Genomic DNA, 258,434 nt, shown 5'->3' with positions numbered 1-258,434 from the left:
TAGGCGACCGCAGGAGCGAAATGCGGGCAGCGACGCCTCAAAGCGGGGCGCCAGAAATGCAAGATATGATGAAGAATATTTTTTGAAATGAATATTAAATACGAATATTCACAATTGACTCACAATGAGCTCCGGTCCAGTGTGGTTTGCTTACGCCTTCGACTTCGTCTTATTCTTTGTGTTCATTTTGTTCTTTTGTATAACGAACTCCTCGAATGCAAACATAATACATAAGAAAATTAAATTTTGGTTGAAAAAACTGTTATCAACTATGAAATACCCGAAGCTATCTCCAGCTAAAACGCAGTCAAATGAATCGAGAGAACAGAGCATAATATACCCGTTGGTATAATTTGCTTTGCGGGCATTATAATTCGTGGCGATTTCAATTTGCATTTTATTAGAACGTCAGCTTTGTGTTCCCAAGGACAATTCCGGACTTTTATTTGGCCTTGTACATTAATCAAACCGAATAAGAGCAGAAATTGCGAGGCGTTGTGCATAAAAAATATACAAAGAATTTGCCACGGGACATAAAGCAGAATTACTCTTACACACCCGGAAGCCAGGAAAATCTCCTCCACCAAATAGCATGCCACAAGCAGCTGGAGAACTGGCAAAACTGCCAAACTTATTCACATTTAGAGACAAGTTCAAGAAACTTTAAAGAGCAGCAGCAGCAACAGTAACTTCGCTGCAGGCGGATGCTGTGAGTGCTAAACTTTGATCACGTCAGATGGTGTCGATAGTATATAGAGATGCATTCTAGTTCAAATAGTCTAAATAGACTAATTTCCCTAGGGTTCAGTCAGCAGTTCTTTGTCTCGATGTGTCGATGACTCCACAGGGGGGGGTGGACGAGACTGACGAAATCAATCTCAATCCCAAATTCGATTACATGCGGCATTTGTCGCAGAGCAGACGTGACGCAGTTTGTGACATACTCAGCTCTCTCAGTTTGTATAACACACACACGAACGAAAAGCAATCCAATTTCATTTTCATCTGAATTAATATTAACCGACAGAGTTGTTTTTCCAATATAGCAAACAACGAAAAAAAGCGTCAGGCATTTTTAATAATTCGCAGAGAAAAGTGCTGAACTATAAAAAAAAGAGAGTCGACACTTTACGATCAGGAAGCGCTGCACCACACAATGGCCACTCGAAAGCCACTGACCCACATCTCTGCTACAGAAGTCCCGACCACGTTCATGGCTCGAATTTTTCGACTCTGTTCCCTTAGAGAAATCTGCGTAATGACGACAACGACGAAGCTGGGACCACAAAAACTGGGTTGGCGGTTCATTTTTCACGTGGAAAACCTTTCAGAAGTATTTTACTATTTTGCGCGCCACACACAGCTGGTAATTTTTCTTGGCAAGTCGACTTTTCTCTAAGCGCAAATTAATTAAAAGCAACAGCTGCGAAGCGGAGACATTGCCGGCGACTTGGACTTGGGACCCGCTTAAAAGGGCGCCTGGGCAGCCTTATAATTTAATCATGCCTCAGTTGTAATTATAGCAAACGCCAGGGCGAAAGCCAAGCCAAGCCACGCTACGTCACGATATGCTATTCGTTCTTACCTTTAGGTGTTACGCGGCGTATGAGTTATTCATTTTGTTAAATCAAATGCCTCGAAAGCATCACTCCAACGGCAAATGCGCAACGCCGTCTGCATATGCAAAATTAATTATACGCAGAACTTGATTGCAAAAGTTTTTCTGCACGGAATTACAGTTAACTTTTGGCTAAATAATTGAAATTAAACTTGGTCGAAAAAGTACAGCTGATGATAGGCAACTGCACGAAATAGACTTCAGTTAAGTTAATATAAAGTTATACGTATTTACGACAGACTCGCCTGATTTATTGGCTGACATTCACCTCAAGACTATAAATTTGTAGGTTACATGAATTTTAAAGCAGCCTAGCATAACGCATACGCACAGTAAGCCGGAGCGCACACACAAATGTGATTCATATCTGTGCACTGAATTATAAATAAACTGTAATAAGCTTTAAATAAAATGCCACCTTCTCATCCACCCACACAACGCACACGTGTAACTGTATTATTATGATTACTGTTTTCTGTTTCTGTTCTGTTTTTCAGTTTCTGTTGTTATTGGCCAAAATGTCAGAGCATTCATTTCACTTTGCGACGCACAGACAGCGCATAAAAATGCCGAGCATAAATCAAATTAGGCAGCATAAAATTGATAAATTGTGTTTGATTTCTTAATCGCACTTTAAAAACTAAAACTGAAACTTGACTTTAGTCCTCGACTCCCAGGACTTTAATTTGAAGTGATTCTCTTGCCACTTTCCCGAAAAACTTTCCCAGCCAAATGATGTTCGCTCTAAGTTGGCGCATAATTTGAGCGCGTGTGTCTTTCGCCACGACTGCTTTTCGAGGAATATAAAACCCTAACACACTCCCAGTTGGGTTCCCAAAACACATACTAATTTACGCTCGCCCAAATCTAATGGGCGGCGGGGATTGCAGGGGGGCGAGGCAGCTGCAAGAAGTTTACAGCTTGCGTTACTTAGCTGAATTATGGGCCCAAGCGCCCCTCGATTTCCATAGCTGCCGGCACGTGGCAGCTTCTTTTTTTTTTTGTGTGTTGTGTAGTTCACTCTATACGAAATTGATCTGTTTTTTAGTGTGCTCCGGCTGTTTGCACTTTAATATGCAGCAAGACAACAACAAACAGCGAACGAGAGAGCTTCAGTTTAATTGACTGAAGTTTGCCCTGAATGTTGGGTAAACAAATGAAATTAAATTTGCACCTCTGTCTCTCTGCCTCGCCCTCTCACCAGAGCAACAACAAACAAAGGGCAAAATATTGCAGCCATTGGACAGCCAACGGATGCTGAGAAGAAGAAGCTGCTCTCACTATAAATTTGTCAATAATTAAGTGTTGTTATAAATAATCTCAATACAAGAGAAACTCATGAGCCGAAAGATAGACTCTGATAAAGTCGCTTAGTTGCCGCTTGGCTGCGTCTTTTGTTTTTCAGCTTTCTCATTGTTTGTTATTTGACTTACATATTAAGACGAAATGTGCCTTTGTTTGTTTATCGTGTTCGTTGTGTTGTGTTGTCTTGTGTTTGACGTGTCAGCTGCCGTTGTCCTTTGTCGTTGCCTGTCGTTGATTTCCGCTGATTCGTCACCTGCTGTGTGCCACATCAGGAAGCATGAGGTGTTTCTTGTTCTGCTTCTCTTTTCTGTGTGGTGTCGACAAAAAGATAATTAAAATTTTGTGAAATTTTGTAAAGCTTAAACCACAGCTGGAAACGCGCTGCTGTTGACGCGACGACGCCTCTCAACTAATTGCATACAATTAATTAAAAAGTGAACCTTTTTTTTGGTTGTGGTGCAGTCAGAAAGCAATAAAAAACTATTTCAGTTTAAGCTCATGTTGCACTTTCCGCTAGAACTAACATTGCTCATACGCCTCGTGACTTTAAGCAATGCCCACTGAATACTTTTTATACCCGCTACCCATAGGGTAGAAGGGTATTATAACTTTGTGCCGGCAGGAAATGTATGTAACAGGTAGAAGGAGGCATCTCCGACCCTATAAAGTATATATATATTCTTGATCAGCGTCAACAGCCGAGACGATATAGCCATGTCCGTCTGTCCGTCTGTCCGTCCGTCCGTCCGTCCGTATGAACACCTAGATCTCAGAGACTATAAGAGATAGAGCTATAATTTTTTTTCGACAGCATTTGTTATGTTTGCACGCAGATCAAGTTTGTTTCAAATTTTTTGCCACGCCCACTTCCGCCCCCGCAAATCAAAAAAATTGAATAACAAGTGTAATTTTAAAGCTAGAGCTACAAATTTTGGTACATACAATAATTACTGTAGTAGTTATGATTCCTGAAAATTTGGTTGCGATCAAATAAAAATTGTGGAAGTTATTAAAGAAATACTTTTGTATGGGCAAAAACGCCTACTTACTAGGGGTCTGAGTTGCTTTGGCCGACAATCTGGTACATTGTGCCGTCTATGGTATATTTTGAATGGTGAACTATATCGATATACCAAATATACCATTTGGTATATTTTTAGTATTTTTTAAGTATTTTCGGTATATTTTGAAAATGATACCGCAATATTTTGCCTTTAATAAAAATGGGTAGCGGGTATCTCACAGTCGAGCACACTCGACTGTAACTTTCTTACTTGTTCTATTTGCATTCTTGTTGCAGTGCGCAAATAATGAGCAGCCAAGCGGAAACGGAAATCAGCCAAAGAAAACAAACAAAAATTGTGAAATCAATGCAATAAGTTGACAACTGCACAACAAAGTAAGTAAGTAAGTTTTACATTTACATTTTGATTGTGATGGGGCGAAATTGAAGGCAAACTATCAAAATGGATGGTAATAGCTCATACAAAGTAGGGAGCATAAATTTGATGGCTACAACCTCGACCACTCACTGTCAACTTAGCATATTCCTCCCAGAGCTCCACTTTAAAGTTGACAGCACTGAAATTATGTTGCGCTGTCCCCCCTCAGGCAATATAGCCCAGCCGAAGGGGCCAATGTCCAATGAGCCGCTCTCAACTAATGGTAGCATAAATCATAAGCCTATTGACTTGCCTGACAGACCACGGGCTACGGGCTATGGGGCTGTGGGGCTATGAATGACTTCACCCTGATCCCTTTTTATGGGCTGCGCAACATTCGAACATCATTTCGCATGGGGAACGAAGTGCTGGCCTTTCCCATTGGGGCATCACTTTTTTTTTTGAGGGTGCTATTTTAAATTTCGGTCTACACTTTAATGCTTTAACGAAGCACGTCGTCGAGTTATAAAGCATTAATGTGCGTGTTTGGCCAAGGGAAGTGATGAAGCGCAAAGCGCAGAAAGGGATAAAAGGACCATCGTGCAAACTGGTCAAACCTTTAATAAATGAATGGTTTCCCATTTTTTCCTTCTTTTTTTCTCGTTTTACATTTAAGGCATGAATATCATGCATTAATGCTCATAAATGGAAACATCCTGTTTTTATACCTAGTGCCTATAAGGTAGAAGGGTATTATAAAATACGGAAAATTCATGTAACAGGCAGAAGAACTTGGGTCTAGTTGTTTTGTCTGACAATCTGATATATTTAAAATGTAATAGTAAATAGTAATAGTATATCGATATACCAAATATAGCATTCGGTATATTTGAGATTTTTGGTATATTAATTTGGTATGTTTACCTGGGGTCTTAGTTCCTTTGGGGTAAGAAGCTGGTATATTTTGTACTCTATGGTATATTTTAAATGTAATAGTTTATCAACATATCAAATAAAATATTTCGGTATTTTTTGTTATATTCTAAGACAATGGGTAGTGGGTATTTCACAGTCGAGCAGACTCAACTGAAGCTTTCTTTCTTGTTTGCTTTCAACTCTTTGCTACATGGGAATAACCCACGCCGACTTGAAAGCATGCTCTGAATTTTATAACCAAAATTGTTGTAATGCTTCTAGTGAGCTTTAGAGAATGTCACAGCCTACACGGCGAATGCTTAATATTTCATTTTATTTCCCTCGAGATTACCACACTCGACAATGGTAGACTCTAATTTATTTTCAGCTACTAGAACGAAGAAAAAGTTGAATTTAATTAAAGGAGTTGAGAGATTGCAACTGCAATTCAAACCTGTTGCGATTTCCATAGCAACAGCTCGTTATTGCAATTATCTAAGCAAAGACAAACTATGTGTTGAAGGCGGCAACACGATTGTGATTTAATGAGCTTTAATTCAGTCTGATTGTTGTGTGAAGAGAAAGTTGTTTCCTGTTATTGCCGTATGCATGACAACCGGTTGCTTTAATTAGACTTCTAATTGAGATGTTATGAACTTGTAACTCTCAACAACAAAACAGCCGAAGTCAAGTGAGTCACAAATAGACTGCAAACGAGAGGAGGCAGAGAAATGTGTAATGAAGTCACGTAAACATTTTAATTTGGCATTAAAGTACATGCATAACGAATTCTCCTGCTACGTCCTTTTTTTCTCTGCCTGAAGATATATAACAAGCATAATTTCCAGAAAAAAATGTATTAATTTTGTCATGTCGTTAACTTATTAATGTATACAACTGTAACTGTGTGTGTGTGTAATTGAGCGCGTCGAATGCCGAATGTTGGAATGCTCAGTGCCTACTGGACGTATGCGTAATATTAACGTGTACGTGCTTCGGAGTCTGAGTCTGAGTCTGAGTTGTCGCTGTATTTGCCTTTGTCTGAGCCTTCGCCTCGATGTTTTTGTGTGTGATCTGCTTGGTAACAACGTTGATTTGATTAGGCCATATGCCTGCTAATGACAATCGCCTGATTCTGAGGAAATGTCGACGCCCAAATGCGTTGTGTTAGCTGCCAATCTTATTCATATTTCATATGCCATCTCGCCTTCAAAAGCGAAGAGCAGCTATTGAAGTTGAAGCTAAAGATTAAAGCACAACATACATACATATAATCACACTTCACGGTCGATTGCATTCGAGATGAGCTGCTGCTGCTGTGTTGAATGTGTTTGTTTGTTTGTGCACTTGTTGTCGCTAATGAACTTTAAGCTGGATTGTCTTTGATTGCCAAGCTAATTATTTTAGAACTCATTGTCGACGGTCCTCGCGCTCGGCTTATCGAATCAATAGCAATAATTACTCATACGCCGCATGGTACGCGGCTGTCTGGCTGGCTGAATGACTGACTTTTGCCACACAAATCACGCGAGCCTTTTGTATTCAGGTCGAGTTGAGTTTTGGATTGACAAATGCGCCTGTCGTGTCATGTTTTTGTGTACGAGTGAAAAGGGTATTTGCTGTGCTGCGATGATAAACAGGGGCTCGCAGGCATTGTCGATTTTGCAGTTGTTAGCTTCACAGCACGTGCATGTCACGCAGCCACAGCTACAATTTATGCGTTGTCATGCTAACCGGGGGAAATCCAATGATGCCGTCGCCGCCGCCGTCGCGGCCTGTGTGGAAATTGTGGAAATGGCCAGTGCTTGGGCGTAATGTGCAATCAATGTGCCATCAAAAATTCAGGACTCATAAAACAGGAAACTAATTAAACCAAATCACAACAAGGCAAAACGAAAGCAAACATCGTTTGCTGCTATGCCAAGGATAAAGTTTGTCGCAATAAAACCGAAAAGCCAAATTATTCTGTGGCCACAAAACACAACCTCGAGTTATTGTTTAGACTGGGAATGCGATAGAGAGCGACAGAGAGATAAATGTAAACTTTTCCGATCCATTAAGTGATTTCAAAGTTGTGGGCGTGACATCAGAGGAGCCCACATAAAGCATGTAGACAGTATCTTAATTCGATCATTGTTAATTAAATGTGTCCTCTTTCTCTTTTAGCTTTAATCTAACATCTTAATAGACTTCCTGTTATGTGAGTTTATGAACGCGCTCTCACGCTCTCCCACACTCACTCGCTGACATAAACTAGTTGGAGAAAGTTTTGAGAGTGCAAATGCTGGCAGCATAATAATATTGTGCAAATTGACATTTCCGGCGAAAAAGGGACATTTTCATTATGGCCAAAATCGAAATATCGAAAAGTCATGAGCCAAAAGTGGCAGGCGAACAGTAAAACTTTTTCCCAGCCAAAGGGTGAGACTGTGTATGTTTAGCATGTTAGCATGTTAGCATGTTGTGCGCAGTCAGGCAAGAGTGTAAACTCGCATACTCAAACTACATAAGGGCAAACATGTTGCTGCTGCATTCAGTTTTCCTTTCCTCGTAGCAATGTGTTTAGACCGTCTGCATATTGATTTAAGAGCAGTCAAGGTAAAGCCACATGCTTTGAATAAATTTGAAAAGAAATTGAAGTGCATTTCGATGGATAAAGTTGGATACACAATCTTCCATTAGGTTTAACAAACTCACGACACGATTCAGTTCAAAGACTGTCGCCAGCATAGACAAAACAAAGGGATCAACGTTGCGTTTGTTGTGAGCCATTGAACAGGACAACGGAGACAGAGAGAGCGAGCCAAAGCTGGCTATTTGTCAGCGACAAAGCCTGGGCATTTTAGCATTCAAATTGGCAGTTTGGGCTCATTAAAGCCATGGCCAAAATACGCTTGAGAATTTGCATTTGAAAAACATTGCCAAATACTCGAGTTAAGCTGCGTTGCTGTCACGTTGATGATATGTGGCTTTTGGTCAGCTTAAAGCCAGGTTATAAAATAAAAACCAAAAGGTGCATGCGCTTTTAATGATAAAAAAAAAAAGAAAAAAGGCATCAAAGATGACTTAGGCAAGTTATTAAAGGATTTGCTGTCAACACACAAATGCCGCAGAAATCATCAAAGCAGAAAGCATTCGGCATGATGTGACAGCTTATTTCTCGGAATTGTCATAAGGCATTTTTGGCAAAAGGCTTAAGCCAAAAAGTGAAGGAGATAGGGCAAGAGTTAACTTGCTTTCTCGTTTGTTGAGACCAATGCTAAACATAAATCATTTTCATTAGCCCAAGCCCCCAAAAGATAAGCTAAAATATTTGTGCTCGTCGTGTTTACACAAGCCAGAAATTTGACTAATTACAGTCAGAGCTCAGCAACAGAGCAAACGACAACAACAGACGACAGAGAGATGGTTGTGAGTAGAGTGGGTAGAAGGATAACAGCTGGCAATACACGCACTGAAATAACCATCCAAAGATGTTGCAAGTAAAGCTCGGCTAATTATGCAAATGCCCCTCATCTGTATTAAGTACATAAACATTTGAGCATTAGCCTTGGCTTCCATCCCATTTCCCATTTGCACTCCTCGACTTGTATGCGGACAAACAATTTGCATTATAATTCGAGTGTAAACTTGTATGAGCCAAGCTAAAAGGCCAATGCACGCTTAAACTTTAATTGGCTCCAACAACAACTGGAATTGCGCAAATGAAAACGAAAGCGAACACGAAACGATAAACGAAAAGTTGTTATAAATCATATTCATATCGCAGTCCAGCATTTGTTTATTGTGCTAATTATGTTGTTCATTTAGATAGCCCAATGAAAAACTCATTAGCTGACCGTCGTCCTTTATCCCCGGTCAAAGTGAATCTATGTAATTAGTGCAACACATTTTTAGGTGCCTTTTGCTACACGTCACGTATACGCAAAGTAAACCAACTGGACACGTGTTTCGCCTGACAGCTTTCCTTTCTGCAGGTAATTAAAGCATCCTTTAGACAGTCTTGAAATTGCTTTAAGTGGCTGTCGTATTGTTTTCCACTTCACTTAACGCGAAAGCCTTTTCCACGAAAATGCTCGGGCATTTCCCTGGAATCACAACAATGGCATTACGAGAGCATCAAATTGATTTTCTGGAATGACATTGAAGCTGGAGTGATGTAATAGCAACTATTTGAGGAATTTGCTTAACAGCCAGCAAAGTTTTTCATAGTTTTGCTTTCGTAACGCAAACTAAACAAATGACATTAAGAATATTTAAGAAACAGCCGAAGCAGAAGGAAGCCATAAAAGAGGACAAACTCTTTTGTTACGACTTGTTTTTCGGCAGCGAAGTTTTGTAGCTCATTTTGAGTCATATACGAACATGTAATGTTGCCGAGAGGACAACAGGAAATCCATTAAACAAGAACTTGGCCAAAAAACCCTAAGCAAGGCGCTTAGCGTCTCGGCTCATCAAAATTTCATTTGCTCAAACAACGTCGAGAGAACAAACATTAACAAGTAAGAAAGCTACAATCGAGTGTGCTCGACTGTGAGATACCCGCTACCCATTTTGAATAAAAGCAATATATTTTGCGGTATTATTCTCAAAACATACCAATTATACTACAAAAATACTAAAAATATATTTTGGGGTATTATACAAAAAATATACCAAATATACTAAAAATACTAAAAAATATACCAAATGGTATATTTGTTATATCGATATAGTACCGCCTTCAAAATATACCATAGACGGCACAATATACCAGATTGTCGGCCAAAGCAAATTAGACCCCTAGTAAGTAGGCGTTTTTGCCCATACAAAAGTATTTCTTCAATAACTTCGACAATTTTTATCTGATCGCAACCAAATTTTGAGGAATCATAAATACTATAGTTATTATTGTATATACCAAAATTCGCAATTCTAGCTTTACAATTACGCTTGTTATTCGATTTTTTTGATTTGCGGGGCGCGGAAGTGGGCGTGGCAAAATTTTGAAACAAACTTGATCTGCGTGCAAACATAACAAATGCTGTCGAAAAAAAATTATAGCTCTATTTCATATAGTCTCTGAGATCTAGGTGTTCATACGGACGGACGGACAGACACACAGACACACAGACACACAGACGGACAGACGGACATGGCTAGATCGTCTCGGCTGTTGACGCTGATCAAGAATATATATACTTTATAGGGTCGGAGATGCCTCCTTCTACCTGTTACATACATTTCCTGCCGGCACAAAGTTATAATACCCTTCTACCCTATGGGTAGCGGGTATAAAAAGCATATTGAAAAGCGAGTGCTAGTGGGGAAATCTGTTGAGCTTCGGTAAGCTGTTTAGCGCCAGTTGATCTGGCGCGTTAATAAACGTTTTGTTTACACAAAAATCTTGCTACACACTTTATGGCTACGGCCAAGATGTTGCTCCCGTTTACGAGCGCCAAACACTTGAGTCTCGTGTTGTTTCCCTTTGGCTTTTAACAAGGCGCATTAAAGGCGCTGGAAAATTGTGGCATATGCAAATTGTGTGTTGCATACTCTGGGGCGTCTTTGAAACAACAAAGCGTAAACAATATCCAAGCATGACCGAAGAAGCGGTTTCAGCTTTAATCTTCGCTTCTCACACATGAGTTGATTTACGCCACAATTCGCAAAACCGCAAAATTGTTGCAAAACCCCAACTTCCGATTGCATCAATTTGTTTGTGGACCACAACTTATATTTTTTATGCTTTTGTGTTTTGCTTACTGTGTTTTCGTGTCTCTGACGACGACACTTTTTACCACCGGTAGAAAACAAAACTTTCATTTGTTTCCTACTTCGTGCGGCCTCCAGGCTTTATGGTGCTGCATGACCAACCACGTGCCACAATTGAGCACCGTCGGGGGCATTTTTGCAACTTTGCTGCAACCGAATTTGTTGCTGCGTGCGAAATTCCAAAAACTAACACAAACGGGAAATAAAACATGCTGTGTGAACAATATTCCAGGGCCATCTGCATCACAAATTCACACAAAAAAATTTGAATTGCGAATTGCGCCAACTTTAAATCAATGTGTAAGCTCGGACAGTTGTAATTAAAGTGCCATATGTATTTTCCGCCATGTGCATGCGAGTGCGGGAGTGCGGAAGAGACGTTCAGACATTTGCATAAGCCGACCAAGCGGATTAAAATGCAGTTCTTAAGTTGTGCTGTGGGCGGTCGAAACATGGCAGAAATCTGTTGATAGTTATAGGGCTCGACGAAGGTCATACGCGTTTATAATTACCCGTAATATTTACATATTTGCGTGGTTTTAATTAATTGGATTTCGTTTATCGGCCGCATGAGTTATGGGCCACAAGCGATAAGATTAAAGTCGTAATTGAAAATCACTTAGCATTACGCGTTTAAGGAAACCTGTGAACGAGAGTCGCAACAAAATATTTCGCTAATAATAGAAAACATTTATTTTGTGACAATTTCGGGCTTCGTTTTATTCCCTTACAAATTGGCCAAATGAATTCCTACCGACCGACCTTCGAATGGCCACAAGCGAAAACAACGAACAAAAGTTTTCCTCTACGCATCAGATATGAAAATTGTAATTTTCCCAGCACTGTATGTGTGTGTGTGTGTGTGTGGGCTGCACATGAATATTAACGCACACATGAGCAAATTGCGTATGAATAAAAGTTGCCTTTTGTTTGCTGAAAGGCATTTTTATATTTGTTCCTATTTTCGGAATGCCCAGCAATTAATATGACTTGTTGTTATATACGTATTGTTTGCTTAAACAAATGTGTGTGTATGTATGTGTGTGCTTAAGTGTGTTTGTATGTGTGCATAGCGTATGCCATTAACTGTGATTAATCCCTTATTAAAGAGTGTGCAGACTCCACTCCTCAGAGACCAAAGCCACAGGCATGTCTTGCATATTAGACACAGTGATGTCCATAATATTATGCATAACATCCATTAAATATACACACTGGCGCCATCTGCAACGCAGATACATAAATACGCCATTATGCTGGTAGATGAAGTGTTTAGCACATGCGTGGATTAAACATAAGCATGACTAAGATATACCGTGTAATTTATTGAAAACACTTGCCACTTGAATAGGACATCCTGTATTCTCTCTTTACAATTGCTTATAACTTAAAAAAGGTATCTCCAAATAACGATATTTATTTAATATTATCGGTGTGCAGGCATTCTTCGATCTTTCTTGTATATTCCATGTTTTTGAATTTAATCGTTAGAAGCAATGGCTACAATCTAGAGTCAAGTCTTAAACATTAGGTACAGTCTTTGATATAATGCTGTATATAAGTGGGTTGACCTAAGTTTAAAGCTTGAAATTATTCTTATTTATTTTCACTTAACACATGTAATACGACTTTTAGATATTCTATAAAGTAATCATGAATAGTTTATCAATGTTTACAACCTATAAAACGGTCGCTTATACCCTTAAATGGCAATCCTTTACGCCCCTAGTCGCATCCTTGAATGCTGCTATTTGTCAAACATGTATGTAGAACATGAATCGCTCTCTGCTCTCGGTCGCTGTCAGTCTGCGTGATTACGCTGAAACCTGATCTATGAGCAAAAGTGTTGCCGCTTACACAGTGTTAATTGTGCAATTAATTTGCCAGTCGAGGACAGACAACGTGTTGCATGAACTGCCATGGCAATCTTGGGTCTCGTCTCGTCTGATTAGCCAAATTAGCATTTCGTGCGTTTTAAACGATGTTTGCTAATTAAAGACTAGTTTGCTACGTAAGTGGACCTTGGCAATAGTAGCTGTAGAGTGTTGCCAAAGTACAGCCCTTTGACCGTTGGGCATAAAAACTAATGACCTGACAACTGGGCACACTCCAATGGCAGAGGCATTGACTGGCCTTTTTCAATTTAATTAAAATGGTAAGTACCACAGCACGAGTAAGTGGAGCCAAGTGAAGCAGAGTCCGAGCCAAGCCGAGACTCAAACTCAGACTCAGCCTTAGAATGAAAGCCAAACTCAGACCCTCAAGCAGACGCTGTAGCAGACCCAGAGCTAGAGTCAAGTGGGGGCAGCGCTTGATGGCAAACATGGCCGCACAATTTGTGACAGAGCAAACGGAGCATTAAAAAAGAATGCCAAGAAGGGACAACAATAACAACAGCACGACAAATTGCTGTGAGTCTACGTCAATTTCAGACCAATCAAGTACGCGATTGTCCAAAAAAGAGAAACGAATCAAGCAGCCAACAAAAGAAAAGAAATCCGCAAAGCAACGTAATGCAACGTCGACGGTAAAAGTCCTTCAGTATTCGCATATCAAAAAGTTCCTGGAATCAAGGTTAATGATGCTTTCGTTTAATTCAAGAGCGCACAAGTGAGAGTGGGAGAGAGTATTTTGTATTCGTTGTATTCCGTTTTGTAGCATTTTCTCGCTGTTTTCGCATATTTTGTGCGAGCCTCTTTAATGACCTGTCATGATGAATGATGTTCTTCTACTCGCCATTCAGCTGTCAATCTCCAACGCCCGCTAAGCTCTTGTCTAATTAATTTTTTACAGTTTCTCAAGTATTTTCCAGCCCCACTCTCTAGCACATGTTGGAGGCTCGTCTATAATGTCCCCTGTAAGCTTTTTGTCTTATCTTTTATCGGCTATTACGTTATTGTGCATTCGTTTGCTGTCAATTTCAAAATAATATTTACACACAATTTTCCAACGTCTTTTGAACTCTTAAGCGATCTGCCACACACACACACATACGTTGAAAAGGGAGGAGAAAGTAAACAGCAAATAAAACACGAGCCGCATATAAACACTCGCAATTTTCGTGTTGCCAGCTGCAAACATGGCTTGAATTGTTGCTGGCTTTAGTAGCAAGTGGAGGGGGAAATATCGGGGGGTTTATATAGGGGAAAGTAGGTGAATAGGAGGGTGTGTGTATGTCAGCTTGTGATGCCTGCTTACGACATGAGCTCTCATTTCGAGCATTTCCCAAGTGTTTTTGTTGTGTGTATGCGTGTGTGTGTGTGTTGTGGTTATAAACGCTTGTCGAGTTATTTATGCATAATCATTTTGCGGTTATACCCTATATCGAAAAGGCTAATCGAGTTCCCCTTCAAGAAGCTGGATAGAAGCATGCCGAAACCGCTGCTTAAACATTAGATAAGTTCAACGTGTTTCTGCGCAAACTTTACAAAAAAGATTTAAATGCCAAAGCAACACTCAAAAATCGCTGTTAAGTGCATTAGATAACTTTTGGGTTTTTGGCAGGTATTGAATATTTCCATTCTCTTACCTTTCTCCACAATCTCAAAAGTTTGGTCACACTTTCTATAATTTGCCTTTTCTTATACAATATGTCTTTATTATAATTATCAACTTTGGTCACATCTAGTAGTCTGTTTTCCTTTGAGTAAAATAAAAATGCGAAATATAAAAGTTTGTTTCATAATATCCTCATTCCTAATTTCCAATAATTGGTGACGCTCTTTATAACATACCTATTGTCTCCATTCATATATAGACAATCTCAATAAAATATTCATAAAGTTTGGTCACACTTAGAAGTTTGTTTTTCATCATTGATTCCGATCCCATCTAAAAAAATTTACAAATTTAATTTTATAAAATGAAAAACGAAAAATTTAAGCTCATTTAATTTCTGGTCATAAATTCTCTGTTAACACTGCATGAAATATCTGTGTATGCGAATAACTAGCTACAAATATAATTCACTTTAGCTAAAATTGCAAACTTAATCCAAATGCATGACACACTGAAAAAAGATTAGCAACATTTCACTTTCATCTTCGTTTCGAACACAATTTATTTGAGAACTTTCAGCTTTCAAGAACTTTAGAAACATTTCAAGTTAGAGTAATTAAATAATTGCAATTTATTTCCTGTCAGTCACTCAACATAAGCTGACAGTGATTTGTACACTTTATGAAGAGTAACTGCAATTCGTTGAGTGCTTTGCGACTCTGAATGTTTTCGGTCTGCTGTGTTTTCAATAATACATGCATTTTACTGCGTTCTGTTGTTGATATTTAGCTAATAATTCACATATTTCGATTCGATGTTTGGCATCGCAATTGGTATTCGCTGCTAGACATTTGGGGCGTAATTTATTTGCTGCATCGATATATGATTAAATTTTTATTACGCATTGCCGCAATTTGTCTTATTAATGTGGTACTTGTGCATATGTAGGAACAAGAATTCCAATTTCAACAATGCGCCATATGCAAAGCAACTGGGAAAACTTCTACATATTTGACAAATTTCCCATGACGAGCAAGGCAAAAAGAGAGGGGAGGGAGATAGAGGTGTTGTCTAGTGTCTATGAAGCAGACTTTGCTGACAGCCTATTTACAGTCAGTGGCGAAAGTTTGCACTCTCTAATGTGACGCTGTCATCGTCAGCCATAGAATGTCATCATAAAAAACTTTGTCAGCACTCCCAGCTCTCTCTCTCTCTCTCTCTCGCTCTCTCACTGTCTCTAACCGCCTGTCAACATGCCTGCCATGTGCAAAATGCCATTCTTCTGCACTCGACAGACACACACTAACACACATATGCACCCTCACCCACAATCACGCACACACACACACACTCACACCTGTTAGCAGCATTCGCAACTGCAGTCGACGCATAAATAATATGAAATGTCTCGGATAGACAACAACAACGCTCGACTTGACTGCGCTTTAGACTCTCACATGTCATGCACCATACTATATTCCTATTATGGCATGCAAAAACTGACCAATCGATGTCGAACAATAGGCCAATTTTGCAGCACTTTTTTGTGGGTGCCGATAAACGATGGAATAACATGCTTTAAGCTGTGTCGCACATAAAGCTATTTGCATTTTGTAAATAAAGCACATCAAATACAATTGAAAGCCATCTAAAACAATGGAGCGCTGGCTTTGCACAACACTTGTTCAACTGCCACGTGGATAAATACGCATTTTGTTGGGTATTGCGAATATACGAAGAGGCAAAAAATTCTTATTATTGAATTCAAAATTTACAAAGCAGATAAATATTAATTTCATTTGGTAGTTCCATTATATTAAATAGAAATTATTTATTCAAATTTAAAGTATTAGAAGCAATTATTATTAAGCATTTAATTATAAAGGAAAAGCTGCCACTGCAAAGTCAGCGACAATCATTTTTTAATGTGCTTATTAATTAATTTTAAGTTGTGCAAATTTAATTAAGATACTTTACACCATTTACATATTTCCTAGTTAAGCTGCGAATTGAACTAAGCAATTGTTGGATCGAAAGTTCACTAATGAACATTTAATATCCTTCATTTCGTGTTTTCATTACTTATTCTTGCATATTTAGAAACTTGTTTTTATTTCACGAACCTTTTTATATAATATTTGCTTTTCATTATTAGTTATTCTTTAAAAACTAATATTAATTTATTATCTTTGCTTCATGTTCTTCATTCTTGTGAACTTAGAGACAGTTCTCATTTCATTTGTTATTCATTTAAATAGTATATTTCTTAAGCTTCTTTAAAATATTATTGTTCAGTCATTAACTGACATTTTAGAGTATCACTCTTTTGTTTTACTTAATTTATTACATCATCAAAATCAAGAATTAATCTTTTTAAGCTACTAATGATTGCCTTTATTTTTTACATGAACTCATCATTAATATTTGGTATTATTTTTCCCCTTATTAAAACAGCATTTACAGATTCTCTTTTTATATTGGAAAATATTTTAAATTCATCTTAACGTAATTTGCAACCTTAAAATACAGCGTATTATCCAGTCGTTAACGCGTATTTATCTCCCTTTTGCCTGATACATTTTGCATGTTGGCTGCTGTCATTTTGTAACCTGTTTACTGAGCCTATTAAAACGTCAGCTGACAACAACGACAGATGCCTTGTTTGGTGTCTGTTAAGTCTTCGACTCTATGCTATCTCGAGCTTCTCGTGCTGGTTGTCAGTTTCATTTACATGTAAATACGGGTTAGCAACTGTTACTCGAGTGCTCGAATGTTCAACTGTTCGATTGTTGTTCGACTGCTGCTCAGTTAGTTGGGAGGCGCACAGTGGGGTCAGAATGCATGGAAAAGTGCCTAAGGGTTACACTGCGAAATTTCGTATTCCCAATGACGCAACAGTATTTCAGAAACGAAATGAAAATGTGTTAAAAATGCAAATTTATTTGTTGGCCAAATGCCTGCCATTTGTTGTTAATGTATGGTATTTGGCCTTGCATCAATTTAGTTGCCAAAGCAGCGGGCCACGTGGACAGCATCGCATCGGACAGGCACCGCACAGATGGGGGCACGTGTAGTGTGTCTGCCACACAATCTACGGGCCAGGCAATTCGAAGTAAATGCCATCAATTTGGCAAATATGAAAGGAAACTTCGAGCCCGAGTCGATGCTGCCCCAGACAGCAGCAGCAGCCAACAGACAGCGGTTGTCCCGCTGGATTTACCTGAAAACTTTTGATTGCTCGGTTTGGTGATGAAGCCGCAACGCATGTCCATCAGCTGTTCCCTTACATCCATGTCTCACAAGTGTGCACGTGTGTGCGAATGTGTATGGGTGTGTGTATTGGCTGGTGGCAGCGACTGTTTGACACAACTGGGTCGTCGTTTGGCTCACGTCGCTTGGCTTGTTTACGAAACTGGTTCAAGGAGACAAACAACAATTGCAGCAGCGCCGCAAAAATGTCGTACAACAAAAGGGAGCAACTCAGTTAACCACACGCACACACACATACCTACACACAGAGAGACACACATACCCATACCCCATGCAAGTATCTGACGTGCCTTTAAAATACTTCACACTCACACACACACACATGAAGTGACAACTTTCAGCGTGAAACGATGTTTTAATGAGCCAAAGAAAATTGCGAAAACAAAAAAAGAAGAAGAACAAAAAAAAAAACATCAAAAACATGATGAAAGGAAAAACTGAAATTCATTCATCTACCCTGTAAACCTTTAATGTGTTAAGCAGCATTATCGTCGCCATCAATCATTATGTTCCAAGTTTGCAGGGCATCTCGAAGGCGTGCAGTTTCCGTTCCGTATTTCTTTATTTTTACAGTTTCCTTATGTGATTGTTTCTTACCTTGTGGACACCTTGGGCAAATTGGTAAAATGGGACGTAGTCAACTTGGACAACTTTCGGCTCAATGTTTTCACTATTGTCGTCGTTGTTGTTGTTCTTGTTGCAGTTGTTGTGCTGCTTGTTGTCGACGTTTTTTCCACAATTGTTGAGCCACGTGCCACGCCCACCTTTAAAAACTGGGCCAGCTCATCCAAAATAGCAGCAAGCACGCAATGTTGCTCAAGTTGTTGTCGTTGCTTTTCACTGCTCCTGCCGCCTTTGTGTTTAATGAACCTTTTGCAAAAGTTGTTTACATTTTTTATGACGTTTTTGTGCCACATTGCGTGCCTCAATATGTTGTAGTTGTTTTTCCTGTAGGCGTATTTTGTTGTTGTTGCTCGAATGCTATTGAAAAGCAATTAAGCTTGCCGTTTGTTATGCGCTTTAAGTCGTTAATACATCAGGCCAATTTCCGTTGCCATTTTCAGGTCAAAGACACCTAAGTTCAGATTCCTGATGATCAATTTGCTCAAGTTTGTGATTCACAACCGCAATTATGAACTTTATAAGTGCCATTTCAATACATAATTTATGGCTAAAGTAAAAGTTTTTTTTCGCTTGAAAAATGTCTTAAAGTAGACACAGCAGTTAAAGATTCAACTCAACAGTTTGAGTTTAGTTATCTTTCTCTTTGAAGCATGCTGCCTTTATGAAGCATAAACTAAAGTTATTTTCTATGGCAGCTGCAGCTGATGGAGTTGAGTTACTCTTATAATATAACTACTTGCACACAAGTTTTTATGTTTCTTTCATGCTTTAATAAACCTTTCTTACTAGCTTTATCGATTACTTCTGAAAGCAGACATCATTTACTTAAAGGTTTTTTTTATGTTTTATTAAAAGTTCTTGTGTTTCTATATATTTATTTTATGATACATTTATCAACTAAATCTAGTTATAAAGCAAAGCCATAGCAGGTAACAGTTTCCGTTTGGCTTAAGTTTATGACTGCATGGAATTTAATCTTACATTGATTCCCAGCAAATAGTAATCAATAACTGTTTTTGCTCTGAATGGAATTTTTTTTTGTGCTTTATTCATTCCTTCCTGTATTGCTGTGCCTTAAAGTTGCCAATTGATGAAAATAATTTCCACACAGGAAATTTGGAAATTCTCCTGCCACTTACATTATCTGTTTGCCAAAGTTATTTTCTCTATCGACTACGACACGATATTTTATTCCAGCCAGTGCTAAGATTGAGTTTATGTTGTGTTGTGTTCTGTCTGCCACACTGAGTTAGAGCTTTATGGCCTTATGAATACTTAATGCACGTCTGCTATGCAAATATTCCCCGTCAAATGGGAATCTTCTCGGTTTTGCAACTACTCGCACCAGAAAACGAAAATATTCGTTATCGTTATCTCCAGCTGTTGCTTTGTTTGGGCCTTCAATCAATCAATTACTCGACACGTGCTCTTTACTTTCTGTATTTGCCTTTGCGCCGTATTCACACACAGCATTCACACAGTATTCGTTGCCAGGCTGGCATTTTCTGATTTGATTTGATTTTGCGAATAAATATTTCACTTTTGCCATGACTCCAAAATGCAAATGGCGAGTGAATCCGCACAAAAAACCACAAGAATGCTTCACAACGTTGTGGGAAAGGGTGAATGAATGCTGTGCAGTAGGCTTAACTTTCTAAGCCGCCCACAACAACTGAATAATTTAATCGCAAAATGCGTATATGACGCGTTGTCAGAATGAAACGAAATGGAAATTACAAGAGAAAGAGAGAGAGAGAGTGTGTGCGGTAGATTTCAAGGCTGTTGTGTGCTGTAGTTATTATAAAATTGTTGAATACTTTGCGGCGCAATAAGCAACAAACATTTAACTAATGAATTTTCGCTGTTTTCTGCCACTTCAAACGGAAATAATGCTTAAGAACCTTTTCACAATTTTGCCATTTACAATTACTTAGAACACATTTCTAACACCTTGTCCAATTGCTCATCCCGTTGACAACCAAAGGCATTCTTCTTATTTTTGCTTCGAGTCAAGCTGCTCAGCTGGTCTCGAGTTGTTTGTAATTTATAGCCAAAGTTGCAAAATGAAATATTTTTGGAAATTCTTGCGGATTGGCTGAAAGTTTTTTTTTTGGTGCTTTGGCGCTTTGAAGAAGAAAAGCCGACACGTCACGTTTGGTTCATGGAACTCATACATCAAAGGCGCCAAGGCGCCTGCGAAAAAGCCATTTCCCAGGGCCATCAAATTGTATTAGATGTTAGACAAGAAGTATTCAATCAAAGTGTATTCCCTTTGCCCTTAGAGGAAGTGCAGCTGCAGCTGCAGCATCTGCAACATCTTCGCCTCTTGAGCGACACAGAGTGAAATCCAAGTCAAAGAATTGTTGCACATAAAAGCATTGCAAATTTATCAACAAATCATGCAATGGCAATGCGTGGGATGCTGTCAATATAACACCATCATCATCATCATCTTGTTCAGCTGCCAATATCGATATACAGCGGAATAAATGCGCAGAAAAACTGAAATTCAAAATACAAAATACAAGCTGCGAGTAGCTCAAGAGATTTGTTTAGTAAACGTGTCAAAAATGTTCAACAATTTCTTCATGTGCGTTTCTTGTGTCGATGATTGGCGTAAATGCGAATGACAGGATCTATGTTGAAATACTCGAATCATTCGGAGGCGTTTTCAGGGTAACAACTGCTCCTAATCCCAATTTAACTTGTAATGATCAAGTGGCTCCCAGCTGGCTGGCTTAAAGTCTAAAAATAAATTAAACATTGCGCCAAGGATCAATCAAAACTTGACCGTGTACTTAGTTCCCCATAGACAATTTCGCACATGAGCCAGCTCTAGCATTAAGACGGATAGGGCATCTAATTAACTGGTTGTTGAACGTCAGTCAGTCAGCCAGTCGATGGTTGGTTCTTAGCCAGCAATTTGCTGGCTATAACACATTTGCATGCCGCACTTGCTGCTGCGCGCTCTCACTCTCTCTTCAGCCAATTATGTTAATTTTTCTGGCCAACTGGCGCACATTTTAGGAATTACCAAAAAGCCAAAGTCAAGGACTCTACTCTAATGCCGGAGGCGGGACTCGGGAGCTGGCCTTGCTTTGTGTGTGTGTCTGCTTAATTCAACTGAAATTTTGCTACAATTGCATTTTAAATTTCAGCAGGGTAGCAGCTGGCCATTATATAATTAACACTCTTGCTGCTGAATTTTGAATTTGGTTTCGAAAATTCAACACGCCGCCATTGTAAGAGAAGTACGAAAGTTACATTCGACTGTGCTCGACAGTAAGATACTTATTTTTAATAACAGCAAAACATTATGGTATTATTTGTAAAATATACCAAATTAATATACCGAAAAATACTGAAATTCACCAAAGGTTATATTTGGCATATCAATATACTGCTAAATTCAAAATATACCATAGACTATAAATTATACCAGATTATCTACCAAAACGATTAGCAGCCGAATTTTGCCATCTATTGTACACAAGTAATAAAGACACAGTCTGCTCGACTGAGATACCCGCTAATCAATATTAGTAAATGCAAAACATGTCGGTATTATGCCTTAAATATACAAAATACATATACAAAAAATACCAAATATACAAAAAACTATATTTGGTAAATTAATATACTATTGAATTCAAAATACTCCATAGACTACCAAATGTACCAGATTATACTTCAAAGTAACTATCAGCCGAATTTTGACAGCTATTTTACAATTTTACAAAGTCAAAATACAATTCAAGAACAGGTAGAAACACTGTCCTAATTAGCATAATTACAAATTGGGTTTTCCTTTGGGCCATAACTCATTTCAAGTTGTTTCGAATACCATTCAACTTCAACTTGTTGCAAATTCACATTTTTAGCCCAAGCATTTTAAAGTCATTTGCAGAAGGAGAGAAGTAAAGTTGTTGTTCTTGTGGCTTCATGCAAAAATATTTCAACTACCACAAAATGACCCAAATTCATGAAAGTTTTTTGGACGTAGCCACAACCAGGCCATAAACTACACACACACAAACATACACACATATAGAGAAGTGTGTGTATAGGAAAATAGTATAAAGTGCAGTCCTTGTGGCCCTTGCCTCCGTAGTGTGGCATCATCAAGTGCAAACACTGCCATTGCTGCTGCCACCATCATGCAAAGGATGTTTCGCAGCATTTTGATTACTTTTTTGTTGCTATCGTTTTTTATTGCAAACGCAACGATTTCTACTCCTCCTCTACCATATAGTTTATTGACACTCTTGCAAGCACTTCAGCGAAGCGAAGAGAAATTGAAGTGATAGAACGGGAGAGAGAGAAGGAAAAAGTGGGTTGATGGCTCGCAGAGTGAGATGAGTGCATCCTTCAAAAGAGCTGCAAATTGGGTTTAGTTGCATTTGCTGCATGACCCACAAAAAAGCCAATGCCGACAAACATCCAACATCCAACTATCGCCAAGTGTAAATCATCTTGTCATTCATGCATTTTCAATGGCGTTTAGGTCACACTTATTGCGCGAAAGAGAGCGAAGATAAGAGGCAGATTGACTGAAAAATTTATTGGCTGTAAATTCGAGTGGGAAGCTATAAAATAGCAACTAAATCCCAAATCATGGCCACAAAAAACATATTTTGAAAATTTAAATATATCAATCAGATTACTGTCAAGCTGTCAAATCCTTCTCATTATTATTTAATCTTAAAATATTCCAAGTTCAAGCTGAATGAAAATTATATACCATAATTATTTGGTCTTATTTATGTTACTTTATTTAGTAAAAGCTTTTCAACATATTGCATCTTCATTTATAATTGCAAAGGTATTCAAAAGTGGCAATAAGCTTTATAATTACAAAATCAATGAGCATGCTTTTTGCTCACAAATTATATGTCGTTCCTTTTATATAAATTTCCTAGAAAACATCCTTCTTGCCTTTTTTGTCCCTTTTTGAATAATTTGTCAAATCTGCCAAGCTATCAATTGCTTCCAAGAAATTAGACAAATTATTTCAAGTAAGCAAAGATGTCGTATTTCAAGGGCAGCGAGAAAATTTTACCAATCAATTAAATTGTTGCTATGTTTTCAATGCCTTTAAATTTATAGCAACCGCAATTGCTATTTTTTGTATAGCAATTTCGTTGTTCAAATTTGATATATGCAAATGTGATTTAATTATTTTAAATTTCCATTAGACCACCTTTTTGGCTTCGCCCTAGCTCGTGAGCTTGATATTTTGCATAATTTTGTTGCTGACACCCGGCAAAATAATTGCAATTTGGCAATTTAAATTGTATTTCTGCTTGCCAAGCAAAATCAATTTTCTATAATCAATCACTTCATGAAGGGAAGCAATGGAATGTGGCGGTTAAGCAATTGGAGAGGGAATTCTCCAAATATTTATTGTAATTAAACTTCTATACTAAAGATTAATATGCACCGACTACTCGAGGCGTATTTGCTTCATTGGCTGGGTGGAAAAGCCAACAGCAAATTTGCCCACCCATTCTTAGAAATTTATGACAGACATCTGCAGTATTCAAAGTCAACTGACGGCAGCTATGGAAACGTTTTTTGGCTTTTGGCTGTTTTGCCAATTTGTGGCAATTTGTTTAGCCGGTTATTGGCTTTACACGCAGCTGGCAAGAGGTCAGAGTTCAAAATCACCGCTAACAGCTGCATGAATTTCAAAAGCCTTTTCCATTTGATTAACAAAAAAAAAAACAAGCGTTGGCTTCCGCCTACTGAAAGTCAAGTCATATATCATATCTAATAGCAACAATCACGAATGGAAATGATGCCATTAGAGTCGAGCCAACGAATTGGGTCATCAGTTTTTTGGACAGCTTTTGTCGTCTGAATCCATCCCCCAGAAGGAGGATAAGGAGTGTGGTGCGTGTTGGTGTCTGAAAAATTGCGACATCGCACTTTGATTAAAGCAACAATTAATCAACGTTATTTTACTTAGGTATTAACATTGCTTAACAGAATGCGAATGGCAAAACAGACGCCAAGTTTTGTTATATTTAACCAGCATTTCTTTTCATGGCCAAAAGCAAAAGCGAAGGCCAATCAATAAAACACTTTGTGGACTAACAAAGTGCGGGTAATTAAACCCAACAAATACATTTACACTTGCAATGAAGAGATAGAGAAATACTTTGAGAGTGAGCAGCATAGATAAGGGTCTAATTTATTTAGTACAATAGTCGAATAATAGCACTCGACTCTTCACTCGGACTCTGTGGCGAGTCTGAATCAATTGCTTTGTGGAATAGGAATTTATTTCAATACGAGTGTCTGCTCAATATTAAATTTATATTATCTCTTTAATTCGTAGTGGTAACCAATATTTATTTAATTGGCTAAAATAACAAAAATATTGTAAGCTCATTACGTACATTGATTAAATTATTTGCCAGTTACAAAGAATATAATTAACCCTTTTAGATAAATACAGATTGAATCAGCACTTTAATTGCATTGCATGCTTTGCTGATTACTGTATATATTTTTATCCGTTTTGCCAATTCAAAAAAATTACAAATTCCATAATTTATAAGTTGACTGAGAGATCACTGCATTTATTTATGTATTTACTCAGAATTTATTTACGTAATTTCTGCATATTTAAATGGCAAAAATATGCAAGATATCAGCATTTATTTTTCCACTATTGTTATTTAATAATATAATCATTTTGTTATACAACAAGTAAGAAAGATACAGTCGATTATGCTCGACTGTAAGATACCCGCTACACATTTTCAATAAAAGCAAAACATTACATACTTTAATATATATTAAAAAATCATAAATTCTCTCTTCATTTATTTATAGCAATAAAACCACACTCAATTAAGATAAAATGTGCCTGAAGCAAATAAATAAGCTGCGTAGTTTATTCCTAACTAAACTGTTTGCATATTATATTTATCATCTCAATATTATATAAACTATTTAGTTCATTTCCTAATGAGCTTTCCAAATTAATCAGTATGGAATTGCATTATATTATATATGTATTTACCTAATGTTATAATTCATTCCAACTTACCAGCATCTTGAATCCACAGCTTTTGCGAATAATAAACGACTTTGATTACATAAAATCATGACGCCGAATTCTTTATTCCAATCATAAGTATAATAGTTCATCGTAATACGAAAGGCAGCACGAGATGCTGGCCACGTTGTGGAACAGCTATTGACTGAGCAGTGCCATTTAGATTTAGAGATGGACTCATTGACAAATGGCCAAATGCACAGTGAATAGCTAGTATCTATTATTTATATCGTACTTTAGTTAACTGTGTATTGTGTGTGTGTGTGTTTTGGTTGGTATTAAATACGCTTTGCTTGGGCTTAAAATCTAGTAAACTATGTCAAGTATCACTTAGAGAGACTTAATGCCGCACCACAATAATTGCTTTCGTGGCAAGCCGCACAACTTTGGTGGAGCGAGGCAGGCGCGAGGGGCTCACAACGTGCCTGCAACGCTGCCCAAAATGCCAGCTGCCCCGAGAAGAGCAAAGATTGCGGCGGGTTTGCTAATTATTACAATAACAATAAAAGTACATTTATAGACAGAGACTTCTAGGGGGGTGGAGGGAGGGAGGGAACAGAATTGTGTATTTACAGCCACAATGCATCGATGGCATCGTCCATTTCTTCGGTTGCAGTGCGACTGAGACGTTGCGGTTGCTGCGGTGTCGTTATTATCGCCTGCTGTTCACTAACAACCACCGCCTTCGCCTCCATCTCGCTGCCACTAAGCAGCACCATCAGCAACACGCTGCTGCGTCGCGTGCGAGACGTTTCGCGTGGCTCCAAATCCCGCTCCCGTTGCAGTTGTTCGCCATGCGGTTGCTGTTGCTGTTGTTGCTGCAGTTGCTCCTTGTTGCGCAATCGACGCAGCCAATCGCTGGCCGGCCAAATGCATTTGCCACCCACGCTACAGCGTCGTCGCGCTGCTCTATTAATGTTGCTGTTGCAGTTGCTGCTTCTATTGTGATGTTTGCTGATGTTACTGCTGCAGTTGCTGTTGCTGTTGCCGGCAGTGTCTTTTGGTTGCAGCATTTCAACCACGCAGATGTCGTTAGCGGCACCAATTTCGTTCGCACATCCATCAACATCAACAGCGGCGGATTCAGTTGCATTTGTCGCTGTCGCCGTCGCTGTTGCCGTCGCCGCCGCCGCTATCGTTGTGGCTGTTGTTGTTGACACTGCCCGGCTGCTTTCGTGCTACACATTTGTCACTTGCGTCGTCAGACCCAAATCAATGGCCATGCTCTTGCTAACGGCATCCGTGTGCACCAGTCGCTGTCTCCCATACCCATCCAGCCTTCCCCCCATTCCGTCCCGCCCGTCGCCGTCGTGCTGCGACAGCGGCAGCCATTTGTCGAACCAGCGGGGGCGGAAGAGCAGCGTGAACGTGCTGCGGAACTGGCGACTCATCGAGCAGTAAAGTATGAAATTGATGCTCGAATTAATAAGTGCCAGAATGTCCATTAGGTCACCTTAAATGAGACATTGAAACGCAATAAGTGAAAAAAACGAGCTCAACGTGGCTCCACATTGTCTGACAGTTGGCAATTGGTCAAGGCAAACACAAAAAGTTCAAGGACAATCGCTAAATAATACAGTTGGCAGACAAACTGTAAACAACAGGCAACGGTTAACGTTGCGTATGATTGATGCGAAAACAAAGCAATTTGCCTGCATAATCAATACTCACTCAGTTTGAGGTAGCACTCCATGAGAAACGCATCGCCAAGCAGCACATTCAGCAGTCCCATAATGCCCTGTGGAAACTCTGTGATGAGAAACAGCAACAACACCGCCAGCAGCATTCTCGTGGTGCGATCCGTCTGTTTCTCCTTCTCAAGCAGCTTGCAGCTCTTCGGTTGCGAGGGCGTCACAACCTTGCCATTGACAATCGGTTGCATGTCGTTAGCCGCATGACAGGCGAGAATTTTCCTACGCTTCTTCGCCTCGAGCAGCGCGCCAATTAAACGCACTGAGAGCACTGTTAGAGCAAAGCAGGGAATCAATTTTATGATCACACTGTAGATGAGAAAAGTCGCATTCCTCAAAGGAAGATCATTCAGAGCCAGTTCGCTGTGATAGAGCTTATATACTGTGATATTGCGCTGTCCCAGTTCAGAGGGTGCCACAGTGGTTGTGGGCACCACTGTGCTCAGATTGAGCATGCTCATCGATGTGGTGTTGCTGCTGGAAGCGAAAGCCCAAGCCATATCCGGCGTGGTGCTGGACATCACCTGCAGCGAGACTTGCTCATCGTTGTCCACCATATACTGCGTCAGCGGCACCGTTTTAATCGTCTTCCCATTGGCATCGAGTGTCATCTGATACTTGGTGATGGCGGTGACCAAATACAGCCAAGGCGATACCACCAAGACACACACCACATAGGCCATCGCGATGGTTATCGTTGTCGTGCGCATGCCGCACCAGATGCGATTCCTTTGAGGATAGCTTACTGCAATGTAGCGCCACACAGCTAAAGTTACTGTCAACCAGATGGAGATCGTGTGCAGCACCTGGGCGAAGATCGAATGGAACTTGATGAAGCAAGCCCAACTGTAGCTGAGTTGTTGCTCTCGCGGCAACAGATCGCTGAGTATGTAGTCGTGCACGGTGTAGGGTATGTACTCCAGCATCACTGCCAGATCAGCGACTGCTAATCCTGTGAGTATGGCATTCGTTGGTGAACGCATTTCTCTGCGAGTCAGCACGATGATATTCAGTGTGTTTGCTATTGTGCCGAGTATGCAGACAACGAGCGAGAAGTAGCCGTGTATGTATTTGTAACTGTCGAACGAGAAGATTACAAAATGATTCAATTACTTCACTTGTATTTGCGATACACGTTTGGTAAATAAGTTAAATTTTCTCGCAATCAAAGTTGCTTTCATATGCACTTTTGAATTCAAGTGTGTCAGCAAGTGCATCATGGCGTATATAAAGTCTCTTATTTGAGAAAACTAATTAATTAAATGTATTTTGAAAAACTAAAATCAATTCTATTTGCAATTTATGTGATGCATAACTTTATGCTAAAGATAGAATAATTTATATTTAGTTTTCAATAAGAATAACATTCTAGTTGCTGCATTCTTTAATATTTTCGATTGTCAAAAAAAATTTTTTTTTTTTTGTAATTTCAATACACCTAAGTTAAATAAATGCTATATGAATATAAGCAAATATGCTTTTATATAAAGATTAAAATATGTTCTACTGTGCAACACGTCGTATGTGTAATTTATTGGCCTTAAAAAAATTTGAAAACGTATTAATTTAATGCATCAAGAAGACGGAATTAAATTCTAGTGGCAATTTAGTTAATGCAAAACTTTATGATAAAAATGGTGTAATTCCTATTTATATTTCAACATCTAAAAATAGAAATAAATCAGCAAATATAAATGCAAATTCTAGTTGATGTCTCTTTTAATATTTTCATTTATTTTCAAAAAACAAAAAAGGTAGCAACAAATTAAATAGCATATATACATATTTTTAGCCTTCAGAGCGATTAAAATTTCAATCAAAAAAGCATATTTTTGCAGCGACATTATTGCTATTGATATTACTTTGACTAAAAGTTTGAACTGAATATTTCATAGAAATTGACAAAAGTTATAACACGAGAATATTTCATTGAAATGCAATGAACTAAATAAATATTAAATCGAATGTACATTTGCCTATCATTTAGTTTCGTATGAAATTTAATTTAAATTTGTGATGCATACGAAAAGCTTATGTTAATACCCAAATGGAACTTTTATAGATGTTGAGCGTAACTTTGATTAAAATTAAGTAAGTGATATGCTTAGTTTTCATTTAATTGAAGAATGTTTGGGCGAAAATTTGCATGTAACTTTGCGTAGCTAACATACGACGCAGCAGGGTTCTAACCAGCTACAATATATTTCATGGCAATTACGCAGATGATTTGATTATGTACACATCAGTTATCACGTAGGTAAGCAAATCATTATGTAAATTACATTTAAAAAAGTAATTAATATGCTGACATGGCAGCAGGCCCATTCACAGGCAATGACCCCACAGGCGTTGCCCCTTGCCTCATGCCACTTGCCACACGCTCGCCTCAGCAAAACTCTCGTCTCGACTTACTTTGTGTGAAAATCATCAACGCTGGCGCCGCAATAATGCGGCTGCGACATGTTCGTGACCATGTTGTCAATGTTGGTTGGCTGGTCGATTGGTTGGTTGGTTCGTTGGTCGCCTGCTCGCTTGACTGCCCAGAAGTCCTGCTCCACCTTCTCTTCTCTCTGTCCTCTCTCTGTCACTCTCCAGGCTGTGGTTATGCGTTATTGTGTTTCAGCTGTGCCCTGTCAACATGCCGCAGCTCGAACTCCGCCTGCTCATTAATTTTACCTTTTCGCCTTTTCGGTTCTCCAATGTTTAAATTACTTGGTTAGCTCTGCTCCCGCTGCTGCTGTTGCTCCGCCTGCTGTAACTGAAATTAAATAACGAAAATATTTTGTATTCCGAATTCTGTTTAGCGGCAAATTAGTGCCGCGTTTTGCTGGCGTGTGAAAAGGCCAAACCATGTTACGTGTTGCCATTATTTTCGCTTTTTATTTTTTTCACTTTTGCTGTGCTGCCAGCTACAAATTTCATGTAACATGCAAATGCAAAATGAGGGGAGAAAACTTGCACAACGTGTATTTATCTCAAGTTGAAGTTCACGGATACGTAAATTGCCATTAATTGGCATTGCCACGGGCCAAGGATTGCCGAAAATACAACGCCACGAAATTTGGAATTGAAATTTTATTAAATTTTAAATCAATTTTAAATACTCGCAAGTCCTAAGGCGTAAACAGATCTTTCTCTTGGGTATGCAGAGGGAATTTCAAATTTCACGTCACACAAATTTATTAAAGATGCTGTCCAAGATATTCGGTGCTATCACAAGCGAAAACGAAACCCATGCTGAAGGCCAACTATACGTATACTCGATGTGCAAAAAAGTTTTCGTTTGCAGGCCATAAATTTTGATGTCTAGCACAGTTTAGTTTAAGTAATTGGGCTAAATTGTTGCTCACGCCTGTGCAAACACTTGCTGCGTATGTATATGTATGTGTTTGTGCTTGTGTGGCAGCAGGAGTGTGCACCATTAAGATGCGAGCGTACACTCACAGAGTCTGATCGAATTTTTTGGCATAGAAAAAGTGCAGTAACAAGTCGTTTGTCTTCCAATTACAAAGCCAAATAACGATTTGTTCGATTTGTTCCGCACAGCTGCTGCTGGTCAAGCTGACGCACATTGCGTATACGTCATGTTGTTTTTGGAGTTGAAGTTGCACGTAGAAAAGAAAATTGTCATCGAAATGGCAGCAGTTGCATTCGTAGTGACTTTTGCACTTTGTCAACCACATTTAGCTTGCTGAACTTTCGAATTTCGAGCTGCAACTAAAACTGCAGTTGCTGTCTCTCTCTCTCTATCTTTCCTTCTCTCTCTGTCAGTGTCTGCCTTTCATTTAATTAAAACTTTTGTCTCTGCAGATAAACGACAAATATCTCTCCGTATGTTTTGTTTATCCTGCCAAAAGATCTCTACCCCGAGCAGCACATGGAATATTTTGCCGAAATTTCGTGAAGCAGTTGAAACTTGTTTTCTCTCCGTGTCTCTGCCTCTTGCTGTACATGTGTGTGTGTGTGTGTGCGGAGCTTATCGGATTTTGCATTTATCGGATGATGGCCAACCACTTGTGCCTTGTAATGTGATTTGGTCAAGTGCAAAATCTCACTTGGTAAAACTTTCGCAAGCTCATGGCGAAAAGTCAAATGAAAGCCAAGGCAATTTGTTTGCCTGACCCAGTTCCCAGTTCGCAGTTCCTAGTTCCCACATTCAACTCGAGGTGGATCCAATATTGACACTCCAATAGACACATAATCCAGTGGGGCACATCTGCAGCTAATGAGCGAAACAAGTGGCTGCGAGCTCTGCCATTAGGCAGCATTATTAAGCCATAACAATGCTCAAGACACTGTGAGCCACTGGACGAGGCCAATTGAAGGCAGCTGGCAACAAGGAGAGCAGCAACAAGCAACAGGCAATGGCAAAGGGAGGAGCACAGTAATTAAAATTGGCTGGCACTCGAGTTGAGGCTGATTATGGGAACCATTATTCAAGGCTGCATTAATAATGCGGACTCTGCTAATGGTCTCAACAACTTCATTAGATCATTTAAATTGAAGCTCGGGCGCCATTTCGTGTGCCAAGTGCCAACTGTTTGCGATGTTTCATTGCCACGCACTTAAGACCGTAGCCGAGCCAAAGTCAGGTCTGCTGCTGTCAGCCATCAACAAGTTGTGTGTGTGTTTGTGTGTGAGTGCGTGTGGTGCTGCGATGGTTTGCTGTTACGTGACTTGCCTCAATTTGAACGGTTTCCGGTCAGTCGACACCAACAGTCGCCCACTCAGCTCTCAAAAGATGCTAATGTGCCTCGCCTCCGTTTTGGAACTTAATGTGCGGCATACGCTGCGTATACGCGTTTATTTACAAAGAGACCAACTCATGCTGATAGGCAGCAATAGGCTACGGCTATTCAGCTGGTGTGGTTGCCAAGTAATTTAAGCTATTTGTTTATTACTTTTTCGCGCAATTTCGAGAAGCCCCACGCTGAATTCAATTAAGTGCGGCCCAGTCAAACTGCCACATGCTACATGCCAAGCTGCCACATGCCACATGCTGTGTATGAGCTATGTGCTTTAAATCAAGTCGTATATATTTAAAAGATTATTTCCAAGTCCTGGGCATGCTGTGCATTTAGATAAGCCTGGGCAAAGCACTGGATAATTATGAAAAGAGCAGCAGAATGAAAAAGAGCAGATAGTCTTGGCCAGTTGAAGCCTCTTAAAGACCTGGCTGGCTGGATGGCTGGCAGCTGTCTATACACCATAAGTTGGCAAATTAATTGAAATCCCTCAAAAGCAATGAAAAGCAGCAAAAGGACGAAGTCCTGCAGGGCCACATCAATCGATTGCTGGCCCTAAGCTGACTACAAAACTTAAAGTGTTAACTGTAGTTTCTCTTCATTTTTTTCCCCGTTTGGGAGGCCAAAACAACATGCGATTGCCACAACAATAGTCGTAAAACGAAACCAAAGAAAATTGTGGCGAAAACTTCAAGTATGCCAAAAGTATAACAAAAACTCTACGGAATGTGTGAAAAACTCATAGAAAAGCTAAGCTGTACAACAACAAATGTGGCTAAAAGTAAAATGTGAAATGCCAACAAAGCCCAAAACCCAGAAGCTAAAGCAAAGCAATTAGGCAGCTGAGAGAGTTTCCAGGAAACTGAAGGCTGGCAAAGAAAAAGGAGATGGGGGAAAAGCAGCACTGGAAGCCAACAAATTGTACTACACACATGATATTGTGTGTGTAAAATTTCCAGTTAAAATTGAACGCAAATTGTAGTTGTTCTTGTTGACAGAAGCTGCAATTGACGGCGACAAGCAGCCAAGCAGCAACAGCAACAAGAACATCAACAAATAACAGCCACAGCACATTTCATGTGGAAATGTTGTCAGCCAAACCAAAAAGTAAAAAACCACAACGCAACAAACAAGCATCGAGCAACATCTGCTTTTAATTTCTTTTAATTTTTTTCGAGAGAGCTAACATTTGATTGGGTTTTGATTGCCTTTGGCTGGACTGGTCAACAGCATACAATGCAAGCAATATTTTTTATTGCGCATACGCAACGTGCGACCATTCAGCTGTTCAATTATTTACGCTGATTTAGCTATACTTTTATGCTGCTGCTTTAGCTCGTTGCTTTTGATGATATGATTTCACTTTTGTGCTTCTGCTAGCTGGACCTAAGTGGACCCAAACAAACACACACACACGTACGTATGTATATGTTTTTATGTGAGAACTCAAGCGTACTTACATATGTAACAAGTAAGAAATCCACAGTCGAGTGTGCTCGACTATAAGATACCCGCTCCCCATTTTGAATAACAGCAGAACAGTGCGGTATTCATTTTAAAATATACGAAAATAATATACCACAAAAATACTAAAGATATACCAGAGGATATATTCGGTATATTGACATAGTACTACATTCAAAATATGCCAATGACTATATTTGGTATACCGATATAGTACTTCATTCAAAATATACCAAAGCCTATATTTGGTATATTGATATAATACTACGTTTAAAAATTTCCATGGAGTATAAAATATACCAGATTGTCAGGCTAGCAACTAAGACCAGTTCAAAACTGTTTCTTTAATAACATCTACAATTTTTACCTGATCACAACCAAATTTTCAGGAACCAAACCAAAGTTATTATTGTGTGTTATGTATTAAAATTCGACTCTAACTTCAAAATTAGTTTGTTATTCGATTTCGATATTTGAGACAAACTTCACCTGTGTGCAAAAACAACAAATTGAAAAAAAAATATAAGTTTCTATCTCTTCAATCTCTGATATCTAGGTGTTATACAGACGGACGGACAGACGGATGATATAGTATCATCTTATCTGTTGAACCTGATCAAGAATATATAGTAAATACTTTATAGAATCGGAGATGTCTCCTTCTGCTTGTTACATACATGTTCTGGATGCGCAAAGTTAGAATACCCTTATACCCTATGAGTAGCTGGTATAATAAGAAGGTGCACGTCTGACTGTTGCTTGTGCGTTGCGAACTGTAAAACCGGATTTGGTTCCATTTTGTGTGGCAGGCAGAGCGTATCTGGGGACACGTGCCACACTCGCCGCTCGTTGTGCCACTCATAATTTCGAGCGTAATGCCTTAACTTATGCCACAATGGCCACTACTTGCACTCTTCCCTTCCCTTTCTATTTCCCCTTCCACCAACAGCTTTGGCATAAACTTTGTTTGCTCTGTTGTGCAGCTCGTGCTGTGTGGCATCGTTGGGATCGGAGGCGTAGCTTAGTCTGTGCTCGAGAGCGAGACACGCGCCTGTCTTCGGGGTATGCAAGAATCACAGTCAAGGGTATTAGGGACGAGAGTTGACTGGCACACAAAATACTACAACAATATCATAAATACTTCTGCTTCAGCGTATTTAAACCTGGAGAGTGTATTTTATACCCAGTAATTGGCCCGGGCCAAGAGGGTATGCTTGGCTTTGCCTTTTAAGCCACTTAACGTATTTAAAGCTGTTTGCTTGGCCTGCTGAGTTGCCAGCCAAATATTTATCAAGGTGAAGCAGTGCGAGAGCACACACAAGCCACACAAACAAACAAATACACACACACTCGTTCACTCGCACACACGCGCACACACTCATGACAGTATTTTATAATTAAGCATTCAGAAAGCGTCGTCGAAAAGCAGCTTCAACAAACACACACAATAACAACGTACGAGCAAATGGCAAAGCTGAGCTGGCAAAGGAAAAAGAGTGATAGTAAAGGGGAGGGGGATAGTTAGCGTGAGAGTAAGAGGGCAACAAACAAACAGACAGATAAACAGAGCGACAGTTGGCACACATTTGGCCATAAAGCAGCCGCATCCACGTTAGGGACAAACTGCACATTTCATTGCCGAAATAACAAAGTCCTGTTGACAGCGCACGCCAGGCAACTCTTTCTCGCTGTTGCTGTTTCACTCTACGGTGCTCTCTCTCGCTCTTACTCTCTCTCGCTATTGTTCTAGTGCGTCGTCCTTTGTGTCGCATCGCTTAGGTCAAGGTAATTGTCAGCAGTCTGAGCTCCACTCGAGTTGCATTTGGCAAATAGATTGCGGAATGACAGGACACAACTTTAAAGCCCTTTGTTTCAATTATCCTGCTGTGCTTAACGCTTTCAACTTTTTTGTGCTATTCACAACTTAATTGAAAATTGTTGTGGTTGCATTTTAAAATGAAAATTATAAATTGTTTTGTAACTATGCACAAAGAAAGCGACTTATTTGATGTGGTTGTAATGTAAAATTAAATGGCTAAAATTTCAATTAAGCTATATTTTTAGTTTCTATAGGGCAACTCTTAGTCGTTGTCTCACGCATCTCTCTGTTGGCCTTGCTCTCACTCTCTGTGTGCATATGAATCTTATCTGGCAGATTACTTGGCTTGCTTTATTGTTTTAGCAGTCGTGTTTATTGCTTGTTTCCATTTCTATTGCCAATCGACAGTTGATTAGCCTTCTTTCCCTTTCATTCCGCATTGCCATTGGAGTTCATAAAATTGCCGAGTATTAATAAATTATTGACAGTCAGCTAAGCGGAATAATCAATAAACATTTCTCGCACCTCATTATGATCTTTGTCTCTCGGGCAAATTCATAAATTTATGACACATATTTTTTTGTTGTCTGTGGATTAATGAAGCATTTATTGCACAGCAGAAAAAACGATGAAACGAGTGAACTAAATGTGAGATTAATATTACTAAATATTCTAATTAAATAAATTGCAGTTGATTGAGTTGTAAATTTCAGTCCGTCTGCTGCTGTAATTAAAATATCAATGGCAATTTTGCTTAATTCGCTTAATTAAACTTGCACACAAAGCTGATTAAAGCATCAGCTACAATTTAATTTTGAGTTTTTCACTTGCAACACATGTTGTGCAGCTTCCCCATGTGGCGCTGTCAGAGCTTAACAAATAGAAATATATGAGAAAAAAATATATATATAACACAATAATTTCCTCAGCTGCACAGATTTAGCACAAAAAGATTCGTAGAGTGTAGGAAAGGAAACCAAAAAAAAAAAAAAAAACGCAAAGCCTGTCATAGATTGTCGAGTCCAAGTTCAAGTCCAAGTCGCCAGTCATCTGGCTGAAAGTCCACGTAAAAGACACATATATCAATTGGTCCATAGGACTTACCCCCAAAGTCTACTCAATAAGTATTATTTTTCAATTTATCATGAGAGAGAACGCGTACCTGTCTTCATTTTCGTTGGCCGGTCCCCAGGTCAGCGGATTTTCATTGAGCGCATTTTCTTTCTATTAAAGTCCCATCAATTTTGCGGTCCATTCCCCAGTTACCTACCAGAAGGTGTCTCACAACGCTTAGTTGTGGCCAAAATAAATACAAAAAAAAAATCCGAAAATAAGAGAACGAAAAATCGCGTTTACAACAAATTTTCCAGACGCCATTCAGCGAGACGTGAAAATAAATTCTATTGACTGCGAGTAAAAAAGAACAGCTGAGCAAGAAAGTCGAAGTCAAGTTGTCTGTCGATTTCTCATAGTGAAACACTTTTACTGTCATGTCATAATAAAAATGAAATGAGTTTGCCAAAAAAAAAACACGATTTATCCCTTAACTTAACTTAGCTTTATTTTAATAACATCTCTTTCAATTTTTTTTAGAATTTAAATAGAAGCTGTCATAATAGATGATTAAGGCATTATTTTGGGCGGGCATGATTGATCATTCAATTGTAAACTGGCGCAATCATCGTGCACATTGCGTTGCTCATAAAATATGCATTCCTTTTACACAACTTTTCTGAAACCCAACAGAATTTGTAATTAAGTTCGATTTTGGGACCCCAAAAATGTGAAAGCATGGCAACACACTCAAACTCTATTTTTATACCCGATACCCATAGGTTAGTAGGGTATTATAAGTTTGGTCCCGCAGATAATTTATGTTACATGTAGATGAAGTCATCTCTGACCCCATTAGGTACACATATATTTTATTGATCAGCGTCAACAGCAAATCCTCTCCGTCTATCTATCTGACACTTCAACCTCAACCAATCGAAAAAATGGTTTTTGGATATTTACAATCATAACCTTATGATTTTGAAAACTTTAATTGCAATCAAATAAATTTTTTTTGAATATTTAAGAAATAATTTTCATTGGATATTTGTTGCTTTGATTTGTATATGTATGGCATATTTAAGTATAAAAGTATATTGATATACCGAATTTGAGCACTGTTTTGCTATCATTCAATTAAGGTAGCGGGTATCTCACAGTCGAGCACACTCGACTATAGCTTTCTTACTTGTTTTGGCTGTACATTTGTATTAGCCAAGCCACCTTATCGATTCATTACCTCTGCTCTGACCCAATCCCAAATCGAGTCCCAGTCCCAGTTTCCACGACCTCGAAAACCTTTGTCGACCCAAGGAATTTGAAGTCATAACACGCGCAATTAAACTCCAGCCGCTGGCGTGGTGTAAATACTAATATATGTGATATACACACTAATCTCTACGACTGTAAGAGTGTGAGTGTGAGTGTGGGTTCCTTTATGCTAATGGTAATTTGCTGCTGCTCCCGCTGCTCCAACTTCTGCTTCTGTTTCTGCTGCCTACTTGAAGGCAATGTCCCGGGACACATTTGCTTCTTGTCCACGTGTGTGTATTCCGGCAGTATGGGCTGTATCTTTCTATCTCTCTCTTTCAGTCTGTTTCTCTCTCTCTCTCTCTCTCGGTGCGTGTGTAAATAATATTCATTACAAAATTAAAAAATTTTTGTTACGCCATTTATTTTTGCGGCTTACGACCTTGTGCACAATTTGTGTACATTTATTTTATTATTTCGACATTTTTTCCATGCTTGCTTCCTTCTTGCTATACCTCGCGGACAAACTGGGCTGCTATCATTGTATGCTAGCATATGTCTTCGTTAAAAGTAGGTAATCGCTAAAGCAGATGTGAATTGTAGTCAATAATTTCCGACAAAGTTTTTCAACATTTTCCATGCTGCTGCCAGATAAACTGTATTTCATAAAACACTCTCCAAACGCTTCGCATCTTGCGCTCGCTCGGAAAATTTCATTAAATTAATGAACACGGGGAAGCGAATCATTTCTTTGTTTTAAAGTTGTTTAAAGTATTCAGTTGGTATCTGTTAGTCGCACACTCTCTTGCCTGCGGGTTTTTCTTTTTCTTCTTCATTTTTTTTGGCATGTTTTTCTTTATTTTCGTTGGCGGTGCCTACGAAATTTCCCTTGCCGCAGCTTTAAAATGATTTTTCAAATTTATATATTTTCCTGCTGCCGCCGCTGCCGCCAACGCTGCTGTCTGCGCGAAACATATACTATATAATTTTTTTTATCATGTCAGCATGTCTCGCAAGTAAAAGCTACGCGTATGTTACAACGACACTGAGGAACAAAGGAAGCAAAATGAGACGAGGGGACATGAAATTCATTTCGTTAGTTTCAGTTTTACATACATTTTAATGCCCGCCGCCGTTGTAGACATAAAAGAAGTGCGTGAGACAGCAGTTCTCATGTGTGTGCTGCAAAATTTAAGAAGTTGCCAAACTTATATTGCGCATACGCAGCGTACGCATGCAATTAAAGTGCCCGTAGGCTGCCATTAGAGTTTCGCAGCTGCTGTGGGGCGAATCATGTTGTGCTTAAAGCTTTTGCAGTTGTCATCGAGTTAGACTTAACCCGCTCGGTTCACTCTATGATTGATTCGTTTATAGACAGTCGCTTTGATGCTGTGCCAAGCTCTTAAGTCGCTGCCGCAGCATTTAAATTTGAAGCAGCGCCCAAAAATTGCATATTCATACGGAAAATTGACTACAAAAGCGAGGCGAATTCACGACGACGATTTTGGCGCACCACTTGACAGGCTGCTGCTGCCACTCTTGCGAATTTCCAGGGCCAGCCAGCCAGCATAACAAAAGCGTTTGGCTTGGACTACAAAGAGCTTCGGCGCTTTACCTTGAGCAGCCAGAAAACAACATAGAGAGCAGGAGTAGCCTGAAGGGAAGTGAAGTGGCCAAGAGACTAACTGAAAAGTATTTGCTGTCAACGAATACATTTGCTTGTCCAGCACTTGTGACTACACTTCAGACTCCCTTCGCTCTTGCCTCTTTAAGCTGTGACAGCCTCAGTCTTAATTAAATTAAAGCACCCAAAAAAATGGAAAAAAACGAATTACGAAAGTCTCTCCAAGCGATGCGGAAACAGCAAAATGAGGTCAACAAGCTGCCAGAGACTTAAGAAAATTGCAAAACTAAGTAGTTATGCTACAGCAAACTACGGCAAATATGTTGCAAACCAAAAAGAAGAAGAAAGGTATAAATAGCAACACATGATGTGAAATTTGCCTAAGTGAAAGAAAACGGACTCTAAGGTGGTTGGTTTTCTATGCCAAACACACTCAAGAGTGTCTGTTTGTGAGTGTGCATACGTATGTGTGAATGAATATGTGTGAGTGTGTGAGTGAAGGTGGCTTTCTTGCAGTGAGTAGAACAAGTAGCCAGAAACACTTGAGTGCGCTTGAGACATGCATAACTATATATGTATATAAGAGAAAGCGAGAAAAGAGAACTGGAAACTGAGGTGAAGAAAATGCGACGACGAACAAAGTGTTTTTCGACACTTGCTTGCAACACATTCCTTCGTCTCCTTTGTAACCCAAGCACCATAAACCTTAAGCCACAACAAGTCAGTTCAGAATCAGTTGCAGCAGCCACAAGTCGACGAGACAAACACTCTAACAACAAAAGTTCGTTATCACTTTTATTCATAATTCAACAACTTTTTTCAATTAGACTATGTTTAGCATTTTTTAATTAAATTATATTTCTTGTTGTCTATTTTTAGTTGCGTGCTTGTCATCGAAATGTCGCCAGCTGCGCAGCTGCGTTGCATGCAATCCCTTGTGCCACATCAACAATTTGGTCATTGACATATACGAGAGCGTGTGCAAGGCAAGACACAACCGCGTGGGGGTCGTAAGTCGACGGGGGTCATTGGGGTCCATGATATATATTCTCGGCAGCCAAAACACGCTACTTACGACCCAAGCGCATTTTTCACGTGCCAAAGTTGACTTTCGAGCGTAGGAGAAAGCGACTTGAAATCGCCCACACATCCGTGTGTGTGTTGGGGGGAGATTTTACAAATTGTTAGCCATTGGAAAAAGTGTTGGCCATTGCAATCAGCGACTACTGAAAAGATTTCAACTTTTATGTTCTAACATACATGTGGTCAGAACTAGCTCGTGGTCTCATTTCGAATGCAATTTAATCGCCTTAACAGCTCGATGACAAAGCTGTCAGTTGCCTAGCTGTGCAGTGCTTTGCTCTACGCTCGACCCAAAATACAGCTGGTCCTCAGCTCCTTCCTCATCATCGTCCTGGGCATGTGCTGAATAAATGAGTGAGTTGCTTCCAATAAGCTGCTGACGAGCGCACATCATGCGGGCAGCTAAAAACAACAAGCTTCAAGTGCTTTAAAAGCATTTTGTGTTGAACTGATGCTGCGGGTCGAGGGCAAACAGATTCATGAAATGCCTGGCAGGTTATTCACTTTTATCCGAGCATTGCATTGCAACTAAGGGAGAATGCATTTGAATGGAATTTAATATTTAAACCAAGCTGGTGCAGAAATTTCAATAAATGCAAGCACAAGCAGGAACATTACTATAGGCAGACTGACTAACTGACTGACTGAGTGAGTGACTGACTGACTGACTGACTGACAGTAACTGCAACAGCTGGCTGGCAGTGCTGGGATCATTTACAAGCTGAAGATGTCACGTTCTGCCGTTCCGAGCACGAGGAAATGTCAACAGCAGGTAATAAGCATGTCCTCAGCGCTTCCTGTTTATGCCACATTCAAGACGAGCGCAGACTATTCCCCAAGCAAGTCGAGTGATGCTTCCTTCAGCTGGCAGACGGATAGAAGCAAGATAGACAGCTCCCCAGGTAGAGCAGCTGTTTATCCTTCTTCTCCTCCTCCTACTCCTGTTGCTGTTGTACACGTGGCTCATGTATTTGTCTCTTGACTTTTCTTGTATGTGCATGTGCAGTTTGTTGTTTGTCTCCTTGATAAAAATGCAATTTTCGTTTACTTTCAGACATTGAAAAATGGGCAAATGTCTGTCTATGCTCTGCTGTTTACTGTTGCTGTTGAACAGCTGATAAGCATATGCAAATCAAGTGAAATTGCAGCTGAAATGACTGCGATAATGTATCTATAAAGTACGTGCAACTCTCAAGTAAGCCAAAAGCCTCATAACTTACGCCAAGTTAAGAAATTCGTTGGTCCTTTTCATGTGCCGCCATCAAAGAAGTTTATGTGTGTACTTCGCTTTTCTTCACTGATTTCATGTCTCTCTCAGAGCCACAACAAATTAAGCTGAACATGGCGAAATCATGGCAAATAATCGTAATGAAAGTAAGTGGAATATGCCGTCAGTTAAGCATAACAACATTGTTCTGTTTCCTTTTGCTTTTGCAATACTAACAAGCACGAGTCTAGCATATTGTCTGATGTCCCTTTTGTCCCCCTCTCAGTTATTTTATCTGCCGCCATCTTCTCAATACGCTTGGCATTTATTCTTTATAATCTTTTAAGGGCCGTCTGCCGCATCTTTTGTCTATTTGCCATTGCTCCGCTTACAGTTGATTGTTGCCGTTGCTGTTGCTGTTGCTGATGTTGTTCGCCATTCGCATTGTTTATGTTGCCAATGTCTGGCATGTGCTGCTGTCCGTTGTTACACTTCTACACACTTTACTGGCCAAAGTAAACAAAGCACTTTACCCACGCACGCCTCGCTTTTCGCCATTCGCTATTCGCCACTCACAATTCTCCTTGGCTGCAATGGTTTAGTGCACTTTGTTTAATGTGCCGGTCGCAAAAAGTGTTTTGGGTCGACTCGGTCCTCGAACCTTTTTTGTACGAACTACCTAATAGAGCCAAACAACTGATGGGGGAATTGGCATAAATAATCGATAAACAATTTAGATAGAGAGCTTGCAGCTTGGCAACAAGTTTAATGCCCTAAAACTTGAAATCCCCTTAAAGACCTTAATCACGTTAAGAATGTGCGGTGGCATATGTTGTGGTTTTCTTGCTTTAAATGTAAATTTATTCTTGCTTTTACTCAGCAATTAAATAATAATTTAAGCTTGCTTTTGCCTTAATAGCCATAATTGCAGCCCTCTGAATCTCGTATCTCATGCGCTTTGCGCTTCAAAAATTTACCATCTATAATTACTGACAGACACTGCAGCTCAGCTTGGTTCACCGCTTTCTTGCCACTTGCCACATGCCTTTAATTTCATTTAATGCTAGCTCTCAACTGCAACGCGTTCCCTTCGTCTATTTTGCCTGCGTAATTTACACGCTCAGAAAATGCATCATAAATATCATTTATAAACGAAATTCTCGTAATCATCATTTATGACTGCATTTCGACTGCACTAGTTGCAATACGAGTAGTTGTTTCTCATTTCCCCCGCACGCACGCTCTCTGCGCTGACAGATTGTTTCATAAGCATTTCCTGGCGCCACATTGCGTATGCATAATATTCGCCTAGATTTATGCAATGCTTTTTTCGTATGGGAATGAGTTGGAGGTTGAAGAATTGAAAAAGCGCGTATGCGTCGTATTATATGCAATATGGATTCGCCTTCACTCATGCACAACCAAAGTGGATGGGGCCAAGCCTCGGTTGTCGGTTGTCGATGTTGAGTTCGAGTCTGCTGATGGGACGTGATGAGCGAGAGAGGGACTTGCTCTCGCTTTTCCTATTGCTGGCTGGCGTTGACCTTGCAACAGTTTAATGCATACGTAACAGTTTTTGCATGTGTGTGTGTGTAGTACACATATGGCACACAGATCCCTTGGCCATGCTGCACACTGATTTATTTCCACTACTTAAACGCGACTGGGCCTCTACCTCCCCCTCCTCCACCCGAAGCAGCCTCCCGAAACATTCGCCCCGAAGTATGTTGTTCGGTCCCCAAACAAAATGAAATATTGATCCATTTAAGGGTCTAGCGTATGCAAAAAACATAAAATGAAATAAAAAGGCTTACAACTTGCGTAGCCTGAACCGGGGGGCGTGTCACGTGGACTTTTATCAGGCGGCAACAACTTTGTCAACCGCACCCATATAAATCTTTGCGGCTTGCCACTTGCCACACTCGAGAGCTCCAATATTGTCATAGAATGTAGTATTGAGATTTTCATGCTGTGACCGCAAGTTTTCTTTTCGTTTTTTTTTTTATTGAAAAATTGTTTGCAATCCACATCTAGCATCGGCTAGACAAACACTTGACGTGCCTCATTTGTGGCTGAAAGCTCTTAATGTAGCCCAAAGCCATAGTCATTTATTTGCTGTTGCCATTTTGGGAATTCAGCCAGTCTCAAGGTATGCAACGCGCACACATGCTTGGATTATCACTTTTCACTTTGCGTACCCCGCAAGAACCGCACTCACGTTCACCATGGCGTATACACAATTTTGTTGGTAATCGCAAAGTTGGCAACAACTTTTTTACAAGCTGTAAAATGTTTCACTTCCCGTTGAAAAGTTGGCGATTTATGAATATGCGATGCATCATAAATGTATTCACAATACATGGCAATAAGAGTCGCATGTGGCGTATACGCAACTTTTATACGCGAGTGTGAGCGCGAGTGGGAGAAAATGCTTTTATGTTTTCATGAATTGTTTCGTTGCCATTAAGAGTTGAATCCGAAGTTGCACCTGATATATACGCAATATGCTGCAACAATTAAAATTGTTAAGCAGTTCGAGGAAAAACGCTTGAAAAAGTAATGTTAATGAGAAGGCGACGCAACTGTAATTTATGCATTGCGCATTTAAAGCCATTGCTTCAAGCTTGTATTCTCAGCAGTTGAACGCCTCGAGCACCACATTTAAATGAAACAAAAATGCTTCAGTTATTATGGAAGTCACAGCCTGGAAACTTGTAATTAAACTGAGACAAAGGATGCGCAGTTGGTACAGTTTCCCTTTACTTAAATTGAGTTGACTCAAAGTTGTTGGGAGATGAGCTGAGCTGAGCTGAGCTGAGGCAATTAATGGGGCCGCACAAAACTTGACCAAAACTTGTCTGTCATTGATTCGCATTTGAAGAACCCAAAACGAAGACTCTACAATTATTTCTCGGCTATTGACATTTGACTCTGCTTGTGAGTATGACAGACAGCTGACATTAGGAGCAGCAAATTTATGGCCACATTCATTGCGAATATCCAGCACGAAAAGCAGGCAGAGCATAGAGTAGACCACACTAGCTGGAATGATGTGCAGGGTAGACCCAAGTCAATCAACATGCACGCGCAGTTAATGTATTTGTCATCTTCTGACGCAGCCACAAAAATATTTGCGAGAGCGAACTAAATGTGTCAGCAGTGGAAAAGCCAATTAAATCTAACGATCGTATTCATATACATTTTGACAGCTGTGTGCATTAATGCATGCGAGTATAGAATATATTTCAGTGTGTGACGAAAAACAAGGGAAACTCAATTTTGGGGAAAGCATTCTCTCTCTTTCTCTTTTTTGGCCATTGCTGTTGGCGCACTAAAATTGAAATGTTTATGTATTTTGTGGCTTTTATTGACACAAGGCACAAAGTTTAGTCTGTTTGCATAAATAAGGGACGCTAGTGAATGGTAAAAGGCTTGCACTACGTGGACTAAGCTTTGCGCTCTGTGCCGTGTTTTGAGCTCAACGGTTTAACCAACTTGCGTGGCAATTTCCTTGAGGGAAATTAGAAAACTTTGGCGCTATCTCAGCGCACAACTGGGCACAAATATTTTCGGCAAACAAACAAACCTTTCGTGTATTGTGGCGAGTCGAGTCGTTCATTTGTTGGCTCTTCTCACACAAATTTCTATACTCACTCCATAACTACTAGCCCGTAGCCATTGTGTGGCCATAAAAAGCGATTCTCCCTTCTTTCCCTCCCAGGCAGAAAGAGATACAAATCTAGCCCAAAATGTAAAAATTTCCACGTTTATGTGTTTGAGGTTTTCGCAGTGTTTTTTCTTCCACTTTATGTTTTCTTATTCGTATTTGGATATATTTGTTGTCTTTAGCTCTTTCCTTTTTTTTATTGTTGTTGCTTTGCTGTGACTTGAATGCTGTTTAAATTCGATTTTTTCGTTCGAAGCTTCCCTTTTTGGTCTGCATACAAAGTGAAAAATGATTTTTATGACTTTTCCAAGCAGCTGTACAAATGATTCCGTTCACTCGTTTAGTGTTTATTTCTATCGCATCGCAAACGCAACGCACCGACTGCGTCTATTGACTATAAAAATATATTTTATGGAGAGCACATAAATTTCATTTACACTTTTGCCGTAGAAAACTACACCCCAGTTGATAGTTGTGATATTGTTGTTGGCTCTGCCATTGCACTTCGGTGGTCGCATCGATCATAAAAACGGAAGAGAGAAGCAGGAAGAACATGCTCGCATCGCCTGCGGTATTATAACCGTAATAGCCATAAGTGAGAGGGAAACATGCTGCCATGTTGCAGGAGAATAAGAATAGATAAGCATAAGTCAGCCACCGCCGAGGGAGCTTTAAAAGTCAAACACTAAACTGGGACAAGGTTTTGAGGGAACTAAGGGACACTAACTCAACTTTTTGTTATTTGACAAGTACCTTAGCACAATTTTAATTAAATTTATCAACTGGTTTTGGTCGGTTGGTCGGTCGGTATGCCTGTTAATGGCTCTGGAAAGCCGCAAAATCCTCATCAAAGTAGCTTTGCAAAATTTGCAAAAGTTTCCGAAATTTCTTTTTGTGGACGGGGACGTTCCGGAGACTTGAACTCACCTTAGGAGCTCGTGTTTAAGCAGCCCAAAAGCTGAAGAGCTGAGCTGACGGCGCGTTTACACAATTTCAATTAAAGTCAAGTCTCGCGAAATGCATTTATCATCTTTGTTGGATGGAAATCACTTCGACTTCAATGTCACCAGCAGCCAAACAGCGACCGGCAACTCGAGCGCAGCAGACGAAATTTTCCTAAGATATTTCAATATATTTTCTTAATTTGCTTTTCCCTTTTTTTTATTTTTATTTCAATTTTGTTTTATTTTTTTTTTTTGGTTGGCTTTTATTTTTTTGACAACTTTTCGCGTCACTTGAAACACAACAGCAAAAACGAGTAGCGACCGAAACTGAACTCAAACTCGAACTCGAACGCGAACGCAAACGCGACTTGAGAAATCCAAATTCAGAGACTGGGAAAATTGAGATCCAGACGCAGATGCTGCTGACCGAAGCGTTGCCGTGACACGTGCGTGCGGCGCCGCAATGGAAAACCAACTGAAAAGCTGAAAACTCAAACACAGCCAGCAGCAGCAGCAGCTGTTTTTGGGCCTCGTCGCTCGACGCGAGTCAGTTTCCTGTGCGCCTGTCGAAAGTGTTGCCAGCACTCGGCTGACGGCTGCGACGCCGACTGCGACAGCGGCAGCAGCAATCAGCTGTTGTCAGAGTCAGGCGGTAAACAAACCTTTTGGGTTCCACAAGGCGCAACTGGTGTACCAGCCAATTGCATCCACTTGGCATCCACAGCAACAGCTGACGTGACTTGTTGACGTTGCGCAGCGCTGCAAAGCTCTCTTCCTCGCTCTCATTCTCCCGCTCTCACTCTCTGGCAGCTGCTCTCACGCCTTTGCAGCCATTTTGTTTGTTTTGCTTTTGGCGTGTGGATTGTGTGTAGCATTGCTTTTTATGAATGAACATGAAACACGCCTTTCTCTGCTCGCTGCCGTGTTTTTTCTTGCTGTCTTTTGGCGCGCGAAATTTTTGCTACCTGCGTTTCTGATTTCATTTTATTTATTTATAGCGAAAACTTGTTCTTGGCCAAAAAGCTAGCTAACTGCCAAACATGGCTAGTTGGCTGTCAGAACAATACACACACATACACATACACACACACAGCTACTGCCAAACATTTGTACATTTGGGAATAGCAATCGCTTGGCCGTTGGCCACTTGGCGTATGTGTAATAAATCAACAAATGAAATGATTTAGTGCACACACTTTTTCTCTGCACTCTATTTCAGACAACAACACAACAAAAGCACTGACGAGAACAACAAAATGGCGTTTTAATACACTTGGCAATGCCGTATGAAAATATGTTTAAACCCTTTTTGAGTGGCCATAAAGCGTTACGGTTTTATCAGGCCGCTTTCCATGTTCCACTTTTTTTTGTTCGCCCCATTTTTGCCAGCTGCTTCATTGTTAGATTTATGTTGGCCAACTCACACACACATTTGTCATTTCAGTATGTGTTTCAATTTACTCGCACTCACTCTCTCTCTATCTATCTATGTGGTTGGTTGTTATTATTTATTTATTTACTTAGTTGTTGGTTGGTGGTTGTATTTTTTCACACATTTGTTGATTAACTTAAACCGTTTATGATGCCCATTCAGTTGATTTACGACAACAACTTAAATAAATGTATTATTTATCTACAGCTAACATATGTTTAAATTTTCCATTGAAATTTATCAAAAGTCGAAGTCATTCAGTGTCAGCATAGTTTCTGCGACAACGAGTATTTGATCTAATATTAAATTTGAGCTATTAAACATGATGGCACAGGCCATAATAATTCCGCCCAAGGGGAAAGGGTGAGAGATAGCTAGAAACCCAGGCCAGCCCGGTTACCCCAGAAATATGTCCAAGTGAATTGAAAGGATTATCGCGCTGGGTTGCGAAGCCCAAAATGCTTTTGGTTTTTGCGGTTTAAGTGAACAGTTGCTATGGCAGCTGCTCTTTGCCTGCTTTTTGGCAATGCGAATCTCAGCAGCTGGAGGGGGCGGGAGGAATGAATGTTCAGGGGAAGAGATAGAATGGAGAATGGCGCTGTCAAGTCAGCATTTCCTGTTTACTATGGCGGGCACTTTAGCTCCCACACACACACAGTGACACACACACACATAGAGACTAAACCGCAGAGATGTTGTCGTTGCCGTTGTCGTTCGGATGCCAGCGGATATAGTGCTTCAGCTTTGGCATCAGCTACTGCCAAGCTTTAATGCAAAGCAGCTGAATTGGATTTGGCATAATATACATGTATGAGAGAGTGTGCTTGTGTGTGTGTGCTGTGCGTCCAAATGACAGCCACATTTAGCTGGCGGGACAACAAAATGGCTGTCAAATAACTTCCGGCTAACGTTTCGCTTTAATTTTGTAGGGTCACGTGCAAAATTGAGGCAAAACGACAGTCACGCTGAAAATCAACAGTAGAAAGAGAGCTTTCCCTTTCCCCTTCCGCCTCTCCAACCTTCCCCTTTCAGCCCCACACTCCATTAGCTCTGTGTCATTCTGTGCACATTATCAAATGTCTCGTTGTCATTTTGCGTCGCAGATTTGATTGTGTCCTGGAGCTGCTTACGTATTACGTTTGCTCCAGCTCCAACTCCAACTCCAGCTGAATGTGTTCGGCGCAAATCGATGCAATTGAAAAATAATTGAACGTTTGAAATGTTTATTGAATGTCAGTCGGAATCGAAACGAATCGCAACGAAGCGAGGAGCGTTTTAGTTGAGTTGAGTGTAATGTGTAATGTGTGAGCAGCGCGTTTTATCCCTCGGGCTGTTATCCTGCCAGCCTTTTGCATATCTAATGGGTCTCCATTCCTGCTCTCAGGTTGTGGCATGCGGTGCTCCAACATTCCTCATGCCACGCACGTCTGCCGCGTGTGATAAAAAAGAAAAGTTATTGATTGGATTTTTAGCGGTAGCTGCTGCTTTAACGACACTTAGGCTCATAATTGAGCCTGTGATATGTGTGTGTGTGTGGCCAAGAGAATGTCGCAGCTGTGACAGCCATAATAATGCGACGTGTGTCCAACTAACACCAAGTTGCTGACACAGTTATAAGCGCATAAAACTGATTTAGTTAAACGCTTTTAGTATGTGTTTAATACTATTTAAGATTTGTCAAGGTTCAGTTTTTCCACTCTTGAATTGAGAATGTTTCTGCTTTCTATTGGAGTAAAAATCAATCTGATTTTAAGTATAGAACTTCATTTCTTTATTTGCTTTTCTTAGTTCAATTTCAAGTTTTTCTATTTTAGAAACAAGAATACAATCTTGAATATCACGAAGTGAAGAAAAAGAAGTTTTTTACAAGCCTGTTCTTAAATTTTCACATATTCCAAACTTGATTCACGATTTTATTCTTAATTTAAGCACGTTGGTTCTGTGTGCCTATAAACTTAAAGCAGCTAAAGCAGGAGCAAAATCAATCATTGTTTGTGGTAAATTGATAAATATCTTGAGCTCTACATACACATAAAGCAACTGTTTTGAATTTGATATAAATTTAATGGACCTTAACCGACACATCTTTGATGTTAAATGAAGCTTTGTGACAAACTTCAAATGCAAAGTTGATTATGGTTAAGCTTGTGACAACTTGACACATCTGAGCTGCTCCAAGGGAAAGACCTGAGTACAAACTCTTTTGCAGACTGAGTCAACTTTCGCCCAAGCAGTCTAGCAATTTTATTTAAGCTTGCTTCCATATGTGCAACATCCAAAGCCATTCAAGCCAGCCATTAAAGCGGTAGGGGAAGTGCGCAAAAGTTGCCTTAAAACTACCTGTCTGTTGTTATACCCGGAGCTGTAGGGTAGATGAGTGTTACAATTTTGTGTGAATAATAACTACAGTATTTTTGATTCCTATATTTGTACTTTACGGTATATTTTTAATATAGTACTTTATCAATATACCATATATAGCCCCAAGTATATGTTACTTTTTTGATTAATATACCAAAAATTTCCTTATTCGATATGCCTCATACAGCCCTTAATATATTTTAATATAATTTTGGTACATTAATTTGATATTTTTTTACCATACATCAAAGCAATATGCCAAACATTTACTAAAATATATTAAGGGTTATTAATAATGGTATATGTTAGCAATATTACCAAATTTATATACCCTAAATGTAGTACAATTATTTTATAAAATATATTCTAAAATAATTATTTCTTAAATTTCTTATGCAATTTTTATCTGATCACAACAAAATGTTCAGCAGTCAAACAAATAAAGTTATAATACTCTTCAAATCTATGGGTATCTCACAGTCGAGCACAACCGACAGTAACTTTCTTACTCCTTGTTATTGTTGTTGTCATTGTGCTTTTATTTTCCTGTCTCCGCAAAGTGCAGGAAAAATTATTATTATTTTTTTAGAGCCCTCTCTGAGCTCTAGAGCTTCTTTTCTTTCCTCCTGCAGTTTCATTTTCATTTTTATTCTCTGCTAGCAAATTTAATTATGCATAGTTTTTGTGTCAAAGGCAACACAGCTCTCATCTTCGTAAATTCTTCAAAGCAAATGACACAGTTCTTTGCACCTCGACAACCTTAGCCCGAGGAGCCAAAACATCAAAATCAAACATTTCATCTCAAGACATTTTCAACCGAATGTCTTAAGGGTAAATCATATTTTTATGTGGCAGATAAAAGTCAAAGTTGAATTTAACTCAAACAAAATTTTATTTCATGTGTATTTATATCACATTCATAATCTTCAAATTTCCCATATTTCTTAAATATTTTATTGTACCTAAAGTTTGACATCTTTTTCATTGTTGAATTCAACTTTAATGTAATTTTCAGCCGTCAAAAAGTATGAATTACTGAGCTGAAGCTGAAGCTTGTTTATTTAATATTTATTCCACATTAAAATCGTATTATTGCAGCTCAACATTCAAGTTGTATTATAAGAAAAGTTTTCTGAAATTGTTTTGAACACATTTTTTTTGTGAAAGCTTTTCATTAGTCGAAAAGGTTGCAGCACATTTAATATTTATTGCTGTAGTTTAGTTAACGTCGCTCTTTGCAGCACAAATCAACTCGGTATTTATTCATATTTTATTGTCAAAACAAAATTTTACTTCTTGGAAATGTTTTCGCTTTTCACCGTAAAACACATACGAGTGCGTAGACTGTTGTGACCAGCCCTTTGTTTCGTTTATGCCACTTTTGTTTGTTCGAGTGGGCCAAAAAAATGGAAAAAAAATGAAAAAAAAAAACTAAGAGCAAAAATGCTTTGTAAATCAAGCGGAGAGAGACAAGTTTATCGCAGGCTTTGCTGACGGATGATACGAGCATTTTTTTTCGGGTATTGTCAGCTGTTCCAAGTCCCAAGCAGCAACAATGAAAACTTTTTTCCACCATTTTTTGTTTTTTTTGTGGGTTGGCTATTTTCGGAGCTTTGCTTGGGTGTGTGGGAGGAGTGGCTAAAAAAAATTTATTATTGTTAATATTTGCGTTGCTGTCGCTGACACATTTATGATATGTGGGCCCGTTTTCCATTAGCGTCGACCTCCGCATATTCCCATTGCCTACTTGGCGGCGACACCACGAAGCCTTTGAGCTGACGAATTTCAATTGTATTCGCACACACACACACACACACACTCATAGCTCCATAAAATACACACTCACACACACTCGAAAGCAATTTGTTAAATGAGCACATGAAATTACGTGGCTGCAGCCGTAGAAGTGTCGACAATCAACAGACCCCAACGGTTCCCCCCCAAGCCAAAGGTCAACATCGTCACGCCCAAAAAATGCAGCTGTTTAATTGATTTTTTATTGAAGACGCTTGGCGCCTCAATGTTCCCTAAGACGTGGGTGAAGACAGCGAGTCGAACTGCGACTGACACAGGCGAACCTGCCCAAGGACGTGGCGAAAGGATGCCAAGCAGAGCAAAGAAGAAGGGAAAGGAGTCGGGCAACTCGCGTGCAATTTATCACGAAATTCCCCAATTAGCGAACGTTAAAGTTGAAACAGTTCCGCGCGAATCTCTTCTGCCTCACTCGCAATTAAGTCGTAGACTCCACGGGTTGTAAGGGATGAAAGGCGAATGGATGGAGGCGCTGAAAGCGGGGACTGCTCTTGAAATATACTGTAATCAGGGCCGAGCGTATTAAGTGCCTCAAGAATTTATTGTCATTGCAACTGTCAGCTCATAATGTGGATCGTGCAGTTATGTTAATTAACTTGTTGAACGAAGCCGACAGGAAGCCAACAGCAGTACTTTGAATGGATGGCCAGGATAAGCGGCAAGATTGAAAGACGGAAACCAGGATGTTAAGATAAAGCCAACACCTTTCAAGTTGAGTGCATATATACATATATTTATTCAGCTATAGAAAAGACGAAGATTTAAACGCTTTGAATAAAGCTTTTATTGAAGCTAATTAAGTTTGGTTTAATTATGTGGCTTATGGAAATATTTTCTGCTCAACAAAATTCTATATTTTGTTCCTTGCATTGTACCATGGTAGGAAATGTCTTTGCATGACTTTAGGCTAACTTTAACTTTTCTCTGTTTCTAATATTTATATTTCCACACTTATAACTATCTCATTACCTAATAATGTGCTTAATTAATTTTAAAACAAATAGTTCTATTAATTTAAGTTATTTAATAAAAAATCTGGAAGGGTTTGTTAAAATCTGCGTTATTTTTCTTTTAATATATATTAATTAAATATAATTTGATTCGCTTAAGCATCAATTGCATTTTTTCTGCATACGCATTGCACAAAATTTCGCTGAAAGTTGCTTTCGATTTAATTATAAGTCAATTAAGTTGAAAACTTTATTTAACTGTTTATCTTTATGCTGTGCAATGATAAAACAAATTAACTCAGCTCTCAGCTCAACTTTGTTAAAGTAAAACAATTTTAATTGATTTGTGAAATGTTTAAATAAAACTTATTCTAGCAGCTCCATGATTTTGCGTAATTGCTGCAATTTTATAAAATACATTTTAATGAGAAATATGTATTTTATTTAATAGAAAAAGATTAACTTATTTCTAAACTACTGCTTGCTAAGGCCTTCGGCTATATAAGAAATATATTTTAGACAATAAATATTGAAAATGGTTTTTTGATTAGATAAATTATATAATATAAATTAAATTAAATTCACACATATTTTCTCTTTAAATTAAAAGCAATTTATATTAACACGCAAACTAATTGCATGGCGAAATTTATTTTAATTAATATTAATTTTACCATAATAATACATAAATTATCGACACCAGAATATATCCAAATTTAAACAAATTTTTGGTACACATTTTGTATTATTTATTTCGTCATAATAATATTCTAAATTCTAAGAATAGAATATCTTAAAATTCAAACAGAATCTCTGCATACATGAAATTTTTAAGTGCTTACAGAACATTGGAATTTAGTCGCTGACTTCAGAGTTCTGTAAGCACAACATTTCACATTGCCACTACCAATTTTTAGTGCTCTCTTTAAGCAGTTTGCTGCGACATTAAGGTAATTGACCCCAAAAAGAATTACCTTAATCAGCAATTTATGAGCACAGCAAGTGTAATGTCGACTACATACTTAGCTGCAATCATGCATGTGGAGCTTCGTCGAGTTGAATGCACTCATTTGAGCACATTCAATGGGCTACAATTGGCTGTCAGTTGAATAAACTTGACTCGCTTAATCCTTACACGAATGTCTTTCTAATGCTAGATAGTGTGTGGAAGCAGTTGAATGAGCTCTCAAGCTGAAACGCAATCGGATTTCCAATTTCCCAGCCAAGAAGTCATTAAATAAAGATACAGAAATCAGTTTATTGCTCAGCTTGCTTCAACAATATAATAAGAACAAGCAGAGTTAGTAACTAACTAAAGTTTTGCTAGTTTAGAGTATATACAAGATGCAAATACATTGAGCCATTTGTTTGTTTGTGTTTTGGCTCTTTTTGTCAGTTATTGCCACGACTGCAATTTCAGAAAGCTTTTCCAGCAAAGCCAGCGCAGTCACAACAACAATCAAAGTGTGTGTTGGAGTGTGTGTTAGAGTGTGGTGTGTTGTGGTGTGTGTTAGAATGTATATTGGAGTGTGTGTCTGTGTCTGTGTGTCTACCAACAACCCTGCATATGGTTGAGCTGCTGAATGGCCCCGCATCCGATGCGATTCTGCATGTAATCGGGAAAATTGCTCTGCAGCACACGCATCGTATTCCGCTTGTAATCGGGCACCGCATGGGTGACCAGCTGGCAGGTCTGACTGCGGTAGACGGGCTTAAAGTTCGTCTCCGCAAACGTGGAGTTGGTGTCCCAGCGATAAACCTCGGCATCGCCCTCGTTGCGGAAGAATATCGCCGAACCATTGTCGGTGCCAATGATGACCATGCGACTGGGTTTTTTGCCCAGATCTAAAACGAAGATACGAAATAGAAAGTTAATAATTTAACTAGCAACCAATTTGTGTTTCCAACTCACCAAGAATACGTCCATCGGCCACACCGCTGCGCAGATACTCGGACTTCAGCGAGAACAGTTTGCTGGTGCTCAGATATGTGAAGTAAAGTTCCGTCGAACCGCAATCGCGACGTATCAAAGCGATGTAGAGCACATCACGGGAACGACAACCGGCGGAGACTGCCTTGGGCAGCACGACACGGAAGCCACGATCCGCCTGCAGATTGTAGACAATAATCGCACGATTCGCAGCATCGCTCACATAGATAAAGCAACCGCCATCGGGTGCATAGTCCACCACAAGATACTGCAACCGGGAGCTGCTCGAGGTGAGACCCTCGAGGGAGACTGTCTTCAGCACTTTGCCCGTCTTCACGGACATTGCGACCACCTTAGGTGCACACTTGCGCACCGGCGTCTCCAGCGTGTTGACTATGCCCGTATCCAGCACCCAGAGTACTTCATTTTGATCCACCACAAGATCAACCACCGATTGCAGCGCTTTGCAGTTGCCCTCCTCCTGCAGATCCCAGCAGGGATAAGGCTTGAACGTGGTGGAGCAGGTGCCCGGTTGAATGGTGGTCTTCACCAGCGTGGCGGGCACGCCTTTACGATAACGAGGCAACGCCAAGTAGATGGTGTCGCCAATTAGCTGGGCACGCGTGGCAATCACATTCTTGGCTATGTACTTGCCGGAGCTCTTGAAGAGCGACTTGGTGCTGGCGCAGGGGAACTCAAACTGTCCGCCCGTCCACTGAATGGGCTGTGTGTCGGAGTGCGCGCGATCCGGTGTCCACAGGCCATACTTGGTGCCCTGACTTCCAGCGCGTTGAGCGATGCAGGCAAGGATTAACACGACTAAAGCCAGCAGCCTTTGGCTGTTGGCTATTTGTGAGATGTACATATTTGTGATAACTGTGCGAGAACTGTGGCTGTGGGGTTTTGCGCCAAGAGTTGGCCAACTTATGCGCTTATATAAGCCCATCGAATGCGGCCACAAATCAAAGACGTGCTGCAAGCCAATTTCTCAAATTGCAAGTACTTTTTTTTTTGGGTGGAAGAACCTTGATGGCATCGCAGAGCCAAAAAACAAGTGCAAAGAGTGTGTGAGTGTGTGTGATGTGTGTGCGAGAGTGCGAAAGTGTTCGAGTTGGCAGCCAATTGCATTAAAAATAATTGAAATACTTCACGCGCAGAAGCCGCATCAAAGCAAAACAGTCAAACAGTGAAGCTAGCTTCAAATGAATGAATTTGAGTATCTGCATTTTGTTTAATTTTCTAGTTTAACATTATATGCCATGCAATTTAAAATTAATATTTTATTTTTTCTCAATCTTGTTTATATATTTGAATACAACTATTATATATTATAAAATTGTATATAAATAAGTCTATTCCTATTATACTTGTAAATTACACACTTATATTTGTTTGTAATTTTAATTATAGTATTCATTAATTATTGAAATTTCGCTTTTATTTAACTGCAATAAAAAACTGAAGTAACTTATGTTCTTATGTTCAAATTGGCTGTAATAAAAATGTATTAAATAAACAAAATTTTTAACAAATATAAAAGAGTCAGTTGTAGTTTATATTGTGTCTTCACTGTACCTAATGCAGTGTGAAATGAATTTGCCGCCCACTGCAGTGAGAGCTTGGCCTATGGCCAGCTAAGCCAGCTAAGTGCCTTCTGATTGCAATTGCTTTGCATTTGCTTCTTCATCGTCATCATCATCATTGTCGTCATCATCATCATTCATCATTACCAGCGGCATATTTGCGGCTAATTGATGTTGATGCACTTGAAATCATACACCAATTGATTAATCACTCAAACGCTGCTTGAAATATTAAAGGCAAACGCATAATTGACAACAGCACAAAGCAAGAGCAAATAGTTGAAGAGTAGAAGAGCTTCGATTTTATTAATAGAGTTAACTTATCATATAATGGCTTTAAGTAAATCCTGCACAATCAAAGTAGCTACAGGCGAACACACAGACTGTCTGCGAGGATGCTGAAAGTTTTTCCTGAGCGTCGCGACATGTTCGGCATGCCAAAATGTCAGACCCAAAAGCCACGCCCAACTCCTCCACCACAATGCCCGTATGTGGGCTGCCTTCTTGCCCTCACTTGCGTGATTTATTTGCACACTTTTCCAGACACACACACATACACAAAGAGAGCTTTCTCTACGTCTACTTGGAGCAGGAAAAAATATTGATGACAAGCACTTCCGGGCGTCTTGCCTTACATAATTTATGCAAACATTAGCTGCTCCAACCCCAAGGGCAGATAAGAGAGACGACGACAAAGCAAAAAAAAAAAAAAAACAGGGATTGAGACCGAGCCAGAGACCTTGACTGCGACTGCGATTGAGATGAAAACTGACCCATTGGCAACCTGCCATTAGACACGAATTGAATCTCAGCCCGTAGCTATTTTCCCTGCGATTACTTTAACTGCTTTTATTGCCCCGCTTAACGAGGCGTATACGTCATGTGCAGCGTCCGAGTATCAGACAAGTCTGTCCCATATTTATTTACTTTGGCTCTCTATTCTTTTTTTGGCTACGTTTGCAAAATGCTTGTTTAAAATACTCGAAATATGCCCAATAAAAGTCGCAATTGAATAAGCAAATAGCCTTAGTCTAATGCGACATGTAATTTGCCTCTCTCTTCCTTCCCTTTCGATTCCTTTTTGCCCCTTATTTCGGACAAAACAAATAGCATGCAAACTGTAGGAAAATTGTCTGTGGTCACGTTTGTCTTGTCGTCTTCGACTCTCTGTTAAATGGGCCGATCAACTTTGCTGGCCACAGCAACTTTTTCCTCCCCGCTCGCAAACGGAAAAATCACATAAATTATAATAATATTTCAAGTTTTTGGCTTTTGTTATTTGCGGACTATTACTGGGTATAAAGGCTATTTGCGGACAGTGATTGATTGTATCTTTTGATCTAACGAAGGGGGAAAAATATGCCGAAGTCAGAAAGTTGTAGGGAACAAACGCTAGATGGCCACCAAGGCAACTAATAGTATATTTTGAATATATTATACATATATATTTATTTACGCTTGACTGTAAATAATTCTATATATTCTCTTACTTTAAAATATATATGATTTAAAATATAATTATTCAATATTTTACTGCGGGTATTCGAATATATAATCGTGCTTATTTCAGTGCTAATTAGTATACCTAGTACGAGTCTTAGTTGTTTTTGGCTAATAATCTGGTATATCAAAATACCAAATATAACAAAAAAAAATATATAATTTTAGTATTTTTAGTATATTAATCTGATATATTCTAAAATTAATAAAGCACTGTTTTGCTTTTATTCAAAATGGGCAACGGGTATCTCACAGTCGAGCACACTCGACTGTTGCTTTCTTTCTTTATTGTTTTGCTATTAATTTATTGTGGCCTGAGTTGTGTTTTTGCTTGCGCTTTCGCTTTCGTTTTAATCTTTGACTTCGTTTTGCGCTTCTCCAACTTTCTTTTGTGTCAACGTTTGCTTTAAGCTGCGACTCGATGTCGTTTTATTTCATTTCGTTATTCTGCGAATTAAATGATTTGTCATAAAATAAATAAAAGATGTGTCACATTAAGAAGCAGATACTCTTGCTTTGAATATTTGCATTTTATGGCTAATTAATAATGGGAAGATTCAAAAACATACAAATGTATATATGTATTTTTATTATTTGGACTATTTATTTATTATTTCATAGTTTAAGTCAACTTCCACAAAAATTCAAGTATTTTTATTTTTCCAAAATGTTGCTAGAGAATTTTGACTTCGACTCGCCTGCAGTAGTAAATTCGCATATTTATTGATTTTATTGAAATACAATTATTGTTGTTGCATTCGTTCATTTGGCATAAATGTTGCACAATTGAACAGATTGCAAATGTCTTTTGCAATTTGTTGGCATTTTGTGTATATTTTCGAGTTGTCTGCAAATTGCAACGGAATTTATTGAATACGAAATACTTTGAGCCATTTATGGGCACACCAAATGCTGTCAATGGCCAGGTTTATTATTTATATGTATATATAGTATTCACACAACAATACTCACATATCAGCAGTCAGAACAGTCGACAGTCGGTCGGACAGATATCTGAATTGAACATGCGACTCGTGTGAAGATTTTTGCATGATTCCGTTGGCGTTGTCATTGCTCGTTTTTCGTTTTTGTATTTGTTTTTTCATTATTGCTTTTATTTATGAAAGCGCATAAATATTTATCTACAGCTCGTGCAGCTCGCATCGCTGGCAGCTGATGCCCCGCAACAGGCAAGCATTCGCCCACGCACACACACACACGCACGCACACACACACATACACACTCACTACAACACACACATCTATGAGTTATAAATTTGCAGATTATCATCAAAAAAGGCAACTTGCGACAGTTTATTAAAATGATTTCCACACACAAATTCAATCTGCTTACAACGAGATTTGAGTTCGAAATCTGCGGAAGTCAGTTCACTGCTTCCACTTCACCTCTTCTCTCTCTTTCCTCTCCTTCTCCTTGCCAAAAGGGTCAACTCGATTGACCCATGTAGCGATTTTATTGATCTGTTTTTGCTCCAGCTTTAATTCATACTCTGCTGCTGCTCTCAAAGCGCAGCTTGGCCATAATTCACTGCACATGTTGCTCCCCCTCTCCCCTCTCTCCATTCTCCTCTGTTTCCTTTCGCCCAACAAAAGCCAAGCAGCCAGTTGGTCATTGTGTCCACACGTTGCCATTGAGAGATGCTGAGATAATCAGGCAATAGCATTTATGGCTGGTCACGCATTGTTGACGCTTCGCTTGCATTTGAACTCACGGGGTCAAGGGTCAACTGCAGAGTTCATCAGCTGCTAAAAATATAACTTAAAATCCCTGCAAAAAGTGAGCTTTGTAGGGGGCACCCGGATTTGAACCGGGGACCTCTCGATCTGCAGTCGAATGCTCTACCCCTGAGCTATACCCCCAGTTAAAAAAGTAGGCGACAAAAGTTATTGTTGATCTCACAAAGCGAGACGAGACGAGAGATAAAAAAAAATGAAAGAAGCACACAAAAAAAAGAAGACAACGAAACCAGTCGAGAGTTCCGACTGTGTTTGCTTATCGAATATTATTTTTAAATTGTCAATATTGAAAGTCAACTGATAAAGTTAACAGCAAGTGTAATGAACATTGCAGTTAAAGGTTTTGGGCATTGGTTTTCCGCATTTTCCCATCGTTGCAGCGAACAAGTGTAAGTCATGTGTGTGCATCAATTAAAACAGAAAACTGACGACACAAAAGCTGCGAATGCTGCGAATCGCAACACGCGCTGCAAACATATTTCGGTGTCAACTTCCGCAAAACTGTGAAGCGAAGCGGGTGGCAAATGGCAAATGGCAAATGGCGGAAAGCGGGGCATACATGGCGGCTGTGTGCTTCCGCTGTGTCGCAAAATGGCGTGCAGCAGACGTGCTGGCTGCCCAATAGTACGCGTGTGTGTGTGTGAGTGTGCGTGTGAGACACATGTTTCCTCATGTTTACCAGACGACCCCGAGTTGGTAGCCAAAGAACACGCGCTTGCCATCAAGTGTCAAGTGTCAAGTGAAGCGTCCAAAAATCATGCGGCTATAAATATAAATAAATGCGCCAAGCGCCGCGACAGTTTTACATAATCAGCAACAGCAGCAGCAGCAGTCGAAGCTGCACTCGAATCTCGCACTCAATAGAACAACTCAGCAGCTCAGCAATGACCAAATTGCTGTCCGTGTTTCTGCTCTCGCTTCTCGCTGCAGCTTCTAGCGCCGGCTACAGCTCCTCCAGCGATTCGTCCAGCTCCAGTTCGAGCAACACCATTGCCGGCAGCAAGTGCGACAAGAATCCGCTGACGGAGCTCACCTTCCAGCTGAGTGGCAGCAATCTTCACTGGCCCTGCGACTCCACCAAGAACATCTATGTCCAATCCGGTCGCTATGTGCCCCGCAATGTGATTGTCACCCGTGCCCAGCTGCAGCGCGACTCGGCATTTGTCGCTCTGCCACGGTACAAACAGGGCGTTCCCTTTACCCTGGGCAAGGTGAACCTGAAAAAGGGCGAGTGTCTGGCCAAGATTGCGCCGTATCCATGCTGGGCCATTCAGGAGGAGGGCAACTGTCAGGCGCTGCAGTCTGTCGTCGATGTGGCTGTGGATCAGAATGTGAGTGCAATTAAATTTGATATTCCACGAATCACACACACACACACACATACACACAACTCTTACACACACTCGCTCACTTAGTTTGTTGGTCAGTTGTCAGTGTTGCTGGAAAAGCAATTTGTTTCTTTAAACCTGAAACTTGCGGCGCATTTTTTAACAGTTTTCGCACTGCATTAAATGCATTCACTCACACACACACACGAACACTGACTTGCACACTCACACATTCACATCTATAGACATCTCTTTTTTACACCATGAAATTGCTTTTTTAATCAAATAAAATACAGTGCCAAGTGGCGTGTGGCAAGCGGCCCAAATAAAGTTCCATCCCATGGTAAATGGAATATTATAAAAGTCAACATCAAACGCTTGGTTATCCCTCTGTTTTCCCTCTCTTTCCCTCTCTTTCCCTCTCTCTCTTCCTTTTAACCCTCTCACACCCTCTCCAGCGTCAGTTCAAGGGAAAAGCAACTCGTTGAACTCCATGGAAAATAAAAATGCTGATAAACTCAATTGCTATTGAAGAACTGTTCATTTGTCAGCCAGTTTCGGTTTTATCAGCCAAATTCAAGTTTAACTGCTTGTGTCGCAGCACTTTCGACACTTGAGATACTTGAACTATATTTCCGCTTCATGATTAACTTGACTGCATTCAGATCGATAATGCAGACAACTGAATAGTGCGAATTTAAAGACTGACTTCTTATTTACATCATTTAAATTTGAAGTAATTAAGATACCTCAATAACAAAAAGTCAAATATATATTGAATTTATGAACTGTGTATATTTCTGACTCAGATCGAAAGTCAAAGCACATATAAAAACTCATTTTAATTTTATATCGAATAACAATGTCTTAAAAATAAGAAATATGCAAAATACTTAGAGTTTTTAGTTCCATCATATTCCATATTGAGTTGCATAATTCAAATTAAATTAGGTCTGCAAGCCTTGTAAATATAAATGAATGGACTATAAAGTAAATATTGTTGCTTTTAATCACATCAATTTCTTGTTCATTTATTTAACATACGAAAGTGTTTCTTCTTAAAATCACTTGAATTTTAAGTAGTTACAATACTTCAACAACCATAAGGGCAGTTCATATTAATTTTAATCAGTTATAATGTATTGAGTTAACTTAATTTCTTATCGAAAATAACAGTCAACACTGAAAGCACTTTCATCATTGAGAATATTTCTTTACCCTCTTAATTATGTTTGTAGGTTTTGCAAATATAAATCAATACACTATAAAGTAAATATTGAACATCGAAAATATTTAAAGTTCATAAAGTTACCATTGATTTCTATCAGTTATTAGATAAATATATTTACAATTTATTAACTCTATTTAATTTCATAGCAAATAATAAAAATCAAAAGACAGAACTTAAACTGTATGCCTCAAATAACACATAAATTTTAAACTCATAATAAAAACTGCATTTAATACTGAAATTTTAAGCTTCAATATTGAGAGCACTTTAGTTTCAAGTAGTTAGAATACTCAAAAAAACTATTAAAACATTTCGCATTAATATCAATAAGTTATTAGCTGTGGACATTGAGAATTCATTGCATTTATTTAGTTGTTTCTCAATTGATAACAATCAATGGTCAAGGCACAAGCAATACATAGAGAGTATTTTATAATCAACTATAATTGAAACTCATCGACAATAATTAATGCTTAGACAATCGGTCAGCAGTTGAAAAGTAATGTCAACAAACAAATGCTATGAAAACAACAACAATAATAATAATAAAGCAACAATGAGGCAGTGCATTTGTTTATTTAATGGCAATTCAGCAAATTTGCACAATTTGTTGTTGTTCAAGTGCAGACAGAATTAATTGCAGAATTGTTGACAAATTCCGGCAATTAAAAATGCATTCGAATAAAAAGAATTTTTGATTAATTTTTATTTGGTGTCTATGGCTAATAAAGTGATTTATTTTTATTTGTGGTCTATACTAATTAATGGATTTATATATTATTTTTTAGGGTCTGTTGTGGGCTTTGGACGTGGGCATTGTGAATACTTTGGAGCAGCCAATACGTCGTTGCAGTCCAAAGATTGTGGCCATCAACACGGCCAACAACAAGGTGGTCAAGAGCATTGATCTCAGCGATCTGGTTACTTCCGAGTCGCGACTGCAATTCATTGTCATCGACTACTCCAAGGACAACAAGCCTTTTGTGTAAGTAGAAAATTTTAGCTGCATGTGCAAAGAGTTTGGAAGTTTCTCAAAGCTCTCGTATTGCAATCTTATCAGTTGAGTTCATTGATAAGCTTGCAAAGAAAGTTGCGCGATGTTTTCTAATGAAACAAAACCTACACCTACAATTCACCTACTTTCTCTCTTCTCCTCTCCCCCCACAGCTATGTCGCTGATGCTGGTGCACGTAGCATTCTAGTCTACGACATCACGGGCAACAAATCGTATCGCATTGTGCTGCCCCGAGCCACAGCGCCCACCAACGATGTGCTCTATGTGGCGTTGACCTCCAAGCCCGACGGCACCTCGACTCTCTTCTTCAGCTACCTGAGCTCCTCTCGCCTCTATTCCATCAAGGGCGAGTATCTACGCGTGGGCCAAGGAGCCGGCTCCATCATCGATGTGGGACCCAAACCCTATGGCAAGCAGGCTGTGCTCTTGGGCGCCGATGGCGGCACTTCGTTGTTCTTCCGTTATAAGGGCGAGAATGATATCTATCTGTGGGACTCGGAGACGTGCTTTAAGGCCTCCAATTTGCAGGAGGTGCAGCGTGGCGGCGACTGTCGTCTCTCCACGCAGGTGCTGCCGGGGCACAAGCGTTTCATGTGGGCACTGGAGAGCAACTTCCATGACTTCATCTCAGATCGCACTGGTTGCAATGGCGCCTCCATTGTGCTGCATCCCGTGGTGCGCGAATGCGACGATTAAGTGCAATCGAAGTGCAATCAATCAGCATTTTTTGATTAGTTAAGTTAAGTTTTTGTTATGCTACAATAAAAAGTTATTCAAGACAAAAAATACCCACTGTTCATTTGGAATGCACACTCCATGAAAGACATTCTTCTAGACACGTCGACTGACTGTTCAGGCATAATTAGTAAGAAAGCTACAGTCAAGTGTTCTCGACTGTGAGATACCCACTACACATTTTCAATATAAACAAAACAGTGCGGTATTATTATAAAAAATATGTATCAAATTAATATACCGAAAAAATACTAAGAACATTCGAACAAACGGGCATGGCTATATCGTCTCGCTGTTGATGCTGATCAAAAGTTCTTCTTCCTTCTGCATGTTATACATACATACATATACAAGTATGTACATTTGATGGAGGCACAAATTTATAATTTACTTTTACGCGTATAAAAAATAGTCTTGGAGACTCTCTTTATCTTTATCTTGGTCCTATCTGCGGTATCACTCTGCCACATTGCATTAACATTATTCAAACTTCCTATACTGCAGCAGATAATAGTTACTATATTTCATTGAATCACTTGAGAGATAATCAACATAGACAAAGCCCGCACTTGATAACAATTTTAGTCAGAAATCGTTATATTATTTATTAATATAACTTTCATGATAAGCGTGGACAATTTACCGGTAAAAATTCTGTGGCAAACAGAGTTTAACTCTAAAATCGAAGAACATGCCTTCTGGGCAAGCTATATAGATTAGTTCTCCTTGATTGCAGTAATAGAAACCTTGCTCCGTATTTGCAGAAAACACTTGATTCTCCGTGCAGTTCTTCAGCTCAATACAACCCTGTTGATACAAGTCGAAGATGAAGTCTGCTTTGCAGCTCTCATAGATCAATTTTCCAGCATTGCAGCTATAGAAACCAAATGCAGACTCTGCTTCATACAGCTTGCTATCCTGGCAATCCTGACGTTCGGCACAAACCTGCAGCGCCTCGTCGTAGTATGCATTTAGTGGGCATTGTATATACCTCAGTTGGCCATCGATGCAGTAGTAAAATCCATATTTATTAACCTCAGTTACCATTTCGCCCTCTTGGCAGCTTCTCGGCGGTTGGGTGCACAATCCCATGTTGGGCTCATACACAGTATCGTTGGGGCATTCCACATAGATCAGTTTGCCATCCAGGCAGGTATAGAAGCTGTTAGGATTCCCCGCAGGATAACTGACACCTGACTGGCACTCCTCAGCCAAGTCAATGCCATGAACGGTAAGAACTCCCAGCAACAGAAGAAACAGCTTGGTGAAAGGCATTTTAAAAACTACTGTCTAAATGTGCCTCAAGCACACTTTAAATGTCTAGAGATAAAACTCTGTCCAGATATGATAATGTCATTATCAGGAAGATATGATGATTTAAAAATCAATTATTTTACTATTATTTCTTAAAAAACTTGAAGAATTTTAATCTGATCGAACAGATCTTTTTGGAACACTTAAAGACTGTTATTATTGTATTTCAACTTGTGCAGAACTAAAAAAAAGCTACAATATTTATATTTTACTTATTTGATCACCAAACTTCTTGCATTTAAGTTACATTGAATATTTGTTTAGTGATATTATTTTAGAATCTATTTATTATTTTTAGCAAAATAATTAGTGGTATGCTTTTTAAGCTCACAGGTGTATATTTTTTGTGATACGAAGGTGTTTCTTCTTAACCTCTATTTGATAACTTATTTAATTTACGAAACCGTTGACTTTAATATATTATTAGACAATTTTAAGACTTTCTTTTATTTATTTACAGACCAGTTACAGTACTTTACTATGTAAAATTGAAAAAGTTATAAATTGTTGCATCAATTATTATAACAAAAGTAGTAACTTAACAACACAGTTTCGCTTCAAGGTTTTTTTTTATCAAGTTAAGCAAAGTTGAAGGAAGTCAACAAGTCCCCCGCACACAAGTGAATTTGACCAGATCAAAGATGTGGTTATCAGGACAGTTGCCACGCTGCACAGCGTCACCTTTGGCAGCGCAGTGATAGAAACGATTGCAATCTGTCAAGTCGCCAGTTAGACCAATCCGTTGGCACTTCCCAAGTACTACTAAGTTATCATCGGGAGAAGAAGTCGAAGGTATAGTTGAAGAAGTCAAAGGCGAAGAAGTTGTAGACGAAGAAGTTGCAGAGTTTGAAGGTGGCTTGCCATGACGGCACACAGAGTTGTGGGCATCAAAGTAAGTGTTGTCTCCCGGACATTCCTTTTGCAGCAACACACCATTCACACAATAGTAATATTCATTGGCTGCTTCCGCAGCATACAAAACGCCATTTTTGCAATTATCCGCAGTGACAACAGCGATCAAAAGCAGGAGCGACAACAACTTTGACAAACACATTTTAAATACTGTTCCAACCAATGCGAAATAAAGTTTAAATACATCAGCTATGGAAACTTAAAACCTTGACCAGATATGATAATAAAATAATTAAATGATTAAAACAGTGACGCTTGCATTTGAAATTTATTCATTTAGGAAAGTGCAGATAATACATTTTTAATGATAAACAGGGGAAGAACTGAAATTTAAGAAACCGTTTCTCTATCAAAGGTAGACAGGCAAATCTCTCTGCACACAGACATCGCGTTGTTCATCGTAGTAAGCTGTCTCAGCGGGACACAATTGGTAGTGCAGTTGTCCCTTAACGCAAGTGTAGAAACCAGCAGCTGTCTCGGCAGGCGAAGTGCTAAAGTCCCTGCAAGTCTCCGCCAACTGGCGACAGGCTTGAGCATCCTCATCGTAGTAGTACTTGATGGGACAACGCTGATAGATGAGCTGGCCATGCAGGCAGTAGTTGAAGCCATACTTGCTATCAGCTATGGAGGATTCGCCTTCCTCACAGGTATCGGCATTGTAGCGACACATCTTGAAGACGGCATCGAAGTAGTGACCAATAGGGCACGAGTGGAAGGCCAGCTGACCAGCATGGCAGGCAAAGTAGGCATTGGCATTGTCCGAAGCGAAGCGTTCACCATCTCTGCAGACCACAAGCTTCCTATCCAGATGTTTCTCCTGTTGCTGCTGCACGGCTCTTGTCTGCACAGGAGAACTACAACTGTGACCATTGAAGGTGTAGCCATCGCGACACTTCATCATCAGCGGATAGAAGACAGTCTCCTCCTGCTGGCAGATATAGTAGTAGCTGCTATTGGCAGCCCAAACGCCTGTCTGCCCCAGATAGCTGCAGCTGTACTGCTTCTGCGAGCACTGTTCGCTGTCGCGTGGCAAGCTGCAGCTTTGCGTGAGCAGCGAATAAGCTGCCCCATTGGTGCACTGACGTGGCATGTCCACATTGGCGGCACTGCACTCGTGGTAGCTGCGACAGTCGTAGGGATCGGGATAGACACCTTCACCTTGGCAGTAGAACTTGCCACGCACCGGCACCTTGCAACGTGGCTGCCACGTGCAACCGTAGGTCTCCTCGTCGCTGCAGTAGAAGCCACGTTCCGACTGGCAACTGGACATCTCCACAGTTTGCCACTGTCCATTGATATAGAAGCAGAAGCCTAGAGTGCTGCAGTCCACGCAAATAAAGCCAGCTAAACGCACATCCTGGCAAGGATTCGTCACCAGTTCAGCGGAGTCGATGCCCAGACTATAGTTGAGCAGTACCCTTCCTTGGCAGCCAACGAGACCGACGCTTAGCAGTAGCAACAACTCAACAGAACGCATTTCAAAAAACTTTTGAAGGTGACGATCGCAGGAAGGCAGCTTAAATAGAGCCAAGAAACAAGAGAACCCCAAAGATAAGCAAAAGATTCCCCCGAGACGAAATGTAAAACTCATAATTAAAAGATAATGGCAACTGGTTCATTACACATACAGATTGGCAATTAACTCTTAAATTAGCACGTGCCAAGCACACAAGACGAGAGCTCGGGTCGGAAATAGGTGCCATCGGGGCAATCCTGGTGCTGCAGTTGTCCATTCTTGGTGGAGCAGAAGAAATACTTGCGACAATTGGCGCTGTCGGCCATCAAACCGACATGTTCGCATCTGGCGGGCATCACAGTGAAGCCATTGTCATTGGGATCAATCGATGGAGAAAGAGTGGGCACCACCGATGAACTGTTGCCGGGGCGACAAACGTAGTCCGAAAAGATTTCGCCGTCGTTGCAGCGATGCAGCGATGGATAGGTGACCACAGTGTCCTCGGCATTCTGATTCACCGTCGACTTGCAGACGTAGAAGATGTTCGGATTGCTGGGCCAAGCTGCCACGTAGCCCACATGGGGACATTGGTATTGGGGCTGAGTGCATACGGCGCTGTCCAGGGTGAGGGAACATTGACCAGTGCGTGCATCGAATGCCCTGTCATTGCCACAGTCGACGGCAGCCGCAACGAGCACAATGTCGAGGAAATAGCACATGTGGTATTTCTGGCAATCGTAGGGATCGGGAAAGATGCCTTGTGAGGTGCACTGGAAGTTGCCTTCGATGCCAAAGGGATGGCATGGTCCAGTGGCATTGGAGCAGGTGCCCAGGCGTATGTTGCAATAGTAACCGTTGGCCACATCACACGACTCGACGGGTATGTTCACCCAGCCATTCGAATGCTGGACACAGGTGGCGAGCAGTTCACAGGACTCGCAGATGGGTCCAGGAGTCTGACGACCTTCACAGCTGCTCGTCTCCCTGGGCTGGATGATGCGAGTGGTTACAGTGGCGGCCGTAAGTAATGTGATGACGTTGAGTACAAGCTAAGTGTGATAACATTAATCAGCATATTATTCAATTTCAGTAAACACACTTCTCGAGATCTTACCATGCTCCAGAATAGCTTATCGAAGGACATTGTGAGTTAATTTGTGATTTAATTTGTTATTTTGAAACACGTCTAATTGCTGCGAGTTACTTCAATTGTCTGAATTGATAGCGTGGCTGGGAACTACACAAAAGAAGTTTGACTCACAACCCAAAAATATAGCGGACGCCCAAAGGTAAAGATATCTTCTACTCTCCCACCATAATGAGAGCTGCTCTTTATATCAATTCGTGTGTATCTGTGTGAGTGTGTATGTCTTGCGAAAGTAAGATTACAGCCACAATAACAACTACAGTGATTGGAATGCCACCATGATGATGATGATGATGATGATGATGGGTAAATGGTTCATATTGACACACAAAAAAAATACATTGAACAATGGAGCAAATTCTTAGCTTAACGGCAATTGAAAGATGTAACTGTCTGTCTGTTGTTTCTTGGTAAACATGGAATCACTTAAGCGGTGTACAAACACTTAGAAATATCAAATATTTGCATAGCGTTTTTTTTTTTTTTTGATTGAATGCCTGCCAATTTAAATCTAGCGCGCAGTTATATTTAAAGCTTCGATATTATTGATATCGATAATATGGCATTTCAAACTGTACAGTTTCTTATCGAATTACAGAAAGGCGACATGTGGTATGTTTTTTATGCGGTTAAGCAATTTTTATATACAATTTTCTAATTTTGAATGATATCTGAGAACAGCACTCTAATGGCATTGAAGAAAAATGTAACAAACTTTCTTTAACTTGGAAGTATCAATTTGTTTCAAATGACGTGCGCCTTAAAACTGTGCAAGCAACTAGATGCCAATTATGGGCAAGTTCAGTATATTGGTATATTTAAGATTTGTTCCTAATGGTCACACAACGACAATAGATTGACACTAGCACTCACAATATTATTATTAGTAGCTTTAAATTATTTTTACCTATTTGTAATGGACTTTATACACGAATCAGTGGCGCTGGGCGTCGATCTACTCATCCTGGGCCTCTGTGTGCGCGAATATGTGCACTACAAGAACACCGCCAGAGTGCTTAAGGTAAATTAGACTTCAAAAGCAGCGAATGCATAATCAAATTGTTGTTGTTTTGTAGGAAGCTCCACAATACACCATTGATAAGGAACTTAAATCCATAGTGGGACGACAGCAGGACAAAAAGATACCCTATGCCGTCATACGCGGCACAGTCACGCCCATCGGCGTCCCACTGCGCAGTGCCTACGTGCCCAGTGTGAGCGGCGTGCTGCAAATCGTGAAGCTTCACGAGCATCGTGTGATGCGCGCCTTTGCCGGATTCTGGGCAGAGCAGCGCAAACTGCTGCATGAGAGCGTCAATGAAATGCCGTTCGAGTTGCGACAACACGATCATGGCGTGGAGATCGTCGACGCCGTAAGCGCGGCTGTGCTGGATGTGGATGTGGTGTATGACAACTACGAGTCCACATCGCTGTCGTTCTTCGATCACATCTTCGGCTTCTTCACGGGCGTGCGTCAGAAAGGTCTGCAGACCACGGAGCAGGTGCTGCGCGACGGCAGCTTTCTCACAGCCATTGGCGAGATTGAGATGGATGGCTCCACGTTACGCATGCAGCCCTCGAAGCAGGGACCGCTCTTCCTGACCACTGCCACCAAATCAACGCTAATCAAACGTTTCGAGGATGCCAAATCCTCAATGCTGTAAGTGCTAACAGTTTCCCTAAAACTTGTATCTTACTTTTCAACTCCCTATAGCTTCAAAATTGTGCTGTGCAGCAGCATTTCCATGGTGCTCGTGGGGCTGATAGTGCGCAAGGTGTATCGCAAAAAGAAACAGGAACGCGAAGAGGCCAAGATACGCAAACGCCTCGAGACAGAGCGACGCGAACGTCGCGCTCGCAGCAGACCTCACACACTGTCGCAGGATCAGCTCTGCGTCGTCTGCTCTACAAATCCCAAAGAGGTAAGTGAAGTGTGCTATACTACGAAAAGTTCCACCAACTATTTGCCACATTTGCAGATCATTTTGCTGCCCTGCGGACACGTTTGCCTCTGCGAGGATTGCGCACAGAAAATCGACGTTACTTGCCCCGTGTGTCGCGGCCACATCGAATCCAAGGCGGCGGCATTTATCGCTTAGGCTACGTAGCAACCCCCCAATTCCACGTGTACCTGTTGTCAGTGTTGCCAAAATGTTTGTCTAATCTCAATTAGCGTTTATTACTGAGCAATTTCGTGGATTCATAAAATTCGTTTTGACGTGTTCGACTTCGTCTCCGTCTCTTAAGTCTGCCTGCCCTGCATTATGTCTCTGTACTGGCGCTGATGTTCCAGCAGCTTGAGGAACACCTTGTACTTGCGATTGTGCAGCTCCACAGTGTCGGGATTCGGCTTCAGCAACTGCCCAGTGCCGCCCATGGCTTTCGAGGCGCTCTAAGGAATTACACGCTCATCGATTAGTTTTCCTTCATCCTCTCTCTCCCTCTGCACACTTACCTCCACGCTTTCGTAGTGTCCAGCGGCGGCAGCGCCCAGAGCAGCTGCTCCCACAAGCACCATCTCCTGTTCGTTGGGTATCAGCGCAGGCAGATTGCAAATGTCCGCATGGCACTGCACATAAAGTGGATTCTTGGCCAGGCCACCGCAGAAGAGCAGCGTCTGGAACGCCGCTCGCTGGTGCTCGTACAGATTCTCGATGATGTGCCGCGTGCCATACTGCAGCAGAAGGTTACAACAATTACTAATAAACATAAGACGCAAAGAAAACTCAACTTAATGTTGTAAAAGTTCAACTCACAGCAAGAGCTTGGGTGAAGGCCAAGTACTTGATGGCCAGAGATTCAACGCCGCGCGTCATGTCCAAACCAGTGATCTACCAAAAGAGAAAAATGGAGGACAGTTAAGTGGTGTACAGATTGAGGTGGCCTTACTTACTGTGCCACGCAGCGTGGCATCTGCCACCGGAGAACGATTGCCATGCAGATCCGGCCACACATGAATGTCCTGCGTCAGGCAGTGCACACTGCTAAATCCACGCTCGGCAGCCAACTTTTCGAGCAGCTTATTCAGATGTTGATAGATGAATCTGCAAAAGTTCGTACACATTATCGTAAGAGAAACCACTACCAGGAAACTACTCACTTGTCACCGCCCAACTTCTTGCTCAGCGCAAAGTAGCATTCGTGTGTCTTGAGCACATGATCCAGCAGATGGCCGGCTACGGACTGACCTCCCTCGTTAAGGAAGTAGCCTGGAATGATGGCATCTTGATAAGGACCCCAGATACCCTTAGCAAAGCAAGCGTTGCGTGTGATGCTCATATGGCAGGTGGAAGTGCCCGCAATCAACGCCATCTTGCCCTGCACATCGTCGTTTTTGCTGCTGCTGCTGTCCGCCCGACAACCAAACATGCCCAGAGCGCCGGCGTGAGCATCGATCAACGATGTGCTGACCACGGTGCCCACTTGCAGGCCCAATTCGTTGGCTGCACGCTGAGACAGTCCCTTGCCCACCGGTTTGCCTGGTGGCTGGACATCGCTGCCAAGTGCTGCGAACTTATCTTTGGTCAACTCTTCGAGATCAGCGCCACGCAAGAACTCGCTGTTCCAGCTGTGCGCTGCCGCATCGTAGTTCCACTTGCAGACCACAGAGCAGAGCGAACGTGTATCCACTTCGGTGGCACGCCACGTCAGAAAATCAGGCAGATCGAAAGCCCGCCAGATGCTGCCATAACTCTTGGGCAGATGCCGCTTGAGCCACAGCAACTTGGGTATTTCCATCTCCAGCGACACCTGGCCACCCACATATTTAAGGAGTGGATGCTTGGCAGCATTGATCTGTGCCGTCTCCTGCTCGGCACGATGATCCATCCACAGTATTATGTTCTGCTCGGCTATGCCGCTTTTGCTCACAGTGACGGGAGTTCCTCCATTGCCAAGGATGACCAGCGAACAGGTGGCATCGAAGCCAATGCCCTTCACTTTCTGTTTATCGACACCCGCAATAACATGCTAGATGCAAAACAAACGTAATTTGAGGGTTAATCTAATCTCCTTGTTAGAGGTTATCAGTAGACGTCGCAGACGCCCCACTTACCTTGACGACCTTGCAAATTGCCTGCCAAATGTCTTCGCTGGACTGTTCGTAGTAGTGGGGCTCGGGTGTCCACGTCTTGATCGCCTCCACAGCCTGCTCCTGGACACGCCCATCGGCGGCAACGAGTGCTGCCCTCGCACTTCCCGTGCCCACGTCCACGCCCACAAAATACGCCTGCTCAGACATGTTAGAGTAACTTCTATGGCTTGTTGTGCGCCTTGCGGTCAAATAAATGTTATTAAACCAAACTCGACGACCACCCGACGTTGACTGATAACAAATACGAGACGAGCCGGTTTGTCGTAGATCTCTCACCCACAGTCGAGATACGTCAGTATTGACTGGTTTATTAGGGGACTGGCTAGGGTTGAGGAAGTGTTCTGCCTGCTGGAATTCCAATATACTATTCTTCTGTCAAGTCAGTCAGCACACCTCAAATATTACCCGAAACTGTCTGTGCGCTAGTCTCGCTATATTCAACATTTTTTTTATTATTATTAATTATAAAAAGTAGAAAAACAAACAATTTAATTGATGTATATCAAACAAATGAGTTATTAAGCAATGTAGAGCATTTACTCACCGTGGCTTCCGCTACCTGCGACGCTCACGAACTGAAAACACGCTCGCAAGTGCGACTTAACTTATTTGAATTTTTGAATCGCTCAATTTACTCGCGCCGATTTTGCCTTCCTCTCTCTCAAGAGCTCTCTCTATCGACCGATTGCACTCGACATCAAGGTCACGATCAATCGGCTGCGTTGCCACTTGAAAACGTGACTTCGTACTTGCAGCAATAGGGCAACTCTGCGTGAGCGCTTTAAAAATTTGCGAAATATGTTTTAGCAAATATTACTTAAAAAAAAAACCGTGAACGAAAATTGTATTGCTTTAACAGTTATTAGCTGTTATATTGTAATGTCAACAGAGCCATAAAGAAATATAGTTTGCACTCGTGACTCAACTTATTCAAAAATTCAAATCTCAATTTACTCGCGCCTAATTGCTCATTCTCTCAAGCGAATTTTATCGACCGATCAATGGGCAGCCTTGCTATTCGCCAACGTGACTTTGTGTTTGAAGCAGTCTGGCAACTCTGAAAGCGTTTGTTTACCATGGTACGCATTAAGAATCGGTAAATAAAACAAACAAATGTAATTTTTTATTGTTTGCACTCTAATTACTTTGCATCCACACCCTTTATCAGTTATATTGCCGTGCAAATAGTGCCACAAACGCCAGTACAAACGCTGCGCCTTAACGACAGCACGCTGTCCAAGTGCCTGCTGCAGAATGTGGAAAAATATTATGGTGTCTACGGACTGGGATTGTTGGAGCACGGTTTCCGTGTGAAATACTGCAATGAGCGTACCAAGATTGCTATCATTCGTTGCATTCACCGGGGCCAACGTTATGTGTCCAGCATATTGCCGTTGATAACACTCGTCAGTATTTTTATCGTCCCATTGTTTACACAAATCGCAATTATCATTTGATGTGTATTTGCTGTTATTCTAGATTGGCGATGTTCGCGCCAAGTTCCGCACTCTTTATGTGGGTGCCACGGTCATACAGTGCAACAAGTTCATTATCAAGCATCAGAAACATTTTCTGGACCGCATGATGGGCCAAACGGCATCGGCCAAGGAGCGTCAGGATCTTTTCAAGCGTGTTATGGAGCTCGACATGGAGAGATAGCTGCAAGCAATTTTATTTAATTTTAATTATCATATAATTCAACTAGGAAATAATGATTATTTGTTTAATAAATGATAAAATCTTTAATCAAGGATTTCAAAGTTGATGTCATTTCTTTATTATTCATAAATTGCTGTTTCTTCCTTAAAAAAAGTCAAGTATAAATTACAGCGATATTGTTTAATATCATTTGTTTATTGTAGAAATTTAGATATTTACAGTTGAGTTGTAATTTGAGCTAAAATCATAAAACAAAAATTCTTAATTTTTGCGTCGAGAAATACAGTGATAATCAAAATACATAATAATTTGTATATAATGTATACGATCTTTGCAAAAAGATTTATATCTACTTAAGCTATAAGTATATAGTACAATACGGTCCAATTCAACTAAACAGATTAAGATTAAGAAGTATTTGTTTTTGTTCACAGATTAGACCTCGATAAGGAATTTGCGACTCGGGGAGCGAGGCGAGAATCGCGCACTCAACTTGCTGAGTCTGTGCTGCAGATCGGTGAAGGTCAATTTGTTCTTTTTGCTGTAGACATTGAGGTAGATGCCCAGTACCACAATAAGTCCGGACCACAGATATCTGCAAAGGATCAGGGATGCGATTAGATGGAGAAAGATATAGCAATGCGTTCACTTACTGCACGGTAAAGGGTTTGCTGAAGAGCACAAAGGAGAAGGCAATGGTCACAGCCTTGCGAGCTGTGGTCACCGTGGCAGCCAATGGAGCGCCGCTGCTCCTGACCAAGGCCAGCACAAACTGTATGCCCAAGTAGCCGGACAGGCTGAAGAGAAAGCCATAGCCAAAGGTCTCCAGTGGATGCGCTAAACAGAAGGCAAAGCCGCTGAAGAAGTTGCCGGTGAGGAGCATAATCACAAACAGATAAACGAAGCCCAATCCGTAGGAGTAGAAGACCACCTCACTGCTGGGCGCCTTGTGCTCACGCATCGCCTTCTCCTGGACATTGCCAATGGCCGCATCACAGAGTAGCGCACCCGATATCATGGCCACTCCCCAAGGATTGAAGTTGGGCGTCATCTGAGAGTCGGCGAGCGTAAACCAGGCGAGGCCAATGCACATAGACAGCGCGGCAGCAAAGTCGAGAGGGCCATACCGTTTGCCCTGGATTAGAATACTGCCCACCAGCACAGGGATTAGCTTGCAGCACTTAAAGATCACTTGCGTGGGGTAGTTGAGATAACCAAGGCTGGAATTCGACAGTCCCATGGTGCCCAGCGTCAAGGCGGCGAGCACAAAGTACGTACGAAGCGGAATGCAACGTGGCGCCGGCTCAACACTCCACAGATTTCCGCCAAGTAAGCGATAAGCCTCTAGGCGTCGCTCCACCAGTCCAAAGCCAATGTAATAGCCAAACTGCACGAGTGTGAGAAACCAACCGTAGGGCTTAAAGCCCTCCACCGTGAAGATCAGCTCCTGCAGATAGCCATAGAGTATGTATAGGATGAAGACGCCGGCACAGCTCAGCAGGAATTGCGATGTTCGATTGTAATAGCTCAGATCGAAGCATAGAATGCGCATTTCCTGTGTGGGAGACGGCTTCGAGGCGGATGATTTACGGGCAGCAGAAATAGGGGTTGCCGACTGTGCGTCATTGTTGATACTGATAACACTGCTGTGCCCACTATTTCCATTTCCACTACCCGCTTGACTATCACCGGCCATTGTAAGTGTGTGTGTGTGTGAGTGCTGAAGTAGTTTCGTGTGCGTGATTTGCGTTGGGTTCTTTCGCTGCTTAATTATTGGCACGCATCGATTGCGTTACTCGCTGTTTTGGCGTTCTGTTACATCATCTGTGCATGTCAGACAACTTTACAGCACAAAACGTTCGATTCAAAAAACTATATTCTCAGTTTGTTTATGGTGCACTTGCTGGTCGCTCGATAACGCGATAGTGCTCGATATATTGATGCTGGTAGTAGAAGTGGATAAAAATCGAACAGACAAATCGATTTAATGAAAGCTTGAAAAAGCTTTCAGTATTTTTATATCATGAAGCATATATAACGTCTTTGTGGCTGTAATGTTATCTAAATATTGGAATTATTTTTTGAACTATTGATGTCACCATTAAATTTTATAATTAAAAACATTTATGGCTGCATACATCAAAGTTACTCCACTTTCAGCTGCCAGAAAATGCGAATGCGGAAGCAAAGTTATGGTCACCTTAGAGTACACAGCGAAATGAGGTCAGGGCGGCCAACTTGCTACAATTAGCGTGTAGCGATCTGGTAACGCCGCCGACTCAAAAACATCATTTCGTCATTTAGCAGCTCTCGTTTTGTGTTTCATTTTAAAAATGGCAGACGTAGAAAAGGAGCCCGAGAAGACCATTGCTGAGGATTTGGTTGTTACCAAATACAAATTGGCTGGAGAAATTGTCAACAGTAAGTGAAAATGCATAAGTGTTATTTTAGAAACACGCTGCAAAGTGAAAGTGCATTCCAAATTTTTCTGCTTTTTTGTCGTCGTCGTCGGCCACTGCTACGTGTAGCCAGCCGACAACAATGGAGAGCCAACGAGAAGACGTCGGCGTTGACGTACATACGCTGACGTTGACGCCGCTGCTCTGCTGCCTGAAGTAGCCACGCGGCGGTGTACGCGGGATAAGCGACAGTGTAACGTGCATAACCTCAAACTTTTCAGGTGCTCGACAAAGTTTTTCCATAAAAGGCTGAAAGTTTATACTTAAAATTCAAGACTAACTACTTTAATTTGGCTCACTGAGAGCAACAGTTGAATTGTAACGAGAGTAAAAGAATAGAGAATTCACATGTGCCACGCGAGGTGGTAAAAACTCGTTCCGTATAGAAATAACTCGACTATATCTGTTTGCATTTATTGTGTTTAATTTTAGAAACATTGAAAGCAGTGATTGAACTGTGCGTGGTGGATGCCTCTGTGAGGGAAATTTGCACCAAGGGCGACAATCTGCTGACTGAAGAAACCGGCAAAGTGAGTTTCATCTTGATATTTTCACATCTACAATTTAGTCGAAAAACAAGTCCAATGATTAAAACTTTACAAAGTTGAGGGCATCCTCAATGTTGTCATACTTCATTTCACGTTGCATGCTGAATTATTGGCAGCATGCTTTCCGCGTGCTTGCAGCGTGCGTGAGTATTTATTGCCTCCCACGTGCGTTTTGGCGCCTCTCGTTTACTTGCAACGTGTGTGGCGTGTGTGCGTCATTCGATGGGGCCCAAAGATCATTAAGATTATGAGATCTGAGGACATTTTTTGGCACACAGCCAATTGACGATTCTACTGACAGTTCGATTAATACGTTCATTTCTGTTATCGTTATCGTTTGGCGTGACCCATCACTAGGTATACAAAAAGGAAAAGGAACTGAAGAAGGGCATCGCATTCCCAACATGTCTCTCGGTCAACAACTGTGTCTGCCACTTTTCGCCAGCGAAGAACGATGCCGACTACACGCTCAAGGCTGGCGATGTGGTTAAAATGTAAGTATTATCAACAAATTGTTCCTTCTGAGCAAATTTCCATCTCTATATTTTTGTTTTCCAGTGATCTGGGTGCCCACATTGATGGCTTTATTGCCGTGGCCGCGCACACAATTGTTGTAGGCGCCAGTGCGGATAAGAAAATAAGCGGACGACAAGCTGATGTTATACTGGGCGCTTATTGGGCTGTCCAGGCGGCGCTGCGTCTGCTTAAAGCCGGTTCCAACGTAAGTCTTATCAATAGCCATTTTTATAATCACACTGCGGGCAACGAATTGAGCTGCTGCTTCTAAAACTTGACGCATCTTACTTCGACGCTCGCGGAGATCAATTGAGGCAATTTCGTGAACTGAACGAGTTTATTATCCAGAAATGTTCGGTCTTTACTATTGCACACAATTTCACATTTAAACTAAGCTAAGTCACAAACCATAGCATGTAGATCATCCAGTGCTTAGCGAAACCACATTATTTTAAAATGGATCGCAGTTTAGTGATCAATTATTAATATGTTCTCTAATTGTTTACAGAACTACTCAATCACCGATGCCGTGCAACAAATCAGCGAGTCTTACAAGTGCAAGCCCATTGAGGGCATGCTCAGTCACGAGCTGAAGCAGTTCAAAATCGATGGCGAGAAGACGATCATACAGAATCCGAGCGAGGCGCAACGCAAGGAGCATGAGAAGTGCACCTTTGAGAAGCACGAGGTCTACGCCATCGATGTCATTGTCAGCACCGGCGAGGGCGTGGTAAGAACATCGCTTTTTTTCGGCATCATCTTTCTATTTACTTGTTCAATGATTAAGAAACACGCGCTTGAGGATTGACAGTTGCAAGGCGAAGATTGCCAAACATGAGAGCGTCTTGTACGCTCTGCGAGTTTATTTCACGAACTCGGCATCATGTGAAGCTTCTAAGTTGCGCTTTTGTTGGCCCGAAGATTGCAAGATTATGAGATCTGAGAACGCTTCCATTTACATTAATTTATTTCGATATCTTCGCCAATGCTCTTGCTAATATTTGAGTTTTGTCTTGCAGGGACGGGAGAAGGATACTAAGGTGTCCATCTACAAGAAATCCGAGGAGAACTACATGCTTAAGCTGAAGGCATCGCGTGCCCTGCTCGCTGAGGTGAAAACCAAGTACGGCAACATGCCTTTCAACATCCGCAGTTTCGAGGAGGAGACTAAGGCGCGCATGGGTGTCGTCGAATGCGTTGCGCACAAGATGATTGAGCCCTTCCAAGTGCTTTACGAGAAGCCCGGTAAGTTCATCATCCCTTCACATACCATTTGCAAAACTTAATTCCGGATTTGGTGTTACTCTTTGAGCTGCCATCTACGGCCAGACATTTTGCAAGAACAAAGCTCCAAAGGCTTTGGCGTCTTCAGCGCTTGCCACTAGTTCTATGGCCTTCGTCTGAATATGCCAATGCTACATTCAATTCTTTGAACCCTTTTACTGGAATGTCCTGCTATAATGAGAGTATTCTTCATTTACAGCTGAGATCGTGGCGCAGTTCAAACACACGGTACTGCTAATGCCCAACGGCGTTAATCTGGTCACCGGCATCAACTTCGACGTGGAGAACTACGTGAGCGAGAACAGCATTGCGCAACCTGAGCTGAAGGTATGTAATTGCTTCTAATCCGCTCCAGCCTCGATATTAACAATTTATTTTTATATAGGAACTGGTTGCTCAGCCATTGGGACCCGTCAAAGGAAAGGGCAAGGGCAAGAAGGCGGCTAGCGGCACAGCTGCTGCTGTGGCGACAAAAGTGGAATCGGCGCCGGCCGTTGAGACCAAGGCATAGACAAGGCCCTGGATAAAAACCCGATAAAATCAAACCACGCCCCCTTAAAGCAACAACATTGTGAACAATTGCGCTGCCTACTGCTGCCGCTCCATTAACTTTTTACGATATAGAATTCGTTGAGTAGTAAAACCAGATAAAACAAAAACAACCATTTGACAACTCGTTTTCGTTCCAAGAACTTTAAAGATGTCCGCTTTTCACCTAAGATACTAACAATGCCAGCCAAAGGATCTCTATCTGTGGCAGGCATTGCAAGTGCTTTTGGAAAGGCAATATTATCTACATTATTAATTTTTCCCTCCTTATAAAATGCTAATTGCGTTATTAATTGATTGTGACGTTTTGTGTTCAAAAAATCACAACGAAACGAAAATTTGTAAGATTTTAAAAGTACATAATGATATCACATCTTTGAAACAAACTTATAATTCAAAAAGATTGAAACAAAACGTTAAACACGCGCCGTAGTAGGTATTACAAAATAAAATTAACATTTTATAAAAAAAAGAACAAGCTATTATTTCTTGCATTCCCCACAAATGGAACTGAACTGAACAGAATTACAGAGATAAGAATAATTCGATTCCAATACAAATGATTTGCTTTTATTTTTTATGTAATTAATTTAAGTATTTTCACAATTTGTTTTTTTTTTTCTTTTATTATTTTGAATTTGCTCTTGCATGTAATTAAAATTGTACACAGTCTCAAAAAGTAGCAAGAATCATATTTTTTTTTTTGTTATCGTTACTGTTGTTGCTAGGACACCCACCGAATCTACCTCCCTCTCCTCCTCCTGCATCTCAGCAAGCAGCCCTTTCGCTAAAGAATATTGCGCCAACAAATTGAAACAACAAAAGAAATTACAATATTAGATTGATACGAGTGAACTTAACTGAACTGAAACGGAACGCCCGATCTAAATTATGAGAGGAGAGGCAATGGCGTCGTCGTCGTTATCATTGGAGGAGGAAGAGGATTTAATTCAAGTGTGTTTTTAGTTTGAAAATATGTGTATAGTATTCATGCATCCGGGTTTTACAACGAGCACAACAATGATGGGAGGCGATGACATTAATTCGCAGCATGTGCATCAATAGGCGCCGAAGCTGTGACATTGCTGGGCTTCTCGGGTGAGTCCAAGTAGATTTTCAGGGCACGTTCGCGTCGCTGCGAGTAGCGTGTCGTTGATGAAATGCATCCCAATCGATCGAGGCGCGCCTTCTCCTTATTATTCAACGAGCGACGCTCCTCCTCCGACAGTTCTCGCACTGCCACCGATTTATCTCTGCAAGAGTAGTAAAATGAAAGCATTAGCAATAAACTCAAGGATATTACGCTCGTGTCGCACTCACTTGTACAAATACATGTTGCCGCATTGCGTTGAGCACAGCGGATACATTTCCATTGAGACCGGATCAGAGGACCAGCTCATGGTGTCATTGACACTAACTGCAGATATGCTGGTGTAGGGGAAGTTGCTGTTCACCTGCGAAAGAGAGTGAATGAGTGAGATCTCAGAATGTCACTATACGGTTGCGCGAATTACCTTCACGTAGCTCAAGTTGTCAATGCTGATATCGCAGATTTTGGCCAAGCAGCTTTTGATTTCGCTGTCCTCTGCAAGTAGAGACTGATATTAGTCTGAATTCCAAATTGAAAGCACCGCTCAAAACTTACTCTCCAATGTGATCTCCTGGAATTTGCCAAACTCCCATTTCTGTGGACACCAACGACGCACAAAGATGGTCAGAGAGTCATCCGACGGTTGCGCCACAACTCCCGCCTCGCACTCTTGCAGAATGAACTGTAGAAAGAAAGAAGGATTAGCTGGAAGTCCTTTCTCTTACAGTTATTATCAACTTACCTCAGTGGTGATGGTGGTGCGCATGTCGCAGTAGAGCGTCTCATCGCTCTCGAGTATTTTGATGGGACTGCGACCGCCTTTCAGCCAGATGCGACAGTTCTCGACCGTGAGGGATTCGTATTTGGCATCGATGCGATGCAACTTGGCCACCAGCTCCTGCTTGGCCTGCTCCGTCGTCGTCGTCGACTTGTAGACCCATTCACAGACGCACGCCAACTTCGCTGTCTCATTGTCCAAGTCCCCGAGTCGCAGATAGTAGATCTTGGCCTTGTACTCGTCCGGCGACAGTGTCTTGCCCAGCTCCACGGTCAGCGTGTCGCCTTCGTTGAAGGTGATGATCGAATTGTGTTGACTACTCGATATGGTATTGTCATGCTTGCCATTCACCTCGTGCAGCCTAAAGTAATCGCCAGGCACACGGATCAGCTGCTCAATGTGCTGCTTAAAGCTGCCCATGCCCATGCGCGATCCCACGAACAATTTGTAGGATTGCGTTGGCTTGCGCAGCTGCGATTCCTCATCCGACTGGTGGGCACTACTGCTGCTGCTGTGTGTCGTTGTAGTTGTCGTTGTGGTGTTGCTGCTGCTGCTGCTGATCTTGAGGGCATGGAAAAAGTGCTGCGTTGTGCTGGGGGTGAATGAGTGAGACGAAAGCGTGTCACCCGCCTCGCCGGCATAGCTTCCATTCTCATTGCAATAGGCACGAACTCGCATCATGGCATCGTGTGAGGCCGCCTCGTCCTCGGGACTCGACAGCTGCGGCGAGTGGCTGGTGGAACTGACCTGACTGTCGCCACCTCCGCGATGCTGCATGCTGTTCTCCACCAGTGTGCGATCGCCATCGCTCAGGCTGCTGTCCTCCGAGTTAGACTCGTGGCCGGGCGTCACGAGTGGCGCCAGAGGATCGGGCTGATCGCGCTTATAGCGACGCCAATCACAGTCATTGCTCCCGTTGCCATTGCTCATTCCATGCTCACCGATGCCGTTCATCATGGCCGCATCGACTACGTCGCATCCATTTGTTAGCGGAGGCTGTGACGAAAAGCAAAGTTAACAGAACACAATGACAATCGAATCGTGATACTTGCATCAACACAGCTAAGATCTTGAATCATAGATAAGGAAAGAATGGGAGAGGAAACCTACCTCAGTGGCAGCTGCGGGCAGTTCGCTGCTGGGCACGCCCAGCATCTCGAGGGTGCTGGCATCAGTGTTAGGCACGTCCAAGTAAAAGTATGTGATATATCTGAATTGAGTGCTGGCCAATTGCTGCAGTTTCTCCTGTGCCTCAACCGACGGCTGCGGATCGTAGGCGACAAACGCCTTCGGATTGCTGCCACAGCCACGGACGGTGGCAAGCAGGAACTCCTGCTCACTAATGTGCAGGCGCATCGCGATCGAATGGCGCAACGCGTCGCTTCGTTCCCGCGCTGCTGAAGAAACCAGGAAGGGACCGTCCATCGCCATGGTCGAGAGATCTACGATAAACACATACCACGTGGTGCCATCGCTAGCATAGCTTTCAAACTCCTGATCCTCGGCCCGATGCTCCAGCAGAAAGTCCAAATTGTAGTTGTTCCACGAACGCAGCTCCGTCAACGCTGGATCATTGAAGCTCTCCAGCGACTGAATGATCGTGTCCATTGCCGAATTGTAGGCGACGAGGCGACAACGCGACAGAGGAGCAAACTGCTCCACGTTGAGCATCGTGTGCGCCGATTCCAGCACGCGATTCACATCGAAACTGACCGACAAATACACACGTGTCATCTTCATCTTCTTCAGCGTCGGATTGTAGAAATAGACTCGCGGTTTATACGCTGGCATCGCCAGATCGGCGACTGTGATGTGCCTGCCCAGGCGTGTGCTACGCGTCTCCTCCTCCGCATGCAGCTTGGGCAGCAGCGTCTTGATGTGTTCCGGAAACTCGCTAGCCTTGGCCGCCAGCTCATTGCGCTTCGCATCGACCTGACGATACATCAGCATATAGGCATTCGTGCTGGACGTGTAGGCGCTCGAATAGTAGCTGCCATTGGGGCCGCCAAACGAGCGCTGAATATCCTCCTGTGTAATCTGTGAGGGAAGCGAGAGAATGCACATTAATAGGAGCAAAAAGAAAATTCTAAGAATGGTACTCACCGATGAGACGTTCTGATCGTTGAAGCTGAACCAATCGTTGTTCTCAAACTCTTTAATATATGCATAGTAATGACCACCCGAAGCGCTGCCCGAGTGTATCATGATGGCAAAGAGCTCATAGTGATAAGGACCCGGCTCCTGCTTGAGTCGCTGATCCATGTGGCCGCTCTTGCCTGTGGTGCTGCTGCTCATATCGATGCCCTCGTCCTCGTCATTCATGTCGTTCTCATGCTGACTGGAGCTGGCTGTGGTTCCCACGCCGCTGCTCAGGTTATCCTCCTCCATGGCTGAGCCACTGTCCGCTGTGCTGCAGTCGTCGACAGTTGTCGAGCTGCTGCCGTTCATCTGATACTGTTCGCAGGGCGCAGGCGTGCGATTAACGAAGCTGTTGAGGTTCAGACGCTGCGGGAAGGTGACTCTGTAAATGAGAAATGAAAGTACGTTAGGGTCGATAGAATAGAAGTAAGAAAAGTCGTTATGCAATTAACATTTTTAAAGATTGTGTAGCTGCTCTTTTGGTTTTCTTATTCAATAGTCATTACATTTTCAAGAACTAAAACATTGAAGTTATAGCGATTGTGATTGTTATAGCGTTGCGATTGCGTTTGCAATGAATTTTCAATAATATAAAATAAGTAAGCATTGTTCTTAACGAGCTATTATAATCTGTGTAATTTGGATGCTAAAACAAAAGCATCAAAAGACAGACGGGAAAGAACAAAACGATGTCAATGCAATATTACTGCTAAACAAGACAGTAAATACTTTAAAAGATCCTTGTTGTTAAATTCCTCTTGCATTCACTCACCGATCGTTCAGCTTGATGCGATGCATGGTCTGGTAATCAAAGTCGAAGCGCTTCAGATGCAGCGTCAGAATGTAGGGGAACGACTTGAAGTGCAGTCCCTTGTGGGCATCGCACTTCTTTTTGCACTTCTCGCACAGATACTGATTATTGCCATCCAGCGTCTCAGGCTGAACGAAGGCACGCAACGCCTCCTCAATGCTGCCGTAGGCGGAGCTGCTGCCATATGGCCGCACCGGCAGCGGTATATCGAGGAACGTGTCCTCGCGAGTCTTCTCTGTATTGCACTCCAAACACTTGACGTAATCGTTCATCTTTCCCTCGTACAGTGTCGAGATGAGATTGGCCTGTTTGGTGTTCTTGAATTTGTGCTCCAGCGCATCGAACATGACGCGACACAGCTCCTGAATATCGTGCTGTTGCCACGCTTCTGTCGAATCCCAGCCAAAGCTGCGCGTCAGATCCGTTGTCTCCACCGACGACTTGGACGATGTCTGCAGATTGAGAAACAGTTTCTGCAGCTGATAGGGTATATTCTTGGCCTCGTTATCATTGTCAAACTCCCAGCGATACAGCGCATTACGGAACTCGGGCGTCATGTAGAGCGCCTGGAGCAGACTGTTCAGATAGCAGGTCATCGCCTGATTAACCAATCCCACATAGTTTCGTGGTCCTGGACCATTGCGATGCGATTCGGTTTCTTCTGTGTTGGCCGAATTGGCCACAAAGTCAGCAGCACTGGAGTTGGTGCGTTGCCAAGCGGCGACATCATCGCCACCATACTTGCGACCAAAGAAGTTGGTAAACTGCAAGTCTTGGCGTGCCTCCTCCTCGCTCTTGCCCGCAGCTAAGGCATCGGCGCCAGCCTGCGTAGCTGACAGCAGATCGCTTTCTGTGGGTCCCGCATTGCCAAACTCAAACGGTGGTCCCATCATTGTGGGACTCGCCGAAGCGCCCAGTGCCAGATCGTCATCCGACAGCGGCTCCACATCAGAGACGGGACTGATGTTGAACAGCTCAGAGGCCACATCATCGACTGGTGATATAAGCAGTCGGTTCTGTGGCAGCTGTTGCAGCTGTTCGGTTATTTCCACTTTGGTTAGCTCATCGATGGGTATTTCTGGCATACCATCACAATTAATGGGTTGCGGTTCCAGATCCTCCAGCTCCAGCGGTTGTTGCTCTTGTGGTTGTGGCTGTTCGTTCGGGATGGGCTTCAAGCTAATCTCGCTGGGTTTCGCCTTCAGTTTTGTGCTCTTTTTCACGGGCGAGGCGACAGCAGTGTCATCGGTTGTTGGACTAACGCTGGAGGAGCTCGTCTTGGTTTTGCTGGGTGACTTTTTCTTCTTTAGTTCGCCGGACGCCGTTGTCGTTGTTGATGTCGTTGTCGACTTTTTCTTCTTCTCCTTGTCGCCGCTCTTTGCTGTGGTCGTTGTGCTCTCCGCTGAGTCTAAGTCCTTCTTCTTGACTGTAACAGTTTTCTTCACAATTAACTCGTAGCGTTTGGCCACATTGCCATCCCAGCTGCCCTCGGGCAACAATACAAGATTATTCTTGAGCTTGCGCTCAAACCCAGTGACATCATACAGCAGCTGACTATCGAGTGCATTGAGATATACCTGAGAGAGCGGGTGATAGATTAGATTGATTACAAAGGCTGTTTGATTGATTGATTGCTTACCAGATCCTTGTCGCCATGTGGCTGCAGTAGCAGCTCGAATTTGTCGTAGGCAAACTGTGTGCCAATCAACGTAATCACACGCTGCACTGTGAAGTGATCCCGGACCACAATGTTGATCTTCTTCTGCTGCGAGCCGGGCGTTTGATCGAAGACCACACATTGTGTCGTCTCCTCGCTGTCCTTTTTAGCCTGCTCAGCCATCGTGTGACGGACGAGTTGTTAACCAAATGGGGAAAAAGGCCTAAAGTAATGTGTATAAAGAGTATAAAGAGAATTACTTATTAATTTTGATAAAAATATTTGACGTGTCATTGAGCAGCTCCTTGTTCGCTGCCTGTTGTCCAGCTGCAGTTGATACTATAAGGAATTAAGCAACTTTCCTCCCACTTGCAACGATCGATCTATTCACTGTTCATTGCTCTGCATTTTTGCTTGCTCTGTATGCTTTTCCCCACACTCGACACACGCCGGAGACCTCAATTCGAAAATAAACCAAAATCCCATCGTAGACGTCTCCCTCGCGATCTCCGGCTGTTGCTTTTCGCGCCTTATTTGTATCGCGCGTTGCCCAAAAAATATGACTAACATGCTGCGGAATTTTATAAACAAAAATTGCGGACAGCATCGGACGCTTCTAGAAGGAGCTGTCGTTGTTGTTTTTGTTGCTCTGTTCTTTTGAGATATTCTTTCTGACCACGTCGGCAATTTTCACGTCAGCGTCATAATTGCCGCATAAATTGCTCGAGCGAATGTCATTTCCAAATTGTTTCTTTGTTGGGCCATTGGGCAACTTTTGTGCCTCCTCGTAACGGAAGTTACACACAGTTGTATCTGTATCTGTATCTATATATCTACAACTGTGTAGCTGTATCTCTGTATCTGCATGTGCCAATATATAGAGAAATATGTATTTTTGGCCGCAATGCGCAAATTCAACAAAATTGGAACGTCAGCATCGGTTTTGGGGGCGTGCGTTCCGAATATGCAAATCAATTTTTCTCAATTTTGTACAAATTGTGTTAGAAAATCGACTTTTGAACACGCTCAACGCTTAGACATATGCGTTTTGGGTTTCGTCAGCGGAACGGAAGTGAACACAGAAGCAAAAGTGACAATTGAATAAAGAAATTCTTTTGCGTATCTATGAATACGATCTCCAGTGTTAGATCTTTAGCAGCACAGCTGTTGCCATCGATCTGTCGATGATCATTAAAAGTCTTTTGCTGTTCTCTCTCTATGCCTATTTTTTGAGTTAGTTTTTGGCAATCGAATTAAATGTCCTAAGCAATTTGTATGTTTTTCCAATTTACAAGTTACAGAAATAACCGCAAAACGTTGCAACCAAAAAAACATACACGCAAATCGAGCTGCAATTTCAAACACATGTTGGATGGCCAATAAAACATCCACACGAATATATATATGGCCGACGAATACAGAGGAAGACTTGGCGACAGTTGCAGATACAGATGTATATCTGAGAGAAGGAATCCAAAAATGCTAATACGTACGACCAGCAGAAATCAAAATAAAAAATCCGACAAAAATTGTGCGTCTAAAAATAAATGTGGACGGCGAAATTGAAAGAAATACACATACACGAAAAAAAAATACGTCAAAGACAAACAAATATTCAAAGCAGGCAGGGAGCATACAATAAGTATCCGTCAGATACTCAGATACTATCTGGCTATTTGTAAATGCGAAGGTTTCCGATACCAAACAGAACCGAACCGAAGCACAGGGACAAACGCACACACACACATTCGTACTTTTACTATATGCACAGAGTATATCAATTGAGAATTAAAGAATCGGAGACGACGCATAGAATTCACATCAATATTTACGTTTACGGGCTACGGGCTGCGTCTCTTCTTCTTCTTCTTCGACGGGCGTGATGATGACGGGGTCGAAATTTTTACAGAAATTAAGCCAAATGCTGTGTGAAATGATTTCGATGTTTTTTCTTTCTAAAGACTAAAAGATTGTTAAGTTAAGTGTGTGTGGATATTTCGCATATATTCGTTTTTGTGTGTGCTATTTATAAAACTATTTCTCGGTCTGCCACATGCCAGATAGTTCAGATTTCTCGGCTATATAGTACACACATACAACAACAACTACTGTAATTGAGTTCGAGTTGCTAGTTGTTTGTAGAGTTTTCTCGCACACATTCTCCGTTGCTCGATTAGATCGTTTAGCTCTTTCTCCACTTTTCTCTCTCCGCTGCTGCAGTTTATTACGAAAGCGATCTATTTACGTGCAAATGAGGTTTATTTTTAGACCCAATTGCTTTGGGGTATTTGCACGTTCTACAAAAATGTGTTAACTTCACTTGCAACACCACAAAACCAAATGGGCAGCGGATTAATAGCCCACATATGTACATATATAATATTATATATCTATACACACAAATATACACTCTATATATATACCGTCTGATTGCTAGCGAGTTCTTGGCGCACTACAAATTATCCGCCGTCAACGCAACGACATCGTTTCACGCGTCCACGAGTACTGACCATTAGCTGATTCCGACAAAACTGCCGTTGGCTCTGGCGCTCTGAATGTTCATGTTCAGATGGCGCCCCAGCAGAATGTTTTCTCAGATCGCATCGGATCGGATCGCCACCGACTTGGCCGCCCGCTCAAATACGCTACGAAATGCTTATGTGCGAATGCAGTTTTTCTCCTGATAACAACTAAAGTGTGTACAGAATGCAAAAGAAAACTATTGTTGAGAGTGCTCGACTGTAAGATACCCTATACTAATTTGTAAGAAATACAAAATAGGTTTGCGCTAAAAATGCGTCATTGAAATTCTTCGAAGTACACTATTGGATTGTAATCAATAAGGAAATTATAAATAAATATATTGTCAATAGAACTACTAAGATTTCGAATCTGATCTATATTAAGTATTCTGGAGATCTTATGTGCAAAATATTTATTATTAATCTAGCTTATTTTAAGAACTTATGAAATGAATTTAAATATGTTTTTTGATTGAGTACACTTCTGCGAAGTGATAACTAGATTTATTCATTTTCAATGATCTGTAGGGTGAGGATATTTAAAATTCTCCTTAACCTTACGGTATCAGTCTCAAGTTAGCCTGCTTGTAACTAAACTAATAATACCCAACTATACCCCTATGTATGTAAGTAGTATGACAACTGTTGATAATGATATCGCGAGAGCAAAACTTGGAGAGAGGGAGAGAGTGAGTAGTTTATTAGGGCCGAGGCGAGGGCTGTGACCCGACGACAGCGATGACTGCTATGACAGAATAGAGTAGCCCACCCAGCAGGTGAGTGCTGCCCAATCTATTTCGATTTCTCAATGAACAGAGCTGACAATACAATATATATTTTGTATAATAGACTCGCGAGATTTGCTCGTTTATAGCGAAAGTGCTATTAATGTTTGATTTCAGATTCTCCGCTCCGCTCGCCAATTGCCCGATGAATGACTATTTTTATGTGTCGCTGTCGCCGACGATGTCGATGTCGCTGCCACAGATTGTGACTAACGCCGTCTATCCAAAGCAGCCGGCATCCCCTTAGTTCTCTGAAGATGAGAGGCCTCGATGGGGGGCGGGGTGATGGGCGGCGAAGAGTCGACCCCGTACATGTAAGCAAATTTTTTATTTGGTTTGCGCAACACTCGCAACACAGCAAAATCACTTGGGTGTCCAAAGAGAGTGGGAGGAGGGGGGGGGGGGTGTGTGTGTGTGTTTGCTACTCGACGGGCGGCTGATCGGTCAAGGTTTTGCTTTGGAACGTGACACATGTGACTTATTTGAGTGTGCGACAAAAACTAGTTCAAACTGTGTGTGTGTCCTTCGACGTCTTTGACCAAATGTCGGGAAAACTAGCGGCTCCAAAATATCAATATGCTCATACATATTGTATGTGAGCATACACCAGATACACAGATACAAGTACACATACCCATATATACTTATACACATACATATGTGTATATGTGTGGTATGTATGTATGATTTCACTCACCTGAATTGTGAAAATGTTGCAATATTGTGTGCGGGATTTATGCACAATCCGACCGCACAGCTGAGCGTACACACGGACTTCGATTTGATGCTATCTAAACTGGCTAAACTGCGGTAGCTTCGTGCTGATACCGACCAGCAACCATTTTAATAAATGAAACAAATGTTTTTTGTTGTTCGGCTGCGGTTTTACTGCACTGCTATCGATAACAATGCCGATAAGTATGGCGAATATCGATGGTGAGCTGATAATTTCTGCAATTCTACTTGTCAAAAAACATCGATGCTCAGAGTTGCTTAACGATATCGGTGTCAGAAGCAAAGTGACCATTAAATCCGTATTATATACTAGGTTGTAATAAAATTTTAAAAAATACTGAAATAGATTTTAGGTACATAATGAAATCTTGATTTCACCAAATCACATAATTTTCAAAGAAAATATAAATAATTTCTATTAAATGCTTTTAGCAAATAATTTTTATTTAGGACCATTTTATATTTAATAAAGAGCACGCTTGAGCACTTAAGGAAAACGGTTGAAATCGATCTACAAGATTTTTTCAAAACGTGGAAAAATTATGACATTCAAAAAGTTGCGCCTTTTTACATTTACTTTATCCGAGTCCAAACAAGTGTGACCAGGCATTATTTTCGTATATGGCACATTTTTCGTTCCGGATGCAACCCTAAAGAGCGAGAAGCATCGAGAATTTTCGACGAGCAGACTGTGCCGAGTCTATATAAAGCCGAGCGTCACTGCGAGACTAAATCATTTTAGCAAGAAACGAGAGAGACGATTGTAGGGTGTGTATCGAGACACAAGAGAAGAGAAAGACTATTGAGTTGGAAACAACATACACATAAAATACTTATAAAGACAAATTGTGCGTCTTAAAAAGAGCATTTTATATAAATCCAAGTGCAAGTGAAAAGCGGAAACAACATTTCCTACAACATAAAGTGAAAAACAAGGAATATTGCACACAGCTGCAAATATAATTAAAATAAAGGTGAGTGGCCCAATAAGTAATTGTTGCTTAAATTTGCATGTTTGCCTTGGGGTGCAGTTGTGTTGTGACCTCAAGAGCAACCAGAAGAAGAAAAACAATAATAATAACAATGAAAATGCCCACATACAACACAAAAAGAACATTTCAATTACCACGTTAATCCCAAACACGGGTGCGTCGACGTCACTCGCAGATTGACAACACAGCAGCGCTTCGCTGCTGACGTCGCTGTCGACGCCGTTGTCGTCGTTGCACAACTCAAAGCTTCTAGCAAATTCCATTGAGCGACGCGTTCGAAAAAAACACAAAACAAACGGCATATTTGTCAGGCACATTTGTTGTTGTTATTGCTTGCACATTTTACAAATATATTTATATATATCGAAGTGAGATAATTCATTTGCTTTCTTTTGTTTATTCTGCAGTCGTGTGAGCTGCGCCAAAGCTAAAAGCAAAGCAAAGCAAAATGGGCAAAGACTTCTACAAGATTCTCGGCATTGACAAGAAGGCCACCGACGACGACATCAAGAAGGCGTACCGAAAATTGGCACTGAAATACCATCCGGACAAGAACAAGAGTCCCCAGGCCGAGGAACGCTTCAAGGAGATTGCCGAGGCCTACGAAGTGCTCTCGGACAAAAAGAAGCGCGACATCTTCGATCAGTATGGCGAGGATGGTCTCAAGGGCGGCCAACCGGGTCCCGATGGCTGCGGACAGCCGGGTGGCTACACATATCAGTTCCATGGCGATCCACGTGCCACATTCGCACAGTTCTTTGGATCACAGAATATCTTTGGAGCCGCGGATCCATTCGGTGGCTTCTTTAGTTCTGGCGGCGCCGGCGATGCCCAGGAACAGGTGTTTATGAATATTGGAGGCGATGAGATGTTTGGCGGCGGCGGTTTTGGTGGCCATCCGATGGGAGCCTTCCGTTCACAGTCTTTCAATGCACAGGCCCCGAGCCGGAAACGCCAGCAACAGGATCCACCAATCGAGCACGATTTGTATGTGACGTTGGAGGAGGTCGACAAGGGATGCACCAAGAAAATGAAGATCTCGCGCATGTCCATGGCGACAGGCACGGCACGCAAGGAGGAGAAGGTGCTGAGCATTACTGTTAAGCCCGGCTGGAAGGCCGGCACCAAGATCACATTCCCCAAAGAAGGCGATCAGGCTCCACAAAAGGTGCCCGCCGACATCATCTTCATTATCCGGGACAAGCCGCACACACAGTTCAAGCGCGAGGGCAGCGATCTGCGCTACAGTGCTCAGCTGAGTTTGAAGCAGGCGCTGTGTGGCGCCTCTGTGACAGTGCCAACGCTGCAGGGCGATCGCATCTCGGTCAGCACACAGGGCGAAGTCATCAAACCCACCACAGTGAAGCGCATCACAGGACGCGGCCTGCCCTTCCCCAAGGAGCCGTCGCGACGTGGCGACCTCATCGTTGCGTTCGACATCAAGTTCCCGGATACGCTGCCACCCAGTCTGCGGAATCAGCTGGCGGAGCTGTTGCCAAACTAAACCTGTTGAGCTTTATCCTCATCCTGCTTCATAAATTTATATAGTACGTTATATATATATAATTTAAGTGCTAATTTAATTAAGTTTACCATAGATTATCGTTCGATTATTAGCGCAGCAGGGACTCGAAATTAATTTACAATTTACAAACTCATTCATCGAGGCTTCAAGCGTGTCTTTGAGATAATCGCAGTCCTAGTGCTAATTGTCGGACTAAGCTAGAAGATTCCCCAATCACTTACAACATAACTATTGCAAAAGATATTTGGCAAGGTATATATAAGATGTTTTGTTCTGGAGACTGATCGGTTATTGGATTAGGAATTTTGAATTATCATGGATGTGTGTAAATATATATAAGTAAACTAAACAATCCTAACCAGTAACTAAATTCAAATAAATCATATTGAGAAATGTTCTAAATGTATCCTTGTCTATTGTTCAGCATATCTATCGACCGATCGTCTCCTGATATAGCAATAATATACACATTGGCTATTATATTGTAAGACAATACACACATAAAAACACACAAACACATGAATATACACAAACACACACATATAAATGAATAAGCACATTAAATAGGTTTAGTACGTTTTAGTACCATAATATTTATATTATAAACAAGTATTGAATTTGACTAATTTAAATAAACTGATTATAACTATTGAAATGTGTTGTATTCAATGAGGGGATTATTTTCTTAGGACCTGAATTAGCTGGAATGCGACATTTCAAACTGAGCTCAAGCTCCTTTTCTTTCTTTCAAATGTTGAATCCGATTGATCTGATCTGATTAAAGGATTCTCAAAATCTTTTAACAAAATTTTGCGAAATTTTTTGTAGGGGGAGGCATAAAAAATTTGGGAAAACGGCCTTAACTCCGTTATTTGAAGGACTACGTGGATGTCCTTTTCCATAAGGAATTTTCTTATTGTACTGAATCAGAACGTTCAACAAAAAGGACGAACGACCTTACAGGAGCGAAAACCATGTTATTGCTTGTATGGAAAAACGTTCACAACTCGAAAGTTCTTTGAAGGATATTTATGAAATGGGTGTCAATCGATTGCTTTTAGGAAGGACTATCGATTAGGCAAAGAACATTCAAATCGTCCTGTCAGCTAACGAGCTATCAAGGATTTTTGTTTTTCCGACTATTTTCTTGCGATTTTGACTGAAAATTTAAAAGTTAGATTACCCACCTAATGTTTAATGCAAATTGATAAAGTTGATATCGACAAGTCTAGCACACAATGTCCTGCCGATTTGCGCAAGGATATGACCATGTTATAAGCAAATTAAATCATGTTCTTAAAACAGAATGTTAGTTAAATGTTCTTAATTAAATGATAATTTCGATGGTACTAATTATTGATATACCTTATCTTGAAGTACGAGGTTAAGAACGAAAATCTTTTAAGGTTCTTAAGCTTTGTTTATATAGAACAACTAAGCAATAACCCGAAAGTTGATACATAAATTGGAGCCTTAGCATTTCAGATTTGGATTCTAAATAATTAAGAATCTGATTCCAATGTCCAAATATTAAAACTTTCCTTCTGAAACATGGTAAACCCTCCCGATTCCAAAAAACAATTTCATATATATATTTTTTTTGTAATTTCACATTTTATTTTGTTTTTGTTTTGGTTTTTGTTTCACTTCAAAAGGATTTTTGTAATTTATTTATTTTCACATATTTTTTTTTGTCACTTTCCTTACTTTGAGTGTTAATTTGCTTTTGCAATTGTATAATAATTTTGTTCATTGTGTATTTGTTGTTGTTGCGGTTCTTGTATATTTTTCATCATTTCAAAAATTATTAACATCGATTGCATTGTTGTTGTTGTTGTTGTTGTTTTTGTTATTCTTGCAGCTGTTAATTATCATAATAAAAATTGAATTCATTTAATTTGTTTGTTCATTTGTTGTTCTTGCTGTTCGTTTACCTTTTGTTTATAACTAGAATTATGTTCTTTTGGTTTTGTTTAACTTGTTGTTTGTTTGCTATTGTTATTGTGTGTTACGAAAGTTAATTTCGATAATTTGTTGTGTTTTTCTTATAACTGTAATACATTTGCCATTTATCTTTCGTTTTTCTTTTTCTTTTATTTTTCTTTTCCCTTTCTCTTTCGGTTCTGTTCGCGCCAAAGAAAAAAGAGGAAAATCAACAATTGCATAAACAAATCAAGTACATATTAACAATTTGTTAAATCCCAAAACTAAACTAAACTATAAAGTACGTTAAATTAAAATATATATATTGGTATCTTGTTAATTAATAAAATGTGTATTTATACATGGTATAATAAGTATACATTTACTATTAATAGATTAATAGATAATATATCTTTTAAAATGCATTAAAAATAGTCAAATGTGTACAAAAGTTCATACTATTTTTCGAATGATTCATACAAGTACAATTACGAGTATTCTTCTTCTGCTTCTTTGTATTTCGTATTCGTTTTCTTAAATGAGCATTATAATTTAACTATTTCATTGACTAAAGTTTTCCGGCAACAATCGGCTGACACTTCTCTGCCTGATCCTGATCCATTGATCATTTCTTTAAATTTATTTCATCATTATATTATTATATTAATTATTTTCTTTTTTTTCTTTGTTTCTTTTTTTTTTTGGTTGTTGTCAAACTTATACAAACAGTAAAAATGATGTTAAAATGTTGTGATTTGGTATTTCTGTTTTATTTTATTTTAGTTTAATTTTAGTATTAGTTTTTGTGTTTGATTAACATTCATTCATTGATTTGTTTTTTTTTTTTTTTATCAATTAGACTGTTGTATAATTTTTTTTTGTTTTTAGAATTTATGTTGACTCGATTCTTAAGTTTTCCATTTTGTTTTTGCTGTCTGTTGTTTAATTAAAGTTTACATTGTATATTTAATTCAATTTGATTGGAAACCTAAAAATGTTTTGATTATGTTTCGATTTTTGCTACATGCGATCGATCAATGAATGGAGAGGGGGAAACTGAGTAATGAATGCCTTGCCGGGTACACTGAGAGAAATAAAGAGAGGATATATACTCTATAATCGAATGATTGGCACTAATTGTGTACTGAGTACTGAATTGTACAGTGTACGCTGGCTAAATGAGCTGTCGTCGGTTAATGCATGAATTCATTCAGCAAATTGGGTAGATACGAATACTCTTTCTGATTCGAATAACTTCCGAGCTGCATTCACAACCAATATAATTATTATTCTTCAACGTTTCTTTTTTAGGTTTAGGTTTTCACTTTTTTTTTGTGTGTGTTCATCTTCATGCGATTCGATAATAATAAATAATCAAAAATATCGAATATCAAATATAAAATTGAGAATAACGAATGGAAATTTGTGCTCAGTATTTGGTTTTTCTTAATCGTTTTTCATTTTTTGTTTTTCATTTTTCGTTTTCGTTTTCGCTTGTTTTTGACTATGGAATTTGACCTATGCTTGTATTGTTATTCGAGTGAAGATCTTAATTAATATATTATTGTAATTTAGCTAGAAGGGTGTTCCTCTTGTGAGTGAGTGTTGCTCTGTGTGTGTGAAAGAGTGTGTGTGTTTTTTTGTGTGGGCTTATATAAGTATTTTTGTATATTTTCCTTTTGTAGTTTATTTAAATGTGTTTAACATGTTAGGTTTGCTTTTGTATTTTGGCTTTGAATGCTGCGATTAACCGTTTTCTCTTGCTGGGATTTCAAATCCCGAATAACTCATTTAGATTTCGATTTAGGTTTTCTTATTTGTGTGTGTTTTTTTTTGTTGTTTATAAATATGTTTTAAGTGTATGGAATTCTCGCTTGTTGCTTTTGTTTTTAGTTTACCATTTAACATTTTGACTAAATTGTTGCTATTTGTTGTATTTCATTCGCTTTTTCTGTCACTTCGACTGCGTGTTTTAGTTTTTCGTATTCCCATATTAATTTTTTTCAGTGTACTTCCTACAACTAAACATTTTGCAATTAATTCGAGTGTGTGTTCATGTGAGTGTGTATTGTTGTGTTGCTTAAGTCACTAAGATTTTTTTCATTATTTCTTTTTTAGTTTTTAATTTTTTTTTTTTTTAGAACATTTGTTTAAAGTTGCATTTTTAATATAAGATTTTTGTTTTGTTTTTTTGGTTTTCATTTGCGATTCTTTGTTTTTTTTTGTATGGTTTTATTTTTTTAGTTTTATTTTAAATTGTCTAAGCCTAAATACAATCAATGTTTCAATTTGTTCACGTATTTCTCCTCAATAAATGTATTTATGTACGTACGTTATTTAAATCGAAATTGTTTATCTTTTATCCTTTATGTTTATGTTTATGTTTATTTCAAGTCTTTTTCAGCGACAAATGCATTTGAATTTGTTCACATTTGAATTCTTATTGAATTTGTTCAAAATCCTCTTTGCTTTTTGTTTTGTTCAATTAATTATAAGTTTATTATATGTTTTGCACATTAAATACAATACAATCAATCGATCGATAATACAGGTAAGTATAAATCAAAGTCTTGTTTAAAAAAGATGTTGTACGTTGACGAGTATTATCCTCGTCCTCATCATCATCATCTTTTCGCTCTCATACTTAAAAACGCGAAACACAAAAAAACAACAAACGTTTTCGATGTTTCGTAATGCTTAAAAAACAATTCCAAACTATCCACCAAATTTCTTTTATATTCTTTTAGAGCAAGCAACTTCTAGAACGTTTTCGAATAACTTCTGATGTTGCTTGCTGTGCTTGAGATATTACGAGTATATTATTATCATAATATTCGTGTCTGGTTGGCATTGTTTGGGGTTGTGTTCGTGTTCTTTGATTGAACTGTTGCCGTTTCTTACACTTGATTAGTTAAAATTGAACAAAAGAAATTAGTGAAGAGTTCTTATTCGATTCTCGTACTAAGATTTCTTTTGTTTTGGTTTTGTTTCGTTTCGCTTTTAGTTTTGGTTTTTGGTTTTTGGTTTTTTCTTTATGGTTTGTTTTGCTTTTTCTGATTTAATTTTTCACATCGTCTTTGCGGGTTGTTGACTGTGGATCTGTGCCTAAATTTATCATGTCTCGTGGTTTCCACACCGGGGACCCTACAATTAAATGAAAGAAAAGAAAAGATACAATGGAAACCATATATGAAAAAATATGAAATTTCAAATTCTTCTTCTTCTTCTTCTCATTCTCCTCATCCTTTTTCTGCTTCTTCTCATTCTTCTTCTTTACTTAATTCGATTAAATAAGAATTCAGAACTTAATTTAGTATATAAAGAGCGAGAGAAAAAGAGTGAGCAAAAGATAGAGATAGACAGACAGAGATAGAGAAAGAAATAGAGTGAGAGCGAGAGTGAGCAGGAGACTAGAATATTCTCCATTGTTTTTGCGTGGTAATAATTAGTAGATAGAATTCGATGCCAATCGTAGAGATAATTTCGATAATTACTTTTCAAAACATGCAAGCATTTCGCTTAAAGTATGCGGGAGCAGGTCTCCTTACTTTAAACGAATTCGTTTTATCTTAAATAAAATATAAGCAAAACTAATTTCTTTAATGTTTAATGAGCACTACTTTAAAGCTGTTGCGTAGCTACTTAAAATTTGGATAGGAAGGGGAAAGGGGGCAAAGCTGGATGGGGGGAGTTCAGCAGCTAAACTAAGTAAATAACTAAGTAAGATTTTTGGTATAATTATTGATATTTGTTGGGGGTGGCGGGGAGATCAGAGCAGTATGGGGAATAAAGTTAAGAGCTGTTGGTTAAAATGTTGACATCGCTTGGTTTTTCGTATTATCTGCTACACATATTTAGTTTGAGGTTTTAGTTGCAGTTTTAGTAAAGTTTTTTTTCGTATTTAAAAAGATTTGTACAAGTTTTCGAATTTCATAAATCTCAGTTTTGCATTTTATGCCAACATTTTTTTCTGGTATGTTTTGTGTACAGTTGAAATGGATATCGAAAAACAAGAATGGAAAAAAAAAACAAATAATAATAATGTGTCTCATCCATTTCATTTTAGATTTGAGAATTTAGAAGATCGAGTGCGATAGTCGGAAATGGATAAATAGAAATTAAATTGCCCGGTAAATCGTGTCGAGTTGAGTTGAGTATTTTCCCCCCAGTTTGTTCCATTTCGTACATATGAATTGAAAAGTTTTCAGCTTGTTTGGAAAATAGTTGATGAAACAAAGTAAAGTTGATTAAAAACGATGAAAACGCAGTGCAATTCTCTCTCTTTAAAAAAATGGCAAAATGCAAGCGCGCAAAAGTTGTACCAAAAAGCGAAATGAAATTTTTGGAAAAATTGTTCAAAACGTTTGAATTAATTGAAAGAGGAAATGTGTTTGTACAGTAGTTGATATTGTTGTTGTTGTTGTTGTTTAGCAGGTTAGTTTTGGTTATATTTGGTTGGTTTGGGTTTTGCTTGTGGAGGGCGGGGGGAACACGTGTGTGTAACCATAAGACATTAATATCATATCATTTATCATTTCGTTTATCATTTGCTCTTCAGTTAAGCGAGCTTTGCGAACTTGATTTTATTTGGCACAGTTTCTTTTTTGATTTTGGTTTAATGCTATTGTTTATAGTTGTACGATAATTAAGAAAATGCAAAACGGATTACGAGTATTAAAAAATCCCATTTCATTTGTTAATTAATTAATTAATCAAGCGATGCCAACTAATAATATACTTATTGTGTGAAATAATTGTTATTTGTTTTTTGTTTTTAAGCTATCAAGTGTAATTGTTACAACAGTTATACACTAAACCCTTGTTTTTTTTTTCTCTTTTGCATTAGCTAAAATTCAAAGATATTCTGAGTCGGATTCTGATTTGAAGTTGAGTTTTGAATTTAGTATTTTTTTGGTATGTCAGTAGGTAGGTTTTTTGTTTCGATTTTTGTTTATATTCATTTATCTTGGAGATAATTTGCAATAACAAAATTAAATATCACCCGTTCAATTGTTTAAACTCTAATGCAATTTAATTATATTAAAATTACGCACCTAATTACAATGAATTCTTTTTCACACTTACCTGCTAAATGATTCGAGACTAAACCAACTCAGATTTATTTTATAATTTCAATCAATTCATAACTAATTCTTTTTTGGGTGCCTAACATACGATTTGGTTTTGGTTTTGGTTTTTGGGTTTATGTTAATTTCTATTGCTATCATTGCTATGGTATGGTATGGTAGATAGGGACGGATTGTGGGGGAGGGGTTTGCGGGGATGAATGGGAGGATGGGCTGTCATTTAGTCGCTGTCCAAAGAGCCATTGACATTAATTTGAATTGTTGTTTAATTAGCTTTTCGCTTTGTTTACTTTTCAATATTCGTTATTTAAATGTGTGAGCTTAATTATCATTTTATTTGCTATTTGATTTCTTTCTCATCGCGCTGCAGCTGTTGATGTTGTTCGATTGATTATTTATTTTTGATTATTTGCTTTAGTTGCATTCGATTTTGGAGCGTTTTGCATTTGCATTTCCCGCAAATAACATTTTGAAGTGGCTGGTCGATTAAGGTTTATACGCAACGCAGCATTTGTTTTAGTTCTCACTTTATTTAGTTATTTTTATACGTATTTGTCTATGGTACGAGTATGTATGTAATATGTATGCATATATTTTGTTTGTATATCATATATTTAATTAGGTTTAATAGTTAGCATCATAGTTGCTGTATAACTTTATTATTTCAGTTTTTGATTCGTCATTTCGGAAACTTCTTCATTTTTTGATTTTTGAACATTTTGATTTTGCTGCTGTGAAAAGCCCAGTGTAAACTGTACACGATTTTACGTAGTAGTAGTTAGTAGTTAGTAGTTAGAGTATGTAATGTAGAGTTACGAGTTAGCGATTATCTTAAGTATTATCGTATGTTTTGATTCAACTATTTTTCGGTATTTGTATTTTTGTTTTTTCGCTTTGCTTAGCTTGAACAACCTGACATTTGATCTTGTAAGTCCGTCTATATATGAGTGTGTTTTTGTTTGTATATAGTGTATCTAATCCTGTGTAGACACCCAAACTTAGTCTATATGCGAGTTGTATATAAGTTAAATGTATATATGTATGTATGTATGCGACTGAGCGGCTGAACTGAACGCAACCAAAAATTTGAGGGGAAGTTCAAGTTCTTGATGCATTATTGGATTCCATTGCGTTCAGATTTGCCCATAATATAATCCTATAGTTGTATGTATATGTTTAGCACTAATATTTAATATAATTTCAATATAATATAATTATTTGTTGTATTTTTTTTTGTATTTAATACTGAACATTGAGGTACGACTTACGATTATCATTCTTCAATACATTTATTGTATTTTGTTTAATTGAATAATTGCCTAGTTCTCAATGTGAATCGAAATGGAATTACAAATCAATGAAATGAGATCACGTGAATCAATTCGTATATAGTATACTATATATAATATATATATATATGCAAATTATTTGTCACAACACCGCGCACACATTTTTGACAATTTTCTCTAACTAACTACGAGTAAATGTAAATATTTCCCTTTTTTGTTTTTTGTTTTTGATTTTTGGTTTGTTTTGTCTCGATTTCAGATCTTTTTTTGCTTAGGTAGTGTGTGTATAATGTTAACCTATAGAATGTTGCCAACCCGCATTTTCACTTAGACCTTAAACTTAAATACGCATACGAGCAGCAGCTGCAAGTGTATAAGTATTTCTGTGTGTGTGTGTGTGTGTAATTAAAAATGTTTTCGATTCGGAAATGGCAGCGACACAGTTTTACGTGCTCGGCTAATAGTTGGGCCGCTGACTTTTTACCTACAACTTTTACCCTACATAGGACTACACATGCATATCCTTCAGCCTTGTGCCTTTATTTTTTGTTTTTGTGAAGTTGTCTCCTAGTTAGTTTACTTGAGTGCGAGTATGAATTTCAACTTTAGTTTGCTGCATCTCTCTCTTCTCTCTCTTTTGCTCTTTCTCGTAATTACGCCACTTGAGCATTGTGTGCAACGCGGCGTATGCGTCATCTGTGCGTATACGTAATTTTGCTTGGTTTGCTGCCGAACGCACAACTTCCGTTGCAGCACATTTCATTTGCTTGTGCCACATTTGTTTGTGCATCGCAACTCTGCCGCTTAGCAACTGAAATAATTAACCTGAAATGTGCGGGGGGCGTGGCAGTCAGCCTCCCCAAAAACCAGCTCGCTTTTGCCACTAGAAAGTTAGGGTATGCGTAGTCGTATATGTTACGTGTATGTTTGCTAGGAGCTGCAGCTGCTGCTCTTTCTGACTTAATCTAACACTTAAACATGACTCATTAAACTGTGCTTCGCTTCCGTCTTGTTTTGTAGTGCAGTGTAATAGTGCTGTGCATTTTTTTGTATTGTAGTTTAGTGTAGAGTTTAGTGTTTGTGTCAAGTAGTTTGCTTTCAATCCCTTGTGATTAACATTTTGTTTAGTTTTCCAGTTTAGTTTTGCATTTTCGCGTTTTACGTATATTTATTTGTATTTTAATTTGTTGACTAATATTTTCCAGACTTGAACTACGCATATTTTCCTTTGTTGTATAATTATTTAGTTGAGGCATTTCGGGTTACTCTTGTTCTGTTTTGTTTTTTTTTTTTGTTTGGTTGCTGTTATCTTTGGTTAATTCAACTGTCTCATAAAATCCCTGTTTCCGTCTCAGTTTCTCGTACTCCTTTTCATTCACTTTCTTCCCTTTGCTTAGACATGTATCTCGAAGTAATCGTGGCAATCAACGCAGCCGCCTTGATCACCTCCCATGTCTGGCATGTAGCCCATGCCGCCGCTTGCTGTCGGCTGTGTGCTGACCACCATGTTGCCCATGCCCGTCATTCCTGTCATTCCTCCCATTCCTGGCATGCCACTCATGCCACGTGGCGTCTTCTTCCGCGTGCGACTTTGCCGCACGCGGGACTTATGCTAGGAGGGTCGCTTCTGATACAGACAGTCAATGCATGTGGTGTACTCGGGTGCCGAGGAGCTCAGCTGGTACGACGACTGGCCGGTCGGTTCATGTGGACAGCTGGGGGGCGGTCCATAGCCCATTTCCATATCCATGTCCATCTCCTGCATGTAGCTGACCATGGGCATGGTCATCGGCATGTATTGCTGTGGTGCCTGTCGGGGCAACGCATCGTAAATGGGCTGCGAGAAAGTGTTCTCCGCCGACTGGGAACGCAAAGGTCCGGAGCTATAGACGACATAGCTGCGTTCGGGGGAGACGCCATAGGCGCGATAGGAGCTGCTTGTGGTGCTGTCCCTGGAGGTCGAACGTTCTAGGGACTTGCTCAAGCGACTACGTCCATTACCGGAGCCGCCATAGCGATTTGTTGTGGGTGCGGCGGCCACATAGTGATCGCTGCAGGTCTGATTGTCGTAGACCGGATAGTATTGATATGTTTCCTGGGCGTGAGGCTTGTGGCCCGTCTCGAAGCTGCCGTGAGCAGACATGCTGCGCTTCCTTGAGCCACCGTAGGGCACATCCAGGTTGTGATCGGAGCCACCGTCGCGGCTATCGAAGCTGCTTCGCGGCGAGTGACGCTGACAGATGCTGGCACGATCTGGGGACAAGTGATCCACGCTGCTTCGGGGCGAGATTCGTGGCGACAGTGAGGTCGCCGCTGTAGTTGGCTCTGCGCTGCAGACGTGTGAAGGTCCGCCTTTCTTCAGGCAGCTGCGATCGGGACTCTTTGACTTCGCTGGACTTGCGGGTGGCTTCAAGATGCCACCGCCGGTATTTGTGTGCTTCAATATGCCGCCGCCACCCTCGGAGCTGCGACGTGGACTCGGTGTGCGTCGTCCAGCGGACAGACGATCTTGCGAGTTGTCACGACTCGAGCAAATGCTCAGCCGCTTGCCCTGCTCACTAACGCTGCTCCTGGGTGATTTGATCTTGATAATGCGCACCGGGGAGCTACCTTGGGACTTGCAGCGGTCTGGGGATATGTAGATGCTTTGTCGTTTGCTGGTCTTTGATTTGACGGTGCCAGTTGCAGTTGCTGCAGCTGCTGTTCCGCGCTCTGGCGACTTGGCTTTGAACACCTTGTCCACTTTTTTGTCGATGACCACAATGTGCGAGGCTAGCGAGCTAGTTGGTTCGTCCTCTGTCTCATCACCCGAACGCTCCGAAGGTCCTGTGGTATTTCCTGTACTGTCCGATTCGGTGGCCGGACGTGAGGGCGATTCAATGTCCACAGTGACAGTCTGCTGTGTGTTCTCCACAATGGTCTGTGGCTCTGGCGACAGACTCGAGTCGTTTTGCTGCTGATCTGCGGCTTCTTCGGCAATGTCAGCCGCGTCGAAAGATTTCTCCCGAAGGCTGGCCATGTAAGCGGCAATGTCACAAGTGCCCGCTGCCAGATTCTCTTGCTCCAGATCGCTTAGGTGCTTGTCCATGTAGCGTGAGGTGGCATCCGATTCGGCAACATGCTCCGAGCAGCCCGAGCTGCTGCTTGAGTCTCGTTCGCGTTCGCGCCGCTTGTGTTGGGAGTCGCGGGAACCCGAGGGATGCTGATGCACCACAGCCACCTGCTGAGATGCCGCATTGCGTTCCGCCTCGCTTTCGAAGATCTCAATTACTTCGATCTCTTGCTTCGGCGACTGTCGTGGCGATTGGCGTGGCGACAAGTGCCGCAGGGTTTGGCTCAGTGACTGGGTCTGTGTTTGAGTGAGGGATAGAGGATAGGGATCGGGATCGCTACTGACTGTGGTGATGGTTGTGGTGGTGGCAAACAAGCTACCGCTACTGCCTAGACTTAGATTAAATGTGGCTGCCACTTGGGCGGCATGCGCCTCGGATTCCGATTCAATTTCGGACTCGCTGCTCTTACCTAGATCCTTCATCAGCACCGGTTGATAGCTGGCTGGCGGATGTGATGATTGTATCAAGCGCGCCTGGCTGCCAGTGCTGCCCACTGAGAGCGTCGATGTGGTGCTACGGAAGGAGAGAGGAGCGAAAGTCAAGCGATAAGCGAGCGTTACGAGGGGATGTAAGAAATACGTTAAGACTGCGTTTACACTGCAACCTTAGCCTTAAGGATAGCGGCGATTAATACGTTTACATTATGATAAATAACTGAAGGCTCTAAGCTGACGATTTATGATGAGCATTTTGAATTTAGCCAGAAGCCAGAATTATTTAATATCGTTTTAGATTTGAAGTTAATTAAGTTTTAGTAAGTTATTGCCGAACTGTGTAATTATCATGTCAATATTCAAATTTTTTTATTTTTCAAATTTAAAATTTCTTTCATTATCGCATAAATGATTTTATAGTTGAATTACCGATTTAATATGGTTTCAACGTCTGCTTAAGGCTTAAATCATACCCTAAGGCAAAATTTATTGTGTGTCCACTAATGCTTGGCTTAAGGCTTAGTTCTTGTCTTTAAGCGCACTGCTTCCCTTAAGGCTTAAGGCCTAATGCCTGAGACTTTCGACTAAGGTTGCAATGTATAAAGTTTACACTGTAAATACAAATGAGAGGAGACCTACCTCAGCGTCAGGTGATTGGGCGTGCGGCCCAGCGTGGCCTTGGGCCTGATTGTGCCCTGCTGCGAATCTTCCTCACCCTCCGACTTGGTGCCCGGATCGATGCGTTCAATGTCCGTGCTGTGATGATGCAGATGCGGCTGCCTGATCGGCGGTGGCGGCGGTTCACGTGGATGGGGATGTGGATGTGGGTGCTGATGCGGAGCAGCTGCCTGTTGCTGCTGTTGTTGCTGCTGCATTTGATGTGGTGGCTGCTGCGAATCTACGGGGGATTGAATGATATCTTTATGACATGACGATTGATGATTACAATGAAGTGCGCATAGTTTTGGATTAGCAACATGTGACAGCCTTCAGTTCAGGGGTAAACTACTAACCTGTGACATCGCCGAGGGTCTTGCTGCGACCGCGAAAGCCGCCACCGTTGCCACCTGGTTGCTGTTGCTGCTGCTGTGTGTGCGGGGCATAGTGGACCACGCCCACAGTGGGGGGCAGATCATCGCCCTCCTGGCTGCCCGACAGATTGTCGTAATCGATGTTGCCCGCCGAGTGACGCTGCGAACCCGACTTCTTCTTCGGCTTGCCTAGCGTATGCGAACCATGCACAATGGTAATCTGCTGAAGAGGAAAAGGAAATTAAGTACCTCAAGTAGATCGCTTAGTTATAAGGCGTAACTTACCTGTTGCTTGGGTCTTTCGAGAGTCTGTGAGTTGCCCGCATAGCCGCCCAGCTGCGAAGAGAGTCCAGACACGGAGCCAGAGCTGCCGCCAAAGTTCTTCATGGGAATTGACATGTTGCGTACGCTTTCGCGTATGATCTGTCGGATCGTCTTGAGGAATGCATTGCGGAAGTCGGCGGTGCTGTTGGACAGCACGTAGACCTTCTCAGAGCGACGCTGCAACTGCGAACGCAAGTGTATTAGCTCCCACAGGAAGTGCGAGTCCATGTCCTTGGCCGAGCTGGCACGCACTTGCACCTCGGTGACTGGGATGAGCACCTGGTAGCGTATGATCTCTACCTCATTGGGAGCATTCTTGCTCGAGACACCCTGAAAGAGGAGAATGATGATTAGTATATTATATTTAATAATACAGTTGATTATTTCTACTATTTTAAAAGTTAATTGAAATTGAATTTGTATTTGATTTATAAATTTTAGCTAAATACTTAAAATAAAATATGTATGTATATATATGTATTTTCAATACACAGCATTTGGTTTATAAAATTAAAAGAGTGTATATTTATAGTATACATTATGGTACATTATTTTTAATCTGAATTATGTTTTCAATAAAAAGGTCGAAACATGAAAATTTAATAAATTTTATAAGCTGTAAGAATTCATTATCCAAACTCAGTTTCCAATATGTTAAACAAGCTTTCAGCAAATACTAAAAGCCATTTTAATGTTTTTCAATTTTTAATATATTTCAAATTTAGCTATAAATTTATCTGGAATTATGCTTGCTTTTTAACGTTTATTAATAAATAAATAGATCATTAATAAATACTACAAAAATAATGAGAGATTAATAAATAAATAAAGTGCACCCACCATTAGCTTCTTCTTCTGACGCAAACGCTCCTTGCAGAGAAAGACAACGGCCGATTTGAAGACAAAGCACATGGCATGCAGCTCCAGGCCCTTCTTGATCTTGCCGAGAAAATCAGAGATGTTGAGCCACTCGACGCCGCCGTAGTAGAGCAAATCGCCTGGGAATGCGCAGCAGTGTGGAGGATTGGCATTGGCTACAGTGGAATGCGATTGTTGTTGTTGCTGTTGCTGTTGTAACCCACCTGGACTCAAATCGATGGGCTGCTTGCATGACTTCTGATGCTGCCGGAACAGATGATCGAATATGGCGCCATACTCCTCATGAATGCGCTGCATTTCATTGATATGCTCCGCCACCTTTTCCATGCCCTTGAGTGCCTCTGCGAGTGTGTGCAAAGTGGATTAAACAAAATTATAATAATGAGCAAATGGCAAAAGTCGACTTCAAACGGTTTGACTTACCGCATAGATGAACGTGCTCGTCGGCCCGAGTGTCTGTCAGATTGCGCATCTGCTGCAGCAGTAATGGATACTTGAGGATGCGTTGAATGGGTTTGATCAGATACGATTCCAAGGTGCTGCTGTGCTGTTGCTTGGGATTGCGCGCAGCCAGGAACTCCTGCAGTGCATGGTTGCCCTCATCTGTGAGAGAGTGAGAGAGAGGGAGAAAGGGGAGGGAGGGGAAAAATTGGGTTGGACAATTGCAAATTGAGACATTTGGCAAATGATTTGATTTCAATGTGCTTCAGTTGCCATTAATTGCAACGTTGGCCCATTAAACGAACGAAAGCGGGCGAGCGACAAGGATATGCTGTTACAAGGATATGCGCAACGTTGACAAGAAAATGTCATTAACTTGTTCTTATTGTCAGTTGAGAAGCTTTGATAAAGGCGCACAGTCAAAGCCTGTCTGCTGCACGGATTTGCGTCTAATGGTGCCTGTCCTGGAGCCTCTCCTGTCTGCCTATCCCACTGTCACCAGTCTCTGTCTCTGTCTCTGCCACTGCCACTGTCTCTGCCTGAATGACAGTCTGTCCTGCTGGTTGCCTGGTGCTGCTGCTGCTGTTGCTGCTCGTAACGAAGGCACTTAAGTGCACTTCTTGCTATAATTAATTATCCTTTCAACTTTTTTGCATAAAATTGCATGCAACAGCCAACAACAGTCGAGAGGGTCTGCCGCATCTCGTAAAGCTGCTTTGGCAACTAAAGTTGCCATCCGGATCTGTCGCTGCTACTGGCAGCTCCTAACCAGGCTGCCAAGCTGCCAAGCTGCCAGCCTGTCAAGCTGCCTTGCGTCATTGATTGTAAATATTGCAAATTTTTACCTCAATTTTTTCCGAGTTGTTCTCGTTGTTGTCAATCAGCCACTTTGTTATGCAGTTGTAAAACACTTGCCACGCCCCCTCCTTTCGTTGTGATTCTCTGTGTTCTGTTTTCTTGTTCATTCCTCTCTCTTTTGTATGTTTGTTTGAGTGTTTTTAAGCTGCGACTAAGTCTAATTTAATTATGACATGTTGTCGCCTAAGCTCGGAGACTCCCAAGTTCTCGCAGTTCTCTAAGTCCCGAGTCCCAGCTGCTTTCCAAACTAACAACTTTGCTGCCTTTTATCCGCCTGACTGCCACTGCTGTTGCTGCTGCCACTGCCACTGCTGCTGCTGCCACAGCCAGTGGCAACAACGTGGCATAGTTTTCGACACCGTTCGCCATTTGCAAGCGTGTCATAATTCTACAAGTTTAATTAACAAAAGATACTTGACAGTTGCTGGCATGGCATGAATATGAATATGCTGACACTCCCCCAACTCTAACACTCTCTTGCTCTCCCTCTCTCTTTTACGCATTTCCCCTTCTGCTACTACTTGGGGACTTGGGACTCTTGCCACGTCTCGGCATTTGCGGTTGTAATTATTCATTTAACTTGCAAATCATTTAAAGGAGTGCGGCATGCGGCAGCTGTGCGCCAGCCACTGACAACAATTGAAGCGCATAGTTTGCCAATTGTTCGAAACTTGTCGCTTGTTTGACTTTTACAACTTTCCTCTACGCGTCCCCTTCTTTCAAAAAAACCAAACTACTTTCCGTTTACAAGCCAAACTCAAATAGACTTTGACGCTTCACGCTGATTGCAATAGTTGAGACTCACACTCACACAAATGTCTGTCTCATTATATATGTATTTATGCATATGGCAAACACTTTTGATTTGTCAAACGAGACTTCAATAGTTTACTTTAAATTTAAATCTGCTAAATCAATCTATTTTTTTCTGCTATGATTGCAACTGCAATATTTGCAAAGGTATTTCCATTATTTTTTTAAATTATTAAACAATGTTATAAATATTTGAATTGAATGTATTTTTTTTAAATTGTAATCGAATAATACAATTTAATTGGCATACGCGGCGTATGCGTAATCAACTTGCCATGACAGCGAAACTTTGTTTGACTGCAGTTCAAATTACTTTTCGACTATTGCTATGAATTGTTAAGGAATCTCTTGTATCATTTTAATAATTTCATGAATAATTTAACATGATTTTTGCTTAAAGAATAGTATGAAAATGTATTAAATTGCAATGCAGAAAGTTTGAAGAATTTCTGACACATTTACAAATTACTTTCTGGTATGCTGAAATATGATTTTAAAGTGCACTCAATTTTAATTGAGAACGAAGTGACTTTAAATTAAGTCATTGCTATTTTTATTCATGAGTTATTTCCTATGAGGCGTATGAGTAATTTATAACAACTAAATAAATTCTTCTTTAAATACAAGTTGTTTCCTATGAGGCGTATGCGTAATTTACAGCAACTATTAAATTGCTTGTTTAATACATTTGTTTTGTATTTAATAATTTATTATTTTGCTTATTTATTTATGTATTTGTTTACTTACTTGGATGCAGAACCTTTTGCGCCTTGCTGTGACTGGCACAGAACGAGGAGTAGAGCTTGAAGTGATTGACATAATAGAGAAAAGCGGATCCAATCGCAAACAGCACATTCTATAAAATACAATAAAGGAATCAACGTAAAGTGTTGGCCAACAAAAGAGTTAGATAAAAAGATGATGCTTACCCTAAATTGACCGCAATGCTCGAATTTGTTGAACTCGGGCTCAAGTTCGAGCGCCTCTTCGAGATTCTGCAGAAACTGTCGCTGGAATGTGACAATTTCGTGTATGTTGCCAAAGAGCGCATTGATTTCCGCATTCGATAGAAATGTTTCCCGTTTCATGGGCTCCAGATAGTGTTCCAGTAGATTGTTCAAGTGCTGCATCATGCAAAAGTGTAATTCAGTTGTTTTGTTTCGCAAGTTGTTCGCGGCGTTGTTGTTCAATAAATTAAAATTTGTTGACACACAGAGAAAAAAGATACGAGAAAGAGCGATGAGGGTAGAAAAAATGAGAGCCAAAAAAAAATGCATAAATTAAATTAAAAAATCAGCAGCAGACGCCCGCAACACGCTTCAACTCCCTCGGCTGAGACAGCGACGAAGCGCTGAGAGGAGGAGAAGGGAGGAGGTGCGGGCGAAAGCTGAGTTGGCGTCCAGTTTGGGTAGTTGAACAACTTTTAGTTTACCGAGTAACGGGACAACCAACACACACACATATATTCTCGGGCAGCAGTAAATAAAAATATGAAGGATAAAAAAAAAACTGTAGCATAGCCGCAGGCGCGCGCTTTCATTTGGAACAATACTTCCGGCCAGCGGATAGGCAAGCGGCAAGAGGCGAGAGGCGAGAGGAGGCTGGAAACGTGAGTGGGTTGTGGCTGAGATAAGACTCAGACTTGGCAACGTTGCCGCAGCGGCGCTTTACATAATTTCTAAATTATAATAATTATTTGTATGCTTCCTGGGGCACACAGCACACAGCACAGCACCAAACGGAGGCACAAAACTCGGACCACGACCATTGGGACACCCGGACTTCGTTTGGGCTTAAAGCCGCCTGGTTAAAGGATTAAAATTTGCATTTTTAATTGCAGCGCGCGCGCTCTCTCCTCTTTTGCGACTAATGAAAGAACCAAAAAGCAGATAGAGAGAAAAACAGAAGAACGCGTACTGAGAACTTTGAACTGAATCAAAGTCTAAAAAGGAGACAAAAGAGATGACTTCTGAGAAGCCATATAATGGGACTTACCTTCACATAGGTGCGCTCCGTGTCCACCAGTTCCATGATGACTTTGCGCAGCTTCTCCGCATCGGTCAGCTGGCGTGACGGTGTCAGCGCTGTGGTCGAGACCGACGATGTGACTGAACCCGTGGGGCTCGATTTGCGCGTTTCCTGAGGTGAACGACAAAATCCGGTAACCTTAACAGGTCAGGGTTCGGGTTGGTTGGTTTTGTTGGTTGGTTGGTTGGTTGGTTGGTTGGTTGGACGTTTTGGTAGATTGTGTTGTGTTTGTAGTAATAGTTGTTGTTGTTGTTGTTGTGGTGTTGTTGTTGTTGCATGATGAGGATCGTGAAACGAAACAAACGAAAACGAGGCGAGACGAAGCGAGACCACAAAAAAGAGACACCAAAAATAAATGACAATAAACAACAAAAATGAAGTTAGCATGACAGAGATAGATAGACGGCGATAGTTATAGTGGGCAACTAGGATGAGAGAGAGATTCAGAGAGGGGGGCGGAGGGTGTTTAAGGGTCTAAGGGTGCGACTGTGGTTTGGGGTCATCGTTAAGCTGGCTTGGCTGCTCGAAACTCTCGCGGCGGCCACTTTAAACACACATACACACACTCGCAGACACGCACACACGAAGGGCGAACGACGCCAGGCTGCGGTTCTAAATGACTGTCACGTCCTTGTCGTAAGTCCAACTTACGTTACGGGGGCGTCGTTTTGTCATAGTTAGTTGTTGTTGCTCCTTGTTGTTGTTGTCGTGGTCGTGGTCGTTGTCGTTGCCGTTGTTGTCGCTGTTTGTGTGCGGTTACAAGCACATTTGGCACTGACAGTTGACGCTTGACGGTTGACATGGAGTGTGTGTGCATACACCCACTCTCACACACACATACACACACACACACAGTCGCACACTCAACCGGATTTTGCATAAAGCGTCGAGGTGCGCAAATCTTCAGCCCTTCTTATGTCACTTGCACAGTGGTTTGAGCTCTCTTGATTTTCACTGTTTGCGTTTTTCGGCTTTTTTGGTTTTTAGTTTTTTTTTTCCCCTCCTTTTCTGCTTTGGCTTTCTCTGTTTTTTGGGGTTAACTTGGCTTTATTATTCTTAGCTCTGCTGTTTGTTTTGCCCGTCTGCCTGCCTTGCTTAGAGAAGTGTTAAATGACGCGTTGACCGGAACTCGGATAAATTGACTTGCCACGCCTTCTTGCTTCTTGCCTCTACCGAGGATCACAGCAATGCTGAGCAAAATATTGAACGAATTTGCATTGTAAATGCCTAAACAAATATTTTTATGCGCCTAACATTCGCCTGCCCTTTCCTTGCCCCTCTTTTTCTTTGCTAGTTTGTGTGTGTGTGTGTGTGTCTGAGTGCTGTGCAATTTGCAAAAGGTCAGAGTTTAAATCAACAGCGCAAGGGAGAGGAAAGAGAGCAAGGGAGAGAGAGAGAGAGAGCGACCACTGTGCTTGACAGTGATGCGAATGCGAGCAGCTTGAGGGGCCACCGCCTGTCGCCAGTCTGCTTCTCCATTGGCGTTGCGTTGGCGTTGGCGATGACAGCGTGGCCGTGCCGAAAGGCTTAGCTCAAAATCCTCTCTCCCTGCTGCAGCGCACTCTTTGAGGTATTTGATATATGTGTGTTCACAAACTCAACTCAATTGAAATTCAGCAAGCAAATTGCACTTTAGCTTGAAAGAATGGCTTAAATTGCAATACTTATGCAAATAAGTGTACAATTTGCAACAAATATACATAACTTTGTCTTTCGCTTTGAGCTGCACTTGCGGGCGCCATCTATTGTGGGGAAGCCGCTGAGCTCAGCGTAAAATATGTTAAATTCCAATTGCTCTAAGATGCATGTAAAGCCTAAATGGTTTCTATTTGAATATTAAGCGTTCACATAATGTTCGAGTAGCTTACGGCAATTGTTAGTGTTGAATAAGGCACAACAACTAAATTACTTCTATTGCATTTATTTCGTTTTTAAAGTTATTCCTTTGACTATTTTTTTGTGGCTCCATCTAATGCTCACTTGCGCTATCTAGAGCTGGATTCTTGCATTAAGCTGCGCTTGCGGGCGCCATCTATTGTTAAGCGGCCGCTGAGCTTAGCATAAAATGCAAGTCTAAATGCTTTCAATTTGTATATTAAAGGGTAACTGTTTTACTACACATTTATCTCTCTAAATACAGTAAATGCTGTTAAATTACGTTTATTGCATTTGTTTCATTTGTGTAGCCAACCTTTTGCCTAGAGAAATTAAGTAACGAACTTAAGCAACGAGTTTCACAAACTTGTGGCGCCCTCTATTGCTAGTTTGCCCTAAGCTTTGCGTCGACAACTAGTACATTTCAATTGTTCTAAGTTTGTGTCCATTGTTGTCAGCGAAACTTGTCAAATTATTTGCAATTTTCTCGTTTTCCCTAGCATTCGCGCTGGCGCCATCTGTCGGTAGGGCGCTGGGCGTTGACAAACTTGAGCCAATTATAATGGGTATTATCATTTTGATTCGCATTCGCATTCCCATTCTCCCGATATTTGCAAGTTTGCCAGTTTGCCGTGACTAACTGATATTTTTGTCACGTTTACAGCGCTGTCTCCTCAATGCCTGTTTCTCACTTTGTCTCCGTCTCCGTCTCTGTGTCTCTGTCTTTGTCGCTCTTTCGTTCTTGTGCTGTGACATGGCGAGTGTGGCAACAACAATCTCATGAAATTTCAGTTGTCATTGTTCGTGCAACATTCAGTTGAATTGTTCTTGTTGCCTTCTTCTACTGCTGCTGCTGCTTGTCGTTGTCGTTGTCGCTGTAGTTGTCGTTGTACGTTGGCATTGTGAAAGACATTTCACTTTTATGCAGTTGCACTTTGTGTATTATTATTTCGTTCGTTCTCATTCTCCGTCTCTCTTTCGCTCTCTTTTTGCTGCTGTTGCTGCTGTTGTTGTGCAGCTTGTTCTTGTCTACTTTTAACTGTTTTATTGTTCTGCATTTCTTTCTTGTTGCAACGTCGCTGATTTGCATAAGCGGCGACAGCGTCGTCGACGACCCAAAACCAACAAAGAGGCTGCCACAAAGGGGGCAAGGGGTGAAGAGAGAGAGAGAGAGGGGGTAGCTCTGCCAGGTGAGGCTTATGGGCCAGCTGCTGAGTGCCAACATTGTTGTTGCAACTGCAACCAACGGCTGCTGCTGCTGCTGCTGCTGCTACTGGCGTCATGCCCCAAAGATGAAAAATTTGAAAATTTCTTGAATTTCTTGGCGCTCTGTGCGAAATGTCAACTTGAATTAAAAGGATTCTTATGTAACGCCCTGACTCTCCAGTCACTCACAGCTGCCTGCTGTCTAGCCATGTGTGTGTCTGTGTGTGTCTCTGTGTGTGTGTGTGTGTGTGTCGGCCTCAGTGTGTTTGTGTGTCACAGTGTTCAAGTATCATTAAATGAAGTGGGTTTCTGCCAGTTTCGAGCACACTTGGGTAAAGCATATCCAGAAACAAAGTGCATTCTGTGGCATCTTTGCGTTTCTTTCTCTTCGCTTCGTTGTCTCTGCTGTGCCCCCGCCCGTGCCATCCACATGTATTCCCCTCGGCTCCACTGTCTGTCTAGCATATTTGTTGTGTATATATCCTTGATATTTTTATGCCAGCCCATTTCTATTTGTGACGTTTATTGTTTGGTGACTTGCAGCAAAACAAGACCCAATAGGCCAAATTTGCCCCCTCAGCGTAGCCAGTGCACCTCTCTCTCTCTCTCCTCCCTCTGCTTCTTCTACGACATCTTGACAGCCACTCCCCGGTCCCTCCTTGACGCTCTTGCAGCTTCTCTGTTGCTTGTTGTTTGCCTTCAAACCCCTAATCCACTTGAAAGAAGCAGACTCCCTCCTTCGCTCACTCTCTTTCATAGCTTTGGCAAATTTCAATTTGTGCACATTTCAATCAGAAGTGCACCACATCCCAGCCACCTCCTTGCCCCTCCACACCCCTCCCCCTGTATTCCTCCTGAACTGTGTGTGCTCGTGTTTGGCGCTCGTTTTAATAGTTTCCGTTTCCGCTCAGCGAGTTCAAAGCAATTGGAACTGACTTTGCCCGCTGCCTTAGCCAAGTGCCAAGTTCCGGGCTCAACTTGAATGTGTTCCATCTTTTTCCCCCTTTTTTCTGCATTTTTTTTTGGCAACCAAGACTCAACGTTTAAGGAAGGCGAAGTGGTGAAAAGGATGGAAAGGGGCGTTTAACGTGTTTGCGTTTTGTTTCTTCTTGGTCATGTTTATATTAGCTATATATAACTATATGTACGTTATACATACATATGTATATATATATATTTATATGCGAATACGTTTCACAAAGATGTGAAATTTATTTTTTTTATTGGGGAGGAGTTAGCTATGGGGCAGGGGTTTAAGGGGAATGGGTATAACTTACTTGCTCCGCGGTCTTGAGCAGATTCTCAATTTCAAAGCTGCTGGTGCGCGATGTGGGCTTGGCCACGCCCAGTCCCGAGACACCGCCAGCACCCACAGCCAATTGCGATACTGTTGGCTCCACAAATGAGGGCGCCGGCGAACTTTCCGCCTCCGGTGAATACAAATCCTTGCCAGTGCCATCTGCAGTTGGAGAAAGAGTCGGGGGTGTGAGTTAAGATAACAGTTAGTCATGTTTTTATTATCATTATTATTATTACGATTATGAGAGTATTATTAGTTTTTCTTGCTGCTCATAATTAGTTGCCAATGGGCCTGTTTGCTTGTGTGCTTCTGCCTTTTTTGGCCAGCTTTAAAGTTCGATTAAGATGGCTATTCGTTACCCTCGTTATTGTTGTTGTTGTTTGTTTCTGCTGCTGCAGCTTGTTTGTTAATTTTAAATTCCATGTTTGCGCAATAAAAAGAGCAGCAGGAATTTAATACTTGCGCAAATGGCGTTTCGAAAGCAACAAAAACAACCCAGAAACAAGCACAAAGTAGAAACATTGCAGCGCAAAGAGTGCTCGACTAGCAGATACTCTGTAGGCGATATCTCTTAGACAGTCAAGCAAGAAAAACATTTCTTATAGTGACGTATGCGTAATTTTCTTAATAGAAAAGAGAAGACTATCTGAAGTCGCTGTACAATAGATGGCGCTTTGGCGTAGCCTAAACAAAGTTTCATTATTGCTTCTTTAATATTTATATTTATATTTATTATAAATATATTTATTTATTTATTATTTATCATTTGTGATGATAAAGATAACCTGAATGAAAAAAATATTAGATTGGCCATATTATATGTAAATAGTCAAGTTGTTAAACTATTTTTATATTGACGTATGCGTAATTTTGATAGTACCTTTCAAAACTATCTCTAACAGTTGACCAATAGATGGCGCTTTGTAATTGTCTGCGCTAAGATTCACCATTGAACCTTTTAATTTGTCTATTTATTAAGCAATTGCAATTTGAATAAACTAGCAAGCTAGTAGTAATGGAACAAACTAGTAGATTATTCAAAGCTAAAGCTCATGGCTTCAAGCTGTTTTCATATGTAGGTATTGAAAATATGAAAACAGTCTTTGTTGCTGTGCATGTCAAAAGAAAAGCCGAGAGTTAAAAGTTTTTCTTGGCAGCAACTTTAGATCATTTTAGGCTTTCAGAAAACATTTCTATAGCAATTTAATATGTAATGTAATTTATGACATGTAATTTTGAAAAAGAAAATTCACTCGACTGTTGATACCAAGTAAAAGGGAAGAGGCATCTCTTTTGCTTAAGTTCAAGTTAATGTACCCCTTTTAGGTAATTTTTTACTGAGTGCAGGGTATAAAAAGAGCACAGAATTGGCAACAACAACAACACGAATAGCGGCGCATAAAGCTGAGCGTAATAACAACAAAAACAACAACAACGAGAGCAACAACGGCATCAACAAGAGCCACAACAAGCTGTAATGATTATTGCTGCGATGTGTTTGCCACAACGTCCGCAGCAGGCTCAACGAGCGAGCGAATTGCGGGCCAACACAGGATGAGAACACACACATATACACACCACACACACATGCATACGAACCACACACATACATTCATATACATGCACAGACACAGCGCAAAGATTTTACCCCAAAAAAAAAAAAATATAAAAATAAGAAGAAACAGCGAGCAGCAGAGAAAAAAATTTATGGGCTATATATGAGGCTTGTATACAGTTGTAAGTATGAGTGTACGACTGTATCTGTGTGTGAGTGTGTGTGTGCCAGTTTATATAGCGGTAGTTTTTGGCAACGCCAGGAAACGTTTAAAAATCATGTCCTTGAATGCCCTACTCTCAATGCCCTGCTCTATGCTCTCTCTATGCTCTATTCTAGCTTTCGACTCTATGCCTATGTCTCTGCCTATTTTCTCTACTTCGTTGCACTCCTCTTGCTCTCCATGCTCAGTGGTCCCTTGGCTGCTGCGCATGCAAATTGGTTACTACAAATTTTATGAACATTTTGCTTCAAATTTGACACCATACGCACACACACATTTACTTTGCTATAGAATAAGTGTGTGTGTGTAAGATATTGAAATTGCCGCCTTATAAATTTCAACTTGCGGTCTTCTTACAAATTGCACGTAGTCCCTTTGTAAGTGCCAGCAACAACAGTAAAAACAACAACCACAACAATAACAACAACAAGCGAGTAGGCTAATAACTTATAGACGTTGTCCGTTGTTGTTTGTTGTCGTTGTTTGGTTGCTGGCTCTCGGTTTGCTGGTTTGCTGCCTTTCTGCTGCTGCTGCTGCTTCTGCTTGTTGTTCAGGTTGGGAACGTGCCAAACTAAATTTGTGCATTGGCCATAAACTCACAGAGTTTTAGTGGCTTTACTCCTAACTATGATGGCTATGGCTCCTGCCCCCAAGGAAAAGAGGAGGCAGAGAGCGAGCGTGGACTGAGGTTTTCCCAGTTTATGATACGTGCAGAGAGGGAAAACTTCGGTTAGCAAACGTGAGGCTGTTAAAGGCATCGATTGCATTTGAACAGGTGAAGGACAACAACAGGCAGCAACAACAGCAACAACAGGCAACCACAGCAGTTGCAGCTCAAATTTCTATAATGCTATTGGCTACAAACTCCTAAATTTACATATTTTGTTTTGAATATTTTTAATGGCATGTCTGAACATAAGCAAGAATCATTTACTGACAGGTATATTGACAAGAAAAAATGAGAGTTAAGTAAATTATCGAAACCATTAAAATTACAATTTTAAATATATTCTTTATGTTAAGTTTCTCAATTTGTACTAAATATTTATAGCTGCAGAAGATACACGAAGAAATATTGACCTATTGATATATGTAAATCTTTTTTGAAAAGATATAATTATATGAACCAATTCTGTTGAATTCAAATTTTTAATTATTTCTTTGAGTATCTGAATATGAGCTAACTATTTATAAAAGAAGAGGCTGCAAGAAGAAATATTGACCTATCAATAGAAATCTTTCTTCAAATGAGATGTAACACTTTGAAATTTCATATGCCAGACTGAAGTGAATAGAGCATTCAAATTTCTAATGATTTCTTTCGAGTATCTGCTTATTTTCTCGTAATTTATAATTGAAAGAGAATAAAGAAGTAAGATTTATTTATCAATGGAGGTATTTTTTCTTAAGAATGTTATTTTTAAAATAAACAATTGAATATCCAAATCTTTTCAGAACATAATTTAAGAACGCACTCGATAAAATATTGATCTATCACTGAAAGTATTTCTCCATAAAATATGTCACTCACTGCAATTGGCCATAAAGTAACCGACGACAGTCATTTCTTTTTTTAATTAAATTCTTGAATATCATCACAAGATGAAATATTGACCTATCAATGGCAGTCTTTCTTTACAAAATATATCACTCACTGCAAATTGGAAACTAAAGTGACCCATGGGAATATATCGAGGGTTTTACAGTTTGCTTTTATCAACAACGAGCCGCTTTGTTTCGTTCTTTAAAGTGTTGCCAGTTCTTTGGTCGAGGAGTTTTAATAACTGATTGCCGACAAGAAAAGGCAGTGTTCATAATTTGGGGCTGCATTCAAGTGGAATATTGTAAGTTCCTTTTGTGCCCGCTTTTGTTATAGGATTATATATGATAATTAAATCCTTTTTGGGACTCGCAAATGAGCTGCGAGTTACAAGCTTGACCAGTTTGCCCAAGACTCCATATATGTGAGTTGTCTGTTCCTTTGCTGACTTTTTTCTTTGTGCTTCTCTCTTCTTTCTTTTTTGTCAATCCCTCTTTTCAGCGTTGTTCGCTGTTCTCGCACTCTCTCTCTCACTGTAAATTTCACTTAATTGTGCATTTAATAAGCTAAAAGTGCTTCAACATGGCCCAGAACTCCAGCAGCCTTGCTTGCCCGAGTTCTTTCTCTGTTTAATTGCCAAAGTGAAATGTAATCCACTTTTTTTCTCTCTCCATCTATCTCTCTCTTTCTACCCTCCTTTTGGTCCTGCCTATCCTTCATTCATTTTGAATGGCAAACGCTTTTTTTGAATGTGTGTGTGCATATGCCGCCGCCATATCCATAACCCATATGCCACAAATGTCCGTTCATCAGCAACCAGAGAACCGAGTGTGTGAGTGTGTTGGTGTGTGAGTGTGTGTGCCATAATGGGGTATGTGCATTGCCTTCTTATAGCCACCCTCACACACACATACATTCACTTGCAACCAATACGTGTGCCAGTTGCATGCGAGTCGTTTAATTTTTGCTACATTTCCTTCTTTTTTTATTTCAGTATTTTTATACCCCGTAAAACCGGAATTTACTATGCAAGGCACATTCATTTCGAACTCTTTTTTCATTTTCTTATCTTCAGCATTTCTCTATTTTACAGAGTATTTGGCAAGTTGTGCTTTGTTCTTCGCTTTCTTCGCTGCTGCTGTTGCATGTATTTTATTTTAATTCTTTTTTAGTTTGTTGTGCCTTTTAATTGTTTGGCGCATAAAAAAGTTTCATTTTGTGAATAAAATACACACTCACACACATACATATACACATATCAGTTGTTGTTGCTGTTGCAATTGTTGTTATAGTTGTTTTCTGCGTTTGTTGGTTTTTAATTGTTTTGTGTTCTTAGCCACTTCGGCTTTTTGAGTGCAGTGCAGCGTGTGTGTGTGCGAATGTATGTGTCTGTGTGTGTGTGTGTGTGGGTGCAGTTTGTAATCCTGTAATTATGTAGTCGTTGTTGTTGCACAACGAAACCAAACCAAACGAAACGAAACGACAGCAGCATGGGGCGAAATCGTGCCACAAAAACCTCATCTCATCTGCCTTCCTCTCTCTCTCTCTCTTTCTTTATCTCACTCTTTCATTCTGGCTCTGGCTGTTAGCACGCTACTTATTGATGTAATTGTTGTTGCTACTGCACGTTGCACGTTGTTGCGTGTTGTAGAAGCACTTGCAACATGCATTAAACGAAAAATATAAATTACTTTAATGAACTTTACAAATTCGCATGCAGCGCCCACGTCCGGAAATGCGCTTCACGTTTCCGCTTTCCACTCTTGTATCCCCCCCCCCACACACACACACACGTATATAGAGAGCAACCGCACCTTAAACCACAACAACAACAGTAGCTAAAACACACACAGGTGAAGGTTCTGCTGTGATTAGTTTGTTGTAGCCGGAGATGAATGTTCTGTTGCGGCTTTTAAAATGTTACTGAAAAATCCCGCCCCCGAAAATACTAAAAAAAAAAAAACAAACTTGCGGAAAAGTAGGAAAATTCCACACACAGTTTTACACAAGGGAAAACCGCTTAAAAAATACTTTTATATAGTGTGGTTATATTTGTTTTGTAGTAGTTGTTGTTGCTGTTGTTGTTCGTGTACTTACTCCAACCGGGCGCTGGCACAATCAGTCCAGTTATCATCTCCTCGCTCATCACCGGCGGATCAGTTGGCGGCGGCGGGCACACCAGGGAGTCAATCATGTCATCCGTGACACGCATGATGCCCACTAGATCTGGGGGTTCGGTGCGCGACGAGCTGCAAAACAAAACAAAACAAAACAGACACACAATATGAGGCAACAACTTTGGCAAAACACACACAAAATTAACATAAATTTTATTAGATTTGATTTGCTTTGCTTTTTGTGTTGGAAGTCGAGTTGAGAGAGTTTACCTGCTGCTGACCTTTTTCTATGTCAGTGGCAAAAGATGCGGAAAAATGGCTCTCAACACAACGTGCATAATTTGAATGGCATTTGACGGGACGCTGGGGAGCGAAGAGGTGGGCGTAGGGAGGGGAACGGGGTTACAGTTTGTTGCCTCGGCAAACGCTTAGCACAAAAGCCAAATGCTGTGCCCATAAAGAGCAGCTAATTAGGCTATCAAAATGCTGTGCCAGGCTCACGAGTCAGACTCGGCTTTTTTTCCTTTTTTTTTGTTTTTTTGTTTTGAGGGAGGACTGGAGAAGGGTCATCGCAGCCGCCAAAGCGGAACAAGTGCCTCGCCTCCCTCTTCTGGACAGCGTGTTTATGTTCGGCTGCGGCTTCAAATTTGTTGTTTTTTGAGTTTAGCCAGGAAAAAACATGGAAAATCAAATGAAAAGGCAAAATATTGAAGCCTTGCAAAATTGTGTGGCGCCTTCTTCTTTATCGTGCTAAATTTCACATTTTTGATTTGTTGCAAAACAATTTGACTATATGCGAGTGTAAGTGTGTGTGTCTGTGTGTGTTTTTGTGTGGTTTCAACAGCTTTTTTTGGGGGAGGTCAACTTCTTGTTGGCCAGCGCCAAAAGCTTGTCGAATGTTGACATTTTTTGGGTTTTTCGCAAAATATTGAAGTTGGAAGTTTGGTCGAAAGGCTCGAGCTTCGGGGTTTCCTTTACTCCTTTTTTTTTTTAATTAATAAAAGTGGTTTGTACATTGCGCAAACGGCGAAATTAATGAGAATTTTCTAATTTTGAATTTTTCCATGTTGGGAATAGAAAATTTGCTTTATATATAAATTGATGAGCTGAGGAACTTAAGTTGAGCTTAGCCTTATAGCAGTGCAGAGCTAAGCAAATTGCGTATACGCCGGGTTGTCTAATACATTGTAATTGACATCTGAGGCCAATTAAAGCACACAGCTTGATTCGACTGACAAGCTAAAGTCTAGTCCAATTCATGTCAATCTTTCGCTTTTACTCTCTGAATTTATTAAAATGTTAACTAGATTTTTAGTAGCTGATATTTTGCTCAAAGTATTGTCATTAAATTAGTAAAGAGCGTAATATAAAATACTTTAAATTACTCAAAGCATTGCCATTAAATTAGTAAAGAGCGTAAAGTACTTTAAATTTCTTCACTGTAAGCTAAGAAAAACATTCGAAAATGTTGCTTGCGCATCAAGTATGCAAATCATTTGTTATGCGTAGAGATTACATTGTTATGCTACCTGGCAATCGATCTGTTTATTAAGCCACAGTTGAAGTTTAGTTTTGCGTGTGCATGTGTGCTCTCTCATGTTATTATAAGAGTCACGTATATATTTTGGTTTTCGGGTAAACCCATGCGGCGGCTACGTAATTAATTTGTGAACAATGCGGCGAATGGCTGCTGTTGCAGTTGATGCTGTGAAGTTGTTTTGTAGCCATTGTAGCTGATCAACTGAGGCACGAAAATGGCGATAAATCGGCATTGTAAGTTTAAACAATGGCGCACAGCTGGCGACTAAAATAGTTAATTAATCTGTGTATCTGTTTAAACAATGCAAGAAGCGTATGCAAACGACGAACGGACGGAACGGAACGGAACGGAACGTGTATTGTCAATAGAAATAGAAATGTCATGAATGAATGGCAGCAAAAGTAAGGAAAGGGATCAAGTGGGGGGACAGCAGCAGCAGCTGGAAAATGGTCGCACTTAGCTGCCGTTGCATTCAAGTCAACAGATGTTTGCAGAACGTGCGATAGCTGGACAAACAATTGACAGTTGAGCTGAGTGAGTAAAGAAGAGCAAGTGTGGGAGGAGAAGGTGGGCGGTAAGGAAAATGGGGGGAGAAAGAGTATGACAGCACTTACCGCATCATCATGCTGAGGGATTGCTCCTCCTGCAGGACGCTCTCTAAGTACATCATATCTAGATCAGATACAATCGCACCATTGATGACCATTATTTCGTCTCCTTTGATAATGCCTGCAATGGAATAGAGAAAACGCAAGCAATATGAGTTACAGTTAACTATTATATGCGACTACACAAATAAATATGTATATATATTATATGTATATGCTATATATGTAGTTGTATCTTTATCAAACACAATGGACGCAGTCTTTTCAGCTCCATCAGCCAAGTGAAACGTAAAAGATGCGCGTTGTCTAACGTTGATAGCAGGAGGTGAAGGGGGGAGGCAACTACAGGGAAGTTGTTGTTGTAGGATATACAACATCAATTGTGGTAGAGGCAGTGACATCTTTTCGTATAGATAAGCGCCCATGTCTTTGCCAGTGATAAAACAATAACAGCATTGTGGCTTTTGCATTGTTCATACGCCACGTTGCCAGTTTTACGTCTTTCGTTAGCATTTTCTAACGTGTGTTGTCGTCGTCGCTCGTTGTGTGTGTGTCGGTGTGTGTGTTTGTGTGTGTATTTTCTACAACATTTATTTCGACCAGGCTGCTGCTTGTTTTCTGCTTGCCTTCATTTTGTTTTGCTGCTGTTATCATTGTTGTTGCAGCTGCAGTTTCTTTGCAGCAACTTCGACAGATTACATGTGCAACTTTCCTCCTGCTCCTTCTCTTTCGCTCTGCTTTCTCTCTCTCTATCTAGGTTGTTATCTGGCTGACAGTTGTGTGTAGTTTATGCCAGACTCGGAGCACACCTTGAACCAACGAGCAGCACCTAAAGTTACGTGCACCACACACAATTTTTGCATTTGTTATAAATTCCAAATAGATTTCCTCATTTGTTTTTCTTTATTTTCCTTTTTTTGTGGGTGGGAATTCGTTACGTTTACGTTTCGTTTCGTTGCGTTTGCGTTACGTTTGCATGGGAGGATTATTTGGCTTTGGTATTGCCAGCATATGCATTAGACAAATATCAACTCGACTTGTATTTATATTGTTTATTTTGCGGTTGCTCTTTTCTTCTTCTTTCAGGGGGCTTCTTCTTTTTTGAATGTTGTCAACAGCTTTGTTCTTTGGGCTTGAGCAAATTGTTATGCCATGTTTGCCAAATACTTTGCCACGCTTGTTCTTCTGCTCAACACACTCGACTGTGCGAGTGTGCGGCATGCAACTTTTGTAGCACATGCTGCCACACACAGTCGCGAACAGCAGCTGCGCTTGTGGCCATCATTATTATGGATGGGCTCTACTATCGCTCGCTGCTGCTGCTGCTGATGCTGCTTCTGCTGTCTGTTTGTTAACTTGAAAAGGCCAAGCAAACACAGAGCTAGAGAGCGAAGCAAGCGAAATCGTGTTGCAAGTTGCACTTAAAGCACATTGATTTAAGCTAGTTACAGTTTGGTGCCTTCATTAAAGTGCTGGCCAAAGAGTTTTGGGGTTTCAATTAGCTCAAGAAAAGTGGCAAGCCGCAGCATTTGCATTTCCATTTGAATTCGAATGTAGCCCAACGCAATTCCAGCTCTTGTTGCTCTTGTAATTGATGTTGCTGCTGTTGCTGCAGTTGCTGTTGCTGCTGCATTTGTGGTTGCACTTGTTTTTGTTTGCTGCATTTACAGTTGGAAAATGCCTTTTGGCTACACTCTTGCTGAGCTTTGTTTGTGGTCCCCTTAAATTGGTCTTTGGCACATACTAATATGAATTAAACTCAATTGTACGAAACGAAACGAATCGAGTCGAGTCTAGTCGAGTTGAGTTTGAGCTTAAAGTAACAACTAACTAGCCTACTCCGCCTGCTACTACTCCTTCTTAATTTATGCACACTCACGCAATACGCATTCAATTGTCTGTTCAATCTGTGAAATATTGCGTATACGTAATATTTGCTTGCTGTCCTTGGATATTATTCTAGCATTGTCATTGATTTCTGCCTTATGTTTGCCATTTCGAGTGGAAGCGACCAGGACAATACTTGTCTAAATGCTATCGATACATTGCGTATACGCAACGTGCTTTTCTCTGAATTTATTGCACTCGTTTTGCTAGCTCGAATTCTCTCAATATTTGCAACAAATTATGCTACAACTGACTTCGATACTTTTTCAATAATTGAACTTTGATTACAAGCACACACACACACACTCTCTGCGATTGATTTGCAGATTTGCTAATGAAGCTGCAAAGAAAGTCATTAGCAAAGTCTGTCACTTTCCCAGTCGAGGGGATCGCTTTATTTGTGCTGCTCATTAAATTCAACACCCGGGCAGCAAAAACTTGTTCAGTGGCATTGTTAACGCAGTTTTAAACCGCCGAAAAAAAACTAACACTCACCAGCGCAAACAAAGCAACAAAACGAATAGGAAAAACTAGTGAAATAACTGCAGTTGAGTGTGCTCGACTGTGAAATAGCCGATACCCATTTTTAATAAGGGAAAACAATGCGGTTTACTTTTAAAATATGGCAAATGAATATGTTGAAAAATACTGAAAATATCGAATCTTATATTTGGTATATCAATATACTATTGTATTCAAAACAAAGGAACTAAGACTCGTCTGCAGTAGTCGTTTTTTCCATATAAAGTTATTTCTTAAATAATTTCTACAGTTTCTTTTTGATGCCAAATTTTTAAGAATCGAATCTTTTCCAATAATCATAACTTTGTTCCAGACATTTGCTAAGGGCACAAAGTTAAATTACCCTTCTACTCTGTAGGTGGCGGGTATACAAAAAAACTGGTGGCAAATTATAAACTAACCGTCAGTGGCAGGGCTAACTTTTGCAGCGGAGGAACTGAGGAATGAAGGGAAAATGCAACTGGCTTCATGTCTCACTTTTTTTTCTGTGAGAACAAAATTTTTGGTGTGCATTGTTTCACGGACTTTTGATTCGTTGTTGTTGTCATCGTCGTCGTCTACGTCGCCGACGTCGTCATCGTTGCCACATTCGCACTCAACGTGCTTAATGAGTTTTCCGCTGTGAAATTTTCTTTCAGGTTCATCACTTTTGCAAGTGCAGCATTGCAGTTTTCCTTCTTGTGCCACACACCTGACTGACAGTTGGGGAGTTGGAGTTGGAGTTGCGAGTTGGAACTGCAGCTGTAACCTGCACTGTCAACATCAGGCGACATAATTTAAAGCGCTGCTCTAGTGGCATTTCGACTACAAGCACTTGACTTGCGCTCCTTGCCCCCAGGACGAGGGAACGAGTCCTTCTTTCTCTCTCTCTTGGGAGGGGGGATTGCATGCAAATGCCAACTTAAGTTGATTTTAAGTGATAGAAAAACAACAAGGAGCCGACTCGCAATGGAGGAGTGGAGGAGAACTAAGATGACGCCCGAAAACCCTTTAAGGACTTGACATGCAGCTCTGGCCCTGCGGCTGCCATTACAGGTGATAGAAAGTCAGGGGAAGGAATGAGGAGGAGACGACTTCGAGTGCGCTGCTCATCATCAACGTGATCTCTACTCGCTTACAAGCGCTGACTGTTGAGTTTTTTTTTCTATGCTATGAAGAAGTAGCCTGGAGTTGGAGTTGGCGTTGGCGTTGGCGTTTAGAGCTCAAGCTGCAACTGGAGCTGGAGTTGGAGTTGAAACTGCGCCTGGAGCTGCAGCCACTTGACGCGTTGACTCCATGCCAACCAAAGTGAGTTTGTTCAAGTTTTTGCTCTTTCATTTTGACATAAAAGTGAAAAGCATTTAAATACATATAAAAGAAGCGCAGCAGCACAATACACAGAAAAGCGCAGGAGTCGAGTATGATGGGGCGCCACTTGATTATTACCCTCAGTCCATTTTGCAAAACAGACTTGAGCTTAAGCAACTGTTTAAATTGAAGTACAGAGAATATATACTCACCATTATGCATGGCAACGCTCTTGTCCTCGACGCGGCTCACATAGCAGCAGAGTTCGTCCTGTCGCTCCGCATTCTCGATCAGCTCCGCCTCCACGGAGAAGCCCCACATTTGTTCCAACGTGGTGCGTTGCAACTCCACCTGGTACAGTATTTTCATGCAGACCTCGACAAACTCGTGATTATGTAGCTGTAAAGTGCAAAAAATCCAAGAAATAAAAAAAAATTAGCCAAAAAGCCGCAAGCTCTCTTTCGTTTTTTCATGTTTTTTGTTGTATGTAAGTAGTAAGAAGTTATTTTTGCCAAGCGAGTTTCAATAAATTTTTTGGTGCAGTTCTCGCCCGGAAAAGTTGTTGGTTTAATTCGCAATTTATTGAGCAGGCAAAAAGTTTGTGTTGTGGGTGCAGCTGCACTTTTGACCTGGCAATATTTACAGCTTGTTGTTCGGCTCAAAGTTTTTACGTAGTTCCCTCCGTTCGCTGTTTTGTTGCAAGCACTTAGCTGCAGCACGAAGAAGGGGGCGGAGGCAGCGCCGCAAAAGTGCTGACTTGAGAAATGGCATTCTCTCTGACTAATCGCCTGCTAAGTGGCAACATTTTGCTATTTACCAGAGCTCGACTTTAAATGCAAAAACATAGCCATAAAGAAGACTCTTTGCATTTCGGATATAAACAATTATTTATTATTTCGTGTAATTACTTAGCAAATCTCTCAGAAAAATCATTGAATATTATGATTTCTGCACTTTGATTGCGCACTGTTAAGTTGCAAATTGCAATCGCTAATTGAAATTCCTTTTACCAGTTGAACTGTAATCATTTTATGATATCTGCTAACTAGCTAATATCCTTGTTAATAGTCAAAAATATGTATGTTATTTGATTGCTGACGTAATTGCTTAAATGGCTAAAATTATGGTTCAATTATAAAACTGACAAATTTATATTAATTGACATTTCAACTATGACTCTGTTTACATAGAATCACAAAAGTTTAATTAATTGAATGTTGTTTTTATGACTGATTTATGTGTGTGTTTTAATGCTTTGTTGCTTTGAGATTAATTTATGAAGTCAAAAGATAAATGTTGCAACACTTTTGCAGTGATTATGCAATTCGCATTGTTTGCCTGGCTGCGGCTTTATAATGTTCTTGAAGTTTATATGTAAATACTCAATGTTGAGAGTCGAATTTAAATTTTATGAATGCCTTTCAAATGCGGTTTTCACTTGCAGTAATATTTAGCGAAACGTTCGTTATTAAGTTGCGGTTGCAACATCAAATTTCGCACATTTAATTAATTAACCAATCATTTAATTACTTATTGGCCAAATCTATGCATAATTGGCATGGCCTTGCTAACCGAATGGAAATACAATTATAATTCATTCAAAAAGTAATTAACGCTTTCTAGTTACCAGCTAGCGAAGAGGCGTTCAGAGGCTTAGAGGCACTCTCACACCTTTTTGACCCTTTGCGCAACACTTGCACTTCGTGAGGAAATCGGATTTAATCCTTTTGAATTTGGCTGGCGAAATTCGAACGCTTCGGCTGCTCAAGCTGAGAAATCACCCTTAATTGCCCTTAATTTTGAACAAACAACAAACACGTGCACACAAAGTTCAAAGTTCAATAGAAATTGCCACTCACACGAACACGTATACGCCCCGTTGGGTTTGAGAAATGGAGAAGGAGGCGCCGTGTGAATGTATGGATGGTATGGCATGGCATGCGATTGTGGATGGGTTACTTACATAATTTTCAATCAGATCATTGCGATGTGGCACAAAGTAATTGTGATCCTCCATGTCACGTCGCTTCTTGACGCGCACAAAGTGCTCCATGGGATTGAGGCTGCGACGGGCGCAGGCGCTGGCAAGGAATTCCTCCACAGACATCGCGTCACGTAGATAAACTGTCGAGTAAGCATTGTCGGGCATTGCAACTTTGAAGGTTTTTTCCGGCTCGTCACGTGAATTCATCTGGAAAAAGGCAGAAAATTCGATTGGATAAACAGGCGCTCACTCTCGTACTTTCACACACACACAGTGTCATTAAGGGTGTTGTTACACACACACACACACATATACAGATACATACATGCGGAAGTGAAAATTGAAAAATAGCAAAAACACATTTCTACCAGAGGAAATGTAATGAAAAACGTCAGCAGCAGGCAGCAGGCAGTCAGGAGGCAGTCAGCCAGTCATTCGGCAGTCAACAGAGAAGCGAGAGCGAAGTAAACTCAGTTAAAATGCTTAACGGGGCATCATCTCATCTCGCATCTCGTGTCTGTGTCTGTGTCTCGTCTCTCTGCGTGTGTCAGTGTTGGTTAACGAGACGCACACACACACACACACACACAGTCGATGCAGAGTTTGGCCAACTGCTAAACGAATCAGGCGCCCAGCTGCCAGTTGTTGCCTGCTGCAAATTGCATTTGTATTGGCAGCCATCGTCGTCGATGGTTTTGCTGGCTGACTAACTTTGACGCTACTGCGTTGCTGTTGCAAGCAGCCCTGAGGCAAGCTGCAGCAGCTGCAGCCACACATGCGAGTACAGGTGTAGCAAACACACACATTTGTAGACCAAGAGAGAGAGAGAGTTGTCAAATGCTGAAGCTCTGTGCTCTGTGTGTGCAGTTTACTACTTGCACAACAATTGAATTAGTTTGGCAGTTGCACAACTCACACACAAGCAAGCAGACGACAGAGAGAGGAGAGGGGAGAACGAAACTTGTAGCAGCCACATTTACATGCACATCCGTCAGGCACGAGAAGCTGCAGGCAGCTGTGGAAGGGAATCTTCGCATTGCATAACAATTGGGCATGCAGTTCGCATATAAATATAAATACCAAAAGAGTCTATATATACCATATATGTTTATATATACGATATGTGTGTGGGGAGTATATCGCGCTGAAAGTCATTATGCCAAACAGTTGATGCCACACACAACACACTGAATCAATAATAAATATGTAATGCAAGCATTTTTGGCTGTCAACTTGATATTCATGTTGTGCGAAGCATCGAAAAGTCCTGCAAAAAGGAACAAGTAAGAAAGCTACAGTCGAGTGTGCTCGACTGTGAGATACCCTCTATCCATTTTGAATAAAAGCAAAATACGGTAAACTTATCAAAAGCTATATTGGGTATATTGATATAGTACTACATTCAAAAAAAAAAAAAATATATATATGTATATATAGGCTACATATGGAATTTTGATATCCACATTTGGATATACAACATTCACAATATACCAAAGCATATACCATAGAGATGCCTTCTTCTGAGGCACAAAGTTGCTATACCTTTCTGCCCCATGGGTAGCCGGTATAAAAAGCCAAAAAGCCAAAGAAAAGCACAAAAAGGAAATGAATTCTGTTCTCGTATGTGTGCTCAGTTGGTCCTTTTTTGTTGGCTTGCATTGTGGCAACAAGAATTGCAAATCATAACAATAACAAGGCGTTCTCTCGACTTTTAGATACTGTTTAAGTGACAAGAACATTTACTGCATTCAAATAATTTTTGTGTTACGAAATTTGCACATTAATTTTGATACATGGCATTTGAGTTGAAGCCATTTCTCTTTCTACCTTTCATGTGCATTTCTTCAGTTCAATCAAGTGGCAAATGCATTCAAAGTTGAATGACTTGCAGGCAACTTTAAGAAACTTTATTTGAAACTGAATTTAAAGTTGAATTCTTCAACAAGCTGCAGTTTTGCAGTTTGTCGTTGCACTTTTGCCGCAGCTTTGTTCAATCGATTAATGAACTTTGCACTACTTAATGCCACACAACGAGTTGAGTTGAGAGCAAGCGAAACGAAAGAGAGTTGTTGGCAAGTCAATTTGTCAGTTGACGTCTCGTTGCTTAATTCAATTGCGAGTTGATGTTGGCTCTTCTCGGCTATACTATTGGCCAATTAAATGCGTCGTGGCGAAAATGGTTTAAAGCCGTTTTTTTCTGCTGCCGCTGTTGGCATTATTTTCCCGCGAGTTTTCCACTCGTGCTTCAGCTTTTTGCTTTACTCTGCTCCGTCCGCTCGCCGTTGGATAATTGCCAGTTGCGTGTGCTACGGGCGCTGCGGACACCTTTAATTTGATTTCATTTCATTTTCAATTGCAATTTCTGCTGCATTGCAGCTGACATGCTGGCAAAATGAAAAGCTACACACATACAGCACACAGAGGGAATCACAGTCATTGCATTGGATACATGAGAGTTGACTGCGCAAAAATATAAACCAAATCAAATGCACATTTTTCAAATTCATTGAATTTTCAGCGCCACATTTGCTGCCACACACACGTACACACACACACACACACAGCACACATCGAGGTGTGTGTCTCATTTTGCGTTACAAACATTTTTGTATTTATGTTATATTCACTTGTTTTTACCATGCATATTTTTGGCTTCACTGACGATAGCTTCGACGTAGTCGTCGTCGTCGTCATCGACTGCGGCTGCAATTGTGCAGCGTTGGCAAATTTAATTGGAAATGAAGTGTGCACGCCTCTGTGCATCGAGTGTAACACGAGTGTGTGTGTGTGCGAGTGTGTATCGAGTGCTGCGAACAAGATTATTTTGCCAATAATCGAAACAAATTGAATTTATGAAATGAATTTCATTATAAATACGAGTAGATGCGAAATTGGCAACTCTAATTGAAGTTTATCAAATATCCAACATCAAATACATAACGACTACAACAAGAAAGAACAAAAAAAAAAAAAAAAAACAGAATAAATACTCTAACCCTCTTAATTAACTGTAGCTCGTTCAATTTAAATTCATGCATACGAAAGAGAGAATATTTATATCTCTAGTTTTAGCTTTAGCTTTGGCCTTGTTAAACTTGCATCCCAAGTGCTTGAAATCCCACAGCAAACAACCGAGTTTGTCAAGTTGACTTTAAGTGACTATTACACAAAATTGAGTTGAAAGTTTAATATGGCCTTTAATGGCTGCTTACATTGCGTATGCGTGATGTGAAGTGTAAAGTGCAAAGTGCAAAAAAAAAAATGTAAATGCTTTAAGCTGGCGCAAATACGTTGAGTGAATTGGATTTTGCCAGATTTGATTGCATTTATATATATTTTTGATAATTTTTGCGATTTTAATCGAAAACCCACAATTTGCATTTGGCTATTGACTGATTGACTCTCGCTGACGGACTGAATGATTTATTTGATTGATGGCCAGACATCAAAAGGAAAATCTGCATTTGCTTTTCGGCTTTCAGTATACAATTTGTAAATTTTCGTAAATGGTAAGTTGCAAATTGTAAATTGTAAACTGTAAACTGTGTGTGTGCAGTTAAGCCTGGCTATTAAAAATGAAGCTGCGTACTTTATGCAAATATTTATACAACTTTGGATTAGTTTTTTCTTTCTTTTCATTCTCCATCTCTTTTTCGGTTTGTTGGGGCGGGGCCATTTGGCTAATGGCTTTGTAAAGCGACATGCTGAGGAATGAAACCACGACGAGTCGTATTCGTACTTCATAAATTTGTTTTTGTAATTCTTGATGGCCATTAAATTTAAATTATCCTCCGACAAACAACAACGAGCTGTAAAAAATAAAATATGCTAAAAATACGCGAAAATACATTAGAGAGCGTGGAAGTCCGCGCGGACTTTGGCGACACATTGCTGGCCATTTTTTGGTGCAGTTCAGTTGGCTCGCATTAGCGCTAAATTTGGCTTTTAATGCCGTTTCCGCTGCCTTAAATACAAATTCAATTATTCACACACACACAGATACACTCTTACACAAACACACACACGCTAGGCCATAAAAGTGTGAGACAGTCGTGTCGTAAAAGCGTTTTAAAATTGATATAATTTTATTACGCATACGACACGCGGACCCAAATCATATACATACATACATACATATATAGGATAGTATTACGACGACGACGACGACGACGATGACAACTCACCTGCATGGAGCGACGACTGGAGCCGCTATTCGAGCGCGACAACATCGGTGGTCGACGCTTGGTGGCACCACGTCCAGCCAACAGATTATTGAGCAGCGATGGCGACCGGGCACAGATGAAGGCATGGAACGAGGAGACCGTAAAAACTCCCAGCTTGTTTAAAGTGTTCTTCGTGGGACGTGACACATGTGTGAGCAGCGACTGCAAGAAACAGAGAGAGAGAGTACAACGAAAAATGAGATTGAATTTATGATAATAGAACATTAAAGTGCAATAAATTCGCTTATCTAGCGAGAATATCGAAATGAACGAAGCATTCAGCAGTAGCAATTGAGTGTGTGAAAATATGTGCTTCCCCTTCCCCTTCCTCCTCCTTATTTCGCCTTTTCCACTTTCCTGGAAGGTGATTTGAAGCACATTAATGTGGCATTGGAGGATTATGACAAAAGCAGATAGTTGGTGTTAGCTTGAGAAGCAGACAAATTGCAATAGATGAATGCGACGATTGGGAATTTCCAAACTAAAAGAATGAGACAATTAAGAACTCCTGAAACAAAAGTATTCGACTACCATGTATGCTGCTTTAACTGTGTTACTTATTTTAGTCAAAATGAAGAATAAATACAGATACATACTTGTGCTTTCTTTTGCATAATATTCTACGTTTTTTCTTTAATTGCTTGCTATAACTTATGTCAGTTAAGCTAAGAATCTTTTGTACTTATTTTGATCACGCATAAAAGAAGGAAATAGTCAAAAATTTAAATACCTAATATCTTTTGCTTTAAGAATTTTGCTCTGTATACATAATGACCGTTTATACTTTTAACAACAATTCTTCCTAAAAGTGCGAAAGCTTAAAAATGAATCGATCTAGACGAATTCAAGACAAAAATGCGGTTGATCTAAGAGCTTTGTGCTGATTTTGAAATTTATAACGTATACTAGTTTTTTACTAACTGTACAAACTAAGCATAGCTTAGTTTCCCATATCTATGCTTAGACTATATAAAAGAAAGCAATCGCCATTTGCTGCGTTTGAATATGAACATAATTTAACGCAGCACTAGCAGCCATAAAGTCAGAGTAAAAGTCAATGAAGTTTAACCTGAAAAGCTAAAAAGCTATGGCAAAATGCAGCAGGTGAATACACATTGATTAGACAATGGAGAATTGAAGTAATTTGTAGAGAAGTAAAACCAAAAATTAAACAAAAAGGAGACAGTAAATGGAGTACAAATTAAAGCACATTACGGTGACAATGGAGCACCAGAATCGTAGATAGAAAGAGGAGAGGAGAGGCATTGATTAATGCCAGAAAGAAAGAGAGCGGGAATAAATTGAAGTACATTACGGTGGCAATGAAGGAACTAGAATAATTATATAAATTAAACAACACAGAAAAAAGGAGAAAAAACCCTCTTTAAGAGCAGCTGCATGATTAATTTTTGGTCATTTTGAGTGATATGACATAATTAATAACTGGATGCAGCAGACGCAGACGCAACCAAACACCATTAACTAATGTATGTTTTGTGTGTTTCTGTGTGTGTTTGTGGGAGTTGATGTTTGTGTGAGTGTGTGTGTGAGTGTGCTGCAAGTGTGCTGTGTGCAAATAGCCTACGGTGCATGCACTTTCTCGTGTAAGTGGCGTTGCTGAAGTTGTTTGAGTTTTGCGGTTATTAATAATAAATGTGGTTGCTCTTTATGTGCATTTGCAAAAGAGAGTTGAGTGCTCGCCTAGTCTCCCCTACTCCCTCGCTCTATCTCTCCATCTCTCTCTAGCTGACAAGTCATAAAAAGCGCAATTAACTCGCAGCCCTTTTTGTCACCCATCACAACATCGACATAAAACTTGGCTTTGCAAATCTTTTTAATGCCGTGTAAAGTTCGAGTTCGAGCTGTGCCACACCTCCATTTTGTGGTTGTGTTTGTTGTTGCTAGTTCAGAGTGTAATGTCTGAAGTTGCCAGCAACCTTCTTCTGCTGCTGTGTCTCGCACTTTGACCCTTTAAGCTGCAGCTCATTTAAGGCGCTTAAATTGTGTTATGGAGATTAATGTTACACGTTACACATTCTCGCCCAAAGAGAGAGAGAAACGAGTTAAGTTGAGTTGTGCTTTGCTACGTATTTAGTTTCGAGTCTTGAGCAATTGAATTGCGTCCCCTCTTTTGGCCGCCATTGTGTAAATAAGTAGGTAAAAAGCAATTACAGACAACAGGGCCAAAGGTTTATGGCTCAAGCATTCTCTCCATCCACTTTCCCTGCCTTTCGATTGTGTGTCTTTTAATCTACGCTATGGCCGTGAATCTGGTTTTGATGTTGTGTGTTGTGTTGTGTTGTGTATGGAGAATTAATCCCTATGGATGGGGTTTTTAATCAATCTCGACTGCAGCATTGAGCGAACTTTAATCAGCTTATAGACAAGACTTTTTGTGTTGACTCTGCATACGAGTCGGGGTTTCACTTTGTTTTTACAGCTTATAAAACATTGCGTCATGCAACAACAGCAACAGCTTAATTAAGTTTAATACAAAATCATAAATATATTTCTAATTAAATGCAAAATGCCTTTGCTTTGTCTTTGTTTATCGTACCGTAAACAACTAAGCCTAACTACTTAAAGTTTTCTTATGTTTTAGCTATAATATTTGAATTTAAATCTGCCTTTTCACATACATATTTCATTTAATTATCTCTCTTTCTGTGATGCCCATAAAAGTAGGCAACAATTTTTATGCTCAAGCTCTCAGCCCGTAAACAATTAATGCAGTTCCCAGAAGCTACATCTGTGAACTCCATTTGCTAATATTAACTTGTGTTTTGCGCACAGATTGCTCTCTGTTTAATGTTGGGCCATAAAATACTTGCTCCTAAAAGCAGGCAACAGTTTTCTGTTGAGCTCTGTATCCTGAGTAGTAATTTGCCATTCGAAAAGCCAAAGTAAACTCTATAAAATTTATATATTTTTCATGGCTTCGCTTGCGCGCTATGGCATAACCTAACCTGCTGCTATTTGCTCTGTGCTCCGTGTGCCACTTGACAACTACTTTGCATTGAATAGCAGTTTGGGGCACGCACTTTATCACCTCTCTTGAGAGAGGGCTAAGTAATTCAAATTGACGCAATCTCAGCCACGTAATGTGAACTTTCCTGTGGCTTCCTTCCAACAAAACAAATTGCTGCAATTTTAGAGATGCTGTGTGTGGGGGCGAGGGGCCGGAAACGCATAACTCACCTTTGGATTGGGCAACTCGCCGCTCTGCAGCGAAGCCATATAGCAGCGTAGTCGAAACTGTTCGCAGTGCAAGCGCTCGAGGTTCTCCTCCCATTGTAGTATCTGTGTCTGTATCTGATGGCGTGTCTCCTGATCGGTGACAACTGATTGCTGCAGCTCAGCCATGTGCTTCAGCTTGTGATCCTGCGAAATGGAATAAATCCAAAAAAGAAAAAAAACCAGAAGTTAGACATGACCAGTAGCAACACACACACATTCAACTAGATATAAAAGAGGAGTCAGGCTTTGGGGACTGGGATTTTGGGTTGTGCGGGGATGCGGGGATGCAGATGCGACACTCGTGATGGTTATGAAAGCATCTCTGGCATGGCATGGCATCATTAGCATTTCATGGCAGCACCACAGCAGCAACTATTGCTGCTGTTGGTGCTGCGGTGGCTGCCATTTGACGAAAATACATAAATCACGCGTCATGTGCAGCAGCATTTTTCGTTGGCGCAATTCAAATATCTCTTTGCCTCCCCGTTTTTGGGGCTGAAGTGCGTTGGCAATGCACCAACTTTGACACACACAGAGAGCGAGAGACTTTGGCATCGTTAGCCACACACACACGCACACACACACACGCACACACACACACTTGCACACTTACTGGCACAACACATGGCCCTGTTTTCATTACAAATAACGTTTGACTTCCGCCGCAGCGTGTCCCATCAGCAACAGCAGGAGCAGGATACGCTTCCTAGTTTTTAGCCAGCCTGCCACGCCACATCTGCCTTCACTCCCTTCCCTTCCCTTCCCATCCCTTCTTTTCTGTTCTCATCTCAGTCTCTCCTCACTCATTGCAATCCCACTTTCACGTGCATTTATACACGCTTGCATAGATTTCATGGAGTACGTGATTGTTTCATTTTGGTTGCTAGATTTTTCCTCTTTTCACTTGCTGCTCTCATCGTTGTTGTTGTTGCTGTTGCTGCCGCTGCATTGCATTCAGTTCGTGTAAGCTGACAATTATTTGCAGATGCAGCTGCCGTTGTCATTGCTGTTGCTGTTGCCGTTGCAGTGGCGGATGCAGTGGGCGTCGCCGTGGCAACATCAACCTGAATGGGCACTTTCGATGTTCGACATTTTAATGAATGTGTACACATAAACAGCAGCAGCAGCAACAGCACACTCGCACACTCTTGCTGTGTATACATATGTAAATGTATTTGTTGCCGGCTTATACAGGTGTCTCACTTGGTCTGCCTCTCACTCTCTCTCTCTATCTCTATCTCTCTTTCTGTTTCTGTCTCTCTATTTGTGCGCGAGGACACGCTACTTGCCAGCTTATGTGATGTTGAGCTCGGCATTGTTTATTTTACGTGAAATAAATCATATTTGGTGTATTTTACTTCACTCTCCCCACCTCCCACTCCAAACTCTCAAGCAGCGCAACAACACAATACAATACGTTGACGTTTTGTGTGTATTCGAATACGTAATGCGTATACTTAATATAACAATCCAGCTTGCCACGCATTTGAATTTGATTGCATACGCTTCACTCTGTGTTTGTGTGTATTTCTGTCAAATTGATATAACAAAAGCATCAAGAGCGAGTCCCACACACATACATACACACACGAATACACAACATATCGATCAAATGAAACAACGCCTTCTTCTTTTTGGCAATTCAAAACGAGTGCGGGTAACGAGAATTAATGTTAATGTAATTCTGCAGTGGGAAGTGAATAAAACTTTTACGAAATACAGCATAAATGTCAGTTTAATTATAATAGTCTGCTGCAAACAAAAACTATGGAGACAATCGAAACAGAGCTAAAGGAAAAAGGTATTGAAAGCTCAGAGTGGGAGCGAGCCTAAAAAGCTCAACTGAATCTCTCAATCTGATCTCTTCTCCAAATTGAAGCGAAATTGTGAAACGGAAAATGAAATTGCTGCATATAATATTCTTCCGAAAGCTGTCTAAAATTATTGAGAAAATCAAAATAGAAAAAAAAACAGAGTCAGTTCAGAGTAGCAGTGAACATTAATGACTCAGAAGCACAACTAAATCTTTCGAAGAAATGCAATATGAATGCAATTGCGATTGCAAAAGAAACTGACTATTAAAATAATTATGCTGAATATCCAATTACATCAAATTGTAACAAATACAAAAAGAAGAACGCGACTAAGCTCTAAATAACGAGTGCATGTAGCGAGAAGCAATAAGAATAATTTTCGGAAACGGAAAATCAAATTGCATGTAAAACTTGGAGTCTATAAAATTCTTAAGAAAACTGTCTCTATCATTAAAAAGAGAGTTCAATAATAAGAGTATGGTTTCTAACTTTAATTATTGAGCAAATCGACACAGAGTGTAAAGGAAGCTAAACGTATTGATAGCTAAGAGTGCAAGTACACAACTGCATTTCAGAAAGAAATTCAAGATAAATGCCAAATATGCAATTACAACAAATTATTACAATTACAAAGATTAGAAAATTACTAATACCAGTTGCTCGCAAGCATTGATGATATTGTCATATTCTGCATCCTTTTGTCAGTTTCGATTAACGATTATTAAATGATGTCCTCAATATATTGGGCTAATTCCACCAAAGAGGCAGTTGGCAATTGAACTTTTGACTGCTTAATTGGATGCAATAAACTTGAAAATTTCGAATTCAACTTGAGGGTAATGCTGATTTATATGAATGTCCTTGTAGAGAGCGAGAGATAGAGAGCAAGAGCAGGACGAAGCCATTTGGCCACTTAATGAGCTCATCTGAGCAGCCTCACGATTGTCATTGTTAATTTAACGAGCAGCAAGCACAATAACTGGGCTTAGGATTTAATGACTGTATTTAATGTGCTTGCAATTTCCCATTATACATTACAAACACAAAGAGAGAGAGAGTGAGAAAGATTCACAACACAACATGAGGAGTGTTTGCAACAAGCTGAAGCTGCGGCAGTTCAAGTGCTTGGCAGTCGCATCAATTTTATAACAATTGCAGCAGGCTACAGACGGCAGCCAAGTTGCAAGCTTGTGCTCTTGTGCAGACGACAAGAAAAGGGATAATTAATAAGGCAGCTTGCCGCACACAACCACACAAACACAAACACAGCGTGGGAGCATACATTTTGGCAACTAAATTTTGTTATTAATAACCAGCCAAAGTGCTGAGGCAGTCGAAGCAGCTGCCGAGTCAACAGTTTGTTTGGGCTCCAAACACGTAGCAAAACGCCTTCAAAATAATATGAGCACCAATAAACATGAGAGAGAGAGAGAGAGTGAGTGAGTGTATGGTGTGTGTGTGAGTGAGTGTGTGTGTAACCGAAATGTGCACACATTAATCGTGGGCATTGTTTGTTTATGGCTGTCGTTTTGCGTGCTGTCACGTTGTGCACTTCAGCTTGGGTTAATGGCATTGTTAATTGTCGTGTAATTGCATGCAATTGCAATGTAAATGCTGTTACTTTGATGTTTATCGAGCTGTTATCGATTACACAATGTACAATACATATATCGATACAATGCACACACACACACTGGCTTTGTGACACCTGTCAGACGCCAAGTACAGCAATTCTGTAACTAGAATTCCATTCTTCTATTTCGCTTGTTCTCAATTTCGACTGTCATCTCAATTCTCTCCACTTAACGGGAATTTTATTATTGCTACGTTGTTGGTTTCTGTGGTTTGTGTTTTTCCCTCCACCTCCCCCACTTTTGCTCTTTGCTTAGTTGTCTTTTGCTCTGCGTCGTCTGTGTGTGTCCTGTGTGTCCTGTTGCTGTCTGTTGCTGTTGCGCTTTCATTAAGCGGCACTCGTGTATGGCTCCCCATGCGCACATTTTAGTGAGGCTATGCTCTGAAGGCTCAAGTAGGCGAACTGTAGTTGCTGTTGTAGCCAGAGCTAGAGATTGTCCTGTTTGTCCCCGACTGACTCTCAGTCGAAAGTCTCAGTCTCTGGCATTGCCATTGCGCCCGTCCTTGTTGTCGTCCCATTGTCGTACTGTCATTTCCGCTTCCTCAGTTTGGTGCTGCCTCAGTTGAGTTGAGTTGAGTTCAGTTCAGTTGAGTTGAGACGAGTTCATGGTATGCGTTTTGTTCTCCTTCTCATTCTGCTTCTTGACTGTTGCTCTGATATATGTTTACCCGAGAGTACAATTAAAAAATACATTTTGCCATTGTTGTCATCGTCATCGTCATCGCCAGCGTCGACGTCGTCAGCATCAGCATCAGCGTCAGCGTCAACGTCGCATGACAAGCCAAAGATGCCGCAAATAGCAAAACCACAGCAACCGCAAACCACAACAGCCAACAACAATAATAACCACACACTCTCTCTCTCACACACACACACACACACACACACACACACACACACACACTCACTCGACTGAAATAATAATAATGCCCAACACAAAAAGCAAAGAACTCGAACTCGAGCTCGATTCTCTTTGCTGCTGCTGTTAATGGCTTCATCTTCTTCTTCTTTTGTAGCTCGATAAGTTGCTCGCTTATAGCAAACCGTAACGATCAATTAAGACAGTCAAAGACAGCGGGAATTAAAAGCGACGGTGCAATGCGGCGTATGCGCAACATTCAATTTTTGAAATGAACTGCAACTGCAACTGCTGCAACTGACCTCAGGGCAGGACTTTTGACTTTGCTGGTGTATTAAATGCCATCCTGCTGCCATCCTACAAAAAGTCAAATGTGAGGCCGACCAACCGCAAAAGTGGTCGACAGGGGGTGAGGAAGGGGAATGAGCTGCAAAGGGTGCAGCAACGGGTGCAATTGTCAACAAAAGGCCTGCAAATTGTGCGCTCCATACAAGCATGAAAGCGAGTGTATGTATGCGTGTGTGTGTGTGTGTGTGTGTGCACATGTCCTGCATAAATGCTGACCACAAAATGATGGCACATTATATAACATGCATATGGGAGTGGCAGGAGGCTAAAAAGAGTTATGCGTGAAACGATCTCAGCCTAAGCGCAAAACTAGCGCCTGTTTGTGTTTGTGGCCACACACAACCTAACTCTGTATGTGTGTGTGTGTGTGTGTGCATTTTTAGCACTCTCCTCTGGGCTAGCAGCACCTATTGCTGTTGACAATTGAATTGAATTTGGCAGCAACGGCAACGGCCACGCCCACATGCCAGACGCATAAAGCATATTTCTGCATGCAAAAACCAAAAATCCCAAAACCAAAAACAAATCAAAAGCCAACGCGCATTTACGGCCACAGGGACCAAAGGCTTGGGCTTGGCAAGAGGCTACTAAGCAGACGGGGAGAGGGGGAGTGGTCGGAGGGGGGGTGCAACACCTAGCAGTGTGTCAGAGCTTCAGGTCCGGCTTCAACTGTGGACCATATGTCGGGGCCATTTCCTGTGCGAACTTGCGACCAAAAGTTGCAAAAATATTCGCACGTTTGCTCCAAAACAAAGCCCAAAAACTGTGCAGGGGGCGTGGCAGGGGTTAATAGGGGAAAGGGGTGGGGGAGAGCGAGGGGAACTTCGTCGTTGCAACATGTGTGCGTGCTTTATGACGTTAGAACTCGGCTTTGCCTCATATTTCTTGCCATAAATTCTTGCCATATTTTAAGGAGTTTTTTCTTTTTTTTTGCCAGTTGGTATTAGTTTATGAAAGGCCAAAGCCACGCCCACAAATGTATGTGCATTGGCTTGTCTGTTTACTGTGGCCAGTTAAAGTTGCACTTGCGGGGGAAACCTTACAGCATCGAGCACTAAATTTTACGGTAATTATAAACTTTATGCTTTCATTACGAAAAATTTGATTAAAAAAAAAAGGGAAAAATGTTCTTTAATAATACACTTGCAACTTGCAGCTTCCCAACTAGCAGCTAGCAAAAGTTCGTCTCGTTCACAAGGTTTATTGTTTTGCACAAACTTTCCACAATGTGCGACGCTTGGCGAGGCAGGTGGGTGGAGGGAAGGGGAAGCGAGGTAGGCGAGAGATTGCATGTGGTTGAAAGTTGGCCGGCAAGGAAAATCAACACACTAATTAACCAAAATTTAAAACTTAACTAAATATGTATTTCATTATGTGCTTTTTCGCTTCAGTTTGGATTCTGTGTTTTTTCCCTGTAGTTTTTCCTCGCATTTTCACCATTTTTTTTTTGTTGTTTTTCCTTTCTCATTTACTTGCTGTGGTTGCGTTGGTGTGTTTGTGTGTGTGTGTGTGTGTAATATATTACACTGCAAATGTGCATTTGAGCGTTGCTGCAGAGCAAACGCGGACGAAAGCGAGCGTTGCAAATTTAAGGATTTTGTGAGCTTAAATTTAAGCTTAATTGTAATCAAATTAATTAATGGCTTGACGGCTTTCTACAGTGTCTGACCCGTTTTTTTGGACCAAGCCAACTACAAATTAGCTGGCCGACAAAATATGCTGTGGCCAAAAAATACGAGTACGCATAGCAGCAACTCTGGAGGAGAAGAGAGAGCCGGAAATAGTTTTGACTAACTTGCGATTAGTAGACACTTGCAGTGGGATTATATTTATATGGTGCAACATTATAGTTATCAGCATGTTGCAGCACCTTCTTTAAAGTAAAGAAACTTTCATTATTCTATTTTTTCTTTTCTTAAAGCAAACTATGTTTTGTTGTTTCCTCATTTTTTTTTTAACTGTGAAAATACGGATAAAAACGATCGGATTATTTGTATTAGGTAATGAATTAGTATACCAGTTAACTCTAGAATTTGCTATATACAATAATAACTGCAGTATTTATAATTTCTAAGAATTTGGCTTAGATCGTATAAAAATTGTGGAAATTATTTAAGAATAAATTATGTATTGAAAATTACGCCCACTGCAATTGAGTTTTTACTGCTTAGGGTAACAATCTGGTATATTTTAACGTGTATATTTCGAATGTAGTACTTCAACGATATACTATTTATGGTCCTTTGCATATTTTAGTGTTATGGTATATTATTTGGTATAATTTAAGAATAATATAGCGTTGTTTTGTTTTTGTAGAAAAAGGGATAACGGGTATTTCATAGTCGAGCCCACTCGGTAACTTTCTTACTTATTTGTAGTTATCCGCCTTTGAATAGTATGCATAAATATATTGAAATATACAAAATTATAATATGGAAAATATACTAAAATATACCAAACGATATATTTTTAAAAGATATACTACCTATACAGACAAAATAGACCATAGACAAAATATTCGTGATTATATGGTTAAGCAAATAAAACCAAACAGCTACAGCAACTTTTTGCCATATTAAATTATTCTTGAATAACTTCTATGATATTTTTTCGGCACAAAGTTATTAAAACTTTCACCCCTTCGACTATAATAAATATTCAGATTATCTGCCTTTACTCATGTATTTTGGTATTATTTTAAATTCCATTTTTTTTAACGAAAACAATCCAATAACCGATTTTTTCAGACAACCTCGTAAAAAATGTTTGAAAATTAAATTCATAATAAAATGTTGCATAATTGAAATTGGTCTATTTGGCAGGAAATTGATTCATTTAGGCATTTTGTTAAGCGTTTTTCTGTCGCTCAATTGAATGGCATAAATTGTGTTAAACAATTAACAGCCTAAACGATGAATGCAACATTTAATTAGCCCAATTATTCATATGTACGCAAGAGCATACATAAATAAATTTATCGATGGAGAATATGCAACAAGCGCAAGCCAAATGCATAAAAAATTTAAAACCAAACAGGCCAAGCGATTTAAAAAAAATAATAAAAAAAAAACCAGAAACAGAGACCACATTCGACCAAGTGTGAGGGGAGTGAGGAGAGGAGAGAAGAGGAGTTGCTATTGAGCTGAAATGACAGCCGCCATTGCAAATTGAAAGCAGCAGGCAAGTGAGCCTTGTTTAGACTGTGCGCCATGGCAATTGCACACGAGCCACGAGAGCCACTGGGAATAAAAACAGTAACAGCGGGGGCAGAGGCAACTATGGCGGCAGTTCGTCGTGTTGTGTGTGTGTGTGTATGTGTACACTTGTAGCGAGGGGGATGAATGAAGAATGTGGGGGAATGGGGATGGGGAATGGGGGATGGCCTGTTGTAGGAGTCGTAATTAGAGCGTAAAAACCAGAGCGTACGAAAAACCAAACGCGCTCGGGCAGCTACTACCCATTTTTTTTCATTCTTTACATATATTTTCTGTATTTTTTTTTTTTCGTTTTTTTTTGCCCAACGTACGCCTGCATTGTGTATGTGCGTGTGTGTGTGTGTGTGTGAGCTGGTGTGCAAGTGCTTTATGCGAGAAGAAAAATAGATAGCTGGCGAAAAACTAGAAAAGCTAAAGCAAACGAAGCGAAGTGCTGTCCCCCACTGACACATATATGATTATTTCCGAAAGGTGACAGCTATAAAAAAGGGCAGACAAACAGCCCAAGCTGTATGTGTGGGCGTGTACTTTTATGCCTGGCACAAAGTAGAAGTCGAAGACAAAAAGCGTAGACAACACTGTTGCTCATTTCAGCCACGCCTGCATGACTATAAAACGACAGTCGTTGTTGCTGTGATACGGTGATAGGCAACCCACGTTGGGCGCCACATGACGACACCTTTTCATCGCACCATGCACGCATATGTAAATGCAGCAGGTCGCTGCGACTACAAGGCATGCTTACAAGCGATTAGAGTTGAGTGATAGATAAAGAATAAACTTAAATAGTATAATAAATAGTCACCACACGTTGGGCGCCATCTTGATATAAGTTAAATAACACTTTAACTCAAAGCTGCTTAATTAGTTGAGTACTCACTGTCTATGCAGGGTGCTTTGATGTCGAGCAGCATAAAGTTTCAGTTTTTGCCACACAGTTGTTTAATTCCATTCAGGGCAATAACATTGCGACTTCTTCTTCTTCTTCATCGTGCTGTTTTTATGACTTGGCAGCTTTGTTTATCCCGAGGCACTTTAATAAGTACGACGACGACGACGACGACTATTTTGCTGCTTTTCTTTGCACACAAAATTAATTAACAACAAATGCGAATGCGAATACGAATGCGAATGCAAATGCAAATCCAAATTGTAATGCAAATGCAATTGCATTTTGTGGCCACTCCTGCAGCTCATTTAATTAATATTCATGGCGGCAACTTTGGCCAGGCCGAATTACATAAAAAAAAAAGAAAACTGAAAGCGCGGAGGCTCAGCATTTTGCGAGTGGGCGTGGCACTTGAAAACTAAACCAGCTGACTCTCAAGTGACTCTTGTGACAGTCTCGGACTCGGAACCGGACTTTGCGACTCGAACTAAAGTGAAAACAAAACAACAGCAGCAATGAAAAAATCTAGTTGAAAACTTGCAAGTGGAAAAGTGGACAGAAAAACGCAGCGTTCAAGGAAGTAATTATGGTTTATCCAAAGGGACAGATATCCTCGGACAAACAACAGCAGCAGCAAACCGGACAACGACAAGAATAACGATGGAGAAGGAAAAAGCTGAAGACGGTTCATAACATCAAACTTGAAGTTAACGTGTAAATGAGAAAAACTAAATTAGAAACCGGGGGCGAGACGCTGCCAACAGTTTGTGCAAAATCCCAGCGACAGAGACGAATGAATGAAGTCAACGGGAACGGACAGCAGGCAGCAGTCAGGATATATAAGATGGACTCGTCGTTCGCCGTTCGCCATTCGTCGACTGATGGACAGACAAAATAATTGTCTTTAGGAGTTGCGCTAACAACAACAAGAGCAACAACGACGATGGCAATCAACGAGAATGCTTTAAGCTTCAAACTAGCTCGACTACCAGATAATCATTCCCCAAGGAATAGTGTTTAACAGAACAGCAAGTAATACCCCATTCTATGTCAAGTACAGGGTATTCCTGCGCATGAAAAAGATGGCCGCAAAATTTGCGCTGCAAATGACATGATGCAAAAATAAATAAACAAATCAAAGGAGCCCAACAACAGCAGCAGCAGTAGCAAAAAGAGGTTTATTCAGTGCAGCTGCTGCAGTGTCATCCAAATGCGGCACAAAACCCTTTTGCAGCCCTTTGCTAAGCAGTCTCCCTCCGCTCTCCTCCCCCACCTCACTTTTTCCCTCACTTTGGAGCCCAGTTTATCTAGCCATTTATTGTGTGGCAAGTGCAGTTCCTTGTACTCTCCAACGACTTGACTTCGAGTTCTATTTGGTTTTGTGTTTCCACTTTTTGTTTTCATTTTGGCCGCTCAATTTTGCTGCCGCAAAGTTGTGCAAATAAATTGCACTGCAGCCCAGAGAGTGAGTGAGTGGGAGAGAAAGAGAAACAAATGTTGTTGCTGTGAAGCCGCGACGCGAAATTGATGGGGAATTGATTTGAAAGCAAATACATAAATGGAGCAGAGCCAACAGCAGTGGCAGCTACCACAAGAAGCTGCAAGTCGAAAGGAAGCCAGCTAAAACAGGCAGCGCATAAATCATTGGGGAACTTCACTGAGAAATTGGCTAGAAATGTGCTTGTGGCTGCTGCTGCTGCTCTTGCTGCTTCTGCTGCTGCGACGACTATTGCGAAATTGAGAAATTGCGAAAATTGTGAGGGGGAGAATTCTCCCCTACTTATTGGCAAATGCGTTTGTTGTGTCTTTGCCACACACACACACACACATAGAAGAAAAGTTGAGGCGAAGTTGAGAAATCATCGCGAATTGATGTGTTCGTTCAATTTGGCTTTGTTGTTTGATTACTTGAACGAATGATTAGGTGCCGAAACATAGAAAATCCTGTTCTGAATATCAATGATGTGCCCTTCCACAAAAAAAAGAAGAAAACTCTGCAGTTGCCAAATTGAATGAACACGAGTGGCTTTAAGATAATTTTATTGATTGATTTAATGGTTTTACTTGGATTTGTGTTGATCTTTTAGATTGCCAAGCATTTATAGCAGTCTCCTTCCAGTGTAAATACATCACTGATTGATAATCAAATCGCAAAGTAGATCAAACTGCATTTAAATTATGTTGAAATCTTGATGATATGCGGGCAAAGTCATGCAGCAAAATTTCACTGCATAATTATGTCATTTATGTGGAATTTGTGCTTAATCGATTCAACTGCCATAAATGCTTACAAATGGAAATGCCAATGGAATAGCATTCGCTGTAAACTTGACTCACATTTCGGAATGTAGTTGAATCGCGGAGCACAGAGTTCATAAATCAAGAGATTTAAATGTCTGCCGAGCGATTTCTTTTTGCATATCATTTTGTGTGGCGAATAATAATGCGGTGTAGTAGCTGCAGCTGTAGTTGCCACGACAAGCAGCTTTTCCACACCTCAGACAGAGAGTGTGTGTGAGAGAGAGAGAGAGGGAGGAAGTGAGCGGGTAATGCTCATATACTTAACACATGCCGTGAGTACACTTTCAATGCTGGAGCCACTTGAATTTGTGCTGAAGCAGCTCAACAATTTCCTTCAAGCCAAAAACCGCTCGGCAACAATTCAACTCAATATCCTTGAGCTCGACAAACACACACACATATCCTTCAGACATACTCGACATAATCGCCAACAAATACTTGTCGACAGGTAAACCGAGGAGGAAAGGGGGAAATGCTAAGTAAAACGTTGGCATTCACTTACCGATTCAATGGCCTTCTCCAGGCGAAAGATCTCCTCCTGCAGCAGATGCAGTGTGCCCGTTTTACCGCGATGACGTGCAAATGCGGCGGCACAGGCGCTGTGTATGCTATTCACCCAATTCTCCAGCTCCACCTGAGAAAGAGCGAAAAAGGGAGAAAGAGATAGAGTGAGTTAGAGAGAGCAAGCCAGCTATGTTAGTTGTTACAAATTGCAAAGCCAAATGCACCGCAAGCAATTTGACGTTGCTCCCCAGCGCCAAATGTCGAATTCGATGTCGACAAAGTTGTTGTTCTCGTTGTTGTTGTCGCTGTTGTTGTTATAGCTATTGTTGTTGTGTATGTTGTCGTTGTTGGTTGACTATCAGTTATGCAAATTTAATGACAAATCACTAAGGCGGCCAGGCAGAAATGCTGTCAGCAGCCAGCAGGGGGCTCCGCTGCAGCTTCGACTTTGGCTTTGGGTTTGAGTTAGTGCCGAGATGAATGAGCAGCGTATGCCTTTGAGACATGTAACAGTTTAGGCACAAGGACCCAGAGCCCAGGACCAGGCCCAGGCCCAGCTACTGTTACGTTCTTCCGTTCAAGGCAATCTGCCAGTTGCCAGTTTGCCATTTACTGTTGCCATTGCTGCTGCTGTTGTTGCTGCTTCTGCTGTCCCAGACCAACCTCAATCGCACTTTAAGCCTGGCGATTTGCATTTGAGCCATTTGTGGGGCTGCTGCTGCCGCTGCTGCCGCTGCATCAGTTAACGCCTGCGAGTCTTAAACTGTCAGTGTGTCTGTGTCTCTGTGTATGTGTGTGTGTGTGTGTGTGTGGCACACATTTTGCATGGCGATTACGTGTAAGGTCTGTTGAAAGGCCGCGAGCGCTGAACTCGACACCACACAGCGAAGGAGAGAGCGAGTGCGGGAGCTGATAGATATCCTTGGTATCCTTGCAAACAACTCACACACACATACACACACAGACGCAGAGCTAACTACACTCAATGGCTCAATGGCTATGTCGTCCAAGTCCAAGTCTTGTTTGTCAATGTTGTCGTTGCTGCCGCCTGGACAAGGCCAGCTTTTATGTCCCGTTCTGGCCAGAGGCCATCAAAGCTCTTTTTTCTAATTGAGGAAAGACGCTTACGCTTGAAGGACTTCCCAGGCTTATTGACTGCGCACCACGCATCCTCATCATCATATCCTGCGGCCAACAACGCAACGCAACACAACTCGAACTTCAACTTCGACTTCAATTTCATCTTCAGCTGGTAAACTCACCTGACAAGGCGCCTGGAAGAGATAGGCATCACCGAACGCGGTGCTCAGACAGAATATGTAATCGCGCTTCGGATGCTCCGGTATCGGCTGCATAATTGCCCCATCGACAATAATTAAATGCTTGGGCGCCGCCTCGACGCTGCGACCCTCTCGCGAATCGCACGGATAGAAGAGCAATGTTGTCCCCTTCAGGCACACCCAATAGCCCTTCCAGCCGCGCTTGCGGGCCAGCTCGATTTGATGCTTCTTGCGTAGTAACCATTTCTTTACCGATAGAAAGCTGTAAGAGAAACCAAAAAAACGAAATGCATAGAAATTAGCAATCAGCGAATTATAAATCAACTCGAGCGAGTGACGAGTCAATAACGAAACGAACGAGAGCAAATGCCATCACATAATTCCCAAAACACTCGTCCTTGTTGGCCCTTGTAGCTGGCAAATGTCATTAATACTCCTGGCTATTTGCTGCTGCAAGTTCTTGCATAACTGAGCTAATTAAATGCCAGCTACTTGCATAATCCTCACTTTTCTCTAGCTACATTCAAATGCATTTTGCCTCGCTTTGTTTTTAATTTGCAGTTGTTAAATATACGCTAAAGGTATCTAATTTACTTGGCGAAAATATCATTGAAATGTTTGCTAATTGCTATAATACGAATAAATGAATGTTTTCATAGATGTTAAATATATACTAAAAGTAACTAATTTACCTGGCGAAAATATCATTGAAATGTTTGCTAACTGCTGTATTAAATAGTTTTGAAATATATGTTAAAAGTATACAATTTACTTTAGGGAAATATAATTAAAATGTTTGGTAATTCCTGTAATTTCATTCAGAAATTTAATTCATTTATAGATATTAAATATATTTTATAAGTATCAAATTTATTTTCGCAAAATATTACTAAACTGTTTCATAACAACAGTGTTAAATTGGTGCTTCTGTTGAACATTAAAAATAATATAATATGATTTGCCAAACATCCTTGGGTGTATTGAATTTTGTTGGTTTTATTTTACAAATAGCTTTTGCGTTCAGGTTTTTTTGAAAGAATATAAATTTGTTGCACTTTTAATTTTTCTTTAATTTATGTTTTTCAATTTCATTCATAACTCGTCAGTCAAAAAAAATACCTCTATTTATATTTATCAATCTACGCATTTCATTTTTAAATTAACATTAATATTGATTTTGCGTCGAATGTTCGTGGTTGGCGTTGAATAAATTAAAAATTCCATTTATTGTCTTTTAAATTGTATATTTCATTGAAAATCGCTTCAAGCTTCATCGAATTTCTCGATTGTCGCAAGCAATTGCCTAAAACTAGTTGCTGAATCAATAACAAACTATCATTTCAATGATAATGCGCCACAGAGGTACTTTGATATCTTTTTAAATACTCTGTAAGCATTGTGTTTAAACATAATGTTTACATTCTATTTAAATTTAAATACTATTTTCCAATTTTTTAATATTATTTTTGTAGTGTAACGCAAATTTTCAAAAGCAATTGCCTAAATGTAGTTTTAGTGTTTATTGATATTACTCTGTAATCCTGTCGTTATTCCCATTGAATACATAAAAAATAATAGTTAAATATTATTTTTGGAAAAGTGTAGCATTGCATCAACAGCATTTTCATTAAAAGGTAATTGTCTAAAACCAATAATTGGTTTTGGAACATTGTTCAATGTTCTATGATATTCCAGCACAATGTTTAATTTATACGGTTACTTTATAGTTTAATTTCATGATTCTGTTCAAGTCATTTGATGTGTTATTCTATGACTCAAATGTAAAGCTGCAAGTAGCTAAAACTAAGTGGGTGAAGTAATAGTGAGTTATCATTTTAATGTTGAATATTACTCTTCACATTTACTATCTTACAAAATTGTATATAATCCTTGCATTATTAACGTTAAGTCAAATAGAAATCGTTGACTTTCTCTTTAAATTTCAATCTAGTTTGCATTTTCCTAAAATTAGTAAATTATTTTAAAATTTCTTAATTATTTTCCAATAGCGTCAAAATGCAATTGTCTAAAACTAGTAGACATTGATATAGAAGACATTGGTATCTGCCTAAATATTTTGCAGTCCATGTTCTATTCTCGTTAAATATATCAGTATTAAATCATAAAATACATCACTTTCTTAAAATTTTTCATAACTCTGTTGAAGTCACTTCAAGCATCATTTAGTTTCCACTACTGCTTCAAGCATCATTTAGTTTCTCGTATAAAGCTAAACTTCAAAAGAAAGTGCCAAAAACTAGCGCTTGAACTAATAATAACGAGCTATTATTTTAATATTTGATGATAATCCGGCACATAGAAGCGATTTGTTAGCTCATAAAATACCCTGGACTCCTCCTCTTGGTGCTATTCGTATTCAACATGCGCTGCAGCACTCCTTCCCCAGTTTTGCCTCGTTGCTTGCTATCATCCTATTTATCAGGTGTCTAATAATCTCCGCACACACTTCATAATACTCGCGCAGTACACGTGATGGGAGTAGCGAGATGTTGGCAGCCCCATTTGCCGCATTATTTATGATGGAAGGAGTTGCTGTTTGGCCGAAGAGTTGTGGCACACGTGCCAGGCAATCCCTAGAGGGGCATGCCACACACAACACACACACTCAGCACAGTTATCGCTATCAGTACTCACCCAGCTTTGCGGACAGCGCCCGTGCAATTGAAGGAGGATGCAGCGGTGCCAGTGGCCTTTGCTTTATATGGTGACGCCATGACACTTTCGCCATCATCTTCATCCGAAACGGCAGTAGTTAGGCTCATTCGATCATCGTCCGAAATCTGTAACAAAATGAATGCCAATTAAAGTACAAATCAATAGAGAACAAACAATTCGAGAGTAGGCAACAAAATTCACTACTTGAAATGTATCTTACTTATTGTTGTTGCTGCTGTTGTTGTCGCTGGCAACAACAATCAAGTTGGCATATATAAGGCGCACAAATAATAATTGAAATAATTAAGTCATAATTAGCAAAGACAGAGAGAGAGCTCGAAGTCAGAGCTACAATCAGCATCCTCAACCCGATGATGCCCCGCCAATCGAAGAGCCGTAAGCCATTTGAAACCAATAATGGTTGACTGGCTCCTTGTTGTTGCTATTGTTGTTGTTGCCATTGCTATTGTTGTTGCCATTGCCGTTGTCACTGCCGACAGCAACATTTGTTACGTATGTCGTCGATAAAGCAATTTGTCTTCTCTCGCCTGCATTTTTAGTGAAGTTGGCAACATGGGACAGGCAATGGATGAGAGGCAGATAGAAAGAGAGAGAGAGAGGAAGAGAGAGAGAGAGCAAGCAGCGATGGATGGACAGCACAACAATTGACAACAACGAACGGCTCAGAAAACGAATCAGCAATAGCTGCTGATAGAGCACAGAGTGAAGCAGCAGGAGATGGAAGTGGCAGAGTAGAAGGCAATGCCAAACAGTTACTTGGGCATGTTATCGAGCGAGCATTCCATCAAAAGCCGGGTCGACAGCAGCGACTGCCAGGCAGTGACTGCTGCTCTCTCTCTCTCTACTTCTCTTTCTACTTGCCATGGCATGGCCATCTTCCGACTTCCTTCCGTTCTCACCACAGCACCCAGTGCGCCAATTTTGCTTTCGCAACAGGAAAACAGACATGCCAAGGCAGCAGGCTGGCAACTGGCAACTGGCAACGGGGGCAACTGGGAAGCAAACTTGAAGGCGGGGTAGCAGCAGCCTCTTCCTCATTCTCGTTCTCGTCCTGGTCCGTGTGGGAATCAAGTTGAGGCAACGGCAGCGCGCTACGTGTCCCGCGTGGCAATAAAAATTGGTTTGCCCATTCATTCGTTTCAATTGGGTGGTGCTACAGGCCACGCCCCTACCACCGCCCACCGCCCACAGCTGACAGAGCCCACAATGTCGTCGTCGTCGTCGTCGCTCACTTGCTTTTCATGCCATTTTTATTTGAGTTCCCAAGGAAATCAATTTACAATGTGTTTATTCGTTTCGTCTTCTCTTCCTGCAGCGCCAAACGGACAAGCGAGGATAGAGAGCGAGAGCGGGAGAGCGGGAGGAAGCGACAGGACCCGTCAATTCCTTGGCCCCAATTTCTTGGCTTTGGTAACTACGATACAGTCGAGCTCTCACTCGTTCTCCACCCACACATCCACTCTCCCGATCCCTCTTCACCTTTTAGGTTTTTGGCAATTTTCAAACATTTTTGCTCATATGCATGTTTTACAAGTTATTTATTTGACTGCCCCACGGGGGGGCAAAGCAGCAAGCAAGCGGCAAGCGGCAGGCAGCTCGCAACTCTCTCTGGCAACTGGCAACTGTCAAGTGGCGTGTGCGTTTATGTTTGCACAGCAGCCACGCCCCAATGATCGCCCTTTTTCTGCAGCAAAGTCATGTGTGCTTAACCCACAAGTGACGTCCTTTCACCCCGCTCCTTCCACCTCTCTTAGCTATATCCCTATCATCATGCCCGTCTACGTCGTCGTTTGTCGTTGGCCAAGTTTAATCAAATTGTATATTAATCGAAGGAGTGCAAAGGCATGCAAATACCCAAACGTGAGCTGAGCTGATGGAGCTACCCCTCTCCCTGCGCTCTCTCGCTTCAGGCTGCGCGCGGCAACATAAATATTTTCAGAGTTGGAATTACCAAAAAGCAAGAAGAAAAAGAAAACCGGAGCTCGAGTGAAGAAAAATAAGAAATAAAAAAAGATACAAAAATAAACCCAGCAGACGCGCAGATCAAAGCGGCACCTCTGTGGCAAGGGTAGCAATTTTATTGGGGCATATACGGGTGGCGCATGGGGGCATGTGTCATGTGGCATGCGGCGGGAGCGTGGGGCATATGGCATTTGGCATGCGGACTCCATTGAGTCGCAACGATAGGTGCTGATGACACATCGCTTGTAGCTCTGATTAATTGGCAAATGTCGCAAAGGGAAAATTCGTTTGTGTGTGACTCTGAGTGTGTGCGTATGTGTGTGTGTGTGTGTGTGTGCGTGGGCAACATCTGTTTTGCCTCTGAAGAGAAGCAGATTCTATGTTTAAAGCGTTCTACAACACTGCACGCCAATTGTGTAATTGCCAAGCACTGCCAAGGCTGATGAATGTTTCCATCTAAAAGCGAAGAGCTTCCGACATTCTCATTTAATTTGCAAAATCAAATTTACAGTATTCGAATTTCTTATGGAAATTGATGTGAGGCACATTTGTGAATAGTTTTAGAAAAGAAAGAAAGTAGTTACTACTTTTCCTATTCATGTAATTGTACAGAGCTGCAGTGAATTCAATATCAATCAAGTAGGAAATTTTTAGTTGAGCGTACTGGACTGTGAGATACCCGCTACACATTTTCAATAAAATCAAAACAGTGAGAAGACGGTATTTTATATTATTAAATTATTACCAAATTAATATACCGAAAGCTATGTGACATATGGATATACTATAATGCTCTAAATATACCAAATTCATATATATTAGCTATATAGATAGACTATTAGTTTTAAAATATACCAAAACAATATACCGAAAAATATATTTAGTATATCAAAATATACCGATTGTACCAATGAAATGCTAAAATTTACTGAAAGATATATTTGTGGAATGGATATACTACGTTACGTTCAAAATATACCATTGAGTTAAAAATCTACCAGACTGACAAACAAAGCAATAGAGACACGACTTCAACAGTCGTTTTTTGCAATATCAAATAGTTTCTTAAATAACTTCTAAGATTTTTATCTGATCGCAACCAAATATTAGGGAATCATAAAGACAGATTTCTCGGCAGTTCAATAGTATGTTTGTATTCTATAAGGGGTCGAAAATGCTTTCTTCTGCTTGTTACATATAGGCTTTGGGTTATAATACCCTTCAACCTTATGGGCAGCTGGTATAAAAAGAGAGCATAGAAAGAATAGATGACTATAATTTGTCAATATTAGTTTGTCATTTAAGTAATGACACAGCACTGCAAAAGCAATTTCATTTATTGGACATTTGCAGTCAGCAAACATTGTAATCAATTTATGTAATTATATTCCAATTGCAATAGTTTCAATTGTACGCTTAGAATGCATTTTTTCTTCCATAAGGAAATGTCAGGAAGCACAAAAAAATTGTCCAATACTATTTGGCATTTTTATCAGATTGCACAACACTGTGGCAAAGGCAATGTCCATGGACATTGATGGACATTTAGTTAATTAACAATGTCAACTCTTTGTGTGTATAGTTCTAGTTTTCCAATTATCTTGTACACTGTGTTGGCTGCCCATCAGTTAACAACAACGACAACAGCAACAGCAACATCGATTGTCTAGTATATTTTGCAATAATTTGATGAAATTCATTTTCATTTTCCAACATTTTCAACTATTGAATTTTCGTTGGCGCTGTTGTTGCGTTTAAAATAGCCAAAGTTGAGGCTTGCCCAGGGCGAACACAGCAACACAAGCCCCAGAGTGGCCTCAATCATTTTGGGGGCAGCTTCAATATTGAAAACTTCAAAAACACTCAAAGAGCAGCCGTCAATGGGGCGTGGAAGTGGAATGGGGAGCCATTCCACCATTTGCTATCCACTTTGGAAGACCGCCCACTGGTCCACCTGACAACATTTATAGCGGCAAATGAAATAGTTTCCGCTTGCTCAATGAAGTTTTCCATGAAATCATCAAGCCGAACGGAAGCTGTCGAGCGGAACTGTTGAACTGTGTTGCACGAGCAGCAGCCGCCGTTGTAGTTGGCCGTCGAGTTGGCAACCCTGTCTCTCGTTGCGAGGTGTGCTCGAAAAGTACTTCAGCAGTAGAGAAAGAACACTAGAATAACTTGTACAGACACAGACACAGATAAGAGTTGACAAGTTTAATGTGTTTAAAGACTCTTATGTCGCTCTTGAGACCAAAGGTCACTTCATTAGTTTTCTCGCTCGAAACATACATATCACAAATATACGAGTAGATGCGAAAAGACACGCAACAATCGGGGCTAATGTAATGGAAAACCCTTTAGAATGTGCGAAAGTGCCTTGCTTCTTTTGCTGCTGAAAAAATGGACAAAACTCATCGCTCTCTACTACATGTCTCTCTGTGTTCTAGCATTTACGAGTTTTCTACCTTTTACTTACAACAGATTACTCTGCATTTACAATTGTATGAGTGTGTGTTGGTGTGCTTGTGTGTGTGTGTGTGGGAGTTTTGACCGGCAAACAATGGTGAACGAGGGAACCGAAACAGGGGAGCAAACAGAGAATGCGACCTCGACTGATTGGCCTGGCGAATGGCAACAATTTGCAGGCACCCAAAGAGTTTGTCAAATGATTCATGAATTTTTAATTGATATCATCCCGTTGCCACACACACACACACACATACACAGTCCGAATCGAGTCCCAACCGGGGACAACAAACTAGTTAGGCTGAATTCCCCTTCTTCCCTCCTCTTCTCCTATGACTAAAAGTGTTGTTGTTGAATTTCATCAGCTCGGCACGAGGTTGACAATGAGCTTCCCCTGCGCACATGGGTAAGCCTAAATGGGCAACCCGAAACACGCACACACTCACACATTCGCATCATACAAAAGATTAAATGCCCTATGCAGAGCCACACACATACGTCTCTCCTCCTCGTCTGCTCTACAACTGATTACTTTGGCCTAATATGCCATATCTCAGCATCAGTGCAAAATCAAAATTCAATTTACGCACACACACACACACATGGAGACACGCCCACTTAGGCAACAGTGTAGTGTACACCCTTATCCAAGCCAGGACAGGTGCTTCGCCCCCCTCTAGTTCCCCTCTTGTACCCCTCCTGTCGTCTGTCGCCTGTCGAGCCTGCGTTTTCTAATCAAGAATTGATTGTGATCCCTCGATGCGGCTGTCGTTCACGTTTCATCCATAATTATCAATGACTTTTGAATGTCAAATGTGAGACGACAACGATGACGACAACGACTGTCGACTGCCATTGGCACCTATGTTAGCAACTCCCTGCTCTCCCCACTCTTCACCGAAAAGGAAGAAAAATCATTTCATTTGTCGCTGTCGCCGTCGCTGTCAAAAATTACAATATTTGATAGAGTGTTTATATGCACGGTGTATTCACAGTCTGTCTCAGACTTCCTCCCCCGTGATTTGCCACAACTTTGAACCAACTTTAACATTCGCACAATTTCACATATGTGTAAGCAAGCATTCGCTTCGCCAGCTGTCAGCAAAGAACCTAAAATTCCTGGCACGTTTGCCACGAGCTGCGCTTAAGTGAGGCATTAAAGGACACAAGGCGAAGACAGCGCGAGCAAAGGGACTGAGGGAAAGTCAAATTGATTCAAAATGTGGAAAATCTGCAACGCATTGCAAGTCTTTTCATGCGTTTTTCCCCATTTTACTAGTTTTTCTTAGTCTCACAGCTCAGCTCATCTCAAGTCAAAGCCAAGACTCGAACTCGTCTCGTTTCACAAGGCATTCAAATTACTCGACACTGTGCAGCGTGAAAAGCAATTTGGCATTAACCGTAAGTTGGTATTTGGCAATGATTAAAACGGAAATGCGACAACGAGCAGCAGCCAAAAGGGAAACAAGGCAGGCAGCTGCCTTGGGGAACACAGGTAACTTGGCTGTGCCATGTCATTGGGATTTGATTAAATATGTGCAGCAATTCAGTTGAGCAGCAAACCAGCAGAAGATGCTTAGCGTTAATTGGCTGCGAAGCTTGTGGAGGAAATGAGAGGAGAGTGGGAGAGAGACTGAGAAATTGAGGCCTGCTTAGCAGCAGATCAATCAAAACTAACAAGGATTTTAGTTGACGTCGCAGGCAGCAGCCAGAAGGAATTGAAATTCAGTGCGGGATTTTAGGCCAAGAAACTGGGAGTGTAAGCATTATTAGGTCAAGGAACAAGGCAGAAACTGAGAAGGAAGAAACAGAACTCGGCCTTGGATGTAATGAAACTTTTAGGCCGCAAGATAAAATATATATATATAGCTTTAGAAACGTCTCTATGTCAGTCTTTGCTAAAAAACAGGCAAGTCTTATATTTTACAGTAGAAAAAACGACTCAAATAAGTTAGGAGCATACCTTGAGCATCTCTTATAACACAATGAAACTATTTCCTAATGAAAAGTGCAAAACTTTCCTAAAAAATATTCAGCCTTTATACTAACATAGTCATGCTCTTTTAGTTAAGAAATATTAAATCATTTTATGTAGTTTACGTTATTGAAAAGATATTCATATTTCCAACTTTTACAACTTGCCTTTAAATAATATTATATTTATAGATGATAAATACTTATGGAAACTATAAGCTCGTTATACTAAATCAAGAATCTATAATCACATCCGTAGCCTACTACAAACAGTTCAAGTAAACATTTACAAGCTCAGCTTCCTTTAACACATCTCAAGCTAACCTTTTTGCTGCCCAAGCCTGATTTATGCTGATGCAAAGCCTAATCCAATATGGTTAAGACCCAAAGCGTTAAGCAAAGCTAAAATGCCTTTTTTGAGCAGGTAAACTGATATTATCTAAACACAGAGAGCGAGTCGAATGAAAAAAGAGAGAAGAGAAAAGCTATTCATTTGTATTATATGAACTCTTGCTTGTAACTGGGAGCTAAGCCCAGGGAAAGCTACATCATCATTATCATGAACATTGTGCTCATTGCCGTTGATCTGGCAATTAATTAATATGCAGCGCATTTAGTCAGCTATCCAGCTTGACTATCTGACTGACTATCCAACTAATGCGCCGCCATTCAAACTCACTCATTTGTGTATCCATGTGTGTGAGTGTGTGTGTGGGTGTCTGTGTGTGTGAATACTCATTTTGAATGCAATCAGCTGACTTGAATGTTGTGGTTGTTGCTGTGTTCTTGTTTTTTTGTTGCCTCCCTTCTTTTTCGTGCTTTGCACTTGGTCAAGTTGAATTAAGTCAGCAGATACGAGCTCTGTAGTTGCCATAGATACAAAGATACCAGATACAAGTGCTTTGAAAGTTGAATAGCATGAATGCAGCAGCACTAGCTGTAGCAGGAGAAGTACTCATGGCTTATGCCACGCCCTGCATTACAGTGGTCGACAAAAGGATTCGCACATATGGCTCCAACAAATAGCCTTTATCACTTTGCAACTGTGATTCATGCGAATTCCAATCAATGCCATTCATTACTCCAAAAACTAAATACGAACGGTAAATGAAACTGAGAATCGCACTTCGCTTTGCCCCCCACCCCATCGCCTTTGAGTGGGTGTGAGTGTGCGTGTGCTAAGAGCTTTTTCGGCTGGAGCTAATGCTTTAATTTATTGCCTGCCTCCTTTGTGGCGCAATGGCAAGAGCAAGCAACACACAGAGTAAGAGCTGAAGGCACAGGAAGGAGTCGACTCGCAGCAGCTCGAGCGTGAAAAGGATGCTTTGGCTTTGATCAACGTTTTGTTAGGCAACCAAAATGAATTTGTAGCAAGCAAGCTACAGACAGACAGACAGAAAGACGAACGGACAGGCAGGCAGGCAGGCAGGCAGGCAACCAGGCGAAAGCCGAAAAGGAACGTTGCGACAATACATTTAAGTCATTTGAAGCTACCGACACAAGAAGAGGAACAGCCTAATGGGGCAACGAGTCAGCGACAGCAACAACGACAGCGACAACGACAACGATAGGGGCATCAGAGGCAGGCACAAGGCCAGCAAACAGGGCAAAGCTCAAAGTTAAAGCAGCTGCAAAAAATCAAGTTAAACTCAGTGTGGAATTGCTCAAGATTGAGATACAAATTTAAACGGCGCAGCCTATAAATGGGGAGCAAGCATAAAGGACATTCTCAAGTTCTAATAACAAGAGCTGATTATTTAAGTGTGACTAAAAGGCGAGTTGAGCAAGGTAATGGGAGAAATGAAGCAAAGACAGGAACTTCCAACCATGTTAGTAATATTACATTATAATATTAATAATATTATTATGATATTTAAACCGTTCTCTTAAAAAAGGTGAAAAGAAGAAGAAATTACATTAAATTCCGAAACACAAACACTCAGAATATTTAAATTGAAGTATAGTAGATACAGATTTCGACAAGAAAAATTTAAGATTTGGAAATTGACAAAGTAAAGTATTTTAGAGGAATTCACCCAAAAAAGCTCAGGTACATTCTAAATGTTATATGCCAATTTAAAGGCATTAAATCTACTTTAATGCTATGATATTTTTGTAAGATTCATGAAACTCAAATATTCGCAATGGTTTAGTTGCATATAGTCAAAGGAAAATATATATTTATAAATAAACGGTACATAAATAAATTCCAAGAAAAGTTCATTTATTCTCAAATAAAATTTTTTGATATATTGAGGTTGCAGCTTTCGGGGCTATACTAAGTAAATCAAGTTTGGTTATGTAGTTAACATATTAAAGTGAAAATTGTTCCTCAGTTTGTTATATGTTTTAAAGCAACTACACCTCATCGATATAGTATCTCATAGATACCATAAAAATATCAGGTAATGTCACAAATATAACACTTATGTATATACTTTTGGGGAGTGTTCCCAAGCGCTTTTCAATAAAATCAATTCAAATTTAACTATAAAATAAGCATTATTAGGGACTGCATCTCTCAGATACAATATCTGAAAGACACACAGTTTATTTGTAAGACGTTTACCTTGCGAAGGAACATTTCGTTGCACTGCTTGGCAGTGCTGCGCCAGTGGCGATGGCGATAGCGCGAGTTGCCCAGCTTGAGGGTGCCCTGCAGATCAGCCGCCTCCTCGACAACGCGACGAATGCACTGATACCGCAACCGATTGCAACGATGGATGGGCTGGAGGGCAACAAGGCCGTGCTCCGGTTCCGATTCGGCGCCCGAACGCACCTGATCCTCATCATCGTCAACCCAGGCACTGAGCACGCCCTCGACAAAGTTGTACAACATCTGGATGTTGGCCTGCATCGGTGCCGAACCCGATGGCACTTGCTCGGTTTTGATGAGCTTGCGATTCTGGCAAACCTCGCGTAACAGATTCTCACCGAAGTGCACGGTCTTGTGGCGTCTGCGACGCGAATTCAACGATGCAGCCGATGCGGATTTCATCAGTTTGCCATTGCCATTGCCCAGCACATGATGCAAATGATGGGCGGGAGCATGCGCTAAGGCTGTGTGCGATGCAGGTGGCAGATTAATCGGCTCCATACCGAAAGTGCAAGCCATGATGGAGCTGGAGGCCGTGGAGTCGCCGCGTTGCAACGTATTCGGTTGCGAGTTGCTGCGATAATGTTGCATGGGCAGCAACGGCAACGGTTGCTGCTCCAGCTCCATTTCCAGATCGATTTCATGATCGTGATCGAGGTCGTGGAGGGGCGCCGGCTCAATGTCGTCCAAGGTGGCTGGGGGTTGGGCGAGCGAGGTGCGCAACCGATTAAAGTCGGCGGCACAGCGAGGCAGTGAGTTGCACTTGGCGGCATTGAGGCATTTGCGATTCTGGCAACTGATCAGCGGCGGACACGAACGGCACTCGTGACAGATGACCAGACGACGCTCCCCGGGAATCACAGATGTGGCTGACACCACCGTCGTGGTTGTCTGCGGCGGCGGCAGCGGCAGTTGTGGCGGTGGCGTTGCTGTTGTCGATGGCGTCGTCACATCCGAACCGTGTCCCATCAGATGCGCGGGCACCGCATGCAGCTGCACCTGAGCCAGCTGCTGGTGACGCGCCAGATTCACAGAGCTGGCGCTGGAGGTGAGACAGCGACGCTGTCGTTGGCATTCCTGGTAGCGACAGTGGGGATCGGTGCAGATCGGCAGCAGCGGACAGGCGGGATCGGTGCACGGTGACGGAGAGCGTGAGCGGGGCGCACGCTCCGCACTCGAGGACTTGCGCTTCGAGTGGTGGCTGCTCACGTGCTGGGCTGGCGCTGTGCCACCCGAACGTTGCACCGACATCTCGGTGACGGTGGCGCTGCGTTGCGTCTGATGGCGACGCGAACGCTCGCGCTTGGACTTCGGATGCTGCTGCTGTTGCTGCTGCTCCTTGGGCGGCGTCACCTTGGGCACATACTGATAGCGCTCCTTGTGCGGCTTCGCATAGAGTCTTTCTAATTGCGCCGTGGACGTCACGGCCGCCGACGTGCTGCCCACCACCTCGCTGGCCGAGTGACGCAACCGACGCTCCCGGGAGCGTTCCTCACGTCTTCGCTGCTCCTGGCACAGCGGCGTATGCGTCGCTGCCACGGGCACATCATAGCCACTGGGCACATTGGTTGCCGTCTGTTGCGTCGGCGGCGGTGGCTGTTTGCCCAGCGATTGCAGCTTGTGCAGCGGATACGCAATCCAATCGAGTTGCTGCAGCTGTTGTAACTGCAACACCTGTTCCTCGCCGCTGTCGGCGCCGCTGTGACCCAGCGAATGTCGCTTACGTTGCAGCGCCGCATGCTCCGAGCCGCCTTGCGCCTGATCTTCCTGCGAATTGGACCGCGGTGCTGCGCCGCTGCTGCCATTGCGACGATGATGCGAGCGACGCGATTTTCCACCGCTGCTACCCGCTGCTGACACTTGCATCTTGGTCAGCCACTCGACTATGTCGGTTTTCAGCAGCGACACTTCACAGGGTCCCGAACTCTGACGTGACAGCGGCTTCTTTAGCAGCTCCGCCAAAGCCTTGGCATAGGCTGAGCTCACAGGTTTCTCACCGCCGCTGCTCGACTGACGTTCGCGCTCGCGTTGCCTGGGCAAATGCTCCAGCAGCCATTCGGGTAGTTCATCCTTCATCACGGTGATTTCACTCGGTCCTGAAGAGGTACGAGCTGGCGTCTGTTGCTGCTGTGCTGCGCTACTTTTCTGCAGCTTCAGCCACTCCATTGTCTCCTCCCGCACCTGTCCACCCTCAGCTGACCGCGCTGAGTGACGCTGCTGCGCCTTGCGATCGAACCATTCCAGTTGCTCCGGTGCCGCTTGCGCTTGGCGCAATGCGCTCTTGGGCATCGCAACTTCCTCGGCGCTCTTTTGACGTCGCGGCGGCAGTTGTGGCTTTGGCTGCTGCTCAGCTGGCAGTCGCACATAGTGCGGCTCGGTCAGACGCACCGAACCCTTGCGCTTGATGCACTTCTGCTCCATGGTGTCCTCGTCGCGTGCGCGCACCCGGCGTGTGATCTCAAAGATGTCGCCGTTGATCTGGTGATAGAACTTTTCCACCTCGACGCCGCGTTCGAATTCCTCCTTGACGCTGTGCTTGGCGCGCGTCGGCGGACGTGGTGGCGTCTCCTCCAACTGTTGTTGCTTCTTTTGCTGCTGTTGCTTCTCCTCGCTCTCATCGGAGCTAGCCGCAGTGAGCAAAGCACCGCCACCGCCGCCATCCACCACCCAGCTTATGGAACGCTCTCCGCTCGCTCCCTGCTGCTGTTGAGAGGGTGGCAGCTGCTGTTGCTGCTGGAGCAGGCGATCCAGGGAGCCGTGATGTGTGGTCTTAAGCGTGGCACCTTCGCCCAGCGATTGGAGGCGACACTGGGCATTGCAGATGCAGACGCCGGTGCGTTTCTTGCTGCCGAAGCGAAACAGTTGACTCGCCAGCTGTGAGACATTCTCGCCAAGTCCGAGTCCGCTTCCGCCTCCACTTCCTCCCCCGCTGCCTCCCGCATCCTTTCCCGAGGCCGTTGTTGCGGATGTCAGGCGTGCCACCGGATGTGAGACAGGTGTAATGTCGACGATCACGCAACAGCAGTGTAGCGAGAAGGATTTCTTGGGATCGGGGGCAACGCTGTTGCTGCTGTTGCTGCCTCCGTCACCACCGCCGCCGCCGCCGCCGCTGCCGTTGCCGCCGTTGTTGCTGTTAATGCAGATTGTTTGATTGGTGTTGGTGTTGCTGTTGCTGCAGCCGGGATTGCTGCTGCTGCTGCTGTTGGGGACGTTGTTGGTTGGGACGTTGGTGGCGCCAACGCTTGTGGTGGCGCCGCCGACTTCGTTTTGGGCGTTGTTGTTGCTGTTGTTGTTGTTCGGTTCGCTGGCGTGGCGTTGCTCGTTGCTGGTCTGTTGGTGTTTTTGGTGTTGTTGTTGCAGTTGTTGTATTGGGGCGGCCAGAATGAATTACAGCAACAGCGGCAACAGCAATAACAACAGCAACAGCAATGCGACTCGCGGCGACACTGACAACAGCGATCTTTAACTTCTAAGTGGGGCGTGGCTAGGCGTTCAATTGATCTCGTTGTTGTTGTTGTTGCTACTGCTGCCATGCGTCATGTGGCATGTGGCGTCATGGACACACAGAGACAGAGACAGTGAAGCGTTGCGGCACGTGCTGCACATGAACGTCGAATGTTGTTGTTCGCTTTAATTGTTGTTATTTATTTAGTGATTAATTAAACTAAAAGCTCATTTATATAATGCAGTCCATTTATTAAACGCTCGACGTTACACTCGCCGCACTCGCTCGCTCTATCTGTCGAGCACACATTTATCTATAATTAATTATTTTACTTGTTGCGATACGCAACGCAAATGGCACCACAAAAAATTCGCTAAATTATACGAGTTGCTGGTTGTTGCTGAACACATTTGATTTTCGTTTTCGTTTCTCGTTTTCGTTTCGTTTGTCGCTTTTTCGCCCTATTTATTATATTTGGTATTTATTATTTATTTATTTGATTATTTCGTTTTGTTGATTTCGCTCTTAAACAGTTTATCTGCTGTGCGTTTGTCTGTGTGCGTTTTCACATTTATTTACAATTAATTTAATTATATTTACGCTATAAATAGCCGACGTCGTTGCTCGTTGTTGCTTGTTGAATTTCAAGTTGTTTTTCCTTTTTGCTGTTCGTTTTCGTTTTTTGTTTATTATTAATTCGTTTATTTATTATTCATTGCATTGTTGCTGTTCATTTGCGTAATGTTATTGGTGTTGTTGTTGTTGTTGTGAAATCGTTGCCATCAGCTTAAAAATTTAAATGCTTAACATATTTTGTTGCCTACTCTTAGGCTCAACTCAAAATGGCGCCATCGCTGTGCCCTTTTTCGTTGCCTACTTTCCGGCTGAACTCAGATTTTTCGCTCTGCACACTTTCCGTTGCCTACTTTTCAGCGCTGAGCAGAAGCAGAAGCAGCCTTCAGCTTTGTTTTCATATTTTTACCCCGCCTTTGCTCACTGCAGCTGCGAATATTTCAGGGTTAGGCTTTTGTGTGCAATTCGACTTTATACAAACACACACACATATATAAATAACATATATACATATTATTTTTAGGCACAAGGACAAACACATATACACAGCCTAGTCTGTCTGTTTTTTTTTCGGGTATGCTGCCTTTAATTAGCATAGAAAAGTGCCGAAAAAAACATAAATAATCGCATTCTGTACGAATAGCAAGAAGTTTTTAAATTTCAACTTGCCGCCGCCGTTGCCCTAAAATCTATTTTATTTTCATATTTTCATATTTTTCTCTTGTGTTATTTTAAAGTTTTGCCAGCAAGAGGAGGCGAGGCAGAGGACGGGGGAGGAGGAGTGGCAACAAAACTTTTTGCACGACTCCTCGTGCGCAAATATTTTGTTTGTTATATTGCTAGCATAAATTTGCTGGCTATCTGCACACACCGACACACACACACACAGTCGCATAGCTACACATGTTGTGGGAGCGAGGGAGAAGAGTGGACGGGGTGGAGAAAAGCGAGATGTGCATATATTTATAAGCGCATACATAAATACTTTTCTGGCCTGGCAAATGCATAAATTTCTCAGCGTCATGTTATGTGAGAGGCTCCAAGTCACATCCTGTAGCCTCTTTACCCTCTCTCTCTCTCTCTCTCTCTTCCTCCTATTGCTGCTGCTTGACTTGTGTTTATGCAAAGCACAACATAGCAGTTGAAAAAGAAGAAGCATCAGAAGAAGTGCGCAAAGTTTTTCGGTCTGTTGCCAAAAGTTTGCTTGTTAAGTGAAAGGATTATATGATCCAGTGTGTTTTTTTTTCGTTCCCTACTCTTTTTTTTTTTTGTTGGCTTGAGAGCAGCAAACTTAAAAACAAAAAAACAACTCGGCAACTTTTCCTATTTTTATGTTATGCTTATGCCAGTTTGTTGTCAGATTGTTGTTACTGCATCAGCTCAGTTCGCAGTTCTCAGCTCTCAGCTCTCACTTCGTAGTTCCCAATGCTCAGTGGCAATCTTGAGGAAAGCGCAACTCTTGCCGCAAGCCTCGAGAGTTGTGTTGATAGTTTTTATAGCCTACATTTTTTTCCTTTTCTTGTTTTTTTTTTTTGTTTTTTTGTTTCTTTTGGGTGCAAAAGAAAACACAAACAAGCAACTCTTGCCGAGAGTTTCAGCAGAGTTTGAGAGAGTTGCGAGTCGTGAATTAGTGCGTCTTAGTTGCCTTTTTAGTTCAAATGTGGAGCAGGTGGAGAATTCCGTACAAACACACACACACACACACACCCACACACACTCGCAAAAACTTTCGGCCAGCTTGTAGCCTTAAGATGCGACTTGTCGATAACTCTAAGTTGCCATGTGTTTAGCTAAGATCTAGTTGGCAAGTTGAGTTCAGCTTCTGCCTTTGGCAGCAGCCACCACTTGAAAAAGGTGCTCGAGCGCATTTGTTTAGCAATTTTCTCTTGATTCGCCCAATAAAGTTAATTTCTGCGCCAAAGTTTTCTCTGCCATCTCTCTCTCTCCTCTATCTCTAACTCTGCCACGACTAAATGACATTTTTATAAGTGTATCTAGGCAACTGTAATAAATTATTTCGATTGTTTCGGCATGGCTAACAAAACTTTCGCTTGACTTTCAGGCTGCAAAAAGAGTTGTTTCGCAAACTGCGCAACTAAATTGAGAGTCTCAGCGCCAATCGCAATCGCTAAGTATATAAACTTTTTGGTTGCAAAACAAAAAAAAAAAGGATTAATGCTTTAAAGTTTTCGTTTTTCGCTGATTTTCATCTATTTTTATGTGTGTGTATTGTTTGGTCCTTGTAGGATTTTTATTAGCTGAATTGTCTGCTGAAAAGTAGGCAACGATTTCACTTGAAGAGTTTCAAATGGCGCTGTTAAGTAGGCAACGTTTTTCATGCAGTCGCTTTGAAGGTTTTTTTTTCAGTTTTTTTTTTTTGTTCGTTGTTTTCTTTGTCGAGTTCTCTTATTTTTTTTTTTTTTTTTTTGGCTTCGCGTTAAAGTCCTTGCCAGGTACACGCGACGCATAAATACGTAAAATGTGTTTCCTAGAAATTTGTGTTAAATTTATATTGCCAGGCGTTGACGTTGCGATGTTGTTGTTCATGTTGTTGTTGTTGTTATTGTTGTTTGCAGGCTGGCAGCAGGCAATTTGAGATCAACTGACTGACTGCTTGGCTGCTACAAATAAATTAGATTTCCGCATAATTCGATGGGCAGCCACAGGCACTAATGAAAGCAGCCGTCCGCAGCGAGACGAGACGAGGCGATGAGAGAGACGTGAAGCGAGGACAACACACAAGTTGTTGTTGTTGCTGTTTGTTGTTGTTGTTATCGTCGAGGAGCAGCAGAATTTATTTTTAGTTAAATAAATTCTAATGAATTTATCAACATGTTTTTAATGCATTTAATGTCAGCAGACACACACACACATGCAGTCATAAATATAAATACGTTTAATGGCAGTAAAAACAACAGTCGAGCAGCAGCAGCAGCAAATATGCCACACCAAATGTCTCGCTCTCGCTCTCTCTCTTGCTATCTATCTCTTTCTCTTTCTCTTGCTATGTGTGAGTGTGTGTGTGCTTTGGCAGGCATGACGTTGATAATATCCTTGCACATGTATGACGTTGCTGGTTATCCTTGCAGCTGCTGCTGCTGCTGTTGCTGTCGTCTCATTGCTGCTGCTGCTAGTAACGACAGCAGCAGCCGCAGCCACAGCCAAGTGACAGCAATATGCCACAGCAATTGTTGTTGTTATTGCTGTTTCTTGTTCTTATTTCTTGTAACTTGTTATTATTATCGTTGTTGTTGTTGTTGTTGTTCTTGGCCCATTTGCTTGTTGATATGTATTTTATTAGGCAAGCGCCAAAGCGAAAGCAAAACTTTTCCTTGCTTTAAATTCGTTTTGCTTTTATTTTTCCCATTTTTTCTTCTTTTTGCGTGCTAAAAATATGGTCAAAACAACAGCAATAACAACAACAACAAACAAGCGACAAACTACACAACGCAAATGAAAATGAAAACGAAACGAAACGAATCCTAGAACTCTGAAATCTCAAGTCTCGCTTTCTGCCGCCGCTGTTAAATGTCTCTGTTTATTGTTGTTGTTGTTTTTTTTCCCCCGCCAACTCTTTGTTGTTGTTGTTGTTGTTGGTATGTGTGTTAAGTGCGTTGGTATTTGCGTGTTTTTCTGCTTTTTCTACTGCTGCTGCTGCTTCTCTTGTTGCTGTTGCTGTTGCTGCCCCGCAGCTGTGGCATTTGCTCAACACTTTTTGCGTTCAACTTGTTTTCATTTTTATTTTCATTTATTGCTTTCGTTTTTTTTTCTCCTTTGTTTCTCTCGCTCTCTCATTCTCTGTCTCTCTGTATGTTTTTTTGCTTTTTTTTTGGATTTGTTAATTTGCTTTTAATGGCGATTGCCCCGAACATTTTTCATTTGATTTCTGCACAAACACACACACAGACACACACTCACGCACACACACGCGCTCGCTTTCTTTCTGGCTTTCTTTTTTTTTGGGCGGCTGCGTTTTGTTCCTCTTTTATTTTTTCGCTTTTGCTTTTGCGTTTGCTTTCTGCGTTTAACTTGTGTGTGTGCTAAATTATATCGTAGCCTGCGTCGACTTCAGCAGCGCGTTGACTGCGTACGAGTGTATGTGTGTGTGTGAGTATGTGTTTCTCTGTGTATGTGTGTGTGTGTGCTGTTTTGTAATTTGATTTCTTTGCCGCCCGCCTCCCGCTGTGGCTAAGGCTTTAACAACGGCTGCTGCTGCTTTCACTGCTCTGCTTCGCATTCGTATTCTGATTAGAATTATTATTCTGATTCGAATTCGCAGTCCGATTTGCGATTCTTATGCTGTTCACTCTTCTGTTTTCTGTTTCTGTTTCGAACGTTTCTGACGCACTTTTGCTCACTCGCCTCGCCGCACAAAAAAACGCATTGCATTTCGTTTCGTTTACCGAGATTTCGATGGCGTTTTCGATTTCGTTTGCGAATTAAACTTTTTTTTGTAATTTTCCTACGCTTTCTCGTTCTCGCTTTATTTATTTCGATAACTACGACTACGACAACGACGACTACGACACAAGCAGCAGGCTTCTTCTCTGCTGCGACTGCGAAGCGACTGCGATTGTGTGTGCTTGCTTGCTTGCTGCTGCTTGCTTGTCTTGTTTTCTCGCCTCTCCGCTGCTACAGGACACAAGTGCAAGTGTGCAAGTGAAGCGCGCTAACAGCTCGCGACGACGTTCCCGTTCTGACTGATTTTCACCACGCACCAAAGCCAGCAACTAACCGACTACGCGACGCTTTGCTTTTGCCTGTCGCGCTGTCGCCAACACGACAAAACACGACAGGCATTGGGCGGCAGTCAACTGCGAGAGAGAGCAACTTTAAAGAGAGAGCGACCAGCCTCTTGCTCTCTCTCAGCAGCAGAAGCATCATCACACAGCCTCGTTAGCATTCGTTTGTTTCATTGTTGTTGCTGCTCCATGGCTGCTACTGCTGCTGCTGCTGCTGCTGCTCCTCGCCCCATTTCGTGTGTACAGGCTAAGCTTACATTCGTGCGACCCGCTTTCGTCGCTGCTTTCGTGTTCGTGAATGGTCGTGTTGTTGTCGTCGTTTCGTCGCTGCTTCGCCTTTATTTACGTAATCAGCAAAATCAAACAGCTTTCACAGCATCCTCTCACTCTCTCTCTCTCGCGCTTCGCTTTGGTTAGTCACATGAGCGCGGTGAAAAGCTAAGCTGAAGCTCAAGCGGCGCTCTCTCGCTCTCTTTTTCTGTGTTGCGTGCTGCTTTTAAGAGAGAGCGCGTGCTTTGCGTTCTGTTAACAGCCCGTTAAGCCACATTATAAATCTAAGTACGAGAGAGTGCGTGTGTGCATGAGTTTGCTCTGTCTGTGTGTGCAAGCATAATTTACAAATCAGACGACGACTACGACTACGAAAAGCGACAGCACCGACAACGACAACGACAACGACGACAACGTTGTCGACGTCATCAAAACCAAAATGCAGTTATAATGCACTCCAAGGAGCAGGCGCTGGGGGCAAGTTCTGTTGCCACTGGGTGAGTTGTGTGTGTGTGGAATGTAAGCGAAAGCGGGCGGGCGGGTGGTGGAGGGGGTGTGACAAAGCACGCTTGACAGCTGCCAGAGGGCGAGGCATATCTTGAAATCTCAAAGGTGTTTAGTCAACATGAGCAACAACCACAATAACAACAACAGCCACGACATCGACATCGACAAGCTAAGTTTACGGTGCGGTAGGTCGGTCGCAGCTAAAATTAAATTTATTCATTGTTGTCTTTGGAGCAGTAGCAAACACAGTAACAGCAACAGAAGCTGCTGCCGAAGCAGCTGCTGCTGCTCTTTGTTGTTCTCGTTGTTGTTGCTGTGTGCACTTAGGATTTGGCTCTAGGGCGTATTAAAGCTTTTACAAATCGTAAGCATAATTTATTTTGTTAGTCTCCGTTACAAGTTTGGGCGAGGGTCGCTGCCGCCATTGCCGTTGCCATCAGACGCCAGCAGGCGAACTTAATAGAATTGTATAGCAGCCAAAGTTGTCTCTCTCTCTTTCTTTCTCTCTGTCTGTTTCTTTGTGTGCGTAAAGTATGTGTGCCAGTGTGTGGCATGCTGCAAGCTGCGACAGAGATAAGTCCTGCCACGTGGCGACGACGACGACGGCGGCAAGAATGCGGCCAACTTCATAATTACAATATTTGGCCGAGTTATTAGGCAAATGCCCATAAAAGTAGGCAAGACTTTATGTGTGGCTTGCCCCGCTTTTGATGGCGCGCATAAAAGTATGCAACACTTTTCTAACCATGCAGGCCACAAGTTGTCGAGAGGCGCGCATAAACGTGGGCAAAGTATTTTTATTTAAATTTCGCATTTCAAAAATACTTGCGGCTTAATTACGCGTGAGCGTCGAGATAAGCGTAACGAGCATGTCTAAATGCTTTAGCCGCAAATGAGCCATAAAGTTAACACCTTTTTTTGTTGTTGCATAGGTGGATTATTTGGAAACGCCCCCGCAATGTGCATAGGTAATCACACACAGTCAGAGGAGTCATTCGAAAAGTTGCTTAAGCGACGCTTCGCTTGGCTCAAATAAGTCACATGGCCCACATGGCCACGCCCACACACACACACACACACATGAGCAGGCTCACGCACACACACATACTGTGGCATTCCAGTTTCAGTTTCAGTTACAGCATATAAATATTTAGCTTGCAATAAGAAAATATCTTGGAAATATGTTAATAATGAGATGGGCGCTGGTAAGTGCGAATATTATTCATACTACAAGTATGCCCACACATATATATAGTATAGTATATATACCATAGTTTGCATTGGTATGTGTGAAAACCCGTGTGTAAAAGCAGTCAGTAAGCTGCAGAAAATCTACATAAGTCGGTCAAGGACACTGCAGAAGGCTGCGGCTGCCACCAAATTGCCTTTAAATATAATTATTTTCCTTTATGCGTCAGTGACAGGCACACACACACAGAGACAGTGTGTGTGTGTGTGAGTTGCCTGCCAGCGACATTTAAATTTGGACTACAAACACACATAGAGATAGGATAGGCATACACAGAGAGACATACGCAGCATAACTATAGAAAAAAAACTGAAAGAGAGAAGAGAGAGGCATCGACAACCGACAACCGACAACGGCATCATCCATCGCCATTCGCTTGTAGATACTCAGCCAGATAAGAAAAGACACTTTTATGACGTCAGTAAAGCATTTTAGGCCCACATTTTGCAGCCTGACACAAAATGTTGCCAGTGTTGCTGCCGTCCTGCTGCTGCTGCTGGCTGCTGCTGTTGGCTGCTGTGTTGTCGTCGTAGCGCGCGCAAATGCTAGCAACAACAACAACACCAGCAACAGCAACAAACAATAATAACAAAAAGAGAGACGGAGAGAGAGAGAGAAAGCGCAGCATCAGCTTCAACTCTCTTTCGAAGAAGAGAAAGTAAAGCTCAAGTTTCACTTCTCTTTGTTTCAGCTTAGCAAACTAAAGTTTCAATCTCTCTCTCGCTCTCTTTGTATAGCGCGCTCTCTCATCTATAACCATATATATAAAATCAAATCACAACAATAACCATAACCATATAGCAAAGATTTAATAACTGTGATTGGAATTTGAAAAATGAATTTTTCTTCTGTTCGTTTTTTTTTCTTCTGTTTTTTGTACGTTTTTTGTTTTTCTCTCTGTGTTCGCGTTTGCTACAAAATTGTTTGTCTTGTTGTTTGTCCCCTCCTCGCATTTTCCTGCACAACTTTCCCCTACCCATCAAGCTTCCCCCTCAACCTCCCTCCCCCTCAGCACTCGTTGGAGCCCATTACTTTTTCGTGTCATTTCGTTTCGTTTTTGGTTTTGGTTTATTTACGTGGATTATTTAATGGATTTTCTGTCCTCCGTCCTTGCCGTCCTTCTTCTTTCTGTGTGTGTGTCGCTTTGCTCTGTCGCTTGTGGATTTGGATTTGGCATTGAATTTCCTGTGCGTAGCCAAAAAGAACCTTTTGTAAATATTGTCAATGTAATTGGAGCGCGCGCGACGCGCACAGTTTTATGGATGTAAATAAGAGCATAAGGACTCCGCAGGACTCAGCACTCCCCAGGACTCTGCAGGACTCCAGCATTCAGCATTCACGAAATTATTATTGCCATTTTCGGTTTTGATCAAATTTAGCAGAAATATTGCGACAATTACACTTGCAAACTTCGCAAACGTAGCATGAAATGGGTAACTATAATCTTTATATGAATTTTATACTTTGACTAGTTGATAAAATTGCTTTGAATGCATATTGAATAGAACTATCTGAATGATTAAATTATACATACTTGTACCATATTTTTATTTAATATAGAGTTTTCTTTCAGGATGCATCTAACAATTATTTGCGAACTGAATTTTGTTTCTCAAAATAAAATCGTTCTTCATAACTTGTTCTTCAAATTCTATGTTTTCTCAAGTTCTTACAATTAATAAAAACTCTTTGTATACTTAAAAAATATTTATATTTATATATACAAAATATTTCAAATAAAATTTACTTTGAAGTTGCATCTCACAATTATGTATGTTTTAATCAAATATTATTAGATACAATTATCAACTTTAATCCTTCTCTACATATTTTATTTTGTTGAGCCAATTAATGAATGAGAATAACTTTAAAAATATAATTATAAATTATTTAACAAATATTTAAAGAAGGATTTTTCTTTCATGCTTCACCTAATGTAGACAAAAATTGTTAGGTAAAACGGATAACAACAATCTTTCTTTCTACAAGATGTGAATTTGGTTTATTGGATAAAATTGTTATGGCAAATACTATAAAGAATTCTCCGAAATATTTCTAAGCTTGGGAGCTGCATTTGTACTTAAAATGTTGTATTCTTTCTCTCAGTTTGCATCTAACAATTATTTTCTAAACAAATATTGTGAATTAAAAAGAAATAATCTATGGCTAAATTGAAAGGTTTCTCTAGTTGATAAAATATTTTTGAATGTAATGAAAATAATTCTTCTTCTAATAATTCTTAGTACTTTAATTGTAGTCAAAAGTTAATTCTACTCAATTACTCTCTATCCATAATTTTTGTGGAAAGCTTAACTATCTTTAGTTGATAATATTGCTTTGAAAATAATTCTGAGAAATATTTCTAAATTGTTGACAATTTTCTATAATAAACTAGCTTTAGTTGTGGTCCAAATACTTTGCCTTAAATCTTCATAATTACTTTCAATCGAATCAAGCATTGTTACTTAATTGAATCTACAAAACAACATTGACTCTAAATGCTTTTATTCGCTTTGCGCATTTCTAATAAATGGCCAATAATTGTAAATTGTATTATTTATGCAAAAGATGCTTTTTACGGCGTATTTCCGACTCGTAAACTTGCTCGATACAAAAAAAAATGTAAAAAATTGCTTTGGCGATTATCCTTCGCTCTCTTTCAACGCCGGCGGCAAACCAATCAAGCTCAGTAACCGCAAAATAAAAAAATATCCAGCAGCAGCAAAAAAAAAAAATGTATCTGTATTTAAGAATATTTTATAATTTCCGGCCTTATAGCGTCCGCTTTCATTTCCGCTTGCCTTCTGCAACAATTGCAGCAACAACAGCAGCAGCAGCAGCAGCAACCACCGACAACAGCAACAACAACAACAACAACAATCGCAATCAACCAGTCGACAACATGACAAGATTTATTTGCGTGCCATAATTATAAACTGCGTCCTGTTTGGCGGTTCAATTTCGTTGCGTTCTTTTGTTTACTTTATGCAACGCCCGCTAAAATTTGCTAGCCACCAAAAAAGAAGGTGTAAACAAGTAGAAAGAGAGAGAGAGAGAGGAGGGAAAGGAGTGTAAAAATGCCGCTGGCAGCGAGTTGTTGGCCAAGGGATACGCAAATTTTTGATAGTAGTCGATGCCGACACGGTTTTGCATTTTCTAGGCCAAAGCTCTGTCAAGCTGTGTAACATGACACAGAGCGAAGAGAGGGAGGAGAAGGGGCAGCAGAGGGGCTGCAGGCTGGCCGCAAGCAAAGTGCTGGCCCAGAGCTCCTTTGACAGCATCAGCATCAGCGGCAGCCGCGACGTCTGTTCATGTCCAACTCGTGGAAAATCTCCGACTGTGTCTCTTCGACTGAGTGTGCGAGTGTGTGTGTGCCTCTCTGGTTGTGCGTGTGTAAGTGTGTGTGTGGTGGGTGCAAAAGCTTCTGCGGCTGTTGGCGGCATTAAACACAGCCGTCGTAGAAGTGTTTTGAAATCCAATTACCAGCGCAAATTTAATTTGTTGCTGCACTCGAAAAAGTTGCCAACTTGCCGCTGACACCGCTCAGAGAGAGAGCGAGAGAAGCTCTCCTCCTTTCCCCTTTCACCCTCTCTTCAGACTGTCCGCCTGCTGATAGGCTATGAAAATTGTTTAGCTGCAATAAAAGGGCCAGCCAAAAAGGGAGACAGAAGAGAGCGCGGAGGAGAAGCGACGTCGAGTGGATATCAGGCACAGCTTTGCTCCTGTTTTCATTTAGCAGCCCGCGGCGAAGTTGCTGCTGCTGTTGTTGTTGTTGCTGCTGCCATTGTTGTAGTTGCTGTTGTTGTTTTGCTTGGTGGCATCATCAAGTGGTCAGAGTGCAAAGTTTAATTTGAAAAAGGTTTTTTTTTTTGTATTTTTTTCTTTTTTTTGTTGTGTTATTATTACGAGTATAATTTTCTCTTTTTTATTAATTTTTACTGTTGTCCAAGTTGTAGCTGTTCTTGTTTTTGTTGTAGCTGTTGCTGTTGCTGCTGCTGTGTTTGTAGGTGTTGCTGTTAGGTGTTGAATTATGAGCAAAGTTCATGAGCTGTGCACGGCGCGTCTCAACAATTTATAAGCCAAATAAAGCCATGTTATGGCCATAGGCGGGTCAGCAACGGGCAAACACACACACACACACACACACACAAAGCCTGGCCCAGCAGACGCTCTCGCACGTGCCGCTCTATATGTGTTAGTGTGTGTGTGTGCGTGTGGTGAATAACGTTTGCGCAGTGGGCGTTTTTGCCTTTTGCTTTGCTTTGACTTTGCTTTAACTGTGACTTTTTTGGCGCCTTTCAACTTGTTGTTGGTTGCGCTGTTAACTTAACAGTCTGTTAACATTCACTTAACATTTCCAGCATTCAACTAATTGCCTGACGTCTTTGCGAAATCTGTTGCAATGACCGCGCACAACGCACAATTCTTACATTTTGTGTTGTTAGCAAATTGAGCCGCTGCGACTTGACCATGACTTGCAGCCAAGCATTGAAATAATCAAGAAATTGCCGACCTTTTTTTTATTTTGGTTGTTGTTGTGCTCATCTTTTGTAGCCCAGTTTTGCACTTGGGTTTGATATCTGCTCTAAAAGCAGCCTTGCAATATTCATAAAGGTTAGCCAATCTCATTAGTTGCGGTCAAGTCGCACAATCACAGAAGGGCAGTCACAACTTTTTTTTTTACAACCGCCTCTCTCCCAAGGGGTCGAAGTGTATTATAATTTAGTGACTAGCAATATTTCAGTTGCAAGTTGGGATTTTTAAACCATTAAAAGCTTGCTTTTGGTTAGACAGTTACAACAAAACCTTACTTTTATCCGTCTGTCTGTCTGTCCGCTTGTTTGGAAGTTGTTTCAGGCGCAACTTTAAAAATTGTATTGCTTTGGACACATTTAACATATTTTAGCATAGCTGAAGAGAATTTTACAACTCTGTAAACTTTACAGTTTGAAAATATTAACATAAGAATAGTTTATATATGTTTTGATGGTATAACGAATTTGTATTATTTGGAAATCAGCTACAGCTCTAACTCTCTCTAAAAAAAAGGTAAAGTTAGCTTTCAAAATCAGATGTAGTTTTGAAATTATAGTTGCAATATACCGATAAAATACTCTAATATTATGAAGCTGATAACTTTTAAGTTAGAAAACTTTAAAGTAGATTGGAAGTTATTCCAGAAATCAATCCACAAATATCAAGTGCACATCAAGCATGTATAGCTCTTAAAATATGTAGAGGGTAGCTAAAAGTCGAGCAGACTCGCCTGCTGCATTCATGCTTGTTTTTTTATTGTTGTCGATTATTGTAGCTTTGTTTGTCTTTCGTCTATTTGTGTTAGTTTTACTACGCACATGTGTGTGTGTGTGAGTCTGCGACTATGTGTGTGTTTGTTTGCCAGCTGCTGCCACCTAATTGTTGGGCCGTTGTGAAAACTGAGCAGAGAGGCAAAGGCGAAAGCAAGGCAATGGCAAATAACAATTGCCTTCACTTCGAGACTTCCCGCAGCGTTTTGACCAGCACGAAACGCCTCGTGTAACTTGAAACTTGCCACGCGCGCAGCATGGGGAGGAGTAGGAGGAGGAGGAGGAGGAGAGATGCTGCCGCTCTTACAATGGGGCCATAATTTGAGAGCCGCTGCGAATGCGAATGCGAGACTCGAGACTCGACGCTTAAGCACAATGCCCCACTAAATTACAGTTAATGTTTATTTCTTGGCCCCAATGACAGCCGGAGCCAGTGACCATCGAGAGTAGTCTCGAGCAGTCGCCACAGTCGACGCAGTCTACACAGTCGAGTAGTCGCCCCGGTTGCTCGCTGCCCGTTGAATCGCATGGACAGTCAAGCCCTGGGCTTTGTTTATTCTTCTAATCTGTCTGCCTTTTTCGCTGCCTTGCTCCCTCTCTCTCTCTCTCTATCGCAAGTTGTTACTGCATTTCGATTGTATCTTTGACTGCTGGCGTTGCCTGGGTTTTAGTTTAGCTCGTTTGTCCTTTGCCGCTTTTACTGTTGCCTTTGTTTTATGCTCCACGCTCCACTCTTCTTCTATGGCTTTGGCTAAGGACAATGCTTTATTGAGTTATGGCTTGCATGCGGATATCCGCAAAACCGAGCGAGACGGCAACAGTCAAGAGCCACAGACAAACACAGACTGAATATAGAATATATATATATATATATATATAGAAAGTATATCTCTCTAGCAGCAGCAAATCCTAGTTTGTGTTATTATTGGCTCAACATTGAGGTGTCTGGGCCAAGATTAAGCCATAAATTAGCAGCATTTTCAGTGGCCTCATAAATCCCCAAAAATAGTGCAACATCACACACATACACTCACACACAATATCACAACAAATATTCATTTCATAATAACAATAACAATAATACTTACCAACTTACTTCTCTAAACCAAAAAACACAAACACAATCAGGAAATGGCATCGAAACTTACCTGAAAAGAAAGAGAACAAGAGAAGAAATACGTTTAGATATGCAATTTATTATTTATTATATTAATCTGTGATTTATGGACAATGTCTATTTTCAGCAATTTCCTCATTCCCTTTCGATTTGTCACAAAGTGGCCCCAAAAAGTAGGCAACATTATTTATGAATGTCTAATTCTAAGCAAATGACAGTGTTGCAAAGTGCCATAGAAAAAAGGATTGTATAAAATTGGATGATATGTTGATGGTTTGTTTAATGATAATGTATTCACAAACTATACAAAGGTTATAAATAAAATAAAATGGAAAATCAGAGTAATACATATTTCCGCTTGCTGCATCTTTTAAATTATGATATAACTGAACACTTCTTTAATAAATCTCCTTTGGCAAATTTCGGAAAATATTTATTAAATTTTAATTACACACCGTTTAATCAAGCTTAATTAAATCACAAAACAAACAGTTGCTCTTTAATCCCTGAAGTAGTAAACTTTTACAAGTACTTGATGTGTTTTTGCGTAAGCCCAAAAGTTCGTCAGGTTATTTGACATTTGATAACTATTATTCAACAGCTAAAGACAACGTTATCAATAGACATTTAATGGCGAAGCATCATTGACAGCTTGAGCTTAAAATAACTTGAGTGCGCAATTTGATTTGTAGAAATTCGAAATTCTTTTCGGTTCCCCTTTCGAGCACATTTCTGATTTGGCTGCTTTATTGCGGCACTTTCTTTGTTCTCTGCCTCTCTGTCTGTGTGCCAATTAAGAAACTCATTCAACGCATAAACTTAAAAACTTAATCTCAACTGTGACTACAACAGGAAGTGTGTGAGGAAAAAGAGAGGGAGAGGGTGCGAGTGAGAGAGAACGAAAGCAGAACAAGAGGCAAAACGCGCAACATTTCAATTCAACTTAATTTCCAACTTTGGACTAATCTTTTCTTGTCATTGCCTTAATTGTTGACCAACAGCAACAGCAACAACTACAACAACAACGCGAAGCATTTGCCGTCAAGTTTTATGCGCAGCCTTTCCGTTTGGCCCAAGCAATTTAGTTGATGGCTTTACGCCGCTTTTGGCCGCTTTGCCATAAACACCTGCAGAGGACTTTCATTCTGTCTGCCTTCCTCTGTCTGCTCTCCCACTCTCTGGGTCTCATTCCATCTTCGCCGCAATTTAAACATTGCCTTATAAGAGCTAAAAATGTAGTTGTTACATTTAATTATATTCATATCTTTTGCCTGCCAAACGTGCCACGTAATCCGACAAGTTACAAAGCGGATGGCTCGACTTGTCTTCCACACTTCCCCACTCTCTATTTCTTACTCTGTCTTTGAGTCTTTGCTATCTCTGTCTCTGTCTCTGTTGTGGGCGTGGCGCGTAAACTTTCGTATCTTGCAAACTGTGCGAAATGTACAAAAATGCTGAACACATGCCAATTACCAAGGCTCCAAAAAGTGTCGAGGTGCCAAAATGAGGCCTCTGTCGCGTTGCGTTCTCGCTGCTCTCTCTCTGTGTCTCTGTGAAGGTGCACAGCAGCATCAGGAGCACATTGCCACGCCCCCTCCGTACGCCTCACTCACACACAGAGCGCCGCACGGTTGCCAGGCACAAGCTTAAAATGCGCGAATGCCAAACGACATTTACATTTACATACAAAATGCAAAGGCAACTCTACGCGCGCCCTTACATTTATATGGGGTAGGATGGGGGAGGAGAAGGGGCAGGACCCATGGAAGGGGGAGTGTACAGAGTAGGGTCATGGTCTTCATATTTGGGTGCGCTCATGTGAGCAGCACGGATTCTCGGATTCTCAGCTTGCCGCTGACTTTTGTGCCTCACATACGTTCGTTTCTCTTGTTGTTGTCGCAGTTGTTGTTGCTGCCACAGTCGAAGTTGTTGTTGTTGTTGCTGTTGGCATCGTTGTAGTTGTGCGTTCGCACATTTTATTATTTTTTATGACTTTTGACAAAGGTGCGAAAAAGCATGCTTGCAATGCGAGCAAACGACTAAAAGATGCCCTGTAAAAGCAGCAGCTCAAAAGTAGGCAACAAAAAATTTTAATTTTCATATGCAGCCTAGAAGTAGGCAACAAAATATTAACGAAGCTTCACAGTCAGATGCTCAAGACGTGATCATTATAGTTTAGTTTTAGCTTGGATATTTTAATAAATATGCATTCTTTGAATAACTGTCAGCTTGAACTTTGAACTCTAGTCGCATATCTCTGGCTTCAACTTTACGGGGTATAAATATAATAAGCCGCGCTCGCACACACAAAAAGTTGGTGAAAAAAGGATTTTGGTTTGAGGGCTGCGCGGCGACTTACACGCCGTTTCGCGGCTGCTCTGGCGGAAGGAAGAAATCAAGGAGCGGCGAGTCAAAAGGCAGAACGAAACAAGCCATTTGCCATTTTGCCAGTTGCCAGGACGTGGCTGTCGCCTCTTCGCGCGCGTTTTATTTTTTTGCGCCTTGGTAACTTGATTTGCAACTCGTATGAGCGCGGTTGATATGGCAAGCGTAAGAGAGGGGGAAGGAAGGGGAAGCAAAGGGCAGGTGTTGGGCCCATCGTCAGCTTGTTCAATTGTTAAAATGTTTGTCATTGATGTTTGGCTTTTGTGTGCGCGAGTAACATTTAAGTATTTCTCGTCTTTTTTTTCGAAAGAGAAAGATTGTCATCTCGAGTTGAGTTTTCCATTTCCATTTGCATCACACAGTTTCAGTTTTTCTTTTCTTTTTTTTTTTGACTTAAGTGTTTTGTCAGCTTACTTTAACCTGTCCCCCATCCCCGTTACCAACTCCTTTCGCGCTGTGGGGCGCACTTCAATTGAAATAGGAGCCAGACTGTTGCCACATTCCATGAGCCAACGACGACGACGACGATGTCGTTGGCTCTCATTCCTTTACTGTTTTTGGCCTGTCATACGCCTGGTTTGGCATTTTTGTATTCAGCCATTTCATTCATTTGCACAAGTCTTTTGTGAGCGGTCTTTATTACGTCGAGCACCCCTTCCCTATAAATATTTGTATAATTTGTTTAAAGGCACCTCATTAAAGAGCAGAGCGGCGTGTCGTCCCCCGTCAAAACTCAATTGAATTGAAGTTCGTGACGATTTTCTTTGTTTTTGGTTAAAGGCATAAAAGTTTTGTGTTTGCACTTCAACTGAACTCTCCAACTCTCGCTCATTCACTGTGAGTGAAAAGTTGTGTAAGCATTTTAAATCTACCACAAGAGACGACAAGAGAGAGAGATGCTAAATGCCAGCAAAAAGGAATCAAATTGCGGCTGTCGAGAGTTTGCCAGCATAGTTTTCAAGCAATTTCTCACAAGTAATTGAAGTTATCAACTATGAAACATAGTCTTAGACACAGATCAAACACACACGCCATCAATTATTTTGTCGATAACTCCATAATTATTATACAAATGAAGCGCTGCAACATCGAAGATAGACAACATAGAACTGCTGAAGTAAGGAAGAGATATTTCTCAAGGTAACATTTCATTAATTACTGTGCACAAGCACATTATTATACCCGCTACCCAAAGGGTGCCTTCAGGAAATATGTGTAACATGTAAAAGAAGGCATTTCCGACCTTATAAAGTATATACATATATTCTTATCAGCATCAACAGACGAGACGATATAGCTATGTCCGTCTGTCTGTCTGTCCGTCCGTCCGCATGAAGACCTACATAGATCACAGAGTCAATAGGAGATGGACATATCATTATTTTTGAGAGCATTTGTTATGTTTTCATGCAAATCAAGTTTGCATCAAATTTCGCCACGCCTATGTCCGCCCCCGCAAATTAATAAAAATCCAATAACAAGCGTAATTTTATGGTATATTTTTCATTCTATAGTATATTTTGAATGTAGTACAATATCAATATGCCAAAAACAGCCTTTGGTATATTTTAAGTATTTTGCGGTATATAAATTTGTTATATATTAAAATGAATACCGCACTTTTTATAGTTGGTATCCTTTTAGTAGTTTTGTGGTATATTAGTTTGGTATATTTTAAATTTTATACTTTACTCCTTTACCTTTGGAATGTTTTTAGTATATTTGTGGTATATTAACTTGGTATATGCCAATATAAATTCCGCCCTGTTTGACTTTTATTCCAAATGGGTAGCGGGTATCTCATAGTCGATCACACTCGCCCATAATTTTCTTATTTATTAATACTATAATGAAGCACTCATTGCTGTCTTCATTAAACACAAAATGTTGCAGAAATAAATCAAGTCTTTGGCAGCGATAATTATTAAAATGATTGCAGCCTTTGTGTGTGCAATTTTAAACTATAAATTTAACAGTGTTTTTTTATGGATGCTGCATAAATAAGAGACTCAATTGAGTAACGTAGCTTTTACGCTTAAAGAGGAAACCAAACTGCACAAAATGAAAGAAGAAAATCAACATCAGTTGCAGCAGTTTTCTTTTTTTGGTAGCACGCCGTAGGCCAAGTTGATATTAAGCAAAGCTGAAAACACATTAAGACCCAACTCTCGACTCTTTTGCCACGCAAACAAACATTCGCAGCTGTAACTCACATGCTGTGGCAATATATTACCGAACGAACGCGCAGTTTTTATCCAATATTGCAGCCTAAAAAGAACGATGTGTCACCGCTCAATCCGCTCCTCAGCCACATGCTGTATGCTGCTCCATTCACTGTCATAGATCAGAGCCAGACTTACAGTTGGCCACAAAAGTTTTTCGTCGGTGGTGGGGAAGGGAGAATGGCCATAAACTGTATGGGAAACCGATGAGTGGCGAGGCGAAGTGAAAGGCAAGTTGAAGAGGCGCAGCAAATGGCCAGGCCGCAATGAAATGCATTGCAATGCGCTTAAGTTTCATAAGCTGTGGCCAAAAGGGGCCAACGGCCAAATCTGTGCTACATATCGCCAAGCAGTACTCAGATTTTGTGAAATGACCACGCCCCAGTTACACATACGATGTCGTTGCTCGGCACCCACACACAAACACACACACATAAAAACATAGAACATAGAGAAAACAACACAAAATACCAAGCGCAAGGAATTATCGAAAAGTGAATTCAAGGCAAATGGTTTTTGGCTTTAGCTTTGGCTTTTTTGGCTTCAGGTTTTGCTGGCCAAAAATTGCCAGACTCGATTTCTCGTTCATGACATGAAAGCGAGCGACTCGAGGAGGAGGATGGATGGAGCGATATTAGCAAAAGGGTAACTGGCAACTCGGAACTGCAAATACGTGTAATAGTTGAACAAAACTCTCGTTTGGTCAACTAAAAGAAGGAAGAAAAACTGTTATTTTTGTGTCAAATAGTTGGACAACTGTCCACGTACACGTCGAACTTTCGCTGACAGCTGCCACCGGGGGGCGTCCAAGTCCGAGTCGGAGTACGGGTCCGGGTCCGGGGCCACGCCCCCTCACGCCTTAATGCACTCGCTGCAAATTAATATTGCATTTTTTTTCCCTCCCTTTCCCAACGAACTTTTTTTGCACAAAAAAAAAAAATTGAGGCAAGGACGAAGAAGAAGAGAAGATAGTTGGCCCAGAGTTGAGATGAGAAACTGGTAAGAAACTTTTAGCGCGTCTGCGTTCATCTTCTGTCTCGTTGTTGTTGTTGTTGTTTTTGCTGTTGCTGCTGCACAAAAATTAGTTTCTTCACTTATTGAAATGTCAATGGGGATGTCAGGCAGAGACGACGACGACGTCGACGTCGACGTTTTCCCTAGCCCAAATTGTAATTTCCACGTCTGCACATCTTTTGCGAGTTTTCTTTTTCACTCGCTCTGCTCTGCTCGTCGTCGTTTTTAGTCCTGGCGTCAATTTGCTTGAAATGCTTCGTGCCAAATGATTTAGCGTCTCTCGTTTTTTCATTCCATTTTCACACACACACAGACACACACACACCGACACACAGACAGTTTGTAAAAAGTTTTAGCTTTTGTTTTTCAAGCTTGCCTTGGGGGACTAAAGGCAGCCTCAGCTGTTTGGCAGCGCGTTCGTCAATTTAGCCTAATGATATCAGCGGGATTCTAAAAAAGAAACAGCGAAAGAGAGACGCAGGAGGGGAGAGTGGAGTGTGGAAAAGGTGCGAAACTGAAATTTAAACAAATTAAAAAGGGAACCTGCTCACAATTGACAGGGCAACCAACTACGATGCGATCCAATGCGATAAAGCAATGAGCAAAAAAATGCGAAATAAAAAGGTTCACGCTTGTCGCAGCTAATGAGCTTGAGCCAAAGCCAAAGTGACAAAGTTACAGCTGCTAACTGAACCGCAACAACAACAACAAAATAAAAAGGTCATTCCGCTAAGTGGCTTGGCTTAATCCCTCCCCTTTTGGCTTTCCCCTCTAATCAAACGCCCACGCACATTTTGTTTTGTTTTCAATTTTTGTTTTCGGGGTTCATCTTCATTTTTATCGGTTTATCTAATGAAAGTCGCGAAATTTTCTTCGTCGCTTTTTTGCCACCACATAAATTAATGTCTTGGCTCATATTTAAAACGCTTTTCTGGTAATTAATCAATTTGATTGATCATTGCCTGCTCTTCTGACTGGATAAAACATTTTTGTGTCTATTCTGCTCCTCCGCCTCCTTCGTCATCCATTCAAAAGTCACTTGAGAAATGATGATGGCACATTATATTTGATAAATATTTTAAATACTCGACATTATTGTTTGCCGTTTTGCCTATTAAGCCAATGGAGATAAATGACTTATGAGTTCGTCACGCTCAATTAGCGTTATGTAAACAGTCTGTTAATCGGGAGCAGCTGCTGTTACTCCACAGACAGCTAACTAAACGTGCAGTCAAATTGCATTTTGCAATCTTCAATTAATTCGCAAATTCAATTGGCTGAACCAGAGAGGAAGAGAAGGAGGGGAAGAGGGTAGGCAGCTTAGTTTGGGGTCAAGCTTCCATTACAGCAGCTTGTCAGAGTCTTAACAGAGCGCACTGAACCACTTCCCCACTTTCAACTTTTTGTTGTTGTTTCCCACATCCTGTGGACACGGCAAAGCTTTTAAATCCCCAGTTTTGAAGTGCTTGCTTGCTCGCTTGCTTAACAGTGCGCTGGGCAGGGCTGTGCGCTGAAAGCTTTCGGCTAAAGCTTTTAACGCTCTGTTAAGGCGCCACACGATTTACATTATTTAAACAGCACTCGCAGCTTTGTTTGCTCTCACTCTCTCGCTCATCAAACACACATGCTCTCAACTTGCTGGACCATACAGTGCGGCTTGACTAAGACGAACAAGTGAGTAAATTGAAAATTTGACTACAACTTTAAAACGAATCTTTTAAAAAATAACAAATCTATGTTAGATGTAGAAATATCACGCTTAAATTTAAGATAAAATGTGAAAAAATATTATAAAACAGATCATTTTGGAATAAAAATAATAAAATATATCTTTCTCAAGAAAAAAACATAGTTAAAGGAAACACAAAAAAAACAGCAATTCAATGCTTTTATGCATTTTATTATATTGTTTTCGAAATGTCTTGAATATTATTTATTTTTGAGTGACAAAAATAATTTTCCACACCATTATTCAAGATTAAATATGGAAAAACTTAAAAAATAATAATAAACAAAATATATTTAATAATATTTAAGACATTATTCAAAATGAAATTTAAAAAAAAATTGAAAAAATATATAAAACAATTTTTAAGACATCTAAAATATTATTTAATCTAATCTTTCAGAATAATATAACTCAATTAAAAGAAGATTTCAGGTTAAACTTTAAGCCAATAAACACAAATTGAAATATCATTACAATATTCATGATAAAATATGGGGAAAAAGAGAATAAAATACAGATTTACGAAAAATAACTCAAGTAATATATTATATAAAATTCAAAGAAAAAAGAACTTAGTTCAATGACACATTCAAGAAATACTTTGACCAAAAAAAATATGCACATAATGCTCACTATAATATTTGTGATAAAATATGGAAAAATATACAATAAAATACACAAACGACGCAAAAATCGTGAATAATAAGTTAGTCTTCCTTCAGATAAATAAAACTTAGTTCAAGTGAGACTTTCAGCAATATGCATTATTTATCCTAATATTATTTAACATAAAATCTGGAGTAAAATATTGCCAAATACACACATTGAAGGCAAATCTCAACTAATATATTAGATACCCTTCAGAGGAAGAACTTTCAGTTCAAGGACAGTTTCAAGTAGGAATCCACTTCAAACTAGCGAAATTGATTAAACCACATCAATAAAACATTAATCTTGAAAGACATTTCCAAGTTATTAGTCTATTTACATATTTCTTCCTAGAGCAAAGAACCGTTTCCATAGAAACGCATGAATGGACGCATGATTTATGCATTCACTGCAAATCTTTGTGTGTGGAAGTGTCTTTAATAAACAATCTCAAGTGTGTGTGGGGCACATGAAAGATAATCCTAGGCGTATTTAAGAGCCTAAGGCTGTTGACGTCGTCGTCGCCGACTTCGACAGCAGTTTTGTGACTCAATCAACAAAGCGTAGTAAATAGACGAGATTCATCAGTTAAATGGCTTCGGCAATCATTGAATATAAAGGCCGGTTCTATTTTATTTTTCTGGTTTTTTGAAATGCGGCTAATACGCCTCGCAGCAGTTTATCGCACCAGCGAGTGCCTATCAACCACATTATCAGCTGCTGCTGGCCTTTTTTTCTCCGCTCGAGCCTCGTTTGTGAGCTGGGCAGCCGTAGAAACGCCGGCCCCGTTGCTAATACACAACTCTGCGGGCTTATCAAAACACAACATCAATACAAACACACAGACACACTCACACACACACATGTACACACACCCACGTGGCTCTCAAAGGGAAAAAGCGTGATGCTAATCGCATTTGCCAGTGACATTTTCCACACAGTTATTTTCATTCTTTGCACATTTGAATTTGCATTTGCCATTTGTTTGTCCCGTCCCGCATTTTGCCAAGTAACGGCATTTTGTTGTTCCATTCTAGTTTAATTGAAAATTGTGCTTGTGGCTGTGATTTAAGCACATTGCGTATACGACTAGTTGTCGTTGTAGTTGTAGATGTAGTAGTGTGGGTGACATTTGTAATGCTAAACACATACGCATATTACGCATACGCAGCGTGTGACAATCTGGCAGCAAATTTGATTGTCATTTTTATTATTATTGCCGCACTCACACACAATGAGAGGAAGAGAAAGGGAGAGCGAACGAGTGGGAGAGAGAGAGAGAGAAGGAGACGGCAATAGTTGAAGGCGAATTTTTGCTTGAGTTGCTTTTATTTTTGCAGAGGAAAGTGCTTAGGCGCTCTCGAGTCTTACAAGAGATTAACAAAGCATTTAATCTTGGCTTGGCATAAAATGACACAGCACACACACCAACACATACACATACAAACACACAATGCACACAGAGTGACAGGGTTAGATTATAGCTTGCTGCTTTTCTTGTGTTTTGCTTTATTTATTGTGGCGCTGCTTTCCCCCATTTTTGTATTTTTGCTGTATTTTGTTTTTGGCTTTTTATTGACATTTACTTGCTTAACGTGCGCCTTTCGTGCTTGTTTGCTTCTTCTTCTTCCTCTTTTCTTTTTGTTGTTGTTGTTATTATTGTCGTGGGTTTATTGTTGTTGTAGTTGTAAATTTGTTTTGCTGCTGCTGCCGTTGTTGTTGTTGTTGCTGCTGCTGTTTTTTGTGTGGTATTTCAGCAAAACTGCAATAAAGCGAATTTTTCCACACGTTGCATACTTTTGAGCGCTACACACACACACACATACAGAGACACTCACTAACACAGTCACAGAGAGTCGAGTACACTCACACAGCGTTACAAAAACAACACATACAGAACGAAAATTGCAGTTACTGCCGCGAAGCAAGAAGAAGCACCAGCAGCAGTCAGCTACTCGTGAATTTTAAAACAATTTTTATACACAATTTTTCATGATTTTGTTGGCCTGCTGCTTGTGCATTCTGTTTGTGACTCTGCACATTCGAGTTTTGTTTGGCAGTTATTTGTTTATTGTATTTATTTTGTTTTTTTCGTGTTATTTTTTTGTCGTATTTTTTTGGCAGTAATTGTTAATTTGTTTATTGTTAATTGCACACGCACCAAAAACACACACACGCGCACGCAACACGCGCACACACAATGTTAAAAGACGAGAACGAGGAGAACGACAAGGAGAACGACGTCGACGACGACGGCAACGACGATAGCCACAGCGACAGCGACAGCGAAATCTGTGAGTTGATTATAAAACGACAGAGCAAAAGTTAGCGCAACACTAGCAAAAATAGCAAGAATGACAGCGCGGCTAGCGGAGCGAAGCGAACCGATTTTTGCCGACGAGCGCAATCTCGAAAGCTTTCGCAGCTGGAAGCCTGCCAAATAACCAGAGCTAAAGACAGAGAGAGTGAGAGAGCAGCAGCACCTTGGAAGGTGCGAAAGCTTAGTGCCGCTTGAAGAAGAGCGCAAAAGCTTTGCGAAAGAGCGTACGCAAAGAGCTGAGAAGAGCTTAAAGCGCATGCGCCGCCATATGAAGGCTGGAAAAAAGGGCTTAGCGTAGCGAAGAAGTGCGCCAAAGTTTGTGAATTTATGTGTCAGTGTAACAATGGAATTACCATTGCAATTACCAAACACACATGCATATCATACTATATACATATACGAGTGTGTGTGTGTGTGACTGGCTGCTGTCCAATGATGCGTGACTGCATTGAAGTGGACGCGACACAACTTTTTGGCCTGCGCCTCATTAGTGTCAAGGCGAAGAGTTCAAAATTGGCATAAAGCGTGTGCCACAAGTACGCACATTACATGCTGCATAATGCATGCCACGCCCACACACACACACACACACACATAGAGAGCGTGCACTGCTATTAGCCGGTTTGACATGCCGGGTCGAGCCCCGTGTCCAGAGTCCAAGGCAAAACGGCAGCAGACAAAAGCGTTGAGCGGCTGCACAGCAATTGCAAGCGTAGGCAGGAAAGCGCTTGCATTTCCACATCATCATCATCAGCTACTGCATAATCATCCTCATCATTATCAGCTTCGTCATTACGATGATTATTTACAGCAGCAAGCAGCAGGCAGCAGCATGGTTGACGTTGACAAGACTGCAAGCCGAGGGAGTTGCAAAAGAGAAAGTTTTTCCTTTTTGCCTCCTTGCTTGCAACTGTGTTTGCTTAGGAGTGTGTGTGTGCCAGAGTGTGTCTGTGTGTGTGTGATGCCTGGCAGTTTGTTTTTAATCAAGGCGAAACTGGGTCAGTTTGGGCTGCAACTAAAAATATCATTTATGTTGCCCAGCCAAATGCGCCAGTTGACTTTCCCTCCACATCATCCTCATTCCCCATTCCCACTCCCTTTTCGCTTTATGTGCATGCATTGTGTGCTCAGTTATACACACAAATACAAATACATATATAGTATATTTGTAATTCCACACGTCATCGTCCTCCGCAGAGTTACAATTGGATGCTGTGTTAATTGCTATAGAAATTCATTGCGCTCGCTCTGTTAGTTAACAGCGCCGCTGTTAACAGTCACTGTTAACAGCAGTCAGCAGCCAACATTGTTGACCCAGTTCCGTCTATAAATAGAGCACACTCACACACACACAAACACACACAGCATACAGTTGCCGTTTCGTCAAAGAGCGGGAGAGAGAGAGCAGCGACTTCAATTTACAGCGAAGCCAACTACAGCTTGGAGTTGACTCTATACTCTACTCTATACTTTGCTCTACACTCTATCAATTTTCGGGGGTTGGGGGTTGGGTCCTGGGACTTATGATGGATTTTTTGGGCAATTGCAACTGTTTCACAGAAGGTTTATGCGAATTACATTTCTATTTATAAGTCACTTAAGACTTCTGCCAAAAACATTGCAAACTTGATGGATAACTTTTAAGCCAATACCAAAGAGTTGAGTTAAGTTGAGCAGATGGGGTAATGTGGCCTGGCACAGAGAGCTATCAACAGGCCAATGGAAATGGGTTCGCAGTGGGCTAGAGAGTAGGTGACAAATAAGTATAGTGAAATGTAGCTCGATTGTGATAGATGGCATACTTTGGAAATTGAAAAACTGAACTTTCTATTGCATTAGTATTGAAGATTGCTTAAGAGCAGGGATTAGGTAACACCTTTTGGTTTTGGCGACATATAATTCAACTTTAATATATCATTTTATATACAATTCTATATTGGCAATTTATAAAGAACAGATATCCTTTTTAGGAATTAAGAATTTCCCTAAAGCATTTATAACAAAATTGTATTTGCGATTTCTTTGGTCATTTAAAATAGAAAGTATCACTTAATGAATCCTATACAAGATAGATAATTTTAAGCACTAAATATCATAGATTGTCATTTATATGAAGAAATCTTAAAAGCAAAATTAACCTTAAGTACTTATTTTATAGGAGTTTTTGTGTATACATTTGTTGCCTTTTCCCTAGTTACAAACAGTGATTTGGTTATTTAATTTGACTTATCTGTAAGGTCGAATCTCATCATGTTAACAATCTGCAGTGAACAAAAATTTCAAAATGTAATACTTGATGTGCCATTACAGATTTAATAATAAATTGTTCAACCTATGTTACTTATCTTGTGTAATAATTTCAGTCTTTTTAGCAAAGAATTTGATATGAACTACTTCGTATATTTAAATCCAAAAGTACGGAAAGTTTTCTTCAGTTACTTTGTCATATGCTTTTCAAGCACAAGAGCTATCTATTCCACTTTACTAATACTTTTCTAGCTTCTTCTTTCTGATTCAAAATAATGAGTTTTCAGAATTTTAAGCATAAATGTTCACTGCGTATACGTAATAATATATATCATACTCAAAATGCTGTCATCGCTCTCTAAATTACTCTCAAACATATCTCTTCCCTTTCATTCCCTTTTCTACAAATAATTAGATTGTTTTTAATATTACAAGCTATCACTCACCTCGGATGATGTGAGATAACACATGCGCGAATCGGTGCTCTCGATGGAGGCTTGTTGTACAATTCCGTAGCGTGATTCACGATCACTTAGATACTCAGATCGCAAACTGTCTTGTCTAATAAATTCCGCACTGAAAGTGAATGAAATACCATTAGTAAACAAATCTAGTAAGTAGGAATATAAGTTATACCGTTGTTCTAGGGAATCAGCACGAGCACTCTTATAACCAGAATCATTGAGGCTGCTGTCCTGACGCAGCGATGGCAACGAGTCCCAGGGCGAACGCTTGTGTCCCGAGCCGGGCACTTGTTGCGTCATCATGCCGTGACCGGAACCAGAACCAATTGTCGAGCTGCCCGAGCGCCAGCCATCCGAGTGACGGAACCATTGAGCGCGTGCCGATTCGCCAATGCAGCTGGCGCAACGCGAATTGGAAAAGCTGTGTGAGAAAAGAAGGAGATTAGAACTAATTCTTAAAAATATGTAAAGCACACTTACCTAGCATTGTGATCGGATAGATAGCCACGATCTCGTTCACGCTCTCGCTCGCGTATCAACTCATTACGATCGCTGTAGTATCCATCGCGATCACGATCACGCTCCTTATCGCGTATGGTAGACAAGGGACGATGTGGGGGCAACGGCAAAGTGGAGGATTTGGCATTGGCTGCGAGAACAAAAGAGAAACGAAAATAAAGTGAGATTTGAATAGATATCTAAATGCACAAAACTAATTGAAAGCAAAACAACAGCGACAATAAAGTAGCGCACAAGGATAATAATTACGATATAGTTTAGACACTGAAACTGTTTAAAGAGGTGCAATGTCAATGGAACTACTTACGCCTACGTAGTGGATATGGGCTGCGCTGTGTTGATCCTGGTAGGCTTTCAGCGAATTCTGATTGATTGTTGTTATAGTTGTTGTTGTTAGCGTTATTATCGTGGTATATCGTGTGAAAGAGTTTTGTGTATGAGATCGGAGATGAGCATGTTGTGATATGTATGAATAGCATTTAAGTTTTAATTATTTTAATCGATTTATTAGAGAAAGAGAAAAAGAGAAATAGGGTACAGAGAGATAGATATATGATGGCAAAATAAACTAAAACATTGATCAAAAGTAATTAAAGTTTGTGAATTTAAAGGGAAGGAAGATCGGCTTCAGCTTTTTCACATACACGAAACACGCAAAGGAGAGCTTGCAAGCTTAAAGCTCTGCTAATATAAATCGCACTAAGACTAGCACACTTAATGGGCGTAAATGTGAGTGACTTCACTAAATTCGAACTATAACAGAGCAATTATTATATTATAATATAATTTGAAAAGGGAACTTTTTCAATTCTCTGGTTTACATGTCTAAAAACAGCAAAACTAAACTATTGAAATCTTTTTTTTTCCATTTCAATTAGCGCGTGACGTACTTTGCGTTGTTTCTTTTGTGATTCCAATTGAAATTCCTTTGGCAGCTAATCTGCATTTGTGTATCGCACAGTGGAATAGCCAAAGGGCATTTGGCATTAATCGGATTATCACACTGCACTCCCATTACCATCGCCATCACCATCAGCATTTCCAATCCCAATCCCGTATCCATTCCCAATTACATGCTATCAATCGGAATCGCAATTGCAATTGCAATCGCAACATGAAGCGAATGCTTGTGTTTGTTTAACTTGATTGAGACATTGATGGAGGGCATGAACTGAACTGAATTGAACTGAGAGCGAACTAGGGATAGTTTCGTAGCTAATTAAAAATTCGATTAGAGTGAAAGGAAGGAAGGCGGCACAAAATGAAATGAAGCCAACACAAAAAAACAATTTCGAAAAGACCGAAAACTAGAAACTACAACAACAACGAGAACAAAACGAGAGACGGGGACTGAGAGAGAGAGAGTACAGAGAATAAAACTAAATGAAAAATGTCTACGGACAAACACAACGGCAAATCGAATGTGAACCAAAAAGCGGGTAACTAAACTAAAAGCACAACACAAGCGGGTAGCGTGGGCAACTCACCCAGATTCTCCATGCTCTGTGAGAGCAAAGCCTCAAAGGTGTGCAAGCTGTAGGATTCGGCATCCATGCCCTTGGCCAACGTGTTGCGCAGATGCATCTCGTACTCCATCAACAACCGGGAAGTTGGGCTGCCCGGCGTCGGTGTCACATTCGGTGCCTGCTGATGCTGATGGTGTTGATGCCGCGACGAACGCTGTTGGGGATGCGGCTGATGCTGTTGCTGCTGCTGTTGTTGTTGCTGAGACGATTGCTGTTGCGGCTGCTGTTGGCCATACGATTGATCCTGATCGGAATTGCCGTTGCTCGAGCTTGGCGTTGTGGCATAACATTGATTATCAAACATGACGTTATCCGAGGGCGGTGAACCCTCAATGCAGCTACGTTCGCGCTCACGTTCCAGCTCCAAGTACAGATTACGCGGCGGATAACCACGTCCAATTTCATGCGAAGATCTGTTCGAATCGAAATGATAGCAAAGTTTAGTAACAGTTGAAAACAAATTGTCAGCAGCTAAACTCACCTCGAGCCGGAGAAGCGCGACGACTGACTGCCACCGCCGCCGCCACTGCCGCGTCCCAATGTATTGTTGTTCATGACATGATGGCCACCTCCACCGCCGCCACCACCGCCCATGGCCATGTTCATGGCATGCTGATGCATGTGCTGGGGGCCCAGTGTTTGAGCCGCATTCGCGTTGTAATAGTTGTAGCGACGTCGGCCCATCTCCGGCGAGGTGACGGGGCTCTCGGTGCTGGGCATCGGCTTTAGCATGCGCTTCAGTGTGCTCGTATCGACGTTCATGTCCTCGGTGCTCTTGGTCTTGCGTCGTGTGTTGTTGTTGATTACGTTGTGCTGGTGGTGCATGTCATGCGAATGCGCGTCGCGTGTCTGCAAATTCGAATGCATGAAAGAGAGATTGGCGGTTAGACTAGAGACTAGACAAAAGCCAAGCCAACTGAGTGAAGAGTGTCACATTCTCAGCTGATATAGTTATTTAATCACTTTTGCTTCTGCTTCACTTCACTCACCATATCTTCGTTGAAATCCTTGCTGCGTGTGCCCGTCGATTTGGTGGAGGTGCCCACACTCTGATGCAGTCCACCGCCCACCTGAGTGCCCTCGCTCTTCGACAGATCCATGTCCATCTGACAGGCACCGCCATCGTCTTGGCCCACCTGCGAGCCCACATGATTCTGTGTGCACATATCTGAACCGCTGCCGACGCCAGTCACAATCACACCCGGTGTATTGGTGTTCACACCCGCGTTGGCCACCATGGCGCCATCTTGGCCCTTGAGCTGACGTTGTAGGGTATCTGTGGGGTCACATTGGATGGTAAGTTAATCAATTAAGTGATTAGTGAAACAGTGTAAGTCTAGCTATTAAATTAAGACAACCATCCTAAACAATCTAACTAAAATTCCAGGGAGCACCAGCTGATCTGAACTTACTTTATGTACCTTAGAATAGAATTCCGTTTTACAAATTTTCTAACCGAATTCTTCACTCGATCATGGTACAAAAATTTTTGTTCAACAAATCTATGTATACTTATCCTTGTGACTTTTGGTCGAGAATTGCTAATATGTACATACAATGAACCACGTGCTGAACCGGTTCAAGATGATTTTAATCACTTCTAAACCATGAGCCCTAGATTTCATAATCGGATATTAAAGATCAAAGTATATAATAATCTAATATTCGATATGGGATCTATCGGTTCAAGTATCAACATAAAACTCGTTATACAAGAAAAATCTAATATTGAAGCGGTTCAAAATGGTTTAACAGCTTAAACTCTAAAGATCACCATTAAAAATTCGTATCTTAATCGTAATCCTATATTGAATCAATACAAATAACTGAAATAATAATAAATAAATTCTTTCATTAAAATTTCATAAAATTTTAAAAATTTGTTTTAGAGCCATTAAAATGGCTAAACGGTTCAAAGATCAACGTAAAAACCTTGTCAAATATTAAAATTTATATTGGAGCGTTTCAGAATGGTTCAACTGGTATGTTTTATTAGCAAAATTGATTACAACCACTTTCCAGTGATTTCAGCAAACTATTTTTAAACTTTTACTGTTTCCTATTGTGAACCGGTTCAGAGCAATACTTCATAGTAATTCAGTTTGAAATAACATTAAATTTGAAAAAGTTGTAGTGTAGTTACTTACCGCCTGCTTGGGATGGGCCACCACTGGCGACATTGTCATAGAGTGAGGTGCTGCTCACGGCGCTTACAACTTTGCCCTGCTGCTGACCATCGACATCGGTGATTCTGTGGGAGCCGACATTACGCGGCAACGTGGATGAACCTGCAATGAGTATGGCGATGAGATTTGATGGGGGATGCGGTGGAGGACTTTTGGCGCCTAGTTTTCTTTTCTTTTTTTTTTTTTTGCTAAGTTGCGGTTTCAAAAAACTGGTATTCGATAGTGATAAGTAGTAGGAACCATTTCGTATAACATTATGAAGAGAGACTAAGGCTAAGCGTAACTTAAAATCACCATAAGGAACCAGAGGACAACGCGATTGAAGACGATAAAGAAAAAGGAAAGTGTTAAACTGGCAACGCAAAAGCAAAAACAAAAAAGAATAGGCAAAGAAAAAGTTTTGAGGGGGAACGCTAACATTGAACTAAGTAGAACTAACCGACGATTTGCTTTATAGAGTTGGTTAGTTACTTGCTCGATTGAGTTACGAGTCTCAGTTTGGTTTTTGGTTTGGATTTGGATTTGTTCTCTCACCTCTAACACGTGGATCGGTTCTCAGGCGCGCATACTGCTCGGCGGACATGCAGGTGCATTGGGGCTCTTGGCGCACCCGAGACGGCGACGCGGGGGTGCTGAGCGGCTTTCGCTTGGCCTTCACCTTGCCCTTGCCCGGCGGATCCAATTTCAGGGAGTAGCTCGACGAGGCCTTTCGTGAAAATTTGAAAGAAGGCGACTGTAAAACGTCGCACTATCATTAGGTTAGTTGATTGGGATAACAAGGTTCTGTGTGTGCGGTTTCTCTGCTTTTGCTCGAAATCTCTCTTTCTCTCTTTTTCTCTCAAGATCGCTTTGATCTCTCGATCTATATCTGGCTCAAGTTGGTTGGCAACTTGGCGAAGTTATTGATTTGTTAGCTGTTTTTTGCTTCGTGTGTGACTTAGAGAGCTACTAAGTTGGTTGAAGAGTGCATTAAGATTATTTAGTTAGTTAGTAACTTTTGAGATGTGCTTGAAGCCTTGAATTTGCTGATAACAATACATATAGATATATATATTTAAGTTTAGATAGAGAGATATAGTTAGTAGATAGTAATTGTAGTTGTAGTTGTAGTAGAGATAGTGAAGTAGACAAACATACACATACAAGCATTAGTTAATAGCTACAATTAGAGTTGAGTTTAAATTGGATTAAGTTGAGTTTTGTTTGGTTTTCAGATAGAAGACTTTTGAGTGCATTCGTTTAAGTAGCGTGTTTCTCTATGCTTCTCTATAAGCGGAGCGCTAGGCGCATTGGGATTATCTAAACTTACGTCTAACAAACGCATTAGCTTGTGGATAATATTAACATTAAGCTTAGTTTTGATTAAATTGCTGCATTAACATTTAGCTATTATTGTGAGCATATGTGCGTGTTGCTTCGATTTGCATTATTATCGCTATCGATGTTTGATTTTAATTCGGTTTTAGAAACCTTTTCAAAATGATTTTCCAAGAATATATCTGTATATTTACTGCTTGGGTTTAAACCTCACGTTAACTCGTCGGTTAACTATTTTAAATTCTGTGGTTAACTCCATAACTTTTTTTTTTGGTTAACTTGTGCTTTTTTGCGCCTCTCTCGGCGCTTCTCAAAATTCTCTTTTTTGGCTCTATTTGCTAATACTGCTATCGATAATTCGATCTATTCTCAGTTGAGCATTGTTTTTGAAAGTTGTTTCGATAGTTCTTTAACCGCCCACTCGGTTCGGGATAAGGATGGAGCTGGGGTTCTCGGGTTGAGGGGATTTAGGGCTCATCGGAAACGGTTTGCAGAGGATAGGTAACGGTATTGTAGTAGAGGATACGTGCGATTGTTTTAAAGCGTTTTGCGTTTTTCTTTTGCATTTTCATTGTACGTTCGGCAAATATTCAATTCAATTCAATTTAATTATCAATTGTGCAATTTTCGTAATTCGCAAAATTTGATTTCGTTCATTAGTTTTTATCGCAATTGAAATTTTCAGTTAAGTTGGTATTTTTTATATTATTTTCATTTTTGTGGCACATGTGTCAAATGCAAACGAATCGAGTTGGAAATATAACATATATATTTATACATACATAAATATATAATAATAGTAGAAAGTTGTTAAATAAAATATTATGTTAGAGATAATAAAAGCATTGTTTTTTTTTAAGTATTTTTTTGATTTGGAGGAGGGACAGAGTTTTCATAGATAGAATATAGAATTGTAAGTGTACATTTAGAGAAGTATAAATTTATAATTATTTATGTTATATTGTTGTTTGTTGTAGTTGTTGTTTGTTTTTTTGTAGTTGCGTGTGTAAAAGTTTTGTTGAGATATTTTTTGCAGGTCGGTTGTTTTATTTTTTTTTCGTTATTCAATTGTTTTTCGAGGTAAACGTACGAAAATTTGAATACATTTTACAATAAGTATATATTTTAAGTATCAAATGAAATGCATCAAAAATGAAAGATTTTTCAAAACGAATTTTGATTTGGATTTGGTTTCGTTCGTTCGATTATTAGATCGATATTAAATATATGTTTCGATTGATTTTATTTTATTTTTTTTTTGTTTGTTGTTTGTGTTTCGAGAATGATTTCGAAAATGATTAGAAGAGAGAAAAAGAAATGAAAGAATATATAATATAAATACATTTAACAAATTTTAGTGGCTGTGCCGTGTTTTAGGTAGTTAGTCATTGTATGTGTATGTGTGTTTGTATGTGAGAGTATTTTGTTGTGTGTGTGTGTGAGAGTGTGGGTGTGTGAGAATGTGTTAACATACATAGACACAAGTAAACCTCTTGGGGATACACACACACACACACGCACGCACAATCACACACACACACGCAAAAAAATACATTTATAGTAGTAGAAAATGAATGCAGCTGCTCAGTGGTCTGGTATTTAACTGGTATTTAGTTGGTATTATCTGGTATTTATAACTGTTATGCTCGGTATGTTCGGTGGGTGCTTGGATTGCTTTGGTTTTAGCGATTTGTGATAGATATTTATTGGTTGTTTTTTAGGTTTGATGGGGAAAGGGGTTGAAAACTCGTGAGACACACATAAAAGTGAATAGATATAGTAGACAAGTGACAACAGAGTTACAACGACACATAGGGATACGTTCAGCAGTGGACATTTTTACATGTGAATATGTATATGTTTGTGTGTGTGTGTGTGGTTTATGATCTTACACATGCCCCGACTAAAGGGAGGAAGCTACGAGATTATGGGATTTTCAATAGAGTTAACTTTCTCTGTGGTGACAGTTAAAAAAAAGAGTTGAGACAGTTAACAGTTTGGTAAAAACGTTAATGTACTAGTAAGTTAGTTGTAGAGTGAAAGTAAGTTGTAGAAAGTAGTAGTAGAAGTAGTAATAGCAGCAGTAAGAGTTGTATTTTCGTGTGTCGTGACAAACAAATAGAATGAAGCGATACTAACGTATTTTTTTACAATGTAAGATACCTGCAACAAATGAGGCGCAAAGTAAGAAAAGAAACGAAACAATTATTAGATACGAAAATCCAGACAGTTTCTATGTTTGACTGGTCAGAGTGTTCAGTGTGAGTTGTGAGTTTGTGAAGTGTTTCCAAATGCCCAAGAAATATCTTCTCTTTTTTTCTATATACAATTCCTTTGACATTTGGCTTAAAGCAGTTTGTTCTAAGCTCTGTAATGATATATAGCAACTACGGATACAATTCTTACGTTTACGTTTTAGCCAAATTGTTTTTTTTTTTTTTTTGAATGTTTTTGGTTATGAAAACAAAACTAAAGATGGAGAAAACAGAACTGAGGGATAATTTTCAAAGGTTAAACATAATGCCAAATTGCACGAAATTTATCGAAACTAATGAACGAGAATATATATATTATATTGTATATATATAAATATATGTATACTTAAGTATGTTTTACAGTTACAGCTGTTTATTGTTATTTGATCGTTTTTCTTTTTTCTTTGTTGATTCGAGAGCGTTTTGTTGTTGTTGTTGTCTGTTTTGTCTGTCTGTGTGTAGCGAGATGACAGTGACAGTGACTGCGACTGTGACAGTGACTGCGACAAATGGCATGGCATGAGTTAAAGCTTGAATTTTGAATTGAATTCAGTTTCCAGATTGAAATGCATAGTTATAGGCTGTATACATCAAACATTCACCACGCTCGGTCATCATCATCACAGCATCATCAACTATGTGTGTGTTCTTTGAGCAGTTCCTTGCAACAGAACTGCCCAAATTGCTATTTGTAATTGTTAGTAGAGTGTCTGTGTGTGTGTGTGTGTGTTCGCTATGTGTTCTGTGTGTGTAGTTGTGTGAGTAGTTAGTGGTTGGCTGAGGTGGCTTTTCTTCTTTTTTTTGGTGGTTAAGGTATCAGTTGAAGGTGGTTGTTGCTTGTCGTCGTTAAAGGCAAACTTGTGCAACTCGCAAAACTGTAAGAGAATACTTACACAGCATTCTCGGAACTGTTTGGCATCGATGGGCGATGTAAAGTTCAAGCCCCAAGTATCGTTAGTCATGGGATCCTTCCAGTAAACAAAGCATTCCGATGCCTGTCCAATGCGTGTGCCTAAATCGAATGTAAACACACACGAACAAGTTAAACACACAGAAAGAGTAAAGGAAAGTCAGAAGAGAGGAGCCGAGAGGAAAAACTCACCTGGCTGCACAAGTCGCACGTCGAGTATCTTGTCCACCTGACTGTTGTAGGCGGTGATGTGGAAGATGCACTCGGGCGAATCCTGAATGCATGTGATGTTGACAGGAACCAAATCTTCGGACACTTGTTGCCACTTGACGGTGCCGGCGCCGCTTGCCGATACGTGAAAGACCTCAGCCCACAACCTGAACGAACTAGCGTTGGTTAATAAAATCGTATTTGCGTTTGTTGACAATTAAGGCATTAAGGTTGGTTTTTGGAGAGTTGTAGTCGGGTTGTAGTTGTTTGTTGTTGGTTGGTTGGTTGGTTGGTTGTTGTTGGGGGTTTTCGGTTTTCATCCAATTCAAATTTTGTGCAATTTATTTATTTTGTTGGGTGAATTCAATTGAAAGTAAAATCAAACAAAGGAAGCGCACAGTTGTTGTTTGTTGTTTTTTGTGGATAGGAAGTTGTAGCAGGTGGCAGATTTGTTGTAGTTGTTGTTGTTGTTGTTTGGCCGTGTGGTTTGTGTGTGGTTGTTGGAAGTGTAGGCAAGGTCGAAAGTTTTACATTTGTGTTTAAGTGTTGTTTTCATTTCGTTTTTTGTTTGAAAGAAAGAAAAACCAGAAGAAGAACACAATTAGTTGATTACGAAAAAAGTTATCGAAAGAGGCGAATTCAATTGTTTTTTTGGTTTTTTTTTTGTTCCATATTTACAACAGCCAGTCAGAGAGAACAAAAAGAGTCACACACAAAGAGTAGTACAGAGGAGAAAGTTGCCACTGCCACACAGCAGTAGTAGAAGTAGAAGTTGTTGCAACAACTGGCTCACCTCAATAGATGTCCATCGCGACGACGAGAACTCTGCCAGGGTGAATCCTCATAGCGATAAGCTTTGCGCATCAATGGAGCACACGAACAGCTCAATTTGTTGCCCATGGCGCAGTTAGCACAGCCCGCCGCAGATCCTAAAAAAAGGAGTTTACAATGTATTAGAATAATATCTATAAATTATTAACTTCATTACTTACCTTTACCAGAGGCACCCCGATGTCACCACATGCCGCTCACGTCCGCCTGCGAGAGCGCTTGGCCGCGATTTAGCGACTGCGAGCGTTGATTATGCCGATGGCCGTGGTAGCGACTCCCGCGCTGCTAAACACGCAGAAAGAGAGCAAAGAAAGTAGACATAATTAATAAGTAAATGGGTGAGACAACATTTAACACTTTTCTTATATGGGAATTTGCAAAAATAAAACCAGTTTAATGAATATAAAGCAACTGAAGATCTTTTGCTAAACTTGAATTGAATTATCGTATCTTAAATAAAACAGCTCATGTTTCTTTTAAGGCACTTGCAACATAATCTTTGACATACCAATTAGTTTCATTTTTTTATATTAGCTCAAAAAATACATTTCAATTCATTCTTTCTTTCTGGCTGATCAAATGCAACTCAATCAGAATATATTTAACAAATCAAGTCTACAAGTAAAAATCCTTATCATAATTTAAAAAGCTCATGTTTCATCTAACGCAAATAAATCAATTCTTGGACATAAAAATTAGTTTAATTTTTATATATTAATTAAACAAAGTATTTAAATTCAATCTTTGACAGCTTTTCTGTCTAATCAAATGAATGAGAGTCTATCCTACAAACCACCTACTCAAAATACAAGTAAAAGTCTTTATGATAATTAAAACAGTTCATGTTATAAACAAAAGCTTGGACATAAAAATTACTTGAATTTTTATATATTAAATAAAAATAAATTATTTAAATTCATTCTTTGACAGATTTTTTGTCCAATCAAATGGTACTGAATGAGAATCTATCCAACAACTCATCTAATCCAAATACAAGTAAAAATCTTTATCTGCATTTGAATTCATTTTTTGACTTTCTATCTAGTCATTCGCCAATGAATAACAAGCTATACAAAAAATCTTTTACTCCAAATATAACCAAAGTCGTAATATAAATAAAACGATTAAGGCCAGTTTTTAGTTACAATCTCAGCTAAATATAAAAGGTATTTTTGCAAGATCATTCTTAAGGATGGTGTTTCTCAATATAGCCTTAAAAGAGAATCCATTCATTGGCTAATTAAATTTAAATAAAAGTAAATAACTCTACCAAACCAGTGCAGTATTATTCTTTAAATATACCAAAATTGTATACCACAACACTAAAAATATACCGTACGATATATTTGGTATATTGATACAATACTGCATTCATTCGATGTTTTTTGATTTGCGGAGCGGAAGTCGGATTGAAAAGAAACTAAAACTTTTCAAACAATGCTACTAACATAACTTTACATCGAACCTACGCTCTTTAAAAAATATATAAACAAACTAATCATAGATAATAATAGATCAAACTCAAGCAATATATCACAAAAATATTCGTATTTATTTTATCCCTCACTGAAAAGACATCACTTCGAAACAAATTCAAAACAATGCATGAAAAATGTGAATTTCAATGAAATATTTCAAACTCTTGCACAAATCAAAATGCATATTTTGAACTTGAAGCAAATCTTTTGGCTATGAGGTAAGAGTTGACTTAAGTTGTGCCACACACACACTGTTTGTGATGTGTGATTAAAACATTTGAATCAACCCACGCCGGTTATATATTAACGCGGTTGAGCGAGGTGCGAACGAAGCGAGTTCAACGCTATTTGCTGGCCAAAATGCAGTCGGAAAGCAAGCTTCTTGCCCCGCCGCTCGCCGCTTGCCACATGCCGCATGCTTGGCGTGTAGGTGTCAACAATAACGATTAGAAAAAAAGAAAAATAAGAGAGAAAAAAAAATAAACACAGCAACAACACCTTGAAGATTAACAGCGGAAAAAAGTGCTTTGAAGTTGCTATGATTTGAGTATATTTCTGATTTGATCTGATTCGATTTGATCTCGCTGCGTTTTATGTCTTTTGACACACACAGAGAGCACACACAAAACTTATTCGCGCCACATGTTGCACGACTTTTATTTATATGAATTTTCATTCCACCTTTGAGAAATATAAATATAATTATATATCTAAAACTTTTTCGCTTTTTTCGGCCTGGCTGCAGCCTGTTGCCTTTTTTTTTGTTTGTTTGTTTGTTTTGTTAGCGATTCTATACGAATATATATACACTATATAAACTTATTTTGTTCTTTAGCTATTTTTGTTTACAGCATTTACCGAGCAGACACCTGTTTACGACCTTTGGAATTGTTTTAGTTAGTGTTTATGTAAAGGTTTTTCGCTTTTCTCAGAGAACATCAAACTCGCACAATGCACGCCACAAACTCAGGCAAACAACTAAAAAACTGACAACAGAAAAGCTAAAGGAAAATCCAAACACATTTTCATTCATATTCAGATAAAGTTCCCTCTCTCGATCTCTCTTGTGCACTCACGTTGTCTCTTCGAAATCTCAAGAGCTTGCTTCTCGCCCACACAACACAAATTGTTATGCTGAAGAGATCGAGAGACGGAGACTGAGCTCGAGAGAGATCGGCAGATAACTATTTGTGGGGGCCCCGCATGCTGCTACATTCAAGTGGATGCCACAATCGTTGCGTCTGCACGTGTTTTCGTTTTTTGTTTTAAATTTATTTTTAAAATCAATCAAAAAGTGCTCATTCTCTAGCTGCCTTTCTCTCTCTTTCGATGTTTGTGTCAATCTGCGACTCGTCTGGCTCATCAAAATGCAATCAGGAGCGAAGGTGGCGACAGCTTTGGCGATTTTTGGGTCACAATCTCAGACAGTGGCATCATTGACAGATTGAATTGTCTGTGCCGCAGCCAATTGACAACTTGAAAGACCGAAAAACAATGCTAGAGATGACACTCAAGTAGAACTATCAAAGTGTTTGGCAAGCATCAAACTTGATTTCTTGCGATATGCAACTTAAGAACTGTTTTTTGCCCATCATAATTATTAAATATTATTCTGATATTCATACAAATATGTAATAGATATAGTTAAAAACTATATCAAGCATCAAACTTGATCTCTTGTGATATGCAACCTAAGAACTCTTTTTAGAAAGTAAACTGTTTTTCATATATAAAAGAATATACTTAAAAACTTATGATTTCGATGTATTAGTTGCATTGTTAACAATTATATCCCAAGTGTAAAAAAACGAGTCACTTTTTTAGAAACTTTCAGGCCACTATGCCAAAAATGAATCAATGACTATTTAGCAAAATTCATAGTATCTGAGTCAAATATCCATTAAAAAAAAAAACTGTTATATATTGAAATTCACAAAAAATGAATCACGAACTATTTAGCAATATTCAGCTATATAAGAAGAGTATCTAAGTCAAATATTCATCGAAAAAAACTGTCATATTAACATTCAAATTTATATTTATATTAAGCACAAAGAGTAAGATAATAGCTACACATAATTATTTTGTCTGGGAGACTAAGGATTCAAATTAGTAGCAGAGGACAATCATTGAGCTTTTTTGAGGAAATGTTGATAAGGATGCCAGAAGATTAATTTCTCTATTTGGAAAATAGAGAGCACACAGAACAACATCCCATAAAAAGAACATTCACTAAGTGTTCATTTAAATAAATTGTAGTGTTAAGTATAAAAAGTCGAAAGACAATAGCTCGTCACAGGACAGAAAGGAATAAATGAGTAAAAAGCAACAATCAATGATAGTTTTTTAAGGAAATTTTGTTAAAAATATCTGCAGCTTATGAATTAAGAACAAGATTAAAAACAATATCTCCAGAAAAAGATTGAACATTAGTTTTACTCCAAAAGAAATATAAATTTTTAGAATGAAAAGTCAAAAGACAATTGCTCTATAGATGTTGACACCGATGGGAACTAAGACATTGAATTTCGACAATGAAATTTTGTTAAAGATCAAGATTATTAAATGAGATCCAGATCCAGATTATTAAATTATTAATAATCAATAATTCCAAAAAAATATTAAGCATTAATTTTATACTAAAACAAATATAAATTTCTGGCATTAAGAGTCTGAATACAAGTAAGCTATAGATTTTCATATAGATGGGAACAGGGACAATAAGGTAATAACAATAAATATTGAATTTCTTTAAGGAATGTTTGCTCAAGAAGGGGAATATTAATCTACAACTCAAGCAAAAATAATGGAAAAGATGGATATTCTTTTTCTATTAGAAGCTGAAATATAGGTTTAACCTAATCTTCATCACACTTTTTAAAGCCCAGCCTTTTTGATTAGATTGTTAAATTGAATTAGAAATTTGACATTTTTATACACACCTCCACGTGGCCCCAGCCATCGGCATTCATTTTAACAGCTGCCTCGACACTTTCCTTGGCACCCATTTTGGTTAGTTGATTATTTGTTTGTTTGTTTGTTAATGTTGTGTTATATTGCTAGTTAGTTAGACTTGTTGTTGTTGTTGTTCGGTTGATTGTAGTTCCAGTTCCAGTTCCAGTTACAGTTAGTTGTAGTTACAGCTGTAGTTTGTTTGTTTATCTTGTGAATATATTGCTTAGAGGTCGCTGCAAATTGTGCACTCGAGACTCGCGACTGAACTCGACTCGACACGACTCGCCTCAACTCGACTCGACACACACAACTCGAATTGACAGGACGACGAAGAAGCTGAAGCTGACGACCGAGTAGGAGGCGAAAGCAGGAGACGAAGTAGCAGCAGCTGTCAGATGTTATTTATTTTGGTGCTGCGGCTGAATATCTGTTTTTCTTTTCTTTTCCTTTGTGTACTGTTTTTTTTTTTGTTTTTTGTGGGCCAGTCAGGCACCAGTCGAAGCCAACAGCGAACCGCACTGAAGCACAGCACAGAGTCTCAAAACCCAGGACCTAGTGGCGTCTGCGTCTGAAAGTTCGAGTTGAGTTTCAGTTCAGTTGAGTTTCGTTATGCTGAGCGCGACGGAGATATAAATATTGAGCGGATTGACGTTGATGTCGTTGCTGCCTCTCTCTCCCGCTCTCTCTCTACCGCTCTCTCTCTGTCTGTGTGGATGCTGTGTGGTTGTCGTTGAAAGCGACTTTCAATCAGGCTTCGTCAAGTTGAAAGGTGCGTTGAAAGCAGTTAAATAATAGAACAGCCAGAGTGTACTGTGCTTGTGCTTGCTTGCTGCTTGTGCTTGCCTCCTCTTGAGTGCCGACCGAGTCCTTTTATATCCCTTATATCCTATATGCTATATATGATTGTTGTGTGTATTATTAATGCAGCCTTGCCTTGCCTTTCCTTTATTTTCTGGCTTTCTGCTGCCTTTCACAATGTCACTTGAAAATTTCACTTTTGGTGCGGTTTGCTTTTTTTTTTAGGTTTTTTACTTTTTTGCGGTGTGTGTGTGTTTAACGGTGCGTATGATTAATTTATGCTTGCTCTCTATATAGTAATTAATTTTGTGCCTGCTATAATTATTAATTGTATGATGTATTATTATTGTTGTTTTGGATTAATTGTGCTTGTTTCACTGTGTGTTTTTGCTGCAGCTTTTGATTTGGCAACGCCTTTTGCCTTTTTTTGCAAATAAAACACACACACAAAAAAAACACAAACCGATTTTTCTTGTTCGCCTCTCTTCTGTTTTTTTTTTTCTTTTCGTTTTTCGTTTACTGCCAATTCCTTGTGCTCGTCCTTAAACTTGTTGTGTTTAGTTATTTGTTAGTCAGTTTTTTATCGCGTTGCTGCTGGATTATTGAGTGTTTGAATATTTGGGAATGTTGAAGTTTATTTATGATGCGGCCGATGATTTTTATTCACAGCAGAAGCAGCAGCAGATGACGAGGACATGTCGTCGCTCTGTATATTTGTGTGTGTAGCCAGCCTCCTGGCCTGCCAAAATACCTACAAAACTTGACGAAACGAAATGTTTTCACTTAACGAAGCACACACACACACAAGCACGAGAGAGCGCAACGCGAGAGCAGAGCAGCGCAGCAGCTGAGAGCAGAGCAGAGCAGAGAAAGAGAGAGAGTGAGCGCGCGGGCAGCGCAGATGAGCTTCGAATTACAGCGACAGCCGAAAATTGCCTTCGCCGCTGTTGTTGTTGTTGTTGCTCTTGTTGCTGTTCTTCTCTCGGCTGCTGTTGCTGCTTCTGCTTCTGCTGTCGTTATTGTTGTTGTTGTAGTACAACATATATTTTAATTTCGATTTCTTTCTTGCTTTTTCGTCGCTTGTTCGTCGTTATCCTTTATTTTGTATGCCTCTTCGCTGTGTGTGTGTGTGTGTATTTGTGTGCTTTGCTTAGAGGTATGTGCAATCGTTGACTGCTGCTCTCCCCTCGCTCATCACTTCGATTCTGATTCTGTATGTGTGTGTGTGTGTGTGTGTGTGTGTCTGTCGCCGCCCTGTGCTTGTGCGTGTTTGGCTAAAAACGTTGCATAAATCACCACACCTTAATTTACTTAAATATCTTGATTTTAGCACAGCACTTTAAGCAATGTCGCTCACAATTCGCCACAAACTTTCGTCGCTTTTGTCGTTTTCAATTTGCGTAGGCGATTTTCGTTGCGCTGCCTAAAAGCATGCTACACTTTTTTCGCCTCCCCCAAAATCGCTCTTCGCTCGCATTCTTGTTGTTGATTTTTCGCTTACTTTTTTTTTCTTCTCCACTCAGTATGCGTGTGTGTGTCAGTGTCTGTGTGTGTGGGTGTGAGTGTGTATTTGTGTGTGTATGTGGGTATGTTGATGTTGTAATTTTATTTTTGTTAATCTGTTGTTTTTTTTGTTGGTTTGATTTGTGTGAAAGTGTTAAAAGCGTTTCTTTTTGTCAGTTGCTTGCTGGAAAAAAGGCAGCACCGGGAGCCCAAACAAGCAGCACGAGCCACACAACCGTCGACTTCGAAAATCGCTTTGACTTTGCGAGCGAGCGATACGAATGAGCCACATCAGCCGTCGCTGTCGACGTCGCAGCGCATCTTTAGCTGCTGCGCGTCGCAGTCGACGTCAGCATCGCTGCAACTGTTGGAATGTGTGCCATATTTTTTTTTTTTTAGGGTGGCTGCTGTTGACGACGACGTCGCTGCCTTGTGTTGTTTTTGGTGTATGGATGCTGCTGCTGATGCTCCTGCTTTTGTTGCTTTTGTTGATACTGCTTCGTGTTCGTACGCATTTTGTTACATTTATTTTACATGTCGCGTGCTCTTGTTGTTGCTTTTAGGACGTCAAATGAAAGTTTTTGCCATTCTGTTTCACTTTAATGTCTCCCCGATGCACGCGTGTGTGTGTGTGTGTGTATATGCGAGTGTATGTGTGAGCATGCATGCGCTGGTGTGCGTTAATGTAATATTAATGTTATAATTTGCTAGGCGTACGCGACCAAACTCAACCCGCTCTCAGGTAGCCTGTTAGCCACACACACATATACTTTAACATACATATGTGTATGTGTGTGTGTGTGTACGTGCCAAGTTTTTGCATTAGCAGTGGCTCATAAATAATGCAGAGGGTTGCCAGAGTGCTTCATTGTGTAGGAGGAAGGGAGGGGAGGCGGGTGATTTTGCTTAATGTGCAGGTGGCCAATGGTCAAAACCGAAAAAACAAAGATTGAACGTGCGACAACAACAAGTCAACGCTTTTTTATGACCCAGACAACAACAACAACACCAGATGATTGTCATGGGACTTTTGCGAAGTTGCCCAACACTGTCGCACACCCACACACACTAACACTAACACCAACACTAAGACGACTGAGACTGAGGCACGTTTAACATACACAAAGTAAAAGTGAAAAGCAACATCAAAATTAATAAGTAGAAAGGATGCTGAGTGCTCGCTGCTCTCTGCTCGCAGAGCCGTCGACAGCGACAAAGTTGCCCAAAAGCAAGTGCAAGCGACAGACAGAGAAAGCAGGAACAGGAGCAGCAGCAGAGCCATCGACAGCGACACACAGAGAGAGAGTGAGAGCGAGAGAGAGCGCAGGCGTGCTTTCAATATTTGACGAAGGCATCGTCAAGTTGACAAACGTCGCTGAATGCTGTATGATGCAGCATCAATAATAATGCGATTGTCACGCTGCATTCACTTAGCCAAAAATTCAAAAATAGTAATAATAAAAGTCATATTTCAATAAACACATATTTCAGCATGCGGCACAAAGAATATTAGGGCAGGGAAGAGCGGAAGCAATGGCAAAGTGCAATCTGCAGCTGCAGCTGGGGAGCGGCCGCAAAGTGAGAACAACAACAAAGCTTTAAAAGGATGCGCCAGCCTGAACTGACGTCATAGCTTCTTCGCACGCCCCACGCACAAAGTCAACGCCGACGACAACGTCAACGCCAACGCCAACGCCGCTGCTCTCGTTATCTCTTTAAGCAACGTCATTAGAAACTGCAGCTCTTGGTTGCAGCGGCAGCAAAAAGGCGCGCCTGAGCACAAAAAAAAAACAAAAAGGGAAAAGAAAAATCAAACAAAAGTCAACGCTGGACCTTCTTGTAAAATGTCAAAGCTCTGTTCGGAATTTGTTGCAATAATTGGCAATGTGTGTCGCTTTTGTTGTTGCGTAAGGTTTTTTAGGGCAACTGGAGGGTGTGGTTCACCGGGGAGCCAATGTAATATACAATGTCCCACACACACACGCACATACACATGTGTTAGACACAGATTGACACAGTTTTCGGGCTGTTTTGGGCATCTGCGCCGCTGCGCAAAGCTTTAACGCGAACTTTTCTCTGTTGTCGCTGCTGCGTTTTTATGAATGAACACACGGGAGCAACAACAACAACAAGCACAACAAGAATATAACGGATGTGAAATGAGCTTTTGATAGCAATTCAATAGTCCAACGATTTATTGTTCACTGCCTTGCACACATAAATAACTTTATAAATTTACCTGATTTTCTCTTATTTTCAACACATTTTTTTCAATTATTTTGCAATTTCTTTCGTTTAGCGTAAAACTTTTTCACATTTCGCGCGCGTTTGTTTATTTGATACCTTTGCTGCAGAGTGACCGTACACGTATATTTTCATCCCGTACAGATATACTAAAAATACTGCATGAGTTGATTAGTATATTGTCAAAATACGTTATTTGAAACTAATGTTTTCCTTTTTAAGAACAACAATTTTGTTCTCAAAATTGTCATATCCTTCTCTCATTCAGCATCAATATGTAAAACAGAATTTACCATAAAATACGCAAACTTATCGATATCTATCGATAACAGCGACCAGTGTTTTTTATTTCTGTGCGCGCGCTACCAACACTGAACCAAGCGAAAATGCGCAAAACAACAGCTACTTGTGGCATGCAGTGTCCAAGAGGCGCATTTATTCGAATTTACTACTACTAAAATTGTGAAATTATAACAAACTATGTTCACTGCCAAAGCCATAGACAAAGAAATGCATGGCCTACAAAATGCGCAAGCAGGCCCCGAAGCCAAAGGTAAGAAATAAAATAGTTAAAATTTCTTCGCTTGTTACGACTCACACAATTTCAATACACAGAATATAATTTGCTGCGAGCGGACGAAGAATATCGCAATGGCAATATGGAGCACTCGATTTACTACCAAGTGCGTGCACTGTTTCAAAACAGCGACGCACGGTTGATAACCGAGGCGCAGCAGCTGGAAAATTGGTCGCCAACAGTTGAGGAAATTCTTGCCGCCGCCAGCGCCAAAGAAAAAGAAGACTACAAATCGTGAGTTGCAAAGAGGGAAAACAATCAAGCAAACTCAATTAAACTTCTTTTCCTGCGCAGCAATGCTTTCTTCAGAAACATTCTCAAATATAATCAAAAGTACGAGCTGGAGCACAAAAAAAGCAAAGCGAAAACCAAAGAACTCTCTTTGGATAAATTGGATTTTCTCGAGGAGATTCAAGAGCCCGTTATGGGCTTTGCCAGCATTGCGTCTGTTTGCCGCCAGTTGCCGCAGGAATGGTGCGTGTTGCAGCTGTGCAAGAGCTTCAACCCAGCCACCACCTGCTCCACATACTACGAGATTGCAGGCTCGAAAGGCGACATCTATCTGAGCTTATTGCAGCACTGTCGCAGCCCTGAACTCGGTCCAATTTGTCTGCGCTTTGATGATTCTGCTTTGGTGGACATCTTCAAGCGTTATGGCACTTTAGTGGAACGCTTTAAGCGTGTGGTAACAGTTGATCCGACTGCTGTGAAGACGTCACAGCAAAAGTCCAAATACTGGAATGAATTAAATGCCTATAGCGGTGATCTGCAGGTCCGTCTAACGGGTGTGCCCTTTCTCTTTATGCTTGTTAAACTATTTTTGCCTTCTGCAGGTGCTCATCGATGATTTGAAGCGCGTCTTTGCTCCCTATAATTTCTTATTTCTGGGAAAACGCTACCATTGCACCTCTCTGAAGCAGACCATGAAACAGGCTTGGGCCAGCGTAGATGAGTTGTGTGCCAAGCTCAACTGGAGCAATCAGCAACGTATCTTGCTCTCGCAAGCAGTGCTGCATGCGAATCGCTTTGATAACGCCGAGCAGCAGGCGGTGAGCCTGGAACTGGCCAATTATAAAACGACTGAAGCACAACAAGCGTTGCAGCTGCTTAAGCTATGGAGCAGCAACTGGGCAACACTGCAGCAAGAACAGCCACTGGCTGAGAAGCGTTTTCCATTGCTACTCGTGGTGGATGAGGCAAGATGTGATTGTCTATTATCGTGTATTATAAACTAAACGCTTGTACTTACAGCGTCTGGATCACATGCATTGGGAGCAGCTGATGCCGCTGCAGGAGTGCACGCGCCTCAAGTCGCTGCACAGTTTGTGGCGCCTCTACAAGTGTCACAAAGCGCAGGTGCAACATGGCTACTACACGGTGCGCATCGAGCGACACGGGATGAGCATCATAAATCCCGAATCAGATTTGGTTAACTCGGGGCGAAGAATGCGCAGTTTTCTGGAATATTGGTTGCCACATTGGGAGCACATGTTCGAGACGAAACCCACCGAGCAGTTGCTCACGGATCAGGCTTTCAAAGCGGACTGTTTTGTGTAAGTGAAGCACTTCCAACTTGGAATCTCGCTAAGGAATTTCTACTGTTTATTCTTTTGTAGTTATGCTGGCCATGGCTCCAGTTTGCAATATGTTTCGAGTCGCGTCATTTATCGCAATCGCATCAAAGGCGTCGTCTTTCTTTTTGGCTGTGATTCGACGCGTGTGATGAGTTCGGGTCTCTATAGTCCGCTTTATGGTGCTCACGATTACTATCATGGCGCACTTTGTCCCACTGTTGTGGGCACTTTGATGCCCGCGCTCGATGGCAACATGGACAACGTTGCCACCAATCTGCTCAGTCGCTGGATTGCACCGGCCAATGGCAAAGTGACGCCCTGGACACAGATTGATCGCGTACCTTGGGTCTCTCAGGGCACTATAAAAGGTAGCAGCCGCCCTTTTCAACTAATTCAATAATCAATTCAAGTTCTTTTACAGCTTTAAAAGGCGTTACGCAGACTGTGGATCAAGTCACGGACTATCAAGTGGGCAGCCTTTGCTCGATTCTCGCCGGCATACAGCAGGGCAAGGTGGAGCCTAAGATTTACAACTATTGCGTCTATGTATCACGTGGTTTACCCGCTTGGAATCTTGCTGTGGAGCAGCTGCCATTCTCAAATAATTAGGCTACTCATTCACAACTAGTTAGGCAATTTATTCAATTGGTTGTGAAGAGTTTTTAGTAAAAGTAAAGTAATGTGAAATCAAAGTGAGAAATCTGTTAGTTCTTACTACTTTTAAATATTGAATTTAATTCAAGTAGTTTCACATGTTATTGAAATTTGTATTATGAATTTGAATTGCAAACCCAAAATTCTTAGTAGATAAGTAGCGATATAAAGAGAGCAAATGGTCTGCAAAATGTTCACATTGTAAGTCCCAAAATAAGACTGTCAAAGAAGACCAAAATAAAGTGTTGAATTTTAAATAGCCTTTAAAATCACGAGCTAAGAATATTAATCATAAGACTGTATTCTCTTAATGGAAGAAAATCCAGATGAAACTGGAAATTTCCTAGAGATTTAATTACACAATAATACATACGTAATATTGCTTCCCTTAGACGAAATAAAAACTTTAATATTTTCTATATAACCAGAAAACTAAATGAATGATTCATTATTTTCTATTCTTCTCTATATTAAAATTTATATGTAAAGTAAGACAAATTTCACTATTTACAACATTTTCTATAATTTCATTTTGTTGCATTTAAAAAGTGCTTAAAATGCTTGGAGATTAAATATGTACAACATTTAGAATCACTTAATAAAATATGATAACCATTTCAAATGACAATTAGATGGATAAGATTAGCAAAAATGTGCTCTTAACTTACCTTAGTTGGGTGCAAAAGTTGTGTGTAGAATTAATTAGTTGAAGTTTCGTTTTAGTTTAAGTTGTTGTGTCGTTTGGCACTTGGTTTTTGTTTTTAATTTTTGTTGTTCTTGTTTAATTTGTAGTTTTTAGTTTTACTTAGACATGATGTTTGAATTAAATCTTTGTACAAATTGTGTTTAGTTAAGATTATTGGAACATTAACCGTTTTAGTATTGCATTGTTTAACATTGAAAATTTGCCATTTGCTGTCATTTGAAACACATGCCAGAATGAATTGGAGTAATTATTAATTATCCTATGCAGGATACCAAAAATTAGTTAAATTTATTGTGATTATTATTTTCGTGTGATTGCAAGAAATTCTTAAATTTAAAACAAAGTTAGGTGAATTGTGAAAGGTGAGGTGCAAAGACAGTTAGACAGATTTGCTTAGTTATATATGATAGTACGAGAATACGAATATAATAACAATTAGATTGTAAAGTGAACAACTTGCGAGACTGATTTATTATTTAGATTTACAACTTTTGCGTGCCGTAGACTAAACACTTAAAAATATATATTTTTAAGAGACTTTATTTATGTATTCCTTCCACTTCATTCCTAGTAAAATCTATGCTTAAACCTTCTACCAAAAATATTTTTAAAACACTTGGATATTTTACATTTTTTAAATTCCTTTCTACTTTATTTTTACATAATAATATTGAAAGAATTAGTGAATATATATTGCAACTATTTAAAATAATATACACATATATGAATATATTATTTTCCTTTAAATTTTATTTTTAACGACTCATATATTTTCATTGTTTATATAAACATTTTACTAGACTTTAGTTACTGATTTATTTTTCTATTAATTTCCATTTGATTTCTAAAAAAAAATGTATTTTAAGCGCTTAAGCTAATATTTTTAAATTCATTTTTTACTTGTATAGTTTTCCATTTCTTTCTAGATTTACTCTGACAAAATATGTATTTTTTTTATTATATATTATTTTGAAATATTTAAAATATTATTTATTTATATTCATTTCTATTCTAATTTTTTTGATATGTCATTTTGTTTTTACTCTAGAAAACATCTATTTTATTGTATTTTAATTTATTATATATTTTGTCATTGATATTATTTTATTTACCTACTTTTTTATTTATATTTATTTTAGTTCTACAATAATATGTGTTTTGACCCTTAAATGAGATTTTACAAGGACTATTTATTTTTATACTTTTCTATTTCTTTTTTTTTGTATTTTGATCCTACATATTCATTTTTAAAAATAATAGATTTTAACTTGCAAAATTTGATTGCTAAATTAATATTTCTAAACCAGTTTCCCAAACAAAAACTTATTTACCAACCCAATCACTTTATGATCTACCTATCTGATTTTCTTTACACACATTTAATTCTCGACTGACATCACTTAAATAGTTTTAGCAAAGATATATATAGTGCAATTTGTATTCGAATGAAAAATAGTTACGAAACCCAAAAAAAAAAAAAACAAAGCGCAACTTAGGCAAAGTAATTATTTGTCGATTTTTTTTGTTCGCCCCATTTCAATGACAGCTATAAGAAATAGGCGTCTTAAGGCTGAAGATATATGTGTGACATTTAAAGAGGCATCAGCATAACTTCTAAGCTGACAAACTGACAATCCGATGAGGCAAGGTCGAGTGTTTGAGAGAGGAGCGAACGTGAAGCGTGCTCCTTGAATGACACTAATAATTATCTATCAATTTGGCTGGGCTATGTGTGTGTGTGTGTGTGTGTGAGTGTGTGTGTGTGCATCCCAGTTGCCATTTATTATCCAATGGCTAAGCTCAAGCCACGAGAGCTCTCTAAGCCAAAGTGCTGCGCCCATTTTGGGGCCAGCGAAGAAGTTGGCCAAACAGCAGCACACGCCCTTCTATTTATTTACTTAACTTTTACTCGCATCGTCGTCGTCGTTGTCGTTGTCGCTGCTCGTTTTTCTAATGCTCAAAAAAGGTGTAGGGAGAGAAGAGAAGAAGAAGACGAAACAGCAGCAGCAGAAGAAGAAGAACGGGGTTGGGCCAAGGAAAGAGTTTGGCCCTCAACCTCAACCCTCAATCCACTTGACCTACTAACTGTCTGTCGCATTATGACACACATTTCATTAATTAGGCGCTGGCAGCGACTGAGCGACGGAGCGACAGCGAAAAATCTCGCAACGACCTTCGACGCAACCAATGCGGCGTATGCGTAATATTAGCGATTGCTCATCGAATTAGTGTCACTAAATTTGCATGTGCGTTTTAAATGCGACACGCCCGTCGTGCCTCTATTTTTGTGGCATATCTAATATTTAAAAGGATCACTGCGTTGCTGCGTTGTCCTGCGTCGTCGTTCGTCCTTCGTCCTTCGATGTGTTAATGTCTCAATGCCGTGCCCGTGTAGCGTTTGCCAGTGTATAAATCATTTTAGTAGTAAACTGAGGTGCATGCCACGCCCCCGCAACACGACCTCACACACACACTCACACACACTAACACACATGTGAAGCTCGCCTCGCCTCGCCTCCTGCTGGAGCTTGTAACATGACAGGCGACAGCTTCAGAAACAGGATATTACATAACAGGCGCTGCCTTAACAGCGACCGACATGTAAATGTAAACTGTACGTAACTGTGAGAGAGTGTTTGGATGTGTGAGTGTGTGTGTGCTGGTGTGTGTGTGTGTTTGTGCTGTGATTGTTGTGCTGATTGCTTTTGTTATTGTCCTTTTCGAATTGCAATTGAATTTCTAGCTGCCTTTGTTTTTTTATTACGCGTATTTTTCGGGCCATTTCCCAGCTGCGTCGCAAACACACATTGACACACTCACACACACACACATACATTAACACACTCACACACACACACACGCACACTGTGACAGTTCACTTACTTCATTTGCTTATTGCAAGAATGTTGAAAAATGTCGTATAAAAAAACTTAAAAAACATTTTTTGCAACCTTGAATAAATTTGCGCATTTTGTTTGATTATTTTGATAAACTTTTATTTATTTGTAATATATGCTTAAAAAATGATTATTTTCTTTGCTTATTGTTGCTGTTGTTATTTATTTATTTTTAATTTCATATGCAAAAAATGTGTTACAAATGTTTTTTTTTTCTTTTGTTTTTGTTGCTGAAACGCTTTGTTAACTTTGGTTAAAATTCTTGTTGTTGTCGAAGTTATTTATTATTGTTTATTTGTTTATTGATGTAAATTATTTGATTTCTCTTATTGTTGTTGTTTTTAGCTTTAGTTGCTGATGCTTTGTCGCTTGTTTTTTTTTTGTGTTTTTGTGTTTTTAGTTTGGATTGTTTAAATCCATCCGCCGCGTTGCACACACAACAATTCTCTGGCAGAGATAAACTGAGACTGAGTCCGAGAGTCTCGACTCTCGAGATTTTTTGGCTTGCTGTGTGCTGTGTGTGTGTGTGTGTCTGTGTGTGTGGCGTTGCGTCCTCGCGGCAAAGGCAGTTGCATCCTTCTGGATGTGTGCTCAGCCACATCCTGGCCAAGGTATTCGTGGCCACGCGCCAAAAAGAGAAGCGAACAATGTTGCAAAAAGCTGCTGCTGCTGCTGCGCTCATTGTTGTTGCCAGCAGCAGCAGCAGCAGCAGCAAAAGAATTCCAATTTCAACCGCGACAAAAACAAAAACAAAAAAAATGGGAGGTAAGAGGGCAAAGGACACACAGCCGAAAGGGATATTCGCCCTCGCCCAGAGAGTCGTGTGGCGAGTCACGACGAGTCGAGTCGAGTCGAGTTGAGTGAGAGAAAGAGCGCAACTTTCACCTCTCGTGTGCGTGTCCTCGCACAATATCCTTATTGTTGTTGCTCCTACTGCTGCTGCTGCTGCTGCTGCTGTTATTTCACTTTCCATGCCATGCCATGTGGCAAGGGCCTCATCGTGGGGCACCACGAGGACCACAACGCCAAAGGGGCCCGACGCGCTTTCGCATGTGCTACAATGATTCTGCGTTTTCATGGTGATTTCGCTGCTGCTCGTTGTTGTTGGCAGCCCCAAAAAAAGCTTCGCGCTTTGTTATTGTGTCCACGCTCAGCACGTGACTCGGCCAGAGCTTTCTTATCACAGTTATCCTCTGCGGGAGATGGGAGAGGAGGGATGTGTGTTTTTGTCCGCCTAACTCTCTGTGTGCTTATTACTACCGTTTGTGTGCCGAGATTTAACGCTCTCAGGACAAAGCTTTGCACGGTGGAAAATCCAGAATATTTCAGGTAAATTTATATGCTATACTAAACATAATTTACATAAATGATAAAAAATACTATACATCTATGGAAATACACTTTCAAAACAAAAGTACACACGGAGAACCAAAGCTAGATTGAAAAATCTTAATTTTCGAATTTTTCGATTTCGATTTTTAGGTAGAAAAAAGTTTAAATCTAGATTTTTGTGCTAAATTTGCATTATAAGATTGAAAACATCTTATTTTACCATAAGAATACAATTTTGATTCAAGAAAGTTTTATTGTAGTTTGAAAAAAAGATTGCAAATCTGGATTTTCTTGGTTCAATTTTGACATCAAACAACCTCAAACCAAGTTTTTATTCTTGATTTTAGCACGTTTTTTTTTTTATTTTTGTATTCAGCGTATTATACGAATTTTTAAAGAAGTAAACAAAAACGTTTAGGAATATGATTGGGAAATATTGATTCTATTTTGGATAGACTTCTTATGCAAAGCATAATTTAAATTAATTTATATAATTTTATGGTACACACGTTAAAAAAAAAGTATATCATATTCAGCATATTATAAGAATTCTTGTTTTTTTTTTTTTAAGAGTTTATCTTAATAGCCAACCAAAGAAATAGATTAATTCGGACAGAATTCTATAAATTTTCAAATCTAAAGGATTATATTTTCAAATTAAAACTATATAATCAAAAAAGACAATATTCAAATTTGCATAAGACATATTTCATACAAAGATTTTCAAAAAAGGTGGACTAAAGAAAAATTGCTCGGAGTATTATAATCTGCGTTTCCCATAAGGATTTTACTACAATATGTAGGTACAATTGTTGCATGAGAACAATGATAATAAATGATGATAATTTGAAGAAATGTGTCTCAAAATTAAATATGCGAATCGAAGATCAATTTGTCTAGGGATGTATTCACAAAGCGAATCAATTTTCTTGGGGTTGATGTCACGAAAACAATCAATATTGAATTTAAGCCACAGAAACAATAACGATTTCTTATTATTCTGTCAAAATATGTAGCTTAAAGATATCCAAGGGATAAAATATTTTTGTAAGGGGTGCATAAAATATATATTTTAGATTTTAAGTTGATTAATTTATTAAAAAAAGCAAGAAAGTCTTAGCATACATAATTATATTTCAATTTTCCCAAAAAATGAGATTTTAAGTACAAAATTGTATATAGCAGACATTCTGTAAAGTTGAAAAATAAGAAACTCCAGATAACTATCTATAGTTACACAAGGAGAATTTAATTTTCTAATTCAATTTTTCTAGTAAATTTTAAATGAAGGACTCATCTGATTACTAGACGTATGTAAATATAAAAACGGTACCAGAAAATATTTGATAACGAATTCTAAAGCAGAATAAATAAAGAAATTCAAACTTTCCTTAAAAAGTATTCAATAATATTCTTTCAGAAAAAACTTTAACCTGTGTTTTTAAATGTTAAAAAAAGATCGAATCCAAAAATTTCCCATTCTGCTCAAAGAATTAAAAAGAATGAAATTAAGTTTTTGCTATTCATTAAATGGCCTTTAGTTTATTCTTTATTTGCATTGTACACAAAATACTTAGGAGCTAGAGCTTAAAGAACTAAGTACTACAACTCGCGGATGCCTTTCCAACTATATTATTTTGTACTTCGTGATTGTGGCATCCAGAGCTATATCTAATATCTAGAGTTTCGCATACGAAAATGACTGCACTTAGAGGTAGTTTGTTATTTATGTTTTTTTTTTTTTTGTTTTGTTGTACGTTTCTCTTTGATTTCAATGCGTTTTTTTGTACAAGTTTTGAACTTCATATATTGCCCGATAGCTAGTTGAAGCTTTTTCTTTCTGGGGCTAGGGAGTTGTGGACACAGTTAAAGCTTCCACTGCTTCCTCTATGCTGGTGATGCTTTTGCTCCTGCTCCGTTCGGTTTGTGTCTGTAAAAAAAAAGTTCAGGACACCAAAAGCTTTGTTGTCTATTCAGAATTGTCTTTTGTTTCCTTCGTTACTCACCACAGTTGCGTTGCGATGCGGGCAGTCGGCGTGCAAATGGTCCTCGCTGCGACAGCGATGGCAGCGCTTTGGCTGAGGTCCTTGCGCGCACTCCGAGGCAATGTGATTGGCGAATTCGCCGCAGTTGTAGCACCGCATGCGGCGAGTTTTGCGATTGCTGCGGCGAAAATAAGATGTGAATAAGTTAGATTATGGATTATAAGGAGAATACTACTCAATTTTCTATGCCGAAAAAACCAAAGTTGGTATAGATATATTATCATACTACACAATTCTATTCTAAGCTATAATTCTAATATTTTTATAAATATCTAAAGCAAAACTATTAAAACCCATTTGACTCTATAAAAAAGTATTTAATAACTAGAAATGTATATTTATGATTGATATTTTAATATTTATTTACTTAGCATACTATAATTTTTTATAAACCAATAAAGTGCCAAGTTTGCGCTCCATAAAACTAAATAAGTTTCTTATAAAAATATATAATAATTATGAACTTCTTATAAAAAAATGTATAAAACTTTTATACATAATAATTAAGCATCAGAACTTTACGCCACAGAACTTAAGTCGACATATTTAATTCTTATTCTAAATAATAATTCTACCATGCAAGGTACAAAGCCAAGGCATGTTAATATTCTCATAATTTTAAAGTCATTTTAGTTTAAAAGATCATTTAACCATTTATACTATACAATGTATGTTACTTATGTAGTATTTAACCGAAATTATATATTATTAATATTTTCAAAGTTATTTCTATGAATAGAGTTTTATAATTATGAGCAAACGATATAATTTTATGCACACAAAAATTGCCTTACTTTCATATTTCCTTTCATTTTGGGAGCATAAAGAGGTGTGGAAGAAATGGAAAACAGTTTAAATTTGCATGTAACATAAATAATTTTAACCCCTAGATCTTAAAACTATAACTTTAGTAGTGTGTAAGATGTGGATAGTAAGAATAATGTACATTATTCAATAATATTATAAGAAAAGTCTTTATAGTGTTAATGATACCTTTTCCTATGTATAACGTACATACGTAACATACTTATCCGTTTGTCACTAACTTATATTTAGACTGTCAATATTTTGCTACACAACTGTATTTATTACAGAAAGATTATAAATAATAAAATACAGAAATAAATAAACTTATAATCTATTTATTTATTATTAGTCACTTAAAATTTTAAGGTAGTAAAGTATACTTACATTCGTGGCCTGTAGGTGCTGCCATGGCAATTCTCGCCCTGTCTCCCCGAGACGCGAGTCGCCTCCAAACCGCGCGCCGTGCGCTGACACTCGAACTCGACTTCCTCCTGTTCGCCCAGCGAGCGAAAGCCAGCCATTTGTATAACACTCTGTTAAGTGAGGGAATAAAATATATTAAGTTGTGATAGGCAAAGTGAGAAAGTATTGTAAGTTCACCTGATGCACAAAGACTTCTTGGCCGCCGTCGTTGGGCGTGAGAAAACCCCAACCTTTGGCCACGTTGAACCATTTGCATTTGCCCAGACGCACACAGCCGCATTCCTCGCCAGGACTCGCTGTAATTATAAGAAACGGATTGAATTTAGAGAATCGTATGCAGGACAGTGTAGGGAAGTTCGGGTTCAATTAAGAATATCCTGCGCGCAGACAGGCTGCAGTTTCGTATGAGTTTTTGTTATTCAAATGAGGCAGCAGCTGAACAACTCGAAAATAGAGGCAGCGTGTCCTTGTCCCATTTGCCGCAAGGTAACAAATAAAATATAGAAAAAACTCTATCACAATCTCAAACAGGTTTTTATTAGAAATGCTTGAGGAGAGAGCTGGAGCGGAATAAGGCGATTGAAGTGAATGCCATCCGAAATTGGAGTTGTTGTTGTTGGCTGTTGTTCTGCTGCTTCTTCCACATTTTATTTTTGGGTATTCATTTCTTTATCTATGGCATGCGTGAGTTTCATCTACAAATAGTCTCACACACTCACACACACGCACGCATACGTAAACATTCCCATTCATTTGTTGTGCTCATTCATAACTTCGTTTTTCCACAGCGAGTTGTGCGTTCCATTTTCAGTTCATGCTTATCTTTAGCTGTCGTTTGCTTAGGAGTATCTCAAAGATACAACACAGATACTCTGGCCACTCACTCACTCACTCATCGAGCTGATAGCTCTTATCTGAAAATACATACGTGCACTTCTTGAGGGTGGAAAACTTATCACAACTTATTTTTCTTATTGAAACATTTGTTGCTTATGGCTGGGAAAGTGAAATTTTTCAAAGTATTCGAAAATGATAATGAAAATACTTCAAATACTTTTGAAGAAGTTACAATGAACTGACATCTGGAATTACTAAAATGTTCGAAATGCACTTATGTATCTTCGGTAATTGGAGCATCTCTTTAGCTATTTAAATTTGTCAAGACAAACCTAGAAATCTAATTTAGTATTTGTGAAAAATCTGTTTCCAATTGTCTCCGTCAGCTGTCTATGAAATCTCTAAATAGATTTCAATGGGATTTCTTTTCTCAAATAAGATCAGCCAATATGCAACCTTTGATCTTTCTGAAGATAAACTGAGGTTTCAGTTACAGAGCTCAAGTTTTCATCTGTCTTTCCGAGCAGTTTCACTTAGTATTTTTTCAGTATTTTAATTATGTAAAATATTTTTTTCGTAGCAATTTTAATTAGTATTTTCGAAATGTAATCTGTAATTTTATATTTCTTTCGAAGTAGTTGCAATTAGTATTTTTACAGTATTTTCAAAATGTGAAGTATTACTTAAGAGTTCTTCCAAAGCAGTTTCTTATACTTATTGTATTTTCAAAATGTAAAATATATCTGTAGAGTACTTTGAAAGGAGTTTCGATTAGTATTTTCAAATTGTTTACTATTTTTCAAACTCTCTCTCAAAACAATTTAATTCCAATTTTTCCATTATTTGCAAATGGTAAACTATTTGTTTAGCATTTTTCCAGTATTCTTAAATTCCAAAATATTTTGTTAGAAACAGTTTTAATTAGTATTTTTCAGAATATTTGGAAAATATTTCTTTAGATTTTTTTCAAAGTAGTTTTAATTAATATTTCAAATTTTAAAATATTCCTTTAGCTTTTATTCTCAGCACTTTCAATTAGTATTTTCTAGACCTTTAGCAACAAAATTTAAATTCAGTTTTCCATTAGATGTTATTCTAAGAATCTTTAATTAGTATTTTTATTGTAAAACATTTCTTTAGCTTCTCTTCCAACAAATTTCAATTAGTATTTTCTTTGACAACTCGTCCGCAACTGCTTGTTGTAAAGTATCTCAATTAGTTGATCGGCATGTAAATGTAGATGAAGATCTTTCGTTTGCATTTTGGGTCTCAAATTCAACCACCGCATAGCTGAGTGCGCTGGGAAACTTGTCTATTAACATGATTAGCGCTTAATTGTTGATGGAAAATCGTTCAAGTATAAAACTGAGAAAAGAAGCGCCAAAAAAAAATACGAAACGAGTTTTGTAACGAGTGGTAAAAATATTGTAAGAAAATTATGGAAAAAATCGTTGAAGCAGAAATTGGTCAAGCTGTAAAAGTAATTCTATGCTAAGCTGATATTTTTTGGCTGGACAACAGCGAGAGGGCGGTTTATAATAATGCAGTATGCAACTGCTGACCATGAGGGATGTAGCAGGGGATGCTTCGTGACGAGGGGGGGAGTGATAGTGTTTGCGATTTGCGATTTGAAAGCACGCTTCGAGGGTTGATCGAGGGTTGAGCCCAGAAAAAAAGAAGTATATAGAGAATTTGCCAATAAAAATGTGTCGAATGGCAAAAGCAAAACACAAAATGCGGAAAAGAAAAAACGAACTGCGCAGTACATAAAAAAGAGCAAAACAAAAAAAAACAGAGAATGAGAGCAGCGATCGCTGTGGCCAATCAGCGGCGAGTTTGATAAGATATTTTTACGTCGACTTTTTGTTTTTCTGTGCTGGCGACATAAACAAAAGTGAAACTTGTTTTTGCTCTTTCTGTTTTGGATACGCTATTTGGATACCGTTTAGGAGAGGGGGAAGTCCCAAGAGGGGGATGTAAACTTTTACCTGGCGCTGAAGAATTGCTGATTAAGTCCACTTGAGTATGCTCCATATTTCGTTTGAATTTTTATTGATTGTTGCGCTTTAATTGAATTTGTTTTGCTTCGTTTCACGTTGACTGCATTTTACACAGAAATGTAGATAGTTTTCTTCTGAACACACACACAGTTGCACTCACTACTCGCTGTTGCAGTTGCAGATACACACACGAAAGAACACAATGTGGAAATCGAAAGACGAAATCGAAATTGAAATAGTTGGAAAAACGCTGCCGCTGCGCACGACGCACTTCGTCAAACTGAATTGTGTGTTGCGTTTTACTATTTCTAGGAAGGCCACACTTTCCGAGCACACACACATGCGCTCACACGGTCACATAGATACAGCTACATGCACACACACGCAAGCAGACAGGCCGAAAAATGTAGCTGTATCTTCAAAACAATATTCAAACGGCGACGCACATGATGAGTACCCGAAATGAGTGTTTGAATGTGTGAGTGTGAGTGTGTGAATAAGTGTGTGAGTGAGATATTCATGAGCGTGTGTGTGCGTGTGGAAAAACATTTGAGTCGAGTCGCTTTGTGGTGAGCATGAAACGTAAGCAGCGTAAGTGTATCTCACAGATACTTTACGTTGCGATCGCATGCTAAAGCGAGAGCGCAGCGTTTAGCATATGAATGAGCGAGAGAGCGACAGAGAGAGAGAGAGAGCATTTATATGAGAGAACGCACAATTTTAGAGAGCGCGAGTTTTCGATGCCCAAAAATATTTATCTGCGTTTCGAGATACAAATTCCAACTGTACGCACATGCGAGTTTTCGAAAAGTATCTGCGGCTTAGCTCAGGATGATGTGCTGTTCTACTGCCGTATAACAGTGCATGTAACTGTTATACATCCCACTTTATATACATAGTATATAGTGAAATTTGCTGCCCACTTCTGATAGGCTCAGGCTCAGTTGTTTTTTTGGAGGGTTTAAAAAACGCACAGAGAAATCTCTGATTGGCGGCCCTAAAAAAATTGCATAAAAAAACTGCACAACAACCCGCACGGCACTCACACACACACACGCACTCTGCCACATAAGGGCGGACTTGCCACCCCGAAACATGAGACTGTTGCAAGATTATGCACACAAATTGCTAATGTCGCGTGCCACATTTTTCGATGTTACCCTCGCTCATTGTTGCAACAGCAGTTGGCGAATTGCTGCTTTTGTTGCTGTTGTTGTTGTTGCCCAGGACATGGATGCAATTTATCATGTGCCACGTGCCACGGCTGTGTGGCATGCCAAATTGTCGACCAATGCCACAAAGTGTTCGATGACAGCGCATCTGAGGCGGGGTTGAGCAATGAAGCGAGTCAAACTCTGGCGATTTGGTAAATGGACAAAACTTATGCGAAAAGTGCAGCTTGCAGCTTGAGAGTTTTCTAAAAATAATAGGAAAAATCATAAAAGAAAATAGTTTCTCTATCATTTTTACGAGCATCAATAAAACTGTTTATTGCTAATGTGTTTCTTTTGGCAGATTTTCAAACAAAACTACTTTAATTAAATTAAACAATTAATGTAATAACTTTTGCGATGTAATTTTTTATAAAACAATGCTAATCATAAGAAAATAAAGGATATTTAAACAAATTCATAAAATTTAATATACATTTAACATTATTTTTTTCATATACATTTTCATTTAAATTATTATAATATGAAAACCTGTATTTATATAAGTCTAAGAAAAACAATGCAGACAAGTGTAAATAAAATTATTATTTGAGGAAGGTTTACATATCCGACTAATAACTTCAATTAACCCAGAAAGTTTCCAAAGCTTATTGTGACTGAACATTGCATATAAATTAGATATACTTATGTATTTTAAATTGTTTAATAAATTTTGATTTCGAAACTAATTTAAATTAGATATAAATATGTATGTTAAACTGTTTATTAAATGACAAAATTCAATTTTTCATATTAAAAAAAGACAGAAAATTGGAACATTCAAAAAGATAAAAAAGTTATATTTCCACTCTAGCTTGGTCATCGAGAAGTCAAGTGTTATTGTCACCAAAGAGTGTATTATGAAAGCGAGACGTCCCATCAGATATTCTATTACTACCGGTTTTACGTGTGTGCAGGATACAAAAGAAATAGAGTGAAAAGAATGAGACTGAATTATTCAATTGTTGTTCATTGAAATTCTAAGGATCTATAGATCCTATTTTGTTCTTTATTGTCTGACATTTCTTATTCTAAAATAAAAATGTTGACCAAAGAATCTTATTTATTTATTTTCTATACAAAATACTTATTAATGGGTTCACAGAGAAACGAAATCTATATTGAAAAGAAGATTGCTAATCTAGAGTTAAGAACTTTTTTAAGTTAAGAACTTTCAAGGATTCGGATAAGATTGTCTATGTGTGCTTATTCAAAAATCACTTTCGTTAATTAAACGAATTTGTAATTGACTTTTTTCTTAGTTTAAATATTCTTTTGAATTCTTATCAATATTATTTGAAATAATTACATGTCAAACAGTTTCTGAATGTAAAAAATATATTTAAAAATTCGTAATACATTTCTTGAATTTAATTAAAAACGAATAAATCTATGCCGAGAAAATCTTATTTCAGTTGTGGATCAAAATATTTGACCAGTTCATTTTTTGCGCATTTAATAGGCATATGTTTGTTTAGTTGTTTTTTATGGAATCAGAGCACGAGTCCTTGCTGTGGCGGCTGCTGTGAGTGACGGAGGTCAGGCGAGGGTCAGTATGATTTTTATCTTTAATAAATGCAAACAACAACAGCAGCGAACTCGGCATTGACAACGTTGCAGCGATGCAGAGAATGAGAATTGAGAGAATAACCGTTGGCTCAAAGGGGCGCTGTAATCAATATTTTGCCGACAGCCAAGTCCTTTCGTTTCTCTATTGTGTGTGTGTGTGTGTGTGTGTGTGTGTGTGAGTCCAGACACAATAAGAGAAATGAAAATGGAAAGTGCCCATTAGGGATACGAAGCCGAAGCACTCACATGCGCATAATTGGAACAGGATTAACAAGGCAGAGCACAGAGCACAGAGCACATGGTGAATGCAATTGCCAGGACACTGTCCGCAGGACAGCTGGAGGGAGGGAGAGAGGGACGAACGGACCATTGTCCATTGCAGGACCCGCTCTGCATTTCCGGCCCAAAGCAGACACGCGCTCAGACAAAGGATGCTGGAAAATAATCCGCTTTAAGTAGATGAAAACGTTGCCAAACAAAAATTCGACTCGCGCCGCGCTTCGACATTAAATGGGGCAAAATCAAAGCTGAAATCTATGCAAAAATTCATCGTAATCATAAAACTGCATGTTGCATGCAAAGTGGTTGGAACTTGGTTGCAACAACTGCAGTTCACCCCCCGCAGCATGCGTTTGACCCGCCCCAGCACCTCGAGTTTTCCTCTTTCTCTCTCTCTCTCTCTCTCTCTCTCTCTCTCTCTCTCTCTCTCTCTCTCATGCTTGTGATAATCTCCGCTGCTGCTGCTGTTGTCGGTGTCCTTTTTTTATGGCAGAACGCACACACAATTTGCATGTTCAGCAGGAGGCCTGATTATTGTTGTTGCGATTGAGCCACAATAACAGGCGAGCATTCAAGTATCCGACTTTCACTCGTGATTGACACGTGATTGATGTTTCCATTTGCCACTGACAGCGCTCAGGGCAAGGCACGGCACAACGGCAAAAAAGAAAACAAATACCCAAAAAGGAAACGGAAAATGGGGGCAAAACTGTGAGTACTTGTCCTGCAATTGCCATTAACATCTCTAGCTTGGTTCAAGGATGTGTCGCCTCTGAGCTGTCTTTGGCTTCAATTAGGGTCACTTGAAACAATGATGAATGAAACAATGAGTTATAAATACAAAAATTACTATTGAGCTGCAAAATGCTCGAATACTAATAATAAGATTAAGAATACACATCGACGTATGAAAAGGGAGATCTGGCTTAAAGTCTAGAGAGAAATCCTTTTCTTTAACCAGCTAATATTCAGTGTTAGTTTTACCCAATTACAGAATTATATTTGGTCTGAAAAATGCTGAAGGAATAATCATAGAGATGAAATGAGATATCTAAGAATTCCATTCTTAACATTAGTCTATTAATATTTTATGTGCTTCGTCTAATTAAAAAGAAATTGTTGAACTTGAAAAAGTTCTAATAATAAATAATTTCAAACAAAAATAAAACTACTGATCAATTTATAAAGTGAGATTCGATTTCAAGAATAAGGATAAGGATTTCTGCTATTTCTGTTCATTATTGATTTAAGACAATTAGGGAATAATTATTTAAATAATAATAAAAAACTATAAATGTAAATCCTTATATAAAAAGAAATTTGGCTTAAAGATTACTAAGAAAGTCTTTTTGTTCAATCCTTCATGTTAATATTCAATGCTAATTTTACTCAGTTAGAGAATTATTATTGTTAGTCGAATGTTAATTATTAAGTGATCTAGTACTGAACTAAAAATAAGTACAAATCAATATATATATTTGGTTAAAAGAAACGCTTACTTTTCCGATAATATTCAATTATCATTTAACCCAATTAAATAAATTTATACATTTTATTTTAACAACATAACAAAATATGAATAGTCTCATGAATTCAAATCAAAATCAAATATTTAGAATTTTAGAATATGGTAAGTAACTTTTGAAGGATAAAGAATGGCGAATCCCAAAGAAGTAAATATGTAAATCTTTATGAAATGTTTGCTCCTAAAAGTATGCTTTACATTTTTCAACTACAAATGGTGAACTTCAGACATCACATAAATTTTCTTGCACTTCTTGTTGGTAAACGTTTTCTCAACATTTTATATAATTTAGCCCATAGCTTTCTTCAACATTTTCCAAATAAAATAAAACTTGCCGCTTGTTGATTTTAGTATGAAATATTTTGTTTTTATTTATGTCATTTCGTTTCGTACTTGTTATTAATTGTGGTTTTTCATTTAGAGATATTTTTAGAGATATTTTATATAATTAATAGGAATTTAAGTTGCGTTCAAATAATGTTTAATAATTTTTAGATTTACGCATATATATATATAGTCAATTATGGATCATCTTTCACTTCTTCGTCTGTTTATTATTTTCTTTTTTTGTTTTGTATTGTGTTGTTTTTTGCAATTGTGGCATAAAGGGTGAATGACAGAGACATCTGCATGTGTGTGTGTGTATATATCGCTAACATTTTAAATGGATTTCAACAAAATACGATCACTAATTTAAGGTTTTAATTGCAATGTTTTGTTTCCTCCTCGTTTGAATGATGATTGCAAATGAAATTCGCTGCGTTTTTTTTTTTAATTGTGTATGAGAACCAATTTTGTACATTTGTGGATACAAAAAACAATCAAGTCAATCAAATAGATATATAGATGTATATATATATATATATAATATATGTGATAATTTATATATATATATAGATGAATAACAAAGGCTCTACATGCACTCTATATGTACTTAATAGATATATGAGAGAATATACAGATAGAGAGATACAGATACAAATAGAGTTACAAATACAGATACATATATGGGGGAAGGGGGGGAAATATTGATTCGCAATAAAAGTTGACATACATATCAAGTATAATTATACTTATCGAATAAATACATATAATGCAATATATTTGGATTTGATTTCTATCATTTCGATTCGATTTTTGTTTTGTTTTTTGTTTGTTTGTTTGACCTAAATCAGAGTCACTTATAATACTAAGAAGCAGTCATTTATTCTCCATTTAAATTTACGTGTTGTCGTCACTTTTTTTTGAATCCTGAAACAGATTTCAATTTACTGTACAAGTTGCATCTCCTCTTCCTCTTCTTCTTCGTCTCACTACGACTACAAACGTGTGTGCTATTATAAATATATATATATTTTAATGTATATCTATAATATATATTTATTGAATATGTTACAATGCATTTCGAAAAGAAATTAAGAATGAAAATAAAATCCTGTTGTCGTGTGAAAAAAGTTCATTTCTAAAATATTTCCCTTTGTTTGGTGTAAAATATCGAAAGTGGGCGGGGCAAATGAATGTGATTTTGTTGTTTGTTGTTGTAAGAGAGTTTATATATGTTTGTATGTTATGTATTTGTATTGTATATAGTAATTCGTTCAGTCTCAGTCTCACAAATAGGAAAGTATTACTTGCTATTTATTGTATTTGATTTTGTTTTTCTTTTGAATATTTTCATAATGCACATAAAGTAAAGCGAAAAACTTGCCGAAAATATAACGAAATCACAACCAACAACCATAGAAAACCAAAATGCGAAAACCAAAGAAATAGTGAACAAAAATAAAAAATTCAATTTTGGGTATTTTGTTTTGTTTTTTATAATTTTGATTATCTTGTTTTTATATTTTCCATGTATGTAGGTTCTCCTCGGATTTGCATCCGTCATTAGAATTAGAATTATGCGTATATAAATATTGCATATGCTTATAAATTCTCAATTACATTCTATGCATATATAAACTATATACTATATAATATACTATTGTATAATCTACGATTATCGCTAAATGTTGTTCTTTTGCGTCTTTGTATCGAATACAAAAATACAAAATGTTCAATTTTGCATAGTCTTAGTCTCAATTAGCGGGCCAAAACACGCGCTGCGCCGCCCCCTCACACAAAAACAGCGAACAGCCACACCCCCGATTTACAAAAAGGCGAACGCACGCAGCAGCAGCAGCAAATAATTAAAGAAGTTATTACGTATACGCCGCGTGCGCTCCGCAGCGCGTGCCTCTTGGGAGAGAAATACTTAAACGTTACGAATTGGTGTTGTTCCTTACAGTTAAGAGCTGGTATTTAGCTACAGTATATATATATGTATGTATGTATATTATAGTGGATATATATGTATGTTTTGTATATAGTACAGATTTAAGATTAGACTTAACAGCTAGTCAGCCTCATTAATATTATAAGCTTAAATGTTACGTGTTTCAATTACTTGTAATCAGACAATGACAATTAATTAACTAAGCATTTCTTTTCTCACTTAACTTAACGACATTGAGAATATATGTATATAATAATAAAAAAACGAAGACTAATTGAGAGCGTTTTCAATAATTTTGGTAAAGTTTCAAATACGAATTATTTGCTTTTTTCTTTTGTTTTGTTGTTTTTTGGGGAGTTGTTTGAAATTGTTTCTAAAGGCGCAAAAGTAGAGAAAGTTGTATGGATAAATGTTTGCTATTACATATCTAATATATCTCTAATATATATATATATGCTATTTTTTGTTTATGCTTGGGCTCTAATATATTATGCGTATTTTAAATGGTATTTATTTAAGATTATGGTATTGTGTTTCACAAATACAATATGTAAATGTAAATGTGGACAAATGGAAACAGTCAAAAGCACCGATTTTTCAGCTAAGTTTGTTTTTCTTCTTTTCATCTTCTGTTTTGTTTTGTTTTTTTTTGTTGTTTTTGTTCGTACTCAATATATAATAATCATAATGATAATCACTACGTGGCTAAGTGTAATTAATACGCTAAACACTAATCGAATTAAGCAGGCATTCTCCTTTCACTTTTTACTTTTTGATTCTTCTCTGTCTCTCGGTCTATTTACAAAATTCTTTGCACATAAAATACATATAAATATATATATTAAATATCGATATTGTATATATATTCATATATAAAATACGTCATATATGCCTCCAACTTGTTGTTTGTTGTTCTTATTGCTTTCTGCTCAAAATTTGGAATTGTAAGCAAATTGTTTTTTTCTTTTTCCTCTCTCTCTCTCAGTGCTAACGAAATTCAAATAAGGCAACTTGAATCTAATTGTTTATGTACTATATATGATGTGTGTGTGTGTGTTTACTTTTATGCACAAGTGTATGCAAAAATTTACAAACTAAGCGCGCCTAAAACTCAAATCAAATTTAAATGCATTTTTCATGTTTCTCATGTTGTTTGTTGTTGTTGTTACTTTTGCTTATTATTGAATTTCGCTCATTTATTATAAACAATGCTTTATCTTCTTCATTTCATTTAATATAAAATATTTATCAAAAATAATATGCAGTATATTTTTTGCTGTTGTTTTTCATTTCACATTTTGTTGGGGATTTTCATTTTGCCAATTGTTGAGATCGTTTTCTTTTCTTGAAATGAGTTTTGAAAATTTTGAGTGGATTGTAAGTTATTTTTTAGGGATTTTCCTGCCTATGTACACTCTAATAATAATACCGTTATGTATGCTTGTGCTACAGTCTCGTGCGTCTGTCCGTGTGTGTTCTGTACGCTGCTTAACTTAAGTTTTTTTTTTTTTTGTTTGCTATTGCACTTTAGTTGCTAATTAGAATTTCCTTTTATTTTTTTGTTGCGCTCTCTACGTGCACTCAATGATCATGGGCTGATTGGAGGACTCAATGACCGAGGGTCGATTCTCCTGCGCCTGAACATGACCATGTCCATGTCCCAGACCATGAGCATGACCATGACTGTGACCATGTCCGTGTCCGTGGCCATGCAGATAGCCAGCCTCCTGCTTCAGCGATTTGGGGGATAAATGATGTGCGGCTGGACCCAAATGCTGCAGCTGTTGATGCTCCGTTGGCTGCTGTTGCTGTTGCAGATGATGTGGCGCATTGGGTGCTGTGGTCAGCAGCATGGGCGGTGGCTGCAACAAGTGGCCAGCTGATGGTTGTTGCTGCTGTTGCTGTTGCGATTGTTGCTGCTGTTGCTGTGGATGTGGCATATGCAAATGCGGCGGCTGCGCGTTGCTGCCGAGCGGTATAAGACGCGGTGGCGATTGACCGCCCGTCAAATGCCGCAGACTCGGGTGCACCGCATGTCCTGGATGCATGTGCTGCTGCAGCTGCTCGTAAGCCTCGCGAGAGTCCGGCTCCGGCAAGTCTTTATCTGTATAAGTATAATAAAATTAGTAATTGGAAAAGGTAAATTTTTATAATTTCCCAACTCACCTAGACACTCGGAAGTCGCTGCTGCGGCCATGGCCAGCTCCTCCTCCAGATTGTTCGGCTTGCAGCTGGTGGTCTTCCAGTGTGTGCGCAACCCTGACGCACTGATGTACTTCTTGTCGCATCCCTGGCACACATAAGGCCGATCGTTCGTGTGCAGTCGCTTGTGCAGTTTCAGGTGCACGAATTGCGTGAACTTCTGCGGACACAGATCGCAGGCGTAAGGCTTTTGGCCGCTGTGCAGCCGCAGATGTGTCTTCAGATTCGAGGTGCTCGAGAAGCGCTTCTTGCAGATGTCGCACTGATGCGGTTTCTCACCCGTGTGTACCAAATGATGCTTCTGCAGATGCGCCAGCTGCGTAAAGCTCTTCGTGCACACATTGCACTTGAACGGACGCTCGCCGGAGTGCGTGCGGAGATGCACCTTGAGATTGCTCAGCTGACCGAAGGTCTTGCAGCACACATTGCACTCGTAGTGCATTTTGCCATCCTTCTTCTTCAGCGGATACGGCAGCGAGCGATAGCCACGGGATGCCAACGAGTTGGGACTCAGCGGACTTCCGCTGCGCGGACACGAGTTGCCATCGGGACTGAGGCTGCTCGGTGGCGAAATACGCAAGGGGGACAGACGTTGCAACGGCGTCAACGGTTGCATCAACGGATGATTCAACATCTGTGTGCTGCTCTGCAGCAGATGCAAATTCGATGCCGAACCGCCGCCGCTTGAAGCATTCGACTGCCGGTCGAAGGGCGAATGCGAACTGTGCGGGGGAGAATGGAACGTTGAGGTTGCGGCATGCAAAGATTGTGCTCCCGGGTAGCCAGCATAGCCCGCATAGTTGGGTGAATGCGCTCCAGGCTCGTAGTGTGAACGGGATGGGGAGTAGATGACATTGTGATGATGATGCGACGTTGGGGGCGGTGGCGAGCATTCACCCTTAATCAGAGCCGCGCATTCTCCCTTGATCAGCGTCTCACGTCTCAGCGACAACTCCTGTTCGGGCAGTGGCACCGCCAGCTCCTGCGACTGTCCCAGATTCGAGCTCGAGTCGGGACTCACGGCGTTGCCATAGCGCTGCGACTTCTTGTAGCTGTAGGCCATCTCAGTGGGTGAAGTTGGAGGCGGTGTTGCGGCATTTGCCTGACGACACGCATTGGCAGCGGCTGCTGCAGCTTCCAAGCGATGTTGACTGGTCAGTATGGTCTCTAAGATACTCGAGCTGGGCTGCGAGAAGCGCACATAACGATCACCGCTTAATGCGGGTGGATCAGCCTCGTAGTAGGGTTTGCTCAGCGGCACAATTGTGCGATTATGCTCCAGCACAATCACCGTGGAGGAAGCGGGCTGCGAGTTCGTAGGCTCCATCAGCGTGGATTCCTCGCCCAGCGTTGTTGTGGTGCTTGGTGGACACAGCGCATCCTCAGCGGCAGCTGCAGCATGCAGTTCATGTAGCTCCTCATCCTCCAAACTCGCTGTGGGTGCCAGATGTTCGTCGACATCCTTGAGCGGTTCCTGCTTTACGCAGCTCTTGTTCTTAAACTCGTACTTCAGCGGCATCTTCACCTTGAACTTGCGGTACTCGTTCTTGTCCGCCTCCGGCTGACAGCTGCTTGGCGTGGCCGCATGTGGCGGTGTGCTGGGTGCTGGGGGCGTCACGCTGCTCGGTTTTTGTGCTTGCGCAATCACCGTTTCCTTGGGGGCAATTGCCTTTTTGGAGCAGTCCAGCACATAGTTGTGCTCGCTCTCGCTGTCACTCGAGTCCTCGGGCGGCGTCAGACCATCCTCCTGGCACTCGTTGCTGTGATAACCCTCATCGGAGCGCACCGAACGCACGCTGCCATCCTGCGGCGTCAGCTGATGCTCGTAATGATGCTCCGAGACCGCCGAGTTGACGTTGTCCTTGTCACTGCAGCTGTTCAAAGGCGAACGATCCTGTCCGATGATGACCGACGCATGTCGACTGTGCTGTATGTGCGGATGTGCGCTTGTGGTCGTCGCTGGCGTCGTCGTCGTGGTGCTGACATGTGCAGGCGGACTGCCGCGACGACAACATTGCGTGGAGGAAGCCGAAGTGGGAGCAGCAGCGGTTGAGGAAGCGGGTGCGGGAGCAGCGCCTGGCAGATGCAGACCCATCACGTAGGTAATGTGACTGACGGCCACCTCGGCGGGAATTTCGGGTGCAGCGGGCATGGCATAGTGCGGTTTCTTGTGCGGCAGTTCATCGTCCTCGTCCTCATCCTCCACATCTACGTCCTGCTTGCATGCGCCGAATATTGTGCGCTCGGGATCCACATCGTAGCCGAGGCGGCTGGCAAAGTCCTTGCAGTACCAGACCATCAGTTCCTCGTTGGGCAGAATATCGCGGGTGGTATAGAAATAGATGTTCTCCTGATGCTGACAGGCGACCAGATTCATCACCTGCAGACTGTATGCGGAGGCCACGTAACGCATCCAGTTGGACTGCGAGCGATCCGAGCCATCCAAATAATAGTAATCATCGTCCTTGAAGATCTATAGGAGAATGGAGATCGAGAGGTAAAGAGTGGGAAATTGAGTAAATTGCGAAGCAAAAGCCAACAAATAAACACAAACAACAAACACAGTGAAGCAAGCGCAATAGATTAAAGTTAGAATGTATAGAGATGAGACAGCAAGTGCAGTAGAAAGAGACAGAGATAAGCAGAGAGATAGAGGTAGAGGTAGATAGGTAGATAGAGAGTGCGTCACAAATAAAATCAAAGCAAAAGAGGTGGTACCTTAATATTCCCGTAGGTTATGTGGCGTGTTCCCTGCACCTGATTCAAATTCGAATTCGAATCCGCAACAAAATGCAAAATTGTAATTTGGAATTTGTAGTAGTATATATCGTTTATATATAGTAATTTGGGGTTTATGCACATGAAATTAAAAATTCAGAGAAACCAGTTGGTTAGTCGCAGTTTCAATCCAAAAAAAATAAGTAAGGTTAATCAACCAAAAAGAAAAAGCCCAAAGACTAGTATTATAAAGCGTTTATATAGCGTAGTTGTGCATGCTTACCCGCCAGAAATATCGCGCCTTATTCTTATCATTTGGATAGTTTGAGGTTGGAATGCCTTCGAAAGGGCCAAAGCGTGTGCCACGCGGTATCACGCCGCTGCTCCAAACTCCTTCAGTCTGCAAGTGTAAACGCAACAAAAAGAGATGGCAAGTTAATATACTGCATAGAAAGCATGCACTATTGTTGTCTCACCTTAACATTTGGCGTTGAGTAGACCATCGAGGACTTTAACGTCAGACTGCGCGGCAGCGTTTTATCCGCCCGATTGGGCAACCCTCGCTCTGCCTGCACATCGGGCACCAAATAGACGGCCAAACGTTCAAAGTCCTCTTCACGCATGCGCGTCACATCGTAGTCTTGGCTGCCGTCGGGCGTTGGGCTGCGACTGCGACTGCGGCTGCGACTGCGCGAGCGACGCAACAGCTTTGCAGCGTGCTGTGGATGCGCATGGTGTTGTTGTGGATGATGTGGATGGTGTGGATGATGATTTGCTAGCGCGTGTGCGTGTGCATGCGCATGTGGATGATGATGCGCATGTGGATGCTGTATGGCTATGTGTTGTTGTTGTTGCTGCTGCTGTTGTTGTTGCTGGACATTACTCGACGTCTTCATGCTGGCTGGCGTTGGATGCGCTGACGTTGACTGCAACGCCGACTGCGGCTGCTGTGGATGCTGATGAAGTCCATGCATGTTTGTGTGTTGTTGTTGTTTGTTCTTGGTGATGCTTTTTTTTTGTAGCTACTTGAGTATGCAGCTGCTGTGTGTTGTTGCTTTTGCTACTGTTGTGGCTGTTGCTGTTGTTGTTGTTGTATTGCTTAAACTGCTAGTTGAAGTTTCACTTGATCTGCAAGAGAAAGAGAGAAAGAATGATTTAGTGGGAGCTTTTGACTTTTTGCTGCTTTTCACTTTTTTTTTGTCAGAACTATTAATAAACACACACAGAATGAGTGAGTGAGAGAAAGAGAGCGCTTGACAGGCAAAGCTTCGCCCACTCACTCAAAATTACACTCTCTATGCATGTGTGTGTGTAATGCAGTGTTGCATTCGTATTTCAATGGCGGCAAAACAAGCGTAAGCGTTAACGACGCGACGACGCCTCTCTTCGGCAGCTCGTCGCTTGCGCTTGACGCTCGTCGTAGTTCAAGATTATGGCCTTAATGGAGGTTACGCGTTCACGTTCAGGGGCAAATCTCCTGCCTCCCCTCCTTTTCACCCCCCACTCACCCCCCCTTTTACACACCCTTTGTTGATTGAGATGTAAATTATGCTAAAAAAAAAATAAAATAAAATAAAACTCACTAACTCACTTTTGGCCAACTGCGCTTTGTACTTTCGTTTTTTCATGCATTTATATAAAAAAAGAGTTTTGTTTCTCGATTCTCGAATTAATTAATATATTCCTGCTAATTGAGTTGCCGCACTGAATAACATTAACTCATTATTGCTCCGCTTTTGATTTGTATTTTTATTTAGTTATTTTTATATTATTTGTTGTATTTTTATTTTTATATGAATTTGATTTTATTTTCTCGCTGCTCTGCTCTGCTTTTTTTTATTTGGCACTTTTTGTGCTGCTGGCAAATTACGCATCACTTTCCGTTTCGTTGCTGGTTTTCGTGCTCGCTATATTACGCATACGCCGCGTTCGCCCAGCACAAAACAAAACCAAAATGTGCAATTGCCTTGACAAATTTTGCAAATAATTATGTATTTCTTTTTTTTTGAAGGGATAATTTTTGTTTAATTTGAGGATACGTTTTTGCTACAAATTGTTCATGGCGCACCCGGCGACAACGACCACAACGACGACGACGATGACGATGACAACGACGACGACGTCCGACCGCAACGCATTCTCGATTGCACTGAAGCACCTCACAGAATTCAGTGTCTTCCCGTTGGATTCTCTCTGTATATTGCACATACACACACACACATACACATATATAGTGTATATATAATATATAATATTGCCGTTCACACACAGTTGCAGCTATGCGGAAATGTACAACACAAATGAGAGTGGGGGAGGGGGAGGCAAAACAAATAACGAGACGAAATAGGAAAATAGAGAAACGGCGAACAAAAATTATTAAACTAATGTCGTGCAAAAGTTTTTGTTAGAATGAACGTTGTGCCCATCCACACAGACGCGGACCGAGTGAGTGTTCCCACTACTGACCCACATACAAGCGCACTGCATGCAACCGGCAGCAGCAGCAGCGCCGACGGCAGCGGTAAACGTCAGCGGAAAAGACGGAGCAAAAGCTCACGCGCTGCACCCAAAAAAAAAATAAAATAAAAGCCAGTGAGAGCGAGTCAAACCCGGTAGCCTAGCCATTTTACCCGGCATAGCGAATGCACTCACACTCACTCACACTCACACACACACACTCAGACTTGCACTCATTTGATTTTGTGGCGCCAACGCAACAAAGTTTATCGCTCAACGTTGTTTTTTTTTGTTTTGCCGTTCAAGGGTTGCGCGCAAAAGCTTTCGCCGCCTTTTTGCAAGCAGCGAATTCGCTACGCGACGCGGCGAATTCAAACACTGCTGGCCAAGTCCACAGTGGTTGGTGGTTGCAATCTATCCGTTACTTGTTCTCTTCTTATTGTTGTTGTAGATGTTGTTTTTGTTGCTGTTGCCTGAAGCGCAATCATAAATTTATTGTGCAAGGCTGCGACTGTCGACGCAGCTATTGATGAGCCACATTTGGCAAGGGAAATGCGCTGACTGGCTGTCAGTGGCAGCCGCATGGAGCATGCCACAAGTGTGATTGATGCCCCAATGGGCAAAGGCAGCTGCTTATGCTAAGATCCTTTAACAATGAGCAGGCAAAAGAGCAGCCAATTAAACTAAGCAAAGTATTCATTATGTAAAGTATGCTCGTCTATTCTATTTTAAGACAGTGAAAGTATAAAAAATTAAACCCTTATTTTTATTGCCACAATTACGAAAAGTGAACCAGAATTCCAAATTTAAAGATTATTAATTTTATATTACTATATTATTGAATTACTATATTCTTATATGATTAAATTATCATATTATCATATTGTTATATTCGTATTATTTATGGCGCAAATACGAGTATTATAAGCATGTATTTTCTTTTATTTTATTTGCAATAAGTTGTCAAGATGTCTAAATTATTTAAAGATAGAATTATAAGCTAAAATAAAAGTAAGTCTAGAAATCTAAATTTAAATGTAAACATATATTTATTTTTCTTTAAATTGTATTAAATAAAATCGACTTTTATGTTATTCCCAATAAATGAACAATGTAGCACCATTAATAAATAATAAATCAACAGCTACGTATTAACTTCAATTTCCGTCAAATTCTAATCAAAGGACAAAGCAAAGCTCACACTTCAAAAATTAAATGCCAGCCAACAATTTGCAACCTTCGAACGATCACAAAACTTATCAATAAATCAGCCACTGAAATTATTCCTGCATTTGCGTATACTTAATAAATTGTGAGCGCCAAAGAAATGCGGAACTCTACAACGCGGTGCTTAGCAATCTAATCAGGCAATTGATTGTTTCACTTCTTGAGTGTTTTATCATAAGGTAAATATTTGCTGATGATGACAAACTCACCGCTGTATTGTTTTCAGTGCATTTTCGTAACACCAACTGCTCGTCGTTATATGTTTTGCTTCTTTGTTTTCGGGTTTTTTTTTTGTCGAGGGGAATAATGCCGTAACAATATCTGTGAGCTACACGCACGTAGAATGCGAACTGCGGCAACGTGCAGCATAAATGAGAACTTTTTGCCCAGACAATTGGCAATGGCAATGGCGGCAACAACACGGATGCAAAAAGATACAGATACAGATACAAGTGCAGCTGCAGATACTGTATCTGTATCTGTAGCTGTGCACTTGCACTTGCATTTGATTCTATTTTGATGAGTGCGGAAATGTGCGAATTTATTTTGGCTAGCTAAAAGGTGTGTGCAAGTGTGTGTGTGTGTGTATACATATATAAACATGTATGTGTGTGTGTGTGGGTGTGGGCGCCATCAGAAATGCAGACTGTGTTGTTCACTTTGTTTGTTGTCGATTTTATTTTTGGGGTTCAATTTTGCAATTTATTTGTTTTTTCTCAATTTATTTTTGGTACTTTCGATTTTGTGCTGCACCAGCTGCCAAAAACAAAATAAGGTTCTCCTGTCGATCCGATCCGATCTGTTCAGATGCGATACTTTCGCTGGCCACGCAATCAAAATTTGCATTCACACAGATTGCGTTCTATTGCCCCAACTCTCTAGGAAGTCGTCAGTCAGTCAGTCAAACAAGGCAAATTATATACATTACACTCATTGCACAGATAGTGCGCCAAAAAGCTTTTCGCTATCGCTGTGAAAAATGAAAATAAGCAGCTGCACACACACTCACACACACACATGTAGTGTGTATTAGAAACAAAAAGTAAAAAGCTCAACGCTTTGCGTTTCTAATCATCGCACAATTGCATTTGAAGGACACGAGACGAACAGCGTAGGGCACAGCGAGGGGCAGCTGAGGGGGGTGTTGGAACAGTGAGTGAGGGAGGGGGAGGGGGTGGAGAGAAATTTGCTTAGAGTTGCGCAGCAAATTAAAAATAAATAAGAGGCACAAACACACACATAACATATGCATAGAGACGAACGCATTTCGTGTTTACGACATAATCGAATAGTGCAGTGAGCAGTGATAGACGTAAAATATACCCTGCAAATTTAGTTAAATAAGAATTTTATTTACAAAAATTACATGTTTGCTTTTACTAACTAACTAACTAACAACTTGAAACTGGGAAACATTAATATTTGTAAGGTTATAAATTATTATTATTAAGTTGAAAAAAAAGATTTTGTAATAAGAAAGTAAAAAATAAATAAGAGATTTTAAAAACAATATGCTATTTATGCTCAAGTAATATTTTTATACCGATTCAATCAAACAAACAAATGAATATACCATATTTTATTTATAGTATATTTACATTTGGTGTATACTTTGTACATATAATAACATTTATACCATAATTTACTCTTAGCATATTTGAATTTGGTATATTTACAATTGGTATATATTCTTTATATGGTTTTATGAAATACCAAAAGCCATATTATAGTATTTTTTCTTTAGTATGTTTATATTTAAATACAAATTATATATTTAGAAAATACTTTTACTCATTTTAATACTATTTTTAAATTCATATAAAACTATTAAATAATCTCTCTTATATTTTATATGATTACTTTCAATTGAGCATTATTTTTGTTTGAGTATATTCCCAGTATATTAATATACCCCGCTAGACAAGCAATAAATATTCGCGCAACTAGAAAATTGTCAAGCAAAACGTTTCGTCGTCGTCGACTCGCAATGAGTTTAACATTCAACTTGAACGCAGGCGACCCGCTGACGATGTCGCTGCAGTCGACGCTGGCGTCGTCATCAACATCGTCGTCGTCGTTGTCGGAGTGCATTTGAATTTTGATAAGCTTTTGCACATTGCGCATACGCCGTGTGTGTTCGCTAGCTATGCGACTGAACTACACATCTGCTTTTCTCTAGTATATGAGCACATACGAGTATGAATAGATTTCGAAGTATTCATGCAATGCTCATAATAATTTTGTTATTCTAGACTGTGCAAAAAAAACTTCCGCAACGTTGCTGTTGCTGTTGCATCGATCTTTATCAAATTGCAATGGGGAAGCGAAACGTTGCGAAACGTAACGAAACGAAACAAAAACAAACAAAACCAAATGGCGATATTTCGATTCAAGGACAAGTGCGCGATAGGCAACGGGAACTGTACTAACCGCAGGCCCATATACTACCTATATACAAAGTATATATGTTCATATATATATAACTGATAACTGCTGCAACAAAAGGCCATAAATCGCCAGTCCCTGGCAAAGAGTGAGAGAGAGAGAGAGAGCAAGCATTAGAGCGAAAGAGAGACTCCCCTTTGGGTGGCCTTGTGAAAAGCTATCTAGGAAATCTACGCGTATCTGTTAAGTAGTCTCAATGAATAAACAAATTTTACGATGTATTTATAAGTGCAGTGCAAATATTTGCGTTTAAATGGGATTGAGCTACTATGCAACTAAAAATGGGGTAAAGAAATGGGAATCTTTCGGGTCACTTTGCCATTTCTAATCTAAGTTTCGGAAATTCCATTCAGTTGAACCAACTTTGAACTAGTTCAAACCGATTTCAAGGCAATAATTACAAGGGCAGTTCAAGTTGATTGTCAACTAGGAAAAGGGAAGATAAAGAATCAACTTTTGTAGTACGTGATTCCTGCATTAGAAAGTTTTATAAATGATAACTATTTATAGTACAACTTTTGTTATCTGTAGTAGAAATATGTGAAGTACATTCATCTTTGATAATACGATTATCATTTATCTTTATTGACTTAATATAAAAGTATAAAGTGTTGGAAGTGCTGTCCTTAACAATCAGCGCATTCATTAGCTTCTTAGATAATAATAATATTATTTATGCCATATTTATTGATTTGTTATAAAAGTGGGAATATTTGAAGTGCACTTCCTTATAATCAGCTGATTCATCGTTTAGTATTTATATTTATTGAATTATTAGAAAAGTACAAGTATTTCTAGTGCACTTTTTTGCAATCAGTGAATCAGCAATTTATATTATATTATTATTTATTTTTATAAGGTACTACAGAATTATAAATATTTAAGCTGCTGTTCGTTGTAATCAGTGCAAATATCATTTATATTTATGGCTTTATTATAAGAGTCGAAATATTTCAAGGGCTTTCCGTTGCGATCGGAAAGTTATTTAAATAATACTATTTAAACTTATTTCAAATAAATTTTTGTTCTATTATTATTTTAAATTATATTGTTTTTGACAGTTAATTTCGCAATTTGTATTGTTATATATTTAAATTTTGAATTTTATATATTTTGTAATAACTTATTATATGTTATTTTATTTCACTTCATTTCATTATATTATATTTCTATTTATTATGTATTTATATATTTTATGTACTTTCTTATTCTTATTTATTTTTATTAATTGTCATTTCATATAATTTCGTTCCTCATTTTTGTGAGTAAGTATTTAACTTTTTTTTTGTTTGTGGCGTATTTATTAGGCATTGTTTTTATTATAATTGTATGCAACACAAAATTGAGAATTCATATTTTGTTTTGCTTGATTTCAAATAAAATTCTTTTGAATTAATTTGCTTGATTTATTGAATTGAATTTCAAATTCTCTTTCATTACATTACACATTGTTTATTATATTTCTTTGGGTTAAACGTTTTTATACATTTTTATATCGTATTATTCCTGCTTGATTATGCATTTATATAAATGTGTTTACATGATTTGTTTTTCGCTTGTTTTTTTATAGAGTTATTGACTCAAGTGAATAACAATATTTATTTCTGTTGAAATTATATATTTGCATAAGCATTTAACTGCACGACAATATTTTCAAGTATAATTTGTTCTAGATATTCGCGCTGTCAGAAGATCTCGAACATTTTAATGATCTATGACATATTTGCTTTAATCTATTGACAGACTGTTGCAACACTTGCTTAATTGCGGCATAAATTATGATTGTTTATGTGCAACAACAACAAAAAACAACAATTTGCATACACACAAAAAAAGTGTTGTTGGCGGGCGTGTTCCAACCAGGAAATGTAAATGCAAATACACCGAAAGAGAGAGAGAATACAGAGAGTGAGAGAGAGAGGGAATGAAATAATAATAGCGAGCGCGACAAATATCTGACAGAATTGTTGTAACGTTTTGAGTACTCGCATTTATTTTATGTGCATGCAAAAGCGAAACGAAAACGAGATAAACAAATAGCTCAAAGAGAGAGGAAGAGGGGGAGAACTTTGGTGCATTGCATTCAGCTGATAAAATAAAATTGTGTGCGCCAAGTCACATGTGAGTGTGTGCAATATAATTGCCAGAGCTTTCGTAGGGAGGAAAGTGGTTGAAAAGGGGGTAGTGAGGTGGGGAGTGAAGAGGAGAGTAGTCAGTCAGTCAGTCAGCATCATCATAACCTTGAGTCACAAGACGAGAATGTGCATGCGAACGGAATGCAAAATGTATCTGAATCTGTGTAGCTACACGTAAAAGTATCTCAAACAGTTTTGTGTGCTGTGTAGCGATGCGACCAGCAACAACAACAACAACAACTGGTAATTAATATATGCAATTCAAGGACAAAATGCGATTATAATTCAATTTATGCTAATTAAAATGTTCGCTATCAAAATGCACACAAAAAATGTGTTGTAAATATATTCTGTATCTACACTAGAAACAGAGAGAGAGAGAGAGAGAGAGAGAGAGAGGGAGAAAGAGACCAAGAGTGAGTGAGAGAGATAGAGAGTGCAAGAGTGTGTTAGAGAGAGACAGAGAAAGCACAGTCCATCCCCTCGCTAGGGACTTGTGAAAAAGTATTTGTTGCGGTTTCGTTGCACTTTAACCTTGAAATTTTGCTGCTCAACTTTTTTAGCGAGCGCATGTGCAATAGCTAAATGCAATTACTCTCGCTCTCTCTCTCTCTCTTTCTCTTTCTCTCTCACTCTCGATCTCTTTCTCTCTCTCTCCCTCTCTGTCAGTTGCTGCCTCTCTCATTCGCCCGCTTATCAATTGCTGCTGTTGCTTTTGTTTTTGTCGCTGCCCGCATATTAATTAGTTTTGCAGTCGTTCGCTTTGCTGTCGTATTGCAGCCCTTTTCCCCACCACGTCACCACCCACTCTACCCCCACCCCCACCTCCTTCTCTTGCTCACACAGACAACTTTTAAACAAAAATTTCATTTTTATTTCAACAATTAAAAGCGAAAGTATAATTTGAGAACTTAACAAATCAAAATGCAAAATACAATTGTTGTTTTTTTGTTCTGTCTCATTCTCTCCATCAATAAATCAACCAGATATATATATGTTGTTTATAAATAATTATACAGCTTTAACGATTGCTTTTTTTTATTACCCTTTCGGCTTTGACGTAGGTCGTATACTCGGTAAGTTTTACTTGCCTAATCACACACAAATGCAATGCCAATTTTCTATAGTCGTCTTATCAGTTCGTTTACTTGCAGTTTAACCCCCTCTCAACCCCTTCTTGTTCGCTTATCAGCTGAGTTTTCTTATTGCGCAGTGAAAGTTTTTCGTTCCTTTGTTGATTGCAATGTTTGCTCATTTAACAGTGCCGCTTTGTGTTGTTGTTGTTGTTCATTTAAGTACGCACATTAAACGTTGCTTGATTGTCGCTTGCATTTCGTGTAGTTAGAATTGCACTGCGCTACACTGCAGCGAGTGGGGTATATTGATGCAAACTGTCATGTTGCACGGTGCGAATGAAACTGCGCCTAGAAGTATGCTATGATATTTTGCTAAGGATATTTTAACTAGCAATTGTAGTACAACTTTTCATTGTATTAAGAGATTGAATCTCTTATTAATGAGATATAAATTTCTTCAACAATTTATACTCATCTCTTTCTTGAGGCTTATTCCTAATACAATATATCTTATAATGAGGTATTTTAGTACATTATATGTATGTACATATATAACTACAAAAGCTGTTATCAATCACTCATTTTTTATAGAGACAATTGATTGTAAGTCCTCAGTTTATTTTTAGAGCAAAGATTAGTCAGTCTGGCATAAATATACACGTATATATAGAAATATAGTATTCAAATTTTGCAAATAATTAGCACGCTATAGTGTACTGTATTGTTGCATGTACATTTTAAATTGAAATGAATTTTATTCAGTGACGTCAAATGTTTTTATTTGAATTGCATACTAATTCATTTTAACACATTTGCAATTGTGTTAACATTTTGTTTTCTTGTATTTTGATTAAGTAGTTGAGCTTTAAAGTGCTATAAATACGTAATAAAGAAATATAAAAACACATTTTAGAAAAAAATTCATTCAATATCATAATAATAAATATAATTTGTGATAATGTTCAAGAAATAATATAAATATTAAACAAATTTGCAACACCGATTGCATAATTAATTGTGGTGTATATATTTTGTTTGCAATTAAACCCAAAACTATTTTATTTTAAATTTTAATTATACTAATAAAAACAATTATGAAAGCTACAGTCGAGTCTGATCGACAAATTAATAATAATAACTTTAATAACTTTACAACTTGAAATAAAATACAATGAGTGAATTATTTATGTATCTTGAAATCTCAAATATTTTCTTTAAAATGGAAAATAAATGTATGTTCTCATAGCAAGTCTTCTATGGAATAGATTTACTGATCCATAAATACGCATATTTAATGATTAATTACTGTCAAACACTGTCCCAAAGTAAGCCCTTTAACAACTGTTGCCACCCACTTGCCGTGCGCCCAATTCGAGGCATTGCATCATCTGGCGAAATGGCAACTTGCAACTGGCAACTGGAGGTCGCTGAACTCAAAGGTCAACTGCCAGCCAGCAGCGTGAACTGCAGCTGAGTGTAAGTAAGTATGATGTCATGGCTACCAGTCGGCAGTTGAGTTGATATCTGCATATGCCTGCTGCCAAAAAAAAAAGGCGAAGAAATGAAACATAATTTCGTCAGCAATCAATAAGAATTTGCCAGCAGACACGAGAGAGAAGGAGGGAGGAAAGGGGAGTGAATAAATCTCAGACGGCAGGCAGATCTTGGGTTGCCTTAGACTTTGTGGAGGATTAAAAGCATAATCCTGTGGGCGACATTACCTTGACGACACACACACACACACAACAAAACACAAAGCAGCACAATAACAACGAACAGCAAAAAAAAAAACCAACAAAAACAAAAACAACAACAAATCCGACCTACGACAAAGCGATTGAAAATGCGCATAAATTCGAGACGAGCAACAGAGATAGAGAGACAGATATAGAAAGAGAGTGCGAGAGAGAGAGAGAAGGGTAGACAGACAGGAGCAGACAGTTTGTTGTGTGTGTGGGTGGCTTTCAAAGAGAGGAGGAGGGGGGAGGGAAGAAGGGCTTTTGGCCGGAAAAAAGTCAAAGTAAAATTTTTGAGCCAGACAACAGAAAAGGCGAACGACCCTTTTGAGCCCGCCAGCCAGACAAGAGACGCGACGAGACGCAGAGCAGACGCCACATAATAATGTTGGGGCAGGGCCCGCTGCTAGGAGTTGCTGCTGCTGCTTCGAGTTGCTGCTGCTGCTGCTGCTCATTATCCTTTTCGCTTTTCATACATAAATCGCAAATTGCTGTTCTGCTGCTGTTGGCGTTCAATGAACCCGTGTGTGGCACGTACAACGGCAGCGGTCGTCGGCTTTTCGCCGGCTGCCACAGCCACATCCAATGCTGCTGCTGTTGCAGTATACACACCCAATACGGAAAGCGAAACAAGCGAGGACAACGACAGCAAAAGCTGTACACAATGCACAGACGACGACGACGAAGCGCTGCACGAAGGTCCTGGGGCCTGGGCTTCGTTTGGGTTGTGGTCTTGACAGTGTGCAGCAGCAGCAGTGGCAGAGACAGCGTTGCAGCTCTTCGCTGCTCGCTGTCACGACTGCGACGGCGACGGCGACTGCGCTGCAACAGCGGGCAAGGACCCTGAATGCAGCAGCAACGGGCTAGGATAACTGCTTGTTGAAGGAGGCGCAGGCGCCAGGCACAGAAATTTCACTTTTAATTTTTTGCCAAACGTTTGCTGCGACGTCGATATCGATGCGTGCGAGCGAGACAACAATAACAGCAACGTCTGCTATCGTTGTTGTTGTTGTTGTTTGTGTCTGGCCAGGACATTTACTGACTGCGTATTTCGGTAAGGTTATTGAACTGACAGCGACAGCAAAACTTTCACAAAGCACAAATGCGCTAGGACATGGTCAAAAGCAAAAGTCTCGATTGCAAATTGCAAATTTGCAAATTAACAAAATTCGATGAATGCTTACCTCGATTTTTATGATTTCTTTCTGTATGTTTGTCTTTATTTGTTTTCCTTGTTTATTGCACTATTTTGGATGAGTCCACGGTTCAGTGTCAGTCTCGTTTTTGGGTTTTGTATCTCAGTCTCAGTTGCAGTCTCATTTTTATTAGTTTTTCAAGTGTTGGCCAAAATGCATTTTAAACGCGACTTGAAGAAACTGATGATGGCGAAGAGATCGCGAAAATAGATACGATGAAAGTGTTGAGTTCTACGCCCGATGGAGCACATTGTATCGATCTAATATATATACTATATATATATATATATATGTATGAACCTTAGACACTACAACGAATGCTTACACTTAAATGCCACTTAAACGATTTCTTATTTGTCGATCGACTTGAACACATTTGTGGTATATGATTTTTGTATTTTTCGAATTTACAACATTTTATTTATATATAAATATTTTTTTTTTAATTTTTTTTGGTTGTTGTTGTTGTGGTCCACGCGACGCGGCTGCTACGCCTGCCAGACATGACCTGCCCAACGCGCAAACATCCCGAGTCAGGACTGAAGCGACTGCCAATTCAGCAGTTGCCACTTTGGCCTGCCACACAGTTTGCTGTCGCTGCCGCTGCCACTGCCGCTGCCGCAGTCGCTGTCGCCGTCGACATCGACGTCGAGTGCAGACAGTAAACAAGCAGCCACAAAAGGGGTGAGGAAGGGGCAGCTGCCACTTGCACTTGGCATGAGCATGAACTCGCACAATAACAATAAGAATAACAACAGCGAAAGCAAGGGCGGCGTCCGTCGAGAGTCGCGTGAATCGTGTGAATCGAGAGTCGCGCGTCTGCACAAAATGAGGGGCACAAAAGCTACCCCTAAACAGAGCTTGCAGCACGCTGCAACTGCGACTGAGATTTTTTTGGCTGCAATGGCTGTCGATAATTATGCTTCCGAACTAACTGTTAGCTAAGCAAAGGACTGTTGGCCTAGGTCTCTGCTAACTTTGCTGCACTGCGCAAAAAAAAGTTGTAGGTGCCAAAGTTTACTTCGTTATACAACACTGTTTGCCTAGCGATAACTTTTGTTATGCAAGATAAGCAATCTTGTAAATTTTATCTTATCTCCTCAGCCAACACAAGGTCAGCTTTTGTTACGTTTGCTTGCGCTCATTTCTCGCAGTGCACACAAATTGCAAACTGCAAAGCTTACGCTCTCTCTCTCTTGCTCTCTTGCGCTCTCTCAATTGCATTTGCACTCTTTGGCTGCATCGGGGGGTGACTTTGGCTTGCGACACTGTTGACAATGAACTACAACCGGAAGTGTTCACATGAACATTATGCAAACTGCCAAAGCACTTAAAGCTCACCACCAACCACCAAAAGCTAGTCTAGTCTCGTCTCGACTCCAGACTTGAGACTGTGGTCGACTCTCTGCTCTATTCATAAAAATTCAAGCACGTTTTTCAAGTGCTCAAAACAACGGTAAAACAAAAGACGCTGAAGTAGAAGAAGAAGCAGCACGTAGCACTAGAAGTCGAGGCTAAAGCTATTCATGCAAATAAGCTATCGGCACGTCGACTATTTAATACCCTTTGATGATGAATCAACTTTTTGTTGTTGAATTCTTTTGTATAGAACATTTTGTAATTCGAATGTTATAAGATTAGATTTGTTATACTATTCCAAACAACTATTAAAAAATATTGAACTATTTTTAGTTAATTTAAAAATATGAAAATGGTAAATATCTAAACACTTTTTTGTATAATTTCGAAAATTTAGATCTTCTTATATATTAAAATTTGTAAATGATTATTTTCATAAATGGTACTTTAGTTATTATAGTAAAATAAAATAAAAATATTGAACAAATTTTGAATTTCGATTTTTTTCTTCCCTTTATTATCTAAATGTTCTTATTTTGAGTTTTAATTGCGTAAAAACTTTAATTCTTATTCCTAGAAGCGTTTCAAAAGATTTGTAATTTATTTACTTCTACTGAAGTAATAATTTTGTCGTTTGTCACGACTTCTTTAACAAATTTATTAGACTCCGCTTTAGCGAACGCAAAGCATAAGTTGAAGAGGCAAGCAGCAAGAGGCCAAAGCAATTCATAAAATAAATACAGTTAGAGCGCGTTTGTGCTTAATAAAAAACCATTTTGTCATTGTCAAATTACAATTATGCCCCAAAGTCGAGGCGTGGCTATTGCTGGGCGTTGGGTTCGTGGCTCGCATAACGTAATGTCGCTGATTGCAATTACGTATGCGCGACACGTAAATGAGCATAACAACAATAATAGGTAAAGCAACAACAAAAGAGCTAGCCCCCCAAAAATAAAATTAGATGGAAAAAGACAAAAAGACTGTGCGCGTCGGCGGCTTTTTTATCAGCGCCGCGGGCTCAGTCAATGTCACAGTCAATGCACAAAAGCAGGCGCAACAACAATGCCTGCACATTTACAGCTAAACAGCAAACGCCACACGCGATAGTGTCGAAACACAACAACACCAACAGCAACAGCAACTACAAAGCGACAAGAGCAACAGCAACAGCAACAACAACATGACACAGAACCTGTCGCAGCAAAGTTCAACAACAACAAAAGCCGAAGTTGAGCACGAAGTCAAAGCTGAAGCCGAAGCCGAAGCCACCTCGGCGCATGCGCTTGCGCTCTCAATGAAACGAGCACACACGAACGAACGAAGCCAAGTCGCGCTCTCGCGTTCGCTCTCTCTCTCTCTGTCTCCGTCGCTGTGCGTGCGTGTGTGTGTTGTTATTGTTGCTTTGGTTATAACGCGCTTGAGTAGGTCGGTCATTGAACTGGCGAACTTGTTTTCTTTTCATATGCGCCTCGCATCGCATCGCGACGCGTCTGTGTCCGTGTCCGTGTCTTTCATTTCGTTCTGTTGTGTTGCCTTTGCCATGGCCATTGCACACTTTCTTCCTGGTGAGCAGCGCTCAATGCTCAACGCTGAATGCGCGCTCTCTTAAAACCACCTGTGCATCGCGCACAAAGAGAGCGCTCGCTCTTAAGCGCTTCTGACTGCAATTGTGAGGCTGTGACTGTGCTGGCATGACTTGCATGTCTTTGCACACGAGCAATGCGTGGCAAGTGCATGTCAAAGATATGCTCCAAGAGTGGCTGCTGTTGCAGCCTGGGCAATCAGTCGCCGCGCAACAATTCTAATTGCAGCAACAGCAGCAAGAAAGCAAAAGGCAACATCACCAGCCGCAGCAGCAACTTAAGGCAGTGTCAATAACCCCTTGAAGTTCGTTTTGCGGCTGCGGCGAAAAGAGTAAGAGTGATTTGATTCCCTTTTCATGACGTGACGGCGCGGCGCGCAAAGCCTTAGAAACAACAAGGCAGCAGCATGTTGCATGCTCCAAGAACTTGCTTGCCAGCAAGAATAAGTGCAAGAACCTCTCGCATGCCATGTGCCTTTTGAGCCATTTGAGCATTTGCCAGTTGAACGCCCTTTTCACGGCAAATGATTCCACCACAGTTGCCAGCGAGATGCCACAGCTCAAGAGTTGCCTGTACCTGCCCCAACCTAGGCCCAACTGCCCCCCTCCCTCTCTCGCTGCTGCTGCTGCTGGCAGGATGGCTGCTAGTAAATTGCAGCGTTGAACTGGTTTGCTACGCTCAAGCGGCAGATTCACTTTTTTTTCTTCTCTCGAACGCGCCCTTGCCCCATCATTATTCTAATGCAAGACTCCTGGCTAGCGAAGCCTCGGCTGTATGCTGTGTGGCCGGCCAGAAATGAAAATGAAAACCGTTTGCGAGTTCGTTGCCTAAGTCTTTTGTTTGCGCGCGCGCAGTCATTGAACTCTGCCTGTGTGTGTGTGTGTGTTTGATGCTGCTTCTTCTTCTTATATTTGTTTGCTTAGTTGCTTACGGGCCCCCAAAAAGTGTGGCATATCAACAGCTGGCAAGAAAAGTGCAAAGCTCTTAATACACTCAACGTCTGAGTCTCATTTAAATTGCTAAATCAACACTTGCCACGCCCCCCGGTCGCGACCTCTGCTTATAGTTAATGCAATTCAACAGGTGGCAACTGTGTTGCGTCTTTGGCCAGGTGCAGCTAATGACCTTGATATTGAAATTGAGCTTTGTGTTTTTTTTTGCTTTTTGCTTTTTGTATTTGCATTTTGCTTTTGCATTTGTTTTTGCTGCCTTTGCTTTTGCGTTTGCTTTATTCATTCATCTCCATCGCCACGTTTCGATTTCATTTCAAATTTGTTTTTGTTTAGATAATATATCACAAGTTGTTGTTGTTGTTGTTACGACTCGCGAGTCATTTAAAGTCAAAGTCAAGGTTTTTCTGCCTTACGTCGCCAATTATTTTCGCGTCTCTCGCTCCCCACTCTCTGTCTCTCTCTCGCTCGCGTTTCTTATATACCAACTGAATATAGTATACATATATATATATATATATCTATATCTGATTGTTGTTGTTGTGTGTTTGCCCATTAGCTGCCTTTTATTTGCTTAAGGCCAGAAACTGGTTTTGTCTAATTATTTGTATTTTTATTTTGTTGCTCATTTTGCGCTAGCTTCTTATTGTTGTTTTGCGATTATTAAAAATATACAATGTGTATAGTATATAGTAGCTACTATAGTATATTGTTCTATCTAATGAAATGTTAATCTACACATTGTGGTCGCTGACTCAAAAGACTGATTGAAAGTTGTCTCGTCTTCTTTCTTTTCTTTCCTTCTTTCACTCGTTTTCCTGTTCGACTGCTATTTTCGATTATTTTTCATAAAATTCGCATAAATTGGCGTTAAGAACGTTCAACTAGCCTGACATTAATTAATCACCATCTTCGTTTTTTTTTTTTGTTTTGGGATCTCTTTGAGTTCTTCTGGTACATAGTATAAATTTTGGATTTTTACCTTGAAACCCGTTTGGGATGGGTTTAAGTTGTTTTTGTTATTTTGGTTGTCTCTGTGGATGATTATATAATCATTATTATGCATTATGCATAATTCACAACTAGAAAGTCTTCAGCGACAGCTAGAAAGATGTGTCCGTTCAAGGCGGAATACTTTTCTACCGTTGATGATGATGATGATCATGATCATGGTTAAATTTAAACGCACTTATGTCCACTTTTGTCTAATTGACAAGCAATAATTTGTTAAAGCAAATGTGCTTTCTAGAAATGCTTAAATTAATTTCAAATTCAGGAACAATAATTAACAACTTTTGCAGCTGCAGCATGTCGAACAATAACAATAAAACTCAATAATTCAATTAAAGTGGCCAAGTCGAGTAGCTTATGCAATTTGTTTACCGCTTTCTATTTAATCGCGATGCTTAGTATTCAATTAGTTGAATTAATTCTTTTCCTTTCTTTTTTTGGGGGACGTTTTCGATTATGTAAGAAGTCTTTTAAGCTGTCACCAGGAAGTCCCGGGGACTTTGCGACTTCACGTCTTCCGTCTAGACATTGACATCGACAAACAATTAAACTCTGATCTTAAACTCTGATGTAAGCGTGAACAATATCATCATTAATCACAAAGTATCTACAGCGAATTGTCAGTTCCATTTTAATCAATTGGCAAAACAATTGCAAGCTAAGCTCGGTTGTAACTATCTGCGTATCTATTTAGTGATCTGTGTAGATAAATATCTCTATTGTCCAGACGACCAAGTAGATGACAGTTTACTAAAGTTATCTCTATTGAATTGTCTACTTACTGGACTATGTAGCGAAAACCATCTATATCTATCTGTATCTATTTAGAATCTTCTATTTCTAAAATGATTGATCCCAATATGTATTTTCCATGTTCTTTAGCAATCTAATAACTACTTCTCTTAAATATAAACTATCTATAACCGTTTAGAATCATCTATTTCTATAAAGCTCTTTTCTAATATTTATTTTCAAGTTATTATCAAGTTCTCAATCTAATAAGTAAAGATGCAGTTACTATAATCTACAAGCTGTAAGCTTACTGAGTCTAATATATAGTTCTCTTCATCCAATTTACTTGCTTTCAACTATACTATATAATTTTGTAGTTTGTTGGCTTTGATCCCATATAATTATTCTTTTTAAATTTCTTTTTTTAGTTTTAACTATGTATCTATAATTTTATTTTATCTACACCTATCTGATAAAATTAATAATAATAATAAATTAATGTAAAATCTTTAACCCATTCTTTCTACTATATTCTTTTTCTTACTTTTTTGATAACAGTTGACAACCCTGCCCTGTAAAGTTATGCGTTCAGTCCCAAAGTAGTTGGAAAGCTTTCCGGGGAGAACTTTCGGGAATGGCCCAAAAGCTTCTGAGCAATTCTTGGGTTTCGTTATAAATATGAGATGGACCAAAAATAATTACATTTAATGCTAAAAATATAACTCACCATTTTCATTATTTAAATGCATATCCGTATTGCGGTTTTTTGTTACTGCTGCTGTGGTTGTTGTTGCTTGTTGTTGTTGTTGTTGTTGCTGTTGATGATGCTGTTGCTGTTAATTTTATATCCATTACGTAATTAATCCAAATGCTGTTTGCTTGTTGTTACATTAAACACTTGTTGTTGTTGTTTCTCTTGTTGTTGTTGTATGCACATCTTTTTGCACTTGTTTAATTTAGAACTGATTGGCCAATTGATTTGACTTTTGATAACGATTCACGTCTTATCAATCTGCTCTCAATAAACCATTTGTTGCACCTTTTACTGTTGTTGCACTAGAACTTGAGTTAAGTTTAGAGAATTTGTTGTTAGCACTTTTGTGTGTTGTGTTCTATTTTGTGGTGCTGCTTCTTAATGTTGCGAGTGTTGTGTGTGTTGTTGCGAGTGTGTTGCGTGTGTTCCGTGTTTGTTTGTTTTTTCTTAGTTTTGCGGCTGCTGCGTCTTCTAAAAGCAATAAAAAACGTAACGCGTGCTGCTTACGAAACCATGTCTCGATCGTTTTGTTGCTTACGGGAAACTGAACTACGGATGAGTCGCGGTCCGACTTCAATGTCGAAACGACAGCAGCAGCAAACAGCAGCGTCGACGTCGACGTCGTTAGAGGCTTCTGAAAGCAGCAGCGGCAGAGCAGCACAGATAGCATTTCATTACACGATACGCACACACACATACGACCAGAGACCACAGCAGACAGACAAATGCTCAGCTCGCTGCTTTCTACTCTTCTTTCTCTTCAAAACACACACGCACACAACCGCAGCCGCAGTCGCAGCTCAGGTGTCTCAGGTTCTTGATCACACACACGCAAAAGTCGCTGCCGGCGTCGCGTTGCTGCTGCTTCCTTTTTACATTGAGCGACGAAGTCGTCGTCGTCGTCGTCGTCATCGGTATCTCTTCGGCTTTGCCTGTCTGTCTGTGTGTGTGTGTGTGTGAGTGGTGAGCGCGCAACAGGCCAGAACTTTCATTCAAGGTGAGCAGCGGCATCTCTTTGGCATTGGCCTCACTAACTGCTTTGCTGCTTGCTGCTTGTCTCTCTTCTGCTTGCGCCGCGCTCTCTTCTTTTTTCGTTGTGTGCGTGTGCTTTTTCGCAATAGTTCTAAACGCCTCTAACACACGTCGTCAAACGGCCAGTGAGTGCAAATTGAGCATGAGAGCGTAAAATTACAACATTTTCAAGGCTTGCCTCAGCAGCAGCGACAGCGCAAGCAGCGCCAGCAGCGCTTTTAGCATTGATCTTGGCGCTCATTTGTTGGACTCTTCTAACAAGTTTAGAATCTGCGCAAGCGAAGCGCGACCAACCGCCACTTGTTCTCAATTCTCTTAACCCGTTTCAAACACACTCGCACACACACACACAAGCGTCACATCGCGTTGCGCTGCGTCGCGCTCTCGCCCACTCTCTGCCCAGGTGAATACTTGTGAATACTTGTACTCAGCACTCACAATTGCATGTAATTGGACATTGCCGTTGTTGTTGCTGTTGTCGCTGTTGTTGTTGTTGTTTTTGCCGTGTTTGTTTGTTTTGGCGTATTAAATTTCATGATGCTATAATTGCATATTGTAATGGACGAACGTCTCAACTCGCAGTCGCATTCGCAGTCGCCGTCATATTTGTTGCCCAAAATGGAACTGTAATTATAAACAGCTAAAAAACACAAAATAAAACACGAATAAATCTTAACAACACAAATAAATCTTTTAATTATATTTAAATACATTTACTTTAATGTGTATACTAATAAACTGCTATGATTAATATTGATTAATACATTATCAAATTTCAATAGCAACAAAAGTATACAAATAGTAATTCAACTAGTGAGGTTTTTAGAAAGGGAATTTAACATACTAAAAAATAGCAAAAAATAACTATAAATTATAAAATTATAAAAGTTCATGAGTAATCAATTAATTTGTTATTATTCACACCATTCAAAAGTTTAACTAGTTTATCGCTGCATCTTAAGATAAAAGTTTCAATAGAACATAAAAAAGAAAGAAAAAATCTCTTTAAAAAAAATATATTATAGGAATATAAGAAATAGAATTGATCAAATAAAATTACGGAAAACTATAAAAAAAAACTAAAAAATAAAAATATATTTTTTTTATTGTATTATTAGGAATAATAATTTAATCTATAACAGATATTCACAACGAATATTAAGATACAAACTTCAATAGAACCAAAAATATACAAATAATCCATTTTCTAACGCTAATCATAAAAATATATTATATGAATATTATAAAGGGAATTTGACATATAAGTACTACAAAATATAGCAGAAAGTTTTGAATTTTCATAAGAAATACTTATTTTAAACGAAATTTTATTAACAGATCATGAGTAAGCAATTAATCTGTGCTATAGAGATATTATAGAGATTCACTCTATTCACACTACATCAAAGTTTAACTAGTTTATCGCTGAATCTTAAGATGGAAATTTAGCAAAGTTCTAAGTGAAAGGAATTTGGCAAAGATTTAGTATACTTTCAAAATGAAATGTTTGTCCATAAATCTTTGCTTATCAATCTTAAGCGAGCTAAGAAAACTGTTAACTCTTTAAATAGAACTTAACAGTAACATAGCTCTAAACTATTAGACAAATAAACAAATTATGTACAGAGTATTAAAGTTGTATTTATATTTTGCAACACAAGTTTGAAATAGACAAAGCTATAAATTTTACATTATACAATGCTTATTGATTAATCATTATGTATTAATCATTGTGCACTATAATCAAAAAATTAACCATCCAACAGCGCAAAAGAATGTTTTTGGCTAGGAATTCATAGTATTAGTTCATCAAGCGTACTTTCTAAATATAGAACCCAAGCATTGTTTAAACCGAAAGTAAGAAAAGCAAGAGCTTAACTCAAAAGAACAAAAAATAAAGAACTTAACACAAAATACAAAGCGAAATGCGCGGATTGCGTAATAAAAAGCTAAAAGGTATTTACCTGGTTACAGGTAAAGACTTCCGCTGTGTAGAGAAAAAATAAAACAACGAATAGAACAAATAAATGCCAAATCATTATTTACAGCAAAGAGGCAAAAAGGCATTAAGAGGCAACTAATTGAAAATGGCATTTACATAACTAAAATGTAATTAATAAAGGGAGCTCAAGCGCACAAGCTGCGGGCTCAACGCCAATTGGCAGTTGGCAGTTAGAAGTTGTGAAGTTGGCAGCTTAGCAACTTGGCAACTTGGCAACTTTTGCTAAGATAATCAATATTTTTAGCATTAAGCTAACCTTGAACTCTAGCATTTGGCAGAGAGGTGTCAGTCAGTCGAAAAAGAGAGGAGCAAAGGGAAGATTATGAGGCAAATCAAAAGGCACGCATAATAAATCAGTTTGTGGGAGATCAGAAAGATCAGAAGCCTATGAAGCCAACAAAAAGTCATTAGCTTTGCAACATTTACTATCATTTTCTATAAATAACAATTGAGGCATACAGGCAAATGTTCTTGTTGTTGCTGGTGTTGATTCGTTCGTCTACCTTTAATGGACAATGAAGTCCAAAAAAGAACACAGAACACAGAACACAAAAATATAATAAAAGACACGCTCAAGAAAACTTGGGAATTGTGGTCATTAGAACCTTTTGCTGTCCATGCTGCTGGTCGTCGTGAGGCACATAGAAAGCAAAAACGCTTCAACACGGGGTCAATAAATTGTTGAACAAATACAAAAAAAAAAAATGATGAGAAAAAAAGCCGCCCAAAAAAAGGCAACACGAGCATTGGACTTGGACATGGGCCACAATTATAATATTTGGTAAATAAATCATCATTAAGTCCGACTGACAGACTGAAGTTCGTCACAGGAAGACTTTGGCTTTATATTCTATCAAATAAAAGTGACTGGAAACTATTGCGTTTTAAATAAATATCCATCGACTAAGATTCCCGAGATTCCTCGGATTTGGCAAACAAGTTTAACATAATTGAAAGTAGAAAATCAATATTGAGAAATGTTAAGAAAATCAAATAAGATGCGTGCCAACAACAAGTGCGTTTTAGGCCTGTTCACATTCTTGCCTATATTATTTAACACCTATACACACACACAAAATGAGAGACAGAGAGAGGCAGAGCAAGAGAATGAGATAGCGAGCGGACAGCTGAGGCAGCAAGTTGTCTGCTTTTATGGCTCTTTCGCTGTTGTCGTCTGCTTTTTCGGCAGCTCCCCAACAAAACAATCATTTCTTTTCATTCCATTTCATTTTATTTCCATTCCATTCCATTTCATTTCGTTTCGGTTTTGGGCCAAGTTTATTTCAAGCTCACGCACCGAGCGAACGTTAAGAGTATCTTTTTTTCTTCATTTCGTTCTTTTCGGCTTTTCGTTTTTTTTTTTTTGGTAACAAGTTCAATGACTTCTTGCAACCAAAATTTTGTTGTTGTACTTGGGAATCGTTTCGGTTTCTGTTTTGTGTGTTCGGGGCTCACATTTCATTTCATTTCTTCTTTTATTTTTTTTTTTTTTTGGTTCTTCTTCGCACTTTGTGTTCTGTTTCCTCTTCTTCTTCTTCAGCGGACGGGTTGTTGTTGTTCATTTTTTTTATACGTTCGTTTTCATTGCTGGAGTTCATTGGCCAGCAAAAGCAACCAGCACCAAAGCGAGCCACACTTCAATAAATAAATGATGGTAGAACAACAACAACAACAATAGCAACTCAAAGTGCTC

General features: G+C 40.1%; 17 protein-coding genes and 1 non-coding gene across 42 annotated transcripts; 6 read left to right on the top strand and 12 right to left on the bottom strand.

The window, feature by feature from the left end:
- Nucleotides 1–25,468: 25,468 nt before the first annotated feature.
- LOC117569826 (G-protein coupled receptor dmsr-1) lies at nt 25,469–46,473 on the bottom strand. The gene is made up of 4 exons (XM_034251150.2): nt 45,964–46,473; nt 29,536–29,881; nt 27,104–28,200; nt 25,469–26,885 (listed from the first exon to the last, which is right to left on the bottom strand). The coding sequence occupies exons 2-4, from the start codon at nt 29,595–29,597 to the stop codon at nt 26,611–26,613; spliced, it is 1,434 nt and encodes a 477-aa protein (XP_034107041.2). The 5' UTR covers nt 29,598–29,881; nt 45,964–46,473; the 3' UTR covers nt 25,469–26,610.
- A 7,551-nt stretch (nt 46,474–54,024) lies between these two features.
- Nucleotides 54,025–55,359, bottom strand: LOC117568900 (major royal jelly protein 1). The gene is made up of 2 exons (XM_034249803.2): nt 54,448–55,359; nt 54,025–54,380 (listed from the first exon to the last, which is right to left on the bottom strand). The coding sequence occupies exons 1-2, from the start codon at nt 55,328–55,330 to the stop codon at nt 54,085–54,087; spliced, it is 1,179 nt and encodes a 392-aa protein (XP_034105694.2). The 5' UTR covers nt 55,331–55,359; the 3' UTR covers nt 54,025–54,084.
- A 3,998-nt stretch (nt 55,360–59,357) lies between these two features.
- Nucleotides 59,358–59,429, bottom strand: Trnac-gca (transfer RNA cysteine (anticodon GCA)). The gene has a single exon. It is a non-coding gene; the product is annotated as a tRNA-Cys (tRNA).
- Nucleotides 59,430–60,093: 664 nt separating this feature from the next.
- Nucleotides 60,094–63,654, top strand: LOC117568757 (major royal jelly protein 1). Its single transcript, XM_034249591.1, has 3 exons — nt 60,094–60,637; nt 62,654–62,850; nt 63,033–63,654. The coding sequence occupies exons 1-3, from the start codon at nt 60,191–60,193 to the stop codon at nt 63,574–63,576; spliced, it is 1,188 nt and encodes a 395-aa protein (XP_034105482.1). The 5' UTR covers nt 60,094–60,190; the 3' UTR covers nt 63,577–63,654.
- Nucleotides 63,655–66,090: 2,436 nt separating this feature from the next.
- Nucleotides 66,091–67,337, bottom strand: LOC117568676 (uncharacterized). Its single transcript, XM_034249480.2, has one exon. It carries the CDS (start codon nt 67,316–67,318, stop codon nt 66,191–66,193), a length of 1,128 nt encoding a protein of 375 aa, XP_034105371.1. The 5' UTR covers nt 67,319–67,337; the 3' UTR covers nt 66,091–66,190.
- Nucleotides 67,338–67,435: 98 nt separating this feature from the next.
- On the bottom strand, nt 67,436–68,586 carry LOC117568677 (uncharacterized). The gene is made up of 2 exons (XM_034249481.2): nt 68,412–68,586; nt 67,436–68,346 (listed from the first exon to the last, which is right to left on the bottom strand). Exons 1-2 carry the CDS (start codon nt 68,439–68,441, stop codon nt 67,492–67,494), a joined length of 885 nt encoding a protein of 294 aa, XP_034105372.1. The 5' UTR covers nt 68,442–68,586; the 3' UTR covers nt 67,436–67,491.
- A 709-nt stretch (nt 68,587–69,295) lies between these two features.
- LOC117568691 (mitochondrial E3 ubiquitin protein ligase 1) lies at nt 69,296–70,690 on the top strand. Its single transcript, XM_034249501.2, has 4 exons — nt 69,296–69,465; nt 69,521–70,104; nt 70,159–70,366; nt 70,424–70,690. The coding sequence occupies exons 1-4, from the start codon at nt 69,361–69,363 to the stop codon at nt 70,541–70,543; spliced, it is 1,017 nt and encodes a 338-aa protein (XP_034105392.1). The 5' UTR covers nt 69,296–69,360; the 3' UTR covers nt 70,544–70,690.
- LOC117568690 (FGGY carbohydrate kinase domain-containing protein) lies at nt 70,599–72,922 on the bottom strand. The gene is made up of 6 exons (XM_034249500.2): nt 72,499–72,922; nt 71,545–72,413; nt 71,338–71,488; nt 71,201–71,275; nt 70,900–71,118; nt 70,599–70,836 (listed from the first exon to the last, which is right to left on the bottom strand). Exons 1-6 carry the CDS (start codon nt 72,682–72,684, stop codon nt 70,687–70,689), a joined length of 1,650 nt encoding a protein of 549 aa, XP_034105391.1. The 5' UTR covers nt 72,685–72,922; the 3' UTR covers nt 70,599–70,686.
- Nucleotides 72,923–73,524: 602 nt separating this feature from the next.
- On the top strand, nt 73,525–74,220 carry LOC117568692 (uncharacterized). Its single transcript, XM_034249502.2, has 3 exons — nt 73,525–73,633; nt 73,706–73,943; nt 74,017–74,220. The coding sequence occupies exons 1-3, from the start codon at nt 73,614–73,616 to the stop codon at nt 74,194–74,196; spliced, it is 438 nt and encodes a 145-aa protein (XP_034105393.1). The 5' UTR covers nt 73,525–73,613; the 3' UTR covers nt 74,197–74,220.
- Nucleotides 74,221–74,408: 188 nt separating this feature from the next.
- On the bottom strand, nt 74,409–76,140 carry LOC117570856 (adenosine 3'-phospho 5'-phosphosulfate transporter 2). Its single transcript, XM_034252736.2, has 2 exons — nt 74,850–76,140; nt 74,409–74,791 (listed from the first exon to the last, which is right to left on the bottom strand). The coding sequence occupies exons 1-2, from the start codon at nt 75,890–75,892 to the stop codon at nt 74,632–74,634; spliced, it is 1,203 nt and encodes a 400-aa protein (XP_034108627.1). The 5' UTR covers nt 75,893–76,140; the 3' UTR covers nt 74,409–74,631.
- A 311-nt stretch (nt 76,141–76,451) lies between these two features.
- LOC117571199 (proliferation-associated protein 2G4) lies at nt 76,452–79,665 on the top strand. Its single transcript, XM_034253243.2, has 8 exons — nt 76,452–76,617; nt 77,088–77,185; nt 77,561–77,697; nt 77,762–77,924; nt 78,228–78,449; nt 78,739–78,964; nt 79,203–79,330; nt 79,389–79,665. The coding sequence occupies exons 1-8, from the start codon at nt 76,530–76,532 to the stop codon at nt 79,512–79,514; spliced, it is 1,188 nt and encodes a 395-aa protein (XP_034109134.1). The 5' UTR covers nt 76,452–76,529; the 3' UTR covers nt 79,515–79,665.
- Nucleotides 79,666–80,158: 493 nt separating this feature from the next.
- Nucleotides 80,159–90,236, bottom strand: LOC117571198 (ubiquitin carboxyl-terminal hydrolase 47). 3 transcript variants are annotated; one of them, XM_034253241.2, is made up of 10 exons: nt 90,032–90,233; nt 86,010–86,250; nt 84,332–85,947; nt 83,524–83,941; nt 82,531–83,457; nt 81,385–82,416; nt 81,198–81,324; nt 81,067–81,137; nt 80,873–81,006; nt 80,159–80,805 (listed from the first exon to the last, which is right to left on the bottom strand). In XM_034253241.2, exons 2-10 carry the CDS (start codon nt 86,208–86,210, stop codon nt 80,592–80,594), a joined length of 4,740 nt encoding a protein of 1,579 aa, XP_034109132.1. In that variant the 5' UTR covers nt 86,211–86,250; nt 90,032–90,233; the 3' UTR covers nt 80,159–80,591. The 3 variants fall into 3 exon arrangements, with proteins under 3 accessions (XP_034109132.1, XP_034109133.1, XP_051860690.1); XM_034253242.2 differs by lacking the exon at nt 90,032–90,233 and adding an exon at nt 88,451–88,550; XM_052004730.1 differs by lacking the exons at nt 80,159–80,805; nt 80,873–81,006; nt 81,067–81,137; nt 81,198–81,324 and having other exon boundaries at nt 82,268–82,416; nt 82,473–83,457; nt 90,032–90,236.
- A 570-nt stretch (nt 90,237–90,806) lies between these two features.
- LOC117571200 (dnaJ protein homolog 1) lies at nt 90,807–93,241 on the top strand. 2 transcript variants are annotated; one of them, XM_034253245.2, is made up of 3 exons: nt 90,807–91,043; nt 91,469–92,608; nt 92,660–93,241. In XM_034253245.2, exon 2 carries the CDS (start codon nt 91,510–91,512, stop codon nt 92,563–92,565), a length of 1,056 nt encoding a protein of 351 aa, XP_034109136.1. In that variant the 5' UTR covers nt 90,807–91,043; nt 91,469–91,509; the 3' UTR covers nt 92,566–92,608; nt 92,660–93,241. The 2 variants fall into 2 exon arrangements, with proteins under 2 accessions (XP_034109136.1, XP_034109135.1); XM_034253244.2 differs by having other exon boundaries at nt 91,469–93,241.
- A 2,099-nt stretch (nt 93,242–95,340) lies between these two features.
- LOC117568394 (protein still life, isoform SIF type 1) lies at nt 95,341–200,528 on the bottom strand. Of its 18 annotated transcripts, none has more exons than XM_034249023.2 (33): nt 200,400–200,528; nt 199,589–199,782; nt 199,380–199,498; nt 195,449–195,620; nt 194,876–195,016; nt 193,718–194,004; nt 193,210–193,577; nt 192,690–193,141; nt 191,510–191,566; nt 191,164–191,332; nt 190,856–191,104; nt 190,666–190,795; nt 151,409–151,554; nt 148,736–149,015; nt 147,472–147,603; nt 135,872–136,054; nt 132,635–132,835; nt 128,430–128,657; nt 126,679–126,865; nt 122,777–122,891; nt 120,603–120,754; nt 115,165–115,346; nt 110,774–110,944; nt 109,708–109,902; nt 109,526–109,634; nt 107,090–107,269; nt 106,870–107,007; nt 106,628–106,785; nt 105,749–106,117; nt 105,446–105,683; nt 105,072–105,351; nt 104,408–104,511; nt 95,341–97,653 (listed from the first exon to the last, which is right to left on the bottom strand). In XM_034249023.2, exons 1-33 carry the CDS (start codon nt 200,504–200,506, stop codon nt 97,568–97,570), a joined length of 6,279 nt encoding a protein of 2,092 aa, XP_034104914.1. In that variant the 5' UTR covers nt 200,507–200,528; the 3' UTR covers nt 95,341–97,567. The 18 variants fall into 18 exon arrangements, with proteins under 18 accessions (XP_034104914.1, XP_034104915.1, XP_034104916.1 ...); XM_034249024.2 differs by having other exon boundaries at nt 199,589–199,773; nt 200,400–200,527; XM_034249025.2 differs by lacking the exon at nt 191,510–191,566 and having other exon boundaries at nt 195,449–195,647.
- Nucleotides 200,529–200,620: 92 nt separating this feature from the next.
- LOC117568397 (uncharacterized) lies at nt 200,621–204,948 on the bottom strand. The gene is made up of 2 exons (XM_034249028.2): nt 204,858–204,948; nt 200,621–200,719 (listed from the first exon to the last, which is right to left on the bottom strand). Exons 1-2 carry the CDS (start codon nt 204,921–204,923, stop codon nt 200,621–200,623), a joined length of 165 nt encoding a protein of 54 aa, XP_034104919.1. The 5' UTR covers nt 204,924–204,948.
- Nucleotides 204,949–209,628: 4,680 nt separating this feature from the next.
- Nucleotides 209,629–212,477, top strand: LOC117568396 (separin homolog sep-1). Its single transcript, XM_034249027.2, has 7 exons — nt 209,629–209,968; nt 210,031–210,226; nt 210,287–210,764; nt 210,826–211,188; nt 211,244–211,545; nt 211,609–211,934; nt 211,988–212,477. Exons 1-7 carry the CDS (start codon nt 209,896–209,898, stop codon nt 212,173–212,175), a joined length of 1,926 nt encoding a protein of 641 aa, XP_034104918.1. The 5' UTR covers nt 209,629–209,895; the 3' UTR covers nt 212,176–212,477.
- Nucleotides 212,478–218,722: 6,245 nt separating this feature from the next.
- Nucleotides 218,723–223,513, bottom strand: LOC117570333 (protein lin-28 homolog). The gene is made up of 5 exons (XM_034251884.2): nt 223,256–223,513; nt 220,608–220,726; nt 220,392–220,540; nt 219,162–219,318; nt 218,723–219,085 (listed from the first exon to the last, which is right to left on the bottom strand). The coding sequence occupies exons 1-5, from the start codon at nt 223,299–223,301 to the stop codon at nt 219,002–219,004; spliced, it is 555 nt and encodes a 184-aa protein (XP_034107775.1). The 5' UTR covers nt 223,302–223,513; the 3' UTR covers nt 218,723–219,001.
- Nucleotides 223,514–230,736: 7,223 nt separating this feature from the next.
- On the bottom strand, nt 230,737–254,260 carry LOC117567920 (uncharacterized). 5 transcript variants are annotated; one of them, XM_034248202.2, is made up of 6 exons: nt 253,681–254,260; nt 235,523–236,174; nt 235,330–235,446; nt 235,047–235,085; nt 232,293–234,801; nt 230,737–232,230 (listed from the first exon to the last, which is right to left on the bottom strand). In XM_034248202.2, exons 2-6 carry the CDS (start codon nt 236,018–236,020, stop codon nt 231,698–231,700), a joined length of 3,696 nt encoding a protein of 1,231 aa, XP_034104093.1. In that variant the 5' UTR covers nt 236,021–236,174; nt 253,681–254,260; the 3' UTR covers nt 230,737–231,697. The 5 variants fall into 5 exon arrangements, with proteins under 5 accessions (XP_034104093.1, XP_051859724.1, XP_034104094.1 ...); XM_052003764.1 differs by lacking the exon at nt 253,681–254,260 and adding an exon at nt 247,307–247,581; XM_034248203.2 differs by lacking the exon at nt 253,681–254,260 and adding an exon at nt 238,940–238,958.
- Between the last annotated feature and the right edge of the window lie 4,174 nt (nt 254,261–258,434).

Source organism: Drosophila albomicans, chromosome 3 (genome assembly GCF_009650485.2).
Source record: "Drosophila albomicans strain 15112-1751.03 chromosome 3, ASM965048v2, whole genome shotgun sequence".
Classification (NCBI taxonomy): Eukaryota; Metazoa; Arthropoda; class Insecta; order Diptera; family Drosophilidae; genus Drosophila; species Drosophila albomicans.
The sequence above is the reverse complement of the archived record's forward strand: the minus strand, read 5'-3'. Positions and strand labels throughout refer to the sequence as shown.

What these genes read in the sequence shown, in the direction of transcription:
- LOC117568394 (XM_034249008.2), bottom strand. Translation starts at nt 162,866, where the DNA reads ATGGAGCAGAAGTGCATCAAGCGCAAGGGTTCGGTGCGTCTGACCGAG. An exon ending in TCTTCCAGGCGCCTTGTCAG is followed by an intron (nt 147,604 to 148,735) that starts GTGAGTTTACCA and finishes GCTCTTTCTCAG; the next exon opens with GTGGAGCTGGAGAATTGGGT. An exon ending in GCAAAAGGTTCTGCATCCAA is followed by an intron (nt 107,270 to 109,525) that starts GTAAGTAAACAA and finishes ACTCTCTCACAG; the next exon opens with ATGAGGGCAACCATGCACTG.
- LOC117568900 (XM_034249803.2), bottom strand. Translation starts at nt 55,330, where the DNA reads ATGTACATCTCACAAATAGCCAACAGCCAAAGGCTGCTGGCTTTAGTC. An exon ending in GGCCGATGGACGTATTCTTG is followed by an intron (nt 54,381 to 54,447) that starts GTGAGTTGGAAA and finishes TCTTCGTTTTAG; the next exon opens with ATCTGGGCAAAAAACCCAGT.
- LOC117570856 (XM_034252736.2), bottom strand. Translation starts at nt 75,892, where the DNA reads ATGGCCGGTGATAGTCAAGCGGGTAGTGGAAATGGAAATAGTGGGCAC. An exon ending in AGCAAACCCTTTACCGTGCA is followed by an intron (nt 74,792 to 74,849) that starts GTAAGTGAACGC and finishes GATCCTTTGCAG; the next exon opens with ATATCTGTGGTCCGGACTTA.
- LOC117571200 (XM_034253245.2), top strand. Translation starts at nt 91,510, where the DNA reads ATGGGCAAAGACTTCTACAAGATTCTCGGCATTGACAAGAAGGCCACC.
- LOC117568396 (XM_034249027.2), top strand. Translation starts at nt 209,896, where the DNA reads ATGTTCACTGCCAAAGCCATAGACAAAGAAATGCATGGCCTACAAAAT. An exon ending in TTCAAAGCGGACTGTTTTGT is followed by an intron (nt 211,546 to 211,608) that starts GTAAGTGAAGCA and finishes ATTCTTTTGTAG; the next exon opens with TTATGCTGGCCATGGCTCCA. An exon ending in CTCTCAGGGCACTATAAAAG is followed by an intron (nt 211,935 to 211,987) that starts GTAGCAGCCGCC and finishes GTTCTTTTACAG; the next exon opens with CTTTAAAAGGCGTTACGCAG.
- LOC117571199 (XM_034253243.2), top strand. Translation starts at nt 76,530, where the DNA reads ATGGCAGACGTAGAAAAGGAGCCCGAGAAGACCATTGCTGAGGATTTG. An exon ending in GGCTGGAGAAATTGTCAACA is followed by an intron (nt 76,618 to 77,087) that starts GTAAGTGAAAAT and finishes GTTTAATTTTAG; the next exon opens with AAACATTGAAAGCAGTGATT. An exon ending in TGACTGAAGAAACCGGCAAA is followed by an intron (nt 77,186 to 77,560) that starts GTGAGTTTCATC and finishes ACCCATCACTAG; the next exon opens with GTATACAAAAAGGAAAAGGA.
- LOC117568691 (XM_034249501.2), top strand. Translation starts at nt 69,361, where the DNA reads ATGGACTTTATACACGAATCAGTGGCGCTGGGCGTCGATCTACTCATC. An exon ending in GATGCCAAATCCTCAATGCT is followed by an intron (nt 70,105 to 70,158) that starts GTAAGTGCTAAC and finishes AACTCCCTATAG; the next exon opens with CTTCAAAATTGTGCTGTGCA. An exon ending in GCTCTACAAATCCCAAAGAG is followed by an intron (nt 70,367 to 70,423) that starts GTAAGTGAAGTG and finishes CCACATTTGCAG; the next exon opens with ATCATTTTGCTGCCCTGCGG.
- LOC117567920 (XM_034248202.2), bottom strand. Translation starts at nt 236,020, where the DNA reads ATGCATGGACTTCATCAGCATCCACAGCAGCCGCAGTCGGCGTTGCAG. An exon ending in AGGCGCGATATTTCTGGCGG is followed by an intron (nt 235,086 to 235,329) that starts GTAAGCATGCAC and finishes AATTTGAATCAG; the next exon opens with GTGCAGGGAACACGCCACAT. An exon ending in TAACCTACGGGAATATTAAG is followed by an intron (nt 234,802 to 235,046) that starts GTACCACCTCTT and finishes ATTCTCCTATAG; the next exon opens with ATCTTCAAGGACGATGATTA.
- LOC117568692 (XM_034249502.2), top strand. Translation starts at nt 73,614, where the DNA reads ATGGTACGCATTAAGAATCG. An exon ending in ATGGTACGCATTAAGAATCG is followed by an intron (nt 73,634 to 73,705) that starts GTAAATAAAACA and finishes ACCCTTTATCAG; the next exon opens with TTATATTGCCGTGCAAATAG. An exon ending in TATTGCCGTTGATAACACTC is followed by an intron (nt 73,944 to 74,016) that starts GTCAGTATTTTT and finishes CTGTTATTCTAG; the next exon opens with ATTGGCGATGTTCGCGCCAA.
- LOC117571198 (XM_034253241.2), bottom strand. Translation starts at nt 86,210, where the DNA reads ATGGCTGAGCAGGCTAAAAAGGACAGCGAGGAGACGACACAATGTGTG. An exon ending in ACGATCAGAACGTCTCATCG is followed by an intron (nt 83,458 to 83,523) that starts GTGAGTACCATT and finishes CTTCCCTCACAG; the next exon opens with ATTACACAGGAGGATATTCA. An exon ending in ACAACTTGAGCTACGTGAAG is followed by an intron (nt 81,007 to 81,066) that starts GTAATTCGCGCA and finishes TCTCTTTCGCAG; the next exon opens with GTGAACAGCAACTTCCCCTA.
- LOC117568397 (XM_034249028.2), bottom strand. Translation starts at nt 204,923, where the DNA reads ATGGGTGCCAAGGAAAGTGTCGAGGCAGCTGTTAAAATGAATGCCGAT. An exon ending in ATGGCTGGGGCCACGTGGAG is followed by an intron (nt 200,720 to 204,857) that starts GTGTGTATAAAA and finishes CGTGTTTAGCAG; the next exon opens with CGCGGGAGTCGCTACCACGG.
- LOC117568690 (XM_034249500.2), bottom strand. Translation starts at nt 72,684, where the DNA reads ATGTCTGAGCAGGCGTATTTTGTGGGCGTGGACGTGGGCACGGGAAGT. An exon ending in CAATTTGCAAGGTCGTCAAG is followed by an intron (nt 72,414 to 72,498) that starts GTAAGTGGGGCG and finishes TTTTGCATCTAG; the next exon opens with CATGTTATTGCGGGTGTCGA. An exon ending in ATGCCACGCTGCGTGGCACA is followed by an intron (nt 71,276 to 71,337) that starts GTAAGTAAGGCC and finishes CTCTTTTGGTAG; the next exon opens with ATCACTGGTTTGGACATGAC.
- LOC117570333 (XM_034251884.2), bottom strand. Translation starts at nt 223,301, where the DNA reads ATGGAGCATACTCAAGTGGACTTAATCAGCAATTCTTCAGCGCCAG. An exon ending in AAGAAGTCTTTGTGCATCAG is followed by an intron (nt 220,541 to 220,607) that starts GTGAACTTACAA and finishes CTCACTTAACAG; the next exon opens with AGTGTTATACAAATGGCTGG. An exon ending in CGCATCGCAACGCAACTGTG is followed by an intron (nt 219,086 to 219,161) that starts GTGAGTAACGAA and finishes TTTTTTTTACAG; the next exon opens with ACACAAACCGAACGGAGCAG.
- LOC117569826 (XM_034251150.2), bottom strand. Translation starts at nt 29,597, where the DNA reads ATGGTCACGAACATGTCGCAGCCGCATTATTGCGGCGCCAGCGTTGAT. An exon ending in GTTGATGATTTTCACACAAA is followed by an intron (nt 28,201 to 29,535) that starts GTAAGTCGAGAC and finishes CTCGTTCGACAG; the next exon opens with TTACAAATACATACACGGCT. An exon ending in GGAGTGCTACCTCAAACTGA is followed by an intron (nt 26,886 to 27,103) that starts GTGAGTATTGAT and finishes GTCTCATTTAAG; the next exon opens with GTGACCTAATGGACATTCTG.
- LOC117568677 (XM_034249481.2), bottom strand. Translation starts at nt 68,441, where the DNA reads ATGTCCTTCGATAAGCTATTCTGGAGCATG. An exon ending in ATAAGCTATTCTGGAGCATG is followed by an intron (nt 68,347 to 68,411) that starts GTAAGATCTCGA and finishes TATCACACTTAG; the next exon opens with CTTGTACTCAACGTCATCAC.
- LOC117568676 (XM_034249480.2), bottom strand. Translation starts at nt 67,318, where the DNA reads ATGCGTTCTGTTGAGTTGTTGCTACTGCTAAGCGTCGGTCTCGTTGGC.
- LOC117568757 (XM_034249591.1), top strand. Translation starts at nt 60,191, where the DNA reads ATGACCAAATTGCTGTCCGTGTTTCTGCTCTCGCTTCTCGCTGCAGCT. An exon ending in ATGTGGCTGTGGATCAGAAT is followed by an intron (nt 60,638 to 62,653) that starts GTGAGTGCAATT and finishes ATTATTTTTTAG; the next exon opens with GGTCTGTTGTGGGCTTTGGA. An exon ending in AAGGACAACAAGCCTTTTGT is followed by an intron (nt 62,851 to 63,032) that starts GTAAGTAGAAAA and finishes CTCCCCCCACAG; the next exon opens with CTATGTCGCTGATGCTGGTG.